Below are 288,358 nucleotides of genomic sequence, written 5' to 3'. Positions count from 1 at the left end.
TAAAATAATCATTTCAGATATCTTCATAGTTTAGAAATATTAATGCCCTGATTTAGTTATACCTGGTATTTCATTCTATTTCTGAGGGCACTATGCAGTCAGACTAAATGAATGAAATACTTCTGATCTGCTATGTGTCAAGCTAAATAGCAACATGCACATTATTATTATTTTATTTATATGTAATTTTTATTTATTTATTTTTGGCTGTGCTGGGTCTTCCTTGCTGAGTGGGCCTTTCTCTAGTTGCCGTGAGCAGGAGCTACTCTCCAGTTGTGGTACACAGGCTTCTCATTGCACTGGCTTCTCATGCTGCAGCTTCCGGGCTTTAGAGCACAGGCTCAATAGTTGTGACACACGGGCTTAGTTGCTCCTTGGTATGTGGGATCGTCCCCGATCAGAGGTTGAACCCGAAAAACTCCTACACGGGCAGGTGGACTCTTCATTACTGAGCCATCAGAAAAGCCTGCTCATTGCTTTTGATTAACTTAAAAGCGGTACCAAAACATCTGTCAGAAGGCACAGCTATGACCCATTATGGAAGAGTATTAATTCACCAGCTAACAAGGGGAAATTTCATTGCTTCTCATCAGCTATATCCAAACTCAAAATTCTCATAAAGGTGTAGAAGGTCACTGGCTTTGTCTGATCAGTTACTATTCAAGGTTGTTGTGTGATCCTTTTTGAAGATGAGAGTAAATCATATTTTTCAACAAGAACAATTTTAAATGCAAACCTTAAAATATTTTCTGAAGGGGATGGCAAAAGGATCTTGAGAAAAAAGGGCATTCATTCAGGACATCACAAGCTAATGGGCAAAGCTCTGAAGTAAAGGAGCAGAAATCGGAGATCAATGTTCAAACTGTGCATGGAGTACAGATAAAGTCCCTCAGATAAACGGTAGGATATCGTCCTCAAATTGACACTTGCCATCTACCACTATTGGAGAAGGCAATGGCACCCCACTCCAGTACTCTTGCCTGGAAAATCCCATGGACGGAGGAGCCTGGTAGGCTGCAGTCCATGGGGTCGCTACTAGTCGGACACTACTGAGCGACTTCACTTTCACTTTTCACTTTCATGCACTGGGGAAGGAAATGGCAACCCACTCCAGTGTTCTTGCCTGGAGAATCCCAGGGACGGGGGAGCCTGGTGGGCTTCTGTCTCTGGGGTCGCACAGAGTCGGACACAACTGAAGCGACTTAGCAGCAGCAGCAGCAGCAGCAGTACCTACCACTACAAGGCTTCTGTACTGTTGCAGCTGCTGACCTTCAACACCCGCTGAAAGGAGTTCAGGGTGGAGAGCAGAAACGAGGCACTCTGTGCTCCAGGAAAAACTGGCAGAACAGGTCTTCAGATAGTTAGATATTTTCAGGAGCTGATTTTATGAGCCCAATTCTTGCATCTCCTCATATCCAGAGAATCACTAAATCCCTTCATGTTGATTACTCCTCTTGACTAGCAGTAACCTTCTGCAAAAAATGTGTGCTTTATAGCTTCTACTCCCCGCTTTCACCAAAATCACAAACATCATGTTTCCGCTACCTCTTTGGAGTAGTTTCTCAGAGCTATCTGAAATGCTGTCTCCCGTGCAATAATCTTCATTGTGCCCCAATAAAAGTTCACTCTCACACTGTGCATTTTTTTAAGTCAGCTATGAATTTACATGCCCTTGACCTTTCTATATCTCAGTTCTTTTATTTCTCAAATTAAGCTAATTCTAAAGAGAGAATAACAAAAATGCCAAAAAAGTTCTTAAGTGAAGTCGCTCAGTCATATCTGACTCTTTCAGATGCCAGGGACTATACAGTCCATGGAATCTCCAGGCCAGTATCCTGGAGTGGGTAGCCTTTCCCTTCTCCAGGGGATCTTCCCAACCCAGGAATCAAACTGGGTCTCCTGCATTGCAGGTGGATTCTTTACCAACTGAGCTATGAGTGAAGGCAAAAAGGTCTTAAATAGCCTTAAAAATGTCAAAAGGGGATTATTATTTTCCTACAAATAGTGCAAACACTTATTCACTGGAAGGACTGATGCTGAAGCTGAAAGTCCAATACTTTGGCCACCTGATGGGAAGAACTGACTCATTGGAAAAGACCCTGATGATAGGAAAGATTGAAGGCAGGAGGAGAAAGGGAAAACAGGATGAGATGGTTGGATGGCATCACTAACTCGATGGACATGAGTTTGAGCAGGCTCTGGGAGTTGGTGATGGACAGGGAAGCCTGGTGTGCTGCAGTCCATGGGGTTGCAAAGAGTTGGACATGACAGAGCAACTGAACTATACTGAACTTATTGGCTGATTTACTCCTGTTTCCTCTGGAGTTTTAGCCTGTTAATTTAGTAATCTCTGCTTTCCCATGCTGTTTACCTTCATCCTATGAACACAGTTAATGGACTCATCTTGCAAAATCAGTGAACAGTATGCGAGAAATATAGGAATTCACAACAAATAAAAATAATGCCGAGGTCTGAAGTCTCTGGTTAACCTGACAAACACAGTCTTCAAGAAAAACAGAAAGAAATGTGCTTCTTATCTGATCATCCTAGTCTGCTTTAGGATGAGAGTATAGGCAATATTCTGAAATAGATTTTCCCTGTCAGATCAAGCCAAAGGTCTGGCATTTGACCCTGTCTTCCATTGAAAGACTTGGAAACTGGCCATTCTGTTTATTTATTTATCTCATTATTCATTTAATAAAAACTTGTTAACACATTTTGAGCTAGGTATTATGTAAGGATGGCATCTGGTTCCTTCATTTCATGGTAAATAGAAGGGGAAAAGATGGAAGCAATGACAGATTTCCTCTTCTTGGGCTCTGAAATCACTGGGGATGGTGATTGCAGCCATAATATTTAAAGACACTTGCTTCTTGGAAGAAAAACCATGACAAACCTAGACAGTGTATTAAAAAGCAGAGATATCACTTTGATGACAAAGGTCTCTCTAGTCAAAACTATTACTTTTTCCAGTAGTAATGTATGAATGTGAGAGTCAGACCATAAGGAAGCCTTAGCACTGAAGAATTCATGTTTTCAAATAGTGGTGCTGGAGAAGACTCTCGGAGTCCCTTGGACTGCAAGGAGATCAATTCAGTCTATCCTAAAGGAAATCAACCTTGAATATTCATTGGAAGGACTGATGCTGATGTTGAAGCTCCAATAATTTGGCCACCTGATGTGAGGAACTGACTCATTGGAAAAGACCCTGATGCTGGGAAAGATTGAAGGCAAAAGGAGAAGAGGGTGGCAGAGGATGAGATGGTTAGACAGCATCACTGACTCAATGGACAGGAATCTGAGCAAACTCTGGGGGATAGTGGAGGACAGAGGATCCTGCCATGCCTCCATTCCATTGCATCTGTGGAGTCACAAAGAGTCAGTCATGACTTAGTGACTGCACAACAACAACAGCCATGTAAGGAAGATCTATATATTTTGGGCACTGAAACAAAGGAGTAAAGACACACATAATATTATCAGAGTAAGTAGTCTGCCAAAACTTAGATGAGCGCCCAAGAAGTTGTGGGAGCTCGGTGATTGGAGACCAGAGTTAACAGACATATATTCAGTACTGTTTGTGTATGTCTGGTAAAGAAAAAAAAAAAAAAAAAAGACAATATTCAGCTTACTTGTATCCTCATGCTTTTAGGATGATCTTACATGCTCTAATGTGTGATGTGGAAGGAATGGAGGAAGATATAAAGGAAAACTGCCTTAAAACCACAGGTAGGTCAGGGCCAGGTGTTTCAGTGAATGAGAAGAAAGTGGCTTTGAAATTATGATGATTCACACACCACCTCTGATTTCTTCATAAGGAATATGAGAACTCTTGTCGCCACCAGCAGCATCTGATGGAGGACAAAAATAACGTATAAATACATACATACAAATACATAGATATATTTATATGTAAACCAATAGTTTGGTTATGGAGAATTTATAATTTGTTTTGTGTTATGACAAGGACTGAAAGAAGTTTCATTTTTTTACAGCTGCGTAGGTCATTCATTTACTCAATTATTCAATCATTCATTAAAAATGTATTAGATATTGTTCTTCAGGCACCATCGATACAAAGATGAAGACAACATGGGCCTTGATAATCCTAAATTAGTTGGGAATACAAAGTGACATACGTGAAACAACTAGCTAATATGACAGTCCTGGAGACTGGCTTAGAAGCAGTGCCTTTCTATATATGGAGCAGAGCTAACATCAAAGAAATTTATCCTTTATGTAGGCAGAGATGAAGCTATTTATTAGAGACTAAAGGGGTGAATGCCTCACCATTTCCGGTAAAGAATAAAATAGAATTTGTCCTGCTCATTAAGCATGAATCTCTTTAATGCCTTGTTTCAGAAACTACTCAAAGAGAAGGGTCTCACATCCTGGAAAAAAGAGGTGGCTGGGCAGGATGAAATCACTGGCAACAGAATTATCCAATTTGGTTTATTTTAATTAGGGTATCTCAGAAATTGGGGGTGAATGAATCACTTAGTTCTCTCTCTCTTTCCCTAAGCAGGTAGGTTCAGTGGAAGTTGCATTTGCATCAGGCCAGGTACAAATACTTATAAATGAAATCACTATGTGGTTAGAGTGTAATAGTTTCATTCTGCTTGCCCAGGTGATTGCTAAGAACCAGACTCTAGTGTGTAGAAGGTTTCCTGCAAGAGAAAAACCTGATGAGGCTATGGGAGCTCAAGCATGTGATGAAGGTTCACGAGTGGGGTGGCCTGATAGGTGTCAGTGCCCAGGGAAGGTATTCATGCAGGGGCTGCTGGTCAGCTTGCATAGCCCAAGAAGGGTAATGATAACCTTTCATAGTGCTGGTGGTAGCAGGGAATTGATCAGCTTGGGGTAATGCAGAGAGTCTAAGCAAGGTGATGAAATTGTCCATGTGGAAAAACTGACGGGGTTTTTGGAGCTGAAACAAACAAAGAGGGCTTCTAGATCGGGGGGTGTCACGGAGAGGAGCGTTATATGCTGATACTAATGGGAGGGAGGTTGTAGTGGTGAGGGGAATTTAATTGCATTCTGTGAGATTGATCAAATGTATAAATACATGGATAATGTGAGATAGAGTTTTACTTTTAATAAGAAAGTTAGAAATAAGGAGAAGAAAATTACAGAGAATTCTGATTTTGAATTGTAATACAGGGCATTGGTATTAACTCATGAATTTTAATGTAGAGAAATAGATATAAAAATAGATGTTAATGTGTATGTAGTGTGTGTGCGAGCTCAGTCATGTTGGACTCTTGTGACGTCATGGACTGTAGCCCACCAGGCTCCTCTGCTCATGAGATTTTCCAGCAAGAATATCGGAACACTGAGTTGCCATTGTGTATGTACCAGTTCAGTTCAGTTCAGTCGCTCAGTCATGTTTGACTCTTTGTGACCCCATGAACGGCAGCATGCCAGGCCTCCCTGTCCATCACCAACTCTCGGAGTTCACCCAAACTCACATCCATTGAGTCAGTGATGCAATCCAACCATCTCATCTTCTGTCATCCCCTTCTCCTCCTCAATCTTTCCCAGCATCAAGGTCTTTTCACCAGTTCAAAAGCATCAATTCTTCTGCACTCAGCTTTCTTTATAGTCCAACTCTCACATCCATACATGACCACACGGAAAACCATAGCCTTGACTAGACGGACTTGTGTTGACAAAGTAATGTCTCTGCTTTTTAATATGTTGTCTAGGTTGGTCATAACTTTCCTTCCAAGGAGTAAGCGTCTTTTAATTTCATGGCTGCAATCAACATCTGCAATGATTTTGGAGCCCAGAAAAATAAAGTCAGCCACTGTTTCCACTGTTTCCGCATCTATTTGCCGTGAAGTGATGGGACCAGATGCCATGATCTTAGTTTTCTGAATGTTGAGCTTTAAGCCAACTTTTTCACTCTCCTCTTTCATCAAGAGGCTCTTTAGTTCTTCTTCACTTTCTGCCATAAGGGTGGTGTCATCTGCATGTCTGAGGTTACTGATATTTCTCCCGGCAGTCTTCATCCAGCCCAGCGTTTCTCATGATGTACTCTGCATATAAGTTAAATAAGCAGGGTGACAATATACAGCCTTGACATACTCCTTTTCCTATTTGGAACCAGTCTGTTGTTCCGTGTCCAGTTCTAACTGTTGCTTCCTGACCTGCATATAGGTTTCTCAAGAGGCAGGTCAAGTGGTCTGGTATTCCCATGTCTTTCAGAATTTTCCACAGTTTATTGTGATCCACACAGTCAAAGTCTTTGGCATAGTCAATAAAGTAGAAATAGATGTTTTTCTGGAACTCTTGCTTTTTTGATGATCCAGCTGATGTTGGCAATTTGATCTCTGGTTCCTCTCCCTTTTCTAAAACCAGCTTGAACATCTGAAAATTCATGGTTCACGTATTGCTGAAGCCTGGCTTGGAGAATTTTGAGCATTACTTTACTAGCGTGTGAGATGAGTGCAATTGTGCGGTAGTTTGAGGATTCTTTGGCATTGCCTTTCTGTGGGATTGGAATGAAAACTGACCTTTTCCAGTCCTGTGGCCACTGCTGAGTTTTCCAAATTTGACACACATATATATTCCCTAGTGCTGTGAAATGGGCTGAGAAGATCACCTCAATAGCAATGAGAACACCTGTCATCCAAAACTGGACTTAAAATATCATTCTGTACACGAAGGAACCAAAGAACTTTGAAGAAATGGCTGTTTATAGGGCCTTTGTTAACATGTCAAAAGGACACAGCAGCCAGTGTAAGTGGCTCCCACTGGTCAAAATATAAAGATACAAATAAATAATGATATGAATGGATTATAAATCATCAAATAAAGTAAAATCTATAAGATGGCACTGATATAAATTAATAAATGAATAAGCTGGAAGTTTATTGAGGAATAGGATATTTCATAGCTACAAAAAACCTCCCCCACAAAAATTCTTTTAATTGTAAAGGAGCAAACATAGTTTCATAGTGGGAAGAGCTGCTGGGCATCACCTTAATTAATCAAGAGATTAAAGTGAACGTCTCTGTGTTCTCTCTTGATACACTGCAATGAGGACAGCTCAGAATTACTTCTATGATATGCCTGTCAAGAGGCATAATTAATCAAGAGGAAAATCAGAAAAACAGAAATGGAGGGATATTTTACAAAATAAGTGCCCTAGGATTTTCAAAAGTCTTGAAAACTAAACAAAGATTGCACAACTGTTCTAGTATGCCTAAGATTAAACAGACATGGCATCTAAATGAAATGTGTGACTCTGAATTGGATCCATTTCTCATAAGGAATATTATTGGATCAACTGGTAAATGTTGACGAGAGTCTGAGGATTAGATGGTAATGTATCAAGCCTGAAGCTCCAATAATTTGGCCATCCGATTCGAACAGCCAACTCATTGGAAAAATCCCTGATGCTGAGAAAGACTGAGAAGCAGAGAAGAGGGCATCTGAGGATGAGATGGCTGTATGGCATCACCGATGCAATGGACATGAACTTGGGCAAACTCCAGGAGATGATGAGGGACAGAGAGGCCTGGAGTGCTGCAGTCCATAGGGTTGCAAAGAGTCAGACATGACTGGGCAACTAAACAATACTGTGTTTATATAAATGTCCTTATTTGTATGAAATACACACCTAAGTATTCAGTCGTGATGGGCCATCAGATCAGCTCCTTAATCTCAAATGGTTCAGGAAAAAGAAGGTCTTTGTTCTGTACTTGCAACTCTTATCTATGTCTGAAATTCTCTCAAGATAAAATAATATTTTACGCTGCTAAAAATAAAAATCCTGGGACTCTGTTGCCAAGTTGCATTGGCTCACATTTCAGCTGTGTGAGTTTGTTAAAACATGTAACCTCTCTGAGCTGCTGTTCCTTCATCTATGAAAGGACTATGATAATAGTAACTTCTTAAAGAGGATGTCCTTGCAGTCCAAGGGACTCTCAAGAGTCTTCTCCAACACCACAGTTCAAAAGCATCAATTCTGTGCTCAGCTTTCTTTATAGTCCAACTCTCACATCCATACGTGACCACTGGAAAAACCATAGCCTTGACTAGACAGACCTGTATTGACAAAGTAATGTCTCTGCTTTTTAATATGTTGTCTAGGTTGGTTATAACCTTGTCTAGACCTAGTAGTTAGGAGAAGGCAATGGCACCCCACTCCAGTACTCTTGCCTGGAAAATCCCACGGGCAGAGGAGCCTGGTAGGCTGCAGTTCGTGGGGTCACGAAGAGTAGGACACGACTGAGCGACTTCACTTACACTTTTCACTTTCATGCACTGGAGAAGGCAATGGCAACCCACTCCAGTATTCTTGCCTGGAGAACCCCAGGGACTGGGAAGCCTGGTGAGCAGCCGTCTATGGGGTCACACAAAGTCAGACACAACTGAAGCAACTTAGCAGCAGCAGCATGTTCACTGAAGTATTATTTACAATAGCCCAGATAAGGAAGCAACCTAAGTGTCCATCAAGAGATGAATGAAGAAATAATATGTAGTGTATACATGCAATGGAATATTACTCAGCCATGAAAACCACTGAAATCTTGCCTTTTGTGACAACTTGGCTGGATTTAGAAGGTATACTAAATGATATATTATTTATTGTTTTTTACTATTACTCTGACAAATGACCACCAGCTTGGCTTGAAACAAAATCCATTTATTGTCGCACAGTTAAGTAAATACGGATCAGGGTGGGTTTGGCTTGGTCTTTGATTAGGGTTTCACAAGACAAAGTCAAGATTATCTCCTGAGCTGTACCCTTATTTGGAGGCTCTGGGGGAGAATCCCTGTGTGAGAACATTTAGGTTGTTGGCAGAGTCTATTTCCTGGCATGTATAGATCTGAAACTGTATGAAACAAATCATCAATATTAATTTCTCTTGTATAAATGCAGGTAATTTTAAAGACAATTGAAATTGTACACTCCATATATACATACTTCTATAGAGAATACAAGATTATTTCAATTTTAACTCAGAAATTCAGGTTTACTTAAAACAGAACTCTCTAATATTAGACATTTAATATCTGTCTTTCACACCTTTTCTGGTTCCCCTTCTTAACTGCCAAATTAGCCAAATTATCATCTATGTAGGTGTTTATACACATTGAATCTCTATTGGGGTAGAGAGGGAAGGATGGCTTAGGAAGAGCATTTAAGGTGATTTGAGAGTTCCCATCACCACAGCTGTCCATACCAGTTTTGTCTTTGTTGCCACAATGAAGAAAGTTTTGAAACATTCCAGAGAATTGTGGATTAGAAAGTGGAACATGACAACAATTCCATTGGGCAATTACAGACGCATGGAGGAGTGAAAGCGGTGGCCCTCCATATAAACAATAACCTGCATTTACGTGCTTTTGTGAGCACACCCCCAGGAGGGCCTGAATCTGGCCACCTCCCTCCCCCCATGGTTCTATAGCTCGGAGGCTTGGCTTAGGTGGGGTTGGAAATGTCCTAGAATGGCTCTTTGTTGATTTTCCCTCATGCTAGAGCCTAGTGTTGCTGTGAAGCAAAGTGCTATTGAATATGCTCACTCAGGCAGAACACTCAACAGGAAGGAAGGAAGCAGCCATTCTTTCTGGTCCTATTGTCCAGCCACCAGGCTTAAGCAATCAAACAGCTCTGTGACCATAGCTGGGTGCTTACAAGCCTGTTGTTGTTGTTTTGTTTTGTTTTGTTTTTTTTGCCCAGTGGTGGGCACTGGGGAAGGGGGCAGGGATGGCTCTTTATGCTTTTCATTTATTTTTGATTCAGTCTGATGGCATTTTACATGCTCACTCTCAGGTACCCATTTTCTTACAACAAAGTGAAAGAAGAGTCAGAGTGACTGAGAATAAATTTTGGAAGTGGAGTAGCCATATATTGGGCTTTCTCTATGGATGTGTTGTGATAATAGGAAGAAGTAAGCTTTTATGCCACTAACAAATTTTGACATGTGTCACTATCTTTGTTTTGTGTGTGTGTGTGTTTTAATATTTGCTTATTTATTTTGGCTGTGCCAGGTCTTAGTTGTGGCATGTGGGCTCTAGTTCCCTGACTAGGGATGGAACCCAGGTCCATTGCACAGGAAGCATGGAGTCTTAGCCACTGGACCACCAGGGAAGTCTGCATCACTACTTTTAAATCACAGTGTTTAACATGCCTCTAACCTTGTCTTTGGACGTCTTTTATCTTCTTTGCAAGTCAGTTTTCTTTTCCATTTTCATTAACAGAATAAGGATAGTGACCTTACTTTGTTTATATCACAAGGCTAGTATAATAATCGAATGTATGAAGAACTGCTTAGAAAAATATTGCATCAACCTAATATACAATATTAGGATTCTCCTGCAGAAAAAAAATGCCACCAATGAAAATAAGTAACCAAGGTGAGAAAGAGAACTTAATAAATGCTAAGAGTTACTGAATTAAAATAATACACTTTGCCATTGATATATCTGTTTGTAAATTAATAAAAACACATAAATAAAACTTTGACAGCTTTCTTCAAAGTTTGAGGTTTCTCCAAAACACTGTAACTTTGGGATTCCACAAGAAGGTAGTTAGTAGAAATCGATGCCTGGCAATGAAACTGTCCCTGCTCTCAGGAAGGGACAATTTTTTCCCCAAGTATTTTCCCAATTTTTAAGTGGTTTAAAAATGCATTTATTAAAACTAAAACTTCATGTGATTATTATTCTTCTACACATAAACTTTGAAAGAAATGAAAATCAAAATCAAATACAATATTAAGAGTAATTACAGTTAAGTTTCATGGGGGAAATAGTGCCTTCATTAAAATAGGCTTTACATTTAAACTTTTTGGACAAGAATCCTAAGTAATTATGTTGATTACAGTTATATCTTGTAAAATCCAGAAGTCATGAGGAGTTTAAATTACTCTGGATTATTTGGGACTTTCTGATAATCTCTGGGGAAACTATGCTATAATTTTTATTAAGTAATAAACTTTAAACTGTGGAGAATGGCAGTAGCTTTTAAAGCATGAGACAGTCATCAAGGTTAAATAATATCCTCTAAGAAACATAGTCAAAGAAATATTTTCCTTTTCTTGGAAAGGATTTGAATGGATTTTTCTTTCCTAGGGACCCAATGCCAGGAGACATCTGTGGCTAGATTGTTAATCTAGATCCCTATGATCCAGAGCAGAGCTCAGATGGGTGTATTGAAATCTTACCTGCAAATCTGGGTCCCTTCCCTCTTTGACTTTCCACTTTTGGAAGTTGGGTAATGAAGCCAAGCTCTTCTTCATGCCCTACCCACTATTCCTCTTGTTGTTGTTAGTGGCTAATCATGTCTGACTCTTTTGGGACCCCATGGACTGCAGCCCACCAGGCTCCTCTGTTCCTGGAATTCTCCGGGCAAGAATACTGCAGTGGGTTGCCATTTCCTTTTCCAGAGGATATTCCAGATCCAGGGATAGCACCTGCATCCCCTGGACTGGCAGGTGGATTCTTTACGCCTGGGCCTCTGGGGAAGCTCGCTCTTCTCATTAGCAATTCAGTATTTGGCACTGTCAGTGTAATTTTCCCAAGTGGATGTCAAAAGCATTTCTTTAGGAAGGGATTGAGGATACCTGAGGAGAGAATCTGTTTCATCCTGCTACTTATGGATGTGTAGACTGGCTATGATGCCAGGGCTATCAGAACTGTGATGGCAGCTTTCAAAAGCGGAGAGCCTCACAGAGATTGCAAGAGAACAGTAATTCCTCAACCGTAGACTAGGTTTAGATAGTCTCTTTGTTGTAATTTATACTGGGGCTTGGAGAGAGTCCAACCTTTGAAAAACTATTTACCTAGTTAACTCAGTGTCAAACTTCAGTGTTTTAAGGTTATCGCTTTGGATTGTTATACCTTTGGGTGGAGGCTGCTTCTTATTTATGCCTTCTCTGGTGGCTCAGATGGTAAAGAATCCACCCACAATATGGGAGACCTGGCTTGAGAAGATCCCCTGGAGAAGAGAGTGGCAACCCACTCCAGTATTCTTGGCTGGAGAATTCCATGGACAGGGGAGCATGGTGGGCTACAGTCCATAGGCTTCAAAGAGTTGGACATGACTGAGCAGCTCACACACACACACACACACACACACACACACACACACACCCTTCTTATTTAGGATGAATTTGTTTCCTAGGCTCTCTTTCTAGGGGTGAATCAATGTGAAAATACCAGTGCCCATAAGACAGTAAGGGCAAGCTGTGCTGAGAAGGGAGAAAAGTTGTCCAAGAGAGAGGAAAGGCACTTGAAAAAGAGATTTTTCTTCCCTTACATGTTTGTCTATTGCCCCTCATTCAAGGCTTCAAATTCTGAAGTTTTAGGTAGAGAAAATAGAAAGGAAAGGTGATTAGATTGAGAGTCTAGTGAACTCTGATAAAGGTCCTGCATTTCCACCAAAAGCATGTATTATAATTTAAATTTCTATTGCAATTTCCTCCTTTGTTAAGTGAGAGTCTTGGACCAAATGCTTTTTCATAGTGCTGCAAGTTCTAAAATTCTCAGGTTCCCTGAGTATGATTCGGAAACACACTTTCACAAATTTGTTCAAAGCCTAGGATAACTTATCCAGTTCTTTCTGTGACAGAGAAGAAAAAGAAATGACCTACTTTATTGATGTACAAAATCCTTATTGAAAGAGCTACAGAATTTGCTCTCAGGAAGAGCAGGAACCTCTTCTCTGGATAGGACCATGTCTTTGTTATTGAAGACATACTAGTTAGATACAGACTTAATTTAGTAATTTACTCCAGATAAATCTACACTGCATCTGTAATCCTCAGGTCTGAAGGAGGACAAAATAAAATCTTAAGTGAATCTTCAACTTACCAAATTTCTTCTCCAGAGATTCAGACCAAGTTTGTAGAGTAGCATTTCCTACAGTTTCTAGATGAGCAAAATTTCTTATTCATTCTCTACAACTAAACTTTCTCTGAAATATACCAGCTCAGGCATACACTTGTCATAAAACAAAATTAAGAAAAAGAGGGCAAATCAGTAATAATGGTTGCTAATACTTCCATAGTAATTGCTACAAGGTAGTTATATTCTGAATGCTTCACATTCAAAATACATTTAATTCTCACAACTATGCTATGAGGAATATACTATTATTATTTTCATTTAACAGATAAGAAAATTGAAGCATGAAAAGTTTAAATGTTTGCCCAACACTACCTTCAAGTAATAGATATACTCACAATGTGAATGGAGAGTCTAGGCTATTTCTGGGCCTTTCAAGTGGCTCACCGGTAGAGAATCTGTCTGCCAAACAGGAGATGCAAGATCAGTCCCTGGGTTGGGAAGATCCCTGGGAGGAGGTCATGGCAACCTACTCCAGTATTCTTGCCTGGGAAATCCCATGGACAGAGGAGCCTGGAGGGCCACAGGCTGACTCTGTCAAAGAGTCAGACACCACTGAGCAACTAAACAACAGTAGGCTGTTTCCAGAGCCCTTACTCTTAACTCCAACACAATTCCATTTTTCTAGCTAGATAGAGGAACATGCTTATTAAAAACATGCCGCCATTTAATTTCTAGAGTATAGGCTATTCTAGATCCACACTATTAATGCATTAAAATGTACCTGGAAAGGAGTAAACTGAATGTAAGTAACTGTCTACTGGAAGTATAATATTTTTAAAGAGAAAAAAATATCTAACACTCAACAATGTAAAATTCATAATGTCCAGCATCTGACCAAAAAAGGCAGGCAAAGTAGAAAAATGTGACCTACGACCTGGAAAAAAAAAAAAAATTTCTGGTTGAAAGAGAAGCAAAATGGCAGAGACATTGGTATTATCAAACAAGGAGGTTAGAAAATCTCAAGGATTAAAAAAGAAAGCACAACCATAATGAGGAGAACAATGGAAGATACACACAAGAAGCAGATGAAAATTTAGAGATAAAATGCAATATTTTAAATAATAACATCTCTACAGATTATAAACTGCAGGAGAAAAAAATCATTAAACTTGAAGCATAGCATTAGAACTTTAGAAAATAAAGTCCAAGGACTTCTGGTTTCCAGTTTCTCACGCAAGAAGCTTAGAGGTTGCCATTCCATGTTAACAAGTAAAAATCTAAACAAAGTGAGAAGCCAAAAACTCTTCTTAGAACTATCAGAGAAGTGAAGCTGAAGGATAGACCACTGATCCCCAAGCTGGAGAGACAGGCAAGCAAATACAGATAATCAATTTATCAGAGCTGAAACACCAGAGCAGAAATCTAACCAGGCTCAGATAAAGGAGTGATACTGACCCTCTTGGGCTTCCCAGGTGGTGCAAGTGGTAAAGAATCTGCCTGCCATTGCAGGTCTGATACAAGAGACTTGGATTAATCCCTCGCTGGGAAGATCCCCTGGAGGAGGCAATCCGCTCCAGTATTCCTGCCTGAAAAATTCCATGGACAGAGGTACATAGTATTAAAATAGGGACATACTATGATTTTTAAAGTCAAATGAAATATCCAGCATCCTCTCCTGCACCACTGAGTGAAATCTCTTTCTCCCATGTGAGACCGGGTTGAAATATTTCAAGAAATGTTCTGTTTTAAGCTGCAACCCTCTAGTTTTCTCATCCGTGTCCATCCATTCATTAGTGCCTTCTAGATGTACAAACTGCCAACGTTCCATTAAAAGAATGCACTGAATGCAGTGTTTCCAAGAGGGTTATTTTATTGTGCCAAGGATAGGACTCATCTTCCTGCCTGGAAATGGAGACCACAGATCAACTCAGCAGCCCAACTGAGAGCAATTTGTGAATTTTTTATGATTTGGCAATGCCATTTCAATTGAATTGCTTTCTTTGCAACTCCTCTGCCCCATGAGCCACAGGAAGCCTGTTTCCAATTTATAAAACTCTTAATATGAATGATATTTATCTTCCATTTCTATGGGCTTCCCTTGTGGCTCAGCTGGTAAAGAATCCACCTGCAATGTGGGAGACCTGGGTTCAATCCCTGGGTTGGGAAGATGCCCTGGAGAGGGGAAAGGCTATCCACTCCAGTATTCTGGCCTGGAGAATTCCATGGACTATATGGTCCATGGGGTTGCAAAGAGTGGGGCACGACTGAGTGACTTTCACTCAATTTCCATTTCTATTTCAAAATAGAAAAAGGAAAAATGAATACTTTCAGCTGTTTCTTCTCATCAGTTAGCTTCACACCACTTCCCCCAAGCAACACTCTTGCCTGGGGGCAAATATAAATTAAAATATTGAATGGCTGATTTAATGGCAGTCAAAAATAAACAATCCTCCCCTAACAAATCCAAACCAGTTGCCTGTAACAAGTGGACTCTCAAACTGGCCTGGAATTCAGGGGAGTAGTGTGCTCTGAACCACAGTTACATAGGTAATCTCTCACCTCCAGTGGCGACTCCAATCATCTCTTTCTTGGCACCCCAACATCTTGCAGCTTCTTGACTTTTCACTAGGTTCCCTTCCTCTATCCCCAGCTCTAACAACTTCCTATAACAAATTTCTGTTCCCTGGTCCCTTTGCTTCAGATCAATGTTAGAAAGTGAAGAGAAAGTATTGACCGCATTGTCAAAATTCTTCTTTTCTTTCTAAAAATGCTTCATTCCTAGCATTTATAAACTATGATTATTTTCCATCTCTTCTATAACCTTTTAGTTTCTAACCCTGTTCTTCACTCTGTTGGCTGTCACTGAACTTTTATGATTTGTACCTGTTTCCAATATTTTAGGAATTTTAAAATTTTGTTCCCCCTTAGCTGCTTCCTTTCCTGCTTCTAATCTGATAATCTATTGAATAATGTTCCTAATTAATGATATAATCGTAATTTTTCTACCCTTCTCCCTACAACTTAACACACATATACATACACTACCACACTCAGCATATATTCATATACATGATATTTCACTGTTTATTTGCTTTTACTGTGTGTGCTCAACTTGACTTTTTTCCCTCTCTCAGAACAACTCTGCTATGAGATATTTTATGTTCTTCAGAAGAATTCTATGTGGGACACACAAGCTATAGAACATCATATTTATGAATGTGTGATCTTTTCTATGCAGTTTAATCTTTCAGTATAAGAATTCTCATGCTTGGTACTTCTTTTCTTATCCAGTATTTATTCTTTCATTTATTAACAAATATTCATTAAGAACCTTCTAGGTCCAAGAGATTGCAATAATTTTTAAAGGGAGACCAGTATGTCTAAGATATAATTATTTTCCCATAGAACTTAAAATCAGGCACCATTTGATATGAGCAAAAATAATTTCAATTCAAGAAAGAAGGGATAAATTCACTCATCTCTTCCAAATAACCTATATTACCTGGGTGGTAAAAAGGATTTCAAAGCATCACTGAATACTAGGCTGAGGTTAAATTACATGGATTTGACACAAATACAATAAATGGAGTCTCTTGCTTTCTCTAAACATGCTTAGCAGCCTGAAATTGAGTGTGTACAAAACTTATTGTGAAAATAACATTTCACAATAAAATGATGTTGTATTGACATGTGAGGTGCAGTAGAGTCACAAGGGATGAAGAAACTGGAGACCTAAGTAACTAGGTAGGTATAGTGAGGATACATGAATCAGAAAGGGATTGGCAAGAAGGGGTTTCTCTAAAGGAGATACACAAATATCCAATACACACATAAAAAATAATCATCATTACACATTAGAAAGACGCAAATCAAAACCACAATGAGATACCACTTCATAGCTACTGGCATGGTGATAATTTTAAAAAATTAAGTAAACAAACAGAAAAACAAAAATTCCAAGTAGAATTGGCTGAAACATCTGCCACAACTGTTTCACAGTTCTATTTCTCCTTTTGCCCAACTCTGCTTCCTTTACCTTTAGAGGTGTTTTTCTCTGATATAATTTCCAGAAAACCTCCTTCAGGCAAATCTACACCTTAGAATCACTTACGGTGAAAATGCAACCTAAAACAAATATAGGGTTGGAATCTTAACTAGGTAATCGAATTCCTTTTGCAATGTAATTATTTGACAAAACATAGTTTTGCTATAGTTTGATTTTCACAACAAGAAAGACTAGATTCAATTTTATTTTTTAACACAGTCATCATTATTAATTTAATCACTTATTCATTTGTGCGGGCTTCCCTGGTGGCTCAGTTGGCAAAGAGTCTGCCTGCAGTGCAGGAGACCTGGGTTCGATCTCTGGGTTAGGAAGATCCCCTGGAGGATGGAATAGCTACCCACTCTATCATTCTTGCCTGGAGAATCCCATGGACAGAGGAGCCTGGTGGACTACAGCTATGAGGTTGCAAAAGAGTCAGACACAACTGAGCAACTAACACTTTCACATTCATTTATTCAGCTAATACTTGTTGACTACCTACTATGGGTCAGACTCTGTGCCAGGAAATCAGTCAAATAAATGAGTGAGAAAGTCCAACACTGTCTACTAAATACTGTTCTACAATTTGTAAATAATAATTTTACTCCAAGTTTAAACCTACCTAAATTCTCCAAGCTAGGCTTCAACAGTACATGAGCCCAGAACTTCCAGATGTTCAAACTGGATTTAGAAAGGCAGAGGAACCAGAGATCTAATTGCCAACATCCATTGGATAACTGAGAAAGCAAAAGAATTCCAGAAAAATATCTACTTCTGCTTCATTGACTACGCTAAAGCCTTTGACTGTGTGGATCACAACAAACTGTGGAAAAACTCTGAAAGAGATGGGACTACCAGACCACTTAACCTGCCTCTTGAGAAACCTGTATTCAGGTCAAGAAGCAATAGGTAGAACCGGACATGGAACAACAAACTGGTTCCAAATAGGAAAAGGGGTACATCAAGGCTGTATATTGTCACCCTGCTTATTTAACTTATATGCAGAGTACATCATGAGAAATGCTGTGCTGGATGAAGCACAAGCTGGAATCAAGATTGCTGGGAGAAATATCAATAACCTCAGATATGCAGATGACACCAGAAAGCAAAGATGAACTAAAGAACCTTTTGATGAAGGTGAAAGAGGACAGTGAAAAAGTTGCCTTAAAATTCAACATACAAAAAACTTAAGATCATGGCATCAAATCCTATCACTTCAAGGCAAATAGATGGGGAAACAATGGAAACAGTGACAGACTTTATTTTCTTTGTCTCCAAAATCACTGCAGATGGTGACTGCAGCCACAAAATTAAAACACACCTTCTCCTTGAAAGAAAAGCTATGACAAACTTAGACAGTGTATTAAAAAGCAGAGACATTACTTTGCCTACAAAGGTCCATCTGGTCAAAGCTATGGTTTTTCCAATAGTCATATATGGATGTGAGAGTTGGACAGTAAAAAAGGCTGAGCACCAAAGAATTGATGCTTTTTGAACTGTGGTATTGGAGAAGACTCTTGAGAGTTCCTTGGACTGCAAGGAAGTCAACCCAGTCAATCCTAAAGGAAATCAATCTTGAATTTTCATTGAAAGGACTGATGCTGAAGCTGAAACTCCAATACTTTGGCCTCCTGATGTGAAGAGCCAACTCATTAGAAAAGACCCTGATGCTGGGAAAGACTGAAGGCAGGAGGAGAAGGGGACAACAGAGGATGAGATGGTTGGATGGCATCACCAACTCAATGGACCAGAATCTGAGCAAGCTTGGGGAGATAATTAAGGACAGGGAAGCCCGGCATGCTGCAGTCCATGGGGTCACAAAGAGTCAGACATGACTAAATGACTGAACAATCACAACAGAAGTTGTTAAAATTTTTTGTTTCTCCTAATTCCACAGGGGACAGAATGTTCTATTAAAATGATCTGCTGTTAGAAAGCTAATAGGAATTAGAGATATAATCTAGACAGGCTGAGGAAGATTAAAAAAAAAAGTAAGAACAGAGGTCAAAAATTACTATAGTATTACGTTAGCATATTTGTTGATTGCTACCACTCATTGGAAAAGACTCTGATGCTGGGAGGGATTGGGGGCAGGAGGAGAAGGGGACGACAGAGGATGAGATGGCTGGATGGCATCACTAACTCAATGGACATGAGTCTGAGTGAACTCCCGGAGTTGGTGATGGACAGGGAGGCCTGGCATGCTGCGATTCATGGGGTCACAAAGAGTCGGACATGACTGAGCGACTGAACTAAACTGAACCACTAAAGCTAAACTTGGACTTGTAATTTTATTCTAATACAAAGAATAAGATAAAATCATTTTAACAAATTTGTATACACATTAAGAGACTTTGTTATCACAGTCATACACAAAAATTGATAGGAAAACATAAGCAAGCCTCTTGTATCTTTCAACCAGTCTCCTTTATGGCCAATTTTTTTCAACTATACCCATATCTACTTTCCCTCCTCTCATAATATTTTGATGTAAATCTCACCCATTAAGTTACATCTGTGAAGTGTTTGAATATATTCCTGTAAAATGTAAGGGCTCTAAAAAAATACACATCAAAAAAATTAGGTTATATGGTATGGTGTATGTGCTCAGTTGTGGCCAGTTCTTTGCAACCCATGGATTGTAGCTGCCAGGTTCCTCTGTGCATGGAATTTTCCAGGCAAGAATACTGGAGTGAGTTACCCATTTCTACTCCAGGTGATCTTTCCAACCCACGGATTGAACTCTCATTTCTTGTCTCTTGCATCTCCTGCATTGGCAGGCAGATTCTTTACCACTGCGCCACCTTAACCATAAAAAAGAATGAAATAATATCATTTGCAGCAACACGAATGGACCTAGAAATTATCATACTAAGTGAAGTGAATCAAAGACAGATATCATATGATATGACTTATATGTGGAATCTAAAATAATACAGATTAACTTACATCATTATATGAAACAAAAATGACCAAATGACATAGGAAACAAATTTATGGTTACCAAAGGGTAAAGAGTAGGAGGATCAATTAGGAGTTTGGGATTAATGGATATACATTATTATGCATAAAATAGATAATACTATATAAAATATAGTAGTAGAAATTAATTCTTAGCCTACTTAGGTGACAGAGTTGTTGTGACAATAAAGTGAGATAATAGGCATCTTTGGAGACATTAATATTAAAGAAGCAAAGAAGTTTGTGGAAATAGTAAGAGGATTTTGAGTCAGCTTTTCAGACTCTGTGACTCAAAAGTGCATCTTATGAAATTAGCTATCTTTCCACCATTATATGAAGGGCTCAGAGGTGACCATCTTGAAGGTATTTTATCATTATTTAAGCATTCTGACCCATATAAATGATAATTTCACACAATTCCAGCTAATACTTCAAAACTTACAGTAAGAAAGAAAAGATATTTGATATTCTAAGTCAGCATTTTTTTCCCACCATATTCCCAATATAGCAAACAAGCTATTTCTATTGAGTCCTAAATGGAAAGCTTCCATGTTTAGCTTCTGTATCCATAAACAAGCTTCCATCCATAAGCTTCTGTATCTCCACTTTTGCCTGACAGTCTAAAAGAATTCCATTTTAGGGCTCAAGATTTATGATAGGAAGACAGAAAATGAAAGAAGGAAAGGTGAGAAGACCCAGCAGCAGCATAAAGGCATTTTTCCCTCCTTTTTCTTCCTTCCAAAAAAATTAGATGTTTGTGTTCCAGACTAAACAACAGTAAGTTACAAGTAGCAATCAGTTATCAGTCAGGAAGAGCTAGGTTATGCTGCAGCAACAAAGTCCAGAATCTCAGTAAATCAACAACAAAATGTTTTTTAACAACCATTCTACATATTCAAGTTGCTCTTCAGGGGGTCTTCACTTCTGGTAGTCTCTGGGACTTAGGTTGATGAAAACACCATCTTGATAAGATAAGATGCTCATCAAGGCAATGGGAAAGGGACATTGATAATCACACATGAGCACTTAAAACATTTTTTTTTCGTGAAAATGACAAAGACTACTTTCACACACATTTCGTTGACCGAAAGAATCATTCATCTGTTCCCAACTTACCATGCACCCAGAAGGAGGAGTATTATAATATTTGTGGGCATCCCTAATGACTATCACTACCGTATTTGATGCAGGGTGATAATAATAGCTCTTATAGATTACTGTGAGAATTTATATCACACTTAAGGATAGAGTGAGCTCTAGTATATGAATTATATTTAAAAATATTTAACTTATACAATAGATATTTTTAGAGAAAACAAATGATGGGGATTATGATTGGTTAATATATTCTCTGGGAGACTTATGTGTGGAATTCTTATGTTTTACATATGTAATTTTGTTTCTGGCTTATTTCCCTGTTTACAAAATCATTGATATATCTAGACAATTTTTATTTTTAAATAATCATTGACTTCCCTTCACTGATGAAAACAGAGGTTGGAAAATAAACATCAGTTGTATCACTCCAAGCATATACACATACATACATGAATTCAGAATATGCTTTTATTAAATATTGTTTTGATGGACTGTTAAATTCTCTCACAAAGAATTGTATATGAGCTATACACAATACAAATAAAATAACTGACCTTTGTCATGGTCAACCAAGCTTTAAAAAACCATTTCATCAAATGCTTCACAAAGAGTTATGAAGATAATAGAAAAGATATCTCTATCGTATGTTAACATAGACACGCCTCTAAAAACTTGGTAGGAGGCAACTAAACTCAGAACTGCTTAGGATTAGAATCGAGATGAAGTCAGTTCCTGTCTACACAAAGGAGGTGTCTGTAGATGCAAAGTACAATTATGCAATGAGTTGCATCCACGTAGAGGATACCAATCTTGATAAAATCAAAAAAGGCAGGTTTTTCTCAATGCATTTGTTTTGGACTGAAATATCTCAATAATTGTCTTAACCCTCCACTTCATTTAAGGAGTTCTTTCTAAAGCCAAAGTAGTGTTTTGGCAGGTAGCCAATGATTTGGACAGTAAAATAGACAATTCAAGCCAGTGCAGTACTTGGGATAGGGATGGAAATTTGTAGGCTTGGCTGAAATGATGACAACAGAGAACTATAAAACCTTTCGCCCCTGCAACTGATGGATTCAATGGCTCCGTCAGGACCTTCTTCTGCAATCTCCTTCTACCCAGATCCTCTTTTCCCAGCTTATGTTACCCTGATGCACATGAGAAATAGTGTGGTCACAAAATATTCAAATCCTAGAAAAGCTCTTTTCTTTTTTCTAAACCATATGAGATATGGAAGGGGATTCAGATATATTGTAAACATAGTGATTTGTAAAACCAAATTAGAAAATAATAATTTTACTAGATGTAAAACCAAAGATAAATAGAACCAGATGTAGAAAACTAATAATCTGAGAGTAATGGAATTTGGCTACATTGAGAGATACAAAACCATATTCTCAGGAAGTAAACGTTATATTAGATAGTTTTTTCCCAGAATCTAAAGAATTTTATAGTAATGTATTTTATTCCCAGAAATTAACAAAAATAAGTTACACAGTTCCCAGAAAATACAGTTTAAAGTTGCCTTTACAGAAAAGGAAATACTCTATTAGTAATTGTTACCAAAAGAAGAATTTATTGTCTTGAGTGAAAAGTAAAACTGGAAGTTCAAAAACTTTTGAAATCCAGATTTTTTTTTTCAGTCAAAAAGGATTAAGTATTTGTAACAGTACATTTGCAGAGCCCTATCAAATTAAAAAATATTAAATGTTTTTACCATTAGAGATTTTTGTTTTTATTATGCAAAGTTCTTAAATGATGCTATGATTGGAGAAGAAGATCAAATATAGAAGAAACATCTTTTTATAGATACAGAGAATTTTTTATTCCCATAAATGAATAGATTGTTTGATTTAGATTTTTTCAGAAGAGTGTGTTTCAGATGTACATACAGCTGCCACTAGTCTGTAAGAAACTCCCCTTTTGAATCAAAGAAAACTTTATTTTCCTCAAGATGGTGTTTTTGTTTTTTTGTTTGTCTTTACATTTCTTCCTTGCAACTGAAGCTGCAAGTCAACATGTTCCTTTATTATGAGTTAATACACTCAGATTTTTATAAAAAGCAGATGTTCTGAGTTTTAAATTCAAATCATATTGTTAAGAAGCATCCTTTTACTTACTTTTTTCTTCCTTGTCCTCCCTCCGCCCTTTATTCTATTTTCAATTCCTTTATTATTCACAGATCTTTCCTTAGATTTCCGCCCTTCAGAAGATTATGGTCTTCCAATGTTAAACCATTTAAATCTGTCCTAATGGAAATGCTTTTCTTCAGTGGTTAAGAAGGACATTGTTTTTGACATGACTGAGTCTAAATTTCCTCCCTCCTCCTTTTATGTAGCTTTTATTTTCTCACTGTTCGCATTTTTCCCCAAATGCCATTTTATGGGTTGCTTTCATAATAACATTGCCAATATTATAGTACCTATTATTTATATGGTGTTTTATAACTTTATAACACACTTTTCGGAGAAGGCAATGGCAACCCACTTCAGTACTCTTGCCTGGAAGATCCCATGGACAGAGGAGCCTGGTGGGCTGCAGTCCATGGGGTCGCTAAGAGTCAGACATGACTGAGCGACTTCATTTTCACTTTTCACTTTCCTCTTTCATGCATTGGAGAAGGCAATGGCAACGTACTCCAGTGTTCTTGCCTGGAGAATCCCAGGGACGGGGGAGCCTGGTGGGCTGCCGTCTATGGGGTCGCACAGAGTCGGACACGACTGAAGTGACTTAGCAGCAGTAGCAGTAGCAACGCACTTTTATTTCTTTGGCTTATTTATCACATTTTGCTTCTAAAAAATGTATTTGTCAAAACTTTTTTCATGTGGAAAATGAGTCACAAATGAGGCATATATTATTGTAGAGCATCAATTGCCAGAAATACTTTTCTTTTAACTACTTTCAGAATTATATTAATCCTGGAGCTCAAGTCATTTCTCAAATATATTAATCCAGAATTTAAAGCTGCAAAGCATTAACTGTTGTTTTCATAATTTCTCATCCTAAAGTTACTTTAGATAATGGTATGATTTATTTATTTGTTTTTCGACAGACTGTTAGAGGTATTATCAGCTTCAGTTTGAAAGAACCATGCCAAGATGTTAGCATCCTAAAAGATAAATATTTCTTGGGGAGTATATCTGGCTATGCATATGTCGTGGTCACACGTAGGATCTATTTTAAATGGAGTGCTAAAATTATGAATGTAATTTTGTATTTTTTTTTATCCCAGTAGGATTATTATCTTCTTAGTGCCAAAGAGTAATAACCCTTTAGTGGAGACTAGTAAGCATTTTGTTTGTATGTTTGTTTTGTTTCTAAGAAAACAAGTGACTACAGTTCAATTTTCACTGTCAAAGCAGGACAAAGTGAATTATGGATTATCCATAGTAGTGAACACAGCTTGTGATACTTCAGATATCTTTCATTTTACCGAGATTTGAGGATTTCATAGCTGAATTTGTTAGGCTGAAATTTCTCTTTAGACACTTTAGACACTCTATTATTAGAGTTAGTTAGTGGGAGATGGAATTACCCATGATGATACATTGACCTTTGGATAGTACTTTACAAATCATTTTTGGGGGGAGTATGTTCTTTAATTTTAAGAAATTAATAAGTTATTCAGCAAACTTAAAACAGTTTGCTGAAGTAGGTGCTGTGTAAGAAATTATCCTCAACCTTAGCAGTTTAAACCAATTAAGAGCTCATAATTTCTCAGGGTCTGGAATCTGGAAGCAGCTTACCTGACTAAGTTCTGGCTCAGGGTCTATCTAGAGATTATAGTCAAGATATCTGCTAGGGTTGTAGTCATCTCAAGACTTGACTGGTTGAAGTGTCTAATCTGAAGCTCAGTCACATGGTTATTGGCAGGCTTCGCTTCCTGACTGTTGCCCAGAGACTTCAGTCTCTTGGCATGTGAGTCTCTCTACAGACAGAGTCAGAGCTCATGGCAACTGGCTTATTCCAGGAGAAAGAAAGAGGATAAGACAGAGGATAAGAAAGGGGAGAGATGAAAAAGAAGAGAAAGAGAAAGAAGGAGAAGAAGAAGTCATTCAAAACAGAAGCCCAGAAACCACAGTATTTTTTATAAACTGACCTCAGACATGATACACCATTACTTCTGCTGTACGCTGCTATTCGCAGACCTGCCCAGGTATAATGTAAGAGGGGACTACATATGAATATGAATACAAATAGGTAAAGATCACTGGGTGTCATCGAGGAGATTGGCTACCACAAAAGGCAATCAGATATTATAAAAATAAGTCAACAGAGGCCCTGGGAAACAATTGACTTGTAGATCATATACATAATATTGTGGCTATAAATTTTTCACATGAGAATCTCACATCCTTCATAAGTTTCTTTCCCCATAATCATTGTTTCCTACATTATGATAAAAATTTACAAGTTAAGAAAATTAACTTCCTGGATTCTATATTTTTTCATTCATGACAAGCTCGTTTTTTAAGCACAGAAAGTGAGACATGCTGTCCATGTGCCATTGTTCACTTCTACACTGAACTAGGACACCACTCAGGTAGAGAATGGAATGTGTTCTGTGTGATTTTTGATCACCCTCTCTTCCCTGTCTCATCAGCCAAACTAGGAACGGTAAGTACGGAGAGTTGTGACTACATAGTCCCTTTATGCCATGAGTACAGCGATTTGGAAAAGTTGTATGGGAAAGCAAGGTGAATGGGTGTCTGAGAACTTCAGTGTGGTTAAGGTTTAATCTACAAAGCAGTAAGTGAAAAAATATGTGATAATTATCAGGAGAATTTTCTACATTGTTCAGTCATGCTATTGAAAAAAGCTCATTTAACTGAAAGTTTACAGTAATAAAATGGATGATCTACTATTTTCCATCACAAGACTGTTACACTCAACCGACTGTGTTAGTCATTGAACTTTTTGTATTGTTTTTAACTTCTCAGCATAGCGCCCGTGGTCCTTTAGAACTGGATTTTTACCTCTCTCAACAACTCCCATTCCTCAATTCCTGAAATTTATATTTGATGATTCCTGCAGGAAAAGTATGCTCCCACATCTGTATTTCTCACCACTTTTGCACGTGCATCCATTTATCTGCTAAATGCAAAAGCACATGTGCTGTGCCAGGTGTAGGGTGAGAGGACAGGAGACAATGTAAAGAAGGCTGACCAATTCCCTCCTCTTAATCTCTCTGTGGGAGATTTTCCTGAATAAATGATTAGACAAACATTAAATTATAATTGTTAGTTCAGTTCTTGTGTCCAACTCTTTGTGACCTCATGGACTGCAGCACTCCAGGCTTGCCTGTCCTTCCTTATTTCCTGGAGCTTGCTCAAACTCACGTCCATTAAGTGGTATAATAAAAAAGGAGGACCAAGTGAGGAAAGGCGGGGATGGGGGGTCCTAGCCTAATGTGTACTTCCCTGAAAAAGTCTTCCCTGAGGAAGTTTGTAACAGTCTGAGGCTTATATAAGGCTTGGCATGGGCAGATTCTTAGGTATGTTTAAGATTGTTCTTTAATATGCCATTAATTTACGAGGAGTTTCTGAATTGCCAAGAGCAGTTACAGATGTTACCATCCTTTGAAAGTTCTGGAAATGTTCTAGTATTGGACAACTACTTCATACAAAAGAGGTGAAAACAAAGCATACGCTTAAGCATAGAATTAAAGATAACTTTAATTTGTTATTATAATTAATTCATGTATTAAATAGTATCTCATGGCGATAAGCGGAGAAGGCAATGGCACCCCACTCCAGTACTCTTGCCTGGAAAATCCCATGGACGGAGGAGCCTGGTAGGCTGCAGTCCATGGGGTAGCTAAGAGTCAGACATGACTGAGAGACTTCACTTTCACATTTCACTTTCATGCATTGGAGAAGGAAATGGCAACGCACTCCAGGACTCCCATTCTTGCCTGGAGAATCCCAGGGACGGGGGAGCCTGGTGGGCTGCCGTCTATGGGATCGCACAGAGTCGGACACGACTGAAACAACTTAGCAGCAGCAGCAGCATGGTGATAAGAGAATGAGCCTTCGAATTGGAGATCTGGGGCCAGTCTTTACTTTAACATTACTGTTTTGGAGAACAGGGATCCCCAACCTCCAGGCCGTTGACCACTACCTCCTGTCAGATTGGTGGCAGCATTACATTAGAAATAAAGTGCATAATAAATACAATGTACTAGAATCATCTCAAAACCATCCCCCCACCCCCAGTCTATGGAAAATTTATCTTCCAGGAAATCAATTCCAGGGACCGAAAAGGTTGGGGACCACTGTTAGGGACGAATCTGAACCTCACTGAGATTGAATCTATTCATCTGTAAAATGGGGACAGTGATACACACTTAGAGAGCTGTTGAGATAATGCAGATGTATTATCTATCTACGAACAGTTGGGGCATTGTCAGTCTTCAATACATGGTAGCAATTATCATTATTATTGTTAATTATTATTTGCCAAGGTTGAAAATGAATCAGATTTAGCTTGAGACATAATAATTGTTCTGTAATTCAGTTGTGGAAATGTTATCAAAGTTTAACTATCTCAATACAGAGCCCCTAAGAATTACATTTGTAATTATCATTATCCAAGAATACTTGACTACTGTCTGCGACGAGGAGAATGTGGTAATATATTCTAATTCAATAATTAGAGGTATTGAAGAACCACAGGTTGTGCATAAAAGAACGGGAAATGACTAAATAGCCTTGATTTCGGTAACTTGTATTTATGGTTATGCTCATGTATGTAATTAGGAGCTACTTACTGAAACCAGGAGTGGTGGGATTTGGTGGTGGAAAGGAGGAGGTGGAGGCTGCTTAGAGGGCATGGTCAGCCCTGCTAAAGCTTGAGACCTTCATGGTGTGTGTGACAGAGACAGGGAAATGTCATAAGCAGAAGCGTGATGCCGGCAGATCTGTTTTTCGATGGCTTGCTTGGGGGAAGAAGTGGAAGAAGAATGGAATGAAAAGCAGAGAAGCCAGCTTTGGGTGCCTTACCAGACCAGGTGAAAACTGCTGAGGAACTGAACTGGTCAGTTCAGTTGCAAAGCAATAAAGTACTAAATGATAATGAGAAATGATGATGGCCTGAAACAGGTGAAATGAAAATGAGTCCTTAGGAGTTTAATTGGCAGGTTTTTTTTTTTTTTTTTTTAATGAATTGAAAGGAGCAAAGAGAGTTGTGTTTAAGGAAATGAATAACTTGGAGGTAGTGACAATATTGACAGAAAAACAAGGACAGATTTGGGGGAAAGAAAATTTCAAGGATGAAACTCAACCAGACTTGGTGATTAAGAGGGTGGGTGGAGGTAAGAGAAAGGACTCAGAAATGATCCCTGGGAGGGGCTACCTTTTGAGCAACAGAGCATAGATGAGAAATGTGTTGAGAGGGGAAGTTTACAATTTCTACTCAAATCCAACCTGCTGAGTTTGAAGCGCTAATGGGACTGTTGTGGTTATAACAGTCAGATGCTGGGCAATATGTGTCTGTTCTGTAGATGTATGTCTGGGAGATATCAACTGATGTGTGGCAGCTGACCCTGTGAGTGGTGATTTTCTCTGAGAAGAGAGCAGCTGCTGCTGCTAAGTCACTTCAGTCGTGTCCGACTCTGTGCGACCCCATAGACGGCAGCCCACCAGGCTCCCCTGTCCCTGGGATTCTCCAGGCAAGAACACTGGAGTGGGTTGCCATTTCCTTCTCCAATGCATGAAAGTGAAAGTGAAGTCGCTCAGTCATGTCTGACTCAGCAACCCTATGGACGGCAGCCCACCAGGCTCCCCTGTCCCTGGGATTCTCCAGGCAAGAAGACTGGAGTGGGTTGCCATTTCCTTCTCCAATGGATGAAAGTGAAAGTGAAGTCACTCAGTCATGTCCGGCTGTTCACGACGCTATGGGCTGCAGCCTACCAGGCTCCCCCGTCCATGGGATTTTCCAGGCAAGAGTACTGGAGTGGGGTGCCATTGCCTTCTCCGCTCTGAGACGAGAGCAGTGCCACCCTTAACTTCTCCCTTGCCCTTATTCATCCAAAGAAACGTCTTTCAAAGGGGTCCCTTTTATTACATTATTCCATGTCAGGAACCTCATTCAGATCTTTACTATCTGTTTCTCCTAAAGTCTTGGGAAAAGTCCATTCCTGATACCCATCAGGGCCCTGTGGGGCTCCTGAGCACAAAGCCTTTCTGTGTCCCTCCTTCCTTTGATTATAGGCCACAGCTTTCATTCAACCTCCATGACCTTCCCTGAGTTCCAGTGGGCAGATTCAAGCAGTTGTTAATTAGGGAAGGGAGGGGATGCAAGACTAGGGAGAAACAAGCAGTCTAGAGCAGCTCTGGGGCAAGGTCCTGGTTCCCCATCAGTGGGTACACACAATATCTTTGAGCTGTTTTGAAGATACTGAAACCCCCTCCAGGTGGGAGAAGTGAAGTGAAAGTCAGTCAGTAATGTCTGACTCTTTGGGACCCCATGGACTATACAGTCCATGGAATTCTCCAGGCCAGAATACTGGAGTGGGTAGCCTTTTCCTTCTCCAAGGGATCTTCCCAACCCAGGGATGGAACCCAGGTCTCCTGCATTGCAAGCTGATTCTTTACCAGCTGAGCCATGAGAGAAGACCTCTAGGTGAGGGGAGTTAATGATTAATGATGGTAGACTGCTCACAAGCATATATATCCCTTTGTAACATGAAACTATGAGGGATGCTTACCTCAGTTGGACCTGAAGGTTGATGCTGCTGGCTCCTACTTACCTCACCACCAATCAACCCATCAGAAGAATGTCCATCAGATCATGCCCTCTTTGAACAATTACTATGAAACTTCTCTGTTAGGACATACATTTTGAGGGCATTAGCCTGCTGTGGCTCCCTTTGCCTGGCAACTTAGTAAAGCTATCCTTTTCTACTTCACCCAAAACTGTCTCTGAGATTTGATTCAGCGCTGGTGTACAGAGAAGCTGAGTTTTCAGCATCATTCCCAGTTTCCTCTAGTGCCACCAGAATTTTCTTTCCATGATAAAAATCAAATTCATAATCATCTGATTTGGTATTAAAGACTAGTAATTCATTTTCACTGCTCACAGTGTATAAACCTCACTTTGTAACATGAAACTATGAGGGGTGCATACTTCACATAACATCTTCCCTTGTGCCCACAAGGGAAGATCTCACCACCATCTCCTGCACACATCATGCATTTTTACATATCTAACATCCTTGCTCACGATCTTGAACTCACTAAAATATCCCTAATGACCTTGTTTGCATGATGAGCTACTATTCAGCCGCCAAGAATCACGTGGAGCCATTCTACATTTTGAAGTTTCCCCTGGCTCCTGACTTCTCACCATTCCCAATTCAACTGTGTGTGTGTGTGTACTTCTACATTTGTGTTCACATTTGCTGACATGTGTGTGAGCTTTTAAAAAGATAATCCATTGCCTTTTTCATCTTGTTATTCCATTGCTGACACATAAAAAAGGCATTTAATAATTGTTTACTGAATTGAATATGGCAAGAATAAATTCAGTAAAATTCTGCGGATGAGTATATATGAAAACAATGACTAAATTAGGTATTTGATTGCTGTGAAGAGATCAGTTTACACCAGGGTTTGTTTTTTGGAAGTATATGTAGAAATGTTAATTCTTTCCCAAAAAGCTAAAATCTTGAGAGAAACAGCCCCTGCAATGGTTTAAAGGAATAAGTATATTTGGAAGAGGGCTGGGAAAACAACTCTACAGGCACTCCTTATCACTAAGTAAACTTAAGCCAAGGGAATTTAATTGATGAGAGACAGTGAAATTAGACTTTACCTATTATTCACAATCACACTTTATCCTGCATAGTAAAGATGAGCTATTGCATCTATGTGAACTTTAAACAGAGCTGATGCTTAAGTTGTAATTGGTGAATTTTAAATAATATTAACTATTTCCTGAAATAAATGTGTCATAGAAAAAAATAGGCAAGTTTTACTCTTCGTAAACTGAATAGAAAAACATTTTTTCCTAGTTAATCTCAAGGACATCTTTACAAGGACCAAATAAAGTACAGAATATAGAAAATTAACATAGAACTTCAATAAAAAGAAACTGGCAAAGTAACTTTCATCACTCTGATTATAAAAATTGTACATATTTACTGTAGAAATTAGAAGTTATATACACATTTGAAGAATAGAAGAAATCACTCAATAATTTTCCACTCAGAGTAAACAATCATTTTTGACATATCATGGAATTTCTTTCATACAAAGTGGTTTTTAATAATTGGGGTCACTTCATAGATGTCATTTTTATTCTAGTTTTTCATTTTGGTTTTAGTAAGGGGGCTCAGATGGTAAAGAATCTGACTTCAATTCAGGAGAATCAGGTTCGATCCCTCGGTTGGGAAGATCCCCTGAGAAAGGAATGGCTACCCACTTTAGTATTTTTGCCTGGAGAATTCCATGGACAGAGGACATAGCCCTGAGGGGCTATAGTCCAGGGGGTTGGAAAGAGTCAGACACTACTGAGCAACTGACACACACATTACAAAGTGAATCTGAGTCAGTAAGCTTCCTTCAAAAAAGCTTAAACTTAACAGCTTTTTCATATTTCGTCACACTGTCATTTTTCACTATACTTAATAACATTCCAATCATGATGTTTCCTTTTGTTAGCTGTTAAAATTGGTCACTGTCTTCATTTCTTTACTGCCTGAGCTTTTTTTTTTTTTCTTTTTTAAGCACATTATACCCTAAGCTTCTGCCTGTAAGTCAGCAGAGAAGACATTATGGCAAAGGCAACCGAAACCTTAGTGCCCACGTCCCAGGATTCTTTGCAGTAACAGAGAAACAATAACTGCAGACTCTAGAATTAGATGTGGCTGGGGCTCAATTCTGTCTTAGAAACTGTGATCATGGGCAAGTGATTTAATTCTGTGGAGATCAGTTTTCTCATCTGTAGAGTGGAGCTCATGTTTGCAAATGTGATTTTCCTACGATGGCTGGAAAATTAAATGAGCTATCCATCTAAAGTGCTTGAAGAAATTCTTGTCTAAATTCTCTTGTTTCTTGACTTCTATTACGATCTAATGGTAATTCCTCCATGTTTTTCTGTTGATAATCTTCAAAGTTCTGTTAACCTAACTCCTTCTAACTGCCCTTGGATGACCCTCTCCCCATATTTCTCATACCTCTCTAGCTGCTCCTTTACTGACCTGTAACAGATTAACTCTCTTCTACTCAGCATTAATTAAAACTTTTAGTTCCTCAGTTAGACACCTTTCTTGCCTCACACTCCTTTCTCTCCCCTGCCCTTTTGACTACGCGTTAAGAATTCAACTACCAGCTATGGAAAATTTGACTCACAAACAAGTTTCTAGCCCAGACCTCTCCTTTGAGTTTCAGACTTTTATTTGATATGGGTGTATTTGCCATCACTTGATTGTCTATTTGACATCTCCCCTCGTGTCTGACTCTGTGTAGCCCCATGGACTGTAGCCAGCCAGGTTCCTCTCCGTGGAATTTTCCACGCAAGAATACTGGAGTGGGTTGCCATGCCCTCCTCCAAGGGATCTTCCCCACCCACAGATCAAACTCAAGTCTCTCTTGTCTTCTGCATTGGCACGCAGATTCCTTACCACTAGATCCACCTGGAAAGCTCATTTGGTTCCCAAAGGCACCAAAAATTCAACATGGCTCCAAAACGACATTTTGATCTTCCGATCTTATTCCTTTCCAGTATCACTTGGGCATCATTCTTAGTCCATTCTCCCCCATCCTTATCTGCTGCTGCTAAGTCACTTCTGCCGCTGCTAAGTCACTTCAGTCGTGTCCGACTCTGTGCGACCCCATAGACGGCAGCCCACCAGGCTCCGCCATCCCTGGGATTCTCCAGGCAAGAACACTGGAGTGGGTTTCCATTTCCTTCTCCAATGCATGAAAGTGAAAAGTGAAAATGAAGTTGCTCAGTTGTGTCTGACTCTTTGAGACCCCATGGACTGGAGCCTACAGGCTCCACCGTCCATGGGATTTTCCAGGCAAGAGTACTGGAGTGGGTTGCCATTTCCTTCTCCACCATCCTTATCTAATCTGTCATTAGTGGTTGATTTTACCTCCTGAGTAGTCCAAACTACCACCATCACTTACTTGAAATTTTAGTAGCACCCTATTCTATTCCCTAAGCATGGTCACAAAACTCCATCCATACTGAATTTTTCTTTATACGAATATGACTGGGTCACATTCCTGCTTTAAAAATTCCCTTGGTTTCCTGGTATTTAAGGATAAAGGATGGTGGTGGTAGATGACAATCTCTTTAGCAAAACACCTAAGATACACTCCCTTAGTGCGTCCTTCCCGTTACACCTTTTACAGCCTTTTCCCCCTATCTTCCTTCCTCTTCCCTCAGCTTTAATACTCAGTCACCCTAAGATCCCTTTCTAGTCACATCTTTATGTTTTTGTTCATGTAACATCCTCTGCTTAAAATGCCTTTCTCCATGCCCTAACTTACCCAGCAGATACCTAATCTTCATTTAAGTCTCAAATCAAAGGTTACCCCCTAAATTGATCTAAAGCAATTGATTGCTTTTCCCTCTGACCCTTAAGTGCATGGCCAAAATTTAATTATGCCATTGCAACACTTTATTCTGCTTATTTATTTATAGGCCCTATGTCCATTACTTCATGGCAAGCAGATGGGGAAACAATGGAAACAGTACCAGATCTTATTTTCTTGGGCTCCAAAAATCACTGCAGACAGTTTCTGCAGTCTTGAAATTAAAAGATAATTGTTCCTTGGAAGAAAAGCTACGACCAAATTAGACAGCATGTTAAAAAGCAGAGACATTACTTTGCCAGCAAAGGTCCGTCTAATCAAAGCTATGGTTTTTCCAGTAGTCATGTATGGATGTGAGAGTTGGACCATAAAGAAGGCTAAGTGCTGAAGAATTGATGATTTCAAACTGTGGAGAAGACACTTGAGAGTCCCTTGGACTGCAAAGAGATCAAACCAGTCAATCCTAAAGGAAATCAATCCTGAATATTCATTGGAAGGACTGATGCTGAAGCTGAAACTCCAATATTTTGGCCACCTGATGCAAAGAGCCGACTCATGGGAAAAGACTCTGATGCTGGGAATGATCAAGGGCAAGAGGAGAAGGGGGCAACCAAGGATGAGTTGATTGGATGGCACCACTGACTTAATGGACCTAAGTCTGAGCAAGCTCCAGGAGATAGTGAAGGGTGGGGAAGCCTGGTGTGCTGTAGGTTGCCAAGAGTCAGACACAACTTAGCGACTAAACAACAGCAATAACCAGAAAGTTAAATTTCATGATGATAACATGTAAAAGAAAACCCACCATAGGGCCCAGTACAAGGTGATAAGAAAAGCTAACAGCTATTCTACTTTTCGTAAGTATAAGGCAGTTTGCAGTACTTTACAGGTTTTAATTTACCTAACTTTAAAAGTTCTATCAGAAAGATAGTATTAACAGATGAAGAAGAGACACAGTAAATGGTGCCTTCAGACTTTGAAATCCGAAGAAACAGGCCCTCAATTTTAGCCTTTCAGTATAGGTACTTAAAATATTTGCTGAATGAATTACTGAATTGCTTTCTAGTATAGTATCTTTGATGTCTCTTCCACCTTGATAGAAACTAAGCTGAACCAGGAAACTAGGCTTACGGTATTTAGGGTACTTGGTGACTGCCCTCATGTCACATGTGATGGATACAGAACTGATGGTGTCCCAGTCATGCTGTAGGGAGTTTTATTTCATGGTTGAGGAAGTTCTTTCCTTCTTCTGTCTCTTCTGCTGGACTTGAACAAAGAAGATGGTTATCCCAGTTGTCACTGGCAGCTATTTTGCCACCATGAAGGGAGTCACAGGGAGGACAAAACTAACTCAGAGAAGAGAGCCAAGAGCATTGCCAAGACCGAATTGGGGACTCTGTATACCAAACCCGGATCCTGGCTCATTTCTATATTCCTGTTCCTATAAGGTGATTCTTATTTTTTAAGCCCGCTTAAGGAGACTCCTGATTCTGGCAGCATGTCATTTCCAAGCTGCTTTGGTTTTGCAATAGCTAGCATTTCTTGAGTGCTTACTATTTGACATTTACAGCTCTGAGAGCAATAAACCACAAGGTAGGTGCTATTATTAGCCTCAGTGTACAGGAGGAAGCTAAGACTTTGAAAGCTTCATTAATTAGTCTTGCTCACTTCACTAGTAAGTACTTCAGTTATAATCCAAACCTGAGTTTCTCCGACTCCACCCTCCTCCATTAGCAGCATGGTTCTCAGTGTGACACAAACTCACTTTGCAGGCAGCTACAGCATGACCATTCCTCAGTAACTCACTTCCAAGCAACTGAGGCACTGGCAGAAGCTCTCCCTCTAGATTGCTTTACATTCTCTTTTTCCCACCTCCTCCCACCCCACCCCCCCACGGGGGGTGGGGGTGGGGGAAGGCGGGTTGTGGGAACTTAGTTCCTAGACCAAGAATTGAACCCCGACCAAGGCAGTGAAAATACAGAGTACTAACCCCTAGACCACCAGGGAATTCCCTTATCTCACATGCTGATTGCAGAGATAAGGTTCACTTTTAATAGCATATTGGGATACAGAGTTCGGAGTTAAGTAGAGAGTAATTGTAAAGAAGTGAAGTGAAGTGAAATGAAGTCGCTCAGTCGTGTCCGACTCTTTGTGACCCCATGGACTGTAGCCTACCAGGCTCTTCAGTCCATGGAATTTTCCAGGCAAGAGTACTGGAGTGGTGAGAAGAGAGTGGTAAAGACTCAAGCAAGAAGATGGTTTTGAAGGTGAGGCCACTATTTACCTAGGTGATGCCAATGGCAATTTATATAAATTCTGGAAACTCACTGGGAAAACAATCACGAACATTAATAAAGTTCTAAGGTCAGTGCTGGAAGAAATGAGTGATTCATAGATAATCTTACTTAGGGAGAATATGCCAATGTCATATTTTCTTCCCCTTTTCCTTCCTTCTTTCTGGCCTTACTGGGTCCTTTTTGTTGCCCAAAGGCTTTCTCTAGTTGCAGTAAGTGGGGGGTACTCTTTGTTGCGGTGCACAAGCTTCTCATTGCGGTGGCTTCTCTTGTTGTGGAGCACGAGCTCTAGACACATGGGCTCAGTAGTTGGGGCTCGTGGGCTCTAGAGCTCGGGTTCATTCATTGTGATGCACAGGCTTTAGCTGCTCGCGGCATGTGGAATCTTCCCAGACCAGGGACCGAACTTGTGTCCCTTGCACTGGCAGATGGATTCTCACCCACTCTACCATGAGAGAAGCACTTAAATTTTCAATATAAGTTTTAAATAAAGTTTGAGATTATAAAATGCAAGCAGTACGCAGAAATTAAAATCAGACGAAAACAAGTCAAAGTCTTGTATTGTTTTTTCTGACTCTGTGACTTTTGCTTTAGCATGAATCTGTCTTATGTGGCTGAAAAGAATTTTTAAGCATCATCTCTGAATTATGCTTTCAAAAACCCAATCCAGGAATCTGTTTTATCAGTCTTCCCTCCTGCAACAATTTATATTTGTTCATAAGCATGGATCTTTTAGTTCTGATCTGATTTTTTTTTTTTTTTAGAGTGTTGAAAGGAGGAAAATACTCGCCTGGACCAACTGTTTGTCTTCATAGAGCTGCTCTTTAACTGGTGTGACTAAATCAGATGAAGTGGCCTCATGCAGACACTCTGACACAAAGAATTTCAGAGCCACCTCTAATGACAGCATTTACTCTTAATACAGAGAGTGTGAGAACAGAAACATAATGTTTATTAGCAGCCCTTACTAAAACAGTCACTCAAAGAAAGAGCAAAGAAGATGAAAAAGGGAAGTCCTCAGCTAAGAGCTCCCATTTTCTTGTGAAATTAATTCACATTATTGGGTGTGCTGCCTTGAATGAATTTCCTTCCTTTTACACTCCCACTTAGCTTTCCTTTAAGTGTCAAATGAAGCGGGTGGTGGAAAATGCGGTGCACCAGTCATTTTGACATTCCTTTGCAAATTAGTCAGGCTTTGATAGTACAGGTCGGCTCCACCAAGCAGGGGGGCTTTCAGCCTTGGGAGTCTGGCAGGAGTTCAAGAGCAACGCGTTGCTTTGAACTCACTTGTTAGCCGTGCAAAATAAACACCATCCACCTTGCAATAAAAAAGCATCAGCAGGAGAAAAAAGAGAACATTCTAAACCCCTCCCTGGAGACTTCAAAACCCTCTCTGGGGCTGCTAAATTAGGACAGGAAAAAGAAGGCCTGCTTGTGAAAAGAAAGGAGCGGGGGAAAGAACCATCCTACAACAAACACACACACAAAATTGCAATCACTGAGAACTAATTATGTTTTCATGATCACAAATGCATTGAGAGTTTGAAAGCTCACGGACGCATCCTGATGCTGCTATAAAATGTTTCCTGGCTAATTATTTGCCAGTACAACTGTTCACTTCCTGTGGTGGATTTATGCTAAATCCTGTTATTAGTCTTGCTCTGCAATTGCCATTGTCTATGACTAGAAGCAAGGCTGAAAGGCTACAGTCGGCCTTTTATTACACAACATGTGAATGGAGATTTGACTCAATGTCCGACCACTTCCCCCCTTTGGTTTTTATGTGAGCCCCCTGGGCCTCTCCCTATAAATCACCAGGTTCCAATGAACTTTTACTCTTTTTTCTCTCCTTTCAACTCCTCTACTGTGTGTGAGTGCGTGCACACACTTGAAAAATAAACCACACAATTTCTTTATTCTCATTAACAGTCGTTAAAATCTTTTCATCATATGCCATTTCTACAGTTCTTGATTTAAAAAAACAAAACCAATTTTTGATGATTTGAGTGGTTGAAACTGGGAGTGGTAAAAAAATTTTCAAGAAAGAAAATTTACATTTCAGCAAGGTTATAATTTTAAATAAATATAATGTGTGAACTATCATAGTAGCCACAGTAAAAATTAAATGCTTTCTGTAGAAATCCCGGTAATTATTTTCTAGAATACTTGATATTTTGGGTATCTTAAGCAGACTTGGTAACAACTTCAATATAATGTTTTTCTTCAGATAAAATTAATACAAATAGTGTGAATCATCTCAAAGAAATGTTCTCAAATATAGTTTATACTATTCTGTATCTCCAAAGTATAAATATAGTATTATTGATTTGTGGTGATACTATATTCAAGGATATATTCTATATTCAAAAGTTATTCTCACATTTAGAAATGAAACCTTAAAGATTTATGAAAACTATAGGTTTTTAAGAGAAAAGTAGATTATGAGAGTGAAAAAAAATTAGATTGGTAACAGGACTTGATTTTCAAGTTATTTACTCCATTTTTTCAGTTTTTAATGGTTGCATACACTTCATTATTATGCATTCTTTATTTAAATTTTTTAAATCAAAATTGCATCCACAAATACCTGTAAATATTCACAGGAATCATTCTTGTGGACTTTTAAATTTTCTCACAGATCTTTTTTCTAATGTTCATGTAGATATTCGATATTAATCACTTTGAAAATCTTAAGTGCAAATATTCTTTGTCCCAGAAATTTTGTTTTTAGGAATCAATTTTGTCAGAAAATTTCATCTAATTTCCTCAAATATTTTCTTTCCAGACTTTTAAAAAATTATGCAATTGTAGGCAACCCAAATAGATATCAGATATCAGGGAGAGTTAAATAAATTATCCCATACCAAACTATGGCATACTGCATAGCCATAAAAAGAAAGAAAGAAAAAAAACGAAGAGAGAGAAAGAAAGGGGTCAATGTTGCATGGAAGATGGATGCATGGAAAGATGTCCATAATCATTTAAAAAAATATTTATTTATTTTTGGCTGTGGCATGTAGGATCTTTCCTTGTGGCTCACAGGCTTCTTTCTAGTTGTGGGACTCGGGCTCAAGAGTTGCAGTGCAAGGGCTTAGTTGCCCCGTGGCATGTGTTTCCTGGCCAGGGATTGAACCCACGCCCCCTGCATCAGAAGGCAGATTCTTAACCAATGGACCACCAGGGAAGTCCCCATGACCATTTTTGAATGAAAAGAGTAAGAAGCAAATAATATGTATAGAATAATATCATTCTATGTTACCCAGCTATATAAGAATATGTAAACAGAAGAATTTCAGAGGACTATGAACCAGCACATGAAAAGGTTGTTCCTAGGGATACAGATAAGAAGGTGGGGGGTACCATTTTCACTATTTGCCTTGTGTAAAAACGTATTGCTTACTTAGACATTTTTAAAAGTAATAGGAATTATTATTAGAGTTTCCCTGGCAGCTCAGTGGTAAAGAATTATCCTGCAGTGCAGGAGACGTGGGTTCGATCCCTGGGTCAGGAAGATCCCCTGGAGGATGGCATGACAATCCACTCAGTATTCTTGTCTGGAGAATCCCCAAGGACAGGGGAGCCTGGCAGGCTATAGTCCATGAGACTGCAAAAAGAGTTGGACACAATTTAGCGACTAAACAACAGCAGCAATCACAGGCCTTTGCATCTTTGATGTGTGTCTTTGGTGTCAGTAAATCGTTTATATCATCAGTAGTATTTTAGTTCTGCTGTGTGAGACATCTATAAGGAGGAAATGCTTCCTGGGGGCACATCCTCTCTCTGAGGCAGACTGTAGAGACTGTCTAATGCTGGCCTAAGTTCTCCTTCACTCTTCTTCCCTTCTAATAAACAGTGGAAAAGGGTTCTGAGAATACTGGCTGCAATAGACCTGAATTTCTGAGGGCAGGTGAGTGTCTCCTCTACACTCAGAATGGGGCTCTGGAGGAAGTCTGGATGAATAAACCTCATCACTTCACTGCCCTCCATTACAGTCCATTACCTCAGAGTCTCTTTATTGTTTTACACTCCTCCACCTCTACACACACACACACATACACACACACACACACACAGGAACTTCCTCCCCTTCCTCCTTCAAAGGTGCAAAATTCCTAATCTGATCCCTGTATATAGTATGTCTGGAGAGGATGGTGCATCTAAATCGAGGACCCTGTAGCATGAATTGAGGAAAGAACTCAGGCATTAACCCTGAATCTTGGCATTTTCTTCTTTATAGGAATTTTACACATTTTAAAACAGAAACTTGCCTTTACCAGGGTTCACAGGCACGAAAAATAATTGCCTATCAATCACTTTACCTAGTTCATGGTGTTCAATCAACAAAGTAAAAGTGCTTGTCACTCAGTCGTGTCTGACTCTTTGCAATCAGATGGACTGTAGCCCGCCAGGCGCCTCTGTCCATGGGATTTCCTAGGCAAGAATACTAGAGTGGGTTGCCATTTCCTTCTCCAGGGGAATCTTCCCAACCTAGGGTTCAGACCTGGGTCTCATGTACCACAGGCAGATTCTTTACCATCTAAGCCACCAGGGAAGCCCAAACAAGTAACGAAACAAATACTAATATTACAAATGGCAGCTATCATTAGTTTTTTTTGTTTTTTGTTTTTTGCTGCAGTTTCCCTGGGTTCTTAGCAAACAGGTCTGGGACCTGGAATTTTCTTTATTCTGTCTCAATTATATACTTTGCCCAAGGGCTGCACATTATAGTAGTTGCCCTTTGTCCACAGGGGCTATCTTCCAAGAGCCTTTGCGGATGCCTGAAACTGTGGATAGAACTGACTCTATGTATGTTTTTCCTTACACATATACTTTTACGTTAGAATCTAATTTATAAATTAGGCGGTAAGAGATTAACAAAAATAGCGAATAAAACAATAATTCTGACAATAAACTCTAATTAACAATAACTAAGCACTCATCATGCACTGTGATTGTAAGTTTTGCTGTCTGAGGTGTGACAGCAAAGCTAGCGTGAATTTTTTTTTTTTTCCTTCTTCATGATTTGATGAATAGATTTATCCTTAGCAACTTCAGCATATAATTATTTTCTTTCCTTATTAAGTCAAGAACTTTTAGCTTTTCACTTAAAAGAAACACTTTTTATGACTTCTCTTTGGTATACCCAAAGTGCCAGTGTCACTAATCTGGGACCATTATTAAGTAAAAGAAGGGTTACTTGAACCTAAGACAGTTCACAATCTATCCGATAACCAAGATAGATACTAAATTACTAAAGGGGCAAGGGGGGTATTTTGGGGAAGGGGACACCAGACAATGGAATGAGTCTCAGGGGCACCCAGCAGAATAGCACAAGATTTATCACACTACTCAGAATGGTGTGAGATTAACACAGACCGATTATTTACTTCTGGAACTTTTCTTTAATATTTTCGGGCTGTGCTTGACCTAGGGGAACTAAAACTGTGGGAAGAAAAATTACTCCTGTACATCTACCACTGTTTATAAGTAACAGTGTCAATATATGCTCTTATGGTGAATTTTTGTGTAAAGTTACTTAGGTGAGTCTCACCAACTGAACTAGGTAGCTTCATTCCTAATTCCTTCAACCTTGGAAAGATCCCAATATTCCCTGAATATGGTTGGCGGAAAATATCTTCCCTAGAATACTTTCTTGGTGCCAAAATATTTTCTATGGGGAGTGAGAATGAGTGGCAGTACATGAACCCATTAACATCATGGTAGAAGCTGGTTCCGGAGAAGGCAATGGCACCCCACTCCAGTACTCTTGCCGGGAAATCCCATGGACAGAGGAGCCTGGTAGGCTGCAGTCCATGGGGTCATAAAGAGTTGGACACGACTGAGCGACTTCACTTTCACTTTTCACTTTCATGCATTGGAGAAGGAAATGGCAACCCACTCCAGTGTTCTTGCCTGGAGAATCCCAGGGATGGCAGAGCCTGGTGGGCTGCTGTCTATGGGGTCGCACAGAGTCGGACACAACTGAAGCAACTTAGCAGCAGCAGCAGCAGCAGAAGCTAGTTCATGAGACTAGATTTAGGAAGTTGGAAACCAAGAAAAAAAGTAAGAGGTTCTCATGAACGTCCGTTGCTTAGTAGGTGGATTTGTAGAGCACAGAGGTATAACTGACAGACCTGGCTTGGCGGAATCTAGCTGTAACACTTCCTTGTTATATGATCTAGCGTCCCTAATGTAATCTCTGATCCTTCACTTGTGAAAAAAGAGCAGTGATACCTAACACTGTTGCTGTGAGAATGAAATGTGAAAGGTTTTTTTATTTTTAAGCTGCAGAAGACATCTGCTGCTGCTAAGTTGCTTCAGTCATGTCCTACTCTGTGTGACTCCAGAGACAGTAGCTCACTAGGCTCCCCCGTCCCTGGGATTCTCCAGGCAAGAACACTGGAGTGGGTTGCCATTTCCTTCTCCAGCAGAAGACATCTGGCAAATATTAATTACTTTTGTTGTTCTGTTGAGCTCGGTGCCTTGTATACAGTGTTCTAGCTTTGACTGAGAAGATAGGTACTCAAGAATCAACTGTATTTCAGATATTATGAATATGAAAGCACAATATTTATAAATAGATGGATGACAGAGTGATTGGTTATATAGGAGCTTGTGGTCTGATAGGGGAATCAGATGAATACTTTATGCATCAGTGTGAAAAGAGCTATGGGCAAGCACATAATTTGGGGGCAAAAGCATAGACTGAGGAAAAGGTATCTGGAGGACAAGACCTTTGAAGATAAAGTACTACCTAGAAACTGAAAGGAAAAAGAGAGGGTCAGTATAGTAAATATTTTACGTGTTGTGAGCAGTGACACAAACCAAGGATATTACATAAGAGCAAAAATTTCTACAAATTTTGCATTGATAAAATTTAAAATAATACTAATAAAGTAAGTTTTTTTGTAATACAGGTCTACCAACAAGGAGAATACAATTCCTTTTTGGGGGAGATTGAAAATGTTTCACATAATTAGGGTCCAAAATTAGTTATCTATCTTCAAAATTGATTGTAAATGTTTATCTGATTTACAAATGATGATTGGTAAAATGTGTATGAGATTTTAGATATTTCATCTTTGAAAATGTCCTTTCAGACATATGTATCCATTAGCATCTAACTTCAACTGAGTGAGTGTATTCATCTTTTAGAAGGCATTTATAGAATTCTATTAGAGTTAATGCTATACAGGATATCCTTAGTTACACATTTAAATGAATTCTGAAATCTGGAAATTTCCTTCAGATTTACATCATGTTGGAAAATGTTACTAGAGGTCAGAAGCTATATTCACAATACGTGTGTGTGCAAATGGAGATCTCACTCCTTTCTTTAACCTTCAGCAGCTTTGACACTTCAGCAGCCTCGACATTACTTGTGATTCAAACAGTGTTAGTTTTTGTCAAAATGCCTTTATTGTAGTACAAGTTTCTCTGATAGTGCTGTTTGACTTGTAAGTGTAGCCTGAGTTCATAAAGAGGCAAAATCAATTCTATAGCAAAAGCTAATTTCTAAGACCATTCAGTATTTGATAATAGTGGTTGAGGGTAAATTCTTTCAGAAAAAATTTCATCTTGGCACTGAACTAAAAAAAAAAAAAATTACAATTAAATTTTCTCACTGCTAAAACAATAAGCTATTGTACTTAGGGCAAGTCAGAATATTCAGCTTTTACTTCTAACAAGAATTCATGGAACCAATGATGTTCGTTAGCCCACAGAGTGAAGGAAATTTGCTGTCATCACCGCTGGTTCAAAACCACACAGTAGATTAATGTATTTTCTGCAAAGCCCTACTGATGAATAATCACGGGCTTTAAACACTTTGCATTATCACAAACTTTTAAAATTTGTCCATAAGCATTTTCTGTTCTGTTAACATTTTTACTACCATTAGTTTTAAAACATCTTAGCAGATTCCACTTCATGTTGTATGGAATTAATATTTTGTTAAAGTCTTTGAGAACATTCTTGCCTATAGTTTTAAATGCAGACTATTCATAGTGGCTAGTTCTTCAGTCTGGCTGAGCATTATCAATATTATCAATATTGACAATAGCTTTAACATCTGTCAATTCATAAAGAGTCAGAGAAAACTATTCAAAATCATGTGCCTTGTATTTTAATTGGCTATTGATACTTCTCTCAACGTCCTCAAGTCTTTACCCAGGAATTCTCACCAATAGACTACTAGTCTAAAGAATGTTTTTCTTTCTCTGGACATGTTTGTTTAGTTTAGTTAGTGTGTCAAACATGATTTAATCACATCACCATCAGTAAATAGGTTTCCTTGAATGGCTAACAAATGTAAATTTTTTGGTTGCAGCTTATTTTAACTCTTCATTTTCGTGAAGAAATTGTACTGCTAAGTCTGCTGCTGCTGCTGCTAAGTCGCTTCAGTCGTGTCCAACGCTGTGCGACCCCAGAGATGGCAGCCCACCAGGCTCCCCCGTCCCTGGGATTCTCCAGGCAAGAGTACTGGAATGGGTTGCCATTGCCTTCTCCCGAAATTGTACTAAGATGAAATATTTTAACTTTTCTAATTGTCCCAACCTCTGTTCTCCTTCAAGTTGGAAATATTGAAATGAGTGCTTGGTCTGGTGGTGTTGAAGTACATTGTATTCTGTTAGCATAGCCACGCTGTGTTTGCATAATAAACATAATGCTTAGCCATCCAATTCCATACTGAAATAATCCACATTCAATTGTGCCTTGAAAGTGTGACACTCAAAATCCACTTTGCAAGGGGCTTCCCTAGTGGTCCAGTGATTAAACATCTGCCTTGCGATGCAGGGAATGTGAGTTCAATGTTTGGTTGGGGAACCAACTAAGAGTAGACCTTGCTCGCCGCAAGTAGAAAAAACCCATGCGCAGCTATGAAGATCCACCACAAACAAAAATAAATAAATAAGCAAAGTAAAATGAGATGCCGTACAGTGACACGCATGACCCTAGAAACACTGCTGAGGTATAACTGGGTCACTGTTGTTTGTGTTGTGCTTAGCAGTAGTGTAAAACCAATGAGTTCACCACTTGACTCTGTTGCGACTATCTGACTGTGCTGTTGTGACATGAAAGCAGAGAGACATGCAGAAATTAATGAGAGTAGCTGTGTGCCAATAAAACTGCATGTACAGACTAAACGTTGACTTGCACAAAATCTTTATCTGTCCCAAAATGATATTTTTTTTTTTTGAGTTTTTAAAACTATTTAAAAATTAAAACCCATTCTTGGTTCACAGGCTGTATAAAACAGGTGCTAGTCTGGATTTGGTCTTCATGCTTAGTTTGCCAGTCTCCAACCTAGAATAGTGCCTGGTATATAGTAAGCAGGCTTTCCTGGTGGCTCATTTGGTAAAGAATTTGCCTGTATTACAGGAGACCTGGGTTCTATCCCTGGGTTGGGAAGTTTCCCTGGAGAAGGAAATGGCAACCCCCTCCAGTATTCTTGCCTGGAGAATTCCATGAACAGAGGAGCCTCTTGAGCTACAGTTCATAGCATCACAAAGACTCCAACATGCCTGAGTCACTAAACCACCACCACATATAGTAAGTATTCAATCCAAATATTTGTGATTTAGGGGATAGTTTGCAGACTATAGTGTACTTGTGAATCATATTCACTTACTCAAATAGGATTTCTGATATTAACCCTCATAATTTGACTGAGTGATTCAGGCAGCCCACAGAGCTGCATTTTTAATGAGTACACTTGGCCATCCGTTACTGGCAGTCCTTGGCCCATTCGTTAGAAAAATTGCTGTTTCTTAATTTCTTTAAACCTCCCTGATAATCTTCTTCCTTCAGTTCAGTTCAGTTCAGTCGCTCAGTCGTGTCCAACTCTTTGCGACCCCATGAATTGCAGCTCGCCAGGCCTCCCTGTCCATCACCAACTCCCGGACTTAAACTGTTCTTTCATTAACTCTTAAGACAAAAATTGTGTGCCTTACTATTTTTGACGTTGAAAAACTCAACTTAATACTTGAATTAGTTACCTTTTGAGTAGAAAATGTACAAACGTTATGAGATTAAATGAATGTAATTACCAAAAATTAAAAAAACACTTTTAAGTCTCAAGATGGAATGGCAAATTCCTTCAAACTTGAGAGCTCATCAGCCTCTGTTGGGCCTGGGCAAACACCTGCAAAATTCTTACACCCTATTAGGGATATTTACCAAACTATATATTTGCTTTCTACACTATAGGTTTATGAAATGGTAAACCATTTCAGATATTGTGAGATGCATGAGTCAAATCCTATTTGCAAATCTGTTTGCTCCTTATTTCAAATTACAGTGTTTTAAATATGCATGTGGATAATATGACATACATTGGCTAGAACTTGCGAAATATCTGAAGTACCATACAAATGTGGTATTTTATAAAAGTATGTTAGGTGGATAATGGATACCTAAGTGGACAATGTCAGAAATCTTTGTTTCCAATAGGCCTTAATTATCACATATTTCACTAAGAAATCAGTACTCATATCATTAGCATATACAGAGTTTAATTATTGCTAAGAGATCAGACTAAATGCTGAAATTTTATAATTTCATTTGAATTTATTTTCCCTGAATATCTACTTGAGATTCTGAGGTCAAAACGGATGATATAGGTCAATAATTTCTAACTATGCATACAGAAAGAATATTCATATGTCTCAAAAATTTAAAGAAAAAAAAAGGTAGAGATTTTACACTCAGGACCAAATTAGGTATAACGTGTCTTGTATTATATTGAAGTAAGTACTGAAATGTTAGAAAATTGAAGGCAGTCCTAGAAATGGTGGTGAACAGTACTTTCACAGAAGAAAAGATCATGACATTTACATATTTAAATCACTTAGCTCTAAATTTTCATGCAACCAGTATAAGGAGAACTATAATAAAATTTCATATATGTTTGAGTGAGACAAAACATTTATATTAATTTTGGGTGATTGATTAGAATTAACCTCAGAAGTAAGTGCTGAAAATCAATGACACCATAAAAAATGATAAAGATGACTCTCCAGCTTCAGTTTAGTTCAGTTCAGTCGCTCAGTCGTGTCCGACTCTTTGCGACCCCATGAATCGCAGCACGCCAGGCCTCCCTGTCCATCACCAACTCCCGGAGTTCACTCAGACTCAGGTCCATTGAGTCCGTGATGCCATCCAGCCATCTCATCCTCTGTCGTCCCCTTCTTCTCCTGCCCCAATCCCTCCCAGCATCAGAGTCTTTTCCAATGAGTCAACTCTTCGCATGAGGTGGCCAAAGTACTGGAGCTTCAGCTTCAGCATCATTTTCTCCAAAGAAGTCCCAGGGCTGATCTCCTTCAGAATGGACTGGTTGGATCTCCCTGCAGTTCAAGGGACTCTCCAGAGTCTTCTCCAACACCACAGTTCAAAAGCATCAATTCTTGGGTGCTCAGCTCTCTTCATAGTCCAACTCTCACATCCATACATGACCACTGGAAAAACCATAACCTTGACTAGATGGACCTTTGTTGGCAAAGTAATGTTTCTGCTTTTTAATATGCTATCTAGGTTGGTCATAACTTTTCTTCCAAGGAGTAAGCGTTTTTTAATTTCATGGCTGCAATCACCATCTGCAGTGATTTTGGAGCCCCCCAAAATAAAGTCTGACACTGTTTCCACTGTTTCCCCATCTATTTCCCATGAAGTGATGGGACCAGATGCCATGATCTTCGTTTTCTGAATGTAGAGCTTCAAGCCAACTTTTTCACTCTCCAGTCTCCAGCTTAGTGACTTCTAAACTAGAGTAGCTGGGTTGTAGTTATCTGAAGATTGATAATTTATGAGAGGTAAACTTGGACAGTTACATATTATATTGACAGTTAATGTATTGGAGGAGACTGTGAAGACTATGTATAACTCCTGCTCACTATGAAACTGATAGAATTACATTAAACTCTTACAACCTATCTGTCAGGTAAATATTGTGTGTTTATTTTAGTCACTCAATCACATCCGACTCTTTGAGAGTCTATGGACTTTAGCTTGCCAGGCTCCTCTGTCCATGGAATTCTCCAGGCAAGAATACTGAAGTGGGTTGCCATTCCCTTCTCCAGGGGATCTTCCCAACCCAGGGACCGAATCTGGGTCTCCCACATTGCAGGCAAATTCATTTGAGCCACCGAAGAAGCCCCAGGCAGATATTATTGAACCGATTTTAAGGAGAGATAAAAAGCTCATAGAAGTTAGGTTACTTGTTCAAGGTCACATATAAGACATAGGACCTGGATCTAAAGCTCCTCTTTCCATTATATGCTATTAAAAGTCTGCTTTCTTGACCTTCACTTTGAATTACTTTATCAAATTCAGTTATTTCAGTGGATAAAAAAGTTTCCGTTTTATGACTTTCATGACTCATTTTGATATAAAATGATGAATGAGTCATGCTTTATTTCCTCCCTCCCTAACTTCCCCATCCTCCTCTTCCATCCCACATATTCATTAATACACTGCATCCATAAAGGTAAAGTATTTTTTTTTAAATGTGAACTCCTGAGTCACTATGCCAATCAAGTGTAATTATATGTCAAGTAGTGTTTTCTTGGTGTTAGTCATAGAATACGGTTGATTTTATGCATATCATTGGCTTATTCATTTTGACTAAATTTATTGGTATCTTTCAAGATGAGTGTGACTTTAGGTTCTATTATTGACATTAACTTCATACTTCAGTGTGGGAGATGGAATAAAGTTTTCCCAAGATATCCACATCCTGGAACCTGCAAAATATGTTCCTTTATATGGCAAAAAAGACTTTGCAGATGTGGTCAAATTAAGGATCTTGAAACGAAGAGACTATCCAAGATTATCCATTGGGCCCAATGTATAATGGTAAGAAGGAAGTAGGAGAACAAGTCAGAGAGGAGATATGACAGTGAGAGTTGAAGTGATGAACTCTGCAGATGAAAGGAAGGACCACGAGCCTAAAAATGAACATGACCCCTAAAAGCTGGAAAAGCAAGGGAAATGACTATCTCTGAAACCTCAGAGGAAGCATGGCCTTGCCAACACCTTAATTTTGCTCCAGTGAAACCCACTGCAGATTTTTGACCTCCTGAACTATTAAACAATAAACTAGTGTTGTTTTAAACCACTAAGTTTGTGGTTATTTGTTACAGCAATACAAGGAAACTAATACATTTAGCATATCCTCTTACAGTCAATTTTCATTGAATAGTATTTCACTAAGATGGCGTGCTGTGATTCATGCGGTCGCAAAGAGTCGGACGTGACTGAGGGACTGAACTGAACTGAACTGAAGATATGGTACTATCATGTGGCCATCTCCAAAAAACTGAGGGTCAGAATGACCTTGATAATTTTTTAGTCTCATTTCAAGTAGAAACTTTAACAGCATCCAACCTTTCTAATTGCCAGTACTTTGTTGCAGACTAGTGGTTTGTAACTCTTCCAGATCATTGATGCCTTCTCAGTTCAGTTAAGTCGCTCAGTCATGTCAGACTCTTTGTGACCCCATGAACCACAGCATGCCGGCCTCCCTGTCCATCACCAACTTACGGAGTCCACCCAAACCCATGTTCATTCAGTTGGTGATGCCATCCAATCATCTCATTCTCTGCTGTCCTCTTCTCCTCCTGCCCTCAATCTTTCCCAGCATCAAGGTCTTTTCCAATGAGTCAGCTCTTCACATGAGGTGGCCAAAGTATTGGAGTTTCAGCTTCAAAATCATTCCTACCAATGAACACCCAGGACTGATCTCCTTTAGGATGGACTGGTTGGATCTCCTTGTAGTCCAAGGGACTCTCAAGAGTCTTCTCCAACACCACAGTTGAAAAGCATCAATTCTTCAGTGCTGAGCTTTCTTTATAGTCTAACTCTCACATCCATACAAGACCGCTGGAAAAACCATAGTCTTGACGAGATGGACCTTTGTTGGCAAAGTAATATCTCTGCTTTTCAATATGCTGTCTAGCTGTCTAGTTCATAACTTTCCTTCCAAGGAGTAAGTGTCTTTTAATTTCATGGCTGCAATCACCATCTGCAGAGATTGTGGAGCCAAAAAAATATAAAGTCTGACACTGTTTCCACTGTTTCCCCATCTACTTGCCATGAAGTAGTGGGACCAGATGCCATGATCTTAGTTTTCTGAATGATGAGCTTTAAGCCAAATTTTTCACTCTCCTCTTTCACTTTCATCAAGAGGCTCTTTAGTTCTTCTTCACTTTCTGCCATAAGGGTGGTGTCATCTGCATATCTGAGGTTATTGATATTTCTCCCGGCAATCTTGATTTCAGCTTGTGCTTCATCCAACCCAGTGTTTCTCAAGATGTACTCTGCATAGAAGTTAAATAAGCAGGGTGACAATATACAGCCTTGACGTACTCCTTTGCCTATTTGGAACCAGTCTGTTGTTCCATGTCCGGTTCTAACTGTTGCTTCCTGACCTGCATACAGATTTCTCAAGAGGCAGGTCAGGTGGTCTGGTATTCCCATCTCTTTCAGAATCTTCCCCAGTTTATTGTGATCCACACAGTCAAAGGCTTTGGCATAGTCAATAAAGCAGAAATAGATGTTTTTCTGGAACTCTCTTGCTTTTTCCATGATTCAGCAGATGTTGGCAATTTGATCTCTGGTTCCTCTGCCTTTTCTAAAACCAGCTTGAACATCTGTAAGTTCACGTATTGCTGAAGCCTGGCTTAGAGAATTTTGAGCATTACTTATTAGTGTGTGAGATGAGTGCAATTGTGTGGTAGTTTCAGCATTCTTTGGCATTGCCTTTCTTTGGGATTGGAATGAAAACTGACCTTTTCCAGTCCTGTGGCCACTGCTGAGTTTTCCAAATTTGCTGGCATATTGAGTGCAACACTTTCACAGGATCATCTTTCAGAATTTTAAACAGCTCAGCTGGAATTTCATCACCTCCACTAGCTTTTATTTAAATGGCTATCTTTAGAATGGTGAATTTCAGGCCCGAATTTAATATGTTTCTCATGATGACACATTCTACTAAGACTGACAAATACCTATGATGCAAAGAGCTGACTCACTGGAAAGAACCCTGATGCTGGGAAAGATTGAGAGCAGGAGAAGAAGGAGGCTACAGAAGATGAGATGGATGGCATTACTGATTCAATGGACATGAATTTGAACAGACTCCATGAGACAGTGAAAGACAGGGAAGCCTGATGTGCTGCAGTTTATGGGGTTGAAAAGAGTCAGACATGAGTAGCTATTGAAATACAACAAATGAGCCAACACAAAAACCAAAGTGTATCACCTGTAATGTTTGAAATAGTCACATTTTATAAGATAATCTTTAGGAAAATTATAAAGTAAATGCAGTGATTTTTCATATTCCCAACAAATTGGGGGATTTTGTTCTAAAAATCTTAACATCCTCCCATCCATCTTTCATGGCTTATCTTTTTGGAACTACTGTTAATTGAATTTTGGATTTTCTGAAATAAATCTCTGTGTTGTTCTTCTTTTTTCCTAATGTTTTGTTTTTCAGCTTTTAAGTTTGGCAATCGTATTTTTAATTTCTAAAAACTAACTTTTTTCCCTCTGGCTGTTTCTATTTTCATGAATTAAGCTGTCAGATCTCTTTGAGCATAATAATTAAAGATGCATTTTTTTCCTGTTTTCTGAATTACTTATATTTATTTTGCTCTGTTAAAATTTTTTTTTTAAATGTTAGGTAATGTTTCATAGTTTTTAAAAATGTAGATTCTGGGAACCAGACTTCTGGCTTTCAAGCTCAGCTCTATCACTTATTAACTCTGGCTTTTGAAATCATGTAATTCAGACTGGAACTGAACCCACTGTCTTTTAACTGAGATCACACATCTGGTCTCAGGACTTACTAAAGTTCAGGTTCTTAATGTTTCATAGCAGAAATAATTCATTGAGAGACAAAGTGATTGGTAAGAAGTGGACTTGTTTAAAGAGAAACACACTCCACAGACAGAGCGTGGGCCATCTCAGAAGGCCCCAGGTATGGGGTTGTCAGTTTTTACAGGAATGGGTAATTTCATAGGCTAACGAGTAGGAGGAGTATTTCAGCTATTTGGTGGAACAGATGGGGATTTCTAGAAATTGGGCTACTGTCCACTTTTTGACCTTTATGGTCATCCTTGGAACAGTGATGGCACCTGTGGGTGTGTCATTTAGCTTGCTGAAGTGTTACAATGAGTGTATACTGAGGCTCAAGTTCTGGTGGACATCAACTCATCTGTCATCTTGAACCTATTTGGGTCTAATCAGTTTATATTGTGTCCTTGGGCTATGCCATTCCTTCAAAGGCTGTGACCGGTTGCTTTCTCTCCTGTTTCACTTTGGACAAGTGATTAAACTTTTAATGTGACTGAGTTTCCTCAGTTGTAAAATGGGGATTCTAATAGCACCTGCTTGACAGAGATTTTATTTCTAAAAGGATTACATAAATAAATGAAGAATGTAAAGACATTGAATGGTTTCTGTTACACAGCTCAGTTCAGTCACTCAGTTGCGTCTAACTCTGCGACCCCATGGACTGCAGCACACAGACCTCCCTGTCCATCACCAACTCCTGGAGCTTGCTCAAACTCATGTCCATTGAGTTGATGATGCCATCCAACCATCTTATCCTCTGTTGTCCTCTTCTCCTCCAGTCTTCAATCTTTCCCAGCACCAGGGTCTTTTCCAATGAGTCAGATCTTCGCATCAGGTGGCCAAAGTTTTGGAGTTTCAGCTTTAGCATCACTCCTTCCAATGAATATTCAGGACTGGTTTCCTTTAGGATGGACTGGTTTAATCTCCTTGCAGTAGTAAGTACTAATAAATTATAGCTGAAACTATTGGTCTTTCACATTAGTCTAGTAATCTGTAGTTTTCCCTTGTAACTGAAAAAGGAATGTCTATTTTAGACAGCCAGTGTGGATATGTGTGTTAGTCACTTAGTTGTGTCTGACTCTCTATGACCCCATGGACTGTAGCCGACCACCAGACAGAATACTGGAGTTGGCTGCCATTCTCTTCTCCAGGGGATCTTCCTGGCCCAGGGATCAAACCCAGGTATCCTGCATTGCAGGTCTTGACCATCTGAGCCACCATGGAAGCAGATGAAGGGAGTTATAATGCAGCTAGGTTAGTTTCCACAAGGGCTTCCCCCCCAAGTGGGAAAACTACTCAGGATACAAATGAAGTACTTCAGTTCAATGGACAGACTTCACTTTATTGCAGGGACACGTGCAGGGAGAAAGCCAGAGATGCTCTGGGCTCTGCAAGACTGGAGCAAGGAGTTTTATCCTCATCCACACTGGAAATCTGAGCTTTCAAGGGGAAAGCTTGTTCACTTTTTTTCTGGATAAAGCCCTACACTGTTTTGCCTGAAGGTAAATGCTGGGCTGCAATTCCAGTTTTTCTGCCTGCAGTGGGGATGAGGAAGCGGGGTGGGACAGCTGGAGCTAGCTGTAGACGGAAGTCCTTTTTAATGCCCCTGTTTTAGCTTCCTTCCTCACTCCCAATCTCCACGCTGTCAGCTCAGAGCCCACAGTTCCACAGTCAAGAAGACTGGCAGCCACCAAGCTCCCCCAGGGTCCTGTCTGGAATGTGGATTCCCCCTTTGTTTCTCTGGTTTTCCTGGTCAGCAGCTTTCAGCTGCTGCTACTCTCCCAGGATTTGTTGAAATCTCTTATCTGCTAATGACTACACCCACTCCCTCCTTCCCTTTATTGTTATCAGTTTACCCTCTTTACCACTTCCTTAGAGTCTTTTCAGTGTGGTCCCGGGGCAAGGGTCTCGACTCCGGAGACACAGACTTTGTCCCTTGAAGATAATGTTGATTGCCCTATACCTCCAACCCCCTCTCGTATAATTTTCATTAACTCTTACAATTTTATAAAGAAATATATATTATTATTGTTTCAGTTTTATGCATGAAAGTTTTAAAAGGACCAGAACACATCATGCGAGAGTGATAGCACTCAGGTTCAAGTCTTTCTAATAAAAAAAAAAAAAAAAATCCTAAACCCTTCTTCTAAAATCCAAGAATGAGGGCCCAATGTGAGGATAAGCATTATGACTACTTAATATAAACATTTTGGAAAAAATAAAATATTAATCCTATAGATTTTGACACTGTGTAAACCAATTATTTCAAAATTAAAAACAAATTAACTATGGATTTTTTAACTTATTAAAAAATTTTTATTGGAGTATAGTTGCTTTACAATGTTGTGTTAGTTTCTGCTGTACAGCAAACTGAATTAGTTATACATATACATATATCTAGTCTGTTGTTCCATGTCCAGTTCTAACTGTTGATTCCTGACCTGCATATAGATTTCTCAAGAGGCAGGTCAGGTGCTCTAGTATTCCCATCTCTTGAAGAATCTTCCCCAGTTTATTGTGATCCACACAGTCAAAGGCTTTGGCATAGTCAATAAAGCAGAAATAGATGTTTTTCTGGAACTCTCATGCTTTTTCCATTATCCAGCGGATGTTGTCAATTTGATCTCTGGTTCCTCTGCCTTTTCTAAAACCAGCTTGAACATCTGCAAGTTCACGTATTTCTGAAGCCTGGCTTAGAGAATTTTGAGCATTACTTTACTAGAGTGTGAGATGAGTGCAATTGTGCAGTAGTTTGAGCATTCCTTGGGATTGCCTTTCTTTGGAATTGGAATGAAAACTGAGCTTTTCCAGTCCTGTGGCCACTGCTGAGTTTTCCAAATTTGCTGGCATATTGAGTGAGGCACTTTCACAGCATCATCTTTCAGGATTTGAAATAGCTCCACTGGAATTCCATCACCTCCACTAGCTTTGTTTGTAGTGATGCTTTCTAAGGCCCACTTGACTTCACATTCCAGGATGTCTGGCTCTAGATGAGTGATCACACCATCGTGATTATCTAGGTCATGAAGATCTTTTTTGTACAGTTCTTCTGTGTATTCTTGCCACCTCTTCTTAATATCTTTTGCTTCTGTTAGGTCCATACCATTTCCATCCTTTACTGAGCCCATCTTTGCATGAAATATTCCCTTGGTATCTCTAATTTTCTTGAAGAGATCTCTAGTCTTTCCCATTCTGTTGTTTTCCTCTATTTCTTTGCATTGATCACTGAGGAAGGCTTTCTTATCTCTTCTTGCTATTCTTTGGAACTCTGCATTCAGATGCTTATATCTTTCCTTTTCTCCTTTGCTTTTCGCTTCTCTTCTTTTCACAGCTATTTGTAAGGCTTCCTCAGACAGCCATTTTGCTTTTTTGCATTTCTTTTCCATGGGGATGGTCTTGATCCCTGTCTCCTGTACAATGTCACGAACTTCTATCCATAGTTCATCAGGCACTCTGTCTATCAGATCTAGTCCCTTAAATCTATTTCTCACTTCCATTGTATATCATAAGGGATTTGATTTAGGTCATACCTGAATGGTCTAGTGGTTTTCCCTACCTTCTTCAATTTAAGTCTGAATTTGGCAATAAGGAGTTCATGATCTGAGCCACCGTCAGCTCCTGGTCTTGTTTTTGCTGACTGTATAGAGCTTCTCCATCTTTGGCTGCAAAGAATATAATCAGTCTGATTTTGGTGTTGACCATCTGGTGATGTCCATGTGAAGAGTCCTCTCCTGTGTTGTTGGAAGAGGGTGCCTGCCATGACCAGTGCATTCTCTTGGCAAAACTCTATTAGCCTTTGCCCTGCTTCATTCCGCATTCCAAGGCCAAATTTGCCTGTCACTCCAGGTGTTTCTTGACTTCCTACTTTTGCATCCCAGTCCCCTATAATGAAAAGGACATCTTTTTTGGGTGGTAGTTCTAAAAGGTCTTGTAGGTCTTCATAGAAACTTTCAACTTCAGCTTCTTCAGTGTTACTGGTTGGGGCATATGCTTGGATTGCCATGATATTGAATGATTTGCCTTGAAAATGAACAGAGATCATTCTGTCATTTTTGAGATTGCATCCAAGTACTGCATTTTGGACTCTTTTGTTGACCATGAGAGCTACTCCATTTTTTCTAAGGAATTCCTGCCCACAGTAGTAGATATAATGGTCATCTGAGTTAAATTCACCCATTCCAGTCCATTTTAGTTTGCTGATTCCAAGAATGTCGACATTCACCCTTGCCATCTCTTGTTTGACCACTTCCAATTTGCCTTGATTCATGGACCTGACATTCCAGGTCCCTATGCAATATTGCTCTTTACAGCATTGGACCTTGCTTCTATCACCAGTCACATCCACAACTGGGTATTGTTTTTGCTTTGGCTCCATCCCTTCATTTTTTCTGGAGTTATTTCTCCACTGATCTCCAATAACATATTGGGCACCTACTGACCCGGGGAGTTCCTCTTTCGGTACCCTATCATTTTGCCTTTTCATACTGTTCATACTGAAGTGGTTTGCCATTCCCTTCTCTAGTGGACCACATTCTATCAGACCTCTCTACCATGACCCGCCCATCCTGGGTGGCCCCACACGGCATGGCTTAGTTTCATCACTTCATGGGAAATAGATGGGAAAACAGTGGAAACAGTGTCAGGCTTTATTTTTCTGGGCTCCAAAATCACTGCAGATGGTGATTGCAGCCATGAAATTAAAAGACGCTTACTCTTTGGAAGGAAAGTTATGACCAACCTAGATAGCATATTCAAAAGCAGAGATATTACTTTGCCAACAAAGGTCCATCTAGTCAAGGCTATGGTTTTTCCAATGGTCATGTATGGATGTGAGAGTTGGACTGTGAAGAAAGCTGAGCACCGAAGAATTGATGCTTTTGAACTATGGTGTTGGAGAAGACTCTTGAGAGTCCCTTGGACTGCAAGGAGATCCAACCAGTCCATCTGAAAGAAGACCAGTCCTGAATGATCATTGGAAGGACTGATGCTAAAACTGAAACTCCAATAACTTTGGCCACCTCATGCAAAGAGCTGATTCATTGGAAAAGACCCTGATTCTGGGAGGGATTGGGGGCAGGAGGAGAAGGGGATGACAGAGGATGAGATGGCTGGATGGCATCACGAACTCTATGGACATGAGTCTGAGTGAACTCCGGGAGTTGGTGATGGACAGGGAGGCCTGGTGTGCTGTGATTCATGGGATTGAAAAGAGTCAGACATGACTGAGCGACCGAACTGAACTGATACATGCAGTCCCTATTTTTTGGATTTCCTTCCTTTATAGGTCACTGGTGTCAGAATCTGCCTGCCAAGTTAGGAGATGCAAGAGACACGGTTTCGATCCCTGGGTTGGAAAGATTCCCTGGAGGAAGAAATGGCAACCCGCTCCAGTATTCTTGCCTAGAAAATCTCACGGACAAAAGAGCCTGGCAGGCTATATACAGTCCACGGGGCTGCAGGCAAACAACACTGAGCACGTGTCACTTAGTCAGAGCATCTGGTGCAGTTCCCTGTGCTATATAATAGGTTATGGAATTTTTTTTTTAACATAGTGCTGGTGGCAGTGTTTGAATTTTTTCATTTTGGAACCCAAGACTCGGAGTTGTGTGATTTGGAAGGCCTGTGCCACATATTCTTCACTGGCCAGTTTCATCTGGAGTTTATTACAGCTCTGTCAGTAGAATCAAAATCACAAGGAGAGCTAGACTTTCCATGTCCTTCCAAGCCCTTCAGGTGGCAAGAGCCCACAGTTATATTTCTCCAGAAGTAAATTCAGCATGATATAGAAGCAAAGGGGGCTCAGCAGTAAATAATCCACCAGCAATGCAGGAGATGGGAATTTAATCCCTGGGTTGGGAAGATCCCCTGGAGGAGGGCACAGCAAGAATCCCATGGACAGAGGAGCCTGGCCAGCTACAGTCCAGAGGGTCGCAAAAAGTCAGACATGACTGAAATGGCTGAGCACGCAGAGAACCAAAGCAAATCACCACTGTAGCAGAGGGCTGAAATATTACCTTAGATCTACATTTTCACTTTTGATGGCATGATGAGGAAAACATTAAAAGCCTGACAAGATTTTTATGGATTTGTAGTGCAAAAGTTACTACTACTAACCATACCAAGACAATACTCCTTGGATTAAGTTTGAGAAAATGCTGTTATTATTATTCCAGAAATTATTTGTGTATTGCCTCCCAACAATCTGTCGATAAATGCAATGTGAGAGGAAAAGGAAACAACCACTGTATTTAAACAAAAATGCCACCTTTACTTGCTGAGTCCAGTTGCCCTCAGGCCTATGCTTGAGGGAAACTATCAAAAAATATGCCATAGATTCCTTTGGTTCTTTTGGTTTTGTTTAAATGTTTTTATTTATTTATTTGGCTGTGTCAGGTCTTAGTGGTGGCATGTGGAACCTTCTGGTTGTGGCATGCTGCTGCTGCTGCTTCTGCTAAGTTGCATCAGTTGTGTCTGACTCTGTGCAACCCCATAGATGGAAGCCCACCAGGCTCCTCTGTCCCTGGGATTCTCCAGGCAAGAACACTGGAGTGGGTTGCCATTTCCTTCTCCAATGCATGAAAGTGAAAAGTGAAAGTGAAGTCGCTCACTCGTGTCCGACTCTTAGCAACCCCATGGACTGTAGCCTACGAGGCTCCTCCATCCTTGGGATTTCCCAGGCAAGAGTACTGCAGTGGGGTGCCATTGCCTTCTCTGGTTGTGGCATGAAGTATCTTTAATTGCATCATGTGAACTCTTGGTTGCAATGTGTGGGATCTACTTCCCTGACCAGGAATGGAACCCAGGTTCCCCAACTCTGCGTTGGGTGTGCAGAGTTTTAGCCACTGAACCACCAGGAAAGTCCCTTATCCTTTGTTACTTTTTGAATGATATTTGTGGTCTTAGCTGTTTGCAAAGAGAAGACTGGAAGAAAAGCCAGCATGGTTCTTCTGATGATCTGTGGCTGTGACTAGATTTGTTCGTTATGACCACATGACCTCTAAGAAGAAACTTTGTGATTAATTCTTTCTCTTGATCTGTTTTTGACAATTTGAAAATCTTCAGTGGTTTGCACATGAGTTCAACTTGAAAAGCAATATATTCAGAAAAGCATTACATATTCAGAGGAATAAATAAGGGAAGCAAAGAAAGAATTTTCCTACTCAAGTCTGAAAATATCAATTGATTCAAATTTCTAATAACACAATCTATCAATATAATTTTAAGTCTCTACTGGTGCAAATTGTTATGTTTCCTGGCCAAGGTCATTAGGATTCTTCTTTGTATACCAAAGTGTTAGTCACACAGTCATGTCTGATTATGACCCCATGGACTATAGCCCAACAGGTTCCTCTGTCCATAAAATTCGCCAGCCTGGAGATTGGAGACTCCAACACAACCTACTGGAGTGGGTTGTCATTTCCTTGTCCAGGGTATCTTCCTTGCCCAAGGATTGAACTGCGGTCTCCTGCATTGCAGGAGGATTTTTTACTGTCTGAACAACGAGGGAAGCCCTTATACACAAAAGGTATGATTTTATTGTTCAAATAATTTTGAATTTGTTGTTCAGATGTTGCTCCTAACTGGTATGCTCAGTGAAATATTACTGTGTACTTTTTCTCTTTCCTAGCTAAAATATTTTATTAGCCATTCTTTCTATTTTTTTAATATTGCTATGATTTTATTTAAATATAGAAATCTGTGTATCTATTTATCTGTGTATTTATATATTTATAATAATATATATTTATCTGTATAAACTCATGAGAAATAAGAAATGGGGCCCAGTTTTTTACAAAGTCAAGGACTACAGTTGAATTGAGAAATAATAATATCCATGTATTTTTAACAACTTAGTGCTATAGCCTAAACATGTCTGCCTGCATTCTTTATTTCTCTTGAGTGGTCTTTCTTGTGAAAGATTTTGTTTGTATTGCTACAGTCAGAGAAAAGTACACTCTTTGGCAAGTTGGACACGAAAAGTTTTCTGAAAGGATAAAAAACACATGTTCTGACCATCACCACCTGTCTCAGCTCAAATCTGAACCCCAAATTTAAAACACTCTAGAAGCATCTAAAATTTAATATTCCCACTTATGCTACTGTGGCTTCTGAATCTAAGATCCCTGAAGAACCAGGGGTTGCTAACAAGCAGTTCAGTTACAGAATGTAGAAGAAGCTGGATATCTTTACTTTCAACTTGCATTGCAGTGGAATGAGTATTTCTTATCTTTTGTAACATAATATAATTTTGAACCAATTTCAGGAAGACTATTTATTATAGGATAAATTGGTGTTAATCAAAATACGTTCAAATACTTCACATCTGTTCTGATGGTAGTATGATCAGGTCCAAAATAAGTCCCCATTGTAACCTGCCCACATGCAAGCTGGAAAAAACGATCTTTGTTTTTGGTTGATTTGTAAGGCCACTCTACAAATGGGAATAAAATCAATCCCTCCTCCAGATTTAAAATTCAAATGTGTTTCAGATTACCCTCTCGAACATATACAATTCAGTTAACTTGTTTAAAACATACTGATTCTCTGTAGGCTGCTCCACCTGGGAGGAACTGATTTCCATCCAAGTATGTAAACTTTTTTTTCCCCTGGCCAAACACATATGGGTGCATGCACACACACACACGTGCACACACAGAGTGGATTTTTTTCACATTGAAACTGAAGATGTAAATGAAGGCCTGCAGTCTCTCTGGTTCTAGTTACCAGCTCTGTTTGTTGACATCACAGATGAAGGCCTGCTGTGTCTCTGGCTCTGTCTACTCCATTTCCCCTCTAATTAGGCTTTGCCCTCAATTAACGTAATGATGCAACTTTTCCTATAGATCATTTGCCCTTTCAATCAATTAACACAACATGAGGGTGCATCCCTCCTTGGCTTGGGGATGCAATTGCCTGAGGGCAGACTGTTCAGTTCTCAGAAGTACCACATAAGCAAAAGCAAGATGCTGACTACTCTGTCACATATTATCTCTGAAAAAATCAGGCCTAATGGAAGCCTTAACCAAACTGTGTCTCTTTACTGATTTGTATCAGGGTAAAGAATTCATCCAAAACACTAGGGCAGGTCAAAAATATTGATGGGTGCGTTGTGAACTCAAGTCAGTTCAAAATAAATTCAGGGTCAATATTTTGAAAGAGCAAATGAGGACTCCTGTAATGTCAAGTAGAATTATGAAACATACACACACACACACACACACACACACATACGCACACACACACCTCCCTAAGCGACCTGGACAAATCATTAAGATTTCTATTAATAGCAGAGGAATTCAGAATGATCCCTTTCAGATAAGATTACTTATCTTCTCCCAGCCTAGAATTAAGGTTTACGGAATGGACTTTTAAAATCATTTGATTTTAAATAATAAAGATAACCATTATGACCTTATTGGTGTGGATGCCATTTCCTATCTCAGGGGATCTTCCCCATCCAGGGATTGAAACTAAGTTTCCTGTGACTCCTGCATTAGAAGAAAGATTCTATACCACTGAACCACCTTGGAAGCCAGACTTTTGGTAGGTGGAGTCTATTGCTCTTATCCGAATAGTACTCTGTTAGTGATTCTGACTTCCTGTGTGGTTACCAATGGAACAACCTGGAAAGAAGATGAACATTGTCTCTGTCTCTGAGAGAAGATAATGAGTTCAAGTTTGGACATCTTGGGCTTGAAAAAATGTGAATGGGGCAGCCAAGTGAACCCATAATTCTTTTCAATTATACTGGGGCTCAGTTGTGGATCTAAAGTTAAATATCCCTAGAGTGTATATCTGTTACCTGAACTCGGTCCTGTTCTGAGTGTTTTAAAACCTTCCACGGCTCCCTGCTTTCCTTAAGCTCGAGTCCAACTACGGCATGAAATTTAAAGCTCTCCGTGTGCTCCACCTTCTCTCTCTAGGTGTGGTTATGCAGGGTTTGATACGGACTCTGCCTTCCTGGGGGTTACAGTGCAAAGCAGATACTCACCTGGGTACACAAGCACAGACCAGAGATGAAAGATCCTTGAAGATCAAGGAAAGCAACCTGAGAAGTTAAGCAAACCTTAATTTTGAAAAGAAACAAAAATGTCTAATATTATTCCTTTATAACAATGATCTGCATATCCTCTGTATTCAACATCTTTGGAGAAGAATCTTCTATATGACACATATACAGTTTATTACTTATAATACTGCTTGGCACAATGCTTTCCTAGGTTCTAAATTTCTTGCTATAAGTCTCCTTGCCTGGAGAATCCCAGGGACAGGGGAGCCTGGTAGGCTGCTGTCTATGGGGTCGCACAGAGTCGGACAGAACTGAAGTGACTTAGCAGAAGCAGGAACAGAGTACGCTTGGGATAAGAGCAATAACTCCACCTACCAAAAGTCTGGCTTCCCATGTGGCTCAGCGGTAAAGAATCTGTCTGCCAAAGCAGGAGATACAGGAAACTCAGGTTCAATCCCTGGGTCAGGAAGATCCCCTGAGGCAGGAAATGGAATCTCACTCCAGTATTCTTGCCTGGGAGATCCCATGGAAAGAAGAACTTGGCGGAACTTGGCTACAGGCCATAGGGTCAGAACATAGGGTCACAAAGAGTTGGACGTGACTGAGCATGCACGCAGCAAAGGTCTACTTAGATCAGAGAAAGGGAAATAATTTAACCCAAACCTCACAGCCAGGAAAAGGATAGATGTCATATTCCAGTCCAGTTAGAAATTACTCTCTAGCCAGGTTCTTTCCACAAAATCAAAGTTAAATAATGGAAAAGAACCATCCAGTTAAATGATAATTAATGGGAAAGAACCATCCAGTTAGGGTTAGGCTTAGGGTTCAAGTTACAATGGAAATATGGGACCAGAGCAGGAGCTCAGGTGGAAGCATTAGGATGTTGAACATGCCCCAAGAAGACAGGGATGCTACCTGTGTCCAGTGTTTCACTCAAGAGGAGAGGGACCCAGGGCAAAAGAAAATGAAGTGCCCAGACATCATTCTTGGAAAGGCATTCAAGTTTACGTTACTGGGACAGACACACATTAAGCAACTGTGGCCTTGGGAGTATCAGGATCACAGTCCCTGGTACCAAAGGCATAACCCAAATGATAATACAGTTAGGCTGATAGCCTATGGTCATTTTATAGGATTTATTTGCTCTTGAGCCAATAAATGAAAAAAATAATTTTATTATTTTCATTACTTCTTTAAGGATTTACAGAGTATTATCTGAAAAGGGACTTTCCTGGTCGCTTAGATGGTAAAGAGTCTGCCAGCAATGCAGGAGACCCAGGTATGATCCCTGGGTTGGGAAGATCCCCTGGAGAAGGGCATGGCAACCCACTCTAGCATTCTTGACTGGGAAATCCCATGGACAGAGGAACCTGGCAGGCTACAGTCCATGGGGTCACAGAGAGTCGAGACAACTGAATGACCAACACTAATACTACTACCTGAAAAGGAGGCAGCTGATTCCGGATTTAGTTCAGTTCAGTCATTCAATCGTGTCTGACTCTTTGCGACCCCATGGACTGCAGCATGCCAGGCTTCCCTGTCCATCACCCACTCCTGGAGCTTGCTTATACATCCTGAATTCATTGATGATATTTTTAACAAACCAACCTATCCATGCGTCTGTGGGCCACAATCTGTTTTATCCTCCTCCTTCTGTGAACATAATTTCACTTGGAACTTCTGGCCTTTCTCAAGTTACTGAACTGTCTCTGAGACAGGACTGGTGTCATTTCATTTAGGAGATTCTGATCTCTGATGCACTAAAATTTTAGGTAGGCACAAGACTTTTTTTCTCCTCTAGCTTTGAATCTGGCTAATGGCATGATGCTAGGTAACAGAATAGCAGACCAAAGAAGCATCTGGGTGCCAAAAAATGGGATGCCACCTCCAAACACTTTCTCTTTCTTTCTGTGGATCAATATCTCTCTCACTCTTCTTTGGATAGTTTTCCAAAGAGGCAACTCTCAAGTTAAGTTCTGTTTGTTTAGTTGATTCATTGCTTATGAAAGATCAGGGCAATGTCTCCTCCATAAACATCTTGAAATTGCACTTTTTCTTGTTTATTTTTTCTGAAGCACCTTTGGTCCATGGTGTTCTTATCTTATTATTAGATTACACAATTTCTTAGTGAAAAATTCACAACTAGCCTATTTTATCGTGGAGGAAATGTTGTAGTACCTATCAGATATACTTGAGACAAGTTAAAAGTATGCATTACAACTTACTCAAATAGACTGATGATACCAGAAATATTAATCAATCTAGAGAAATCCACATTTTACCATTTTTCAAGTTGACCTTTGATATTACTTTTTTTTTTTTTTTTTTTTGCTGTTGTTGTTGCTACTTTTATTTATTTATTTTTCCCACACAGAGATTAAGGCTAAATTAGTTTTATGGACAGATATTTTTTGAATCCTAAGCAAACAATCTTCCCCTAGACTTCTACCGTTGTATTTCATCACTTCTCAATGTACTGTTTCTTTGGTAGCCCAATTCCCTTTAGACCAGCCACCCTTAAAATGCCTTTAAGTTTTTCTATCTCCTCTCAAGATCTGCACTATTTCCCTCTTTTGAAAGTTCTGTACATTTTCCACCTCTTCTTTCCTGGGTGTGTGTGTGTGTGTGGAGTGGTGTGTGTGTGTGTGTGGCGGGGGGGGGGGGGGGCGGTGGTGGGTGGTTGTGGTTTATAACCTAATTTTGTATTGCAATAGCTTTTCCTGGATCATCCCCTACAGGTTTCATTTTTAACCAGTTCTCTTAAAACTGATGTCAATGCACTCAATTCTCTGAGAATCTGCAAAAGTGGATTTTTATATTGATGATAATTGAGAGAATCCATTATAAACATTTTTCAAATCACTTTGCCATCTCCCTGTGAGATGTGATGTTACTAAAATTTGACAAATGAAAACAAAATTAAGATTCAGGGAAATTAAGCAAATTTTATAAAGTCACACATTACTACGTAGTACAGCCAAATTAAAACCCCAGGTATTTTAGTTTCTCCCAGAGAAGCAGATTTGAAGACTGCAATTGCCATTCTCCAGAGATGACCCTAGGAACAGCTGTTTGTTTCTATAACAAAGTATTCTCCTCACTGATACTATGTAGCTTCTTATGCATTATATGCTGCCAGTTTGCCCATCCTGGAAACAATCTTGCCTTGTGGTTGTTGAGACAAGAAAAACTGAAGGGTCCCAGATAACTGAGGCTGGTTAATTATTAAAAAGAATTTCATTTTCCAGCATTAAGTCAATGGGGCACTGACCTAAGGCTGACTGCTCTTCACCTGGGAGAGTAAAACCTGAGCACACTGACTCTGTAAACTCTAAACTGAGCTGCTTGAAATGGAGCTTTCAATTGGTTTCTGAATCCTTAGGCTAGTCAAAAGGTGTAACAGTTGATAGACCATGTATCGGAACTCGTGGTTTGCTCTATGAGTTTTCCTAAGCTTGTTAATGTGCTTGGCTTTTAGTAATTAGGAAATCTTAAGAGCAATTTGTTACTCTTGCAATAAGGTTGTAAACTCTTCATATAATTACTATGGCACTCACTCTTATTTAAAGTCATTGTGTTTTTTGCCTTTATGGCACTTATCACTTTTAAAAATTATTTTTCCTTTTTATTATTCTCTCTCACCTGGAATATCAATTCCAATAGAGCAACTATAATCCATTCTGTTCACCACCATATCTTAAGCCTATACCCATGTCTTAAACACAGCAGTGAAAGTGAAAGTTGCTTCAGTTCAGTTCAGTAGCTCAGTTGTGTCCGACTGCAACCCCATGAATCGCAGCACGCCAAGCCTCCCTGTCCATCACCAACTCCTGGAGTTCACTCAGACTCACGTCCATCGAGTCAGTGATGCCATCCAGCCATCTCATCCTCTGTCCTCCCCTTCTCCTCCTGCCCCCAATCCCTCCCAGCATCAGTCTTTTCCAAAGAGTCAACTCTTCGCATGAGGTGGCCAAAGTACTGGAGCTTCAGCTTCAGCATCATTCCCTCCAAAGAAGTCCCAGGGCTGATCTCCTTCACAATGGACTGGTTGGATCTCCTTGTAGTCCAAGGGACTCTCAAGAGTCTTCTCCAACACCACAGTTCAAACGCATCAGTTCTTCAGCGCTCAGCTTTCTTCATAGTCCAACTCTCACATCCATACATGACCACAGGAAAAACCAAAGCCTTGACTAGATGGACCTTTGTTGGCAAAGTAATGTCTCTGCTTTTGAATATGCTATCTAGGTTGGTCATAACTTTTCTTCCAAGGAATAAGCGTCTTTTAATTTCATGGCTGCAGTCACCATCTGCAGTGACTTTGGAGCCCAAAAAGATAAAGTCTGACGCTGTTTCCCCATCTATTTCCCATGAAGTGATGGGACCAGATGCCATGATCTTCATTTTCTGAATGTTGAGCTTTAAGCCAACTTTTTCACTCTCCTCTTTCACTTTCATCAAGAGGCTTTTTAGTTCCTCTTCACTTTCTGCCATAAGGGTGGTGTCATCTGCGTATCTGAGGTTACTGATGTTTGTGCTGGCAATCTTGATTCTAGCTTGTGCTTCTTCCAGCCCAGTGTTTCTCATGATGTACTCCGCATAGAAGTTAAATAAGCAGGGTCACGATGTACAGCCTTGATGTACTCCTTTTCCTATTTGGAACCAGTCTGTTGTTCCATGTCCAGTTCTAACTGTTGCTTCCTGACCTGCATATAGGTTTCTCAAAAGGCAGATCAGGTGGTCTGGTATTCCCATCTCTTTCAGAATTTTCCACAGTTTATTGTGAGCCGCTTTACTGAGACTTCCCTGGTGGCTCAGATGGTAAAGTGTCTGTCTACAATGCGGGAGACCTGGGTTCGATCCCTGGGTTGGGAAGATCCACTGGAGAAGTAAATGGCAATCCACTCCAGTGCTATTGCCTGGAAAATCCCATGGACAGAGGAGCCTGATAGGTTACAGTCCATGGGGTCGCAAAGAGTTGGACACGACTGAGCGACTTCACTATTGTGAGCCACACAGTCAAAGGCTTTGGCATAGTCAATCAAGCAGAAATAGATGTTTTTCTGGAATTCTCTTGCTTTTTCCATGATCCAGCAGATGTTGACAATTTGATCTCTGGTTCCTCTGCCTTTTCTAAAACCAGCTTGAACATCAGGGAGTTCACGGTTCACATATTGCTGAAGCCTGGCTTGGAGAATTTTGAGCATTACTTTACTAGCATATGAGATGAGTGCAATTGTGCAGTAGTTTGAACATTCTTTGGCATTACCTTTCTTTGGGATTGGAATGAAAACTGACCTTTTCCAGTCCTGTGGCCACTGCTGAGTTTTCCAAATTTGCTGGCATATTGAGTATAGCACTTTCACAGCATCATCTTTCAGGATTTGAAATAGCTCAACTGGAATTCCATCACCTCCACTAGCTTTGTTCATAGTGATGCTTTCTAAGGCCCACTCGACTTCACATTCCAGGATGTCTGGTTCTAGGTGAGTGATCACAGCATTGTGATTATCATGGTCACAAGTTGCTTAGCTATATCCAACTCTTTGCAACCCCATGGGCTATAGAGTCCATGGAATTCTCCAGCCAGAATACTGGAGTGGGTAGCTGTTCCCTTCTCCAGGGGATCTTCCCAACTCAGGGATCGAGCCCAGGTCTTCCACTCTGCAGGTGGATTCTTTACCAAGAGCCACCAAGAATACAGTAAATGTTCGCAGAATAGATACATAGAGCATATACTAGAGATGCTTTGGGAGGATGGGCTAGATAGCTCAAAGGTTCCTTCTGACCAACATGTTCAATATTTCATAATTTCAGTGTTTCAAGATGATCTTTTAACATAAAATTAAAAGCCATTAGTAGAGGAGTTCTTGCCTGGAGAATCCCAGGGATGGGGGAGCCTGGTGGGCTGCCGTCTATGGGGTCACACAGAGTCGGACACGACTGAAGCGGCTTAGCAGCAGCAGCAGCAGCAGTAGAGGAGTTGCATTTTAAAATCAGAGTTTTAAGAAGATTGATATGGTGGTGGTGGTGGTGGTGTAGTTGCAAAGTCGTGTCTGGCTCTTGAGTCCCCAGGGACTGGGAACCTACCAGGTTCCTCTGTCCATGGGATTCTCCAGGCAAGAATACTGGTGGAATATGAATGATGGAGGGAAAAAGATGTAGAGAATTTTATTACTCAGATGGAAAATAATCTAGTTGAGAATGATGAATGTCTATAGAAGGGTAATTGTAGGAAAGATGAAGAAGAAAAAGAATGAGAAATATGTATGTATATAGTGATTATAAAACAAACCAATTTTTAACTAAATAAAATAGATATTTAGCAAATAAATACAACTGGTAGGAGATTTTCATTTATCAGCTCAGGAAAATTTCTAAACTGCTTGTGGATTGTGGACTTGAGCTTATAAAATTGCATCATGAACTTACAGGTGAATGTTTATATTAACCCAATAAGTAAGAAGTTCTTATTCATTTATATCTTTTGAGTAACTGATGACATGTGTGTTTGAAGGTCAAATATACCTAGCTGATTATAAAATAAGTATTTCAGAGGGTATTTTCTGTGAATCAATGAGTCAGGTCAACTCTTTTAGCTTAATAAATTCTAAATGGATTCCAGAGTGTAAGTCATACCTTTAATCAAATTTTGATGGTTATTTTAGAGTAGAAGTAGAAATCCACTTACTGCCACTTATACTTAATATGTGAGGACTCAGCTTATTCTATAAAAGTAGATTTTCTTGATAAATGGAAATTAAAAATTTATCTAGCAGATTTCTCAGGAAGATAAATGTTATTGGTTTTATAAAGAATAAAATATGTCAATACTATATAAAGAATAAAATATGTCAATTACAGAAGTGTTTTTCTTTTTTTGGATGATTCCCTATTTATAGTAGAAATAAATCTTTATTGAAATAGAATTTCCTAAAATGTGATTCTACTGTATTCATCTAAACAATAGTCAAAGCAAATTAAAGCTCTGAGATGAGAGGCAGAAATGGATCAGTAATCACATTATGCAAAGAAAGATAGCAAAGGAACAAGTCCACCTGCAGGAAGAGACATTGTTGTCTGGTTTCATTGCACTGTTCACATACAAATCAAATCAGAAGCTTCAATTGTAGTGAATTTCTTAAAAAACCACTTATCCAATGGACATTTATGTTATAAATCATATATTTTACAAGGTAATTGTAGGTAACGTGAGGAATGTGAGGTTTTAACTGTTGAAAGCCATGTTGCAGTTTTTCAAAGTATTTTGGGCGGGGGGAAGGCCTTGTACTTTATAAAATCAGAATGTTTAAACATATAAGTCAGATGATATCACCCTATTGGTGAAGGAGTAAGTCTTGTGAGTAAATTATGAAAACCTAGGATGGCCTGTGATATTACATTTTTTCCCCTAAACAGACAATTGAAAAGTCTCTAAGAGCAGATCATGGTTTGGAACCAGATAGCCTGAGACTCAAGGAAGGCTTTGAACTGGGCTTCAGACTGAAAGAATATCCTGTGCTACAAAAATCTGAGATCATTTAAGGGCATTCGGCTACAGAATGAGAAGTCCTATGCTTGTATTTTACACTTGTGTGAGAACCTGCATCTGAGCATAAACTTGAACAGAGGAAGCCAAGAATGAATAGTAACGAGAGTGGTGTATGAGATATAGGTTGAAAAGCTTGCCCTATTCATGCTCCCATCTAAGGGATAGGTCCAGACTCATAAGTTCTGATCTCCAAAATTCCAGTATTTGGTCACACATGCCCTTACTTCTTTGTCCACCTCTGGTCACGATCACTTTGGATCTAGGACTAGCCTGTTTATGGTTTATCTGGCATTAAAATCTATGCCATGGCTCTAAAGTTACAATATAGTCACAAAGTTTAGATTTTTGTATAGACTGAAGTAGTACAGGAATAGAAACAAATAAGAAAAGCAGCTAATCATTAGGCAGACAGGACTGGAGTTCATGTAAGGTGAAAGGAAAGACACTGTAAGAGACGTAGAAATTATTCAGTGGCTGGCCGGATGTTAACTAGAATGGCTGTGATGATCACTTTGCAATATATATATATAAATATCAATTCATTATGCTGTATGCCTGAAACTAAATATATAATGCTATGTGTCAGTTATACTTCAACAAAAAACAAAAGCAAAACAAAAAACTAACTGCTGGTAGTTCCTCTGAGGCTTTATTAAATTTGCCCTGCATTCAATGTTAGTGTGTTCTCTCAATAAAGTCCCTTTTCTGTCATGATCCGGGCTAACTGGGTGACCAACCACCCCAATTTGCATAGGACCTTCCTAATCTTAGCAGAAAACATCTCCATTCCCAGCAAACTTGGTCATCTTGTCAGAGTCTCTACTTCTTGCAACCAAAACAACCCTGATTAGAACAAATCCCACTCATAGAAGAAAGATAAAAGCAATAAATAGAGAAATGGATAAAAATTTAAATCGATAAGACAAGACTCAGTAATTGTAAAGCTATGAAGTGATGAATTGAAAAAATGTTAGAGAATAATTAGGCATAAAATCCACAAGGGCTTCCCTGGTAAAGACTCTGCTAATGCAGGATAAACAGGCTTGATCCCTGATCTGGGAAGATCCCACATGACACAGACCAACTAAGCCCATGTGCCACAAGTATTGGGCCTGTGCTCCAAGCCGGGGAGCTCAGCTACTGAAGCCCATGTACCCTAGAGGCTGTGCTCTTCAAGAACAGAAGCCACTGCCACGATGAGCCTGCATACTGCAACTCAAGTGTAGGCCCCGCTTGCCACAACTACAGAAAAGCCCAGGAAGCAACGAAGACACAGGATAGCCAAAAATAAGTAAATAAATAATTTTAAAATATTAAAAAATACCCACAAGAGTTAGAGGAAGACAACATTTTTCAGTTCACTTAATTTTAAACAGTTTTCCAAATGACTTGATGGACATGAGTCTGAGCAAGCTCTGGGAGTTGGTGATGGACAGGGAAGCTTACCATGCTGCAGTCCATGGGGTCACAAAGAGCCAGACATGACTGAGCAACTCAACTGAACTGAAATGAAGAAATGAGACCTAAAAGGGTTTGCTTAAGCTACAGCAAAGTTATACTAGAAACCAGGTCTTATAAAACTGAATTCCTAGATATTTTACTGCTTCACACTGCCTTTAAAGTTGGTTGTTGCTACTTTTCAGACATTTTCCTATTTTAATGTAATTTATAAGTTGTATAAGGAAAATTAAATAAACCAACTGGTAGTATAGAATTTTTAAGCTCTAATTTTATTAAACATATTATTTATATAGTTTATATATATAATGTATCTTAAACTATAATAGATGTACTTTATTATATATTATATATATTATATTATATACTTTACATGTGTGAGTGCTTTAAGTAAGTGCCTCTCATACTTTATTTGGCATAGGAATAACTTCATCTGGCATCTTATGAAAATGCTGATTCTGATTCAGCTCTTAGGAGATGCCTATGCTGTGAGGCCTTTTGTGAAATCATACCTGGTTTCTAATTATCCTTATTTGCACTAAGTTTAACCTCCACATATAGGCTACCCCCAAGTTTGAAGAGTGGAGAAACCGGGTCCGAAACTGGGTTGGAACATGGAGCAAGTTAGCAAGAAGGAAGCTGAGCAAGCTAGTCAATGCTCCAGTTAGATGTAGAACAGACATAAACCAAAGATTCTGGGACCCTGAGAATCAGGACAGTTGAAGCCTAGATACACCTTGGAGATACTGTGGGGTTTTTCCAGACCACCACAATAAAGCAGTCATGAATTTTCTTTAGTTTCCCAGTGCATATAAAAGTTATACTTAATGCCAATTAAGTATGCCATAGCATTATGTCTAAAATATGTACAGAGCTCAATTCAAAAAATACTTTATTGTTTAAAAAAATGCTAGCCATCATTTAAATCATCGAGTCATCTTTCTGCTGATGGAGGGTTGTGTCTCAGTGTTGTTGGATACCAACTCATCAGGTTGGTGGTTGCTGAAGGATGGGGTGGCTATGACAATTTCTTAACATAAGACAGCAATGAAGTTTGCTGCATTGATTGACTCTTCCTTTCATGAACAATTTCTTTATGGCACATGATGCTATTTGATAGCAGTTTACCCACAGTAGTTCTTTCAAAATTGGAGTCAGTCCTTTTGAAAGCCACCACCACTTTATCAACTAAGTTTATGCAATATTTTAAACCTTTTGTTGTCATTTCAATAATCACAGCAAAATTATAAAGGGTCAAGTCATCAGATTAAATAGTTAGTGCCTGGTGCTGAGGTCCAATAGGCAGAATGAGTCAGAGTCCCTGGGGACAGGAATATGAGCTGAGATCCAGTGTCTTGGAGCATCCACATATCAGGCTGTGTAGATGAGACTTGATATTCAATGAACTGCATGTAAGACAGGAATTGTATACCATGGGGAGAGTAACAACCTCTTATGAGACTAGGGGTCCTTGATTTGGACACAGGTACAGTCAGAGTAAGGTAAGACTGGAGCCTAAGTTCAGGCAAATAATGGGCAGAAACCAGGCATCATTCAGGGACCAAATAATGAGTCATTGATGTAAAATGGAAGGAAATCATTAAATGCAGATGAGCAGCTAATATTAGAAAAGGGTAAATCTAAAACAAGAAGCCAAGAAAAGTTAATCTCCTTGCTTCCTCCATTCTTCTTGCCTCCCATCCTCTAGACCATACCCATGTTCCAGAGCACAGCCAAAAGCAACATATACCTTTGCTTCCTTGAGGAGATGGTGTTTAACTGGGAAAAGGCAGCATGAAATATGTACCACCTTCATCAAGACAGTCACAGCAGGATGCCACCTTATCCTTCAAGGCAGTAATAAATGTAGAATATAAATTTGCTTCATTTAATAATATTGCCATATATTCATGTAGTACTTTCGAACCTGAAAGTACTTTTGCAAATATTATCTCATTTAATCTTCATGGCAACACCATAAAAGTTATATGGCTGGCATACCCAAGTTATGAATAAGGAAACAAAACTGTGGAGAGATTCGTTTGCCAAAGACCAAGTCACTTCTAAGTGGTAGCACTGGAGTTTCTGATTTCAGATCAGTGCTCTTCTAAGCAAATGTAAAATATTTTGTTCAACTTCAGATTTCTTTGCACAGATGTTCTTGTATCTAAATCTACAAATGGTTGGGGCAGAATTTGTAATTAAAATAATTGGAGAATAGAAGAGATGGTAAGGAAAATCAAAGCAGATATGAGAGGAAAACGAGTAGATTAGGTTGTGCATAGTCAACATCATTATAATGAATACCTTTGGGTATCAAAGAATCAAAACAAATAATTCTCAGGCAATTAAAACCAAAGCTAACTGATTTACAATAAAATGAATGAAGTCCGGGATATGAATGACAAAAATTGGAGCATATGACTTGTTTCAGAAGAGAAGGAACAGTCACTTCAAGACGGCTGGGGAAAGGGAGATAAAACTCAGCCCAAGTTTGAAGGGAAAGGTGAATAAAGCTGATATTAACAGTAGCTATTTTAACTGCAGTCAGTAGGAGCACATGACTCACTGTAAGAGGCCATTTTTCTCTTCAGGACCAGAACATAAAAACAGACACAGCCATTGAGGGGTTGAAGCATAACACCAATTTTATCATCAGAAGAACCCCCTGGTAGATGAGAGACAGAAGTTAAAATTGAACCAAAGAACCAGAAAGCATAGAAAGGAACATAACAAAGTTTGGTTCTAATCTGGATTTTTTGATATGGGTCCTAGCTAGATATCTTAGCAAGTGAAGCAGTAACTACCGAGAAGCATTTCTTTATAAATCCACCCACTGAAGAAGGAGAGGGGACATAGATCAGAGATCACGTATTTGCTAGATGTGCACTGAGATAGGCAGCAGGCATATTCTGATGGCCTAAAACGTGTTTTTAAAAAGTCAGAAAGTGTCGCCAGTCTGGTAACTTCATGTGAAAATATAAGAAATAGCTTCTCTTTGGGAAAAACAAAATCAGACCTGGATTTGTCACACGGCTACAGTGAACCAAACTGAATCGTCCTCTTTTTTTCAGGGCTCCTCCTGCACCCTATGACCAGCCCTGCCTGACCCCTATAGAGATTTCAATTCGCTCCATCTCCCCCTCTTCCTTACCTTGGGGCTATTTGCTGCCAAGAAGGCCTGTTCTAGACTAGAACCAAAGAAGTTAAAATAGTGACCCAAACTGGAGATGAAAACCCTGTCTTTGATTATGTATCCATTTAATATATATTAATTAAACAATTACTGTATGCCAGGGACTCTGCTAGGTCCTAGGGAGATAGATGACTTGGATAAGTTGGATAAGTCTTTGGATAAGTCTTTGCTCTAATGGGGACTACAATTTAAAGGGAAGGATGTCATGTGAATAATGATAAATGTGGTTAATATAAGCTGAAGATGTCAAGCCCTTGATGACTGAGAATTTGGTGAGGCAACCTGGTGGGACATCACGGGAAATTCCTGAAGAAACTGAGCCTTTGCGTCTCCCCTGGATTGTCTAGGATTGGCCCTGGACATGATTTTGTTAATCACGGATTATTTCTAAAATGATTCACGCTACTGTGATGCTGTATAGAAAGAAGAATATGCTGAAAAACTGGAACATCTAATTCTCTCTCAAAGTGTTAGTGTTTTAGTCCTAGCTCAGTGATGCTGCAAAATATTTGTACAACTCACCATCCTTACATCCAAGAACAAGGACTCTGTTGGGTAAAGCATAGCATTTACAAAATTAATACCTTTCTACTAAAAAGTATACATTAAAAAAATATTATGATGGCTAAAACAGTTATCTCACAAGTTAGAAAGACAAGAATTTTTTGTTGATGTTGGAATGACAAAAATACATGGGTAGCAATAATGGTATTGATTGAAACTAAATCTCGGAAAGAAATGCCATCTGGAAAAGGAAGGCAATGTTATTTGATCTTTATTATCTCCATCAAAGGCTCCTGTAATTCAGTTTGACAGCATTTTGTGAGTAGCATCGACCATTTCACAAGGCCGTAATTTACCTTAAGAAGAAAATCACAATTAACGAGGTGCATCGTGTAAAGATAATAGTGAACTGAAAGAAATGAAACAAAAGGATGAAATCCTAAGTTTTTTTTTTAATCAAAATTTCAGCTTACAAATGGAAACTGTTTAATATTAGTTTTTGTCTGTTTTTACTTCTTCAGAAAAGACAGAAGTGTTTGTATATATGGACATACATACAGAGAAAAAACATATGCACAGCATATATTCTGAACCTAAACCCCTATAAGTTGTTTTGCACAGTTTACTGTATACGCACATACATAATAATGGTTAGAGTAGGAGTTTAACACCTGGCATAATCATTTACTCTGCTTTATACAGACTAAGCTATTACTACCAACTAGGAATCTTGGTTTGGCTGAGGGGATAAACTCTGGGGACGTGAATTAGAACAAACACTTTAAAATTTTAGATGAAAAAAAACTGAAAGGCTAGAGATTTCTTGACCTGGAATGGGTATGGATTCATCATATTAAAGCAAATACTATTCGCAGAGCAATCATTTCACTTACGATCATTCTGATTATGTTTTGCTTCTTCATCTGCCATGCAGCCTCATCACAAGTTCAACGCTCCTTTGAAGTGTCATTTTATCCAAAAATTAATTTAAAATTTAAAGTCATTCCATTCAATGCTGGAATTACTTGACTCCTGTTTCCCAAGAGTAAAATGGGGTGGATGACTTAGTCCCATTTCCTTCTCTGGCAGTTCTGGGAAGTCCATAGTCCTCTTCTTCGAGAGAAGAGTGCTGAAGATGTTATTCAAAAAAGCTCAGCAGTTCACTAATTTAATATAGTATGTAATCTTCATAAATTTTTTTGGTGGTTCATTCCAAATGAAAATACAATCAAAACTGATTGCATTTTTCCCTGTTTCTATACTTTATGAATATTTAGCAAGAATTTCTGCTCAAGTTTATAGAGTGGTAAAAAGGATATTATTACTTTTAATAAAGAGACATCTACTTTAATTACTGTTGGTTATAACATTCCTAGTATAATTCATTGGGACAAATTTCAATTATCTTTGGAAGCCAAAGCATAATGCAGCTTAGAGAACCTTACAAGTGACCCTTGATGTTAATTTCAATCAGTTACAGTTAAAAATAATTCATTTTATTTCATCTTGTTAACAATCATCCCAAAGGGTCAGAGCCACCAATTATACAAGAGGTAAGCTGTAGTTTAAATGAAGCATTCATATAATAATTCAAATAAATCTAATAAACTCATCCCTCTATATCCAGGGAGGATTGGTTCCAGGGCCAAACTCTATACTCAAATCCTTTATATGACTTGAGGTAGTATCTGCATATAACTTATGCACAGCTTCCTGTATATTTTAAATCATTTAATCATTTCTAGGTTACTTATGTTACTCAGTAGAACCTAAATGCTATGTAAATATAATGTAAATACTATATTAATAGTTACCAGAACACAGGAAATTCAAGCTTTGCTTTTGGGAGCTTTCTGAAAACTTTTTCCCAAATATTTTTGATCTATTTGTTGAATCCACAGATGTGGAAGCTACCTGTAAGGAGGGATACCTACAATTCTAATTTTCTATTACCTTGACTTTAGTATCTTTTTAATATATGTTTATTTATCACTCAATAATCTAGCCAGCTAGCTCCTTCCTAGGATTAAGTTGGCCATGCATCTCATATTTATCCAAGATGTGTGGAAAGGTATATCGAACAGTATCTTTTATTCCGGGCCATCTTGCAAGAGAAACTTGATTCTTCAGCAAAATATAGGAAGCATCTGCTTAAAGAAGCATAATCATGTCTCAAGCTGCAATGACAGCAGTTAGTATGGGAAGTGAAGAATTTTTTTCGGTTGAAACTCCGAGGAGAATTTTTAGGTAGAAAGGGGAGGGTATAATTACGTGGCTTGGAATCTGGCCAGGGCCCTGGAATTCATACTCTTCACTTTCAAGGTGTGTCACAGACCCTTTAATTACTCGAAGTGGATCAGGACCTCTGTTTTCTGTCTACCCCATTAAACAGATAACATGCTTTGTTACACGTTTACCCAATGTGTCTTTGAGTTATAAATCTTCTGAGCAACACACCGAAATAATCTTGATTTCTCCTATTGAATTTTTTTTTTTTAAGGAAATCCTGACTCACAGGGATGGCAAAGTGGAAGCCATCCTTTCATAAGAGGATGACCACAGGTGTCCTTGCGGTCTCGGGCAAAAACTTGAGGCCACTACCTACTAGGAATCAGACTCTTTGGTTAACATTGACCTTGGCTACTTACTACATGTAAACTCTTGAATGTTAATCTTTACTTGAGCTTCAGTCTCCTAATCTATAAAATAATCAATATTCTTTTTATATATGTATAAGTAAGATAGTATTCAAAAATTCTTAAAATTATACTTGGAAATAGCGAACAGTCAAGGAATATTAAGTACTATGATTACTATTTTCAGGGCCATCTCTAGGTCTTAAACCTAGCACATACTAAGCTATGTCTTGTGGAAAAGTGGTAGAGGCCCAGCTAAGAAATATAAATGACAGCCTGGCTGTGAAGAGCTTTGTATACCAGTCTAAAAAGTTTGGATTGTTAGCCTCTAGGCAAAGGGAAGCATTTGAAGGGTTCTAATGGGGGCGGGAATGAGAGGATGACATTTTTGTCTTAGAAAGAGGGCTGTGGTTGCAGGATGGAGGGGGAATTTAGGCTGGAAACAGTCTCAAGTACATTGCGAACTCATCTATGTCTTCAAAGAGAGAATGAACCTAATTTAATCTCAGTTATTGAATTGTCCTACATTGCTTTGATGCTTTCATTGTCTTTTGAGAAACATAATAGATTATTTCATCTTCATATAAAATGACCCAAACTTCTATTCTTTTTTTTTTTTTTCTGCAGACAGGCTGTTTCAGCTGTCTGCATCCACATTTCAATATGCTTCTTGTTATACTATTACCATTTTCTATGTATTACTTCTAAGCCATTATGAAGATTCAAAGAATCAAACTTGTTAGGACTGTGACTAAAACAATATTTGCATGGCTAAGAAATAGAGTTTCAGTGCAGACGTATTTCTACTTATCAAAATTTAGTTTACACATTTTTATAGATAGAAAACAAAACTAGCTACAGAAGAAAGCAAAAGTGGCCCAGGTCTGACCTTTACCAATAGTGTGTAAATAGTGATGTGTAATACTGTCATAGGATATGGGGGAAATGGAATTATGATGCTCCCCATTCCGTAAGTTGAAGCCCTGTTCTGAAGTAAAAGAACTGGGAATCAAGTCTTCATCCTGCCTCTGACTCACATTTTTACGCACTGGAAACAATTTTCTTCCTAGCAATGGCTTTTGGTCCATATAGTCACTGTAGAAAGAAAAAAAATTTTTTTTTCATGCCTATCACTTGTTTATGACAAAACAGTATTGATTTCCTGGAAATAAGTGTGATGTTATATCGGAGGTTAGCAATGAAGCATTATCATATGAAAATATTAAAAATATCACATTATTGATTTAGCTGGCCTAATGGAAACTGTGGGACACAGAGTCAACCCTAATCATGCTAGTAACAGGGAAAATAGAATAGAACTGGAAGTTGTCAAGCCCAAGACATGGCTGCTGATAGCCAAGGTGGAAGCCCAGGCTTGAGATGTCAAGCCCAGATGTTGGCTGAAGGCCATGGGACAGGAACAAGAAGGCAAGACAAGAAGAGACAAATTAAAATCTGTAGTGTGGTCAGAGATAAGGAAAGCTGACAGACAGGAAACAGAAGACAAATCACCTGAAGCCCAAGGAACAGTGGAAATCTAGAGAAAATACAGGAGTGAAAAGATTTTTCCAAAGACCTATTTCCAGTTCTAGAACTGTTAACTGGCTTATTATGCTCCCCATTTTAAAACCCCTAATAAAAGAACACACTCCCAAGCCCCATAGATTTTCTCAAAAGACACCTTAAAAGTCTCAGTGATAAATGTAAGTGCCATTAGTAATAAAAGTGGTGCTCTGTTCTGTGAAGCTTATGCTTGGAAGTAGATATTTGATGTTTTCAACAATCTTGTATAGTCTCTCACAAGTCATGCAGCAGTAATGCATTAATAGTTCTTCAAAATAACCCCCAAATCTGTTACCATTAAAAACAGTCGTCTGTCTTGAAGAGATATCTAATTTTGAAAGGAAATTGCTTCACTTTGAAATATGAAACAGCTGTAAAAAATTGTATGTATGTACACATTTACATAGAGTACAGACTCTTCTAAAGAATTCTCAGTGGAGAAGAAATAACAATCTATTCTTCAAAGACATCATACAATAGTCAGACATCTGTATATATACATATATATAATAATTCATCCACATAATTTATGTCTTCATTTACTTTGAGAGTCAATTATATTCACTATAATCAGTATATCTGATTATTGAAATATGTTTCTATATAAAAGAAACAAAGATGAATGGCAGTTCTTAATTCTTTCATTGAAGCAATTTCAGTGCAGTATAATGGAATTAATATCTAGTATTTCAGAAAGGAATTTACTGGCAAAATAATTCCATAGATAACCAAATTTCCTTTCTTCTTTCCTTCCTTCCTTTCTCTGCTCTCTCTTTCTCTCTTGCTTTTGTCTTTCTCCACTAGAAATACTATTATCCAGCATCGAATCGATAAATAACAAATAGCTAAAAATCACAACTAGTTCTTGGATGCCTGATATGCTGCAAGGCACTGTTAGGTGCAGACACAACTATGGCCTAGACAGGGGCCCCGCTGTCATTGTCCACAGTCTGGTGTGGATCCAGACAAGGAGAAGGGACATTTCAATACAGCATGAGGAAATGCAAGACCCATTACGTGCTACCAGAAAACACAGCAGAGTCACAGACACGATACTTGGGAATAACAAACACTTTCTGAGGAGGCAGCATCTGAGTGACCTGTGAGTAAACAAGAGTCACTGCTTCGTTTTAAAATGAGGGCAGGAGAAAAGGACAAAAAGTGTTCTAGGCAGACAAAATATGCATAAAAACTTAGAAAAAAGGTAGAACCTAAAGAATATGAAAAACTTGCAGAGTTAGAGGTTTACAGGTAGGGGAGGCTGTGGGGGCTGGCATGTGGCTCAGGGGTGATGGATAATGGGGAGAGGTTTCCTAATAAATGCTATGGAGTTTGGACTTTAAGAGAAGTAAACATAGAAATGCTCATGAGTACAAATATTCAGTCATGTCCAGGTCACCTAAATATCTAGAATGCTTCCAAACCTCTGTTTTTAAGCACATCCTTATGAAAATCAAGACTAGTTCAGCAGCAGGGACATAGAAGCAGCCAGTTCACAGATGAAGACCTTATCTGACCAATATCAGATTATTATTATTTTTTTTTTTTTTCCTATCCATGGCTAAAATAAGGTTATAATACTCAAGTGCAGACTTAACAGATACGAAAAATAGTTTGGAATAGTCATGTAAGCTATTTTAACCCTGAATAGTATAATATTTGAAATGGCATAAATCTTCCAGGCAGGAATTCTGGCCTCTGTGCACACTGCAGAGATTGCTGCCTGAAGAACACCCCCTGAATAGAGGGAGGCAGACCCTGAGGAACAAGAAGTGAGGAGACCTGGAAGGAGGTGTGCAAGTCTGCACAGACACATCTTCCCGGATCCTATGAGTATCTGGATGAAAGTGCAAAAGTGTGGGTTGCTCAGTTCTGTCTGACCCTCTGTGACCCCGTGGACTATAACCTGCCAGCTTCTCTGTGCACGCGATTCTATAGGCAAGAATACTGGAGTGGGTTGCCATTCCTTTCTCCAGGGGATCTTCCCAACCTAGGGATTGAACCTGAATCTCCTGCACTGCAGGCGGATTCTTTATCATCTGAGCCAAAGACACAAAGATTAAATAATGAGTTGGGAGGTTGTTTCTATTTGCCTTTGATTAAATTTCTACTGGAAATTTTCTTTGAGATCTTTCTAATGCAGTGACACTTGCTCTGTGGATCATTCCCATTACTCTGTGGATATGTGTTTAGAGCAATGGTTCCTAGCCTATTTTGAGTGCATGGAGCATTCTGAGAAATTATTGAACTTTGACCCTTGACCTCTAAATATGCAATATATGTAAATGTAATCACACACACAAAATTATACCTCAAATTTCAGAAAGCTCACAGATTCCCAGGGTCTATGCATGGACCCAGATAGGGATTGAACCCAGGTCTCTTGCATTGAAGGAGGGTTCTTTACCATCTGAGCCACCAGGGAATCCCAAATAATGTAATAATAGTAGCAATAACTGAATATGTATTATATGCATATTCCCACAGTCCATCCATGGACCCAGATAAATAACACAATCATAGTAGCAAATTAACTGAATACATATTATATGCCAGGTACCCAGCTGAAAATTTCATATGCCTTATCTCATTCAATCTTCACAATAATAATCTGATGTAGTTACTATTTGTGTGTGTGTGTGTGTGTGTGTGTAAGCACGTGCATGTGTATTAAGTCCCTTCAGTCGTGTCCAACTCTTTGTGACCCTATGGGCTGTAGCCCACCAGGTTCCTCTGTCCATGGAATTCTCCAGGCAATAATACTGGAGTGGGTTGCCATGCTGTCTTTCAGGGGATCTTTCTGACCTGGGGATTGAACATCTGCATGTCCTTGGCATTGCAGACATATTCTTTACCCACTGAGCCACCTGGGAAGCCCAACTGAGGCTTCAAGGGATTAAATAAGGTTGCTTGGATAGAATGGTGGAGCCATCATTAAAGCCTAGGCAGGCTGTCTCCAGAGTCCAAGCTCTTAATCACCGCCCAGATGATCCCTGGTCACATTTGTAATTGAATGACACAGAATGACATGGAAATAAGACCATACTCAGATACAAGAGACACAGTTCTCATTCTGGTTGGGCTCTTCAGAGTAAAAGAAGATAAAATAAAAAGCCTTTAAATCATTTTGAGGAATCAAAAGATGCATAGAAGGAAAATGAAATCTAAATAATCCATACTCAGTGACCCAGGGATATACAATAATGTTGCAAAGTTTATTGAGTAACTTCTATGTGCAAAAAACTAGACTAAAGATTCCACAAACATCTCACTTGATCTCTATGGTGTTAACCCAGGGAAGGATCTGCCTTTTTGTAGAATAGGACATAGGCTTAGAGTGCACAAGTAATTGATTTAAAATTATATAGTAAATGATTAGGTGGTAAATTCAGAAATTATAATTCAATTTACCTCACCATAGATTCATGCTCTTAATCAATTTGCCGTATTAACTCATCTCTCAATAAACCTTCAGAAATATTTATTCCTAGGTATAAATATCTACATATAAATGCATATTTTAAAAATTGAACATACTGAACACATACTTGTATAATAATATATTGAAACTTTCTATATCAATACATGTATATATATTGGTAACAAGTATATTTCTATAGACATACTTTATAATGACTATGTAGTATGCCAGTGAATGGATTGTAATGATTTGTGGACTACCTTATGATTAAATATTCATGTTGCTTTCAATTTTTCACCCATCACTTATGTCTATATAAAATTTTTATTTTATTTCCTCATGTTAATAGCATTGTTCTATCCATCAGAGGAATGATACGAGGACTGAATCGAATAATACTTAAGAGTAAGTCCCTTAAGGGAGAGCAATATATTATCATTACTCCTTTGAGGAAGGAAATATGTGTAGGCGATAGGAAAATGAAATGGTCACTTTGTGCACACAGATGAAATCATGATTTTGTGAAAATTCCCTACTGCTCTACTTTATCAACTATGAGCTCTATGCTTTACTATACAAAATAAAGATATGTAAAAAATTATCATTTTAAGAATAAGACAGATAGATCACCAAAAACATTGTCTGATTATACAGTTAGTTTCCAAAAAAAAAAAAAAAAAAAGAAGAAGAAGAAAACCACAGATGGGGAAATTTCAAGTATCTTTTTTTTTAATTTTTTGGCTGCACCCCATGGCTTGTGGGATCTTAGTTTTCTGACCAGGAACTGAACCTGAGCTCCTTGCAATGGAAGTCTTAACCACTGGACCACTAAAGAACCTTCAAGGGAAATTTTAACTACTATCCATGTAGGCTAAGAACTGCTTGGGGTAGGAGGGAGGAAGTGAGAATAAAAAAGAGAAGATCTCACTACATTGTACTACTGATACAAATGACAATGTACCAGTAAATGGTTTTCTAATTTTTTTTTAGACTTATATCTTAGTAGTAATATAAACTCATGACCCAAACTGAATTTGCACCTGCCATCTGAATATGCACTTTGATCTTCTTTAAAAATCCAACTCAAGTATATAAATTACTAATCAACATGGAGGTACGACTGGAAATTCTCATTAGTACACTCAGAGGCTGGCAGTTACATCATAGAGTAACTGGCAGGAGAGTCCCATTCCCGTTTGAACTGGTCTGTTATTTGGTATGCTTGATCTCAGAGAGAAAAGCACCGAAAACTTGGGGATCTCTCTCCTCTCCTCTGGCTACCACTCCCCACCTGCTAAATCCTTCTCTCAGACTCTACTACTCTCAATGGCATCTCCAACTTCACTGATTTGCAGAGTAAAGTGTGTGTAGAAGTTGCCGCTCAAATACTGATCCAAACTTAGTATCATAGATTTTATATCTGGAAGGACCATCTACCCATGACTGGGTTTGGCTGTCTCTCTGGTTATGCAAAGTGTTATAGATAATTTCCATATTACAGCTAGACACATGGAGTCTTGAAGGATTAAATGAGTCTCCCAGGTAGGAGACCAGAAACTGTTTTCTGATTCCTTGGGCAATAAAAATGGTATCAAAATTGATGAAGGTTTAAAAAATATATTTCAAAGCAAAGGATAAAAATGTTTGGCCAAGTATTTTTTTTTTCCTACAAAATTCTGCTTTGAATATACTTTAAATGGGGAAAACACTGGCTTTATGTCATTTTATTCTTGGGAAAATAAGTTCTGCCACCAAAGTCAACAGTGTTTTCCAGATCTGTAAATTAACAAACCTGATGAGATATGTCTGTTTTCAGATATCCATGATAGAAGGAAGAGTGAGTATTCTATAAGTGCCTGTAAATGTTCCTGAGGGCTTCCCCGGTGGCTTAGTGGTAAAGAATCTGCCTGCCAATGCAGGAGATGCAGGTTCAATCCCTGGGTGGGGAACATCACTTGGAAAAGGAATTGGCAACCCACTCCAGTATTCTTGCTTGGAAAATCCCATGGACAGAGGAGCCTGGCAGGCTACAGTCCATGGGATCGCAAAGAGCCAGACATGACTTAGCAACTAAGCAACAACAAGGGTCCCTAGAGAAAATGCTAATAAGCAATGAGAAAGCCCAAAGCCAGATGCCAAGAACAGAAGAGAGAGGCTGAGCTGTTCACATGGAAGTGAACCAATCTTCAGTCTGGGGGTGCCAGGTTGTGAGAGGGGGAAAAAAGACAGAAGGTAAAATCAGAGAAGTAAGAAAGAAGAAAAATGAAACATGAGAAAGATCACAAAGAGGAAAAATATGCAACAAACAAAAGGAAGAAGGGAAAACAGTATCAATTTTTCAAGTTCACATACCTTTCCTATCATACCTTTCATGCTATCTATCATACCTTTACTATCAGAATCACCAGGGAAGCCTTACCTACTTTTTAATTTTTTGCTCCCCAAATTGGGTTGTTTTAATAATTAGGTCAGATATCAACTTCCTTTATAGCAGTGAACCTGAATATGTCTACCTTGTATATTTTGGGACATTCTGGGTTTTTTTGTTGGTTTATGTTTTAATTGCAGGATAATTGCTTTACAATATTGTGTTGGCTTTTACCATACAGCAACATGAATCAGCCACAAATACACATATGTCCCCTCTCTCCTGAACCTCCTCCCTACACTTCCCCCCCCCCCCCCATTCCATCCCACCCTCTAGGTTGTCACAGAGCACCAGGTTGAGCTCCCTGTGCCATACAGGACCTTCCATTGGTTATCTATTTTACACATGATAGTGTATACGTGTCAATGCTACTCTCTCAATTCATCCCACTCTCTCCTTCCCCGGATGTGTTTTAAGTCTGTTCTTTACATGTGTGTCTCTATTCTTGTTCTGCAAATAGGTTCATCAGTACCACTATTCTAGATTCTGTATACACACATAATATAAGAAATCTGTTTTTCTCTTTCTGACTTACTTCATTCTGTGTAACAGGCTCCATGTTCATCCACCTCACTAGAACTGACTCAAGTGCATTCCTTTATATGGCTGAATAATATTCCACTGTATATAAGTACCATAACTTTATTCATTCATCTGTCAGTGAACATCTATATTGCTTTCATGTCCTAGCTATTGTAAATAGTGCTGCCATGAATATTGGGGTACATGTGTCTTTTCCAATTATGGTTTCATCAGGATATATGCCCAGCAGTGGGATTGCTGTGTCATATGGTAGTTTTATTCCTAGTTTTAAAAGGAATCTCCATACAGTTCTCCATAGTGGCTGTTTCAATTTACATTCCTACCAACAGTGCAAGAGGGTTCCCTTCTCTCCCCCACCCTCTCCAGCATTTACTGAAACATACCTATGTTTAATCAGGCTCTTCCCCTTTCTTCTCAGGGCAATGCTCCTGTTTGGCCTGGAAGCTCACTAATTGATTACATGGGCCACCTCCTCCATCACTTTCTTTTTAAAAAACATTTATTTATAATAATTATAGAATAATTTACAATATTGTGACGGCCTCTGTCATAAAGTAACTTTTTAAAAATCACCCCTGATTTGAATATCTTCTGGGAACATTGCTGCTGCTACAGCTGCTAAGTCACTTCAGTTGTGTCCAACTCCGTGCAACCCCATAGATGGCAGCCCACCAGGCTCCACCGTCTCTGGGATTCTCCAGGCAAGAACACTGGAGTGGGCTGCCATTTATTGAAAATACTGTTTTCTCCCACAACCTTAAAATGTAAGGATTTTTCAAAATTCTTTTTAATTGCAAATAAATAGCTTATATAATATATAAATATTTAGCAGCCATTACATTTATTCAACAGAGATTGTCACCTGCGCATGGTATGCCAGACCCTGTTTTAGGTGCTGGATTCTTGCCTGCTTTCAGTCAAGTGGTTGTAAACACCTCCACATAAACTATCAAGGAATATTCACTTTTTGAGAAACTTGTAAGGTCTGCTTTACAGTAATTTTAGATCTACAAAAAAGTTTATAAAGGCAGTGCCTGTGCACCCCTCCGTAAATCGTCCCCTTTGCTATCATCTTACTTTACATTTATCACAACTAAGGACCCAATATTCATACACTACTATTAACTAAACCCCACACTTGGATTTCACTTGTTTTTCTCTACAGTCCTTTTGACTATTTAGGATCTCATCCAGATGTGTTACAGTTAGTCCGCGTGTCTTTGTAGGCTTCTCTTGGCTGTGACAGTTGTTCAGATTCCTTGTTTTTAAGGACCTTGATATTTTTGAGCAACACTGGGCAGGTGTTTTGTAGAATGTTCAAGATTGGTTTGTCTGGTGCTTTGTTATGACAAAGACTGGCATTACAGATTGTGAGAAGAATATCATGGAAGTGAAATACCCTTCTCATAACGTTTTATCAGAGGATAAGTGACATCAAAGTGCTTTATCACTGCTGATGTTAACCTTGATCTGTTGGTGAAGGCACTGTTTGCCAGGTTTCTCCATTATAAAGTTTTTATTATTTTTCCCTTTCTGTACTCTATTCAGGGAAGATCCCCTGGAGGAGGGCACGGCAACCCACTCCAGTATTCTTGCCTGGAGATTGCCATGGACAGAGGAGACTGGTAGGCTACAATCCCTAGGGTCACAAAGAGTCAGACACAACTGAAATAACTTAGCGTGTATGTATGTGTTCTATTGGACTGTAGCCTGCGAGGCTCCTCAGTCAGTGGGACTTTTCAGGCAAGAACACTGGAGTAGGTTGCCATTTCCTTCTCTAGGAGATATTCCTGACCCAGGGATCAACCATGCTTCTCCTGCATTGCAGGTGGATTCTTTACCACTGAGTCATCTGTGAAAGCCCAGCAAGTCATTCATTCCAGTCACAACTCAAGGATATGGTGGGAGTGGGGATGGGAGACAATTGAACCCCATCTCCTGGAGGAGAGAATACCTATATATATATAGATAGATATAGATAGATATAAATATAGATATATGAATTCTTCTGTGAGAAAAACAATTTTCTCCTCCATTTATTTATTTAAATGGCTCATGTATTCTTTAGTCTATATACTGTGGGGGGGTTATCTAGTCTATGTTATTTGTTTTGTTGCTCCCACCATTATAGTTTTGACCACTGGGAGGCCTTCCAAGTTGACTTCTGTCTTCTGTGATATGTCCTTAACTTTCTTTCTTTGAGCACTTCCTTCCTTCTTGGTACCACAAGATACTCTGGGTTCATCTTGCTTATTTCCCCTCCCAACCCTAGAATCAATTTTCCAATGAGCACTGGATCTTTTTAAATTGGAAAATGGTATTAGAAATCAGGAAAAGAGAAATAGTCTTTGTTATGACACTGTAAAGATTCTGTTTTTGCCTTTGGGGGGAAAAATAGATTTTTCCCCCCTCAGGAAAGAATAGCTTTTTCTACTGCTGTGTGTGTATGTTAGTTGCTCAGTCATGTCCGACTGTTTGTGACTCCATGGACTGTCCAGGCTCCTCTGTCCATGGAGGTCTCCAGGCAGGAACACTGAAGTGGGTAGCCATGCACTCTTCCAGGGGATCTTCCTGATGCAGGGATCAAACCCGGGTCTCCTCCATTGCAGGCAGATTCTTGACCACCTGAGCCATCAGAGAAGTCCTTTTATATTCCTTAGTGCTCTTAAGACAGCTAAAGGACCGGTGTCTTCTTTGAATAGTGGGCAGAGAACTAATGTCTGCTTGATCAGACAGTAAATGGGAATAATATTTATTATTTGAACAATTTAAGAAGATTAATGGGAAAATCACTGTGAAAATATCCTTTTCCACAAGCACCTCTTGCAAACTCTGATGACAGAGGTACCTTCCAAATTACTACAATCTCAACCATCATTCAGCCTTTCAGTTCCTGTATGGCATAAAGAATAAAGTTAATGTGGAAAGCAGACACATAACATGCGTGCAACATGCTGTCTCTTCAGTTGTATTGACTTTTGCGATTCTATGGACTGTAGCCTGCCAGGCTCCTCTGTCCATGGGATTCTCCAGGCAAGAATACTGGAGTGGGTTGCCATTCCCTTCTCCAGGGGATCTTCCTGACCCAGGGACCTAACCTGTGTCTCTTACCTCTTCAGCACTGGCAGATGGATTCTTTACCACTAGTGCCACCTGGGAAGCCTGTCTAATATGTAGTTTCCTTTTAAAAACTCAGTTTTCTTAGATGAATAAATATTTTAAGTATTAAGTTAATAAATACAGCTCACACTTACTGCAGACTTCAGTATGCTAGCTTCTTTACACACATATTCTCATATGTACAGGAGATGCAGAATTTGAGAGGCAAAATATTTATGAGCCCAGAGCCAAAGTCATGTGCAGGAAACAAAATAAAACAACAACAAATCCCCCTCACCTCTGCCTCATCCTAAATAACCAAAGGCAAAAGGTAAATATTAGATTTTAATTTTTTTTGTTAGGTAAGTAAATTAAGAAAAAATATAATCAAGTGAATGTTTTTTAAAAAGTACAGTTGTAGCATGAAACTTAGAAAGAGTCAAGTCACACTCTTTAATTTTTTGATGAAGAAACTAGAGCTCACAAGACTTGGCAGCTTTCCCACACATTTACTCTGCTGATTAATGGCAGAAGCAAGACTGGAGCTCAAGGCTTTTGGTTCCCAGTTCTACACACTTTCCTCTACTTTTGTTGTTTAAGTCAACTGTTGAGGTCAAGAACAATTTTGGGTTTTGATCACCAATTTCAACATATGGGTTCCCCCATGCACACTGACAAACGATGCTGTGGACAGTGGCTCGGTGTCCTGCAATCCAACTCAATTCTTTTCCAGTCTACTAGAGATGGCATCAGATTCTACAAGGAAAGAGTTCAGTTCTACCAAACTGCACCTCCAACATCAGTCAAACTCCAGGTTGTCACCTGAGCTTCTGATCCACTGGCCTTACATTGGGGGCCCCAGTGATCCTCTCCTTGGGCTTCAGATGCTAGTCTATGTTGTTACTTGTACTTCTGACCAGCTGGTTACCAACCAAGGTCCTACCATCTCTCGTTTAATTTGCTAGAGTGGCTCACAGGACTCAGAAAATATTTGTTGTATTAGATTACTGGCTTATTACCAAAGGATATGACTCAGGAAGAGCCAAATTGAAAGAGATGGGCAAGGTATGTGGGAAGGGACACAGAGCTTCCATGCCCTTTCCAGGTACCACTCTCCCCAACTCTCCATGGGTTCACCAACCCCAAAGCTCTCTGAATCCAGTCCCTTTGAGATTTTAGGAAGGCCTCATTACAAGGGCACCATTGTTCATATCATTCAATCAGTCAGTTCATTCTCTCAGTCATATCTGACTCTTTGCTACTCCATGAACTGCAGCATGCCAGGCCTCCCTGTCCATCATCAACTCCCAGAGTTTACTCAAACTCATGTCCATTGAGTTGGTGATGCCATCCAACCATCTCATCCTCTGTCATCCCCTTCTCCTCCCACCTTCAATCTTTCCCAGCATCAGGATCTTTTCCAACGAGTCAGTGCTTCACATCAGGTGGCTAAAGTATTGGAGTTTCAGCTTCAGCATCAGTCCTTCCAATGAATATTCAGGACTGATTTCCTTTAGGATGAATTGGTTGGATCTCCTTGCAGTCCAAGGGACTCTCAAGAGTCTTCTCCAACACCACAGTTCAAAAGCATCAATTGTTCGGCACTCAGCTTTCTTTATAGTCCAACACTCACATGCATACATGACTACTGGAAAAATATAGCTTTGACTAGACGAAACTTTGTTGGCAAAGTAATGTCTCTGCTTTTTATTAAGCTGTCTAGGTTGGTCATAACTTTTCTTCCAAGGAGCAAGTGTCTTTTAATTTCATGGCTGCAGTCACCACCTGCAGTGATTTTGGAGACCCCCCAAATGAAGTCTGTCACTGTTTCCCCATCTATTTGCCATGAAGTGATGGGACCAGATGCCATGATCTTTGTTTTCTGAATGTTGAGCTTTAAGCCAACTTTTCCACTCTCCTCTTTCACTTTCATCAAGAGGCTCTTTAGTTCTTCTTCACTTTCTGCCATAAGGGTGGTGTCATCTGCATATCTGAGGTTATTGATATTTCTCCCACAGTCTTGATTCCAGCTTGTGCTTCATAGCTCAATGTCCATTCTCTCTCCCCTTTCCAAGGTCAAGGGTTAAGACTGAAAACTCCAAGGCTCTAATGGCCCCACTAGCAACCAGCCTCCATTCTTGATGCGGGCCAAAAGTCACGTCATTAATATAACAAAAGACACCTGTATTAGTCTCAGTGAATTTGTAGCTATTCCAGGAGTTTATAGCTCAGTTGGTAAAGAATCTGCCTGCAATACAGGAGACCCAGGTTCAATTCCTGGGTTGGGAAGATCCCCTGGAGATGGGAATCATAACCCACTCCAGTATTATTGCCTGGAGAATCGTGTGCACAGAGAAGCTGGTAGGCTACAGTCTATGGGGTCACAAAAGTCAGACAAGACTTAATGACTAAACTACCACCACCACCACCACCAGGAGTTTTGGGAGCTATGAGCCAGGACTGTAGGCAAAGACCAAATATAAATAAAATATATTTGGGTTATTTAAATGACCAAATACATATATTTTTGTATAAATTACAATGTCAAAATATTGCAACACCTTCCTGGGGTAGAACTAGTGGCATTGCTAGAAATCAAATACAGAGTGTGGTAAGCTATAAACCCTAAACATGCTGTATATAGATTGATGGAACCTTCTCCTGGCATGAAATGAAAAGCTTGTAACTTTAAGTTAATGGCATTAGTACAGTTTCTATGAGATGATTGTTTTTGGCCCTCCTCCTTCTTCTTTCTTTCTCTTTCCTTGCTTTCTTCTCTCTTTTTAGCTTCCTACCTTCTCTCCTACTTGCTTCTCCTTCTCTCTGATATCCTATAAACACTGGAACATCTGACATCAGGGTTAGACCAGGGAGTAGATAGAATAGAGTCCTTCACGTTTCTGTGAGGTCAAAACTGCTTGACTGAGCTGATTGTTAAACAGCAATAGATAATCCTACTGGGAAGAATGCCACAGGGAGATGGTACTTAAAACCATGCAGCTTTTTCCATTACTAGAGGCAAATTTTCTTGGATGATAATCAGGTAACTTGCCCAGTCACAGGCAGGATAATTATTCCTTTTTGCTCTTATTGGGAATCAGGGACAGAACCAGAGTAACCATACACCCTTGAAAATGTAGTCTTTTCTCCTAGAGACCCCACAGTTGTTCCTCCTTCCATGTGTGCGTGTGTGTTTGTGTGTGCATATGCATGTGTGTGTCTGTGAGAGCAAAAGAGATATACACACAGGCACAGAGAGAGAGAGAAAAAGAGCAAACTGAGGCAAAAGGGCAGTGTGTATCATTCTTTTAACAGTTACTCCATTATGGATTACATTGTTTCAAATGCAACGCAAATGAATTTCATTACTAGAAAAGTTAAGTAACCCAAAATATACGGCATAGAAAATATAACCCTTAATATATTTATTATTAGATTCCACAGACATATATTACCCTGGGAACTTGCTATAAACTTTTCTGAACACTTGGTCTTGATTTCTGTATTGACCTCATCATACAAACAACAAGCAAAATCAGTGTACTGACTGGCTTTGAGTAGCATTGCTGTGCCGCTGTGTGCTTAGTCACTCAGCGGGGTCTGACTCTTCACAACCCCATGGACTGTAGCCATGTCAGGCTCCTCTCCATGGGGATTCTCCAGGCAAGAATACTGGAGTGGGTTGCCATTCCCTTCTCCAGGGGATCTTCCTGGCCCAGGGATTGAACTTGGGCCTGCTGCATTGGAGGCAGATTCTTTACCCTCTGAGCCACCAGGAAGGAGGAGCCTTTTAAAAACTAGCTTTCATTATCATTATGTCGGGATCATACTTTCAGAAATAATAAACATATTTGAATCCTCTTTGATGTTAAACAAGTGTGAGGTCTGCTGCTGCTGCTGCTGTCACTTCAGTCGTGTCTGACTCTGTGCAATCCCATAGATGGAAGCCGACCAGGCTCCCCCATCCCTGGGATTCTCCAGGCAGGAGTACTGGAGTGGGTTGCCAGGTCCTTCTCCAATGCATGAAGGTGAAAAGTGAAAGTGAAGTCACTCAGCCGTGTCTGACTCTTAGCGACCCCATGGACTGCAGCCCACCAGGCTCTGCGCCCATGGGATTTTCCAGGGCAAGAGTACTAATTCCCATAATTGAGAATTCATTCTTTTATGCATTCAACAAAAACAGTTGAGTAGACACTAGGGATTCTTTAGGGCATTAGATAGAACTTCTGCCCTCATGGAATTAATAACCACTTTTATTTTAGAGAGAGGAGTGTTAGTGACTTTGTCCATAAGAATTACTTCAATCTGGTTGAAATTGATCCATTAATTTTGCTTTAGGCCTTGCAGATGCTGACGAGTTAGGACCACATAGGGATTAAGTCCGTTGAAAACTCAGAACTTAATTTATCCAGTACTAATTGCCCACAGGCTTACCTCCTCGAAAGCCACATGAAAGCAGCTGCAGCAGAGTGATCCAGGCCATGGATTGTGATAACAGGACTGAAGGATGACAGACGTCACCATCCAGCACATTGTGTAATCTGTGACCTGAGTCCCATAGCTTATGCGGGGGGGAGGGCTAGTGCTACCCCAACTATAATTTGTTGTTGTTCAGTCACTCAGTCAGTTCAGTTCAGTCTAGTCGCTCAGTCGTGTCTGACTCTTTGTGACCCCATGAATTGCAGCACGCCAGGCCTCCCTGTCCATCACCAACTCCCAGAGTTCACTCAGATTCACGTCCATCGAGTCAGTGATGCAATCCAGCCATCTCATCCTCTGTCGTCCCCTTCTCCTCCTGCCCCCAATCCCTCCCAGCATCAGAGTCTTTTCCAATGAGTCAACTCTTCGCATGAGGTGGCCAAAGTACTGGAGTTTCAGCTTAAGCATCAGTCCATCCAAAGAACATCCAGGACAGATCTCCTTTAGAATCGACTGGTTGTATCTCCTTGCAGTCCAAGGGACTCTCAAGAGTTTTCTCCAACACCACAGTTCAAAAGCATCAATTCTTCGGCGCTCAACTTTCTTCACAGTCCAACTCTCACATCCATACATGACCACTGGAAAAACCATAACCTTGACTAGACGGACCTTTGTTGGCAAAGTAATGTTTCCGCTTTTGAATATGCTATCTAGGTTGGTTATAACTTTCCTTCCAAGGAGTAAGCGTCTTTTAATTTCATGGCTGCAGTCACCATCTGCAGTGATTTTGGAGCCCCCAAAATGAAGTCTGACATTGTTCCACTGTTTCCCCATCTATTTCCCATGAAGTGATGGGACCAGACGCCATGATGTTAGTTTTCTGAATGTTGAGCTTTAAGCCAACTTTTTCACTCTCCTCTTTCACTTTCATCAAGAGGCTTTTTAGTTCCTCTTCCCTTTCTGCCATAAAGGTGATTCCATCTGCATATCTGAGGTTACTGATATTTCTGCCGGCAATCTTGATTCCAGCTTGTGCGTCTTCCAGCCCAGTGTTTCTCATGATGTACTCTGCATATACGTTAAATAAGCAGGGTGACAATATACGGCTTTGATGTACTCCTTTTCCTATTTGGAACCAGCACTCAGTCATGTTCAACTCTTTTCAACCCCATCAACTGCAGCATGCCAGGCTTCCCTGTCCTTCACCATCTCCCAGAATTTGCTCAAACTCATGTTTTCATGTTTGAGCAAATGATGCCACCAGTGAGTCGATGACGCCACCCGTGAGTCGATGATGCCACCCAACCATCTCATCCTCTGTTGCCCCCTTCTCCTCCTGCCCTCGACCCTTCCCAGCATCAGGGTCTTTGACTATGGATGTACAAATAAACCAACCAGTTAGCCGTATTTCAGCCACACAGCTTGGATTCCCAAACGTTTGTTTCTGTGACCACGGGTGCTTGGCCAACAAGCCAGGGCCAGAGCTGAGGTTCCACCCATCATATTGCTGGTGTGTGTCAGTCCCCGACTGTGCCAGGGAAGAGCTGGTATTTCCCAGTCTCTCAGTTCAAAGGTCTGGGGTTCCTCTCTGGAGATTGACGCTCATACCTCTGGAATCCCTGGCTAATGCTCCAGGGTGCATTTACTGTTGACCCCATATCTGAGAATTTCTCTTTAATAACCTGCTCTGGTAGTCTTGGTAGATCTGCTTGGCTCTTGGATAGATTTATGTGATTATCTACCAACAGTAAGAGGCATAAATCTTTCACTAGGTGAGGTCGGAGCAAGTACCAGAGAAGCTCTAGTGAAGATGAGTCTTTGTCATTGCTCAGTTGCTCAGTCGTGTCCGACTCTTTTGCAACCCTATGGACTGTAGCCCACCAGGCTCCTCTGTCCATGGAATTCTCCAGGCAAGAATACTACAGAGGTTTGCCATTTCCTTCTCCACGGGATCTTCCCCACCCAGAGATTGAACATGGGTGGCAAAGAGAGGTCACAACTCAGGACAAGATTTGACAGAAGAACCAAGACCTTGGGAGCTGTGAATCTAAGGAGCCTTAGAATAGTCTAGAAGGAATCTCCTCCAGGGCAGTGGAGGAGCCCAGGAACGCATTCTACAGTGAAAACAGGAGCAGAGCAGTCTAACCACATTAAGCGCAGTGGAATCAGCAGGTAAAAAATCCCATAGGTTTATGATTTGGAAAGTTGCCAGTGCAGGATGGGTACTGACTTCACCAGTGCACTCTTACGGGGAAAAATGATTGAGAGGTAACTGCATACCAGACCGTAACAGGTAAGTAGTAGAAACAGAGAGAGAGAATCCATATCCAGGAACTGTGGCTACTGAAGGAGACCAAGTCTAAAGTGATAAATGATGAGTTACACATACAATGCTCTGAAGGTACAGAAAAACAAACAGCAACCACTATTTGAGAAAAATCAGGAGGACTCCACAGAGGAGCTGTGCCTCAAAGCAAGGGACTATAGCCTGTTTGAGCAAATCTCACACAGGACCCTATGAGCTGTCTTCAGTTAAGATTTATCTGTCTGGGGACTTCCCAGTTGGTCCCCTGGTTAAGAATCCACATTGCAACACAAGGGGTACACTTTTGATCCCGGGGGCTAAGATGCCACATACCTCATGGTCAAAAAACCAAAACATGAGACAGAGCAATATTGTAACAAATTCAATAAAGACTTTTTAAAAATGGCTCATATTTAAAAAAAAAAACTTAAAAAAAAAAGATATATGTGTTTCTAGCTGATGCATGGACTTTTCCTGAAGACCTGGGATCCACATATATGGTCCACCACTGACATTTGTAAAGGAAACATTTTGAGATGTTCTAGAATCCCTAAATCCAAGAATAATGATTAAGATATAGAGGATGAATAATCAGTCAGGCTTACTCACCCTTCTACATGTGAGCCATGTGGAAGCACACACAGATGTGGCCAAACTTGGAAAGGTGGAAAGTGCAACCCTGAATCCAGCATGTTTTAGAGAAGGGTTTTCCCATGCTCCAGAGAGGCAGTGCTGCTGCTGGACAGGGAGTGAGGTTCATCGCATCCCAGGAGGATGATGAAGGCACACTTGGTTACCTGGGAGACAGAGCAGGGGTGACACAGAAGGAAGGGGTTGGTATCTGCCCTCATGTTACATGACCTAATGAGGCACCATGGGCCCAGATGGATTCCTTGTAGCTGGAAGGAACTGGAGCATGTATCTTCTACCCAACACACTCACTGCATCGCTGGCACAGAGCTCAGAGCATCACACACACATTAGTATTCACTTGTCACCAAAATCCTGTGAGTTGGAAACCAGTATGTCCCCATCCCTGAAATGGGAAAACAGAGCCTGGGGAAGTAAAGGGAATACACACTGAGAAGAGATAGACTTGAGGGTTAACCCAGAATTATCTATCACCAGAACCTTCTGCTTTGGGCAGTTTGACCCTTCTTCATCCTGAGATAAAGATTGAGGCCTGTTGGTGGAGTTTGTGCAGAGATGAAAAAGAGTGACACACTTGGGACCTTGAGGTTCTAACAGAGGACCACAGGGACCCACTCCTCTTACAGAGGACCATGCTTGTCTCCTGAGCAGCCCAGAGAATTAAGGCAGGGGCTCCCAGGCCAAGTGTTGTCAGGAATCTAGTTTTTGCTTTTCTCAGGTTGACATGGCCCATGACAGGAGTTATTCATGTTAGGGACGAATATATGTTACTAGAAATAGATTACTTTCGGAAGTCAGATTTATCCATTTTAAATAGAAGTAGAGGAAACTGGAAGTAAGAACAGCAGCTTCATCTGCGGTTGAATCATGCACCATAATTAAGCCTTCTCATTTCCTACTCTTTCCTTCTTCATTTTGCAAATGTCTCCATCTGTGACTCATCTTTTTGCAGCAACACTACCCCCTCATATTTCTTTTTCTTATCTTGCTATATTCTCCATCAACCCCTGTGTTTTAATTTTTCTAGGAAGAGCCTACTGATTTTTAAAATTATCAAAGAGAAAGATGGAAGAGACAGCTCTTGGAGAAACATTAAAAATTCATATCAAATAAGTCAAGATCCTAGATAAAGCCAGAGGTTGTAACTTTGTAACTGATGTTACCGAGAACATGATATACATAAATTAGTACCACATATTATTTTCAGAGCCTCAGTTTTGGTTGGAAGTATTCTAGATATTGGGGATATGAAAATAAATCAGACACAAAATCTTTGGGGTATTATGGGCTGAATGTGTCGTTCCCAAGTTCGTATGTTGGAGATGGGGTCTTTGGGTGGTAATTAGGTCATGATGTAGAGCCCTCATGAATGGGATTAGTGTCCTTATAAGAAAAGTGTGAGAGAGATGGTCTCTCTCTGCCAGATCAAAATATAAGATGACAGCCATCTGCCAACTAGATAGAGGGCTTTCATCAGGAACCTAACTGGCTGGCATCTTGAGTATGAACGTCCCAACTTCCAGCACTGTGAGAAATAAATCCTTGTTGCTTAAGTTATCCAGTCTATTTGTCCATGTAGCCTAAGCTAAGACCAACACTAAAAAAGATAATGTCAAGGGATTTCCCCGGTGGTCCAGAGGCTAAGACTCCATGTTCCCAATGTAGAGTGCCCAGGTTCAATCTCTGGTTAGGGTATTAGATCCCACATGCAGCAACTAAGAGTTTGCATGCCACAACTAAAGATACCACATACTGCGACTGACACTGTACAGCCAAGTAAAAAATTAATTTTAAAAAAGATAACGTCAATAAAATATGATATGTGTTATGACAGAGATATAGGCAAGTGGCTACAGGTGCTTCTCATCCAACCCAGGGGTTTCAGGAAAGTTTCTGAAGAAAAAGATAACATCTGAGCTCATTCATTAAGCATGGATTACAATCATCTGGGGGCAGATAAAGGAGTAAGGGATGGGGAAAAGAGTATTTCAGCCCCAGCAAAGGCACAAAGGAATGGAACCAGCTGGTATGTCTGGAGAATTACACAGAGAGCAATGTTGCTAAAAGTCAAGGTCGCAGTTGATGAGAGAGAAGAGTAAGGCTGGGGAAACAGCCAAGTAGAGAGAGATTTTTAAAGAGCATGCGTTTCATCCCTTAGGTGTTGGGGGATGGAGTGGGTCCAGAAGGAATTTAAGAAAGAGAATTGTCATAATTACATAGTTATTTTAGAGTGATCACCTGGATGGTTAAAAAAAAAAAAAAAAAAAGGAGAGATCTGATCTGAAGGGTGAAACACTAGAACCTGAGACTCCAGGCAAGAGGGGAGGGGATGGGGCCTTGCACTGGGCCCTCGTGGTGTGAATGGAGGAGACATAAAGCTGTCAGCACTTGGATAGAGGGGCTGCATGAAGTGCAGGAATACAAATCTTTCCTGAGACTCTTCTTGAATTGCTGTTTATGAATGAATAGCAAAGGTTACCCTAGTCAGAATGTTGAAACCCTACAGAGACCTTTCTGCCATTCATCTTTACAGACCATATTGGATCCCAGTGTGGTCCTTTCTTCCTGTGCTTGGGGTCCAAGGATTCAATTGCTCTCCTTCAGTAACTCTAGCATCCTGTTGTTTATTTAGAGGACTTTTTCCTCCAGTCTAGGTGTATTATGGGTCCCAGGCTTCCCTTTTTTGAAGATATATTTATGTATTTGTGTATTTATTTATTTGGCTGCTGTGAGTCTTCATTTTGGCTTGCAGGATCTTCCTTGTGTCAGTTGGGCTTGTTAGTTGTGGTATATGGGGTCTAGTTACCTGATCAGATTGAACCTGGGCCCCCTGGATTGGAAGCTTGGGGCTTACCCACAGGATCACTAGCAAAATCCCTCAGGCTTCCCAAATATCTTCTTTGCTTGCTACCTCCAAAGACAAATACACCTTTTCTACATAGCACTTGTGTTTGCAATGAATGAATAATGCCAGCACTCTTTTCTTAATGCTTCCTCTTCTGCAAGTATCTATTCTTGTTGGCAACCGTCAAACACTAACTCTTCAACTGGAGCTCGAGAAGAAATAGGAGAGAGGTTGACAAGATGACTGAAAGCTTAGGGAAGGGAAATTGGCAGGAAGCCCAAGGCTGGGCAGCTGAAAGATGAGCCAAGTCACACGTGGGTGACTGTCTGTCTAGAATTTCATCACTGAGCCTGCTGCTACACTATTGGACTCAGAACTCTGTTGGCATGACATTTCTGAAGAATGTCAATTTTTTTTCTGAGCTATTGTCATGCGCCCTCAAAGCTGAAATTCCTAGAAAAGAGCATGTCTGGTTCTGGATGCTGGTGATAGAAAAGAATGCAGGTTTCCTACTAACTTCTTCAGTGGGAAAGTGGGAAGCAAGGCCCTCTCTTCCCCTGACAACTCTAGATTTTCCTGCCCCCCCAAAAGGGTGAATTCTTTGTTGTATATCTCCCTATCTCTATATTTAGAGACATACACACACATACATACATAGACACATTACATGTCTGCCAGACCAGAAGTTTCATGAAGATAGTGTCTTAATCTCCTTGATTGTCTCATCTCCCAGTGCCAGGCACTGTTCGCTCCAGACAAGGGTAGGTAGTAAATCCTCAGGAAATATTTCTTGGATGAATGGGAGAACAGATGAATGAATATGCCTTAAAAAACAAGTATTTTACTTCTAATCACTCCAGCATTTTAAAAAATGCTGAAGCTCCAATACTTTGGCCACATGATGTGAATGGCTACCTCACTGGAAAAGACTCTGATGCTGGAAAAGAGTGAAGGCAAAAGGAGGAGGGGGAGACAGAGGATGAGATGGTTGGATGACATCATTGACTCAATGGACATGAATTTGAGTAAATTCCAGGAGATAGTGAAGGACAGGGAAGCCTGGCATGCTGCAGTCCATGGAGTCACAAAGAGCCCGACACGATGTAGTGACTCAACAACAGCAACAGTTCTCATTGACTGTCCCTTCTCCCAGTGCCAGGTACCAATCATTTCAGGAAAGAGTAGATAGTAAATCCTCAGCAGATATTTCTTGGATGAATGGGAGGATAGATGGATAAATATGACTTAAAAAAACAGGTATTTTACTTCTAATAATGCCAGCATTTTAATAAATCCCTACTGCGTGGTCCTCATCTATGGTTCCTGACTCCCTTGTGAGACAGTAACTGGAATTTCTCCTACCTTATGCTTGTTTCAGGGGCTTTATCAGGCCCATCACATCCTCACTGCTGAACCTCAGACTTTAGCAAAGGTACTGTAGACCTCTTGGTTCATGCTTACCCTGTTTCCTGGCTGGCAACTGATCAAAGCAATGCTATCAGGATTCCTGAAGACAGCTAAGCTGTTTACCTCTCCTTGGATCTGCAGACTTGATAAGACCCAGCTCTGGAGACTTCTGGCTCAGGGAGAAAGCCGGCAGGCCATTTGCTTCCAGAAGGCTGGGAGGAAGAACAGCTCCCTTGGCTCTGTTTAAATGCTAGTTGACAATGAATACGGTTTAAGTTGAAAACCATCTGAGATTCAAACCAGTTCCTTGCTCAGAACCAACAGAAATATTAAAATTCTGGGGAAATACAGCAATGCTTTGACGTGGATTATCTATTTTTGACTCCCTGATTACCTTAAAGGAGTGAGCTCGTTAGTCAAAGTCATGTGACAATGGTATAAAAATATAACCCTTTTAGGACACTGTAAACTTAAAAATCATCATAAAATCTTGTCTGAGACACAAATGCTCTCATTCAGTTCATGATGCTGCAAGTTAGTTTTTTTTTTTCTTTTAATCAACAGGAACTAAGCAGCTTATGCTAATGATCTATCTTCAGAAATAACTCACCTTCTGGAGGATTTCTTAATCTAAAGGATTTTGAAAATACAAGGCTTCAAAGATTCCATTACTCCCCTCAGTTTCTTGATTAATACTGTCTCAGAAGATGAGCTGGCTAAGCTTCACTACCTAGGCTATTTTAAAATTTTGTTAACTTTTGGTTATCGGTAGTTGCTTGCTTTCATGGGGATTCATAATTCTCCCTGCTGAGAATAAAATTTGTTGTCAGAATAAAGCACATTTGACTTTTTCTCAGCTGCCAAGATGTGAAGTCTTGTGGTTGGGTATTTTGGAAAACTGGCAGGTTTTGTTTACATATTGTGGTCTTTCTCCAAATTTATCCCACATCCCACACCCCACAAGTCTAGGACCCCTTCCAATGTAATTGCTGTGGACAAGTGCGAGGCGAAAACGGCTTCCACAGTCACCAAGGCGCTTCCCTCTCTGAATCACACACGGCAAATGCCAAAAGAACTTCCCTGGCTTAAAGAAAAAAAAAAAAAGAAATTGCTGACCTACAGAAATACCTGATTCTAATTTGCTGTACAAATGGAAACCCTTTCTTCTCCAGATTGGATGCAGAGAAAACTTTTTTTTTCCCAATGTTTATAATTTAACAATTGCTTAGAGCCTTTCATCTGAAAGCAATTTACTCATGTTGAACCCAATTATCCTAACATGTTTTAAAACTTACCAGTATTTTTCCTCTTTCACCTTGGTGTATTAGTCTCATTGCACAGCAAATCTTAAATTTAATCATGGAAGTGCTTTATGGATTAAAATGCTTAGAAAACTCTTCTTGCCCAGGAAAGAATAATACTGGAGAAAATGATATATTCTTCTGATGGAGATTAAAACTTTTGATTTGGATCTGGATTCGGCCACGCCATGTACTATTCAGTCAGAAGAGATGGTGAGTCATGAACCCACACTTACTTTCTGTTTCCTTCGTTTTGGGAGAAAGCCAGGCGGCAAATATGTTACCTTAATCTGGTGCCATCGAGCAGTCTCGAGCCATCTGCTCTCCCCGTTTGTTAGGATGGCTTATTCAGTCAATTCATTCAAGAAATGTTTATTGAGGGCTTACTCTGTGCCAGGGACAATGCTAGAAACTGGAAAGATAAGGGTGGAAGAGCAAGATGTAAGTGTGCCTGGGAGTTTACACTTCTGAGGGAGATAATATGTACACAAATAGTTCATTGTAATACTGCTTAAAAAAAAAAAAAAAAAAAAAAAAACACCACCTGATGAAAGAACTTGGCCCCAAATGACCAAGAACTTGGTCTCATCACCTGCAAGATGGAGGACATGAAGTTAGGCTTCCAAAAGAAGTGAGAGCTATGATGAGGCAGGAATGGATGGTAGATGAATAGGAAGGAGGAAGAGTATTCTGGGAGAGCAAATAGAGCATGTCTGAGAGCCCAGAAGCCACATGTTTGCAAAACTGAAAGAATATCACTCAGCTGAATGGTAGCGCCTAAGTTTGCATCTTGTAAAAAATGTCGCTGAGCATCTAGGAGAATCCAGTTCTTTAGGACCCTGTAAACCCTAGGAAGGAATTTAGACATTTTCCTGAAGGAAGTGGGGATCAACAAGAGGACTTTATACAGAGAAATCACAGGAATTTTCTGCATTTTGGAATTAATATTTTGGCTGCAGTGTGTTGAGTACATTCGATGCGGATGGAAGCTGGACTTTGGCTATCATAAATGAGAAGGATGTTGATTGTTCTGAAAAATGGTGGTGATCAAGGAAATCAGTCAAACTACTCAAGTGAGAATCAATGGGTGACGGATTAGATGTGGGAGAGATAAGAGTCAAAGATAAGGCTCAGTTTCTGCTTGGTGGTTTCCCTACTGCCCGACTCTGTGTGACCCCATAGACAGCAGCCCACCAGGCTCCCTTGTCCCTGGGATTCTCAAGGCAAGAGCACTGGAGTGGGTTGCCATTTCCTTCTCCAATTCATGAAAGTGAAGAGTGAAAGTGAAGTTGCTCAGTCATGTCCGACTCTTCGCGACCCCATGGACTGCAGCCCACCAGGCTCCTGAGTCCATGCGATTTTCCAGGCAAGAGTACTGGAGTGGGGTCCCATTGCCTTCTCCGATTAATATAACACCATTGGCCAAAAGTTCATGAATTCTCCTAAGTAAGTAGTTTCGTGGAACGTTACTGTACCCCTAGCACTCTTGAGAGTATCGAAAATATCAGACATATTGAGGGCAGGAGAAGAGGCAACGGAGGATGAGATGGTTGGATGGAATCGCTGATTCAATGGACATGAGTTTGAGCAAACTCTGGGAGATAGTTTAGGACAGGGAAGCCTGGCATGCTGTAGTCCAAGGGGTGGCAAAGAGTCAGACACAACTTAGCAATGGAACAACAGCAACCACCAAATTAACAGGAAGCTAAAATACAACAAATGAACATTAGGAAACATTAAGTAAGTAAATGGCATAAGCACTGTAAAATTCTAGGTGATTGATTTCTGTGACTATATTCAACTTGTTTGCAAACATAGACTTTCAAGCTAGTACATGACAGAGCAGAGGTCTGAAGCAAGGATTCTGGATTCACCATCTATGTTTGTGTCACCACTTCAGAGTTTTCAAGCTGTCAGACTCCTAGGATCCTGTGGAGGTATCTACCCTACACCCCTCTTCCCACCCTTTCCAGCCGACACTCACACTCCATCTCTGCTCCGATCACAGCATACCAGAGTTTCCGGTTTTACATAGTGGTAACAAAAAGTCATTGGGAAATGACTGGTTCATGCTGACATTTGGCAGAGACCATCAAAATTCTGTAAAGCAATTATCCTTCAATTAAAAAAATAAATTTTTTAAAAAGAAAAAAAATTCACAAGGAAAAGTTTAAATGTTACTACTCTATACACCTGCCTTCCTCAAGCCCCAAGACTTAACTAGCCATCACAAGTCATTTCATCTCCTCTTGTGATTCACAAGATCACAATCTTCTCTACTATGGAGAAGTTATGGAGATGACCAAATGTGGTTATTTTTGTGGCAGTGCCTTTAAAAAAATTAACTTTATTGAGGTATAATTTATGTCCAATAAGCTGAATCTACTTAAAGTATGAAGTTTGACCATATTTGACAGCATGTACAGTGCTATGATCAAATTATACTCATTTGTTGTAACAGTAATTCATTTCTTTGTATTGCTGAGTAGTGTTCCTTTGTGTGGTTGTATATTTTACCTATTCACCTGGTGATGGATATTGAGATTATTTCCTGTTTTTAGCTATTGTAAATATCCCTGCTATAAATATTTATGTACAAGGTTTCCTCTGGACTTAAAGTGCTATTTGAACTGAAAGACGGCATTTAATATAAACTTTAATTATTTAGGTGTTAAAATAATTTTGGCTTTTATAACAGTGTCCGTCTCATGGAAGAGCAGTTTCTGCTTATTGATTTCTTGGGAACAAATATGAGGATGACATATATAGCATGTGTCTGAATGCTGTCAAACCACAGTTTCACTTCAAAAGGATTTGTAGTACTTCTTACTATAGACATGTGAGAATAAAGCTTTTAATTTGAAATATAAAGTTGGAAAGTGATGCACTTTGTTAATGACAGAGTCCTTTATAAAAAATAGGTTTCGATCAGTACATATGCACACTCCAGGCTATGATATTCCCTTGGTGCATGTACTGAAGTCCCTTTGACTTCATGGAATCTGTGCCTATAAATTGAGAAAAGAATATATGCAGCAATTGTGTTAATTACAATAGAGTTATTGTTCAGATCGTAAAGCATCTCACTGAGGCTTTGGCTGGCAGGTCAGCATTAACATCTTATTTTCCCTTTGACTACTGAATTTAAAGGAATACCCATTTGTTTCCGACTTTTTATATTTTGGAATCTTCTCAAGTTAAATTGCACTCTTGCTCTCCAGGAAGTAGATATGAATTGAAATACACTTATTGATTTTCCGAGGGTCAAATGAATCTAGTCCTCACCTCCTTCTTGAGGCTCTTCCAGATTTCCAAGAAGAAGTATAATTTCAATCTCTTCCTTCCCTTATGTGAAAACAATGCTTTCCTTGCTCAACAATGTTATGTGCAGTTCTCTGGAATGTATTTTTCTTTCCTATTCCAAAGTTCCTGGCTCTCATCTTCGTTAGAAAAAGCAGAGTACTTCCTTACAATTCTGAGAGCTATTAACTGCTCTTGGTCAGCAGTTCTCAAACTGCTTTTTCCTAAGGGCCCTCTGTATGCTTAAAAATTACTGAGCAACCCAAAGCACTTTTGATTATGTGAGCTATATCTACCAATATCTAACCCATTAGAAATTGAAGCTGAGAAAACATTTAAAGTATTCTTTTATTAATTCATTAAAAATAAATCTATCTATTATGCATTCAAATCAATAATGTTTTTTCCAGGAAAATAATCCTGTTTTTTAAAAGCAAAATTGCAGTAAGACAATGTAGTGAGTGCTATTGTTTTACATTTTTGAAAAACCTCTTCAGTATTGCCCTAATAGTCAACTCTTTCTGCATTCAATCTGCTGCATTGCACATAGACCCTGAAAAACTTTTCTCAATGTTAATGACAGAAGGAGAGTGAAAACATAAAAAAGTCCTAGTGTAATTATTATTATTTTTTAATATTTATCTATTTATTTGGCTGGGCCAGGTCTTAGTTGCGAGTAAAGGGATCTTTATTTGCACTAGGTGAACTCTTACTTTCTGCCTGCAGGATCTACTTGCCTGATCAGGGATGGAACCTGGGCCCCCTGCATTGGGAGCGCGGAGTCTTAGTCACTGGACCACCAGGGAAGTCTCCAAGTTTTAGCACAATTATGAAAATAGGTTTTTTAAAAAAAATATTTATTTACTTATTTATTTTTAGTTGCACTGGGTCTTCATGGCTTTGTGCAAGCTTTGCAGCAAGTGGGGGCTATTCTTCATTGCGGTGTACAGGCTTTTCATTGCCATGGCTTCGAACCTGCTTGCCCTGCATTGAAAGGTGGATTCTTAAACAGTGGACCACCAGGGAAGCCCCTGAAAATAGTTTTGATCCTGCAAAACCCCTGAAATTTGTTGAGAGATTCCCTCCTGCCACCCCTGTGCCCAGAGAGTTTCATGGATAAACTTTGAAAACTGCTATTCTAGTCATTGCTGTAATATGATGAATGTTTTATTAGCAGCTTGTTGTTTAGTCACTAAGTCATGCCTGACCCTTTGTGACCCCATGGACTGTAGCCTGCCAGGCTCCTCTGTTCATGGGATTCTCCAGGTAAGAATACTGAAGTGGGTTGCCATTTCTTCCTCCAGGGGATCTTCCCAACACAGGGAATGATCCTGCTTCCCCTGTATCTCCTGCACTGGCACATTGGCAGGCAGATTCTTTACCACTGAGCCACCAGGGAAGCCCCTTGCCCTTAGAGATTGAGTCTCAAATGGCTGGCAGCTCAGGATGGAATTATTGATCATTTGTGAATCTTTGGCTTAACGACATTTGATGCCAAATTATTACAGAACTATCCACTCTTCCAAGACTCAGCTGGCTTATTCGATTCTTCTTCCTTGGTTTTTGCCTTATTTCCTTCTTCCCTTCTTTTATCCTTTCTTTCATCCCTCTGTCCTCTCTTCCCTCCCTTCCTTCCTTCTTTCCTTCCTCTCTCTCTTCCTTCCTATCTCTCTTTAGATGCTTGTTATTCTCTCCTGTACTTCTGGGTAAGAGTTTTCAAGTCAGCCCTTCCATCTGTATTGCCCCTGAGATCTAGCTTCACATATGGGGTTTCCCAGAGCAAATCTCTCAAGGTCTCCAGGTTTCTTCAGACTCCTGTTAGCACTGCACAGTCCTGACTCTATGAACTGCATCAGAACCCATCCTGTCCTTTCCTGGGTGTGCACTGTCAAAGCAGAGTCATAAGTGCATGGAATTTCCTGAACGACTCTCAAGGGCTTACAATGACTGCAGCCAAATGTTGAGTTGGGAGAGTTTCCCAGAACAATATGAGAATATCCATAGTACATGCTGTTGCAGAGCACGAAATGCTCATTTTTATTAGTCACATGTCATAGTGACTGCATCCCCTCCCTCCCGTGAATGAGACTTCAAACTGAAGTTCAACACAAAACTCACTGTTTTCCCTACACATGTTCTTTCTGCATTTCCACCCTCCAGTTAATTTCAGCACCAGACCCCCGGTCATAGAAATGAGCTCCTCTGATTCACTCCATCCTCACCCTCGTGTCCTCAGATACACTGAGTGGCTACATCTGCTTCTCCCACATCTGCCCTCCTCCTCCCAAAGAAGTCTTATTCCCTCTCATGTGGACTATTGCAGTGCTATGAACCCTGCTCAACTTCAGCTCCATGGAGCAGCAAATGCTTACACCACTGTCAGGTAATCTTCTAAATCACATTTCAGATTATCCTGTTGTCTTATTTACAATAATTTCATAGTTTTGCATTATTCAGAGAAATAAATTCCAATTTTATAATCTGACATCTTGTTTCAAAGGACATTGTCTTTACTGGTAAAACTGCTTTCTGTACCCACTCCAGAGTACTGGAGTGGGAAGCCATTCCCTTCTCTAGGAGATCTTCCCAACCCAGGGATCGAACCCAGGTCTTCAGCATTGCAGGCATATTCTTTACCATCTGAGCCCAGGAAAGCCCCAAAGTGCTAGTCACTCAGTTATGTTCAACTCTTTGTGACCCCATATACTGTAGCCTGCCAGGTTCCTCTGGCATGGAATTCTACAGGCAAGAATACTGAAGTGGGTTTCCATTTCCTTCTCCAAGGTATCTTCTTGTCCCAGGGTTTGAATCTGGGTCTCCTGCATTGCAGGCAGATTTTTTTTTTTTTTTTTCCTGTCTGAGCCTTCTGGGAAGCCCTCATAACTTCCCTAGCCCTGCCCAATTTCCATTTTCTCCTTCTTCCAAATTAATATAGTTTCATGACGCATGAATGTCCAGTTAACATTTCCAGCCTCCCCTGAAGCTACAAATGGCCATCAGACTAGGTATTGGCCAATTGTTTGTAACAGAATGGATGAGTATCCTTCATGGGTTTTACATTAAAAATAACTGGATGTGTGCTGCTCTGGGCTCTTCTCCCTTTCTGGATGCCTGGAAAATTGTGCAACTAGAATGCAATCTCAGGTTTGCAAGTGAGGGCTTTTAGAAGATGACAGAAATACAGACCAGCTTAGAATAGCTCTTAATTCTAGACCATGGATCCTCAGCCTCCAGAATCTAATGCTTGATAATGTGAGGTGGAACTGATGTGGTTATAATGAAGTGCACAGTTAAACATAACATACTTGGATCATCCTGAAACCATCCCTTCCCTCCTCTCTCCCCTCCGGACTGGAAAAATTGTCTTCCATGAAATTGGTCTCTGATGCCAAAAAAGTTGGGGACTGTTGCTTCAGACTGTTAAACCACTATTATTCTAGAGCTTTGCATTAAGCCCCTTAGCCTATACCATAATTGTTTTTGTTGCTCATTCACTCAGTCATGTCTGACTCTTTGCAACCCCATGAAGAGCAGCATGCCAGGCTTCCCTGTCCCTCACCATTTCCCTGAGTTTGCTCAGACTCATGTCATTGAGTTGATGATGCCATCTAACCACCTCATCCTCTGTCACTCCCTTCTCCTCATGCCTTCAATCTTTCCCAGCATCAGGGTCTTTTCCAATGAGCTGGCTCTTCGAATCAGGCAGCCAAGGTATTACAGCTTCAGCTTTATATGATTTCAAATCTACTTCTGCCTTCAACATCACTTTAGGTTACAATTCTCTGAGCACAGTGATCTCAATCATCATCAACTTTCAATACACATATTTTTGGCCTCAGGACCTTTGTACTTGCTAATCCCTGTGCATACAGCACTCTTCTCACCCATTTTTGCAAGATTCTATTCACATTTAGATCCCAGCCTGAATGTCACTTCCTTACGGAAGCCTTTTCTCATCACTTCATTTAAAGTATCCATTTGCTTAATTATCTGTAACGTCCTGTAATATTATTATCTTCCCAGCACTATCATCACATGAATTATCTTATTTATTACTTATTTTCCCTTCCCTTTATGTGCTAGGAGTTCAGGGACATTTTATTCTTTGTGCTCTACTGTATCTCCACGGCTGACACTTAATAATTGGCTAACAAAATATACTAAATGAGTAAATAAATTAATAAAGAGAATTGTCCATGCTAAGTCACTTCAGTTGTGTCTGACTCTTTGCGACCCTATGGTCAATAGCCTACCAAGCTCCTCTGTCCATGGGATTCTCCAGGCAAGAATACTGGACTGGGTTGCCATGACTTTCTCCAGGGGATCTTCCCAATAAAGAGAATTAGTTATGAAATATTTGAACTTTTCAACTTTTATAGAAATAATTATTATGAACTAACATAATTGGGAATTGTTTTATGGTTGATGGATCAAATCCTTTAATGCTTATTCCATGATATTAATATCATTAAAATATATTGATATTTTGGAGTTTCTACCTAAAACTCCAGTACATACTGGAGTTTCTATATAAGAATCTTTTATTAAGCAACACATGCTGCACAGTAATAAGTAAATTTATCAGCAAGCATGTACTCTATTTAGGCAAGAATTACAGTGAGAATAATACAAATAAATGTAAAGGTTTAAGTAAGTTACCATAAACCCATTATAACAAATTGCTATGGAGAAAAAAAGAAGGACCATAAAAGATTGAGGGAATTTTTTGATGGCAACCCACTCCAGTACTCTTGCCCGGAGAATCCCATGGAGGGAGGAGCCTGGTAGGCTACAGTCCATGGGGTCGCAAAGAGTCGGACACAACTGAGCGACTTCACTTTCTTTCGAGAACAGACAGAATTTTCTGGTTTTGTATTCTCATCTGTCTTTTCTGTTGGTGCTGTTGTTATTTAGTCCCTAAGTCCTGTCAGACTCTTTGTGACCCCATAAACTGCAGCACACCAGGCTTCCCTGTCCTTCACTATCTTTTCTGTTACAAGTATAACAACACTAAGTTCAGAGAATTCTTTTTATCACAAATTCTCCAGAACCTATCTGCAGTTCTGTATGTTCATCAGACCTCATCCTGACCCTATGAAAAGTCAGCATACTACCTGGTAAGAAAGTGTACCTGTTTGACAGAAACTTCTCAGACTGGTCAGCTACAATTAAAAGCAAGCAAAAGTGAGAGTCACTCAGTCATGTCCAACTCTTTGTGACTCCATGGGCTATACCGTCCATGGAATTCTCCAGGCCAAACACTGTAGTGGGTAGCTTTTCCCTTTTCCAGGGGATCTTCCCTACCCAGTGATCGAATCCAGGTCTCCCACATTGCAGGCGGATTCTTTACCAGCTGAGCCACAAGGGAAGCCAATTATAATTAAAGTAAATACAACCCAAACTGGTAGATCTCAGAAACCCAGGCCAGCTCCCTGTGACTTTGAAGCTAGTATTTCCACAACTGTAAAATGATCATGATGACAAATCTTGCTTTTTCCCGCAAAGGTTGTTTAGGAAATATCATGAGAAAATATTGACAAAATATTTTGAACTTGTGGTTAAAATATTCCTGGAACATCTCAGTCAATGTAGGATTGGGACTTTAAAGATCAAAGAACGGAATCTGATAAATGATGTATTTCAGTTTTTGGCATCTTTTACTCAGCTTCCGTGATTCCTGGAATTATTCTGCATATTCAATTTTTCTGTTAAACTATTTTATGGTATTTTTCTTGAGAAATCATATTCCTGGTCTCCTAAGTATCTTGTAAATTCTAATCTCTCTTCTGGTAAATTTGTCTTCCTGGTGATCGGATTAGATCTGTATTTAATATCAGCCTACTCTTTATCAGTGGTGCGTGCTAAGTTGCTTCACTCAACTCTTTGTGACCCCATGGACTGTAACCGGCCAGTCTCCCCTGTCCAAGGAATTCTACTGGCAAGGATACTGGACTGGGTTGCCATCAATGGTAGCAGAAGGCAAGACAGGAGCTGCTGCTGCTGCTAAGTTGCTTCAGTCGTGTCCAACTCTGTGAGACCCCATAGATGGCAGTCCACCAGGCTCCCCCGTCCCTGAAATTCTCCAGGCAAGAACACTGGAGTGGGTTGCCATTTCCTTCTCCAATGTATGAAAGTGAAAAGTGAAAGTGAAGTTGCTCAGTCGTGTCCGACTTAGCGACCCCATGGACTGCAGCCTACCAGGCTCCTCCATCCATGGGGTTTTCCAGGCAAGAGTACTGGAGTGGGGTGCCACTGCCTTCTCTGGCAAGACAGGAGAGAAAAGCCTTTATCACTGCACAGCCAGGCCTTCTGCCACGAACCACTGCACATTACTTTCGGAACTCTTGACCTGCTCAGGACACACTTACCTGGCCTTTGCCTCCTCCACCTAATAGTACTGACATCCTGCCTGAAATATTCTTCTACCTGCTTTCTCTTATCTCATATTCTGGCCTCTGATTTGTCAACATTTTGCTCAACTCTCCCTCCCAACAAAAGCCAACATCTGTCATTCAGTGGTCTATAATCGTTACCATGAACAAAAACAAAATTAGAAACCTGAGAGAAATAGAAGCTCAACACCTGCGTGGCCATCACAATCTCAGTATAATACTGTGATATCTTAAAATTTAGAGGATCAGTGTATGTTTTCTTCCATCTAGATCACCTTCAGGCATCAACATAAGCTCTAATCACTTAGGCAAAGTCATTGTCCTACCAAGATGTTCAACCATTATTAAATGCCTAGTAGGTTTTTGAACACTGTTCTAGCCTAGCTATTCAGGGGAGAATAAGGCTTGTGACTGTGCACAAAGGACAGCACAGGCCAGTGGAAGGGAGAAAGCACATCAGGTTACACGAGGCTAGAGGTATGAACACAGTGGAGTGGTTGTTGTTTACTCGCTAAGTCATGTCTGACTCTTTTGTAACCTCATGGACCATAGCCCGCCAGGCTCCTCTGTCCATGGGATTTCCCAGGCCAGAATACTGAAGTAGGTTGCCATTTCCTTCTCCAGGGGTAGCACAACCATTAAGTCTGGTATGTGTGTATGGGTTGGGGACAGAGGTGGGGTTAGTTGAGAAGATTCCCAGGAGAGGTGACATGTGAAATAAGTCTCATAAGGTCAATATGGTTTTGAGAAGCCAAGAGGCTTGGGGCCTAGATCAGTTCAGGCAGACACCAGCAAATGCAGCAACTTTGAATACATCTACTGACTTTCACGGAATGGTTTTGGACTGCAATTGTTTCTGTCCTGGAGAAGACAGAAGAGGAACAAATTGATTGCCTTCTGAATGGCTTCTATACCTACTCTGATTAAGATATCTTCTCTTTCTCTACAGTGAAGCCAAGTCTGCCATAGCTGAGTAATACAATAACATATATCTATATCACATTTTATAGTTATTCAAGTGCTTTTGAAAAATAGCTCATGTCTGATCCTTACACCAAGCCTAGAAGTGAGGCAGAAAGGGTATTATGTATCACAGCCATTAGGAGCATGGCCATCAGAATCCAACAGGCCAGCCTCAGATTCTGTCAAGTTTGGACCAGTGACTTCATTTCTCTGAGACACATTTTCTTCTCTTAGCCTCTCACATGCCTGGAATATCATGCTTCCCTTGACTGATCCGATTCCCTGATCAGAATGTCAGTGCAGCTGACATTCCATTTGACGGTAGGAAATCCAACCATGGGGTTAGTGGTAAAGAATGCTTGCCAACACAGGAGATGCAAGAGTTGAGGGTTTGATCCCTGGGTAGGAAAGATCCCCTGGAGTAGAAAATGGCAGCCTACTCCAGTATTCTTAAAAAAAAAAAAAAAGTTTGGCTGTGTTGGGTCTTGGTTGCAGCACTTGGGATCTTCAATCTTCATTACAGCAAGTCAGATCTAGTTTCCTAGCCAGGGATGGAAACTGGGCCCCGTGCACTGGGAGCCCAGAGTCTTTTAGCTACTGGACCACCAGGGAAGTCCCTCGCTCCAGTATTCTTGCCTGGAAAGTTCTATGGACATAGGATCCTGGAGGGCTACGAAGGGGCTGCAAAGGAGACGGACACGACTGAGTGGCTGAGCACATTGAACACATTGAATCCAGCCCTCGCCAGCTTTAGAAGCCATAGAGAATGAAGGTGAAGGCCTCTGGAGTCCTGTTGCCTGGGTTGCAACGGCAGCTTCACTCCCCTCACATAGAAGGACCCATGCTCCTGTATGGAAGGTAACATCTCACTGTCTTGAGACCGAGTGTCCCTCACACCCCTGCTCTTTTTGCCTGAACCATATTCCCCAAGCTTGGGCAGATGTTTCTTCCAGAATTCACTGTAACAGAACTGAGGTATTGCTATAATATTGACAAGACCACGGAAGGCATGAGAAAAGTTGAAAGGGGCCCTAAAACCCAGGTTAGCTTCAGTTGCTGCTAGAATCCACAGTACTCAGCCCCCGTAGAGGTACTTCTGGAGTTCCTTTCCATCTTCCTGTCTGTGGAAGGCGAGCTACCACTCCCCAGGAACCTGGCTCTGTACCCAGGAAGGGGCTCACTGAAGGGCAGTAGGAAAGGGGAGGAAGTTTTTCCTCTCACACTAGAATAATACATCCTGTCAGAGGTACCCCTCCCCCTCAGGAATTCGATCTTCCCAGGATGACTGGCAGAAGTTATTTTAATTTCTTTCAGGTTGAAAAACTTCCCCCCTTCCAAAGCCTACTGAAGTAAGGCAAAACTCCTCACAAGCTAAAATTCTGTCTAGGCTTCTAACCGATATTTTTAAGTGTCCATTTATTTAGTGGGGCAAATATTGTCTTCTATTAATAAAAATAGTAAATATCTTTTTAAATGAAAGGAGAGCAGGACATAGTTTGCCTATAAAATAATATTTTCAAGTATTTGCCATTATAGGCAAGATACTTAGTCCCCTAATCAGGGCTCGAAGCCACATTTGCTGCAGTTCATGTGAAGTTCCTCCATATTGACTTTTATACTCTACTAAGTCTGTGCACCTAATTTTTTGTGGGGAATAATTTAATGACAACACTACACACACACACACACACCCATTCTGCCAAGATAAACACTATATTTTTTAAAGCACGTTATAGTCTTACTGTGTATTTAGAAAGGAGACTTTTCTATAGAGAAAAAATTTCCTCCCAAAATGATTACACCTTTTTACATTATAATTCAGAACAAGTCAATTTTTTTGAGACGTCTCAGCCTTTACCTCTTCTCTTTGCTCAGACATAGCTACTGTCTTCACTTTTCATCTTCATTCGCTTGTTTTTCTCTATAATTTACCCTTGGGGCAGGTACTCTGATTCAGCATTTTATTTACCTTCAATTTCTTATGAAGACTGTCATACCGATTTCCTTTATTTAACATTAGTGTTTGGTTTGTTTTCTAGATTTCTGGAAACCTTTTTCTTTTTGGTGCATCTCTTAAATTTTGTTTTATGATTCAACGTGAAAGCCTTTTAAAAATTTTAATGTCACTTTATGCCATAGAAATATGTTTGATTTCATTTGGCATAATTTTATGGCATATTCTGTTTTACTAGCTTTTACCCAGATAGTCATGATGGTGTGATCACTAATCTAGAGCCAGACATGCTGGAATGTGAAGTCAAGTGGGCCTTAGAAAGCATCACTACGAACAAAGCTAGTGGAGGTGATGGAATTCCAGTGGAGCTGTTTCAAATCCTGAAAGATGATGCTGTGAAAGTGCTATACTCAATATGCCAGCAAATTTGGAAAACTCAGCAGTGGCCACAGGACTGGAAAAGGTCTGTTTTCATTCCAATACCAAAGAAAGGCTATGCCAAAGAATGCTTAAACTACAGCACAATTGCACTCATCTCACATGCTAGTAAAGTAATGCTCAAAATTCTCCAAGCCAGGCTTCAGCAATACATGAACCGTGAACTTCCTGATGTTCAAGCTGGTTTTAGAAAAGGCAGAGGAACCAGAGATCAAATTGTCAACATCTGTTGGATCATGGAAAAAGCAAGAGAGTTCCAGAAAAACATCTATTTCTGCTTTATTGACTATGCCAAAGCCTTTGACTGTGTGGATCACAATAAACTGTGGAAAACTCTGAAAGAGATGGGAATACCAGACCACCTGACCTGCCTCTTGAGAAATCTGGATGCAGGTCAGAAAGCAACAGTTAGAACTGGACCTGGAACAACAGACTGGTTCCAAATAGGAAAAGGAGTACACCAAGGCTGTATATTGTCACCCTGCTGGACTGGAAGAAACACAATCTGGAATCAAGATTTCCGGGAGAAATATCAATAATCTCAGATATGCAGATGACCCCACCCTTACGGCAGAAAGTGAAGAGGAACTAAAAACCCTCTTGATGAAAGTGAAAGAGAAGAGTGAAAAAGTTGGCTTAAAGCTCAACATTCAGAAAACGAAGATCATGGCATCGGGTCCCATCACTTCATGGGAAATAGACGGGAAAACAGTGGAAATAGGGTCAGACTTTATTTTTTGGGGCTCCAAAATCACTGCAGATGGTGATTGCAGCCATGAAATTAAAAGACGCTTACTCCTTGGAAGAAAAGCTATGACCAACCTAGATAGTATATTGAAAAGCAGAGACATTACTTTGCCAACAAAGGTTCGTCTAGTCAAGGCTATGGTTTTCCCTGTGGTCATGTATGAATGTGAGAGTCGGACTGTGAAGAAGGCTGAGTGCCAAAGAATTGCTTTTGAACTGTGGTGTTGGAGAAGACTCTTGAGAGTCCCTTGGACTGCAAGGAGATCCAACCAGTCCATTCTGAAGGAGATCAGCCCTGGGATTTCTTTGGAAGGAATGTTGCTAAAGCTGAAACTCCAGTACTTTGGCCACCTCATGCGAAGAGTTGACTCATTGGAAAAGACTCTGATGCTGGGAGGGATTGGGGGCAGGAGGAGAAGGGGATGACAGAGGATGAGATGGCTGGATGGCATCACCGACTTGATGGACGTGAGTCTGAGTGAACTCCGGGAGTTGGTGATGGACAAGGAGATCTGGTGTGCTGCGATTTATGGGGTTGCAAAGAGTTGGATACGACTGAGCGACTGAACTGAACTGAAAGTGAAAGTGAATACTCCTATCTCTTGAATAATTTTTCACAGTTTTTTTGTGATCCACTCATTCAAAGTTTTTAGCATAATTAATGGAGCAAAAGTAAATTTTCTTTTAAATTTCCCTTGCATTTTCTATGATCCAACTGACGTTGACAATTTCATCTCTGGTTCCTCTACCTTTTCTACATCTGGAAGTTCTTGGTTCACATGCTACTGAAACCTAGCTTGAAGGATTTTGAATATTACCTTGCTAGGAAGTGAAATAAGTAATTGTATGGCAGCTTGAACACTCTTTGGCTTGGTCTTTCTTTGGGATTGGACTGAAAACTGACCTTTTTCAGTCCTGTGGCCACTGCTAAGTTTTCTAAATTTGTTGACACATTGAGGGTAGCACTTTCACAGCATCATCTTTCAGGATTCTATTTCGATAGACAATACTTATTACTTTCCTACTAGGGATACTGAGGAAAACAATATATTTTGTTATCTTTTCCCCCTTTCTCTCTCTTTCCTCCACCACCCAATTTTAACCCATTGCTCCGATTTTCTAAGAGTTTGCTTTTCTTTGTTAGATAGGATTATACTTCTATTACTTGGTTTGTCAGCTTTAAATAATATTCTTTGAATCTTGATTGATACAGATGAGAAATTAGCATTTGTCACTGTCTGCTTTTTTCCTTCTTCCTCTCCATACTTTTACTAGTCATTCTACACACACACACACACACACACACACACATACACACACACACACACACACACAATTTACTCCTCTTCCATCCCACCCTAACTGCCTACATTTGTTTGATTCTTAAAGGCTTTTGTTAGGGTTAGTTTTATGATGCTGAGTTAGGTAATGTGGAGAAGTTTGTATAAGGTTGAATACAGACTTCTCCACATTACCTAATTCAGTCTTTAAGGAAAAAAAGTCCTTTTTTTTTTTTTAAAGGATATAAAGGATATATCCTTTTTTAAAGGATCCCTTTTTTAAAGGTATAACAAGGTTCATACCCAACTAAATTGATATTTAAGCATAAAGCTAACAAATTACATTTCTCATACAATAATAGGCAAGAGCATAAATCTAGTAGAATCTCCAAAAGACCAAAGAGCACCGTGAATAAAGACCCAGTGGTGGTAGTAAGAATCGACTATAGAGAAGGCGATGGCACCCCACTCCAATACTCTTGCCTGGAAAATCCCATGAACGGAGCAGCCTGGTAGGCTTCAGTCCATGGGGTCGCTAAGAGTTGGACATGACTGAGTGACTACACTTTCACTTTTCACTCTCATGCATTGGGGAAGGAAATGGCAACCCACTCCAGTGTTCTTGCCTGGAGAATCCCAGAGATGGCGGAGCCTGGTGGGCTGCCACCTATGGGGTCGAACAGAGTCAGACACAACTGAAGTAACTTAGTAGCAGCAGCAGCAAAATTGTCTATATTTATCTGTGCAACTAAGAATCAAACAAATGTAGACAATTAGGGTGGGATGGAAGAGCAATACTCCTTTCCCTGATCAATACTAGCTCAGTTTTTATTTCCTACTCATATCTCAACATTGTTTCCTTTTATTCTTGTATATCTGCTTTGTGGTTTTGCTTCAGAGTGACAATTACATCATCAAATTATTTTTTTTTAATCACAGTAAACTTACATGCATTTCATAGTATCATTTTAAAAAATTATCATCTCTATTAAACTTGTTCTGTCATTACTCTAAGCATTTTATAAATGTTAGTTCATTTAATCATCATTATAACCCCATGCAGTATGAAACAACTTAAACTCCGTTTTACAAACTGAGGAAAATGAGGCACTAAGATATGAATTAACCTACTCCAGGAATTTTTAAGCACACAGTCTGTTTCCAGATTCCACTGTATTAACGACTATGCTATACTGCCGCCCAGGTGAGTATTCTTGGATATTTACTTTTTTATTTCTTTCTTTTTTCTTTTTTCCTTGTAGTATCTCATTTTTGTTTTTGCTTTTGCACTCGTTAAAAAAGGTGCATCTTTCTGGACCAATGATTGCAGGAATTTTCAGATGTGGAAGAGGAACCAGAGCAGGGCTCCAGGCAGTGGCAATATTGCATGTTGGTTCATATAGTTTCTGCTTCTCACCAATCCATGGATACAGGCAGGTGTGAGACAGTGCTAAGACTACCTTTAACTCCACTGTCATAAGACAAACTGCTTCTCTGTGCATATGGCAATCTTTTGAGGGGCTCTTTATTTAGACCTCCCTCTTCTGTGTCTCAAAGTTAATGCAGGTGCAGTATTGCTTCTTTTGCTTAACTTTGTGTTGCAAGCAAGGATCTAGATTTAATGATTAAACTGCACCCATCACATCTGAGAGTTGTCATTTTGCTTCTTTCTGTTATCTGCAGAGGCTGCCCCTTGGCCTCCTGCCAGGGAATTCACTGTGCGGCATTTTCTCTCAGCTTCCTTCCACTCAGCCCCTGCTCTGCCCTGTTTGGTCTCCACTGCTTTTGGCAGCCCTTACACCTCTTTTGGGCTCTGGAGATTTGAGCTGTCTCTTACTTTTGCTGAAAATGAAGTTTGCATTTTTGTTTCCCATTCTCCTTGTTGCTTTTGGATGTTCTCCAGCAGGAAAAGGGGGATATGCTAACTGCATGGAACACATTCAGACCACAAGTGCCCCCTTTACATTTTTATACTTCCATTTCTTCCACAGTCAAAGACCCTGAAATTAAATTTACTAGACCTCTGACAAGAATGGCTAATAAAATGATCATAAAGTTTTTCATGAATAATCTGTTATTACTGAGAGAATGGGAGTGAGTGTGAACACTGCTGGCCTCATTTGATTAGGCTCATGTACTCAGACTCTATTGAAATCACTTTTTACCCTGTTCTCATTGATGAATGTTACTGCTATGCTGTTCACTTCCTCTACCAGATTACAAAAGAATGAAATTAAAATTCTAAAGCAAAAAACTGAACCACTTTGCCCTCAATTAATGCATACCTAACGCATCTAGATTCATACACAGTATCTATTCAACATGTGCAATGATATAAAATAAAAACGCTATTCAGCTGAAAGGTCCTTTTGTGGTTATGACTGAATTTATTGAAGGAAAAGTACAGTTCTCTCATGTCATTTTAATAAAACATGCAACAAAATGGAAAGTAGTAAAATAAAATACACTTCTGATTAATAATCAGCTAAGCAAACATTTATTTTAAAGTCATTCAATCCAGCCTCAAGATATTCTAGTAAGTTGAGCTTTTAAAAAATTATATTTTTACTATATGAATGCTTGGAATAAAAATTGGTGTCATTTTCTTCTCCAGATTTCAAAACTATCTGAAGTGAAACTCTGTTCAGAGCAAAGATAGTTTCAGAAGCTTTCTTGAAGCACTCAGATTGCAGAAGGGGAGAAAGAAATGTGCGCGTTTACTGTTCTCTTGACTCTTAGACTTGAAGCCTCCCTTCTATTTTCCAGGTAAAAATCTTATGCATGTTTGCATATGAACATTATTTTAAACTCTATGTATGTTTCTTCTCATGTTTAATTCCATTTGATTTATATATGTAAGTTCTAATATTTCATTTCCCTTTTCATTAAATATTGACTTCAGAAACTGAAAGAATTTGTAGCAGGAAAGAGCTAATTTTAATAATGTTAAATAAAATTGATATTTAAGTCGAAACATGGCCTTCTTCTTCACCTCTCAATCCCCCCATAATTCCTCTTATGCCTTAATTATGGTTTGTCAGGCCTGTAATTTGCTTCTCTGAAAAAAGTTTAAGAAATGAATCATTTGTTTTTAATCCTTATTAGTGAGTTTTTTTTTCCCTCTCAATTTTCTCACCTTCTAATTTTCAATACAAATGATGAATCATGAAGTCGCTGGGATTTTCCTAAGCATGCTTGGCATCCTCGTCAAATTTCTTGCCTATAAAGAAGTCTAATTTGGGATTTTTATGACAGGAAGACATCATTTATTGCCTGAATAAAACATGTGTTAGTGAAACAGATTAAGTGAAGAACTGGTATATGATGTAAGCTAAAAAGTTTATATTGTTACACTGTATTTTTTAAAAGTAATATCTTATTATTTTACATTGATATTTACCGCAGCCTATTCATTTTAAAGTTATCTAAATTTTAAAAGTTAATGTGGTAAAAATAGTGCCTTTTACAATTCGTTTTAAAGTTACATGTTATATGATCTTCAGATAATCCATGTGCTGTTTTTTTAAAAAATTGAGCTATAGTTGCTTTACAATGGTGTGTCAATTTCTGCTGTACAATGAAGTGAATCAGCTATAAGTATACATATATCCCCTCCCTCTTAATTCTCCCACTCACCCACTCAGCCCCATCTCACCCCTCTAGGTCATCACTGAGCTGAGCTTCCTGCACTCTACAGCAGGTTCCCACTAGCTATCTATTTCAGACACGTTAGTGTACAGAGTCGGACACGACTGAAGCGACTTAGCAGCAGCAGCAGCAGCAGCAGTATACCTATGTCGGTCCCAGGCCCCCAGTTCATCCCACCCCTTCTCCCTCCACCCATCAAGTCCACACATCTGTTCTCTACATCTGTGTCTCTCTTCCTGCCTTGTGAATCTAGAAAAATGGTAAGTGCTTCATTTCATTTTGAAGCTTTGTTGGTTCAATGTTCGTCGGTACTCAACATTAAATGAACTGTTGGATGGATGAATGAATGAGATCTAGTAAAGGTAGAGTGATCAACTCATCCCAGTTTTCTCAGAATTGTCCTCCTTTTCAAACTGACAGTCGCTTGTCCTGGGAAACTTTCAGTCCCCGGCAACCTTAATGTTAGGTCACCCTAGAAAATGTAAGTTTACTTCACATACCTTCTGCTTATTTTTAGGACAGGGGTCAGCAAACCATGGCCCTTGGGCCAAAGCCAGAGTGCAACTTGTTTTTGTAAATAAAGGCCAAAGGTCTGCTGGAATACAGTAATACCAATTCACTTATGTTTTGTCTGGGGTTGCTTTCCCAACGGTGATTAGTTGCAATGGACTGTGTGGCCTGCAAAGTTGAAAATTTTACTACTGTTTTCTTTACAGAGAACGTTTCTGTATTTGTATATTCCATATTTATTTATTATTTTGATTAATTATTATTATTTTTGGCTGCACTGAGTCTTGTGGCTCCATGTATGCTTTCTCTAGTAGCAGTGAGCGGGGGCTGCTCTTTATTGCTGTGCGTGGTTTTCTCATTCTGACGGCTTCTCTTATTGCGGAGCCCAGGCTCCAGGTGCGCAGGTTCTAGGAGCCGCAGGACACTGGCTCAGCAGCTGCAGCTCCTGGGTCTAGAGCGCAGTCTCAGAAGTTGTGGCGCACAGGCTTAGTTGCTCCCAGGCACAGTTGCTCCCAGGCACGTGGAATTTTCCCAGATCATGGATCAAATCCTTGGTCCCTCACATCGGCAGATGGATTCTAATCTACTATACCATCAGGGATATCCCATTCTCTATTTTAAAAGAGCATCATTTTAGAAAATAACCTTTGAAAATGTGTGATGACATTTGAACAAAGATATTACTTATGATTTGGGGGTAAAATAAAATATATTCATATATTTTAACCTCCCATTCTATGCCAGCTACTGTGCTAAGCTTTAGCAATCAATGTGAAAATAAAGAAGATACTGTTTTCCTTGGGAAACTCATTCTGTTGTCAAGGAAATATGCCAGTTATGCTGGTAAAACATGCGTGCTAAGTCACTTCAGCCATGTCCGACTCTTTGCGACCCCATGGACTGTAGCCCCCAGGCTCCTCTGTCCATGGAGTTTTCCAGGCAAGAATACTGGAGTGGGTTGCCATTTCCTTCTCTAGGGGATCTTTCCAACCCAGGGATCAAACCCACATCTTTTATGTCTCCTGCATTGGCAAGCGAGTTCTTTACCACTAGCATGGCCTGGGAAGATAAATAAAATATAAATGAATGCAAATACATTCAGATGAAATATTTTAGATCAGATGGGATAATGTTTTAAAATAGTAGTCATTGTTTAAATTTTTCAAGGTTTGATTTTTTCTCCTCTAAAAACTATCCTCTATTCACCACCTCAGTATAAGGATCAAGAAAAAAGGTGAGAAAAAGCAGGAATCCTTCTTAATTTTTTGACTGAAGATTGTGACATACACCTGTCACTTAATATTTCAGTGACTACACTGTCAGATTAAAATTTTCTTCAGCATTCTCATGAGTTTTTAAGTGAGTGCCAGCATGATAAAAATAGAACAAGCAGGGCCATTTATGGGAAAACTGAGATTTAAACCGAATTCGAAAAAGATGACACTAGTGAGTCAGAGTTGCTGTGATCTCACAGGACTTTCTTACTAAAATACAGAGACAGAAAGAAAAAAGAGAGGCAGAAAATGGGAAAAAAGTAAATTAATCCAGATTAGAGTTATAAGGAATGAAAAAAAAATTCTTCAAGTAAAGTATAATAGGAGCTTGCTAAAATCTTATCACATGGTAGCATTTGAATCCTGGACCCAGCTAAGCCTGAATCCCATCCCTATACATTTTAGCAATGGGAACCATTAAATACCATTTTTCACTTGTGTCTAATCCAGCTGATGTTTCTATCACTTGTAACTGTAAAATCCGAACTAATGCATAGTGCTTCTTAAAATTTTCCTCTGAAATAGGTGGGAAAAATAAAAATGAAAACTTGAAAGCGTAGCCCAGAGAAGTATAGCACATGTTTAAAACATCTCTCAAATCTTGCATTTTATTTTAAAATTCACAGGAGTTTTGTGTCATTCTTCATGTGGCTTTTTAAATAATAAAAAAGAATATATGCTTTGGACAGAAAGAAAAATAATAAAGCTTATACATGCCTTGCACTTGCCTACGTGGTCTACATACCTTGTCACACAAAATTTCACAAAAACGTTACACAAAATTTTTTCCTGTTTTACATAGGAGAAACCTGACGCTCTGTGAGGTTAAGTAAGTTACCCAAGGTCAGAGCTATAGACTGAAAACTCAGTATCTAACTCCAAATTGAGTTTAACACCAAATCTCAACTATTGTCCTGAGACTCTGTGGTATCATGGACTAGAAAGGATACAGAGCTGATAAGCCTCAGCATCAAGATGTACTAAGAGACGTGGCAGGTTCATCTCATGGACACGGAATATAGGTTTAGGTATAAGAATAACAACAGCAGAAACAGCCTTTCCAATGTAATTCATATGCATCAGGCACTGTGAATCGAAAGGCAACCAGAAGGCCTTGGAAGGAACAACCAAGCTAGCCAAGTAATATGACCTTGGGCAGGAAATTAACTTCAGCTGTGTGTAGTTTATACCCGCAAGAGGTCTTGACATTCCGGTAACCATTGTCGTGCCACTGAACTGACCACAGTGTAGTGGAATGGGTAACGCAAAAGACCTGCCAAAGCTATCCTGTGAACTAAAGGGTGCCGTCTTGGGAGAGTAGATCACCCTCCCCTTTCTGCTCCCTTGGCACAGGTGGGAATGGAACATCCATGCTGGACTGCTTGACTAGGAGAACTTCTCGTTCTATGTCATAGCTGTTTCAACCTTGGTTAGTCTTTTATTCGGGAACCTGTGACTCACTGGCTGAGGGAAAGTAAGAGCAATTATCAGGTATGTTTTTAACAGAGCAATATATTTTAAAAACTACTTTGAAAATCAATTTATTACATGAGGATGGCACATGGATTTTAAGAGGTTTGGCCAAGATAACTTAATATATTAGTATGTCATACACATACACACATATAAATGCCTTCTTGTACACTGTATTTTTTAAGCATAAACTACTTTATGTATCTACATGACAAAAAGACACATGACAAGTGAGTTACAATCCAGTAAACGATCCAGAATTGATGAAGGCTAGAAAACTCATATTCTAAAGCAGAGTTTTTCTTTCCCTATTTTGTAAAGGGGGAAAGATAAGCAGAATTTTGATTTGTTCACTGATGTTATAATAGATATGTGCCTAGTGCTCTACAATTTCTAAAACCCAAGTCATCCCAATTAATTCTCCGAACATCCCTTAAGATAGATGGGATTATAGTCCTTTTAGAGAAAAGGAAATCAAGAATCTACCTGAGGTCAGTTCAGTTCAGTTGCTCAGTCGTGCCCAACTCTTTGTGACTGAAGCATGCCAGGCTTCCCTGTCCATCACCAATTCCCAGAGTTTGCTTAAACTCTTGCCCATTGAGTAGGTGATGTCATCCAACCATCTCATTCTCTGTCATCCCCTTCTCCTCCTGCCTTCTATCTTTTCCAGCATCAGTGTCTTTTCCAATGAGGCAGTTCTTCGTATCAGGTGGCCAAAGTATTTGCATCAGGTGGCCAAAGTACTTGAGGTCACATTGCCAATAAAGATTGGAGTTACTAAAGCCCAAGTGTCTGGACCCAGCTCAATTCCTTCTCCAGCCCACCATCACTTCATTTCACTTACTACAATGTAAGGTCTGCATGGATAGAATTTCTAAATAAATAAACAAACCAACAAAAAACTGAGATGATTTGATGAACTGGAAGTGCAGGTATCTCTTTGAGGGCCTGAATTCAATCCTTTTGGATAAATATCAAGAAATAGGATTACTAAATCATATAGCAGGTCAATTTTTAAATTTTTAAAAACTTTTGTCGACAGTGGCTACATCATTTTACTTTCCCACGAACAGTGTAACAGTATTCCAACTACTGTACATCCTCACCAATACTTGTTATTATCATTTATTATTGCTGTTGTTTTATAATGACCATTCTAACAGGTAAGAGGTGGTACTTCATTGTGGCTTTGATTTGCATTTTCTTGATGACTAGTCATGTTAGCATCCGTTGTTATACATTTGGCCGTTTGTAAGTCCTCTTTGGAAAAATGTCTATTTAGACTCTTGCTCATTTTAAAAAATCAAGTTATTTGTTATTTTTTTGCTATTGAGTTGTAGGAGTTCCATGTGGTATTATGGATATTAACCCCTATTGGATTTATGATATTTGCACTCCCATGTCCATTGAAGCATTATTTAAAATAGGCAAAGCAATCTAAATACCAAAGACAGATGAATGGATAAATAAAGTGTGAGCTATAATAAATAAAGCTGATATTTCTATACGTATATGTGCTTCCCAGGTGGCGCTAGTGGTAAAGAATCCACCTGCTAATGCAAGAGATGTAAAAGACGTGGGTTCAGTCCCTGTGTCGGGAAGACCCCCTGAAGGAGGAAACAGCAACCCACTCCAGTATTCTTGCCTGGAAAATTCCATGGACAGAGGAACTTGGTGGGCTATAGTCCATGGGGTCCCACAGAGTCAGACACGACTCAGTGTCTCAGTACATATATGCACATATATACATGAAATATTATTCAGCCATAAAAAGAAAGAAATTCTGCCATATGCCACACCATGGATGAACCGAGAGGACATCATGCTAAGAAAATAAACCAGTCACAGAAGGACAACTGCTGTAAGATTCCACGTACACGAGGTACCGAGAATGGTCAGCCTTATTGAAACACAACATAGGGCGATGGTTGTCAGGGGCAGGGGAGGGGAAGTAGGAGCTGCTTGCTGTTCAAAGGGTTAAGATTTTCAGTCCTCCAAAGTTTTGGAGACAGGCTGTACAGCCTGATGCTTATTATTAACAGTACAGTACTGTATACTTAAGAACTTAAGAGGGTAGAGTTCATGCGTTTTCCACCACCATAAAAACACCTACCAAACAAGAATAAGATGAAGGAAAAGATGGGAGCACTGAAATATAGAAACCTATTCAAAGCAGTAGTTGGCTGTTTTTGAATACAAATCCACCGCAGACGACAATTCAGACCCTCCCTCTGGGCTAGTCTTTGTTCCGCTGATGGGCAGTTGGGGCAGTGACACCGGGAGGCCACCTGCTGAGAACTGGACCGAGAAGTGACCAGAGGTGGGCTCCATCAATTAACCTTTGACCCCCTCGCCATTCACCGTCACAGCGGAGCAGATCTGGCTGGCCCTCTTCGTGTTCACCTCTCTTCACCCTCAGAGTGTAGCTGCCCTAAATTCAGCTCCTTTTTTTGAGGGGCGGGAATGTGAGGACATTCACTTGCTGACCTTCCTGAAATGAGTTAAGAAGTAAACTCTTTTTTCTTTCTTTCTTTCTTTCTTTTTCTTTTCTGGTTAACAGTCAAGAAGATCGCTGGTTTATGAGAGTAAACTCGGTTACATTTTTGGCTACCAATGACTGGCTCTCTGAGCAAATACAGATGGACAATCCTTGGAGTCTGGGGAAGTGTGGAAAATCTGATGAGGAAGGTGTGGGCCTGGCCAATGGAAAGCGTTTTGGTGGGTCTAATGATTTTGGGAAAATCTCAGCAAGGCTGGAACATTTTGCCACACATAAGTGGTTATTTCCTTAGCCTCTTCTGCATTCACTGAGGGCTCTGTGTAGCCGACCGGAGAGCAAGAAAACTGAAAAACAGCCTCAGCGTGTTTGTCAGGAGAGAGATTTCAATTTAGGGTTTTTTTCAAGTGTATTGCATGTAACAAAGCCTGTATTTCTTTTTCATTTCCAATGAAATCTGCCTCATTCTGGTTCATTGAACTCTTGGAAACATAGTTTAATATGTTCCGAAAGCCCTTTGAGCCCTTTGAGGCAGGACTGTGAAGGCTTTCACCACCGCCCCCCTTCTGTAGAAGCAGGAAATCAAGTTCTGCCAAATGCAAATGAGCTCAGACTCCAAAAGGCCAAATTTCAAAATCCAGAATGCGGTGGGATTGCAGACAGCAAGCCCTGCACACATGATATTTTGGGGGTCTAAGAAAAGACAGAAAGTCATCACGACACGCTTATAATTTGTGATTTAAGAAATACCCATCTTGTACAGCACAGGGAACTCTGCTCGGTGTTATGTGGCAGCCTAGATGGGAAGGGAGTTTGGGGGAGAATGGATACATGCACGTGTATGGCTGAATCCTTTCGCTGTTCACCTGAAACTATCACAACATTGTTAATTGGCAATATAAAATAAAAAATTAAAAAATAAAAACCCATCTGCACAGGACATCTTAGATTTCCATCAGTGAGTTAGAATACTTTTCCTTCCTTTTTAAGGTGGCTTCAGAAACCCCTACCCCCAGGACCCCCTGCTTCTACGGTTGTCTATGTTCTTGTTGGGAAAAGTACGACCTCTCTTTGATCCCCGTGTCCTAGTCTATCCACACCGATTGCCTGCAAAAAGGCCCTGGCTTTGCTGGAAGCAAATAGAAGTTGGTCCATTAAAAGTTCCTGCCGTCCCTCAAAGGGTTAAGGGAGTCCGTTCCAAAGGAGTTAGGCAACCACTGAAATAGGATAATAAATGTGGCACTCTCAGACTATCAGTAGCAAATATTTGAGCTTATCAAATAACGGAGGAAGTAGTTTAGTTACAAATAAACCAATCTCTCATAAAACAAGTTTTCACACAGGGTCATTTCATTGAGCTGGAGACAGCTAGAGGCCACTCGTAGGCAGAACTCCCACTCTGTGTGCAGCGGGTACAGCCCCTGGTGATTAATGGACAGCCAAGGGGGGCTGCCGCCGCCCGCAGCTCTGCTGAGAAACCCAGCCGGGCAGCCTATCAGCAGCACAGCCATAAACAGCATCTCAGGATTATTGGGAGGAAGTGACTCATCCTCTGGGAACATAGCTGGATTTGTGCTCTCTCTCCCTCACCACCCGCCTTCTTTCCCTCCCTTTCCCCCTCTCTGTATAGCAGAGGCCGTCGTGTCCTAGAAACTATAGTAGATGTCACTGCTTGGCACTTGCTGTGCAAAGAGAGTCTGTGGGTGTGAGGGGGAGGCGAACGCTACTCTTAAAGTAACAGTGACTGTGCTGCCCAGGAGCTCTATGGAGGCTCTTGTTCTCCCGCCTTTGAGATTAGTTGGTTGAAGGCATCTCATTTAGATTCCAGAAAAAGCACAGACGCTGTGTTCAGCAAAGGGGGAAAAAAATAGAGTTCCTTGTTTCAAAGTTAAACTCTCATTGAGAGTTTAGAAATAAAAAATATCTTGGCGTGATTTGATTAATTTAGCAAGGAAAAAAGAAAAAGAATGCTACCAGAGTCTCAGAATGTGAACGTCACCGCTAAGGGAACTGAAATATGCGTATGATATTTCTATATTATGATATCATAGGACGTTTGTTTTATTCCCCCAAGGACTGTAAAAATAAAACATGCAGATTATATGAACTACAGAAATAGAACTATAAAGCTGGAAAAATTCAACCATGATACCACCATTTGAAGGCAACCATTATGAACACTTTGTAAATTTTTTTTCCATCATCTTTAAAAATAGATTGTTGAGACCTTAAGCATATGGGGAGTTTTGTTTCTTACTATTTTCAGCCAACATTTTAGCATAATGATGCCCCCATCCTGTTATTCAATCTTTCCTTATACATAATTTAAAACTGCAAAAAACTTCTTTTTGCACCTTTAATTAACATAGGGCAGTTTGGGAAAGGTATCAGCTTGTGCTAAAAACAACATTTGCTCTATTTTTGAGGCACATTTATTAAAAATTTTACTTGATCTGTTTCTAATAAAAATGGAAGAGAAAATTCTATGCTATTATTCTCATGGACTACCCATTAACTTTTGTGTTTAAAAATGAATATTCTCACCATTGAATTTTCTGCAGAATTGGAAGAGACTTGGTCTTGATCTCTTCAATTACAACATACTTAACTTGCTAATGCCCTGTCCGAAAGCACAAGCCCTTATTGACTAACCACTTTTAGATGTCAAGATGAATTAAAAAGTGAAGGCATGACTTTTACGTTCACCCTTTCTCACTCACATTCCCTACAGTACCTGCGTTTAGGTGCATTTTGTTTATGTGGGACATCTGAAATTACTTTTTATGACCATTATCTGTTCTGGGCCCAGAAACTGGACACATTTTCTCCCAACCAGCCCTAGAACCATTATATATCCTGAACAGTAACTCTACTGTGTCTCACCAACAATGCCTCTGCCTTTCTTCTATTTAATCCAGAATAGAAGTTATGTTGTGAGTGTCTATGTAGAAATATGGCACTGAATTCACTTAAAATATTCAGCATGCCTTCTGTTATAAGGTATGTCCTCTCCCTGTTCCTAGAACAATTTGCACTAAGGGTTAAAACACTGTGGTCACCCTGTCCCTTGGGGTGGAAGAGACTACTGCCTGTTCCCAAAGCAAGGGATTCAACTTGTTTCCAAACAGGGTTCCTCTAAGTTGATTTTAGTATTGATTCCTACGAGACTTGAGAGAAAGGACAGAAAATAATTGAAGAAAGTACAGTTGTACCTAGATTCTTATCTTGCCCCAGAATAGATATGTTAGAAGGATAGTTTAGAAGATAGTTTTGAAAGCTGTTTCTCTTTGCAAAGTTCAAATGTTAATAGCCTTTCATTATAGTTAGTCAGAACTTACTGAGAAAGAAAATCCTAAATCCTGAGGTATGTTGTACTTGTAAAATACTAAATTTTAGTGTAGTCTCTGTCTATTTTTAAAAGATTTTATGTATTTAGTTTTATGTGTTTCTTTTCTTTGGGGTCATGCTGGGTCTTCGTTGCTGCGTGGCCTTTCCTCTAGTTGTGGCGAGCAGGGGCGATTCTGGTTGCAGCGTGCAGACTTACGGTGGCAGTTTCTCTTGTTGCAGAGCAAGGGCTGTCGGTGGTGAGGGCTTCAGTAGTTGCAGCACATGGGATCAGTAATCTCGGCTCCCTGGTTCTAGAGTACAGGGTCAGTGGTGGCAGTGCATGGGCTTCGTTGCTCTGTGACACGTAGCATCTTCCTGGATCAGCGATTGAACCTACGTTGGCAAGTGGATCATAAACTACTGAGCCAGCAGGAAGCCCTGTTGTCCCTCTTTTGAAGATTTCTTCTTAAGTTAATGGCAGCTCTCAGCTATAGTGAAGTTTACAAGATAAAGAAACCAACAATTTGGATATAGATTTGAAGAAACCTTAATATATTTCTATTTTTAAAAATCATTTGCTGTTAGTAAAAACATTTATGTTGAGTAACCACTGCATGAAGATGGAAATGAGTGAACGTTTATTTAGCACATACTAAATATGTTCCAAATGTATTTTCCAAGGTTTACATATGCCTAAGTAATTAATCCTTACAACACTTTGGGGGGGGGGTAGGTATTGTTAGCCTCATTTTATCAAGTAACAAACCAAACACATGTAATCATTAAAGTGTGGAAGGTCGGCCATCTCAAATCTGACAATCACAAAGGAGAATTATTCACTTTTTTTTTTAACAGACAAAGATGCTTCCAGTAGCATATCCTACAATATTGAAACATGAAACTAGAAAGTAAACTCCAATCACAGGGAGAATTCTAACAGAATTAAAGGTAAATTTAACTAAATATACCATATTTTTTTCTCCTAAAAACTCAAAATTGGAATTTCTTAAGAATTATGAAAATGTTTCATCTTTGAGTGAGCAAAGAAAGTCAAGCAATAAGTGGTGATATTGTTTTAGTACATAATCTGAAGTTCCCATCAGCCCTCTTATTTTTCTTCTCCTAATGAATGAATGGGCTTCGCTGGTGGCTCAGCAGTGAAGAATCTGCCTGCCCATGCAAGAGACATGGGTGCAATCCCTAGTCTGATAAAATTCCCTGAAGAAGGAAATGACGATCCACTCCAGTATTCTTGCCTGGGAAATCCCACAGACAGAGGAGCCTGGCGGGCTTACAGCCCATGGGGTTGCAAGAAAGTCAGACATGACTTAGCAACTGAACAACAGCAACAATGAATGAACACTCACTTCCCAGTTTCCCCAATTATTGTTGTCACTATTTCTGGGTGATATGACCCAGTTCTATTTCTGCGTGATCAAACCCCACTTCCGTTACCGGAGCAGGGGACCTGAGGGGCCTTGGATGAGAGGTAAAAGAAGTGGGACCCAGGCGCCAGAGAACACCACAGTGAGACTCACTATTTATTGAAAATTTACTCTGTGGCCAAGTTTGTGCCAGTTGCCCTGCCTGTGATCCTACAGTTCTTGAGTTTGACTGACTCAACTTCACTATACACATACGTTTTTATTAAAGAAATAATATTTTTGCTAATATTAAACGAATTCATTTAAACTGTTTCCCTTAAGCAAAATTTCCTTTGCGTAGTTTTAAGCCTAGTGCTTCAGGATGGGAGGGAACAGGGTCTGTTCCTATGATGAAGTAATGGACTTGAAAGGCAGATTGTGGGGAGGGGAGTGCTGGGAATGGCTGAATCCCTACTCTACTCACTTCATTGTACAGCACCCCTCCCTGCACGTGTGCACACACTCAACTGAACATTTCAATGACACCAGGAAGACCTCCATCATGAGGTCCTCCAGATTTGTAGAGAGTACCTGCACATTTACTGTTACAGCTTAGCCTAGAGGCTGGCATTTGGGAGGAGGGAAATGGCATAAAGGGGACAAACCATCAGATTATCTTTCTCATTCCAGTGGATTAGGGAGAAAGAAAGAAAGAAAAGAAAGATTAGTCTTTGAAAATATATTTGCAGTCCCTCGTGTTTTGGCTTAGCATATCATCCTCATTGGAAAAATCCACTGATGCTGGGAAAGACTAGGGGCAGGAGGAGAAGGGGACGACAGAGGATGAGATGATTGGATGGTATTACTGACTTGATGGACACAAGTTTGAGCAAACTTTTGGAGATGGTGAAGAACAGGGAAGCCTGGTGTGCTGCAGTCCATGGGGTTGCAAAGAGTGGGACATGACTGAGTGACTGAACAACGACCATCCTTGCTGCTGAAACTGTCTTATTTGGCATAGAATGTGACAGGCAAGAGCTAAGTTGGCTGCATTAATCTTCATGGGGCATAAAAACACAATGCAAAGAAAGGATAAATACATATGGAAAGTTAGAGCCATGTGCCCAGCTGGCACTCCTAGATTGTGCAACATTTAAATTTGCAGAGTTTAGATTCTCTTGGGTGTCCTTCAGGTGGATATTAGTAGGTAGTGATAGACTTTAGGGAAATCTTTGAGTTCATTCTTTAGCCCCCAGCCAACTAGAGGCCTGGTGTGCTGCAGTCCATGGGATTGCAAAGAGTCACAACTGGGTGACTGAACAACGTCTAGAGAAAGCAAGCAAACTCCTGAAACTTTATGTACCTAGCTCATTTCCAGGGAGCAGGACCTTGAATGAATTTCTGAGTTTGTTGGCATAGCAGCCGTGCCCGCCAGCTAGAATCAGTGGCAAATCTCTGACTATGCATTACAACTACTTGGCAAGCTCTGCAAGCCACCTAAGTCCAGGCTTAAACTGGACTAGTTTAATGAGACCCATTCAACCAGCATCTCCAGTGAGTGGGGCCCTGGCATTAGTCCTTCTAAAAATCTCTCCAGTTAATTCTAACATGCAACCTGGCCCAAGGATGACTTAGTTAGCTGCAAATTACTACTGTCCAACAATGGCATGCATTCATGAGCCTCCTCCTGAATCAGCTATACGTAATTTTATTTGTTATCACTCAGGAAGACTTTAAGCACAGAAGCATATTTCCTTCACGGAAGGATACACTATTCATTTATCTTACATTAAAGGAGCATAGGGCTTCCCAAGTGGTGCGAGTGGTAAAGAACCTGCCTACCAATGCAGGAAACATGAGATGAGGGTTCAACCCCTGGGTTGGGAAGATCGCTTAGAGGAGGAAATGGCAGTCCACTCCAGTATTCTTGCCTGGAGAATGCCATGGACAGAGGAGTTTGGTGGGCTACAGTCCATAGGGTCACAAAAACACATATGACTGAAGAAACATAGCTAAGGAACAGAACTATGATGAGAACACATGAGGTGAAATAAGTTCTCTCAGTCAATAGGCATGCTCTGATGTGTAAGGTGGGATTAAAATTGGGCTCCCCAACCTTGGCAGTGTTGATGTGTTGGACCAGATCATTTCCTGTGTGTGGCAGGGACTTTTCCTCTACATCGTAGGAGGTTTAGTGTGATTCCTGACAGTCACTCACTATATGCCTGTAGCGCCCCTCTGCCAGTTGTGACAAATGAAAATGTCTAGACAACAGAACAATATCTCAGGGATCTAGACATTTGCTCAAAAGAGAGGGAGGTAGGAAGAGGTGAAAGTAGGCAAACCCTGATCCTGGGGTTAATCCATTACAGTCAAAACCGCTGTCAAGATAAGTAATATTTCCAGTCTAGCCATCCTTGACAGCTACTTCCTCTTGAGAACCTTCTCTTTCATAGTGACAGTCCCTGGTCTTAAGGAATGCAACTGTCTGTAACTCAAGAAAGAGAGGCGTCAAACTGGGGGCTATTTAGAACTTCAGGTATGGTCTGGAAAGAAGACTTTAAGATGCAGTGGGATTAAGAACAGCTTTGGGTTTTCTTAATTCCACATGCCTTCTTTTCTCTTTCCTTTCAACCCATTCTCTTTTTAGATGACAAGCATGTCCATAATTAAAACCAATCAGGCTCCTGTCAATTCCATTACTCTACAAAACCTATTTCCTTCTTAGTGGTGTTAATACTGGTTAAGCTCAGTTTACATGAACTGCATCAGAAGGATGATAGGAATCTTGTGATAAAAATTTATATGAATATATTGCATGTGAAGACAAGCAATCCCTTTTCTATCTTGAGATATTAAAATTCCAAATTGAAAATATAATGGGGTAGTCTTTTTAAAAACATTCCATAGACTAGCTGCCATGGAACATCACAAGGAAGCACAGATGGGTTAGGGGAGATTTTAAGAGGTCAGCTAATCTAAATTCAGTGCAAACAAGATCTAAATTGTGACTTTCAAAATCACTCTTTACTTTGGGAGCATATGAGATGCCTTCATCTCACATGCTGGGTGAAAAAATTCATCTCATATGCTGAAAAAATTCAAGTCAGCTTTGCTTCTATGTAAAAAAAAGAAGTCATTAGTGTATAATTTGATTTTGCATGTCCCAAAGTTTTAGGGATAAACAAACAAACCACCCCCACCAACAAAAACCTGCTCTTTTCCAGTAGCCTGAATAAATCTCCAGGCTTTCTTCAGTGGAAAAGAGCAGTGGAAAGCTGTCTTACTTTGACACATAGTATGAATTTACTTTTCCAGGTCTTGAGCCTACTTTTCTTCTTCTTTCTTCAAGTGATACCAAGTAATACCAATACACTTCCAGTTTCTCTTCATATGTTCCTACCTCCTTTCAGCTCCAGAAAGACAGGCATCTATCCAGGCTCTTGATGACCTATGAGACCTTTAAATTGGTTTATTTGGTATCTCCGGAGTATGAGGCAAAGAATAGCCTAAGTTCCTTTTAGGGAAGAGGGCAAGAGATCCCCCCTTTTTTTTGCATCCTGACCCATGGGGACTTTTGGTTTAGGCAAGTTGGTCCTGCAAATATGTTTTCGTTTTTTTTTTTTTTTAACTTTCTAAATTCAATATGTTGACATTTGCAGACATTTGAATGTTTTTATTTGTCCCGAGAAACTGACATTTCTCAGTTTACAGATTTGCCACTTGTTGCTATTAAAAAGCATTGCACAAGCTTCCTTTGTAACATTAGTCTAGAGCCTCAACATAAAGCCATAGAATTACTGCATACAAAAAACAATATTTTGATAAAGAAATCCATCCTAATGTAGTTTTATCATGTCTACAAAATTAAATTCTACATATTTAGTCTCAGAAGACACTTGGGTCTGATTTTTATATCATTTACTTTTCTTAGCAAAATCCTTCAAATGGAAAATGAGTTTGAAAAAAAATGTGTACGTCTTAAAGCACTTTGGGTTTTCCACATATACAGTTGTCCAAACTCTCAGTTAAAAGCTGAGGGTCTCATATGGGAAGAAGGAAATCCAGATACAAAGCATTCAAAGCTAACTGACTAATCAGATAAACCTTCATGAGACTCTGGACATTCCAGGAACATGTCTGGAAACTATCTCAATTACCAGATTTCCAAGTAATGAAATGTTTGGGCATGCTCCTTCCTGGATTTTTGCTGACTCACATTTTTCTTCCCAATAACATTGTTCTTCTGTCTCCCCTCACATCCCAAATGAAGGCCTCCCTCCTGGCCTTCCCTCAGTCATGTCTCTGAGTTGATGTTCACTGCACGAAGGAAAAAGGTTTTACAGTAATGAGATCTGGGGCATCAAAGAGCTGCTCCAAGGTAGAAATGAGAGGCGGCTGCCCGGTCACTTACTTGCTACATCCTGCCAACATCACCAAGGCACAGGACTAAGGTGGCCCTGAAGGTCTAAGTCTTTGCTCATGATGGACTTTCAGTGTTGTTTGCAAAAGGTTAGGATTCTTTACTGCTAAATGCATGAATGTAAAGGAATTTCTGGAAAAAGATTATCTCAGAAGAAGCGAGCTTTTCCTCCTCCTCCTTTCTTTCCTCCTCCCCGCCCCCACCCCAGTTTCCCTTCTCAAAGGGGTAGGCGGGAGAGATGATGGGTGAGAACGTGGACTTTGGAGCTGACTTGCCTGACTCAAAACTTGCTCTACACTTACCAGCTGTTTCATCTTTGGCAACCTGTTTAACTTCTCTGTGACTGAGTTTGTTCATCTGTAAAACCTATCTCTCAGAGGTTGTTGTAAGGATTAGTTGAGTTAATATGTACAAAACTAGCAGTATCTAGCACCTAGTAAGTACTGACTGGAAAAAAAAAAAGAGCTCCTATTGTATAGCAGGTGGATTATGCAGGATATTCTGTGTACATGGACAATACAACCCCCGCCTTATTTGTTCCTAGTCCAAGCCCTACTAGACATAGAGATAGCAATTCTGATTCCCATTCTTAACTTCACAGGAGAGAAAATGTAATTTTCTTGGTGGCTCAGAATGTAAAAAAAATTTGCCCGCAGTGCAGGAGACCTGGGTTTGATTCCTGGGTCGAGACGATACTCTGGAGAAGAGATGGCTACCCACTCCAGAGAAATGTAATTTTCTTCGTCACTTAGTGGCTCAGACTGTAAAAAAAAAAAAAAAAAAAAAAAAAATCTGCCTGCAATGCAGGAGACCTAGATTCGATTCCTGTGTTGAGAAGATCCTCTGGAAAAGGGAATGGTTACCCACTCCAGTATTCTTGCCTGGAGAATTCCATGGACAGAGGAGCCTCTTCGCGACCCCTCTACAGTCCATGGGATCACAAAGAGTTGGTCGTGACTGAGCAACTAACACTTTCACTTTGTACAGGGACTCCCCTACAAGTCTGAACCTCTGTAACCATGAGACCAAGACTCTTCAGTACATACATAGGTTTAGGGATCCACCTGTTAGAAAATCTAAAGAGATAGATTTTCTTCTCCAGGGGATCTTCCTGACTCAGGGATGGAACCTGGGTGTCCTGTACTGCAGGCAAATTCTTTGCCGACTGAGCCTCCAGGGAACCCCTTCTGCTGCCTAGAGGCCAGTATTCTTGGAAGCAAAGAGACTTGGCTTCCCAGTCGTGTTTTAGGATGGGAGTTGAAACCTATGGAATGTGATCAACAGCAGAATGCTTAGCAAAGAAATCCCTGATGCTAAAGTAAATTTATTAAATGTGAGTTCCTCTATTTCTCAGATAATGAAATCATTTGTTATGGCAAACAAGCTTATTTATGAGCATGTTTATTTGCGATATCATATTTTGTGTGTGTTATACTTGAATATGCATGGCTGAACTGATTTTTGGCACAGGCACTAGAAATTTGGAGTTTCCATGCTCCTTTTTCTACCAACAAAGCATATGGTTGGAGCTATTGTTTCAATGGAGCATATTTTATTTAATGTTGAAATTAAGATATAAATTCTTCATCAATCTAATGCTAATTTTCTTTTTTGGCAAGTGCTTCTAACTTAGCAAATTCACTTGTCACTATGATTTGATTTGGGAACCTGGAAAGTAGGGGTGATACCTTTACAAAGTCACTGTAAGAGAATAACAGCTGGCTAAGCCTGGCTCTCATATTTCATATTTCTTGAAACCTGCTGTAGAGTTTAAAACTGAAATACAAAGGATGATGACAATTATTTATTCCATAAATATTTGATGGTAGGACTCTCTAGTATATTTATTCAGACTATAAGGGAATATAGATCCAATGTCTGAGCCTCTTCGAATTGCTGTTCTAGCAACTTGAACGAAATAGCGTGTGAAGAGACTCAAAGATACTCTTTTTAAAAATTGTCTTCTTAATCTATTCACTAACTGATATTTTGCTTCTCATCATCTTCAAGATTTATTTTTTCCATTTCCTTTCTTTGTCATCTAGTCACAAAGCCTATTTTTCTATCATCTTGGGTTCTTTGGCAATAATTCTACTTCTTTCCTACTCAGTACTGCTTTAGAAAGCACCATGCTGCTGCTGCTGCTGCTGCTAAGTCGCTTCAGTCGTGTCCGACTCTGTGCGACCCCATAGACGGCAGCCCACCAGGCTCCGCCACCCCTGGGATTCTCCAGGCAAGAACACTGAAGTGGGTTGCCATTGCCTTCTCCAATGCATGAAAGTGAAAAGTGAAAGTGAAGTCGCTCAGTCGTGTCCCACTCTTGGCGACCACGTGGACTGCAGCCTACCAGGCTCCTCTGTCCATGGGATTTTCCAGAGAAAGCATCTTAGTTTGCCACAATACAAAGAAATTAAGCAAGAAACATGCTTCAGTTGTTTAAAGTTATATTAGCATAAGAACCACACAACTTCTTAGCATGACAGCTTTCTAGCTTTCCAGTTTCCAATGCAATTTAGAGTAGTAAATTTGAAAACATAAATGGATTTTATCCCTTAAAAACCAAATATGATGAGGACATTGTGTCTGTAAGTTGAAACCAGTATCAAATTAAAAAAAATATTTAATATTTAAATATCTTAAAATCAGCTTTTATTAGAGTTTCAGATACATAAAAATAGGACTTGAAATGCAAGCATTTCCATTAAAAATGATAAATATAGTACATGCTATCTTAATCATTTTTTAGTTTTGCCTATAGTTATGATAAAGTATAGGAAGGAGGTGAATGATTGGATGATATTGATAATGATGATTTAGTATCAGGTAGTGATATAAATCTCATGCTAGTTGTGTAGATTTTACATGCTGAACTTTGAAAAAAACACTGACTATGTCAAAGGATTTTCTGGAATATTCTAAAAAGAGAAATCATTCAAATGTCTGTGAATGTTAGCCATCTGTAACTGCCTATTGCTCTTCTGAACTCCCATAACACTTTATTTGTACCTTGATTACCATACTTATCACTTTATTCCTTGTGTTATAGTTATTTATATCTTAGCTCCCCCAGCAGCCTATAAACTCTGTGAAGTCATGATATAGATCTAATTCATCTTTGAATGCTCCATAACACCTATCCCAGAAGTCAATAAATGCTTATGGAATGAGTGGATGAAGGAGAATAACAGATGATGTTATTTTTATATCACTACTCCATAATTAATATTGACAAATTCATACAGGCTTGTGGGAGTCAAAATGAAGGATAGACTTCAAAGCCACCAGACAACCATTTACTTTATCTGGGATCACGGAGTCTGCATGGATACAAAGCAAAGAAAGTCATCCTTGAAAAAAAAAGTTTTCTTAAAATAAAAGGTTTGCTATCTAAAGCTTCTTTAATTCCTTGGGTTCAATCTTATAAAAGCACTCTCCTTGATGTTTAATCATTCCAAATCCCATAATAATAACTTGGGAAAAGATAAATGGTCACAGAAAACACAGAGGACGGTAGAATTATAAGTCTAGCATTAGGAAGATTTGACCTGGTTATAAAACTCATTCATGGAAACATCGTGGTTAGAATTGCTGCAAAGCCACTCACCTCTACACTTGCTTTAAGATGCAAACAGGAAACAGGGAGAAATGCCTTTACACAAAGCAAAGGACAACCATAATTCCTAAGTTACTTAATTTAAAGCAGATGTTTTCATATACACACCTGATATTGTAATTGCTTTTACGTTTGTTTGGATGTTTGTGCTCAGAGAAGAAAAAGATATCAGAGGAAAAATAAGCAAAATGTTTTATGTGTGTTTGCATTTCTTAGGAAATTTGCAATTCTGTTAAGGTGTGGAAATACTCAACTGTTAATCAATAAAATTCTTCCAGACTCTCTCATTACACTGACCTTGTCTCTCTCTTTTTTTTTTTTTGTTGGGGGGGGGGGGGTCTCAGATTTGACAGCTGTAGCAGAGATTGTGATTTGCATGAAAAAGTCTTTCTTTTTAAATGTCCATGTATCTACAAATGTAAAACTTTAGAATTTTAAAGTATGATAAAAATTTTTGTTACTTTATAGGTTTTGATTTAATTTATTTTAGAAGCTTCACCCTTCTTTTGATAGTAGCTGACGGATCCAATCCCATTCCCATATGCTTCCTGCTATTTTAAAAGAAACAGTACACAATTGCCTCAGAGAAGCACCATGTGTTTCTGAAGTGTGAATCTGAAAACCATCCATCTGGTCATGCTGGCATCTTCCTGAATTGTATGTGATTGAAAGAAATGTATTCAACATTTTGCAACTCTTCAGCTAGATGAGGAAGCTAATAAGAAAAAAAGATTTTTTTCATCTCCATTTATTGAAAATCAACCCTTCAGCCTGGAATACCTTGCCTACCCTTCTACCTGGCTGACCCCATTATCCATCAAGACCCAAATCTCATGCTTTCTCCTTTGTGAATTTCTCTGTAACTCTAAGCTCTATTGTTTGGACAACTCTATTCATACTGAATAGAAATGAAATCCTCATGAAAATGCTTATTCACTTAAATTAACATCATTAAAAAAAATATTGATTCTTCTGTAATCCATGAACTCTTAAAAAGGAAGGCAGATGGTCTTCAATGCAATTTATTGATTATTTGACAAAATATGTAAATATTCCAGATTCTAGTCTAGAAGCTGCAGAGATAGAGTTGAATAAGCAGAGATCATTCTTCTCTATATAGATTACAATCTGTCTACCCAAAGAAAAAATTGAGTAATTAATTACACTTAAATGTGAAGTTCAGTGAGGAGATAACTACATCCACAACCTCATGTAGACAAAAATAAACTTGTAAGTTTAATCTCTTAAAGGTTGCTCCTAGTATTAATAACTTTTGTGTGACATAAATATTAGATTGATTTTCTACACTGCTGGAATCATTGGATAGATCAGTAATACACATGCCTCGTGAAGGTAATGAATAGTCCCTGAATTATGGGGTAAGCATAGTGCTAGTTTTATAGATATATAATTTTATGATGCATTTGTTAGCCCTCTATGCTAAAGTTACTTCATGTTTTTGAAACTTAAATAATTTAACTTAGAAGTAATTTAACTCCTAACAGTCAGAATTTTTTCAGTTCTTTAAGAAGCAGGTAGGTTATATTGAATCATTATAGTTTCAAATATTAATATGTGATATTAAAATATGTCAATATGTCAATTAAAAAGCATGATTAACTACGGTAAACTAAGAAAGTGAGACATCCTGCCACAAAACACTAAGGGTAGGATCTTCCTATATTTTGACCACACTGAAATACACAACTGGATCAATTGTTAAAAAGAACAATTTAGTAAAAAGACTCAGTCCATAAAATTTTGGTTAAATTGATAGTCTCAGCTTTCATTAATGAAATAATCTGTTTATGCCCTAAATGGGGACACCTTGATAATGGCTTCTACTAGAGATCAAATTCCTCAAGGGGAAACCATCATCTCTACTTCTTTTGAATTTCATCACAGTCTCAGGACAAGAATTCTGCACCGAGTGAAACTTACTGAAGGTTGAATAAATCAACTTTGACCCTCTCTCCATACTATTTAATATTAAAATGAGGGCTTCCCTGGTGGCTCAGCAGTAAAGAATTTGCCTGCAATGCAGGAGATCTGACTTTGATTCCTGGTTGGGAACATCCCCCAGAGGAGTGCGTGATAACTCACTCCAGTTTTCTTGCCTGGAGGATCCCATGGACAGAGGAGCCTGACAGGCTATAGTCCATAGGGTCACAGAGTCGGAAATGACTGAAGCAACTGAGTGCAAACGCACGCACACAATATTAAAATGAAATAAATTTAATCAATACACATTGTTTTATGCATCCTCTGCTCTCTGCACTCTTTCTTATCATGGAAGCTCTTGTGCTCTATGAACCCTGGAATTGCATGAAAGTACTAACACTTTGGAGTAGAACAGTACTGCATAAGGTGAGCTTCAGGTACATTTTAGAAAACTAGTGATCTGTGCGCTGTTGGTAGGAAAAACTGCCTATTCATTGGCAGAGATAAGGAAAAAAAGAGGTGGTGTTGCAAGAGTAACATGGGAGAAGCATAAAAAGTGACATGGACAGGAGAAAAAAGAGAGATATGAATATCAGCTCAGTTCAGTTCAGTTTAGTCGCTCAGTCGTGGCCAACTCTTTGAGACCCCGTGGACTGCAGCACGCCAGGCTAGAGGGCAGTGATATTTAAAAAGTTGGGTTTTAACTTCCTGTGAAAGGAAGCAGTTACTTTTCATTTTTTAAAAAGTTGTACATTAGAAATAAATTTCAAATCCAAATTATTGTCCAACCATATTGAGTACATTTGCTACTCGGTTCTGTTTCGAGAAAGCTTCACTGAAAGCTGTGTGATCTTAGTGTAAGGAAGAAGAGAAAAAGAAACCTTGAAAATCTCTCACTTTGTCATGACTGGGCTGAGGGCAGATGACTCAGTGTGAATTCAAGTTAAATCATTTAACCTTTTTCTCTTACTCAACCCATCTGGGGAGCTGAAACACAAGCGTTTCACCATGAAACAGATGGTGCACTAAGGCTAAATTTTCCCAGATTAAAAAAGAAGAAGAGAAATGTGTTGTAAGTGCTAAAAGAACCAAACGTGGAAGAAGACCAAGGATTAAAAGGAACAGAGCTATAAACTGGATCAAATTTTTTCCTTTGTAGAAAATAATGTAAGTATTTAAAAAATAAGCCCTGTGAAATGATCTGGAGACAAAGTAAAATGTTTACTCAGCACCATATGTGTAAAGGTGATCATTATCAGTGGTTATGTATGGAAATAAAATGCTCTTTGTTGGTACAGAATTCTGTGTTCATTTACCTATCTGTCTCAGAGAACAGGTATGATTTCTTTAGAGTATTTTTTTTGTTATTTATTTGATATCTGTGAAGGTAATACTAATAACATTTCTTGAGAAAATGTATGGGACCCATCTGATTATAGCTCTGATGAAATTTATCACTAGTTGACAAATTTAAAATATTTCTAGTGTGGTCTAGAATAATTATGTTTTCTAACCTATTCTCACTCTCTCTATGTATTATATATTTGCCTACATATGTGTGTATTTCTGTCTGTGTATATGTGTATATATATATACATATACATATATAATTCTAATTTGATTGTATATGAAAGAGTATTACATTCAAATCTATGTGTACGCCAGAACTCTTACATCTGTGATATTTTATGGGAGAAGATGTGTACCGTTGCAGTGAAAGTAAAGATATGTTGATGAATAAAGTAGGACATAATAGAAAGTAGAAATATTTCCTGGCTGGTTGTGATAAACTCAGGGGAAGTTAGCTTAATATTTAAAATACATAGTTCATAGATGAGGCTAAATGTGAATTAAAAGCTTCTGCACAACAAAGGAAAATATACGCAAGGTGAAAAGACAGCCTTCTGAATGGGAGAAAATAATAGCAAATGAAGCAACTGACAAACAACTAATCTCAAAAATATACAAGCAACTTATGCAGCTCAATTCCAGAAAAATAAACGACCCAATCAAAAAATGGGCCAAAGAACTAAATAGACATTTCTCCAAAGAAGACATACGGATGGCTAACAAACACATGAAAAGATGCTCAACATCACTCATTATCAGAGAAATGCAAATCAAAACCACAATGAGGTACCACTTCACACCAGTCAGAATGGCTGCGATCCAAAAATCTGCAAGCAATAAATGCTGGAGAGGGTGTGGAGAAAAGGGAACCCTCCTACACTGTTGGTGGGAATGCAAACTAGTACAGCCACTATGGAGAACAGTGTGGAGATTCCTTAAAAAATTGCAAATAGAACTACCTTATGACCCAGCAATCCCACTGCTGGGTATACACACTGAGGAAACCAGAATTGAAAGAGACACATGTACCCCAATGTTCATCGCAGCACTGTTTATAATAGCCAGGACATGGAAACAACCTAGATGTCCATCAGCAGATGAATGGATAAGAAAGCTTTGGTACATGTACACAATGGAGTATTACTCAGCCGTTAAAAAGAATTCATTTGAATCAGTTCTGATGAGATGGATGAGACTGGAGCCGATTATACAGAGTGAAGTAAGCCAGAAAGAAAAACACCAATACAGTATACTAACACATATATATGGAATTTAGAAAGATGGCAATGACGACCCTGTATGCAAGACAGGAAAAAAGACACAGCTGTGTATAACGGACTTTTGGACTCAGAGAGAGAGGGAGAGGGCGGGATGATTTGGGAGAATGGCATTCTATCATGTATACTATCATGTAAGAATTGAATCGCCAGTCTATGTCTGACGCAGGATACAGCATGCTTGGGGCTGGTGCATGGGGATCACCCACAGAGATGTTATGGGGTGGGAGGTGGGAGGGGGTTTCATGTTTGGGAACACATGTAAGAATTAAAGATTTTAAAATTTAATAAAAAAAAATAATTAAAAAAAAAAAAGAAAAAGAAAAAAAAAAATGTGAAACCCAGGAAATTCATATTGCAGAATCCAGATGCCATAGACTAGAAACCCAGATTGGACTTTAGGCCCAGGACTGCCTCCAAGGGTAGGTGGCACTGAGGGTCATACAAACCAGTGTTGCCTCTGGTGGGGAGCCTTGGTCCTCTTAGACGGCACATATTGATTTCTCCATCATTATGTCTAGAGTGAAAGTGAAAGTGTTAGTTGCTCAGATGTGCCTGACTCTGCAACCCCATGGGCTGTAGCCCGCCAGGCTCCGCTATCATGGGATTCTTAGGGAAGAATACTGGAGTGGGTTGCCACAGCCTCCTCCAGGGGATCTTCCTGACCCAGGGATCAAACCCAGGTCTCCAGCATTACAGGCAGATTCTTCACCATCTGAGCCCCCAGGGAATCTCTAGAGTACCTTCATATAATTTCCCTTCTGAATGAAATACAGAACATAAATTCCTCTGTATCTAGTACTGAATTTTTCTCCCTTTCCCAGCTAAACTAATCCTGAGATATGACATGTAATCTGGGTTCCATGTACATTAAGAATCATTTCTAATCCTTTATCATGACCAGAAGTACATCATGACTGACAGTAGGTAAGCAGTCAGGCTCACTTAAGAACAGTGCATTTACATTCTTTTATTGATGGTGTGTAATGGAATTTGCTGAGTATAAACTCATATAAACACTTTAAAATCATTTCTACTCTCTCCATAAATCTAGCATAAAAGCATCTGGTGCTGTGTCTATAATTAACATTAAAAATAACTAGTGTTGTTTTATAAAGTCATTGTTATCATTTCTCTCTGAGCATCAATTCTCTATATATTCAAATCACACAAGCTGTTCCCTGTCCTCACTGCACGGCAAGAACTGCAACCAAAACAATGAATGTAATTTGAACATGTCACAAAATTCCAATTGATGGCTTCAAGTTTTATGTGCTCCTTAGTTGCCTGAACGTTATAACTCTCAGTGGCTAGGAAGAGTCTCCAAATAGGTGAAAGATATGAAAAAACATTTCCTTAAAGGAAAATCCTCTAGATTACTGTCTAAGCTGAAACTTTATTTCAACTGTGCTGTAGTATAGTGAGGGCTTCCCTGGTAACTCAGCTGGTAAAAAATTCATCTCCAAGGCAGAGACCCCGGTTCAATTCCTAGGTCGGGAAGATCCCCTGGAGAAGGGATAAACTACTGACTCCAGTATTCTTGGGCTTCCCTGGTGGCTCAGATGGTAAAGAATCCACCTTCAATGCGGGAGACCTGGGTTTGACTCCTGGGTTGGGAAGATCCCCTGGAGGAGGGCATGGCAACCCATTCCAGTATTTTTGCCTGGAGAATCCCCAGGGACAGGGGATCCTGGTGGGCTATAGTCCATGGGGTTGCAAAGAGTGAGACATCACTGAGAAACTAAGCACAGCATGGCACATAGTATAATGCATTTAAGTTACAACATTTTAGAATAGATAACCAAACTTATGGCCACTAAGAGGACTGACGGTTCTATCAAATGAGAAAGCGTGAATCTTCCTGGTTGTCAGGTAGTGGGTGACAGCATACTCTTAGCACACCATGAAGAAAGGGAATGCTTTTGCTATATCTTCTATTTCTTAGGCACCATGTTGAAAATGTTACTTGCTCTGTCATGTCTGATTCTTTTGTGACCCCGTGGACTATAGCCTGCCAAGCTCCTCTGTTTACCTAGGCAAGAATACTGCAGTGGGTTGCCGTTTCCTTTTCCAAGAAATATTCCTGACCCAGGGATTGAACATGGGTCTCCTGCATCTTAGCCAGACTATTTACCATCTGAACCAACAGGGAAGCATTTTAATACCATATGCTTACTCCTTGGAAGGAAAGTTATGACCAACCGAGACAGCATATTAAAAAGCAGAGACATTACTTTGTCATCAAAGGTCCGTCTAGTCAAGGCTATGGTTTTTCCAGTGGTCATGTATGGATGTAAGAGTTGGACTGTGAAGAAAGCTGAGTGCTGAAGCATTGATGCTTTTGAACTGTCGTATTGGGAAAGACTCTTGAGAGTCCCTTGGACTGCAAGGAGATCCAACCAATCCATCCTAAGGGAGATCAGTCCTGGGTGTTCATTGGAAGAACTGATGTTGAAGCTGAAACCTCAATACTTTGGCCACCTGATGTGAAGATCTGACTCACTGGAAAAGACCCTGATGCTGGGAAAGATTGAGGGCAGGAGGAGAAGGGGAGGACAGAGGATAAGATGGTTGGATGGCATCACCGACTCAATGGACATGGGTTTGGGTGGACTCCAGGAGTTGGTGATGGACAGGGAGGCCTGGCATGGTGCAGTTCCTGGGGTTGCAAAGAGTCAGACAGGACTGAGCGACTGAACTGAATTGAACTGAGTCTACCTTATTCAATCTCCAAACTCCCTCTTTGGTTGATATTATTATACCAATTTTACAGATGAATGAACCAAGGCACAAGAATTTCAATCACCCCAGCTCTAATCTTTATGGATCCAAAGTCCAAGCTTTTTCCACTAAATTGCATCAACTGCCACAAGAAGAAGAAACTTATATTTACATTTTTAGACATCTCAAACACAAATACTTTTATGTTAACCTACAAATGTCCCTACTGCTTCAAGGACTTCAACAGCCCTGTTCAATTACATGTGGTTTATTAGAGTTAAGATTCTCCAAAATGAGTGCTTGAAAATTCTGGATTTCCACTCAAGAGCACAGAGAAATAACACAGATCTCCTTCTTTTTCTTCCTTTTAATGGTCCTGAAATAAAATGAAACTTCTATTCTGCAGTGTGTTGATATTTTTAACACGTATGCATCAGCACATGTTAAAATAATTTAAAATCTCTAATATTATTCTTAAAGCACTATCTTATTTGGGATTCTGAGTGCAACTTTCTGATTAAATTAACTCATAATTATCATGTGTGAAAAGAATAACATACCCAGGCTTCCATCAACACGGCTCTTTTGGTTTCTGCTTTTTAAAGCCTTTTCTCTTCTTGGAGGTTGCTTCCCCCAAAAGGTAAACAGTAAGAGAACTTTAACTTGTCTTGAAAGCTGCAACAAAATAGCTAAAAATGCTGCAAGCTAGGCTTCAACAATATGTGAACCAGAATTCTAGATGTACAGGCTGGATTTAGGAAAGGGAAAGGGAAATGGATGAGATCAAATTGCCAACATCAGCTGGATCATAGAAAAAGCAAGGGAATTCCAGAACGACATCTACTTCTGCATCACTGACTACGCTAAAGCCTTTGACTGTGTGGATCACAACAAACTGTGCAAAATTCTCAAAGAGATGGGAATACCAGCCTACCTGACCTGCCTCCAGAGGAACCTATATGCAGGTCAACAGTTAGAACAAGACATGAAACAATTAACTGGTTCCAAATTAGGAAAGGAATACTTCAAGGCTGTATATTGTCACCCTGCTTATTTAACTTATGTGCAGAGTGCATCCTGTGAAATGCAGGGCTGGATGAAGCACAAGCTGGAATCAAGAACACCAGGAGGAATATCAATAACCTCAGATATGCAGATGATACTACCCTTATGGCAGAAAGCGAAGAGAAACTAAATAGCCTCTTGATGAAGGTGAAAGAGGAGAGTGAAAAAACTGGCTTAGAACTCAATATTCAAAAAACTAAGATTGTAGCATGCATTCCCATCACTTCATGGCAAATAGATGGGGAAACAATGGAACAGTGACAGATTCTATTTTCTTGGCCTCCAAAATCACTGTGGACAGTGACTGCAGCCATGAAATCAAAACACACTTGCTCCTTGGAAGAAAAGCTATAAGAAACCTAAACAGTGTATTAAAAAGCAGGGACATCACTTTGCCAACAAAGGTCCATTTAGTCAAAGCTATGGTTTTTTCCAGTAGTCATGTACAAATGTGAGAGTTGGACTGTAAAGAAAGCTGAGTGCTGAAGAATTGATGCCTTTGAACTGTGATGCTGGAGAAGACTCTTGAGAGTCCCTTGGACAGGAAGGAGATCCAACCAGTCAATCCTAAAGGAAATCAATCTCTAATACTCATTGGAAGGACTGATGCTGAAGCTGAAGCTCCCATACTTTGTTCACCTGATGGGAAGAGCCAACTCATTGGAAAAGACCCTGATGCAGGGAAAGACAGAAGGCAAGAAGAGAAGGGGATGACAGAGAATGTCACGGTTGGATGGCATCATGGATTCAATGGGTGTGACTTTGAGCCAATTCCAGGAGATGGTGAAGGACAGAGAAACCTGGCACACTGAAGTCCATGAGGTCACAAAGAGTTGGACATGACTGAACAACTGAACAACCACAGCTGAAAATTGTGTAACATTATTTATTTTCTTAGCATGGCTTTTGTAAATAATATTTCTCACAATCAAGGCCAAATGAACAATTACTGAATCATTAAAGATGTGAGCAGTCTGATCTGAACCAGATCTCTCCAGTCTGTGAACACATCCAAAAGACACATAAGAATAAGAGCATCTTGGAGGCTTCCTCTCCAACTGCAATTTAGATGTTATGTAAGTAATTCATATATTAATCACACTCTCAATCAATATCATCCAGGATTTTCTAACCTAATCCTTGAGCTGGCTAGCATAATAAAGCATTCTGTGGACAAATAAGTTTTAGAGAAGTTCTCAATACTTCATTGACCTCATGGTGTTTCATATTGTACATCCTGAATCCAAAAGGTCTGTCTAGTCAAGGCTATGTGGATGTGAGAGTCAGACTATAAAGAAAGCTGAGCACTGAAGAATTGATGCTTTTGAACTGTGGTGTTGGAAAAGACTCTTCAGAGTCCCTTGGACTGCAAGGAGATCCAACCAGTCAATCCTAAAGGTGATCAGTCCTGGCTGTTCGTTAGAAGGACTGATGTTGAAGCTGAAACTCCAATACTTTGGTCACCTGATGTAAAGATCTGACTCATTGGAAAAGACCCTGATGCTGGGAAAGATTGAGGGCAGGAGGAGAAGGGGAGGACAGAGGATGAGATGGTTGGATGACATCACTGACACAATGGACATGGCTTTGGGTAGACTCCAGGAGTTGGTGATGGACAGGGAGGCCTGGCGTGCTGCGGTTCCTGGGGTCGCAGAAAGTCAGACAGGACTGAGCAACTGAACTGAACTGAATCTGTTTAATACTAACTTTGAGGAGATTTGCTGTAAAGGAGCTATTTAACTTTTTTTGGTCATGGAGCTCTTTGGCTTCTCAACATTCCAAAAAACTACTACTTCTTAGACCAGACACTGGGAAATTATGGAGTGGGGAGATTTCTATAGGCTATAGGGTTTCAAGTAGCTGAAGTGCTCATTAATTAACTTAATGACAGAAAAGAATATAGAGAAGAAATAGAACTTTTACAGCATACATAATTAAAAGAGACAGAATATCTTAAAATTTATTTAGTACAACCTTCGACTTTTAGTTTATTTTTCTAGTTAAACTTTTCTTACTACGGAAGATTGGTAGTATTTAAGTGTGTTTTCCAATAGCTGTATTTATTTTTGTTGGTAAATAAAGTTACACTGAGGTTTTAGACCAAGAAGTATCCCTAGAACTTATTCTCTAATGCAAACATGCAGAACTCTTCATAAAGACTTTTCAAGAGCTCTTTGTCATTCAAACACTGAGAATCAGATCAAGGTGGACAGCAAACCATGACTTTTGTTCTCCTCTGAAATTGGCCACAAAGATTCCAAAAGAGAGTTTGTTACAAATAAACAGGGTTCTGTGGTTATTGATGGTCTTAAATGTTCACGTTTTTGTGTTCATTTTCATTTGCAAATATGGAGGGATAAGATCCAACCTCCTGTTCTTTTACCTCTCACCTAAAAATCACTGCATTCATATATGGATGAGTAGAAAACTGTGTTCACTTTGGAGAGCTCATTAGAGTGTCTACAGTTCCAAAAATACCATTAACAATCCATCTTTTTTTTTTAACTGCACACCTATTAGAATAACTAAAAAAAAAAAAAAAAATTACTGACAGTACCCAATGCTGGCAAGTATATGGAGACACTGGCTCTCTCATAAATTGCTGATGGGAATGTAAAATGAGGCAGCCACTCCAGAAGTTTCGCAGTTTCTTTTAAAAATTAAACACAACTTAACATGGCTTTCCTGGTAGCTCAGAGGGTAAAAGCGCCTGTCTACAATGCGGGAGACCCGGGTTCGATCCCTGAAGAAGGAAATGGCAACCCACTCCAGTACCCTTGCCTGGAAAATCCCATGGACCGAGGAGCCTGGTAGGCTACAGTCCGTGGGGTCGCAAAGAGTCGGACACGACTGAGTGACTTCACTTAACATGTAATCATACTCCTGGACTTTTATTCTAGAAAAATGAAAATATATATTCATGCAAAACCTTGTAGATAATGTCTACAGCAATTTTAATTGTCACAGCCCCAAACTGGAAACAATGTATAAGTCCTTCAGGGGGTGAAGAATAAACACTGTGGTAATTCATCCTAGGGAATGCTGCTGCTGCTAAGTCACTTCAGTCGTGTCCAACTCTGTGTGACCCCACACACGGCAGCCTACCAGGTTTCCCCGTCCTTGGGGTTCTCTAGGCAAGAATACTGGAGTGGGTTGCCATTTCCTTCTCCAATACATGAAAGTGAAAAGTGAAAGTGAAGTCGCTCAGTTATGTCCGACTCTTAGCGACCCCATGGACTGCAGCCTACCAGGCTCCTTTGTCCATGGGATTTTCCAGGCAAGAGTACTGGAGTTGGGTGTCATTGCCTTTTCCATACCACTCAGCAATAAAAAGGAATTAACTATTTTTACATGCAGAAACACAAATTAGTCTCAAGATAGTTATGGTGAATTTCTTTAAAAGCCGACCACAACATGCTACACACTGTGTGATTTCATTTATATAACATTTTAAATGATAAAACTATAGGAGTGGAGAATAGATCAATAGTGTCCAGGTGTGGTGAAGGAGGTGGTGAAACTATAAAGGAAACCACAAGGGAGCCCCTTTGTGATGAGTTCTGTATCTTGATTTTTATGGAGCTCATAAAAAAACATAATAAAACTTCAAAGAATTATGTTCACATGTATATATATATATATATATATACCTGTATATATATACACACACACACACACACACACACACACTTAAAAATCTCTAAAATCTAAGTAATGTCTGCGGGCTAGTTAATTGTATTGTGTCAATGTCCATTTCCTAGTTTTGAAAAATGTGCTATAGTTATGTAAAATGTTACCGTTAGGAAAGACTAAGTGATGGGCACAGAGGACTTCTTAATACTAGTTTTGCAACTCCCTGGAGGTTATAATTATTTTAAAATAAAACACTTGGAAAAGCTTTTCAAAATTTCACCTGTTTTTCAGGGGCAGGGGAGTGGGAGGGGTGGATGAAGATATAAGCTTCTAGCTATAAAATGAATAAGTCATGGGGGTGTAGTGTACAGCTTGGAGACTAGAGTTAACATTATTGTATTATATTATTGAAAGTTGATAAGAGAGTAGATCCAAGAAGTTCTCATCACAAGAAAAAAATTTCTAACTATGTGTGGCAATGGCTGTGACCTAGACTTACTGTGGTGATGATTTTGCAATATAAATAAATATTAATCATTATGCTGTTAACCTGAAACTAATGTCAATTATACCTCAAATAAAAAAAGAAAATAAAATTCATCTTGTGTCTTAGGTCATCTATCCAAATTCAACTATGATCAAATTGTCTGAGAATTCTGCATCATTTTGTTCTCAGTATAATTCTTTACAGTGAAACTCAGAGGTAAGATTTATGTTAATGTTTTTCATTATAAAAATGCTATCTTTGGCCTCATGGAGAGCAAATGAAGATCATTTTCAACTCAAATTTAGAAAAAAGATGTTACCTAAGCATACTTTCTAAAAACAATGGAATTTAACATGGTAGGTGAGGCTTAAACCGCAGCTTTGTGGACAACACCTTTTAAGCTTTGGGGGAAATTACTAATATTTTCTTTGGTATGAGTGCATAAGGGAAAAACTAAAATAGAGTAATCATGTCATGTGGACAATGATTTTATTAAATGCTTACACGATTCAAAAACAGTGTCAGATGTATGATTCTGGGAGTGGCGCATGGAGGAATTACCAGTGAACTTCTGTGGAAAGTTGTAAACTTCCTACAAGGTGATTTGAAGGTCTAAAAAGAAAATGTTGATTAAAAAAATAAAAGCGTCAGATCATGTCTAAGATACAACATGATACTGAACAAGCTTCTTGAGTGACCCACTAGGAAGTCATTTATATATTCCCAAAGTTGACTTTGGCCGTATCTTCTTTATGTAAAGCTGTAGACGATCAGTTTAGTGGAGGAAAAAAAAAATACATAAGTTGTTTAAAATATTTTTCGTGATTCAAATCCTGACTAGATCGACAGTTATAAATGTTTCTCTTTGCATTGTCTTAGGGCTTCCCTGGTGGCTCAGAGGGTAATCTGCTTGCAATGCAGGAGACCTGGGTTCGAGCCCTGGGTCAGGAAGATACCCTGGAGAAGGGAACAGCAACAGACTCCAGTACTCTTGCCTGGAGAAACCCATGGATGGAGAAGCCTGGTAGGCTATAGTCCATGGGGTCGCGAAGTCCAATATGACTGAGCAACTTCACTTTCTTTTGCATTGTCTTATCCAAGACATTCTTTTGCATTGTCTTATCCAAGGCATTTACAGTCTCTGCTTTGCTTTAGGCATATATTTCCAAAGACTTGCAAATTTGTTGTCCTGTTATGTCCCAGGGGCCTTACATACCTCAGCCTTAATGTATTAATATTGAGTTCATGATCTGAATACAATTTCATGCAAACTTTTTTTCTCTTCTGGAGTTTCAATCTTGGTTAATGATATGGCCATCCACCCATTTCCAAGCTGGAATACCTTTCTCCTTCACCTGCATCCCATCACCAAATACTGCCAACTCTTACAAACATTTTCAAATTCAGACTCTAGTGGCCACTGGAATTACCATCTCTACCTGAGCATGTCATAAGTCTGTGTTAAACCTCCACTGGCTCCTTAAGAGACTAGGGTTTAACTGTTCTCAACACAAACAAGCAAGGATAACTATGTGACATGCTAAAGGTGTTAGCTAATGCCTCTGTAGCAACTGTATCACGACATATAAATATATCAAGCCAACGCATTGTATACTTTGAACCTGCACAATGTTATATACCTGTTATATCTCAACTTTAAAACAACAACAAACAAGCAAAAAACTTCTCCCTTGGCTCCTGATGACATTCTATTAGTTTTCTGTGGTTGCCATAACAAATCACCACAAACTGAGTGGGTTAAAACAATGCAAATGATTGGCTCCCGTGCATGTATGTTAATCACTCAGTCATGTCCAACTCTGCGGCTCCATGGACGATAGCCCACCAGGCTCCTCTTTCCGTGGAGTTCTCCAGACAAGAACACTGCAATGGGTTGCCATTCTCTTCTCCAGGAATCTTCCCTACCCAGGGATTGAGTCTGGGCCTCCTGCATTGCAGGAAGATTCTTTACTATCTGAGTCACCAGGGAAGCCCAAACGATTGGCTACCTCACTGTTTTCTAGGTCACAAGTCTGACACGGGTCACTCTTGGTTAAAATCAAGGTGTTAGCCAGGCTATGTTTCTTCCTCTAGACTCTAGGGGAGAATTGCTTTCCTGCTCATTTGGGTTGTTGGCAGAATTCAGTTCCCTGTGGTTGTAGGACCAAGGTCTCATTTCCTTGCTGGCTTTTGGCAGGGAGTTTATTCTCAGCATCAGGAAGCTGCCCACATTCCTTGGTTTGTGGCTTCCATCCTCCATCTTCAAAGCCAGCCACGTCTGGTCAAATCCTTCTCATGCTGCATTTCACTTCTCTGACCCTTCTTCCATCCTCACATTTCTCTCTGACCCAGCTGGAAAGACTCAGCTTTTAAATACTCATGTGATTAGACTGGCATAATCCAAGATAATCTCCCCATCTCCAGATCCTTAACCTTAAGCACTTTGCGAAATTCCCTTTGCCACATAAGGTAACATAGTCACAGGTTCAGGGGAGGAGGATGGTAATACCTTCAGGAACCATTATTTTGCATTCCAGAAGTGTGTTGTAGTTTTAGGAAAGCCAATACGTAAACTCATTCTTCTTCCAAATAAAAAAAAAAAAAATTGAGAGAGAAAATGCGGAAGTCAGACAGACTGCAGGGCATAGAAATAGCAGCTTCCTTAGTGATAAAGTTGTTTTAGAGATGTTGACTTTAGACTCATGGCAAAAAGCCTTTCTAATATGCTATCCCTGAATTAGACAGGTTTTTCCCTCAGTCACAGCTGATAGGAGCAGACACAAGCTCCTGTAAAGATCTCAGTGGAGGAGCAGAGTGTTTGAACTGTGCATGTTCAGTTACATCCCCAAAGTCATTTTCCAACCTTCCAACTTTGCAGAGATGAGTGTGAAGTGGGACAGTGTGGTGACAGGACAGTGGAAGTTCTCTATGAAAACGTGATGGAAGGAGACTGAAAGTGACATAATTTTAGCTACCATTTCTTAAACACTTAGTATGCACCAGATCTTTCACATATTCTATTGTCAATATGCCACCAATCATGCAAGATAGATGTTATTTAATATTAAACAATTTGCTTGACTCATCACAGTCTGCCAACTGAATCCATACTTCAAGTACTATATTTTTCAGAATAGAACCACATTCACTACTTTATCTCTAACCAGTACCCTCCTTGTATTCAGCATCCCATCAACTAAGTCTTCTTACTGTTCCTCTGAAAAACATCAACTTTCTTTTTAGACCATCTCTTTTCTATTTAGACCGTCTCTCCAGTCTTTCTGTGGTAAACTCTTCAGTTCAGTTCAGTTCAGTTCAGTCGTTCAGTCGCTCAGTCGTGTCTGACTCTTTGCGACCCCATGAATCACAGCACGCCAGGCCTCCCTATCCATTACCAACTCCTGGAGTTCACTCAGACTCACGTCCATCGAGTCATTGATGCCATCCAGCCATCCCATCCTCTTTCATCCCCTTCTCCTCCTGCCCCAAATCCCTCCCAGCATCACGGCCTTTTCCAATGAGTCAACTCTTCACATAAGGTGACCAAAGTATTGGAGTTTCAGCTTTAGCATCAGTCCTTCCAGTGAACACCCAGGACTGATCTCCTTTAGAATGGACCGGTTGGATCTCCTTGCAGTCCAAGGGACTCTCAAGAGTCTTCTTCAACACCACAGTTCAAAAGCATCAATTCTTTGGCACTCAGCTTTCTTTACAGTCCAACTCTCACATCCTTATATGACCACTGGAAAAACTATAGCCTTGACTAGACGGACCTTTGTTGGCAGAGTAATATCTCTGCTTTTGAATATGCTATCTAGGTTGGCCATAACTTTCCTTCCAAGGAGTAAGCATCTTTTAATTTCATGGCTGCAATCACCATCTGCAGTGATTTTGGAGCCCCCAAAAATAAAGTCTGACACTGTTTCCACTGTTTCCCCATCTATTTCCCATGCAGTGATGGGACCAGATGCCATGATCTTCGTTTTCTGAATGTTGAGCTTTAAGCCAGCTTTTTCACTCTCCTCTTTCACTTTCATCAAGAGGCTTTTTAGTTCCCCTTCACTTTCTGCCATAAGGGTGGTGTCATCTGCACATCTGTGGTTATTGATATTTCTGCCAGCACTCTTGATTCCAGCTTGTGCTTCTTCCAGCCCAGCGTTTCTCATGTAAACTCTTACTCCTCCTTTAAGACAATGAGGTATATCTCCTCTGGAGACAGCACTGTACCTCTCTCCAGACTCCATTCTCTGGAGGTCATACCTTTGCATGTATCTTCAATGTCTCACACACTGGCATAATAGAATTTAGGCATAAATTCTGTAATAGTATTTGGGCATAATAGAATTTCACCGAATATAATGTAATATGAATGTAATGGGTTTTGAATAAAATTTGTGACTGTATTTCTCTGCTTACATTTCTGTGTGCATGCTCAGTTGCTCAGTGGTGTCTGACTCTGCAACCTCATGGACTGTAGCCTGCTGTTTACATGTCTGCCTTCCTCTTATTCACTGTTTTAGCCCCAGTACCACCATCTCCATGTCTGACATATTAACAGAATGTTCTGCATAAACTTTTCCTGAAAGAATAAGTAAATTAATGATTTAATTAATTCTGTCAAAAACAGAATATATTATTGGAGTTGTCTGTATAAGTATACCTGGATTCTGTGATCAACTAGATCTTGTTCTTTAAAGGGAACTAACGATATATAAATCAAGAAGCCTTCTCATGGCCAACAAAGTCCTAAATAGTCCATCCTCAGGACACTTTCCTGATGACCAAACAATCTTTCCTGGTTGGTTGCCCTATTTGTTTTTATTTTATAGCAGGTATAACAACATACTTAATATTATACTATATTATATATTGGTTTATTTCCTTTATGCTCAACTAAATGATCAGCCCTGTAAGAACGGGGACTTGGTTTTATTCAACAGCTCAAACAATGCCTACTGCATAACAGGTTTTAAATTAATTCTTGTTCAGTGAATGAAAGGATGAATGAGATAGTGTGGAATGGGAGAAAAAACAGGACTTTGTAATCAGAGAGGACTGGATTAAAATCAAAGTTCTCCAATGTCACTAGCTGTCTGGTCTCAAGCAAAGCGTTTAATATTTAATAGTATCCATCTTGCCCAGTTGGTGGAATATTGACAGTGGTATATGTAAAATATCTGGCACATACTGTGTAAGAAATAGTGGCTATAATTATGTCACATGCTTTTATAGTTCAAGGTTTTATGTTAAAATTATTAACGGAGATCAGTTTTCTCACTGCTGGTCAAGTATATTTTTACGTACCTCTTCACGAGGAATGAAGTGAAATTTTAAGAAACATACCCTGTTGCTATCAGCGGGGTCAAGTATCTTTAATGGAGTGTCCTAATATCTACTAAACTTACTAAGAATGCTATAAAAGGATTTTAAACATTCCTAAGTGAGAAATATTTCAAAAGCTTCCAAAAAGCTCTCCAAGGTTAGTGCTTCTCATTCAGCCCCAGAACACTGGGCCAGAGTGGCAGTCATAAGACACCCAGGGCCTCTGCAAAGCTAAAAGATCTTTGTATGCATATGTCACGGGCTGGTTCATAAAACAATAACAAAAGCCAGCCTCTATTTTTTCCAGAATGTTTCATTGCATCTGCAATTATCCTAGATATGACACTAAATACAATTACAGTTTCAAGTTATGTGATAATAGAGAACTTTTCATCTTAAATTATTCTGATTATTTTAAATATAATCATTATTTTCTATCTGGTATCTTATGGGTTTCAAAGAAAAGTTGTGTCCATTGTATCTGCAAGATAGGGAAACACAAACTATGCACTACAGGCACCTCATCTCAGTTAAATCTGAACCACCCAAGGCTGTATGTTGCCACCCTGCTTATTTAACTTACATGCAGAGTACATCATGAGAAACACTGGGCTGGGAGAAGCACAAGCTGGAATCAAGAGTGCTGGCAGAAATATCAATAACCTCAGATATGCAGATGACACCACCCTTATGGCAGAAAGTGAAGAACTAAAGAGCCTCTTGATGAAAGTGAAAGAGAAGAGTGAAAAAGTTGGCTTAAAGCTCAACATTCAGAAAACGAAGATCATGGCATCTGGTCCCATCACTGCATGGGAAATAGATGGGGAAACAGTGGAAACAGTGTCAGACTTTATTTTTTTGGGCTGCAAAATCACTGCAGATGGTGACTGCAGCCACGAAATTAAAAGATGCTTACTCCTTAGAAGGAAAGTTATGGCCAACCTAGATAGCATATTGAAAAGCAGAGACATTACTTTGCCAACAAAGGTCCATCTAGTCAAGGCTATGGTTTTTCCAGTGGTCATGTATGGATGTGAGAGTTGGACTGTGAAGAAAGCTGAGCGCTGAAGAATTGATGCTTTTGAACTGTGGTGTTGAAGAAGACTCTTGAGAGTCCCTTGGACTGCAAGGAGATCCAACCAGTCCATTCTAAAAGAGATCAGTCCTGGGTCTTCACTGGAAGGACTGATGCTGAAGCTAGAAACTCCAATACTTTGGTCACCTTATGTGAATAGTTGACTCATTGGAAAAGACCCTAATGCTAGGAGGGATTTGGGGCAGGAGGAGAAGGGGTTGACAGAGAATGAGATGGCTGGATGGCATCACCGACTTGATGGACATTAGTTTGAGTGAATTGTGGGAGTTGGTGATGGACAGGGAGGCCTGGCGTGCTGCGATATATGGGGTCGCGAAGAGTCAGACACGACTGGGTGACTGAACTGAACTGAAAGTAGGTATTCCATAGAGTTTTTGATGAGTTTAAAGTATAAGTCTCAGACAGAGTCTAGTGTCTATTAATAGACATATTTTCCATGTGGGAAAAAAGCAAACAAGCATCATGCCATTTCTTCATTTTGTTTTCTGCTCTTGTGGTTGAGTCTTCCATCATTCCTGAACCACTTTTATAGGACATGTACTACGTGCTTTACTGAATCATGGTCAAATCATCCATTCATCCTTTCACTAACAGATACTTATAAACAACTATTATAGTCCAAACACTGTATTAGGTATCTGACTTGCATGTTGAATGAGATAATCAAGGCTTATATGCCCCTGGGAGAGCCAAAAAATTAAATAATGGAACAAACCAAATATTAGGTCTTTGGATAATTATTTGAGCTATAATGAAAACATGTGACAGAGTAACTTGAGGCATATGTAGACTGCTGTCTTAGGGAAGACTTAAGAGGAGACATTTCTGAGAAACTGACAAACTGAAACCACGATAAGGAGTCAGGTTAAGTAAAGACCACAGCAAGAGTTTTGGATTTTGTTCTTTATTTAATGGGAGTTCATTCTGGAAGCTAAGAGGACAAGTTTTGTAGGGGGCAACAGTGGAAACAATGAGATGAAGTAGAAAGATACTTGTCGTTAAGAAAAAGTAATAAAGGTAACAGAAGATTGTACATTTCTATGAACTTGCCCATTTCTTCAAGGTTGTCCCTTTTATTAGAAACAGTTGCTGATAATAGTATCCTTTATGCTCAATAGATCCTTTGTATTTCTGTATTGTCTGTTGTAACTTCTCCTTTTTCATTTCTAATTTTATTGATTTGGATTATCTCCTTTTTTTTTTTTCTCGATGAAAAAAAGTCTGACTAAGTGTTTTATGATGAACGCATATGCAGGGCAGCAATGGAGATGCAGTCAGTGAAAACAGACTTCTGGACACAGAGGAGGAAGAAGAGGGTGGGATGAATTGAGAGAGTAGCATGGAAACATATACATTACCACATGTAAAGTAGATAGCCAGTGGGAATTTGCAGAGAGCTCAAACTCAGTGCTCTGTGACAACCTAGAGGGGTGGGATAGGACGGGAAGTGGGAATGAGGTTCAAGAGGAAGGTGACATGCATACACCTGTGGCTTATTCATGTTGATATATGGCAGAAAGTAACACAATATGGTCAAGCAACTATTCTCCAATTCAAAATAAATGAATAAATAACAAAGAATTTTAAAAGCAATAGAAAGTAATAAGGGGATAGGAAAAGATGAGCAGTGGTGATAGAAAGAGTGATCAGGAAAGGCATCTCTGTGGAAGAGTCTACATTTGAGAAGGGATATGAGTGAGGTGAGGGAGGAAAAATATTTCAGGCTGCTGAATGCAGCAGTGACAGCAGGAATGAGGAGAAGTGAACACAGAGAGGCTGCAGAGATGACATAGTCTGCAGGTGGATTGGATGCTGAGCATCAGGGAGGAGAGAGACCCTAAGGCTTGAATGGTTCCATGAAGGCTGATGTAGAAATCTAAGAGGGGAGGTTTTTTTTTTTTTTTCTTTCTTTCTTTGCTGTGCCCTTCATTGCTTTCTCTAGTTAAGAGTTGCTGCTTGTGGGCTCTCTACTTGTGACACATAGGCTTAGTTGTCCCTTGGCATGTGGGATCTTGATTCCCTGACCAGGAATTGAACCTGCGTCCCCTGTATTAGAAGGCAGATTCTTAACCATTGGGCTACCAGGGAAGTCCCCAAGGAGATTTTTGAAAGGCTTGGTGAATCAAGAATGTATTTTGTTTATCAACGATAACTTTAATGATCTGTGAGACATAAAATAGGAAAGCAGTAAGCCTTTATATAGAAAGCCAACTGCAGTCCCCTTATCTGGTATGACTCTATCTCCCAAAGATGGTCAAACTTTGGCTTTTTTATTGAAGACTGCAGAGAAAGAGTGCAGTCAGTCATCTGCCCTGGGTTGTGTGAAGGGAGAAGGCAAGCCCACAGCATGAAGCTATAACATCCTCCTTGAGAATTAATTTTACTCATAGTTTAGGGGAAAAAACAGCATTTTCACAGAAACACAAATACACAGAAGTTCTGGAGTTGAGTGAAATATATGCATGGATTTAAAAGATGAAATAAACCCAGAAAAATGCTACAATGAAAATACAAACTCTTGTGTGTATAACACCTTGGGGAAACAATGTATACATAAATCAAAAGAAATATTTTATAATTTTTAAATATACAAAATTGGAATTATTGATTTTTTAGTTTTTGGCTTAAAAGCAGAAAAATTAGGGGAAATATGAAAATTTTATAAACAAGCAGCAGAAAATGTATGGCAAACTGTTGATACTGACTTCCTCAAAATTCAGGTAAGAAACAGATGGTTTTTCTGTCACAGATTTTTTTGTGCATAATTACCTGTTTAAGTGTTTAATTTTATTTCCTCCTCATTTTTCTTATTTCTAGAATCATAATTGTGAGATCAATTGTATTCTGCTTCAAACATTTGGCCCACAACCTGCTAATCCATTAACTAATCTATCAAATTTTTTGGAGAAAAATAATCCAGGCATTTACATACAAAGGAGGTTAATCACTTTCAATTGCTTGATTTTTATTTAATTTGATCATCTGCAACTGAAATGCATGGGAGGCCTGGGTTTTTAACCCAGTAAATTCTCTGGACAAATGTCACTGCCTGTTCCTAGGTCTGATTCCATTGTGCCAGGCTTCCCAGTGGCAGTTTGGGTAATCTGTTATTCAGATATCTCTGCCCTGCCAAGTTTCTATTTAAGCAGGAAAGGAAGTGATTATGGATTTGTCCTCCTTAAAAGAAAAGCCTGAGGGACAGATTATTATCAGAGTAGCAATGTTTAAGTTATTGAGGCAGAAATAACTTGTGCAGAAAAAAAAAAATACATAAAGTGGTCCCAAGAGGATTAACACATGACTTAAATGCCTCCACATCAACCTCATTAGACAATTCAATGATAATTTTTCCATTGTAAGTACATGGCACTTTTATTCACAATGATGTTAAGAAAAAAAAAAAGAATAATTATCTTTTCTAGCATTTTAACAAAAGATTTTACAATGACAAAATAGTTTACTGAAAATAGCAGTTGAGAGGTCTGCTATAATTCTATTGTTACTTTCAGAGCAGATGCCATGTCACATGTAAAATGCCAAGACCATGGAAAAATATTTTTAGCTGGGTAAAAATATGTGACATTTAGGAAAGAAATGGTAGTGCCTTGATTCATTTGTTAATTGAGCACTCCAACATTTTCTATACGCAATTGTTTGAAGGTTACAGAATGTAAAAGAGATGCAATCCTTGTCTTCATGGAATATATATCTTTAGACAATTAAGAAACACTTTTCTTTATAATTTTTAACATACAAGAGAGAAAAAGAGAAAGGTAGATAGAAAGGTTGCTCATCAGCTGGACCTTAATGGGGGGGGGGAGGGGGAATGTCTTAAATGAGCAAAGGGGGTTTTCTGGAGTAGAAGCTGCAAATGGGAGAGAAACATTGTAAAAGAATGTGGGAGAAGCTCACATAAACTTCAGACAAAATTAAACAGGGGTTGAGGAGACAAAAGACAGAAATTACCTTAACTCACTGGCAAGTTTTTTGAGCAATATTTAAGGTAAATAAGTGTAAGGTAGGATAGAAATAGATGACATTTTTTTAAAGTTGGGATATAGGCAACAAAATCTTAAACTTTGGGAAGTCTTGAAAAATCTGTCACAAAAGGGCATCAAAGCCACAGACAGTGAGGCTATTATGTGTCATTTTTTAGTCATTAAGTCAGGTCCAACTCTTGGCAACCTCAAGGACTGCAGTGCGCCAGGCTTCCCTGCCCCTCATCATCTCCCAGAGTTTGCTCAAACTCATGTCCATTGAGTCGGTGATGCCATCCAACCATCTCATCCTCTGTGGCCCCCTTCTCCTCCTGCCCTCAATCTTTCCCAGCATCAGGGTCTTTTCCAATGAGTCAGCTCTTCACATCAGGTGGCCAAAGTATTGGAGCTTCAGCTTCAGTATCAGTCCTCCCAATGAATATTCAGGGTTGATCTCCTTTAGGATTGACTGGGTTGATCTCCTTTAGGATTGACTGGTTTGATCTCCTTGCTGTCCAAGAGACTCTCAAGTGTCTTCTCCAACACCGCAGTTGAAAAGCATCAATTCTTAGGTGCTCAGTCTTCTTTATGGTCTCACATCCGTACATGACCATATGAACCTTTGTCAGCACACTCTGTATAGGACCTCAGTAACTTTTAACAACAACAACAACAACAAAACCATTATTTATGTGTTGCCTATTGATTTTTGTCTCTAAAGTGAAGATGCAAGTTTCACTTTGGAACAGATTTTTTGGAACATTGTTTCATATAATAATTTAACATTGGATATATATATATATATATATATATATATGCCATTTATGTCCCGATGGGTGAGCTGGATGCAAGGAATTAAACAAAAATACTACAAAGTGAATGATTGGTTGTTTAGTTTAGAGCCATAACCTGGGTATATGAGGAATTATGTAAGTCTCTTTAAATCTTATTTCTGATAGAGACACAGTTGCTTTCCTAAAGGCAGGTCTAGACCATTGTTACAGGCATATTTTGTCTTGCTGTTTGGAGGCATGTATGTTTTGTTGCCTAAGCAGTTGCCTACAAGTGATGGGTGAGGAGACCCTGGAATATGAAAGAAAGATAGAAAAACCTGATGTTCCCCTCATCTTATGGCCACATGCTATAGGAGGTGGACCCATATTTATGTTGTACATCCTGGACAGAGAGAGGGATGTTTCACCTGTAAAGCTACTTAAGACAAATAAGATGGAATCTGATGAATGTACTGATACTAATCTGTTATAACTTGATGCCTTTTAAGAGCCATTATAATCCTGGATATAAAGCAGGATGTGTCCCTGCTGTAGGCAGACTGATGGCTCCCAAAGATGTCCATGTTTGACTCCCTAGAATCCATGGATATGCTGTGTTACATAATTAGGGGGGATTAAGGTTGCTCATCAGCTGATCTTAAAATAAGGAAATTATTTCAGATAGTCAGGGTGGACCTAATGAAATTACAAGCATCCTTTAAATGTCAAAGAGAGAGGCAGAAGAACCAGAAGAGGAGTTAAGACAACAGAATCAGAGCAATGCGATGTGAGACTCAACAGGCCATTGCTGGCTTTGGAGATGGAAGAGGGTGGCTGCAAGCCAAGGAATGCAGGCAGCCTCCAGGAGCTGGAAAAGGCAAGGAAACCAAATCTCTGCTAGAGCCTTCAGAAGGAATACAGCCTTGCCACCTTCTGGATTTCAACTCCCTGAGACCTGTGGTGAATCTCTGACCTTCGGACCTGTAACATAATATCTTTGCATTGTTTCAAGCCACTGCAATTTTTCACTTGTTACAGCAGCAATAAAGATAGAATACAACTTTAAGTGCAGTAGATTATGGAAGATCAATGTCTTGGTGTTCATCCTGTGAACTACACCAATTATACTGCTGATCCTGCTCACTGAGTCAATTGTCTTGCTGTTCACACTGTCCACACTGTTCACTGACCAAAGGGGAGGCAAGGCACGAGCTACAAGATGGGAAGCAGACTCCAGGGGCAAAACTGCAGACATGTTTATTCTCTCCTGACTGATGCAGCAGCTGTAGCAGCAGCTGCTGCTGCTGCTAAGTCGCTCCAGTCGTGTCCAACTCTGCGACTCCATAGACGGCAGCCCATCAGGCTCCCCTGTCCCTGGGATTCTCCAGGCAAGAACACTGGAGTGGATTGCCATTTCCTTCTCCAATGCATGAGAGTGAAAAGTGAAAGGGAAGTCAGTCGTGTGACTCTTCATGACCCCATGGGCTGCAGCCTACCAGGCTCCTCCGTCCATGGGATTTTCCAGGCGAGGGTACTGGAGTGGGTGCCACGCTATATTCTCTCCTCTCATGGCTGACCCAATGGACACAGCCATGATACAGCAGTAATCAGTTCAGTTCAGTTCATTCTCTCAGTTGTGTCTGACTCTTTGCAACCCCATGGACTGTAGCATGCCAGGCCTTCCTGTCCATCACCAACTCCTGGAGTTTACTCAAATTCATGTCCATTGACTTGGTGATGCCTTCCAGCTATCTTATCCTCTGTCGTCCCCTTCTCCTCCCGCCTTCAATGTTTCCCAGCATTAGGGTCTTTTCCAATGAGTCAGTTCTTCGCATCAGGTGGCCAAAGTATTGGAGCAGCATTAATATGCCACTGCTTTCTAGGTGAAGCTCACATATATGTGCGCCACACAGAGTAGCCCATGACCAAGCAAGTACTTCATGATGCCATGTGCGGTACTGTCAGTGATCTCAGCTGTTACATAAACCGTGTAAAGTCATTGTTTACAGAACATGTGCTGAGGGGGCATGAGGGCATGGGGCGAGAGAGCCAGACTGGTGCCATCTTGTTAATTTCCCCACAACTAGTCATTCCAGAGGAGAGTCAGCTACAGAGCAGAGAGACAGAACTCAGGAGAAAAGCTTGAGAGTGAAATACTTTCCTCTTTCTGAGGGTCAGAGTTCATGTTTGGGACTCTGTGCCATGCAGATAAACAGAACAACTCTATGGTGGACAGGAAGGCAGGCAGCTCTTACCTCATAGAGTTCGACCCAGAGTAAGGGAGGGAAGTGGCTTGAAAAGAGAGCCCAAGGCATGGACACAGATGGGTGAAGTTCTCTTTCCTTCTCTTAGAACCTTCAGCAGAGTACCGTTAACTGCAGGACCTATTAGTCTTGGCTGTGCAGTGAGAAACTGAGCCAGCTCAGGAAAGAGGGAGCAACACATTTGGTCCCTTATCCCAGCAAGAGAGTGGTGAGCACTGTGGCCTCTTCCTTCACCAGCAGAAAACAGTTCATCTACCAAAGTGCCAAACCCACTGGAAAAATGAATAGAAAGAAGATGAGGGGCTGAATGAGAGGATTTTCCTGTGTGTCTTTTAGCCATTCTTGCAACTAAAGCTGGGGTTAGTATATGACAGTACTTATCTGGTGTCAGCTTCAAGCCTCTGGTATCAACCCAATCATTTAGGTTCTAGGAAAAAATACTGCCTGGAAAACCCCATGGACAGAAGAGCCTGGTAGGCTGCAGTCCATGGGGTCGCTAGGAGTCAGACACGACTGAGTGACTTCACTTTCACTTTTCACTTTCATGCATTGGAGAAGGAAATGGCAACCCACTCCAGTGTTCTTGCCTGGAGAATCCCAGGGATGGGGGAGCCTGGTGGGCTGGGCTGCCATCTACGGGGTCGCACAGAGTCGGACATGACAGAAACGACTTAGCAGTAGCAGCAGCAGAAATAAATACAAGATTTCTGACTCATAGCAATAAACAAAAATGTGAAAGAAAAACATTAAGTAAATTTAACTGAGTTCAAAACGAAAATGGACAAAATGAACCAGAAACAGAATAAGCTGGAAGTGAGAAACACATGAAGAGATCAGTGCCAAGCAATAATTGAATCAACCATCTGAAAAGAAATTCGTGATTAATTCCTTGGCATATCAAGGACCTAAACTGATAGTCTGAGAATAGTCATCTTTTGAAACTTATACACACAGAAACTTATACACACAGATAGCTATATATGTAACTTTGTACATAACACACATGAAACTTATACACACAGATAGCTATATATGTAACTTTGTACATAACACACATGGCATCAATAGTCATTGGGAACTTTTAAATAAATGATGGTGGGATGATATTTTTCTAAATGGAAAATGTAAATTAAAACACTACTTCACACAATATTAAAAATAATTTCCAAGTGAATCTAACTTATGACTATGAAAAGCTAAACTTTAAATCTTTTAGAAGAAAATGAAGGATAATGACAATGTGATAATTGGTTAGGGAAAGATTTCTTAGCTACAAAACCCAGAAAGCCTAAAGATTAAGGGACAATATTGATAACTTAGGTAACACTGAAGTCTATCAACTGGACATTTTAAAAAAAATCTGATCACATTATTTACAGAGAGTATGAATCTGTTTATACAAAGTTTTAAAATTTGTAAAACTATAGGGCATATTGGTTTTAGTTATATAGCGACATAGAAAAACACAAAAAATACATGAGAATTCAGACACATGGTCTGAAGAAAATATTTTTAAATTTAAGATTTGTTAGAGCTAAGAAGTGATTTTACATTTATTTTTATTTCTATAATTAAATTTTCCTAGAATTTCATAAATTGAAAATCCAATAAAAAAGCAAAAAGGGGTGAGTTTGGTTTCCTGAGCAATATATTTCAGACATATAAAATGGGATGATATGAGCTGATATGGGATGATTTCATATATATGACAGGAAGAACACTCAGAGAGGACTATACCTCATAAACAGGGGAGCACTGTGTCAATTACTCATGAATAGTAAGAAACAAAATGAGTGAATGTCAGTCATGTGACAAGTTTTCCATTCAAAAGGACAAATATTGTGAAAAGCCTTTGGGAAAACTCAAGCTCACTAAAATTATAGTTTTGTAAACTGAATGAATATAACCTGTTATAAATCACCATAGATAGAATGCTCATGATGTAAGCTCAAATTCTATTATAGCTCCATGCTTCAAGGGCTATAAGAAAAGCTTTTATTTCCAGTTTCCATGTTTGGATCCACTAAAGGCAAACCAACTTAAAGTCTTTGCAACAATTTCTAATGCCAAAATATCAAGTGGACTGAGTCAAAGAAACTAAGATTTAACCCCAGATGAGTAATGCATTAAAAAGAATCAAGAAATCTGTTTGTTAGGTTTTTTTTTTTTAATTTAATGCTTTTTGAAAAAGAGCTGTTTAAAAATGCATGTTTTCTTCAGCCTTATCTTCTGATTTCTCAATAAAAAGAAACATTTCTTCTAGAATTACCATCTAAATAATGAGTGGCAATTTGCTGTATGACTCAGGGAGCCCAAACTGGCACTCTGTGGCAACCTAGAGGGGTGGAATGGGGTGGAAGCTGGAAGGGAGGTTCAACAGGGAGGGTACCTATGTATATCTGTGGCTGATTCATGCTGATGTACAGCAGAAACTAACACAATATTGTAAAGCTATTATCCTTCAATTAAAATTAAATTAAAAAATGTAAATGTTTAGGTAAATTGTACTATTTAATCACTCTGCTTTTTAATGCTTAACATGGTGTTTATATAAATTTAAGTGATTCACAAATAAAATTTTAAATTCTATTTTTAGATTACACTTGGTGATAGTACTTCTGTTTTTACCTTATTTGAAACTTTGAGTATAGGAGAAATTATAAATGAAATTTTATACCTAAAACATTAAAATACTAAGATGACACATATCTTTGATACAAAGTGAATATATCAGTGATTGTTTAAGAAGGAATACATGCATTTACAAATTAAATATCAAAGAGTAAATATCTACAGATGCCTACTACCAAAAAGAATTTTTAAAAATTATAAAAGATTTGTAATATAATCCTGAGAATATTAGCCAGTTAGAGTTCAGTGGGCTAAACCCAAATTGTAAAGCTTGGAGCTTTCTCAACATTTACAAAATGCCTGACTTACTTGAAAAAAGAAAAAACGTCTACACACTCCTTGTCTTGTCATTGCCATCACACTCACAGACTTCTAGTTGTGTTGGGTGTAAGCTCAGGATGTACTGCAGCCATATATTAAGGCAGAAACAGGCATAGCAGTTAGTGGAGAGGAAAGCGCAGGGAAAGGGACCCATCAAAGACAGCAAAGAAGTCTCCACATAAGACCACAAAGGAAGGGCTTCTGTAGGTACTGGAGGGAGAAATGTTTGTTGTGGAATGAACTTCGTGCTAGTCGTTTCCACCTCAAATACTGTGCAACAAAGCGGGATTATTCTTGAGTCAATATTAGAAAACCCTCATGATTCACCCTAAGAACTGAAGATAACTGTTGGTAACCCGTCCTGACTCCATGAGACATTATCACCTCATCCGCCTTCACCAGCACCACCAAGTCCCTCCCAGTAAACTCATCACTCTCTATTTAAGAAGCACAGTGTTATCGTTGGCAGGATTATTGATGTCCAAAAGAAAAATAGTACAGCTCACAGAAAAGCCCAAGCAGACCGACCACTCGTTCAGTCCAGCAGCAGCCATGAATGGTGCTCTAGTCACAGACACAGATGCAAGAATTTTGGAGATGGCCCAAAGTCAGTGGAGAACTCACTCAACTCTCATGTTCCAACAGCTCAAACACAGAGAAAACCGAGAATATAACAGGCATGTAGATTCAACTGATATCATACTTTGCCATATTTGAGTCAAATCTTTCTCATTAGAAAAACAGGTAAAAGAGAGTTCAAGGCCCACTTCTAACCCTTCACTTCCATTAATGACTACTATTCTAATGTATGTCTCTATCTTACTCATTGATTTAAGTGTTTTCATTTTTCTCTTCATGTATTTTATTTAATTTAAATTATTATTATTGTCAACTTCTTGGCTGAACCCTAGGTATGTGGGATCTTAGTTCCCTACACTTCCTGCATTGGAAGGTGGAGTCTTAACCACTGGGCCACTGGGGAAGTTCCATGTATTTCAACTACATATTAGAATTAGTAAATGAAATAACAACTGTCTGAAAGAATAAATGGGGGTTCTTAAAAAAACTTGCTTAAAAGAAGAATGAGAAACAAGAAGACAGGAATGAAGGAGGAAGAAAGTTGGACCACAGGTTTATTGGTATATGATTTCTAGGTATAATTAAAAATGTGTCCATCTTAGAGATCTGCTAAAACATCTACACTTCAGAATTTTTCTGCCTACAAACTATTTTAGGGTCTCCAAACTGAGAAGAGAAAATGAAAGAGAAGAAATAAAAATTTTTATTTTTGAGAAAAAAAGGTAGACCGAAGAAATATCTGAAATTCCAGTGTTTAAACGGACAAAATATAGAGATGCAAGTTTGAAGGTTAGTTATGCTTTTCTTTTAAAATTACTGCAAACTATGGAAACAAGACGATGAACATCTAGGTATCTATGTACACTTGATGAGAGTCATTCGAGTCAGTCAAAGGTTATTCAGATTGTTTCTAGCTTATACTACAGTAATTGGTCCAGTTCAGGCTCCACGTACAGACTGAAGAACAGAAAAAAAGGGGAAAATCCCTCTCCAGGGAAACCGTCTACTCTGCAAAGGGCTAATGCCAGAGAAATAAAGTCTCAGCACATTCAGTGCTTTGGTAAATCCCTCTCTATCGCCATCTTAGAGACATCCCACATAACCATTTCATTTAACAATGTTTTGGTCAATCTACTGAACCAAAATAGCTCCTTGTGGCACTAAGGTTGCTTAGATTTTTGGAAATGATATGACATTTTTCATGTCGAAAGGATACCATTACATTTACTAGGATACCACCATCAGCAAATCAAATACTCGAGGGAGGAAGATAAATATGAGCAAAAAACTTGAATTAGTAGATGGAGATTTGTATTTCACATCAAGACCTAAGAAATATTTCTTTTTTCACTGGAGAGGATAGAAGTTTCTATCTCAAGTAGTAGAATTTAGACATATCTGTGGACTGAAATTTCCTTGAACATTTTAGTTGGGATTATGGGCTGAACTGTGTTCCCCTCAAATCCATTTGTTGAAGTCCTAACCTTCAGTTAAGGCTTCCCTGGTGGCTCAGATGGTAAAGAATCTGCCTGCAATGTGGGAGACCTGGGTTCAGTCCCTGAGTTGGGAAGATCCCCTGGAGAATGGAAAGGCTACCCACTCTAGTATTCTGGCCTGGAGAATTCCATGGGCTGTATAGTCATGGGGTGGCAAAGAGTCAGACACAACTGAGTGACTTTCACTTCATTTAACCTTCAGTACATCAGAATGTGACGTGTACTTGGAGACAGGTTGCAAGTGAAGGTGCTAGTTGCTTAGTCGTGTCCGACTCTTTGCGACCCCATGGACTATAGCTCACTAGGCTCCTCTGTCCATGGGATTCTCCAGGCAGGAATACTGAAGTGGGTAGCCATTCCTTCTCCAGGGCATCATCCCAACTCAGGGATCGGACCTGGGTCTCCCACATTACAGGCAGTTTCATTACTGTCTGAGCCACCAGGTTATTGAAGAGTAATTAAGACTAAATGCCATTGTGGTGGGCCTCGATCCAACATGGTCCGTATTCTTATAAGAAGAGAAGGACAGAATGTAGACAAGCGTCGAGGAAAGCCCATGTGAAGATGCAGGGAGAGGGTCATCTATAAGGTCAGGAAAGGCCTCAGAAGAAATCAACTCTGTGGACATGTTGACCTCAGAGATCCAGCCTCCAGAACTGGGAGAAGATATTTCTGTTATTTAAGCCACCTGATCTGTGTTACTTTGTTATGGCAGTCCAAGCAGGCTAATACAGTTAATGCCTGCCCCTTTTAGATTTCATGGTTTGTGGCCACTTCACTACCTACAAGTTAGTTATAGACTGAAAACATGCATCTTCTTTCATGAGCATCTTAACAATGTCAAGAATCTAGAAAAGTTGCCATTTCTACAGTTATTAAAACCTAAAACAACCAAAATTATGTCATTTGATAAAATATATTGATGTATTCTTCAATGGAAAAAAAAAAAAACCTAAAACAATATTTTTATTAGAAGATTTCCCCAGAGAGCCAGAAATCAATTTTAACACTAAGTTCTAGTTCTCCCTTCAGTCCTAAAATAAGGGTGGTTGGAATAAGTGAAAAAAATTCTATAACTGATATTAACCTTTACTTGATCATTGATAAGAAAAAAAATGGATCCCCTCTAGGCAATGGCTTTTGCTTAATGACTGCCCCCCTTTCTTATCCATTGTTTGTTTGTTTTGTTTAACCAGGATCAGGGTTACTTGCAAAATACTGTTGAACTGACCCATAAAGAGGAACTCAGCATGAATCATATCATCTACAAAGTCATTTGTAGAAGAAAATATTTTAAGGGAGGTTAATAATTTGGCATCTCATTATTAATACTTACTGTATGGTCTAGCATCTCTTGTAGGTGCTGGAAATTCTACATTGAGCAATATAAGCTTGCCCCATGAAGCTTAAGATTTCCTGAGAGAAGCTGTATTTAGCCATCAGGGTTCTATGGGCGCTTAAGGACATCAGTTTACTTGATTAAGAAGTCTAGGGCAAAGGGCAGCAAACATTTTCTTTTTGTAAAGGGCCAGATGGTAAATATTTTAGGCTCTGGTGCCACACAGAATATGACAACTACGCAATTCTGCCGATAGATAGTAAAAGTGGTTTGAGATACTGTATAAACAAATGGTGTTTTCTAAGAAGACATTTTACAGGCACGGAACTTCGAATTTCTTATTCTTTTCATATGTCATTAAATGATCTTTTGAACTTATTTCCGACTATGTAAAAACGTAAAACTCATTCTTTGCTAGTGTTCACAGCCAAGGCTTTGGAGAAGAGAGAACACCTATACTGAGAGCTGGGGGTAAATAAAATCAGACCAAGTAAATTGGGTGGGATTAGGTGGGGTGGGGGGATGGAGCCTTCTACTAGTTGATGGACAATGGACAGTATTAGAAATTGTTGTCTCAGAATAGTTCATCTTGCTGAAGCTGTCTAAACTTAACAACAGCAGTTCAGGGGATACAGAACCGAGAAATTTTTTGTATCTTGATAATCACACAACATATGTGCACACCTCCTCAGCCTACTAGGAAACTGGACAGACTCCTTATATAAGCTGTGTGTAATTCTCACTTGACTCCACTTGCTTGAAGGCCTGTGAAAGTAGAAAATGATCCTCTTATTCTCATGCTGCTTTGGCAAAACAATCATATTAGAACAGAACAAAAATGAGTTCACAAATGTATGTTTGTCAAGGCACAATTTGGCAATAAGTTTGCTGATCTTTAACTCCATTGGCGTAACTCTTTGTGATATTGAACAACCCACTTTACTTCCTCTGCACATCCATTTCCTTCCTGCTAAATAAGTAAAAATAGTATCTACCAACAGACCTACCAGAGTTATCCATGGAACACACAAAATACTTTGGCATGCACATCACAAGCAAATTCCCAGTTTTAGAGCAATTAGATGAATATGGATCTAAGATCAACCATTAATATTTTCCAAAGACTAATTCATCCAAAATCAGATTAAAAAAAAATGACGGGTGTGCTGGTACATATTTGAAAATAAGATATAGTTTTCCCCACTTGGCTGCTGCCAAAACAAATGTATTTAGCTAATTTAGAAAGGGAGAAACAGGCTTTTTTTTTTTTAAGCGTATCTGGAAAATAATGTAGATTTATTGACTTTAAAGTGACATTCAATTTTAATTGGTATAGTATTTGTTCAGTGTGCTAAAATGTAATGATTATCTGGCAAACATAGAGAGCATGCGTTTGGCCCTGGGTTCAATACTTGAGTGGGGATGAGGCAAAAAGGTTTTTCTAGTTATCAAGCCAGCACTGAGTGCCTGCAGTCCTAATATAACTGCAGTCACTAAGATGTTAAAGGGCTATCAAGGGTTTGAGTCCACATCGGTTGTTAAATAAATAAATAAAACAGCCCTTCTGCTCATTAGGAAACCATCCAAAGCCAGGGAGAGAGAATCAAGTTCCTAATTTATGAGTCAGCCACTTAAAAAAAAAAAAAAAAAAGGCAATGCTAGCAAGGTCATTCATGCAGCCTTTTCCCCATGCTGATCTTTCTGGAAAAATTAATTCCTGCAGTACTCTAGATCACTACCAGTAAGATCTAATACACTGTCAGACTTAGGAAAAAAAAAAAATGTTGCCATGGGACTTCAAACAGGAGAGTGAAGAAATGATTGTGGCAAATTGCTGTCCCAAATTAATTAAAATAATTTATATGACACGCTATATAATTGAATTATGCAAAGTGGGGATAAAAAGGCCCCCACAGTAAAATAGATGCATATTCAAGACAAATGAAATAAAACTGAAGAATAAGGCTCCATTAGTGATTTCTCCAAGTAAGCCATCAGTTTTGCCTTCATTGTTGGGAGAATACTGACCAGTGGATCGAGATTTACCAGAAAATTGTTGACCACAATTATTAAATTCTACAAGAAAATATTCTCAGATTGGATGTCACCCTGTGAACCTCGAGATAACTGAGAAGATGTGATTTATTTTGCTGTTGATTTTCAAAAGCAAGAGTTTTATGTGTTTAAAATTCCCCATTAAAATAGCTTTTCATTCTTTTCTCATTGTCTCTTTTGCTCCTGGTTCCCTCCCTTCACTTTCCCTGCTGCCCCTTCCAATTCTGACCCACTCTGGTCTCCTGGCATTGTTCTGACATTTGCCTGGCAGAACATAAAACAACAAATATGTTCAATTTGAGTGGTTTCCTGCAATGTTATTCTATCAAACTGGCAATTTCCGAAAGGATTTAGAAAGGAGTGTACAATTCCTCAGACACCCGGGAGGTCCGACAGTGACTGCCAAAGCTGGCCAAGCTTAGATCGGGTCCTAATATATGAGCAGAGAAAAACATCCCCTTTTCTTAGGTTTATTTTTCACACCAAGTATCAGGCAGACTTCAGACACCATCTAAGTGGCCCGAAAGCTCTATATTTAGCACCTTGAAACTCAAAGGAGTTTAGTATATTTTGATATGTGCGGTGCATGGGCACACAATTTTTTTTTCCAGCAGTCATGTCAAGTAATAAAATGTTAATCAAGACATTTAAATTATATCTAATGGCCTCATACAAGGACCAGATGCAAAATTCATTAAAACAGGCTCCTTGATTCCCTGTATAGTCATTTCCCGCTCCCCCACCCAGCATTTGACATTTCCAAGATGGTGGCAGCTTTGGAAATTTTGTGATTTGATTGTGGCTTGGCTTGAATTCAAATTATAGGGTCTGATTTTGATCAAATTAGACATCTAATACCTCAGGCAGAACAGTGCATGCCAAAGTCAATGGCAGCACAATGTACTATTGCACCAACTGAAGACAGAATCCTGCAGACACTCAGAGCTCATGACAATGCACTTCGTGTCCTCAAGATATCCAGGCCCTCCAAACCATAACAGGTTAGTGTGGCCCACTGGAGGGCTGAAATCTTCTGACCCAGCAATGTGGACTTGTGGGACAACGCATATGTTTGCCAGTGTGTATAGCAACAGTCCCTTATCCTCAACTCTCTGCAAAGGTAGCAAGAGCTCCAAGTAGTTGGGGCATGCCCGTGTGAATTCTCCCATAACCTGCCACAGTTATGCATTCACTTTTCCATTTCACGTCAGTTTTTGGCACGGGGTTGAAAGACGTTTGGGCTTCCCCAGGGTGGCTCAGTGGTAAAGAATCCGCTTGCCATGCAGGAGCTGCAGGGGACGTGGGTTCAATCCCTAGGTTGGGAAGATCCCCTGGAGAAGGACATGGCAACCCACTTCAGTATTCTTGCCTGGAAAGTCCCATGGAAAGAGGAGCCTGGCAGGGACATGACTGAAGTAACTTAGCACTCATGCACACATGCATGAAAGATGTTCTTGTGTATTTTTTGCTTTAAACCCAGAGAAATAAGCTTATGGGTTCCTATCCGGAACATAATTAAATGAACAAGGCATTGCATCTTTATTTTTTATAAAAACTCATCACGTTCCCCAGAAAAGGTGATGGCACTCCACTCCAGTACTCTTGCCTGGAAAATCCCATGGACGGAGGAGCCTGGTAGGCTGCAGTCCATGGGGTCGCAGAGAGTTGGACATGACTGAAGCGACTTAGCAGCAGCAGCAGCATCATCACTTTCCCCTTACACAGACTATCTCCTATCCTGAAATTCAGCAAACACAGGGACTTCCAAAACAAACTTTGGCCTTCACGCAGTATCACAACATGGCCTTTTGGCAAAATGTACTGGCATCAGGCAGTGACCTAAAAAATGCAATGTCAGTTGCGATAAACTCTAGGTTCTGAAAGAGGGCTCAAAAGATTGAAAATGAAAAGTGTTCAGTTGCTCAGTCATGTTCAACTTTCTGCAACCCCATGGACTGTAGCCTACCAGGCTCTTCTGTCCATGGGATTTCCCAGGAAAGAACACTGGAGTGGGTAGCCATTCCCTTCTCCAGGGGGTCTTCCCAATGCAGGGATCAAAGCCGGGTCTCCTGCATAGCAGGCGAATTCTTTACCATCTGAACCACCAGGGAACTCTGCTCATAAGATTGTCCTTCCCTGAACTGCCAAAGCCCTAGCAGCTCCTAGAGTAGACAAAGAGATACTGTCCTTACAGCATCCACCTCCGATCATCCTCTCCTGGAAGGACTTGGGAGTCCAGCATTTTTTAGGCCCAAGAAGAAGTCTCTGAATAAAATGTGGTATTCTGGGAGAAAGCTGCAAGACCAGACTTACCTACCTGAAAGCAGCTTGGTGACTAACTGTGTGCCCTTGAGCAAGTCACTTCATCTCCCAAGGCATCAATCCATTCAACTACCACCCAAATAAGAGGTTACAATCCATGAATCAATAACAGGAATACTGAATGGATTTTTAGAAACTAAAAAAGTATTGAGTAAACAGCATGACTGTTGTTGAAATGCAGAGAGGGGTTCAATTCAAGTTGTTGAATCATTCCTTCATATATGAATAACATTCTCCTGGCCTTTGTGGTAATTTTTTAGCGATTATTTTACTGCGGGCATGTTATCAAAAAGTGACATTGGGAGTTTTGGACTTCACTTCTGGTTTTATATGAATTAGGTCTTAAAGAGCTGTGTATCTTGGACAACTCACTTAACCACTCTAGACATTCCCTTTTCTCTACAAGGAAGGGAGAACTGTTTCATGATATTGAAGATCTCTTCCAATCTGTTCTATAAATGATTTCTGTCCCCAGCCTGGTGTCTGGGGACACCAGGAAAGGAAAATAGACATAAAATGATTAGGAGCTGAGCTTTCTTTTTGGCCTCCAACCTGGAAATAGGACACCTCAGGATAAGATATCAGGAAGACAGATTATTGTACATCTGTTTTTTCCTAAGGGTTTGCATTTTCAGTTACCAAAGCCATCTCTATACTGGGGACTTTCATTGTCATGTATATAGCACCTCTCTTCTAGGTCGATTCTCAAGTCTGTGGCCTTTATTTTATCAATATTATTTAAAAAACATTTATTCGGCTGCACTGAGTCTTAGTTGGGGCACATGGAATCTTCAGTTGTGGCATGTGGGATCTAGTTCCCTGACCAGGGATCGAACCCAGGGCCCCTTGTATCGGGAGCACAGAGGCTTAGCCAATAAACCACTAGGGAATACATCTGTCTGCTGCTCCCTGGTGGTAAAGCATCTGCCTCCAATGTGGGAGACCCAGGTTCAATCCCTGGGTCGGGAAGATCCCCTGGAGAAGGAAATGGTAACCCACTCCAGTATTCTTGCCTGGAGAATCCCATGGACGGAGAAACCTGGTAGGCTACAGTCCATGGCATTGCAAAGAGTCGGACATGGCTGAGCAACTTCACTTTCACTTTTCATTCATCTTTACTCAACACTATCAAATCTGCCTTGGTAGTTGTCTGACCTTCTTCCTGGATATGGTGATTCCCTAGTCGAAGAAAAAGATATCTCAAAACTATTTTGCTACAAGATACCATTTCATCTGGTATATTCTGTGCTGCCCTTCACATATATTTAAAAATGAGAAGTGAGATAAAGGTTCATCTTTTCTTGGTCCAATGCTGAGACAGCTGACAAGCCAGATTCACAGCAACACGTGAGAGCTAGGATAACATCATGAAACCAGGAGATGGAGACTCCTGGTCTGCAGTTTTACTAGGTCCCCAAACCATGGCATCATCGACTCAACAGGCATGAGTTTGAGCAGACTCCAGGAGATAGTGAAGGACAGGGAATCCTGGCTTGCTGCAGTCCATGCGGTCACAAGGAGTCAGACACAACTGAGAAAATGAACAACAAAGTGTGTGGTATTGCAGCTAAAATATTCCTGATTTGTTTCATGCATCTTAAATCCATCCTAAAACCTAATAAGAAAAGCATGCTTTTATTAAAACAATATTGAAATTATCTATCTTTTCATATGTTCATTTTTTCAGAGTCTCTGGTTTTTGTAAAAAGAAAAGATTTTGTTTCATTTTTACAAGGGATACAGGAACATTATATACATGAATCCTGCAATATAAAGTGATTCACTTTTTATATAATTTCATTTTCAGAAAAGCTGTAGAAGATGTAAAACAGTGTATTTGTAATTAAGCATTTTCAGAGAAAATAGCTTTCAAATATTGGAAGTATTTCAGATGTATATATATTTATATATAGAGATTATTTATATATATTTATATGCTTTTTTCTCAGAAGAAAAAATGGCTGGATTCTTCTAAGTACTCAAATCAATAAAATTGAGAAATCAGGATTACTATTGTTAATTTATCATGAACTGCCCTCTTATCCAGGGAAAAATTAACTTTTTAAAAACCTTTCTATTTATCAAGAGGCCTGTTTTAAAATTGAATGTATGTAGTCCAATGATTAAAGTATAGCTTTTTAAAATCTTAAAATATGTCATCACTCTAAAAAGATAGTGAAAAAATGAATGAAACAAATGAACAATATTTGCTGAATCCGTACATTTTCAAATGTCTGTGACATATTGGTAAGTGATGTTTGTTCAGTGACTTGCCTATAAAATAGAGATTTTGTCAACAGTGCCCTCAATTAGATTGTATACTTAGGAGTTTATAGTTCACAGGAATCACTCTTGATTAACCTACTAATGTTAAAGAAATAATTTCTCAATAGGGCAAAAAACAATTTGCTAGTGAGCAAGATGGCATTTCTTTTAAATTTTCGTTATGTTAAGAGCCATGATTGCCGGGAGAACTATCAATAACCTCAGATATGCAGATGACACCACCCTTATGGCAGAAAGTGAAGAGGAGCTAAAAAGCCTCTTGATGAAAGTGAAAGAGGAGAGTGAAAAAGTTGGCTTAAAACTCAACGTTCAGAAAACGAAGATCATGGCATCTGGTCCCATCACTTCATGGGAAATAGATGGGGAAACAGTAGAAACAGTGTCAGACTTTATTTTTTTGGGCTCCAAAATCACTGCAGATGGTGACTGCAGCCATGAAATTAAAAGACGCTTACTCCTTGGAAGAAAAGTTATGACCAACCTAGATAGCACATTCAAGAGCAGAGACATTACTTTGCTGACTAAAATCCACCTAGTCAAGGCTATGGTTTTTCCTGTGGTCATGTATGGATGTGAGAGTTGGACTGTGAAGAAGGCTGAGCGCCAAAGAACTGATGCTTTTGAACTGTGGTGTTGGAGAAGACTCTTGAGGGTCCCTTGGACTGCAAGGAGATCCAACCAGTCCATTCTGAAGGAGATCAACCCTGGGATTTCTTTGGAAGGAATGATGCTAAAGCTGAAACTCCAGTACTTTGGCCACCTCATGTGAAGAGTTGACTGATTGGAAAAGACTCTGATGCTGGGAGAGATTGAGGGCAGGAGGAGAAGGGGACGACTCAGGATGAGATGGCTGGATGGCATCACAGACTCAATGGACATGAGTTTGAGTGAACTCCGGGAGATGGTGATGGACAGGGAGGCCTGGCGTGCTGCGATTCATGGGGTCGCAAAGAGTCGGACACGACTAAGCGACTGAACTGAACTGAAGAGCCGTGTGATTCAGAAATGCCAACTAACCTTGTGATTCACGTATGATATTTAATGCTTGTGCAGTCTTTGCAAACTAACCTTTGTCTTGGAATCAAGTGTAAGCTATAAGACTTCCCATGAAACTTCCTGGAGAGCAAGAAAATGTGAGTACTTAGACACACAGGAGAAATGGGATAGATGTATAAATTCATGCTGATGTGAGTGAAAGTGGAAAGCATAAGTAGCCATCTTAATTGTTGGATAATACAATCCTGCTAAAGAATCTGCCTACAATGCAGGAGACCCAGGTTCGATCCCTGGGTCAGGAAGATCTCCTGGAGAAGGGAATGGCTATCCACTCTAGCATTTCTGCCTGGAAAATTTCAGGCAAAGAGATTGGCACGCTACAGTTCGTGGGGTTGGAAAGAGTCACAACAGCGGCTAAACAGCAACTACAAATGATAGATATGAGGGTCTAAGAATCATTTGTACCTCTGCTTATTAACCCAGTTTCATTCCTTTAGGGAAACCTATTTCTCAGTAACTTCTATTTGCTAAGTCCAATGCCAGATACCATGGATTCTCAGAAGAATAGATCAAAAATTTGACTCCTGGAAAGTTAATAGTAATTGTAATAGTGTGAGTCTAGGTTAGTGTGGAGTTATGTAGAGGCTAATATAGTGGTGTTAAGAGGAAATGGAAGTAACAAAGCATAGTGCTTGAGAATGTGACTTCTGGAGCCCAGCTGGATGGGTTCATGTCCCGGCTCTGTTATTTATTACATGTGTTTGTAATAGCTCTATGGCTCATCTACAAAACTGAGGATGATGATAACAGCATTGCCTTCCTTGAGTAGTAATGATGAGAAAATGAGCTATTATTTATAAAGACTTCAAATCATACCTGTCACATGATGAGCAGGATATAAGAATTTTTGAATAAATGAAGTCCTATGTCTTGGGAAATGATTAGAAAAGTAGAAACTACTTTGAGGTAAGTGGTTCATTTTATATGGGGAAGAAAGAAATGTATTATCCATATCAGGTTCTCAGTCCTGAAAACTTACAAATCTACACATAAAATAAGAACTTTCCCATTTAGCATAGAAATTGCACACGTGGCAGTCCCAGATGGGATTTTGTTGATGAAAGTCAGATTGCTTTAAGTTTCATAACTTTATAAAATCCTCCTTCCGTGAGCAACTTCTGAAATTCTTCAGCTCTCATTTTAAAAATAGACATGTAGGAATGGGTAGAAAATGTTAATCAATGCTTATGTAAGTGTGTGTAGAAAATGGACTCTGTCTACAGTCTTCACAGAACCAGTTATTCACAAATTACTCCAGAATCAGACCAGCTCCTCTAAGGTAAGTTACTATTGCCGTATATAAAAAAGACAGCACCCACCTCCTAAAACTGATTAACTCTCCCACCTCAAAATAGTCTCTGTGTAAATCAAAGCAATAAAACTAAATGAGAAATTCTCAGTACTAGGCAAAGACCTTTTCCAAGCTCACCTCTTATCCACAAGACATTCTGGTTGCAATTGTATCTCCTTGTTCTTGGGACCCATCTGTAGTCATTAGAGAATTTCTCTTCAGGGGAGCAGTACTGGAAGAAAATTATTATCTTTCAGAATTGAAGATTAATACTTTAATCTTAACTTTTCCTTATGGTTCTCATGTTCCCACTGCAACTTTAGAAGAAAGGAATCCATTTTATCTATAATGTCTAGACACTAGTATTTCCATAGTTAAAGCCTAAACTGGTTCTAACATTACCTACCAGATAAATTTTGAACATGATCAAATGTCATACAAGGACCTCCTTAGTATAGGCATTCTCCCAACCCCCACGTCTAGAGCTCTGCTTCTCATTGCCCCTTGAAGCAGATTAAAAATGACCACACTTTCTTTGACTCTTCTCCAATCAAAATTGGAGCCTATGTCCACTTCCATGAATCTGGACTGGTTTGTGGCTCCTTTAACCAAAAAGTATGCTGGAAATCTCATGGTGTCAGGTTCCAAATACAGGCTTTAGGAAACTAGCAGCTTTCACTTCCTGTCTCTTGGAACTCTCTCTCCCTAAGGGAAAGTGCCAATCAAAAGTATGACTACCCTGAGACCATCATCCTATGAGAGAGCCTAGGTTAGTCACGTGGAAGGGCCATATGGAGAGGGAGACGCCTAAGTGAACTCTAGCTGGCCCAGCCATTTCAGCCCAGGAACCAGGCCTCCAGGCAAGAAAGTGAAAGAAAGCGAAAGTCTCTCTGTCGTGTCTGACTCTTTGCCATCCCACGGACTATAAAGTCCATGAATTCTCCAGGTCAGAATACTGGAGTGGGTAGCCTTTCCCTTCTCCAGGGAATCTTCCCAACACACAGATTGAACCCAGGTTTCCCATATAGCAGGCAGATTCTTTACCAGCTGAGTCCCTGGGAAGCCCAAGAATACTGGAGTGGGTAGCCTATCCCTTCTCCAGTGGATCTTTCCGACCCAGGAATCGAACCAAGATCTCCTGCATTGCAGGCGGATTCTTTACTAACTGAGCTATCAGGGAATAAATCCAGACTCAAATACCATTTTACCGCAATTGCACCAGATCCCCTAGGTGAGCCCGTTAAGTCCCATAATCATGAGATATAATAGTAAGTTGTTGTTTTAGACACCTGGTACTGGGAGAGTTTGTCATATACCGACAGGTAACCAGAGGATTGCCATGGAGCACCCCTGTGCCCCTACCCTTTCCAAGTTACCCAAGATCCTAGGCTGTTTATGTACAGCTTTTCTATCTACTTTTCCCTCTGCTTTCAGACTTTCTGTTCCAAACCTCAAGACTCAGCATAACCATTGCACTCTTAAAAGGTTCCTTTACTACTTTGCCCCCAAGTGCAACCCCAAGCTGAAGCTGACGGTATGGATGTATATATGTACATATGCTAAAGATGAGATGGTTAGATAGCATCACCGAATCCATGGACGTGAGGTTGAGCAAACCCCAGGAGATAGTGAAGGACAGGGAAGCCTGGCGTGCTGCAGTTCATGTGGTCTTAAAGAGTTGGACATGGCGTAGCAACTGAACAACAAAGACAACAACAATATATTTAACAAAGACAAACAGCACTTTATTCAAATATTTAGCACATTCAGTCCCCTTATATCACCATTTTATAGATGAGGAAACTGAGGCAAAGAAAAGTTAAGGAACTTGTCTAAGACCAAACAGCTGGTAATTGGAGGAGTCATGATTCAAACCCACAGAGTCTGGCTCCAGATTTTGTGCCTGTAACCAGCACAGGATGCCTCTACCTGGAGCATTTCCCCTCCACTTCTTCCATTACTGAGTCCAAGTTCACTCTGCTCACCGCACAATGGACCAATAAACTGAGAGACGAAGCGTTGAGGCAAGGAATATGGCTTTATTCAGAAAGCCAGCAGACTGAGAAGATAGCAGACTAGTGTCCCTAAAAAACCATCTTATCGGGGTCTGGGATGCCAGTTTCTTTTATAGACCAGAGAAGGGGAGGAAACGAAGTAAAGTAAAAAGAACATAAGCCTTGCAAATATCCCCTAAAATGGCCAGCCTTTGGGAGGGATATGTTAATTTATTCCCTCTTACAGTCATTCACCGGTGGACAGGCTCAGGATGGTTCCCTGAACAAAAACACTTTGGTTGAACATTCAGGAAGAGAGGCAGGGTTCTCCAGGCAGGGCATTATAGAGACAGTATCACTTTTGTGAACAAAAACAACAGGAACCAAAGGTTAGAGTAAGAAGACACATCCAACATGGAGTCAAATTTGGCTCTTTCCTGGAACACTTCTAGAACTTCTCGTGGCTGCCTTTGCTTTCCTGCCAGGCCTCAGCTCAAGAATTCATCGTCTAAGTCAAGTAGCAATTCTCCTCTGTCCTGTCTCAGTGAGTCAAGTTCTATCTACTTTGCTTTTATTTTCTGCCTAACATTTATGATAGTGAAAACAATCTTTTGAACAGTGAAAACAATTTCTTTTTGTCCTTCTTACTCCCCATTATATCCCCAGAATCTAGAGCATTACTTGATGCATCAGTTCTGTTCAGTTCAGTAGCTCAGTTGTGTCCGACTCTTTGTGACCCCATGAATTGCAGCACGCCAGGCCTCCCTGTCCATCACCATCTCCTGGAGTTCACTCAAACTCATGTCCATCGAGTCGGTGATGCCATCCAGCCATCTCATCCTCTGTCGTCCCCTTCTCCTCCTGCCCCCAACCCCTCCAGTAGGGCTCAATAAATATTTCCTGAAAGAATGAATATGTGTACTTTCTGCCTTCTGCATTGTAACTGTGGACACAGATGCAATCAACTCAAACTTATCATTATCATTAGCAATTTGCTTCATAACCACTCACTACGGCAAGAGAGTATAACATGAGTTTAGCCCATATCAGCATAACTCAGCCACTTCTGTTTATTTATTGGTGCCTGAATATATCTGAGTTCCTCAAAACATCCTGTAACTAATGAAGGGCACTGTTTGTGGATACTTAACTGCTTCCTAGAAACTTTCTCAGAAATACAAAGTGGTAGAAGTCTGTAGGATCTAAGTTATATTAAGACTGATCCTATAATGCCTGAGATCAATATTACCTAGAAACGTGGCGGTGGTTGTTTAATACAGAAGTTGTTCAGAGTTGGCTAAGATAAAAGCTGTAGTAAATTTAGGAAAACTGAGGATTGTCAGTTAGCAAGGTTTTTGTTTGTTTGCTTTGGCTTAAAATTTTAATTGTGTGCATTATTTCTCTTCCTCTTCTATCATCTTGCCTTTCTTCCTGCTTCATTTCTCCCTTACTACCACCTCATCACATCCACACCTCACTCCTCCTTCTCTCTCTTTCTTTCTTCCTTCCTTGCTACCTCACTGCACACCATATTTGAGACAGGTCATTGTATATCTTTGTCCTCTTGCTAGGGATCTTATCTCTTCATTTCATGCCATCTCCTTTGTCCTTCCAAACAAGGCTTCAGGTAAGGCCCCATTCTATCTTCTCTAGCCCAGCAGGACCTCAAACCTCCATCTCCAGTCTCTCCTTCTTCTAATCCCACACTAAGCCTATCACAAAAACAATGACACCATGGTACAGATCTGATCTCACTATATTCTAGCATCTGGGATTCAGATTTCTATGCAGTGCTCACTCAGTCCATAATGGATTTATGAATAAACACTCTGTAGTCATTTCTTTGAACTGTTTACCTACACACATCATTGTTTGTCTCTATTATAGTCACCATCATTGGAATCTACAAAGTTAAGAAACATTCCATTTATAAAATATCACATCAGTGAGGGAGGAATTCCCTGACCTGTCTGTATGAAAGCTTAACTATGTCTATGGAATGAAATGTCTGCTTCAAGCTGATGTCTTCAACAGTTGATAAGGGGGATTTCTTATCAGAAGGGTTTGAATGATGTTTGTTTTGCTTTTCTTGGTCAGTAGCCTTGACCTCAGCTCCTAGGTTTTAGCATCATAATCATCTTTTCCTCAGGGGAAAAATATATCATGTAGATTCAATCAATGCTCTACAGTTTTCCTACTTGGAAGATACTGTCTCCATGAGTCCTTAGAGTCAGTCCAGGTGTGTCCATATGTCCGTAGCAAGTGATTTGGGAACCAACAAAAAATCTGCCGCAACCTCCGCTAAGATTAATGCAGATTATCTCTCAGCTAAACAAAACAAACTGAGAAAAAACTTTTTTTAGAATTAACAGGAAAGTTGCAAACAGAATACAAGTGTTCCCTTATACCCTCATTCATTTCCCCTTATGTAAAGATCTTACACAGTCATAGTATAATTGTCAAGAATAGGATATTAATAGGCATGATATTAGTAAATAAGCAACAGTTCTTATTTGAACTTCACCCGTTTTCACTGATGTTCTTTTTTTTTTTTTCCTGTTCTGAGATCCATGACATGTAAAAGGCTTCCACTTAAATTCTATCCTTTGCCCAAAATAAATTAACCTGGAGGATATTTCCAGTCACAGAGAGGGGTTTGCAGGTATTCATAAAGCAAATAATAGAGAGGAGTCAGACCCTGCCTGGTGATTACTGCATGGATATGAAGAACAGGTGGCCTGAGGCACATCTTTTAACTTCAGGCTTCTTAATTGTAACTTCAGGCCTCTACTTAATTTTAACTTCAGGCCTCTACTCTTTGGGAACTTAAAAAAAGAATCATATAAAGATAACATATTTGATAAGCTGAAGTCAAAGGTTGGGCTGCCGTCTATGGGGTCGCACAGAGTCGGACATGACTGAAGTGACTTAGCAGCAGCAGCAGGATTTAAATACACACAACTACATATAAAATAGGTAACCAACAAGGACCTACAGTATAGAAGAAGGGACTATGTTCAGTAACTTATGATAATCTGTAAGGAAAAAGAATCTGAAAAAGAATAAGTGTGTGTGTGTGTGTGTGTGTGTGTGTGTGTGTGAGAATCACTTTGTTATACCCCTGAAACTAACACAACATTGTAAATCAACCATACTTCAATTTAAACAAGTAGATTAGGACTTCCCCGGTGGTTCAGTGGCTAAGACTCTGTGTTCCTAATGCAGCCGGCCCAAGTTTGATCCCTGGTCAGGGAACCAGGTCTCACATGCTGCAGCTGAGTTTGCCCGCTGCAGCTAGTGTTCCTGTGTGCCCCAACAAAAATTAAAGATCTCATGTGCTGCAACTAACACCCAGTGCAGCCAAATACATTTTTTAAAAATTACAAAAAAAAGAATCTGCCAAAGAATTTTAAAAATAGATTAAAAAAAGATAAATATCTGAGTTCTAAGTCAAGACCACACTGACATAGATTCAATTAGAAGTATGAATGTATCCTCAGGATTTCTTAGGACATGATGAACCTCACTGACAATCCATTAAGTAAAAAACTAAACATTTAATAGGGATTTGCCAATAAGGAAATGGAGGCGTAAGCACTGGGAACCAGGGAACACAGCCTGGTTCTGTCCTAGGATGCTCACGGATAGCAAAGGAGATGATGGTTAAGTAAATGACGAGAAGAATTACAGGTGCAATATAGAGGTGAACTCAAGATGCAGAAGTGGAGAAACTCTGCCTTTACTGTGGCTGATAGACAGCTACCAGTGCCCAAATGTAAGAAACAATGATAAGGGATTTCCCTGGTGGTCCAGTGGTTAAGAACCTTCCTTCCTTCGGGGGACGTGGGTTTGATCCCAGGTGGGGGAACTAAGATCCCACATGCCTCAGGGTAACTAAACCCACGTGCAGCAACTAAGACCCAACAAAGCCAAAAAAACACAAAAGAGAGAGAGAGAGAAACAAAATTGAATTAATCTATAATATATGATGGCTTCACAGCTAAAATAATTTCTGAACAAAATCTATACTATGTGTTATCTATTACTCTTACATTATTTCCAACTTTATGGAGTGTTCAGAAACCTTACAATGTCAGTCAGTCCATGCTATGGACATTGAGGTTATGGACACCCCTCCCCTTAAAATATACCTCCCAATCACAGTGCCTTTGGCCATAGTTGCTTCCTATATGATCTTGATGTCACAACTCTTCTAAAAGTCTTCATCTTTATCTGAGCCGCCCTTAGTAGTCAGGATTATTTGAAAGAGCCCTTCCTCGTCAGAACAGGGCCCCAACTTGGAGGCCCAATCAGCAGGAAATTGATCTCTTGTGTCTGTCACAGAAGTATGAGGCTCTGCCCAGTGCAGTGTCGTGTTACGGGTGCAGGTGCATGGCTGAAATGACGTGCTGATGGCCAGGGGGTGAGGAAGCCCTGTTCGCTTTCACAGCTGAAGACAGAAGTGTTGCAAAGACAAGGAGGAGAACTGGCATGCTTCACATACCTCAGTGTTGAAAACAATCAGAGGTGGGGGAATGGGAGGAAAATCAAATTTCTATGAAGAGATGTCAGCAGTAAATTTAATGCAGGTGCAATATTCTTCAAACAAAGGACATTTTGTTTCTACCTTCTGTGGCTCTCTGAAAACTGGCCCCGGCCTCCTCCCTGCTGTGTGTTTTTCTTTTTATCAGTGTAAGGTAGATTAAAATGTTGATACCCTTCCTGGGCAAAAGTATTTTTAATGTTCTTAGTACAATTGTTGAAGAAGTATTAACTTCCTTCACAAGTAACTTTCTGGGTGTGTAACAGAGCTTTCTCTACCCTAAGGTTCAATTAGTTTGTTAAGCTTTGTGCTTTCCTGATTGCTTTCATATATTACTGTGACATACTTTTTACCATTTGTTTGCCTTGAATCTATAATAGAGAAAATAAAAATTTTAGAAAGAAAAAGAAAAGAAGAAATTAAAAAATGAAAAGCCAAGCATTTACTTAGCTAAAATAGCAATTTTATCACTTAAAAATAACAAAAATCCCCATCAAATAAAGAATATTTTATGAGACATACACAGAAGTGTAAGTAATTCACCCTCCCTTATTTAAAGGCTGTCTATAGGCAGAGTGATTGCAGAGCAATCAAGAGGTGTGACTTTCTGATTGGTTCTACTTGGTGATTGCCTAGTGATTTGTTAGACTCCACTCGGATAATAGTTTACCAGAGAAGGATTTCCTGTGTCACTAATGGAGCTTAACTTCAGGCTTTACCTGACTTTGTGAGAGGCCTTAGCAAGCCATTAGAGGTATTTCAAGCTTTTTTGTGTAGTGACTCGTTTTATTGGGGTTACATAAAGGATATATCATGGATGTCATGATGTTATTTCTCTGGGTGAACCAACACAGAAGGCCAGTTCCTTTACCAGGACAGCTAGCAATAATTAAACTACACGTGGCCGTGACTGCAAATGTTGTACTATATTCATAAAACTTCTAAAATTTGCAAAATCAAGACATTTCAATTCCAGTTGACTGCCCTTTCTTATTCCAACATTTCCTGTCAAGCTCACACCACCTGCCCTTCCCCACTTCCCATGCCAAGTGGGAGGAACATTTCAGGGGTTAGGACAGTTGGGGATGTGGTGTTTGTTATGGCTTATGGTCATTTCTGTGTACAGTTAAGTCATTGCTGGCTGTCCTGGTGTTAACATTCCTACTGCCTACTATGCCAGTACACCCAAGGGTAATAACGTGACCACATTGATAGCTCGTCACTTAGTGTCTCCAGCTAAATGAATCGCTACACAAGAACACTTGAAATGTCCTCTACATCTGCAGGTCATATGTGACAGAAATTTGATAGTTTCCAAGCTTGATACCAACCTAAACATTTAAACAATATTATCAATACCAGGTCGTGTAACTGAAAAGCAACTTTTCTAAAGTATCAGTTCAGTTTAGTCACTCAGTCATGTCCAACTCTTTGTGACCCCATGAATCGCACCACGTCAGCCTTCCTGTCCATCACCAACTCCCAGAGTTCACCCAAACTCATGCCCATCGAGTCGGTGATGCCATCCAGCCATCTCATCCTCTGCCATCCTCTTCTCCTGCCCCCAATCCCTCCCAGCATCAGGGTCTTTTCCAGTGAGTCAACTCTTCACATGAGGTGGCCAAAGTATTGGAGTTTCAGCTTCAGCATCAGTCCTTCCAATGAACACCCAGGACTGGTCTCCTTTAGGATGGAGTGGTTGGATCTCCTTGCAGTCCAAGGGACTATCAAGAGTCTTCTCCAATACCACAGTTCAAAAGCATCAATTCTTTGGCGCACAGCTTTCTTCACAGTCCAACTCTCACATTCATACATGACCACTGGAAAAACCTTAGCCTTGACTAAATGGACCTTTATTGGCAAAGTAATGTCTCTGCTTTTGAGTATGCTATCTAGGTTGGTCATAATTTTCCTTTCAAGGAATAAGCATCTTTTAATTTCATGGCTGCAATCACCATCTGCAGTGATTTTGGAGCCCCAAAAAATTTCCTCTGTTTCCCCATCTATTTCCCATGAAGTGATGGGACCAGATGCCATGATCTTCGTTTTCTGAATGTTGAGCTTCTAAAGTATAAATAATAACAAATTCATTTTTTTAAAAATCAATGCTGCAAGAGAAAAAGACTAAATTATCTCCTTGGTGTTTCTATAGAAAATATTACAAAATGATCATAGCAAAATATTTTGTTCAACTGTCACCACATAGGGTGTTGGCCATGTGCAAACCAAGGCTGTTATGTTAGGGAAAGTGGTGTGAGCAATTAAGAAAGGTGGGATCTGCCTTTCTTTTCTCTTCTTTGAGCCAAGTCCTACCAGAGATAAATGAGTCAGACTGTGATTAGACCATCTGCAAGCAGAGATGGATTAACAAATTGACTGGGCTGAGAGACACACTTCCTGTAGATGACCTGGAAACAAAGTTGAGTGAAACTCTCATGGTTTGAACCTTGGAGGCTAGAAAAATCTAAGGTCTTCTCCATCTTAAATGGAGGATGGCTTAGGAGAGGAGGCCTCAGATTGATACTTGGGGTCTTTAGCACATCCCTTCTACAAAAGTTCTCTGCCACATACAGGGGGAAATTATTAGAAAAAAGAATTGTTACTCTAAATGTTTGCATCCCCCTTCAAGATTGTTTCTAATTACCTCAAGGCACTGACCAGGAGGACTATAGGAAAATGGTCAGGTCACAGAAGCCAGTAGATAAAAGACTTAATGCATAAAACTATGTCTACATAAGGTCCTTGGCTATTGTTACTCAGAGAATTGACTGGAGCAAAGAGCCTGAAAGCCTTCTAAAGGTTTGAGGGACCAATCTTATCTAAACAAACATCCTGAGACAGGACAAGATCTGTGTGTGACTATTCAACTCCCAAAGAAACCCTTGGACTCTGAACTGCACTAAAAGCGCAGGTAACCCTGAAGGTGAGCTCCGACCCCAGGGCTCAACATTGCAGAGAAGAGACCAGAAAGATCTCTCAAAGTACCTAAACTGGGACAAGGTGAGGCAAACAAGCTGCAGTTCTTATCAGCAGGATCCGATATAAGTCCTGAGATACTGCTTCACTTTTTTCCCACATGTAAATTTATTGCAACTAATGCTTTGCCTACTCCACCATAGTATACTGAAGGTTTTAGAAATGGATAACTTAGATTATGGGTTTCCCAGGTGGCACTAGTGGCAAAGAACCTGCCTGCCAATGCAGGAGAAATAAGAGACATAGTTTGATCCCTAGGTCAGGAAGATCCCTTGGAGTAGGAAATGATCTACTCAAGTATCCTTGCCTGGAAAATTCCATTGACAGAGGAGCCTGGGCGGCTATAGTCCATGGGGTCTCAAAGAATCAGACACGACTCAGCACACATGCAAGAATATTCTACAGGTTGTTATCGTTTAGTTGCTAAGCTGCATCCAATGAGAAGAAAAGGAAAGACTGGGTCTCATGTGGTGCTCTTGGCTACCGTATCAGCCTTGTCTACTCCTCCTCAGACCTGCAAGAGCAACGTCAGCCCCTCAATTAATTTAACCTCTGTTGGAGTTTCTGTTACTTGCAGTCAAACCCATTTCTAATTGATACAAAGTGAAAGCAACTCTTTCTGTCCTAGTCTCAATAAAGATTTCATGGACTAAGGAGGCATGAAAAGGAGTGGAAGAAAAGAGCAATAAAGTAATGCTGTATTTTTGTATAAATAAATACAATAAAGTAATGTGTATTTTTGAGAATCCCAGGATGGACCTTCCCCAAGGTGAATGTGGGGATTCAAGTGAAGATGGAAGCTCTTGCTAGATTTCTTTTATATCCCCATGAGTTAGAGAACATTTTGCCAATATCATAAATATAACTTACAGGAATGCTCAAGATAAATATTACAGGAAGGCAAAGTATTAATGAAAGTGCTGGTTGCTCAGTCATGCCTGACTTTTTGCAGTTGCGTGGACTGTAGCCCACCAGGCTCCTCGGTCCATGGAATTTTCTAGGCAAGAATACTGGAGGGGGTTGCCATTCCCTTCTCAAGGGGATCTTCCTGACCCAGGGATCAAATCTGGGTCTCCTGCAGTACAGGAAGATTCTTTGTCATCTGAAACACCAGGGAATCCCTATGGGGTGGGGGGAAAGTGGGGACTACTACTGTTATAAACATTTACTCCATTCAAGGTAAAAATACATCCTGTGGTGGGGGGATGGATAAATTAGGAGTTTGGTATTAACATACACACACACACACACACATACACACACACATGTATGTATGTGTATACATACACACACACACACACACACACACACACTCTCTCCTATGTATGAAATAGCTAACCAATAAGGACCTACTGTATAGCACAGGAAACTGTCCAATAGTTTGTAATAACCTATAAGAGAAAAGTATCTGAAAAAGAGTATCTCTATGTGTGTGTGTGTATGTATATAACTGAATCACTGAGCTATACACCTGAAACTAAAACAACATTGTAAATCAACTCCATGGGATTTTCCAGGCAAGAGTGCTGGAGTGGATTGCCATTTCCTTCTCCAAGGGATCTTCCCAACCCAGGAATCAAACCCAGGTCTCCTCCATTGAGGGCAGACGTTTTACCCTCTGAGCCACCAGGGAAGCCCATAAATCAACTATACTTCAATTAAAAAATACAACCTGTGACATGATAGAGGATCTTTCTCATTGTTTCAAGTGTATTTTCAGTTCAGTTCTGTTCAGTTGGTCAGTCGTGTCCGACTCTTTGCGACCCCATGAACTGCAGCATGCCAGGCCTCCCTGTCCATCACCAACTCCCAGAGTTTACCCAAACTCATGCTCATTGAGTCAGTGATGGCATCCAACCATCTCATCTTCTGTTGTCCCCTTCTCCTGCCATCAATCTTTCCTAGCATCAGGGTCTTTTCAAATGAGTCAGCTCTTTGCGTGAGGTGGCCAAAGTATTGGAGTTTCAGCTTCAACATCAGTCCTTCCAATGAACACCCAGGACTGATCTCCTTTAGAATGGACTGGTTGGATCTCCTTGCAGTCCAAGAGACTCTCAAGTGTCTTCTCCAACACCACAGTTCAAGAGCATCAGTTCTTCAGCACTCAGCTTTCTTTATAGTCCAACTCTCTCATGCATACATGACTACTGGAAAAACCATAGCCTTGACTAGACGGACCTTTGTTGGCAAAGTAATGTCTCTGCTTTTTAATATGCTGTCGGGTGTATTTTACATTTGTTCAAATCAATTGGTTGAGACCTGCCAAGTATGAGTAGCTTGTTTAAGCACAAGTAGGACTAAAGCACTCAATCCCAAGTGGGAAAAAGCAAGAATAAAATAAACTGCTCCTTTTCAATGAAGAACATATATAGTTGAAAGAGGTACTACAAGGGACATTTGAAGTGAAATCAGTTAGTAGTGTCGCATGCCTATAGTGTCTCACTCTGAAAATATCCCTTAAGAGTTAAATGAAGCTGGAACCACATTCCAAAAACCCAGTTGCAACAGCTGCTTTCTGAGTCTCTTCTGCAGAGAGGAAAGAAAATAAGTTTTAATTAAATTGTATTAATTGGTTTAGCTGATCTGGAAATAGAGAAAGAGCTCTGCTCTAATTTTGTTTGTTGGCTCAAGTCCACTTATCCTTGACATGAGAATAAAGGAATGAAGCAATAAGATGCCTAAAATGCCCTGGTAGAGACTTTTAAACTGTCTAAGGTTAAAGAGTGATGCTATCTCAGAAATGAACTTAAAATTCTGTTGCCAACTCAGAGAAGTCAGAAGTGCAAGCAAGAAAAGAGTGTGATTAAAAACCCTACTTCCTTAAAGCTCTGCAAAGCTGCAAAGAAAAGGCAGGCATTCTTCCCATAATAGTGAGCACTTGTTATAAAGAAAAGGAGAAGGTTGTGAAAGCGTCAGGGTATAATGACCTTATTTCAGGCCACTCAGCGTAAATGTTCGTATATAAGGTAACTGGGATTTCTAACTGACTGAGGCTTTACAGTTTGATGTTGCTGTGTACAAAATGCATTTTATTAATACTTAAAACCATATTTGAATCCATATTCCTGCTTGTGTTTCAGGATTTTTAATCAGTATTATTCTTTAGAGATATTATTTTAAAGATTTAATGCTAATACAACCTACTTTTTTCTTTTGCTTCCAAGTTCCTACAAACTAAAATTTGAATATAATCACAACTATTAGAAACAATTCTTTAAACGGCAACATTTTATGACACATAGAAGATCCTCTGTAAGAACAGTTTAAATTTTGTTGTCTAGAAGAAATTTCCTTGAAAGTTGGTATGGAAAAAATATAGATGGGATGATAAGTCTGCTATGGATTAGATATTTGTGTCCTCCCAAAATTCATGTGATGAAGCCTTAACCCCATTATGATGGTATTTGGTGATGGAGCCTTTGTGGAGTAATTAGGGTTTGTTGAGGTTATAGGGTGAGGCCCTCATAATGGTATTAGTGCCCTTATAAAAAGAGATACCAGAGAGCTTGTTCCCTTCCCCAAACCCCCTGACCTTCTCCCCTCTCTCTCTCTCTCCACCTTGGGAGGACAAGGTAAGAAGATGGCCAGAAAGAGAGCTCTTGAGCTTATAACAGAAACCAACCATACTGTCACTCTAGTCTAAAACTTCCAGTCCCCCAAACTGTGAGAAAATAAGTATCTATTGTTTAACCAACACAGTTTACAGTATTTTTTTAATGGCAGCCTAAACTGACTACTACAAAGTCAGTGGGGAAAAAAATTAACAGACATCATTTCTAATAGAATGTTTATAGAAATGAGGTTGTATCTCTGATTTTTGGTTTTAATGCATACTGGGACTCTGAGGGTTGTCTGATTAATCTTTGACTGTTTCTTGTCACAATCCTGCGTCATCATGCCTTTTTCCTATAGTATGACAAGCGCTGAAAGCAAGCATCTAAATGTCGGTGATGCAAGCAGGCACTAAATGTATATTTCCCATCTGTCCTGCATGTTAGAACAAACTGTGTCTACAAAACTCAACTAGAATATCCCTAGAAAGAACTATATTTGCTGTTTCCCTTCCACTAGAAGGCCCATGTGTTTGTGCTACAAGAATTGTAGCCAAACGACTGTATGATTGACAATGAGTTTTCCACCAGGGAGAGGAGAGGTGATGGCCTTTGGAGTGCATTCAACCCTGGAGAGGGACCAGTACTTAACTGGATGGAGAAATTGACTCAGGGTGGGGCTTGGAGTGAGGGAAGAAGAAGGAGGAATTAATACACAAAAGGGCCAGAGCTTCCTCCCCTTTTCCCTGTCTAGATCCACTCAGCCGTTTATCTGAGTTTTCTCCCTCCCCTTTGAGCACCTTTCTGACCTTAACACATACATAATTACACACTTAGTTTCAAAAGCTGAAAATGCCTGGCTTTGGAAAATTCTGACGTACGGCACCATACAGAATGCTCACCTGGATGCAGCTTTTGACTCCTTTCCCAACTATAATATCTTATTTTCTAGTAAGAGTGGTTAAAGACTTCAGTGGTCAAGGATGACCATTCGTTCCCCCTCCACTACAGTGAATAGTTCCTGGAGGCAGTTCTCAGGTGGGTCCCCAAGAGTGAGGTCCTAGCAATAGAGTTGAGAGTTATCACTCCTGACAGGCTCCTCTGTGCAGCCTCCTCTGATAATATCACATGGTCAGCACTAGAACCTTTTAATTCTATCACCTCTTAGGGGTGGAGAAAAGAAACATTTTGTGTCATAGTATCTCCTTTTCCTTCTTTCCTGGGGGGCAAACCCTTATAGGAAATTGAAGGTTTCTCCCAAATATATTTAAAATAATTACTTCTGTAAGCAAGTTTCTAATTCTAGGATAAATGCTCTTCCTTCCAGATCATTTGATCCTCTGGGAGAGCAGATGGATGAAAACCCAAATGCTGATGTTTCCCCAGTGACCCTTCCTGCTGTGAGCTTGTGCCAATATTCTGTGCTGTGGAGTGATGACACTTGCCCTCTTTCCCTCCTACCCAGCGCCAGGGGTCAGCTTCTAAAGGTACAGGAAATATTCACAAAGTCCCTCAAAATTCATTTTGAAAAGCATCTCAAATTCATTTTTAATGCGAAGGTCCTTTTTAAAGAGATTTTACTGCTAAGTTTATCAAAATAATACCTTCATGTGCCCTTTGTGCCCTCACAGCATTTTGCCTGAGGCCCCCTGCCCTTTGTGGGCTGCAGACTGGAGGCTCCTCCCAGTTCCTGGTGCAATGGGCTCTTCCCATGTGGTAACTTGCTTATCGAAGCACACAAGTCAAGAAGGTGATGGAGAAAGTTTGCTAATAAGACAGAAGTTACAGTCTTTTGTGATCTTATTATGAAAGTGATAACCCCTCATCTTGGCTATATTGCATTGCTTAGAAGTAAGTCCCGCCCACATTTAGGAAGAGTAGATTATTGGAAGATGTGCATTCCAGATGTAGGAATGCTCAGGGGTCATCTTAGATGCTGCTTTTCATACCAATCATTAGAAAAAATTTAGAAGATGCAGAAAAATTAGAAGATGATCAGTGTGACCGAAAATCAACTCACATTTTTGACACTTCTTCTTGTTCTAGTCTTGGCTTCCATGCGAATGGTTAAATAAAACTTAAGGCTCACCACAATCTACACCATAAATTCAGCTTTTTAAAAAAAAGTTATCTCTAAGTTTTACAGCTAATTAACTTTATATAAATTAAATTATTTACTTCAGTGTATAGATGTTTCTCGGAGAAGGTGATGGCACCCTACTCCAGCACTCTTGCCTGGGAAATCCCATGGACGGAGGAGCCTGGTAGGCTGCAGTCCATGGGGTCGCGAAGAGTCAGACATGACTGAGTGACTTCCCTTTCACTTTTCACTTTCATGTATTGGAGAAGGAAATGACAACCCACTCCAGTATTCTTGCCTGGGGAATCCTAGGGACAGGGGAGCCTGGTGAGCTGCCATCTATGGGGTCACACAGAGTTGGACACGACTGAAGTGACTTAGCCACTTAGCCAGCCATAGATGTTTCGATATTATTACAGCACTCTCTCTTTTGCATTAAAGTCCATCAGATTTATTATTATTTATTTAAACATTCTGTTGATTTTGGAATTTTCTCATTATTTCTCTATTATAAATAAGAATACTGAGCATCTTTATGAACTCACTTTTTCCTCTGTAGTTTGGAATTCTCTTCTAACGGATTCTTAGAAGTAGCATATAAAAGTTAGGGTTATGTTAAAAACGTGGGATTAATATTTAGAATATTTTCCAATATTCCTACTAGTAAAATAGTATTATAGCAAGTAATAGATGACACTTCAGACAGATCTTTGATGTAAGGTGGGTACTAAAAGGGGGAGAAAGTCCAGGGAGAAAGTCCAGTGGAAGAAATGGAGGCAGGTGAGAGTCAGAGTTGAACACGATGAGTTTGCTTTAGGGAGACTGAGTAGACAGGGAGAAGCGACCACTGAACTAATGAAGAGACAGTGGATGTGATGCCAACACTGTCATCTTTTGGTGTCTGCAGAATATTGGGTCCAGGACCCTTGTCGATACCATCTGCAGATGCTCAAGTCCTTTATATAAAATGGCATAGCACAGTCAGCCCTCTGTGTGTTCTGCATTCATGATCCAACCAACCATCAATTAGGAGGGCTGACTGTATCATAAGAAAATGGACAAGAGAAAGGATGATAATGGGGAAGGATGGGTACGTGATCCAGGTAAAGACTCAGGGATGGGTCAATATGTCTGACAATCAGCTATTGTTGAGAAAGGGGGCCCACTCTGTCACTGGGACAGATCAGAAACCTAACTCCTAGGTCTGCTGCTGCTGCTGCTGCTAAGTCACTCCAGTTGTGTCCGACTCTGTGTGACCCCATAGATGGCAGCCCACCAGGCTCCCCCATCCCTGGGATTCTCCAGGCAAGAACACTGGAGTGGGGTGCCATTTCCTTCTCCAATGCACGAAAGTGAAAAGTGAAAGAAGTCTCTCAGTCATGTCCGACTCTTAGCGACTCCATGGACTATAGCCCACCAGGCTCCTCCATCCATGGGATTTTCCAGGCAAGAGTACTGGAGTGGGGTGCCATTGCCTTCTCCTAACTACTAGGTCTAGACAAGGTTAACTTGATGTTGATTAATCTGAAATATTTAGTAGTTAGTAGTTTAGCACTAGCGCTCCTTCAATTTCCCTCAATAACAAAAGAATTGTTCTAACATTTGTAATTCAGCTGAGCCTGTTGATGGAATTTAATTAGAGAGCTGCAGAATGGGGGTTTGGGAGCAATCTAAGACTTCTAGTGTCATTTAGGATCACTTTGCTTGGTGGGGATAAAGAAGCTGTGAAGTGGGGGGAAAAAATGAGTGCTCCAAGGAGTGTGCAAATTTTTATAAATTAGAAGGAGAAAATTATATAATTATTCATAAATTTAATTTAATCATGTTCTTGTGCATTGCCGGGAGCCAGCATGAGGAACTCCGCCCTTGGCAAAGGTCATGAGGAAGGAGGCTTGGCATATGCAAAGGCGTGATCAAGCCTCAGGAAACCCCCTGTTCCCGAGCATCTAACCCCAAAACCAGAGTCTGTTTTATGCTCTCACCTAGACCTCTGACTTTACAGGGGGCTCTCCCCCATCACCATTTCTCTCGGAGAAGGAGTAAACGTGCAGCTCCAAGGCAATAAAAATTCCTGGGCGTGACAAGAATGTTTCAGCTTACGGACTCCTCTGAAGGTTATCTAGCCCGCCTGTATAGGTTCGTCCAGCCACATGTGGTTGTTTACAGCCTCCCAATCTGAGAGGCATGAGATGTTTTAGACTTACTAAAGGCAAATTCTTTTGGGGAGTTGGAAATTATTAGTATAGTGGGTTGGTTAGGAATTACATTGGTGAAGGGTTTTTCATTTGTTGTGCCAATAATTGCTGCTAATTCCCTGCCCTGGGTGTGACAAGGGTATCTCAGGTCAAACCTCTCTGCTGACAGACTAGCTTGTGTGACAAGATTATCCATACTCCTGCCACTACGCACATGATTGTTTACTACCTCTCAACCATAAACAGCATAGAGAGTTTTGGAGTATCTTGAGAGTCTTAATTAGCATAGGGCTTTTCTCATTGTTGAGTCAATGATTGCCACCAGGCCTCCTTATCCTTAGGCACCTGGGAATATATTAATCAATGTATTTGGAATATAGAAAAGGAAACATAGTAGTTTTTAAGGTTAGCAATACTAGACTTTTTGAGTTAATGAATTTTCTCTTTTGTAATAGATCACTGTACTTTGTTATAAATCACTGTGTCCTTGCTATGTAAAACTGTAAGTTTATCACTATCTTAAGACTAAATAGATCTTAAGGGGAACATTGGGGAAAGGATTTTCATTTGTTGGGCTGATGTTTGCTGCTAAAACTCCATGTTCCCTGCCCTTATAATGAATATAACTAGCATATAGGAGAAATAAGTATTAACCTTTAAGCATATAGGAGAAATAAGTATTAACCTTTAAGATTAATCATGTTAACCTTGGGTTAAATAAATTCCTTTCTTGATTGTAACTCACTACACCCTCATCCTATAGGAATGCAACTTTATTTGGAGGGTGGTGCCTGGTTTAAGAAATGTGAAGTACCTGATTTTGATAAAGGTCAGGACTGCTGACCGCCACGTGACTCTGTATTCATCCCTATGTGTAACAAAAGGTATATAAGCAAACCCAAAAATAAAGAAATGGGATCAGTTTCTGGAAAGACTGATTCCCCCATGTCGCTTCTTTCTTGCTCCCTGTTTCTCTGGCTGAATTCCCATCTGGAGCATGGACGCTATTCCACATAAACCAAGTTATTCTGCCTCTTTTTCTCCACTAATTTTCCTACTACACTATCCGTTTCTAATCTCTCTATATATCTGTAATTAATTATGTATTTTTCCAAGGATGCCTACTCCGTCCCCACCTTCGAATCACCCTGGATCCACCGGGGCTGGACCCGGCAGTACATATTTTAGAAAATCTTTTATCTTAATTTGAGGAATAAGAAAGAAAAAGAAAATATCTACCTGTATATGTTAATTTTGCACAAAATATTATTATGAAATTTGTCCCTGGGCCAAAGAAAGGGAAACATTCTATTTAGTGCGTTTAGTGTTCAGATGGAAAGTATGTTTTGACTCAAATGACAGCAAGAATCAAAAGTAACTTTATGTGTTGGTCGATAAGATCTAGGTACAAGAATAATTCACTTTATTATATTTAACCTAGATAGCATATTAAAAAGCAGAGACATCACTTTGCCAACAAACGTCCATCTAGTCAAAGCTATGGTTTTTCCAGTAGTCATGTACAGATGTGAGAGTTGGACTATAAAGAAGGCTGAGCACCAAAGAATTGCTGCTTTCAAACTGTGGTGCTGCAGAAGACTCTTGAGAGTTTCTAGGACTGCAAGGAGATCAAATCAGTCAATCCTAAAGGAAACCAACCCTGAATATTCACTGGAAGGACTGATGCTGAAGCTGAAGTTCCAATACTTTGGCCACCTGATGGGAAGAACTAACTCATTGGAAAAGACCCTGATTCTGGGAAAGAATGAGAGCACAAGGAGAAGAGGGTGACAGAGAATGAGATGGTTGATGGCATCACCTACGCAATGGACATGGGTCCAAGCAAACTCTGGGAGACAGTGAAGAACAGGGAAGCCTGGTGTGCTACAGTCCATGGGGTTGCAAAGAGTTGCATGTGACAGAGTTACTGAACCACAACCAAAAGCAATTGTGGCAATAATAACTAGAATTTCATTTCTCTCCAAATAGATCTTTGGTAGAGAAAATAAAGCACTAAGAGAAGAGCCCCCATGCCTCACTGGAGAGGGATCAGTGATGAGTCAACTTTGCTGGGAGGAGCAGGACAGCATGATAAAAGGACTGAGGCTGGGAGTTTGGGATTCCAGCCACGGCATTTGGATGTGCCACAGGGAGGCTCAATGCTACTCTTTCATCTCTCCCTGGGACAGGAAATGGGGGAACCGCATAACTGAACTCTGGTCCAAGAAAGGCCAATAATATCACATTCAGAATTCTCCCATTCACCCCACAGAGAAGAATGCCAATTCATGGGGATAGCCTCCCTTGGACTTTGGATGGAAGAATGAAGGGTAGGTATTTGGTTCTATTTCTTTGCTCTTCCCCAAACCCAAATAAGTAAACTTGTTATTGTTTGTAGGGACCTGTCCTAAAGACTGCTCAGCTTGGCAGAAATCTGTTTGGGGAGCCTGCTATAAAGACTGTTTAAATGGTAGAAGGCTGTGTGGAGGTGGCTCAGGAAGAAGTAAATAGAGCATCTATAAAATACTCTTCCTAGTTCAGAGGTCAAGTATACAGCAATTCACATCAGGAACTTGGACTTTACGACAAAGACAAAAGAAAATGGCTACACAAACAAATCTCCTTATGTAAGCTAGCTAGATATTGAGAGCAAAAATGGAAGCATCGGCTGATTATTATTCTGGAATTTTAATAGGATCACCTAGTAAAAGTTATTATTATAGAGCACTAATTACATAATACTGGTAGATTTGCTGCTAAGTCACTTCAGTCATGTCAGACTCTTTGCCAGCCTATGGACGGTAGCCTGCCAGCCTCCTCTATCCATGGGATTCTTCAGGCAAGAATACTGGAGTGGGTTGCCATGCCCTTCTCCAGGGGAACTTCCTAACCTGGGGATGGAACCCTCATCTCCTGAGGGTGGATTCTTTACCACTGAGCCCCCAGGCAAGTCCAGTATTGACAGCACTAGAGAGTAAAAACAATATGTGGAAAGTGGGCTAAATGACGTCCAGAGATAATTCACATCTTATAATAGCTTTATTTCGATGCATGAATGAAGAAGAAATTACACATTAAATTCACAAGTGTAGAAAAAGATTAACTAAAGAAAGGTAAGTTACATTGTAGAAAAACATATTTAAAATGGAAACTTTTTAGGTAAATATAAACTATTAAGGTGACTTCTCTCTGAAGCTCCTAACCAGTGCGTTAAGAGCTACTAGTAATGATGATATGAATGTGAAAAAGATATCCCAGATACCACCGTACTTACATATGCCATCACCTAGAGTCATTTGCTATCTTATTTCTAGTATGTGGTCTTCTTTAGGAGAGATTCTGTGTCATAAAGTATCCCTAATGTCAAATTTCATGCCAAGATGCTTGATAAAATTTGATTAAATGAACACTCTCATAAATAATCTTTAATGCTACATGTTATTCAAACTACATATATTCCTGATCCAGTTTGTCAGATAAACATTTTGTCAAACTTAATCCCTACTAGGAGCTTTTCTCAGTCTTCATTTTTTGGCACAGAATTCTCAAAGTCTAAATGAGAAAAGCATCCTTCTCGTGGGTTGAGAACAATTTCATTGCACCTTTCCTAATATCTAAGCTTGACTAATTCTCACATGTATCTCAGAAATATGAATAACATCTTCATGCATTCATATAAGGCACAGAAGATAGGTATCATTATTTCTGTTTTAATGACAGATTTTGAGGTTAAGGTGACTCATGAACAGCTGAGCAGCCAGTCAGTAGGAGAAACCAAAATAGAACGGAAACGCCTCCACTGCCAACCCCACGCTCCAACCTCCAGAGCACCCTCCTCAGGGGACTGGAGCGTGATGTGCCTGGGAGGGAACCATGCAGCCTTCCTTCAAGTTGATGAGCTGCAGGAGGAAGGGCTGGCCGTCCCCTATGAATGAGCACAACTCACACTCCATCTAACAGATAAAATTGGAAGACAAGAAGAACTCAGAAAAGCGAGCCCTTGAAACACGGAGCTCGTTTTGTTTGGAGGAAAATGATTCATTCACCTCTAACTGAGCAATTGTCAAAAATCACCATACAAGTCATCTAAGCAGAATAATTTTTACATCCCAGAGAATGTCACCGTAAAAGGCCAACAACCTTATGTGTTATGCCTAGCCTGCTTTACCCTCTGTCAGGGGAAAAATATTTTATTAGATGGGTTTCTCTGATTCTTTTTATGTACATGAGAACAGTAAGGCATGCTTCCATTGCAGGTTATATAGAATGAAATTACTTTTAAAAAATCAGTGATGGAATATAGCAGGTGTCAGTCTTTGCTTTGCAAACAAATTATTCTTAGAATTCTTAAGGAGCTTATGAATGTTCTTAGAATACTTAAGGAGCTTAAAGGTAATTTTAAAAATGTTTTAAAAATATTAACAGTCATCCTGTGTCCACAAGCAAAATGGCCCTGAATGGATGAATTAAAAATTATATCTGTAATGTGTTTGATAAGGTTAAGATGCACCCCTCCCTGCTCCATCCAATTCAAATAATCCTGTAGTCCAACGCAAATATGAGCTTCCAGTAACCAGTCAGTTCTTTCCCTACACCTCTGTAACTGCAGGCATGCATGTCTATCATATTTACTGAGGCTGCTTTCATAATTTCAGTGGGCAGTCTTCTAAGATAAATTTTAAAACTGTTTTCCCCTCGACTGAATTCTTTTTTATTTTTTTTGCCACAGTACTATAGCTTACAGCAACCCACATCTCACAAAGAGGAGGAAAAGATGGTTACTAAAACTTTTGCTTAATTCACCAGAGAGTTTCTAATACTATTACTGCCCAACCCATACTCAAATTATTATTGAATCATTCCCCACAGCCTTACATCACTGGTCCTACTTGCTCGCTTTTCTCTGCTGTACACTACCGCCTGTGGTTTTGTTTATAATCATTCATTTCTCCTCTGAAGTTAAACTTCTAGGATTTATGTTCTCCAAGGTCTGACTATCCCAGCTCCTCTGAAAAAACAAGTGTGAATGCGAAGCAGTCAAGCCATTGGATATAAAGAGAGGAGTCTGTGAAAGAGATAAACAAATTAAACCAGGCACACGAAACTCACACTTGGCCACAAGGAACAGCCTGAGTCTGATAGAAGGACTTCAGCCAAAACAGAAGGTTCTTGTGGGGACGCGGCTGATACGGTCAGGCTGGAAAAACCTCTCCACTTCTTCCTGTGGGCACCTGAATTCCACAGGCTTGCAAATGGCAAAGTCACTGAATAACGATTCCTCAGAGTTTTCTGTGTGCTCGTTGGAGGCCTTGAACATGGCATGTGGCTCAGAACATGATGATTTCAGTTCCTTGAGCAAACTCAGATAAAATAGGAGGGGGGAGGGAAATATTTTCCCTGCTTATCCTGGACACCATCCCATGAAAGCGAGGCAGTACAGTCAAGGAAAGTTTTCTGCAGAGTGTTAGTAAAATGTGACACTATTCCAGTGTAATCTAGCTAGTAGGAGGTTCAATGACCTCCAATGGCTTCACACACTGTCTGTTTGATGTGGACCAGCTAAGGAGCCATGAAGACCCACATTGCCTTACTCTTCAGATAAATCCAAAGGAAAAATTATATTTGGCCAATGAGTCCCTTTGAAAGACCCTATCTACACAAAATTTGATAGCAATTTACTTCTCCCTGGAAGCTATGAATATAGTATGGAGCCTGAGAAATCTTTATAAGTTTAGTTAAGATTAACGCTAGACCTGAAAGAAGTTGGCTATATCTTGAGTAACTCCACTGCAGGAAAAGAATTCCTGGGGCCCATTTTTTACTTTATGATTTTGCCCTGCAGTTTTGCCTAACCTAAGATTTTGCACAACTACCACAGTACCGGCTGTGTACTCTCACTTCTGCCCACTGAAATGGGGAATTTAATGAAGTGTCAAACACATGCCAATGTTAGACAGGAGCCAACCTTCAGGATGAAACGTTCTCTGGAAAATAAAGCTGGAAATGTTCACTCTGGTATCCACAATCCCCCTGAGAGGATGTAGGATGAGTCTCAGCAGATCTCAGATCTTATATGCCAAGTGATAGCATAATACTCACAAATGGGTGCAGGACCCCAGCCTGTTAAGACTCAGAATCCAGAATCTTATTTCATTTTTACCTTTTCTTATTTGTTTTTTTGCCCCCTCACCAATTTTTTCCCCAAGGATATGCTATTATTTCTTCCACTATCATTGCTTCCCCCATTCAGTTCAGTCTACTCCCATAAATGCTCATCTTCCATGCTTTTATTCACTTATTGATTCAACGAGTATTTGCTAAGGTGCAGGTCTGGTTCTGAGTGCTAGGGCAAGAAAACAAGATGCACTGCTTTGTTCCCATTAGGCAATCAAATGAATGATGAATGGTTTAATTCAAGTGGGCATTTTTACGGTCATCTGGGGGCAACAGTCCTATATGGAAAGTAACATAGTGGGCAGTTCCTATTTGAGGTCTCATCTGGAGCAGATAGATCCATAGAGACAGAAAGTAGACTGGTGATTGTCTAGGGCCTTGGGAGGGGAGTGATTGCCAGTAGCCATGGGAAGTAGGTGGGGAAACAGTGGAAACAGTGTCAGACTTTATTTTTCTGGGCTTCAAAATCACTGCAGATGGCAATTGCAGCCATGAAATTAAACACGTTTACTCCTTGGAAGGAAAGTTATGACCAACCTAGATAGCATACTCAAAAGCAGAGACATTACTTTGCCAACAAAGGTCTGTCTAGTCAAGGCTATGGTTTTTCCAGTGGTCATGTACGGATGTGAGAGTTGGACTGTGAAGAAAGCTGAGCACCAAAGAATTGATGCTTTTGAACTGTGGTGTTGAAGAAGACTCTTGAGAGTCCCTTGGACTGCAAGGAGATCCAACCAGTCCATCCTAAAGGAGATGAGTCTTGGGTGTTCACTGAAAGGACTGATGCTAAAGCTGAAACTCCAATACTTTGGTCACCTCATGTGAAGAGTTGACTCATTGGAAAGACTCTGATGCTGGGAGGGATTGGGGGCAGGAGGAGAATGGGAGACAAAGGATGAGATGGCTGGATGGCATCACCGACTCGATGGACGTGAGTTTGGGTGAACTCCGGGAGCTGGTGATGGACAGGGAGGCCTGGAGTGCTACAATTCATGGAGTCACAAAGAGTTGGACATGACTGAGCAACTGAACTAAACTGATGGGGTTTCTTTATGGGCTGATGAAAAGTTTCATCTATTGGTTGTGATATGGCTGCCCAATTCTGAATAACACTGAACACTCTGTATGGATAAATGGTGTGGCATGTGAATTATATCTTAATAAAGCTGCTATAAAAAGGAATGGGAAAGGCTGGAGGACTTGTCAGGATAGTCTCTATGATGCATTGATTATTTTATCTTTGAAGCTCTTGAAAGGCTTTTAGAATTAAGAATCAGGATGGCCCAGAATCCTGAACCCTACCAGGTTCTTCTTTCAGCTGTTCTCTCTTGAACTTTGTTACTTTCTCAGGCAGGATATGTTATCAAAAAAAGAAGAAGAAGGATAAACGGTCTCAGGTCCCACTGCCTGCAAATCTGGGTGGGATACATTATTGGAATGATTAGAGCAGGGGTGTACAGATTCAAGGGATTAGATCTAATAGATAGAGTGCCTGAAGAGCTATGGATGGAGGTTCGTGACATTGTACAGGAGGCAGTGATCAACACCATCTCGAATAAAAAGAAATGCAAAAAGGCAAAATGGTTGTCTGAGGAGGCCTTATAAATAGCTGAGAAAAGGAAAGGAGTGAAAGCAAAGGAGAAAAGAAAAGACATACCCATTTGAATGCAGAGTTCCAAAGAATAGCAAGGAGAGATTAGAAAGCCTTCCTCAGTGATCAGTGCAAAAAAAAAAAAAAAAAAAGGAAAATAATATAATGGGAAAGACTAGAGATCTCTTCAAGAAAATTAGAGATACCAAGGGAATATTTCATGCAAAGATGGGCTCAGAAATGGACAGAAATGGTAGGGACCTAAAAGAAGCAGGAGATATTAGGAAGAGGTGGCAAGAATACACAGAAGAATGATACAAAAAAGGTCTTTAGGACCCAGTTCCCTGGTAGCTCAGACGGTAAAGCATCTGTCTACAATGCAGGAGACCCGGCTTCGATCCCTGGGTCAGGAAGATCCCCTGGAGAAGGAAATGGCAATCCACTCCAGTACTATTACCTGGAAAATCCCATGGACAGAGGAGCCTAGTAGGCTACAGTCCATGGTGTCGCAAAGAGTCGGACACGACTGAGCGACTTCACTTTCTTTCACTTTCACTTTAACCACAAAATGGTGTGATCTCTCACCTAGAGCCAGACATCCCAAAATGCAAAGTCAAGTGGGCTTTAGGAAGCATTACTACGAAAAGCTAGTGGAGGTGATGAAATTCCAGTTGAGCTATTTCAAATCCTAAAAGATGATGCTATGAAAGTGCTGCACTCAATATGCCAGGAAATTTGGAAAACTCAGCAGTGGCCACAGGACTGGAAAAAGTCAGTTTTCATTCCAATCCCAAAGAAAAGCAATGCCAAAGAATGTTCAAACTACTGGACAATTGCACTTATCTCACACACTAGCAAAGTAATGTTCAAAATTCTCCAAGCCAGGCTTCAACTGTGTGAACTTCCAGATGTTCAAGCTGGATTTAGAAAAGGCAGAGGATCCAGAGGTCAAATTACCAACATCCGTGGATCATAGATAAAGCAAGAAAATTCCAGAAAAACATCTACCTCTGCTTTATTGATAGCACTAAATCGTTTGACTGTGTTGATCACAACAAACTATGGAAACTTCTTCAAGAGATGGGAATACTAGACCACCTGACCTGCCTCTTGAGAAATGTGTATGCAGGTCAAGAAGCAACAGTTAGAACTGGACATGGAACAACAGACTGGTTCCATATCAGGAAAGGAGTACGTCAAGGCTGTATATAGTCACCCTGCTTATTTAACTTATATGCAGAATACATCATGCAAAATGCCAGGCTGGATGACGCACAAGCTGGAATCAAGATTGCCAGGAGAAATATCAATAACCTCAGATATGCAGATGACACCACCCTTATGGCAGAAAGTGAAGAGGAACTGAAGAGCCTCTTGATGAAAGTGAAAGAGGAGAGTGAAAAAGCTGGCTTAAAACTCAACATTTGAAAAACTAAATTTGGCATCCAATCCCACCACTTCATGGCAAACAGATGCGGAAACAGTGGAAACAGTTGACAGCTCCAAAACCACTGCAGATGGTGACTGCAGCCATGAAGTTAAAAGACACTTACTCCTTGAAAGAAAAGCTATGACCAACATAGATGGCATATTAAAAAGCAGAAACATTACTTTGCCAATAAAGGTCCATCTAGTCAAAGCTATGGTTTTTCTAGTAGTCACGTACGGATGTGAGAGTTGGACATAAAGAAAGCTGAGTGCCAAAGAATTGGTGTTTTTGAACTGTGGTTTTGGAGAAGAATCTTGAGAGTCCCTTGGACTGCAAGGAGATCCAACCAGTCAATCCTAAAGGAAATCAGTCCTGAATATTCATTGGAAGGACTGATATTGAAGCTGAAGCTCCAATACTTTGGCCATCTTATGCAAAGAATTGACTCCTTGGAAAAGACCCTGATGCTGGGAAAGGTTGAATGCAGAAGGACAAGGGGATGACAGAGGATGAGATGGTTGGATGGCATCACCAACTCAATGGACATGAGTTTGAGCAAGCTCCAGAAGTTGGTGATAGACAGGGAAGCCTGGTGTCCTACAGTCCATGGGGTCGCAAAGAGTCAGACATGACAAGCGACCAAACTGACTATACCTTGACATTGTTGGCATGGGAGGCAGATGTGATGGAAGGCTCCATAGATGACCTCAGACTGCAACCCTCCAAAAGGTGTATGTATGTCACTTGTGAATATGTGATTAGCTGAGTTATTCTGGAAGGAGCTACTTATATCAGAGAAATCTATTGCACCCCCTGCCAAAAGTAAAAGAGATACACTTTAAACATTTGAAATAGAAAATGCAGACTTTAGAAAAAAATGCCACTTCTTAAAGAAATTGAAAACCAATTTGTTTCACTGGTTGGTGGAGGAGGAATGGAGAGAGGACAGGAAGAGAAAAGATAAAGATTTCTGAAAGACGGAAGCAGCATTTCCTATAGCGAAATCTAAATTAGACTTGGTAAAGCAGGAAGAACTGATTGAATCTACTTGTTCTCTCTTCCTGTAATCATTTTAGGGGAGGGTATGGTTTACAAGAATAAGCATCCGCTCTGATGAAGCAAATGAGATGAACGAGAAAGCCATATTTCATCTAAACACAGCAAATCAATGTTATCTCTCCTTACCCTCTCGTTGAAGACGCCTGCCACATGAATGATTCATGGTGAACCATCCACTCCGCACAGTCACTCTGCAAGAACACCAAGGGTTTGCTTACACATAATTACTCAGAACTGAGTAGGAGGAAATCCCTGTCTCGGATCATGAGAGATAATGGGATTCCAACTAAGGATGGCTTGGCAAAGTAGGAGGACTTCCCCTTGGACCTTTGAAATCCTTAATGAGTTGAATCATGTCAAGTAACAAAATAAACAAGGATGAGAAACATCAGTTGGGTTTGGCCCAAAGTCTAGCCTCCTTAAGGCCTGGCTTCCCCCATCACTGCTTACACATTACAGTTTTCTATCAGCCAAACCTGAGGTTTCATTTCATTTTTTTTTTTCTTTCTTAAATCAGATTTCAAAAGCCAGGCACTAACTGATGGTAATTAGTGGGCATTGGTTGAAGTTTATTCTTACCGTTCTTTCCAGGCATGCATAATTTTTGTGAAGAGAAAAGAAAATCCAATTATCCCCAAATCCAGCCAGTGTGGCTCATCTGCTCTTGTGTTAGATCCTTAGAAATAGTTCTAAACAATTGAAAGGAAGACATATGGCGTTTGAGAACAGTGTCTTGTAACTTCGTTTATAATATCAAGGGAAAAAAATAAAAAACCCAGGCTTGTGATCACTTCCATCCTTCTTTATGAAAATCTGACACAAGAAATATCAGTCCTATAAAAGCTGGGATGAATAGGCTTGTTCATATCATAAGGAATTTATTGGTGATTTTATTTCTAAGTTCCCTCTTACATTTTAAAGGATTTCCTTAAAAATGCTCGACTTGAAATTTTCCAGGACCACATCTACAATACAAACTAGAAACATCTGATATGATGGTGAAGGACTCAGATTTTTCATATCAAGGAAGATAAGAACTTCTACTCAACTTTGCAAATGTTGGGTCTATGACAAAATAATCAGTAAATGAAATAATCTCACTAATGAAATTCCTCCTTGAAATGTTGGGTAGTTTTGAAAACTTCATTGATCTTTCAGTACCCACAAAGGCTTTAGTATTAAAAAAAAATAAACATTAAATAAATTTTTGGTAAAAAATCTGCCCTTTATCATTTGGATTAGCATTGTTTAGGTCATATTTTTATTCTACCCATATTTATCTCTAAGGAATAAATATGGCATGGAAGGCAAACAATATCCAAGCTGCTATTTTTTTAAAATCAATTTTTGCTCCAGAAAATTTTCTGATTCCAAATAGTGAAAACTTAAAAAAAGAAAACTTAACTGAAAAAAATAACGTTTACATTTTTAAATGAGCCTGTTTTGAACCCTTGTTATAAAACCATTACTTCAAGGATGATTTAGGTGTATAATTGATCTTCATCACCCCTCTTTTCTGAATAGACATATTGTTGGGTTCAAGTGGCTTCAGGTCACAGATAAGCAGAAGGACAATCCCAAGACGGCTCTCTTTAGCGCCAGGGAATTTTTTTATTTTTTACTTTACTAAATTAGTGACATTGATTATGGACAGAATTCTCTTGTCATAAAAACCTTTTTTCTTGTCATATAATAATTTAATAATATCATATTTCTATTAAAGGACTTGTAACAGATTCTGTTAAAGGTGAATAGGTCACAACCTCTGTTTTGAGGAACTCACAGTTTAGGGTAGAAGGGTGACATGTCAACATATATGTGAGATAATGCAATGTAGTAAGGGCATTTGAGATTGTAATATAGGTTTATTTAAGAGAATAGCATAACCAGAAGATGCAAAAGTTGCCTGGAGCCTTGGCAGATAGTCAAGAGTCTGCCATTAGGTCTGAATTTTGTCTGGTGAACATATTCATGTATATTGCATGAGTGCATGAGTCGCTTCTGTCATGTCCAACTCTTTGTGACCCTGTGGGCTGTAGCCCACTAGGCTCCTCAGACCCTGGGATTCTCCAGGCAAGAAGTACTGGAGTGAGTTGCCATTTCCTTCTCCAGGGGATCTTCCTGACCCAGGGGTTGAACCTGCGTCTCCTGCATTGCAGGTAAGTTCTTTACCACTGAGCCACTGGGGAAGCCCCATTCATGTATATTACAGGTTTTCAGAAATAACTGTTAAATGAAAAAGCTAAGAAGATGCTATGCTAGTTTTCTCCCCCTGACGCATTTCTCTTCCCAGTTTTAACGATAGTCTTTTGAAGTTCCTAATATCACTGGTACTTTACAAATAAAAATATGGGTCCAATGGAAGTTAATCCAGTAAGCAGAAGATCTGAAACCATATTCATTCTTCTCACTCTAAGGCCTGGTTCTTTCCACTCTACCTTCCTAGTCCTTCACCTTCCTTTTTTTTTAATTCTTATTTGAAGGATAATTGCTTTACAATCTTGTGTTGGTTTCTGCCCTACATCAACATGAATTAGCCATCTTTTTGAACTTCCTGACTGCTTTTATAACAGGGTGTGAACTCAGAGGAGGTACCCAACAATTGTTGATTGATAAAGAGAGGCATATATAGATTTAACACGAAAATTTCAACACAGATTTTCCAAACACTCCAACAGCCTCTAAACTGGTCCTTTATCCCTCTTCAATACTACCTCAAGCAGGGCTAAATTGCTTGCTTGTATGAAAACAGAAGCACATAAACTTTCAGCAGGCAAGAGTGGCCCACATTGGAGACTCTTGTTCCAGAGCTCTTGTTGGAGGAGTGTTAAAGGACAGGAGCATCCAAAGCTCTGTAGAAACGTCTCAGAAGCCATTTATCTCTTGGACAAATACTCCCCATGACTCTGCAAGTTTTCTCTGCCACTCCAGCACGGGGTGTGGGGATCTCGTTTCCTACCTGCTTACTTTAAGAGGCTCCAGGTCACCGAATTTCCATGACTGCGTTCATGAGTCTGTTGAATTACTCCTTTCCGGAAGGAACTGAAAACCTCTGATTCACAGAGTTTCCTGGTCTTTGTAATCCAACACATACCCACAGATAGTTGATGGGCAAGAAGTGGGGTTGTGACAGGGGAGAACTGCTCTGCCTGGAATTCTTGCTTCATTTTCAGAGAAATTCCTAGAACATGCCATTGACCCTTTGTGCTCAGGATGATGAAAGACATTCTTGGATGGGCTGGTGTGTGTTCCACGATGTGTTCTCAGATGCTTTCCATGAATGACTCAGGCGAGGGTAAGCTGCTTAGAATTCTAGTGCAGAGGAAGGGAGAGAGCAGTGGTGTGCTCAGGCATGAGTGTTCCCCTTCTGAGCAAGCTGAGTAATGCGGTGCTGAAGGTAACTCCTCCAGGGAGAAGCTCGGGAGTAGAAGTCAAGCTCTCTGAATTTAATTGCTAACAAACAAAATAAATTTGGGGTGGTGATTTACCTTCTTTTGGACTCCTTTTCTAATCTGTGAAGCAGGAAAGTGAATGCTTTTTTGGCCCATTTGTCATGATGGGAAAGGTCATGTGCAAAAACCAGGTTGACCAGGATTTATGGACTGTTTGACAAAAGAAGGGTGGCTGAAAATACTCACAGTCATTAGGAAAGGTGCCTGAAGGCAAAAGAGATTGTTCAACCCATGTTTAGTGTCTGGTCCTAAGGATGTGGTTGGTAGTAAACAGATGTGCTATTTGCCCTTAAGGGCCTATGTGGTAAATTAGGAGACAGACACTGAAAAATTAATTGTGCATTTAATGAAACAATTAAAATTGTGATGTGTACCACAAAAAGTATTATGGTATTAATGTATGAGAATGGAAGAAGATTTAGTCTAGCCTCATGAAAGGATTCTGTTTGGGAATAACATTTAAGTTGAATTATTAAAGATGAAAGGTAAAGAGGAAAAGTGGCAGGAGGTGGAGATGCTTTTTAGAAAGAGGAGGCACTGGATATGCAAAGGTTTTGAGATAGTAAACACTTGGCAAGAATACAGAATTGAAAGCAGGGCTATGGGGCAAGAACCAAAAGAACAAGGGACAGAAGAGTGGTCCCAGATAAGGCTGAGAGCTAGGTGGGCACCAGCCCAAACAGGGCCTCATGGGTCAAGTAAAACTTTGGAATGTTTATCTTTAGAAAAATAGGAAGCCTTTACAATACATTGGTCAGAGAAAACAACTGCAAACCATATATCCGATAAAGGATTAATTTCTGAAATATATAAGGAACTCCTACAGCTCAACAGTAAAAAAAAGAATAATCTAATTAAAAAATAGACGTGAACAGATCTTTCCCCAAATGAAGACAAACACATGAGCAACAGGTGTATGAAAAACTGCTCAATGTCACTGACGATCTGGGAAATGCAAATCAATACCACAGTGAGGTATCATTTCATATGTGTCAGGGTGGCTATTATGAAGAAAAAAAGAGCAAGTGATGACGAGGATGTGAAGAAACTGGATGTGAAGAAACTGTTGTTGAGAATGCAAAATAGTGTAGCCAGTATGCAAAACATTATCAAGGTTTCCCAAAAAAATTAAGAATAGAATTACCATATGATCCAGCAATCCCAGTTCTGGGTATTAATCCAAAAGAGCTGATATTAAGATCTCCAGGAGATGCTAGCACTCTTACGTTCACTGCAGCACTATTCATGACAGTCAAGATGTGGAAGCAACCTAATTGTCTAACTATGGATGTATGGTTAAAGAAAATGTGGTATATAAATACAATGGAATGTTGCTCAGCCTTATAAGAGAAGAAAGTCTTGTAATACGTGGCAACTTGGACAAATCTTGATGACATTACGCTAAAGTGACATAAGCTGGTCACAGAAGGACAAATACCATATGATTCCACTTACATAAGGAATTTAAGATAGTCAAACATATAGGAGTAGAAAGCATGGTGGTTAACAGGAAGTGGGAAGAGGAGAAAACGGGAAGGTGTTGTTCAGTGGGTATAGAGCTCAGTTATGCAAGATGAACAAAGCCTAAGGGTCCGCTGTAGAGCTCTGTGCCTGTAACAGTACTCTACCGTACACTTAAAAATCTGGCAAGAAGGCAGAACTCATGTTAAATGTTCTTGCGTGCATGTGTGTTTAGTCCCTTTACTCATGTCTGATTCTTTATGACCCTATGGTTGTAGCCTGCCAGGCTCCTTTGTCCATGGGATTTTCCAGGCAGGAATATTGGAGTGGGTCGTCGTGCCCTCCTCCAGGGAGTCTTCCCTACCAGGGATCAAACCCACACCTCTTATGTCCACCGCACTGGCAGGCGGGTTCTTTACCACTAGCGTCCTTCTTACCACGGTAAAATTTAAATGAGAGGAAAAAAGGAAAATGGGGCATCTATCAAGAATTTTAGTGAGAAAAAAAAAAGAATTTTAGTGAGAATGATAATCAGATGTCAATCTGAATCACACTGAATGCATAGTGGAGGATGAATTACTGAGGTGTGAACGCATGAAGAGACACCAGAAAGGATATTTTGAAAAAGAGTCTTTTGATTCTTTCCTGCTATGGAACAGGGACCCAGCATCCCTATTCAGGTGCCTATTTTCAGGCTTGACCTCTTAAGTAGATTGTGAAATATTTGTCCTCCTCTTACCCACCCATAAAATGAAATTTTCCTATATTCCATTCTTTCCAAACTGCTGCATGATAAAGAAAATATGATTACATCTTCTCTCTCTCTCTTTTTTTTTTAATATGATTCTTCTTGATATGATGTTAACGGGTGGTAACTTTCCCAAGTAATGTAGCTCAATTCTAACAGTGCTGTGACTATGTTTCCTGATCATTGAATATTTATTAGGCAATATAGCCTGCCAGGCTCCTCTGTCCATGGGGACTCTCCATGCAAGAATACTGGAGTGGGTTGCCATGTCTTCCTTCAGGGGACCTTCCCAACCTAGGGATCGAACCCAGGTCTCCTGCATTCCAAGGGAATCCTTTACCATCTGAGCCACCAGGGAAGACCAAGAATACTGGAGTGGGTAGCCTATCCCTTCTCCAGGGGATCTTCCTGACCTAGGAATCAAACCAGGGTCTCCTGTATTACAGGCAGATTCTTTCCCAGCTGAGCTACCAAGGAAGCCCAAAGAAAAGTTAAAGATAGGTTAACAGATGATCAAAAGATAGATAGCAGAATGCCCAGCCCTGGGCCCAGCAATCTGTCTTTTAAAGAGTTTACAAGGGATGCACAGTAAAGTTTGAGAAGCACTGTTATGGAATTAGAGAACAAGTTAGAAGGTTGTGTCACCTACAGACTGGCATTTGCCGTCTACATCTACAAGGATTAAATCATGAGCTGCTGCAGATGCTGACCTTCAATACCCACTAAAAGGTTTCAGGGTGGAGAGCAGAAATGAGGCACTCTGTGCTCCTGGAAAAACTGGCAGAACAAGTCTTCAGATAGTTAGATATTTTCAGGAGGTGATTTTATGAGTCCAACTCTTGCACTTCCTCATATCTAGAAAAGCACTAAAATCTTTCATGGTGATGTCTATTGCTCATGACTAGAGGTAACATTCATGAGACTAGCAGCTACCTTCTGCAAGAAGTCTGTGTTTGATTGCACGTACCCCCTTCACCAAAATCATATATATCCTTTCTCTTTGGAGCAGTTTCTAAGAGCTATCTGAAATGCTATCTCCTGGGCTCCTTCAGTTCAGTTCAGTTCAGTCGCTCAGTCGTGTCCGACTCTGCAACCCCATGAATTGCAGCACGCCAGGCCTCCCTGTCCATCACCAACTCTTGGAGTCTACTCAAACCCATGTCCATCGAGTCAGTGATGCCATCCAGCCATCTCATCCTCGGTCGTCCCCTTCTCCTCCTGCCCCCAATCCCTCCCAGCATCAGAGTCTTTTTCAATGAGTCAACTCTTCACATCAGGTGGCCAAAGTACCGGAGTTTCAGCTTCAACATCAGTCCTTCCAAAAAACACCCAGGACTGATCTCCTTTAGGATGGACTGGTTGGATCTCCTTGCAATCCAAGGGACTCTCAAAAGTCTTCTCCAATACCACAGTTCAAAAGCACCAATTCTTTGGCACTCAGCTTTCTTCACTGTCCAACTCTCACATCCATACCTGACCACTGGAAAAACCATAGCCTTGACTAGACAGACCTTTGTTGGCAAAGTAATGTCTCTGCTTTTTAATATGCTATCTAAGTTGGTCATAACTTTCCTTCCAAGGAGTAAGCATCTTTTAATTTCATGGCTACAGTCACCATCTGCAGTGAATTTGGAGCCCCCTAAAATAAAGTCTGACACTGTTTCCCCATCTATTTCCTATGAAGTGATGGGACCAGATGCCATGATCTTAGTTTTCTGAATGTTGAGCTTTGGCTCCTTATATTGCCCCAAATAAAACAACTCAAAACTCTCATGCTGTGCTTTTTTTTTCAGTCAACAGTTGAATGACATCAAGCAAGGAGTTAAAAAGATGAAGCAGGGGTGTGGGAGAGAGATCAGATCTGGAAAATGTGACAGGCCAACGGAAACACAAGTGTTACTTAATACCTAGTAAAGGAGACATTTTGCAAGGAAGCCATTTACCATTCTCTAACTCATATTGCCTTTCTTATCTACGGGTTGAACCCATCCTGAATAAGACGAATGGGTAAAGCTAAGAAAATATCCTGCAAAAACTATATGAGGAAAGCATAATAAATAATTCCTTGGGAACAGTGCCCAGGCATAAAAGAATTTGAGGTTTTGAATTTGGGAAATTGATCGTGATTCTGGAACATAAATATGGAAATTAAGTCAGAGAGTGGTTGGAAGACGTACTATTTTACAGGTCCAGAATAACAATCGTAGGTTCTTTTTTCTGGACATTTCCAGAATGATGATCAAAGAAGAATGCTTGACATGGCTGCAAACCACCAGCTAATAAATCTATACAAAGGTTTATATTCTAAATGGGAAATACTTTTGAGAAACTGAAATGTGGGAGAAGGGATCAGAGTTCTCTTGTATAATTTTTAGCTATAGGAGTACATGTGGAAGCCACACATCTGCTCTGGATGTTGCTCGAAGGAACATGGAAGCCTGGTTTGTAGCAGGTTGAACTGTTTTAAATATGAAGGGAGGGAAATAATATTCAGTGAATATTCATTAGGAGGAATGATGCTGAAGCTGAAGCTCCAATATTTTGGCCACCTGATGTAAAGAATCAATTCATTGGAAAAGACCCTGATCCTGAGAAAGGTTGAAGGCAGAAGAAGAAGGGGGTGACAGAGGATGAGATGATTGGATGGCATCACTGACTCAATGGACTTGAATTTGAGAAAACTCTGGGAGAGAGTGGAGGACGAGGAAGACTGGAGTGCTGCAGTGTTTGGGCTCACAGAGTTGGGTACAACTTATCAAATGAACAACAACTGCCATGAAGGATGTCCTAGGCCAGTCACATGAAAAAGAGATCCAAGGACTTTGGCTGCTTGGACACATCCCAGCATGGTGGCCCACTGAATCAAACCACAAAAGGCCAGCTTCAGAAGAGAGGACAGGGGGAAAATGGTTCACAAGGGGATTGTTAATACTTACAAGGTAAAAGAGGAAAACTAGCCAGGCTTCCCATAACAAGAATGATCATTTCCCTGAAGTGCCTTGGCTAAGTCGGCGCAAAGTGTACTGTACACAGTTAGTTTGTGTATTATTTGACTTTCTCTCTGGCCCTCTTCTTATGCAGGGGTTCTCAAATTTGAGTGTGCATCAGCAACCCCGAGAGGGTCTGAACAAAAGCATAGCTTCTGATTCATGTAGGTCCTTGGAGGTGCCTGAGTGTTTCATCCCTAACAAGTTTGAAAGGCTCTGGGTTCAGAACCACATATTGAAAACCACTGAAAGACTATTTAAGATTCTTGAAGTTAAACTATTAATTTTTTATATTCCTTTTGTATTTTCCACTTCTCCCTTAAATATCCCAAACATATACAAACGTACACAAAGACCTAGAGATTGTTCCATAGTATAGTCCAGGAATCCTGTGATTCTTGGTGGTTGAAGACAGCTAGTATTACACCAGCTCTGTTACAGCTCATGCTAACCACCCAGTACACTTATAACATTAGACGAGCAGAGGAGGAAGGCCCACAGGTGTGATGATTCATTTTTATTTAACAAAGGAATGAGAACTTCTTAAAATTTAAGCTGGAGTATAGGTATTCTGTGTGTGCATGCATGATAAGTCACTTCAGTCATGTCTGACCCTTTGTGACTCTCTGGACTGTAGCCCACCAGTTTCCTCTGTCCATGGGATTCTCCAGACAAAAATACTGGAGTGGGTTGCCACGCCCTCCTCCAGGATACGTATTCTACCAGGAAGCAAATAAGGAAAGAAAGACAAGTCATAACCAAAAATTATTTTTTTGGTCGTTTTAGAGAATAGCGTGCAACTCAGAGAAACTGGATACATGTAGACCCGGAAATAAAATTGACTAATAATATATAAGACTTGGGACAAGCCATGGAGACCTAAATTAATCAATATTTCAAAAAGGATAATCAATTTTACCAAAGATGGTTGAAGCTGGACTAAGCAAAAAAATGGGGACTGGGATAGGAGAGTAAAGTCATTTTTTAAAATGTTTTGATTCTGTAATTTTTCATTTGAAAGAAAAACATAGTTCATGAGCTATGTGTATGAATAGTAGTATTGCAGAGTAACTGTTTTTAAATGTATATACATTTTAAAATATAAAATGTGTTTTATACCAAGAATAAAAATGAATACAGAATTTTTAGAAAATTTGACTAAAATTTTAGAATATTTACCCATAGTCTCACCATCCAAATGCAAGTTTTAATATTTGGCTGTATTTTAGCCTGTTTTCTTATTTTTAAATATAAATGTATTTATTTTAGTTGGAGGCTAATTACTTTACAATATTGCATTGGTTTTGCCATACAACAACATGAATCTGCCACGGGTGTACACTAAGTAACACCTTACATAATTTTGATACAAAATCGATACAGATACACAATTTTTACAGTGTTTCTTTTTCTAAGTATTATAACATGAGTGTTTCCCATTATTTAAATATATCATTAGCATATTTAATGTCTAAATACACACTAATAAATTAGGTATCACAATTTGTTTAAATTTCCTTTATTGCCAAGCACTTTGTTTCTCCCCTTTCCCCTTATTCTAAATAATACTATAATGAGTACCTTTGTCCATAAAACTCTCTCAATATTTAAGATGATTTTTTTTTTTTTTGGATAGATTCCCAGATTTTGAATTACTTGTCTCAGCTTGGAAATTTGAAAGGCCCTTTCTACATATTGTCAGATTATTTTCCAAACAGGCTGTAACTCCTTTTTTCTCTTTCTCACTAGCAATACTTTGTGTCCAGTATTGAGCACTCTGAAATTTTTTTATCTCTGCCTTTTTGATAAAGAAAAAAAATATGTCCTGTTTTGGTTTTATCTGCATTTCCTTGTTTACTAATGATTGATTCTTTCTCATGTTTGTTGATGAGATACATGCTTTCTTGTATGCATTTCCTAACATTGAATTCAGTTACTTTCAATTCATATATTCATATTTATTTATGAAAAGTCTGAGTACATAGCTTTAAGATTTAATAAAGTCTGAAAACACATGAAACAGTTCAGTTGGTGTTAGAGAACCACGTATTATGTACAGAATTCATAGGTTCCTATTTTCATCTTTGGAGCTCAGATTTCAGAACTGCATTTGAGAAAAATGATTTCAAAATAAAACTGTTGTCACATGGGGATAACTATATGCCAGTGCACTTGAAATCTTCCCAGCCTAAGCCCAGCATCAAAGATGTGGCAACTTTAAAGACTATCACTCTCAAATGGAAGAACACCTTTGCTCCACATCAAATAGCTTCTGTTCTTTCCTATGTTATTAAACTATTAGGGGATGAGGGTCTAACTGCTTAGTGCAAATATCCTGAATAACTCCCCCACCATTTCCCCAACTCTTCACAGGCCACAAGAATGAACATGTCTGTCAAACCATTGCTTACTAAACACCACTTGGAAGAAAGCAAGCTTGTTGATTTTGGTAGGTTTTCTAACTTCCTTTGCCTGGGAAAGGTGATAGAAAGGTTGTCCAAAAGGCCAACGAAACACCTGGATATGAACAGCATCTGGGAGCCTCTTTTTTCAAGATTCACCCTTTGGAGGAAATACTTTGGCCAAAGGGGCAATTGATCTCTGGGGTTATTGACAAAAGCCATACATGTATGCTCGTTATTCTTGTTCTGTCAGCAGCCTTTGATGTTTCTATTTGGCTCATCATGGATCAGTCATGGGAAAATACGTAATAAGTAACTAAGTTCAGAAATGCAAACATCTCAGAAATCAAATTCTTTATAATTTAGTACTTCTGCTTTAGGTCTGTCTTGAGAAGTGAGGCATGGCTAATGCTATATATCCATGTCTATATTTAGTGGATTTTTTATTCTATTTAAGAAGGTGCCATGATGGTGTTCTAGATACCATTCTGTTTATTAACTTTTGCTAGAAGAAATTTATAAATTTTAGAAGAGTGAAATTTTAAACAACCAATCACGGACAACATTAATGTACATGCTTCTGAAATCTATTTTGTTTGTGTCAGTGATAAAAAGCTTCCTTTAGAAAAGTGAGAGCAGTGCTGATTAGGAGAAAACAATGATTTCATTAAAAATACAAGGACAAAACTCTTCTAACGTTGAAGTATCCATGTTCTGTATGTTCTCTCTCCTCTTCTTGCTTGTGAAGTAGAACGTATATAAAAAATTTAAAATACAAATTCCCAGTTTCCCACATTTCCTCTGAATACTCCTGCGAGCACTTCTCTTCCATGTGCATTATCTCCAGGGAATCTTAATGGCTTTTCTGTCCTGTCTATGCCCCATAGCAGCAGTTCTCCAGCAGCGAATGCACTAGGGCCATTTGACAAGGTCTGGAGACATTTCTCAGTTTCTACAAACACGGGTGCTCCTGGCTCCTGGCTTCTGAGCACAGGCCAGAGACTTTGCTGAAGATCCTACAGTGAGCAGGACATCCCCGCTCCCCTGCAACAAAGCATCCAGCCCCCAAAGTCAATAGTGCTTAAATCAAGAAACCCAGGGCCTGGACCCCAGTCAGGACTCTGCGGGAGAACTCAACAAAGGCGAGGAAAGTCATAAGACAGTTGACCTCCCCCTTGCTACAGCCTAGAAAATGATGCATTTGGAAAAGAAAGGAGCCAGGATGGATGCGAGGAAGCAAATTGAACAGAGATAACCTTGGGGTCCCAAAGAGACATGTACTCCCTCCACCTCCATTCCTTTCCTCTGATGTTGGGTCTCAGGAAAAGAAGGGATGGTGTGTGTGTTTGGTGTTGGCACATGGGATCATGAAGAAATGACGATTCCTGTGTCTCCACATAGAAACAGAAAGTGTGGGTTCCATTGGCCAGGCTAGGAAGAAGCACAGAGAATGCCACTTCTCAAGGAGACATGCAGATGGGAACAAGAGACACCTCAGAGGCCACTGGCATGGGCCAATGACTAAAACGCAGAAGAGAGGATGGGTAGCTGAGCAGAGACACCTGTATCTGGTAGCCCCCTAATGTCTCTGGAACCCAGATATGAACCTGAAAAAGTGCCGTAACCCAAATTGGCTAGCCTCCCACCACAGGAAAGAGAGGCTGAAGAATGAAATGGACTTAAATACTCAGGCTACAGGTACAAGTTGCACATCAGACTTTGTAGTCCACGATCAGTACATGCTGCAAGTAGAAGTTCCATTAAAGATTACACAGAGAGATATATAAGCTTAACACAATCAACTTAACTAAAAGCAATCCTTTTCATTTTGTTATATTGAGAAAGAATAGGTATTACTAACTTTTCAACTTGATATTGGTGTTTGATTCTGAGTGCTCCACCTCTTCCATCAGAAACCCACAAACACAGAGTTTAATTAGAATTTTACTCTGTGTTTGTATGTTAAGACCAGTGACACAACTGAAAAGTCTTCTGGGTTTAAAATGGAGAGAACTGCCAGGTGGTACAGTGGTAAAGAATCCACCTGCCACTGTAGGAGATGCAAGAGATGTGGGTTCGATCTCTGGTCGGGAAGATCCCCTGGAGGAGGAATTGGCAACCCACTCCAGTGTTCTTGCCTGGGAAATCCCATGGACAGAGAAGCCTGGTGGGTTAAAGTACATGGAGTCTCAAAGAGTCAGACACGACTGAGTGTGAGGTTAGTATAACTGCCCACATCAAACCCATTTCACATATTGAATTGCTATAATATTAAGAAAACTTGAATTTTTTTTAAAAATCATTATCCGGTATGACAAGTAGAGTTTTGGTGTATTTGATCTGGCTAATTTTTTTTTTTAATGCAAGGTTATGTAACAACCTGTCACTGACACCTCTGTTAACTAAAGCCAGTATTATCTTTCAAGGGTGTCACAGTTCTATTGATATGAGTCCCCACCCAGAAACCTAGGAAATTTACCCAACTATTCATCTAGAATTCTGGACACCATTATCAAAGGAAAAGGACACGTGTTGGCAGAGGACACAACACCATCTGGTGCCAGCCCCGGCAACAATCCAGTGTTTGTCCACCAACCCCCAACCAGAGGAAGGCTTTGTTCCTCTAGCATGTCTACTCCATTGTCCCCTTGGGCTGCAAGCTGGTCTTCTCCTTCTTCTAGTAAGCAATCTGTTTATTTGCTTTCTCCAAATCATTTGGTGTCCTTATCTCTCACTGGAGACTAGATGATGTTAAGATGAGAACCTGGAATTCTCCTTCCTCAGTGAGGACAATTACTTATTAGACAATCCTTGACATTATACTCATCTGCCAGAGCAGGAAGCTGACTTGGGGATAAGTGACACCGATATCCCCCCTATTTTCCTTTCAAGAAAATCTACATCTGCATTGGGTATCCTTTCCCAAAGCATCACTGCTTAAGGCTGTCTATTCAGTTACATTGATAATCCTTCCATTTACTTCCTGAGGCTCTGGGACATGCATGTATGCCTGCTCAGTCATTTCCATCATGTCCAACTCTTTGCAATCCCGTGGACTATAGCCCACAAGCCTCCTCTGTCCATGGGAATCTCCAAGCAAGAACACTGGAGTGGGTTGCCATGACCTCCTCCAGCAGATCTTCTTGACCTAGGGATCCAACCCATGTCTCCTGCATCTCCTGCATTGGCAGGTGGATTCTTTACTCACTGAGCCACCAGGGAAGCCCCTCTAGGACATACACAAATTAAATAAATAAAAACATTGCCCTGGTATAAAGGCAATTTCTTGAAGGCCAGAAATAACAAATTCATCGGAGTTCAAATCTACATAAAAACATTTCTATCTACAAGTTAATCTCTTCTCCACCAATTAGAGGGGGCTTCCTAGGTGGCACTAGTGTAAAGAATGTGCCTGCTGATGCAGGAGATGTAAAGAGACATGGGTTCAATCCCTGGGTTGGGAAGATCCCCTGGAGTATCATGGCAACCCATTCCAGTGATTTTCCTTGAGACTCTCATGAACAGAGGGGCCTCATGGGCTGTCCATAGGGTCACAAAAGAGTTGGACATGACCAAAGTGACTTAGCACAAGCACCAACAATTAGATTTTGTCTTCCTACACAGTCTGGAGTTATTGGAAATGTGCCATGGTTTCTTCTCCTCTTGAGATATATAGAAGTTACTTTACTGTTTATTCTGGAACCTTATTCCCATCTTCAACATGTCAAAGTGAAAGTGGTTAAAGTGATTTCTGATATGCACAAAATTTTATCTAACAATATCCTTGGCACTGACAGACTTTTTCTGCCCAATTGGAGTCACCATCATTTTACTCAAAAGTGATCTTATTGTAAAGTGTCATTTGTAGAAGCAAAGGAAGTTAGAAGGGTCTTAGGTAAGTTCTCAGGAGAAATTTCAAGGCATAGAGAAGGAGATGTATGAGCAGAAGCTTCATATTTGTCTTCATATTTATGGAACGTTATCATAGGAAGTTAATCCTGAATATTCACTGGAAGGACTGATGCTGAAGCTGAAACTCCAGTACTTTGTTCACCTGATGCAAAGAACTGACTCATTGGAAAAGACACTGATGCTGGGAAAGACTCAAGTCAGGAGGAGAAGGGGACGACAGAGGATGAGATGGTTGGACAGCATCACCAACTTGATGAACATGAGTTTGGGCAAGCTCCAGGAGTTGGTGATGGATAGGGAAGCCTAGCATGCTGCAGCCCATAGGGTCGCAAAGAGTCGGACGTGACTGAGCGACTGAACTGAACTGATCATAGTTAGAGTACTTTTATTATCCTTCTTCTATGAAGAAAACACCAGGGGTGGTAGGGGGGAAGTCAGAAACTATGAGTAAGAGAAAATGGTACCAATAGTAAAGATTGTTGGCAGCACGACACCAAGGAAGAACTGGATTTTAATGTAATACACTCATAAATTAGAATCCTTATTTGTTGTTGTTTAATCGCTAAATCGTGTCTAACTCTTTTGCAAACCCATGGACTGTAGTTTACCAGGCTCCTCTGTCCATGGGATTTCCCAGGCAAGAATACTGGAGTGGGTGGCCATTTCTTTCTCCAGGGGATCTTCCCTCCCCAGGGATTGAATTCACCTCTCCTGTGTTGGCAGGTAGATTCTTTATCACTGAGCCAACAGCGAAACCCAGAATCTCTAGTATGTCAATATTATGAAGCATTAGATTTCAGGCGAGAAGTTAACTTCACTTTTATCATAAAATGGGAAATAACGATACAGGATTTGTGTATGGCTTAAATAAGACAAGCATATTAATGCACTGAGCACAATAATTGTCAAGGAATAAGATTCCTGGAGAAGGGAATGGCAATCCACTCCAGTATTCTTGCCTGGAGAATCCCCGTGGACAGAGGAGCCTGGCAGACTACAGGCCATGGAGTGGCAAAGAGTCAGATACAACTGAGTGACTAAGCAGAAAACTTCAGCTACAATGGTTTTCTATTCAATCTTTCTTGAATAGATTTTTAAAAGTGAATGACCTTTAAATTTTTAAAGTTTTAACTTGATTTTTTAAAGTTAATGGCTTTCTTCACTCTGTATGACAGACTCTAGGTGCATCTATGTCTTTTCAAACGACCCAGCTGCCTTCCTTTTTACGGCTGAGTAATATTCCTCTGTAGGTGGAGCTCAGCTCTGTGCTTTGTGGTGACCTAGACAGGAGGGATGGAGGAGTTAGGAGGGAAGTCCAAGAAGCAGGGGATACATGTATACTTAGAGCTGACTCACTTCATTGTACAGCAGAAACTAGCACCACACTTTAAAGCAACTATATCCCAATTAAAACAAAATTTAATGACTTTCTGATATTTTTGCCCAGAGCTGTTGATATTCACCCGAGTCTGATAATAGTACAAGACCTACAGAATAATTTAGTAGGTGTTTGAGATAAAAAAGAAAAGAACCTTTCAGTAATTTGCAGTTCCCTGTGTAGACATTACTCTAACTTGCCCTCTGTACAAAGAACTTGGGAGCTCGGCACTTCCTACAGTAAAGTCATCCCCCTTCTACTTTGCATGGCTCTCTCCACCCATGTTTCACGTCTTGTCCTCATCACACACTCAGCACAGAAACCCATCTCTATCATGCCCAAGGCTGCACTGCTAACACCTCCCCTTCCCTGCACATTTCACTCCTCCTCTCTCATCTCTCTTCAGCCCTCAATTACTTCTTTTGCTAACTACCTTTCAAAGGACTGTCCCAGAGAAAGACAAATATCATTTGATATTACTTATATGTGGAATCTAAAAAATAATACAAATGAATTTATTTACAAAATAGAAATAGACTCACAGAATAGAAAACATACTTATGGTTACAGAGAAATCTGTATGCAGGTCAAGAAGCAATAGTTAAAATCAGACATGGAACAACACCCTGGTTCCATATTGGGAAAGGAGTATGTCAAGGCTGTATATTGTCACCCTGCTTATTTAACTCACATGCAGAATATATCATGTGAAATGCCGGGCTGCATGAAGCACAAGCTAGAATTGAGATTGCCGGCAGAAATATCAATAACCTCAGATACATAGATGACACCACCCTTATGGCAGAAAGTGAAGAACTAAAGAGCCTCTTGATGAAAGTGAAAGAGGAGAGTGAAAAATTTGACTTAAAACTCAACATTCAGAAAACTAAGATCATGACATCTGGTCCCATCACTTCATGGCAAATAGATGGGAAACAATGGAAACAGTGAGAGACTTTATTTTCTTGGGCTCCAAAATCACTGCAGATGGTAACTCAGCCATGAAAATAAAAGGTGCTTGCTCCTTGGAAGAAAAGCTATGACACATCTAGACAGTATATTAAAAAGCAGAAACATTACTTTGCCAACAAAGGTCCATCTAGTCAAAGCTATGGTTTTTCCAGTAGTCACGTATGGATGTGAGAGTTGGACTATCAGGAAAGCTGAGCACTGAGGAATTGATGCTTTTGAACTATAGTGTTGGAGAAGGCTCTTGAGAGTCCCTTGGACTGCAAGGAGATCCAACCAGTCCATCCTAAAGGAAATCAGTCCTGAATATTCATTGAAAAGACTGATTCTGAAGCTGAAACTCCAATATTTGGCCATCTTATGCAAAGAACTAACTCATTGGAAAAGACCCTGATGCTGGGAAAGATTGAAGGCAGGAGGAGAAGGGGATGACAGAGGATGAGATAGTTGGATGGCATCATCAACTTGACAGACTTGAGTTTGAGCAAGCTCCAGGATTGATGATAGACAGGGAAGCCTGGCATGCTGCAGTTCATGGGGGTCGAAAAGAATCAGATATGACTGAGCGATGGAACTAAACTGAACTGATGGCTACCAAAGGGGAAGCGGGGTGAGATAAATTGAGAGTAGGAGATTAAAAGATGCACTAATATGTGTAAGATAGATAAACAACAAGGACCCACTGTATAGCACAGGGAACAATATTCAATACCTTAGAATAGCCTATAATAGAAAAGAATTGGGAAAAAAGTATAGCTATATACCTATGTAAGTATAACCAAATAACTTTGCTGTATACCTGAAACTAACACAATATCATAAATCAACTATACTTCAATTAAAGGAAAAGAATTGTCCCATGGTTCACATCATATAGACAGAATGTTCTCATGCTACCTGAACAATTATATGGGAAAAGCTTCACACCAACTAAAATTTTGTGTGAAACAAACTTTTGGGAGGAATGGATCACTGTACAGATTCAACTTGACCTTCCAAACTACCTTCTGTTAGTTATCTTAAGATCTCTATCAGTCATTTCCTTGGTTTCTTAATAGGCCTATCTCATCCTTAATGGCCAATGTTAGTTTCCCATTATCTAACTCTTACACTGTGGTAGGCACTGTTCAATAGCCTAATTTCATTAAACAGTTACTACATCCCTGCAAGATCATCCCATTTTTACTTACAAGGAAACTGAGGCTATTGAGGTTACATATCTTGCTCCATAACTTGGCTCTGAAATGGAAGCCAAGTTTATTGTAAAAAAAAAAAAAAAAAAAAAAAACAAAAACCAGAATGGACAGTTGATAGAACATCTGCAGTCAACAGGAAAATTCTCGTCACAGACTGATTTATTTTCTACCATGTTTCAGTGAATGCAAGAACCTCTAAGATTTCTGTTTTCCATGAAGCATAGACTCATACTTATCCCTCTACCTCTGAGACCATTTCTCTGACTTATAAAGCCTTTGTACTAAAAATATCATTTCCACATATCTTGAGTCCAGTCAAGTTTTGAGCCAGTTACCAAGGCTTCCCTGGTGGCTCAGACGGTAAAGCATCTGCCTACAAAGCCGGAGACTGGGGTTCAGTCCCTGGGTTGGGAAGATCTCCTGGAGAAGGAAATGGCAACCCACTCCAGTATTCTTGTCTGGAAAATCCCATGGATGGAGGAGCCTGGAAGGCTACAGTCCATGGGGTCACAAAGAGTCGGACACGACTGAGCGATTTCACTTCACTTCACTTCGAGCTTAGATAAAAAGCTCCTTGATGTTGCTGCTACTGCTGCTAAGTCGCTTCAGTCGTGTCCGACTCTGTGCGACCCCATAGATGGCAGCCCACCAGGCTCCGCCGTCGCTGGGATTCTCCAGGCAAGAGTACTGGAGTGGGTTGCCATTGCCTTCTCCAATGCATGAAAGTGAAAAGTCAAAGTGAAGTTGCTCAGTCGTGTCTGACTCTTAGCGACCCCATGGACTGCAGCCTACCAGGATCCTCTGTCCATGGGATTTTCAAGGCAAGAGTACTGGAGTGGGTTGCCATTGCATTCTCAAAAAAAAAAAAAAAAAAAGCTCCTTACATATCTCCTATTACTATGTGAAAAACATGATGCTGAATTTTATTCCTAGAGTAGGAGGCATCCATACTTATTTATGATAGATATATTTTGACTTGGTTAAATAACCCTTAGTAAGGGTTGAATAACATAATTCCTGGTTGTTTTTAGGTTTGGCTAATTGTAACAGAAACTCCAAATTATTGTAATTGAAAGAAGATAGATTTTTTTTTTTTTTTACTTCATCTGTAAAAACTGGATGAGAACGCTCAGGGCTGTTTTCGTGGCTCCGCAGTTATTTGGAAACTTAGTCCCCCCCAAGCTTCCACTCCATCTTTGCCGTGATCTTGTTCTCACTTTCCAGGTCTCAAGTGAATGAATTCGTTTCCTGGGGCTGCTGTAAAAAGGAACCACACACTTATGGCTTAAAGCAACAGAAATTCACTCTCTCACAGGGCTGGAGACCAGATGTCTGGAATCTGAGCCCCAACCAGGAGGGCTGTACTTTCTCTGGAGGCATCTTGGGGACCACCCATCCCTTGCTTCTTTTAGCTCCTGGTGGCCTGGTCATTTCTTGGCTTGTGGCCACATCACTCCAATCTCTGTCTCTATGGTCACATAGCCTTCTCTTTTTTTCTGTGGTGGATCTCCCTCAATCTTCCTCATAAGGATGCATGTGTGATTGCATTTAGGGCCCATGTGGATAGTTCAATATGATCGTGATCTTTAATCACAAACACGGAATTCTTGTTTACTGTATTAGGAGACATTCACAGGTCCTAGGGACTAGGATGTGGGTCTCTTTTGGAAATAGGAGGGGAGGGGCATCATCCAGCCTACCAAAATGGATTGCTGGCCATTTTACCTCTGTTTCAAGAAACAAGACTGATGAAGGGGAGGAGAAAGGACACACCCACTCCCTTGAACATGTTTCAGAAATTGCAGGCATCATGTGCTCTCACATTTCACCAACAACATGTCAGTTATCGTCAAGTCAGGCTGGGAATTAAAGTCTCATTCCAATTGACTATGATCTCGATTTTTACATAGTAAGGCGGAAGAGATATCATGGGACAAAAGCTATCAGTTATCACCTGCCATTTTGGCCACCTTTCTTTCTTCAAGCTCTTCCTGCTCAGACTCTCCCCAGGGGAGAGAGTTCCAAAGTCCATCAAGCCTGGGATATCTGAGTTGATGAGCAGTTATCTCATTTCTGACAGATACATATATGACTCCACACAGTCCAGTTAGCTGCACCCAACAAAAGTATACCTCAGTGCTCCTAAAACAAGGCAACCACATTAAAAACTTCCATCTAAAAGCTGGAAAATGGGAAACAGAACCCTCCCAGAAGTTACCACACCTAGCTGGGCAGGAATAACAATGACTCCTTTGGTTAAGCAGAGTAAATTTCCAATTCACCCTGTCTTAAAACGCCTCTGAGTGGACTTCCCTGAACACTATTCTCTGTGGCTTCTCTGAGGTGGACTCTGGAGGAAGTGCCCTTTTAAAATCCGCATGGCTTTTGTGAACCTGCTCCTCACTGGTAATGGTTTGGAGGCCAAGCAAATGGCTTGTTTTAATCCCAACTATTTTGGGATGGAACAGGATTTGGGTTTTTCTGGTAACATAAGGTCCTCAAAAATCTAGTGGACTTCCAGTGTATCTGCTTCTGGTCAGTTCTCTGTGTTAATAATGACAGATAAAAGTCTCGTGGAGTCAGAGTTTTTAAAACTGACGAAACACAGGTCTTTTATTTGTTGCCTCTGGGCTGTTGCCCATCCCCCTTTCTTTCATGTTTCAGCCTGGTTTTCTCAAAGCTATCTGAAGCAAAGAGCCAGGGGGGGAGACATAATTCTTCATCTGATTTTCTGACCTGGCTCCAATCGTCTGGCAGAGAACAATTAACCACAGGTGCTTAGGGAAGACTCCAAGGCACCATCTTATCTTTTGCTAACTCCGTCCTTTTGCAGCCTTTACCTAAAACTGCTCCATTCTGAGATACAAAAGCAGTTAGCTTTTTCAGTCTCAAAAGGTCCAAACTATTGACTGTTAGGAATATGGACTTGGGACCCAAATCACCTAGTTCAAAGCTGGTCCCATACTTATCAGATGCGTTAACTAGCAAGTTACTTAATCTCATTGGTCCTCATCTGCTAAATGGGGCTAAAACCAGTATCTGCTTCATTGTGTTTGAAGATTAACTTACTTAAGGCACATAAAACACTACAATGGTACCTGGCACAGAGTAAGCAGCTTGAATCTGTAGTTAGTATTAACTTGCTCTTGAGCAGCTTGAGGATGTAGTTTGTTACCAGATCAATGAGTTCTCAACTGAATTTACCTTCTTTGTAGACTCTGCTAAAGCAGCCAGAACTAACAAAAATAAGACAACATTTTGAATTTTTCCTATGATTTCCCCTAATGCTACAGTCACAACAAGCGGTCTGCTTTCTAAGATACCATAGTAATCATTTCATCAAATATTTTGCCATAATATAACAAGAGTATTTAACTTTTCAGCTTCCATCGTCTGAGGCATCGGCACCTGCATTTTAGGTTTTGTTATAGCCAACATTCTACTTGCAGTCATCAAATTCCGTATCCATAGGGTTTGTACTTGTCAGCTCCTAATAGAGATCTTAAATACAGGAAACCTAAACAAGATGAATCTTCACTTCCTTTTGCCTCAAATCTGTATTGAGGTAGCGTAGAAGATTCCAGGGTGATTCCATCGTTGGATCTGGGACACATGTTGTTTCCAGTTGTGGCTCAGTGGTAAAGAATCGCCTGCCAGTGCAGGAGACTCGGGTTTGATCCCTGATGCAGAAGATGCCACATGTCCCAGAGCAGCTGAGCCTGTGCACTACCTCTGTTAGGGCTGCGCCCTAGTACCTGAGAGCTGCAGCCATAACTACTGAGCCCAAGTGCCGCCAGCTACTGAAACTCACACGCCTAGAGCCCCATGCTCCACAAGAGAAGACACTGCAATGAGAAGCCCTAACACCACAACTAGAGAAAAGCCCGCTCAACAAAGACCCAGCACAGCCAAAAAGAAATAACTTAATTAATTTTTTAAAATGCCTAACATATGATCTTTTATTCTTTTCCTATTATACAAAAATGTAAAACCAGTGGGTGTGTATGTATTTAAAGAATAAAATAAAACCCAATTGCAAAGCAATTATCCTTCAATTAAAAATATATAAATTTAGTGAAATAAAAGCCTAATAGCATATATCAAATTACAGATCTGGCCTGAAAGAGTTTATGACTTTTGCTTAGCATATATAATTGCATTTCCTAAAATTAAAATTAACTTACATTTGTATTTTTAAAAAATAAGAACCAAACTATTTGCATGTTTGTGTGACATACAGTTGGTAGAAGCTTTTTTATTTATATAAATAAAATACTTACTTTAACCTCTATGCTTCTTAAACTTACATGCAGCAAAATTATATTCTTAGAAGGTATAATGACCAAAATATGAGTTAAAATGAAAGATAGGATGTTTACTTCAGTATACTAAACATTTAGAGGAGATGTGAAAGGTTGAACCTTTTCCATTAATTTTTTTTTCTTTCTCCTTTTCAGTTTACCTTCATGAGAAAAAGAAAATTGAATAAGCCAACAACTAATATTTGGGGTTTTTTAACTGCCACAAAAATTCAAATTAGAGAAAAATTACTAATGAGCTAAAGAAGAATATATAAATGGTTTGTTTTGCTTCTCCATCAACCAACATTGCTGTATCTGTGCCTAAGCTTTTTTTCTTTTTCTTTCTGTTTGGTTGGTTGGTTTTGTTTGGTTTTGTTTTGGGTGATGTTCAGCATTTTGTGTCCTGATAGGAATTTTAATGAATGTAAAACAAAAGCACTAGTACCAAGCTGAGCCCCGTGGATGAATCAGGTAGGCGTGTGTATTCACAGCACCGATTACTGACAATTTTCTTACTTATGGACAATTGGACAATTGCCCAAATGTTGGTCAATCAGACATGGCACCAGAGAGGCATATTTTTAAAAGATCCTGGACACATTTTTTAAAAATTGGTAGACTTCAGGGATGGAATTAGAAGAAAATTTACAAGACCACTAAGCAAGCCTGAAATACTCTGCACGGTTTCTCTGCTTCAGACACAATGGATGTAGAAGCAGGATCCAGCCTGAGAAAGTGTCTGCTTCAGACAGTAACTCTTCGACTTGTCACTGAGATAAAGTGCTTCCTTGAAGCCAGGAGGCATTAACCACTTCCTTTTGCAATCAGTCCAGGTTTTAAATAGAGTAACAGCTCATTTATTTTTTTCCTTCATCTTTAGAATACTAATGTGGGCAACAGGTATTCAGAGTTTATGAGTGGAACATCTTACAACAAAAAATGGAATTTCTGTAAGTTCCAACAGGGCACGAAAGATGCATGACCCATTTGCGCTGGTTAATATTTGGTTATATCTTACTTAACCTTGTTCAGAAAGGATTTAAGACGACCAACTAGAATTTTTGGTTTAATGCATAGCCCTTCCCCTCATCTGAAGGTGACTTTGATACCTGAGTAACTCTTTTCAGATCTCAGTTTTGCATGGGCTAAAACTAGGATGGGCCTTCCTTAGCTCCTGCTTTAAAACTCTCCATAGGTTCTGTATCCTCCATGGTCAAATTCTTTAACATGGCCTACAAGGCCTTCATGCTCTCACCTCCTGCCAAAGTTTTACGTTTTCCCTAATAGCATATAGGCTTCACCCATGGCTCAGCAGCTAGAGAATCTGCCTGCAATACAGGAGATGCAGGAGATGTGCTTTTGGTCCCTGGGTCAGGAAGATTCCCTGCAGTAGGAAATGGCAACTCACTCCAGTATTCTTGCCTGAAAAATCCCATGAACAGAGGAGCCTAGCAGGCTATAGTCCAAGGGGTTGCAGAGTCAGGCACCACTGAGCACAGCACATAGCTTATGACTTAGCCAGAACATTAAACAAAATACTTTTTAAGAACATTCTAATGGAAGGAAAGCAGATCCACATGAAAATGAAGTTTAACTGATGACCAAGTGCTTTGTTTAAACTATTAGCCAGTTGTGCATTATTTTATTGCTCTTTATGTATATTAAAGTATTTGTGTTTTAGAATTATTAGTACTTTTTAAATTTATAATTCATTTTTCTGTTTTGCACAGCCATAGAGCAAAAATTTTAAATAGCATAAATGTCCAAAAAATGGTGTTTTGCTTAAATTAACTACAGTAGTTTATAATATAGTAGATACATGGTATGATTTCATTTTACAAAAAATATATAAGAATATATAGAAATTATGAAAAGGACTTGGAAAATATTCAGCAAGATAGTTTCTGCTGTTATCTTTGAATGGGTGGGATTATTGTACCCTTTGTATTTACCCTATTCTTTTCTGCAGTACTAATTCATTACTTTTTTTTTTAATAAGGAAAAAGTAATGGAAGAAACTAATGATGAAAGAAGCTACCTTCTAACAAGTGAGAGTTTACTGTGTGCTTGGCACTGTGACAAGTTTTAGTTTTAATTGTCTGCTTTAATCCTCAGTAATTCTGTGTTGTATATATGATGAACGGAGAAGGCAATGGCACCCCACTCCAGTACTCCTGCCTGGAAAATCCCATGGATGGAGGAGCCTGGAAGGCTGCAGTCCATGGAGTCGCTGAGGGTCGGACATGACTGAGCGACCTCACTTTCCCTTTTCACTTTCATGCATTGGAGAAGGAAATGGCAACCCACTCCAGTGTTCTTGCCTGGAGAATCCCAGGGATGGAGGAGCCTGGTGGGCTGCTGTCTATGGGGTCACACAGAGTTGGACACGACTGAAGGGACTTAGCAGCATATATGATGAATATCATTTTATAAATGTGAAAAAAGGAACTTAGAGATGCCAAGTTCAAGACCATATTGTCAGCTATGTCTTGAGATTGGATTTGCACATAGACCAACCATGCTTCTAAATAGTCATCATAATTCCTGCTGCTGATGGATATTTAGGTTGTGCTTTCAACTACTAAAAATAGCCCAAGGAAAAAAATAAATAGCTAAGACCCTGATGCTGGGAAAGATTGAAGACAGGAGGAGAAGGGGATGACAGAGGATGAGATGGATGGATGGCATCACTGACTCGATGGACATGAGTGTGAGCAAGCTCTGGGAGATGGTAAAGGATAGGGAAGCCTGCCATGCTGCAGTCCATGGAGTCACAAAGAGTCCAACATAACTTAGCAACTGAACAGCAACAGCAAACGAATTCAAAATTTTAGAAGCAAAATTAAAAAGTCATTTTAACAAATCAATAATTCTTCAAGTCATATGGACTATTTGTTTCATGGTGCACCGAAATGAGCAAACTTTGAAGAAGAAAAAGTAACTAGAGACACTCCTTTCAACACAAAGATTTTCTTCAGCAAATTGTTACATTGATCAGCCATTCAAAGAAATTTACAATCAAGCTACTTTAGAGACAAATTATCCAGAGTCCTCTGGCCACCATAGGCACTTACCTGGCTGCCCCTATAGCTATTTGGACTACTTCATACTCCCACACACAGCAAGGACTTTTGGAATCTTGACCTTCCCTCATGCCCTAGAATTTTCTTTCTGCTGCTCAGTAATTCTTATTAAATCTTCAAGATTTTGATTCTTCTCTCACAACAAGCTTCCATTTCCAAATTGAAGATGTTGTTCAGTTGCTAAGTCATGTCCGACTTTTTGACCCCATGGACTCCTGTGTGTGCTTCACTATCTCCTGGAGTTTGCTCAAACTTGCGTCCATTGAATCTGTCATGCTGTCCAACCAGTTGAGGCAAATATCAGTGTCCTCCCACATCTGGAACACATAACAGCTAATATGGCAAATCAAGTGGCCAAGCCAAGATGACCTTGGCCAATCAAAACAAATCCAGCTACACAACAGTCCCTGCCAGAAAGATCGCATCGTCTATTATCTCTCCAATGGGTACCTAAGCTCTCTGAGGACAGATTAAATCTGGTTTTTTAATTTCCTATCACAGGGCATATTGGCTGTACTGGAGCTGAATTGCACTGATGCTGAAGCTGAAACTCCAGTACTTTGGCCACCTCATGCAAAGAGTTGACTCATTGGAAAAGACTCTGATGCTGGGAGGGATTAGGGGCAGGAGGAGAAGGGGACGACAGAGGATGAGATGGCTGGATGGCATCACCGACTCAATGCACATGAGTTTGGGTGAACTCCGGGGGTTGGTGATGGACAGGGAGGCCTGGTGTGCTGCGATTCATGGGGTCACAAAGAGTCAGACACGACTGAGCAACTGAACTGAACTGGACCAGACTAGAGCTGAATTAGGACAGCAAATGGAGCAGTTCTCAAGCATATCCTCCTCTTTCTTTGGTTTAGAATGCTCAGGGAACTTCTTGCCCATCATAAAACATGTGGTATTCACAGAAACATGCCTGATTTCCTTGGAGCTCCAAATCATGGGAAAGTGCATGGAATCTGCTCACCATTGGTGTTGGATATATGTGGAGAATCCCATGGACAGAGGAGCCTGGTAGGCTACAGTCCATGGGGTCCCAAGAGTCAGACACGACTTAGCAACTAAACCACCACCACCATACCTAGTAAAGGGTTGAAGGTGAGGGTGAGGAGCCAGGCTTCTCTAGGAGACCATGGGGTCCCTAAAGGAAAAGTACCATGTCAAATCTGGCAGGCTGGGCTGGGCCTCTCACTGTGGCCACTTGTGAAAGGGGAGCAGTTGTTCCAGGTACAAGTGAGGTGGCTAATTACCAACTCCCCACTCAACACTCAGCAAACCAATCCAGAATATCTGTATGTTAAAAAAATAAAATTAGAATATCACCTGGGGGGAAATTCCTGGTGGTCCAATGGTTAAGAATCTGCCTGCTAGTGCAGGGAACACTGGTTCAATCCCTTGTCCAGGAAGATTCCATGTGCCACAAGGCAATTGAGCCTGGGTGTCACCACTAATAAAACCTGCACACTCCAGAGCCTGTGTTCCCCAGCAAGAGAAACCATCACAATGATATGTTCTCACTGCAACTAGACAGTAACCCTCGCTCTCCACGAGGGTAGAGGAAAACTGCATGCAACAGTGGAGACTGAGAGCAGCCAAAAATAAATAGATAATAAATAAGTAAAAATTAAAAAAAAAAAAAAAAGAATATCACCAGAGGCCCAAGCATTTCTCAGCGAGATCCATGCCACCCTGCTACAGGGCACTGATCAGGGAAACGTAGACACATTCCTCAGTCTGAGGAGACAGAGTCATCAAAATTCAAAGTCAGACACATGAGTGCTCAAGGAACGTGTGGGAAACCCATTTCCCAAGGGTGTGGACAGGCAGGACCTCTCCATCCTGCGCGTACTGCACTATATTATTTCAGTGGCCATAACAAATTAGCACATACTCTGTGGCTTACAACAACATAAACTTATGATTTTATAGTTCAGAAATCTGACATGAATTTCTTGGGGCCAAAATCAAGATGTCAGCATGGTTGTGCTCCTGCTGAAGCCTCTAGTGGAGTGTTTGTTATCTTGCCTTTTCCAGCTCACATTCTTCGGATGGTGGCCTCTTCAAAAGCCTGCAATGGTAGGTCAAGTCCTCCTGACTTTGCATCAGTCTGACCTCCTCTTTTGTCAACCTTTTGCATCTAGAGATACCTGTGATCACATTAGGCCCACCCAGATAATCCAGAATACTTGCCTTATTTTAAGCTCAATTGACTAGTGACCTTAACTCAATCTGTGAATGAAATTCCTTTTGGCTATTCAATATAACATATTGATAGATTCTGTGGGATTAGATTGTGGACATTTTTGAAGGGGATTGGAATCATCCCGTCTATCACATATGTTGTTGTTCAGTCACTAATGTTTAGTCACTAATGTTGCTCATGTCTGACTCTTTGTGTCCAACACCCATGGACTGCAGCACCACTTTGGGGCCCCCATGGACCAGGCTCCTGTGTCCTGCACTATCTCCCAGAGTTTGATCAAGCTCATGTCTATTGAGTCAGTGATGCCAACCAACCATCTCGTCCTCTGTCGTTCACCTCTTCTCCTGCCCTCAGTCTTTCCCAGCATCAGAATCTTTTCCAGTGAGTTGGCTCTTTGCATCAGATGGCCAAAGCATTGGAGCTTCAGCTTCAGAATCAGTCCTTCCAATGAATATTCAGGGTTGACTTCCTTTACGATTGACTAGTTTGATTTCCTTGCTGTCCAAGGGACTCTTAAGTTTTCCCCAGCATCACAATTTGAAAGCATCAATTCTTTGGTGGTCAGCACGACTAAACACATTATACACCCAGAAAGCAACAGCAATAGCAGTGTTGAGTGCAGGTGATGCCTGCATGGGCCTGGCTGTGATACAGGAATTGAGAGACCTCAGAGGAGTATCCAACAAGGAGTCCAGGGGAAAGTGGCTCCAGAAGCTGCTGGTGCAGTGGACAGCTGGTGTTCTCATGTAAGCCCCTCATCCATACCCCCACCCCATCTACCATGGGATTCCTAGGGAGTTAAAAAAGGAAGGGCTGACACACTCTCTTATTCAGCAACTAATCAATGCATCTATGGACAAACTGGAAACTAATATTGCCAAAAAACATAAATATTGGTGGATTCTGGGCTACTTTTTGGCTCCATTTATAGAAACTTTGTGATTCTCTGTTATTCAAGAAGGAAGGGGCTTAGAGAATCAACAGATAGAATTGCTGAATGACATCAGATTTGTTGTTACTGACTATCCATCACAGACATTACTCTCCAAAACACATCTCCAAGGTTAGATAACGTATGGTTTAAAGCAGTTTTTCAGTAATTACATGCTAAATGAACACATGAGTGAATGCTCTAATCTCAGGTAGCATTTGTCAGAGTGGACAGATTATTTCTGAGTAGGTTTAAAAAATAATTCTGAAACTATATTTCTAGAATGACCAAAGTATATTTCTTCTTTTGTTGAAACTAATCTTCTCTGGCACAGCCATCCCTTCAAAATTTGTTTTTTATTTTATTTTTTAATGGGAAAACCAAAGTTTAATAACATGCATACATGGGAGAGACAAAGGAAAACTGAGTAACTCCTGCTATTTATTTTAGAATTGAATTCAAATACATTATTGGTTAGTTAGAGGGTGAATATTTTTCCTTTTTTAAAAAAATCAGTGTTTGTATTAGTTACTTGACCTATAAAATCAGTTTGAAAAAGACAGTTTATTATACACAGAAAAGCTGTAAAACAATGGTGATTCCATAACTTCATGTAGACATATAAATTCAATGTGATTGTGGCTCTTAAATTAAAGATAGAGTGCCACAATTATTATAATACACCCACCATGTGATGTTAAACCTTAAACTAGTTTCTCAAAGAAAATTTTTTTAACTGAACATTAAAGGACGGGTTGTAGATCTGGGTAGATGTTTTCTATCCTTTACTTGAGGATGACAAGAGGAGACAATGTATTATACTCCGGACACTGAAATGTTTACTACTCTTAAATGCCATCACAGATGGTAGTCAGTTTTGGGGGAATCTGCTTGAGAGTATTTGAATCAACATGTCAATACATAATATTGTACAGCAACTATGGGCTTCCCTGGTGACTCATTGGTAAAGAAACCACCTGCCGATTCGGAAGTCATAAGAGATGAGGGTTCAATCCCGGGGTCAGGAAGACCCCCTGAAGAAGGAAATGACAACCCACTCCAGTGTTCTTGCGTGGGAAACCCCACAGACATAGGAGCCTACAGTCCATGGGGTCACAAGAGAGCAGGACATGACTTAGTGACTAAACAAAAACAATGGCAACTATACTTCAATAAAAGATAACAAAATAAAAATAAATTTTAAATAAGAAAAAATATACATATTCAGTTCAGTCACTCAGTCGTGTCTGACTTTTTGCAACCCCATGGATCGCAGCACACCAGGCCTCCCTGTCTATCACAAACTCCCGGAGTTCACTCAGACTCATATCCATCGAGTCAGTGATGCCATCCAGCCATCTCATCCTCTGTCGTCCCCTTCTCCTCCTGCCCCCAATCCCTCCCAGCATCAGAGTCTTTTCCAATGAGTCATCTCTTCACATGAGGTGGCCAGAGTATTGGAGTTTCAGCTTTAGCACCATTCCTTCCAAAGAAATCCCAGGGCTGATCTCCTTCAGAATGGACTGGTTGGATCTCCTTGCAGTCCCAGGGACTCTCAAGAATCTTCTCCAACACCACAGTTCCAAAGCATCAATTCTTCAGTGCTCTGCCTTCTTCACAGTCCAGCTCTCACATCCATACATGACCACTGGACAAACCATAGCCTTGACTAGACGGACCTTTGTTGGCAAAGTAATGTCTCTGCTTTTCAATATGTCTCCATATAAATTCCATGGACAAAGGAACCTTATGGGTTACAGTCCATGGGCTCCCAAAAAGTTGGACACAACTGAATTGACTTAACACATACACAATCTGTGAAAATAATGAATCCAAATTCTGCACATCTGAAACTAATACAATATGGTAAATCAACTAACTTCAATAAAAAATAAATGTCATATATTTTTATATAAAATGAGTGGTATTTAAAATAATTTGTGATCAAAAGAATTTTAAATTTTACTTGCTTCTCCTTATATTTTCCCTACTATTTTTATGCTAATAAAATTCATTTGTTTGTTCAGTGGACTTCTTGGGGGCCTATTTGTTCTGGAAGTTAGGAATATAAAGATAAAGAAGTCCCAGTTCCTGCCTCCTGCTCTGTCGGGAGGTAGAGGTGACCAGGTGTGGTAATTAAGAAAGGCAGTGTAGGGAAATTGACAGAGGTTGGGTCATGGGCATAGATTGTCTAAGGTGTCATGCAGGCAAAACTCTACCGGTGGCAGGACAGAGAGCTCAGAGAAAGGTTGGAGGCAGACAGAAGCAAGAGAGGCGGGTTCAGCGATGCTTTAGAGGATCAAGAACATGAGCAAGAAGACCCAAATAGCTTGAAAAATCATGTCTGCCAAGTGACATTCTCTTTCCAAGCCTCAGTGTCCTTTCCTTTTAAAGTAGGGGCATCAGTAGTAACTCCTGTGGGTTTATTGTACGGAGCGATGCACAGACAGGGCTTAGCACATGCCTGGCACTAGCAAATCTCCTGTGACAATTGGCTGCTTTTAAAAGCATTATTAATATAGGAGGAGGAGGAAGGCAAGGAAGAGAAGGAAGGAAAGCAGAGGACAAGGAAGGAGGAAGGAGAGGAGGAGGAGAGTCAAGGGCTCATCTCTTGATGAGATGCTCAGTGTCTGTGGCTACAGGACTGTGCAAATGGCTGCTAATGGCTGAGCAAAGCTTCAGGCATTAGAAAGAAGTGAACCAGAGTGGAAAGCAAATGTCAGCCTCATGTGGAGGCTTGAACTGATACTAGGCAGGAAACCAAGGACATGGCATCTATTTAAAGCTCGAAAATGAATCAAGTCCCAAAATGCCAGGGAGACCAGTGACCTGGAGGAACCACTGACATGACTGGGAGCCCCAGGCAGTCAGCAAGGGTAATTCAAGGAGTGACTCATGAACCCAGAAGTGTCTCCCAGAGCACACCCCCTTCATCCAGAAGAGGGACAACCTGAGGGGCTGGGGATGCTTAAATATTTTGTCTGTATTGTACCAGTTTCATTTGGGAGCCTGAGTGAGATCCACTTTGCAGAAGACAATTATAGGGGGATGGTAATAACAAGATCTAGGAAAATGAGATAAGGAGCTCACAAAAGAATGTGGGAAAGCTGAACACATAAAAGCAATATACCACTGTGCAAGCCATTAGATGAATCCACAAACAAAAACTCTATACAATGGTGCAAGCATGTACCAAGTGTTTGGGTAGCTGAGGGCAGAGTGCCATCAGTCAACCTGGATGAAGACAGGAGAGCGCTGGAGAAGGATGGGCCTCTGGAGTCAGAGGATACATTCACCAGGAGAGCAGAGGAAAGAGACATTCTGAGTGAGGGAACAGAAAGAGCAGTCATGCAGGTGTGAAAGTGGATGACAAATTTAGACACATCTGGTGGTTATAACACCAAGGGTATGTGTATCAACGACTCAGCGATGGAAGGAAGGAAAGCAAAGGAAATAGGGGTAAAAGAGTGTTCTGTGAAGTGTTCCCATGCACGATGTGTATTGATAAACTTGTTTTTAGAAATAAATTATTCAGTGTGTAAGGGTCACAATGATTACATTACCCCATATATATTTTGATTATTAGGGTTTTTCTTCCTTTCACAGATGGCATCACTGACTCAATGGACATGGGTTTGGGTGGACTCCGGGAGTTGGTGATGGACAGGGAGGCCTGGCATGCTGCAGTTCCTGGGGTCACAAAGAGTCAGACAGCACTGAGCGACTGAACTGAACTGAACTGAACTGAACACAGATTGTGCTTTTGGCTTCCTGTACCAAATCTTAAGAGACTTCCCAGGTGGCACTAGTGGTAAAGAATCTGCTGCTAAGGGAGGAGACTCCAGAGATGTGGGTTTGATCCCTAGGTCAGGAAGATCCCCAGGAGGAGGAAATGGCAACCCACTCCAGCATTCTGGCCTGGGAAATTCCATGGACAGAGGAACCTGGTGGGCTACAGTCCATGGGGCTGCAAAGAGTCAGACACGACTGAGCACATACTCACAAATATGATACATAGTATTCTGCTTTGCAGTTGACACATGTGCATGTCTCATTAAATTTTTATAACAGCACAGGAAGATAGGTCTTACCATCCCTGGGTTTGCAAATGAAAATAAATTTTGAAAAAACACTAGTAAGTTGCATGCCTGGGGTTACTGTATATTGACTGAGACTGGCTGCCTCCCTGTTAATTCATATTCAGCAAACATGTACTGAGTTCCTTCTCTCCTGCCAAGTGCTCTGATAGATGCTGGGAATACAAAGAATGCTCAAATGAATACACAGAGAGGAGGGGAAACTATTATATAAACAATGAATTAAAATACATTGAAGGGAGAACGACTACAAGGATGTGCATGGCGCTGCAACTCAGAACATGCACACAGAGACGTAGAAGGAGCTGCCCAGAATCAGTGCCACCTGAACTATGAGTGTTTAGGGGAGGAAGAGAGAAAGGTTGGTCCAGGTCTGGGACTTGCACCGGCAAAGCCATGGAAACACGAGAGAGTACTATGTGAGGCCAGTCTGTGAGAAGTGCAGGAAGGCTAGTCTTGGCTGGCAGATGAGAGATACAGGAGCTAGATGAGAAAAAAAAAAGTCTTTGCAGGCTACACTTGAGGGTTTGAGTTTTCATGGTCTTAGTGCCTATGATCCACTGGAAGATTTTAATTGTGAGAGCGACGAAATCAGATTTGTTATTCAGAAAGCACACTCTGGCAGCAGTTCAGTGGGTGGAAAGGAAAGTGGTTACCCTGGAGACGGGCAGACCCAGTAGAAAACTATGACAATAATCCAGGAGAGAGAAAATGAGGATAGTGGTTGGAGGAACAGGCAGATTCAAAGACATTTTGGAAAATTCGTTGGGTAAAAATGCTGAATGAAAGGAAGACTCTAGAATAATGGTCAGGTTTCTGGCTTGGGCAGCTAGGTGAATGGTAAATGAATCAAGAAGTAGAGTTCCAAAGAAACAAGATTTGGAAGAAAATATTATGAGTATGTGTGGGATGAGTTCAATTTGAGGTGCCTCTGGGACTTCTACAGGATGTGGTTAATATATTTAAAATTCAGAACAGAGGTTATGACTGAAGACATAGATTTAAGAGTGATCATCAAATGGTTGTTGAAATTTCAACTGTCTCCAAAACTACAAGATCTGAGTATCACTGATCCTAACCAATTCATCTGCACCATCTCTGAAGTACTAGATCAAGCTTTGTTCCAAAGTACAAATTAGCATAGCAGCTCAGTAAACAATGTCTCTGAGTTTCTGGAAAGAAAGATGTTCAGTCACCATAAGGCCCAGAATTAATGAAAAGTCACAGAAATAATAGCTCTATTCTCTGGTTGCTTTTGAACCTCAAATCACTCTTTGGCAACAAGGTAATAATTTACAGAAACTGCTGAAAAGACCTTCTGGTAAATGGGGCAGTGAAAAGAGTTTGTTTTTAATATTCATTCTAAACCATATATGTGGTTGTATTTTGAAACTGCTAGTTCACATTCTTGACCTGAATTCCTTCTCTAATTGGAAAGTCAATTTTGATTTTGATTATAGGATATAATTTCTTTAGAAAAAATCTCCCATGAAAGTTAGTTCCTTCTCATTGTTCTTTTTTAAATTAGATAAAATGACAAGAATTGGACGATATGTGCTTATGTAATAAATGTAGTTTGCCTATATTTTAATTAGAAGGCAGTTCTTGGAAGAAAAATATTCCTGCTCAGCTGTGAACAAATATCAACAACATAACTTCAAAATCAAGTGGAACATTGTTACTTTCTTTTAGGTTGGGTAGGGATGATTATAATGACCAATAAGGTGCTATAGTCATTAATGCTTGGGGAAAAAAAAAAAAAACACTAAAATCAATATTTTGTCCCCAAATTGTCACAGATATGAAACAATCAATCCCACTACTTTTCCATTTCCATCCCCCCTGCTTCCAAATGTGGATTAAAGTGGAAAGAGTGGAAAATTCATTTGTCACTACCTATATTTTATCACCAGAATGAATATCAAGGAGGAAGAAAGGAAAAGACAACAAATGCTTTACACATTTAATCTTCTCATGATAGTTTTCACAATAATCCTGTTCTGAGGATTCACAGAGCTAACATATTTAAAACTATTAAAACAATAATAGTAAAAACAATTAAAGCAGTAAGTATTACATGATAAATGCTCCATAAGTATTCGATAGTTTTATTGTTAATTAGATATATCTCCAGGCTTTATCTAAGGAATCCCATACCCAAGAGGTTAAATATCTCTCCAAAATGACATAGCTGGTAAGGGATGGGTCCAGGGTGAGAACCCAGGTCTGCCTGCCTCCAGATCTTATGTTCCTTCTATTATTCTATACTGCCACTTAGTGACAAGTAAGTTTAGTCCCTGCTGAAAACAATATTCCTGACAGTATATTCTCATGGAGAGACTACTAAAATAGGTGTATAAAAATCCAGCTTCTATCCTTTGATAACTTGTGCCAAATAATCTTTCCATTTACCTCTGTCTTAGTTTTCTCATTTGGAACAATAGAGATATCATTACTTTTCTTCTTTGCCAATATACTATCCAAATATTCAATATACTGTAACATAGTTTCTATGGTATTACTTCGATATACAGAATCCTTTTGGATCTTCAGAATAGAGCTAATTTGATCTAATGGAAGGCACACTGAATTTCCCGTTCCACAAACTTGGACATATTACTTAAGTTAATGAAATTCGTTGAGTCTCTGTTTTTTCACTTATGAAAAAAGCTAAAGGTTGAATTAGATGTTCTCTGGGTTCTTCAACCATCTTATAAAATGGGGTTATGTGGGAATTATTCCAAAGTTTAGATACAGGAAAGGGCTCAGAGAAGATCAATGGTTTTCCCCAAGGATGTTTAGAAAATAAATGATGAAATCCTAGGACCTGGGATTTTTGACTCCTAATACAATTTCCTTTCTATTCTACTGAGCTACACTTTATCTGATGGTCAAAGACACATTAATGATGCTTGATATGAGTGATGATCTAACTCAACAGATGAATGCTTTTGCCTTTAGGCTGACTGATAAACTTCAAAGTAATTAGCATCTTACAACTAAGCTGAGATCTGAGTGACGTTGGTGACCTGCCAAAAGAAAACAGCTGGTACCAGGCTTTGTAAGTTGCCCTTCATCAGTAAGCTTCACTTTAACACAGCAAAGTCCACTCTACCTCTACCTGAATTGCCCTCTTGAAACAAGAAAGCAGTGTCGTCTTTCTCTTGAATTGGCTGGCACTGCTGTGATATCACTTCTCACATGATATTCCAAAAGGCAATTGTGATCTCTAGCTTCAAGCTGTTGGCAATCCACTTGGAGAAAATGAGGTCTGATGTTAAGCATTTGGCAGCTTCTATCATAGCTGGATTGAATAAAAGGGTCCTTAAATCACCTGGAATATCTGAGTTCTGCATACATGTGACTCAGGATTTAAACTGGGTGAGAAATCGTAAAGCCTCAGGTTTCACAAAAGGAGAGCTTCAACTGTCAAAGCTATCAAGATCTTGGGAATGATTTAGTTTAGCTAATTTATTTTGTAAACGAAGAATTTACCACATTTATGAGGGTGGGAGAAGAAGGAATTGGAGCTAGAGTCACTTATTTTAGAGAACTACAAAAGTAAATGGATGCTTGGCAAAACACTAACAACATGAGAGGAACTGTGCATTTTCTAAATGCATGTTGATGTTCCTCCATATACATCCAAACCATTCTAGTGTTGCTTCGTCAGTAAGCATCCCAGCCCTTAGACAAGGCAGTAACCAATAGGGAACCAAATGCAGCAGCCCTTCCTCCTTTCTTGCTCTAACCATTATCCACCAGCTTCTCTGGTCCATTTTTCACATTGCTCATCCCTGACCATGACCTTCTTAAGGCACTATGTCCCCTCCAAAAACAGACTCACAAGGCAACTCAGACCTACCTGCCATAGATTGAATGGTTGTGTCACCCCGTCACCCCCAAATTCATACGTTGACATTTGAACCACCAGTGTGGTAGTATTAGGAGGTGAGGCTTCTGGGAGGGGAGAATAGTATTCTCATGAATGGGGTTCCTATTCTGGTAAAACAGACCCTGGAGAGCTCTCTCAGCCCTTCCACTGTGAGAAAACAGCTAGAAGATGGTTCCCGTGAACCAGGAAATGGGGCTCTCACTACATACTGAATCTGCTGATGCCTTGACCCTGAACTTTCCAGCCGCCAGAACAGTGAGAAATAATTTCTGTTTCAGCTCCCAGTCTAGGCAATTCTGTTATAGCAGCCTAAACAGACTAAGACACTGCTTGTGATTTTCTAATAAAGTGTTCTCCCTCCCCTCTATCCATCTCTCTCAGTGGCCCTATGTTGCTTTCACCAATTGTATTTCTGGTTTGGAGAGCAGCAAGAATGCAAACGCTTTGGGAACGATTAATATGCTCTCTACTGTATCTGCTTCAAAGAAAGAGTAACAATTAGTCTTGTGAACAAAATGGCACACTCACTGAGGTGATGCTGTGAAAGCATTTCTCTAGGACACACCTGTCTTCAGTTCACAAACCCCCATCCAGCAGTACTTAATCAGCTCAGGGTACATACCCTGATCTTCCAATCACAGCTTCAGCTGGATGAAAGGGGATGTGGAGGGACTTGGCGGGTCCAAGGGCTTAGTCTTCCAGAAAAAGAAAGTGGCTGTTATCCCCAAAAAAGACCTAAATCTGTTTGGTGTGGCTAGAAGAATGTGATTTTCCTGGGTGATCTGTCAAACAAATCTCATTATTCCATAGGATCGTATCATTCTCCCCCTAGCGCTGCCCCCCGCCCCTCTCTCTTTTTCAACCCTAAACAAAATAATGGATTAACCCAACTCTTTTTCCCTCCCTCTGCCTTCAAACTGCAAGATGATATTTTTGTGTCTTTTCTCTTTTAAGACTGCCTTGATGTTCGGCATAACCTGAGCTCATCTGGATAAAAGAAAGAGCTAGGAGAAGATACTCAGAGAATCACACTACTGAGTCCAGAGCCTCCAGGGAGGAGCCAGGTTGCAATGCTTACCAAGGAAAGTCATCTGATATAATTTAAGACACAGAATTCTCACCAGTCTGAATGGAAAGTGAGAATGTGAGCAAGCTGCTTCTCATTGAGAACATAAGACATTGGCTCAAAAGTCTTATGTTTTCTGTTTAATAAATTAAAGAAACCATCACAAATGGAACCTAGAGTTGAGTGACCACATCATAATTCACTCACTGTGTGTGATGAATAAGCCACCTGTTTTTGATGGAGACATTCCCCAAAGTAACATTAAAGTAATGAAAATCATTGGGAATTATTCTTTCTAGAGAAAGATGATGCTACCAACCTACCAAGAGTGATCAGGATTGTTTTCAACAGTGAGAAAGGATTTGCAACGTAACAAATGGGAGCTAACTGAAAGTGCTGATCCATAGCCATGAAGCAGAGAACATTCCGCAGAAGTTTAAGTGTGTTAGTAAGCACTCCTGTATCATCGCTGCCACAGCAAATCCCATTCCAACAAATTAAAAAAGGAGGGCACAGGTTTGATGAAACCTGCCTGCAATGTAGGATACTGGATTTGATCCCTGGGTTGGAAGATCCCCTGGAGAAGGGAATGGCTATGCACTCTAGTATTTTTACCTGAAGAATCCCATGGACAGAGGAGTCTGGCTAGATACAGTCCATGGTGTCACAAAGAGTCGGACACAACTGAGCCACTAACACACATGAAATGATTAGCACTTGATGCCTGCCCTCTGTATACACAAAAAGGTTTTGCCATGGCATTCCCTCCCCCCAAATTACAACTGTATCAGTGATAAAATCTGATACTGAAATAATATATACACACGCATGCACACACACAAAATTGTATGAAAACACACAAAGTAAAAGGAAATAGGGAAATGACTAATTTTGAAACTAAATGTTTTCAAAAATAACCTCCATATTCCTAGATTGCCACTCTCTAGACAATAATAAGTTGAACAAATATGTATTATAACATAGGCAGAGATGAAATGTATTTTACCAGTAGCATTTTAATATGTGCAGTAAGGGGGCAGGGAGTGAACTTCTGTTTAGGGCACTGAGGAATAGTTTGTATCAGACTCACCCTCTGATTGAACAACTATAAAATTTGTGTATGTGTGTGCTTGAAGTCAAAGTGTTACTCATTCAGTCATGTCTAACTCTTTGCAACCCTATGGACTGTAACCTGCCAGGCTCCTCTGTCCATGGGATTCTCCAGGCAAGAATACTGGAGTGGGTTGCCATTTCCTCCTCCAAGGGATCTTCCCGACCCAGGAATGGAACTGGGTCTCCTGCACTGCAGGCGGGTTCTTTACCCCTGAGCCACTGAGGAAGCTACCAGGGAAGCCCCATGTGTGTGTTTAACTATTTGAATATTACAGAAAGAAACCAATGCAGTTAAGAGTTGAGAACTCTAAGGGGACTCTTCTGGTGGTCCAGTGGTTAAGACTGCATTAAAATTGCAGGGAGTGCCAATTCCATCTCTGATCAGGGAACTAAGATCCTGCATGCTATCTGGCCAAAATAAACAAATAAAGAGTTGAGGACTCTAAATCCTGAATCCTTCAAAATTTTGCTAGGATTCCAGAGAAAAGGGAGCTATTTCGATGGCAGCCCCACAAACCCTTAGGGAACAGTCTGATTTGGGGCACAAAGCATGGAAGCAAAACAGAAAACCAATGGCATAAGGTTTGAGGCACTCACTACACTGCCATGGATTCGCAGAGTCAGACACGAATCAGCGACTGAACAACAATAACAGCACTACACTGCGGAGATAAAAATCAAGGTTTTAATTGAGGAAACAGAAAAAGATTTGGGAACAAGTGACGTGTGTGTGATGTAGAAAGAGTAGTGCTTAAGGGGGAAATTTTTAAGCCTTAAATAAATTTACTAGTATAGGGAGAAAAAGGTTAAAAATCCATGAACTAAGCATCCAATTCAAAAATCTAGAATGAAAAATCAACCATATTAAATAAAAAGAATAGGAAGAAAACAGCAACTAAAAAAAAGAGATCCGTACTCAAAGTAAAAAGAACAAATATTCATTTGGCAAAATTAATGGGGCAAAAGTCAGTTATTTGAAAAGGTTAGCATAATTTATAAATCTCCAGAAATGCAGGTCAGAAAATGGGAAATATTAGAAACAAACTATTAATATCAGGAATAAAAAAGGAACATCAGTATACACATTAAATACAGTGAGAGGTGGTTATAAATTTATATCAACCTCATAAATTAGATAAATATATTTCTTGAAAAGAATACAGTTTATCAAAATTGACTTAAATAAATCAATAGAAAATCCAAATAATGTTACTATCTATGAAAATGATTGCTTTTAACCCTTCTTAGAGAGGAAACTCTGACCCAGGTACTTCAAAAGAGAAACATGCTAAATACTTCATGAAGAAATAATTTCATCTTGTACAAACTTTTGATAGTCCAGATATATAGGGAACATTTTCCAGCTCCTGAGGCCATTACAATCTTGACAGTAACACCAAACAAAAACATAAAAAGAAAAATTATAGACCAATCTTTCTTGTGAATAGAAGCACAAACCTACTAAATAAAAATAGCACACTGAACCCAACAATATGGAAAAGCACAATCTATACTCACAAAATTGGGTTTAAACCAAGAATGCAAGGTTAATTTATTGCTTAAGAATCAATTACTATAACTCATTACACAAACTCTTTATACTTAAGGAAAGAAGCATGTAACAATGTCAATAAATGTAAAAAAGGTAGATAAAAACATTGCAACCATTTATGATGGAAACAAAACAAAGTAACAACAAATTCCTTTTAGAAAAATAAACAGAATGAATCTTAATATGATAATGAGTTTCTTCAAAGAAAATGTATAGCAAACATCATGCTTGATATTGGAAATTTTCTTTCTGAAATAAATGTACCTCAGGGAGACAAGGAGAGCTCTATTGCCATTTCCATTTAATAGTGTCCTCGAAGTTTTCCAATGTAATAAAACAAGAAAAGGAAGTAAAATATATATGGATTGAAGAGGAGATATGAGAATGTATATGAAAAAGCCAAAAGATGAACTATTAGAATCAATAAGTGAATTTATTGAAGTCGGCAAATACAAAATGAAAACACAAAATGAGTTGCATGTATAACATAACAACAAATAGCTAGAAAATAAATTTAGCATAAAAAATTAAGTATCTAATATTATATCTAACAGTGGTGTGTAAGAAGAAGAAGTATAAAACATATGGAAAGAAATTAAAGAAGACCTAAGTCAATACACTGTATTCTGTGTCCTTGAATTAGATGGAAACAGTGTAGGAAAGCCATTCGTCTCCAGATTGATTTATAAATTCTATACACTCCTATTCAGAATCTCTACAAGTATTTCTGTGAATTTTAAAAAGCTGATGTATATGGAGAAGGAAATGACAACCCGCTCCAGTGTTTTTGCCTGGAGAATCCCAGGGACGGGGGAGCCTGGTGGGCTGCCGTCTATGGGGTCGCACAGAGTTGGACACGACTGAAGCGACTTAGCAGCAGCAGCAGCAGCATCAGCAGCAGAACTGACAAAGATTAAGAATAACCATTGTGGCCTTGAAGAAGGAAAACAAAGACCTATAATACAGTACCAGATTTTGAAAGATATTGGTACTGTAGATAAAAATATCATAAATAAGTTTGTTATTGGTTAAAGAATAGACAGTGAATATATTGAACAAAATATTCCAGAAACACCCCAATTCTTCATTGCTGATGAAAGTGTCATCACAAGCATGAAAATGATAGTTTCTTTTGCATTACCCCCACCAATAAATGGTGCTGTATGAATTGGATGTCTCTAAAGAGAAACAGAATGGGAAAGACTAGAGATTTCTTTAAGAAAATTAGAGATACCAAGGGAACATTTCATGGAAAGATGGGCTTGATAAAGGACAGAAAATGTATGGACCTAACAGAAAGAGAAGATATTAAGAAGAGGTGGCAAGAATACATGGAAGAACTGTACAAAAAAGATGTCCACGACCCAGATAATCATGATGATGTGATCACTAATCTAGAGCCAGACATCTTGGAATGTGAAGTCAAGTGGGCCTTAGAAAGCATCACTACGAACAAAGCTAGTGGAGGTGATGGAATTCCAGTGGAGCTGTTTCAAATCCTGAAAGATGATGCTGTGAAAGTGCTATACTCAATATGCCAGCAAATTTGGAAAACTCAGCAGTGGCCACAGGACTGGAAAAGGTCCGTTTTCATTCCAATCCCAAAGAAAGGCAATGCCAAAGAATGCTCAAACTACTGCACAATTGCACTCATCTCACATGCTAGTAAAGTAATGCTCAAAATTCTCCAAGCCAGGCTTCAGCAATATGTGAACCGTGAACTCCCTGATGTTCAAGCTGGTTTTAGAAAAGGCAGAGGAACCAGAGATCAAATTGCCAACATCCGCTGGGTCATGGAAAAAGCAGGAGAGTTCCAGAAAAACACCTATTTCTGCTTTATTGACTATGCCAAAGCCTTTGACTGTGTGGATCACAAGAAACTGTGGAAAATTCTGAAAGAGATGGGAATACGAGACCACCTAACTTGCCTCTTGAGAAATCTGTATGCAGGTCAGGAAGCAACAGTTAGAACTGGACATGGAACAACAGACTGGTTCCAAATAGGAAAAGGAGTACGTCAAGGGTGTATATTGTCACCCTGCTTATTTAACTTCTATGCAGAGTACATCATGAGAAATGCTGGGCTGGAAGAAACACAAGCTGGAATCAAGATTGCTGGGAGAAATATCAATAACCTCAGATATGCAGATGACCCCACCCTTATGGCAGAAAGTGAAGAGGAGCTAAAAAGCCTCTTGATGAAAGTGAAAGAGGAGAGCAAAAAAGTTGGCTTAAAGCTCAACATTCAGAAAACGAAGATCATGGCATCCGGTCCCATTACTTCATGGGAAATAGATGGGGAAACAGTGGAAACAGTATCAGACTTTATTTTGGGGGGCTCCAAAAAGCACTGCAGATGGTGACTGCAGCCATGAAATTAAAAGACGCTTACTCCTTGGAAGGAGAGTTATGACCAACATATTGAAAAGCAGAGATATTACTTTGCCAACAAAGGTCCATCTAGTCAAGGCTATGGTTTTTCTAGTAGTCATGGATGGATGTGAGAGTTTAACTGTGAAGAAAGCTGAGCGCAGAAGAATTGATGCTTTTGAACTGTGGTGTTGGAGAAGATTCTTGAGAGGCCCCTGGACTGCAAGGACATCCAACCAGTCCATTCTGAAGGAGATCAACCCTGGGATTTCTTTGGAAGGAATGATGCTAAAGCTGAAGCTCCAGTACTTTGGACACCTCATGCGAAGAGTTGACTCACTGGAAAAGACTCTGATGCTGGGAGGGATTGGGGGCAGGAGGAGAAGGGGACAACAGAGAATGAGATGGCTGGATGGCATCATGAACTCGATGGACGTGAGTCTGAGTGAACTCCGGGAGATGGTGATGGACAGGGAGGCCTGGCTTGCTGCGATTCATGGGGTTGCAAAGAGTCAGACACGACTGAGCGACTGAACTGAACTGAACTGAACTGAAAGAGAAACAAAAGTGAACCTTGAATCTCTCCTTATCTTATATTGTATACAAAAATTAATTCCAGATGGAACAAATTTCAAGATAAAAGATAAAAGGTAAAATAGTACTTTTGCTGGAAAATGATATGAGAGAATACATTCATGAGCTTAGGATAAGCAAAAATCTTTTAAACAGGACTTAAAAACACTATAGGTAAATGATAGGTAAGTTGGACTTCATTAATTTAAGAACAGCTGCACCATTGATGCTAGACCCTTGACATTTTTTTGACAATGCAAAATTTAAAATTCACAACTATTTAAGATTTTCATAAACTAACATATGAGTGAAATAACTATATCTAATTAGCAGAAGACTTGTGGTCTAAAAAACATTAAAACATTGAGCATTTCAGTACAGTGGAGTCCCTCAATAGAGATGTAATGGAAAACCGTGTGTAGAGTCGTGTCCAACTCTATATAACCCCATCGACTGCAACCCCATTAGTCTCCTCTATCCTTGGAATTTTCCAGGCAAGGATACTAGAGTGGGTTGCCATTTCCTACTCCAGATTATCTTCCCAACCCAGGGATCAAACCCGCGTCTCCTGCATCTTCTGCCTTAGAAGGCAGATTCTTTACCACTGCACCACAAGAGACAACTACTTTGATTATAATTTAGTTAATGCTATTTCAAGTGATGTAATAGAGAGTTAAGTCTGTCCTACAGAAAGCATTTTAACATTCAAAAGTGATTTAAAAGGAAAAAGCTAATCAAAATGTCTGTGAACATCTGGCTTCACTCTTCTTCAGCTAGGCTTTCCTGAAGCATAGTTTTGACAGAACTATCCCATTGAGATGCAGCTTAAAAGTGGAGCCAAGTAAATACTGAAAGACTATCAGAAAAGGCAAGTGAATGTACCAAACATGCACAAAGATTCTATATTAGAGAACTAAGGCTGGAATAATATATTCAGTGTTTATCATAAAAGTTAGACTTTAGAGCTCTACCTTATATCATTACCTATAGTTAATAGGTCATGTTATTAAACTCTGTGTGTGTTGGGAGAAGGGAGACCTAAATCCAATAGGGATAGAATAAGAACATATCCTGTCATCTGGAAGCTATGAGTTATTCAAGTCCATAAGTGTAAATAAATCAGCCCTCAAAGTGAAACTATGCAATTTTAAAAAAGAAAAGAAAAAAGCTTCATGCATTATAAAGTACAAAGATAGAGCTGCAAGATAATGGGGCTTCCCTGACAGCTCAGTTGGCAAAGAATCTGATCCAGCAGGCAGGATTGGCTACATAATTTGTAAGGGCCAGTGAAAAATGAAAATTTAGGGCTCCTTGTTGAAAAATGATTAAGAGTTTCAATGGTTAGTGATAGAGCATTAAACTAAGGGCAGGGCCATCCTAGCACTGAGTGTCGCTTGAGGCAGACCCTGTTTGCAGGCAAGGATTATACACAAAAATCAAACTTTTCTTCTGCACTTGCCTCCAGGGAGAATCACAGCATGAGGAGTGCTGTCTGTAAGTAGAGAAAACTACAAGGTGAAGGCTTGGATTTGATAAGCTTTTCATATGAATTTAAAGAGGGGATAGAATGCTCACACTGAGTCTTTGATATGCTTTTACTTCTGAAAATGACAGCTTGCTGATTCAAGGCTGAGATTTTCAGAATGCCTTCCTATTTGTTTCCAGTCTTGTGTTCCTTAGACTGCCTAGAAAGAAAGTGCTGTATGTGTTATGATTCTTTTTTCATGCTCCAGTAAGCTTTCAAACTGGGCCAATCAGAAATGATGGGTGTACGCATACCAGTCAGCTTGCTTTAATTCCATCAATTAATACAGAGAGTGAGACTGACTATTTAGAATATTTAATACAAAGAACAAAGAAATGCCATTGCATGAAAAATGTAAGAACTAGTTTCAACTGTGTGCTATTCCATCCATCCTCCTCTATCTAGCCACTTTATCTGCATGGATTTCTTCCAGGAGATGTCTTTCAATTAGAATTTTTTTGTTAGTTGTAGTCCATATCCTGGAAGATTGTATGTCAAAATTGCAGGTGAATTTTTCCCTCTTGATTCTGCTAAACTGGAAAAGGACTTACAAAACAAAAAATCTTAGGACATTTCATTTGTTCTAGAAAAATGGTAAACTTATTTTTATCTTGCTGAACACAAAATACCACCTCTTGATATGTTCCCCTAGAGATATGACAAAGCACTGATTTTTGTTTTATCTGAAGAACATAAAATGTACATTTAGAGTTACATTTCAGGCGTAATTTGCTATTTCTTACCGCTAAGAAATACATTTCCAGAATCAATATCTACTTCAATTTCTTGGAAGGGAAGAATGAAATTGAATATGAGAAAATGCGACTGACAATGAAAAGTAAGAAAGGGGTATTTATACTTTACCTTCTGCAGTCCATCCTGTGAAATAATAATGAAGTCAAGGGACTAATGATAATGATCACTTGCTTTTATGGGCTAGGGAACCACCATCTCTGATGGAAGAAACCACTAAGGCAGAGTGACTGCTGTGGGAGGAGGCCGATCCCTCATGCATTATTTAGGGATCATGTGTTACAGGAGAGACTTCATCAAGATGTGTGCAAAGTGAAGAGCTAGTGCTATGGGATATTAATGAGTACTTCTCTTAGCTGAGGTTTTTAAGGAGAGCAGAAAGAGATATCAGTAAACTCCTTACATTTTAGATTATTCTACTTCTTACCACCATCTTGCACTTACTTCGAAATCTTTTCAACACGAGATATTAGGTTTACCACATTCTTACCCTACACAACTTTTATTTCATGCCATCTGATAAACTCAGAAAATAAAAGTCCTCTTTACCTGCTTGGAGAAACTTCTCACTGCATCTTGCTTGTCATAGCCCATTATGATTCCCTTAACCAGCTCTCTTCCCTTGTGTGGGTCTTCTTGGTTTCTCACCTGGAATATTTAATGACTTTGATTGCCCTAACTCTAGCCTTCTCCCTTTCTGATGTCACTCAGAGAACTTCTAGGTTCTCTTTTGAAAATGCAGATGTCATCATGTCACGCCTATGGCTCACAGGATGAAATCTTGCCTCCCATGTAGAGTCAGATGAAGTCATCAGAGTCCAAGGGACCAAGGCAGGGGAGAGAAGGCTTGGCCAAATCCGTGTATATCTAATTTCCCACCCCATTCTGGAGCATCAGAGGCTAGCCAAAGTGCTCACTGATACTTAAATTGGATTTAGAGGTTCCTGGCAACACCCTCCAACTAAATAATCCAACTCTAATCCAGAGTTTGCTCAGTGTTTTGGGGTGATACTTGGCTTACCACTATCACTGTTCTATTCCAGAAAAACACACTTTCCAGGAAAAAAAATTCTGAACTGAGCCAAGGATACAGATGGAGTTTTTACTGGTGAATGCTGGGTGGTCCTTAGGGGTAGGAGATGAAGCTGTCTGTTTGGACTAGTTCAAATTCTAGGTATAAACTAAGGTGCGATAGAAGTTCTAAGGTTCACATGTGTTCCAGGCCATATCAAGAGGTTCAAGGTTTCATTAGGATTTGGAATCAAAGCCCATACCAATGGAGTATGTGTTTGAAATGTCTGTTCCATGTATACCATTGGGAATGTAGCACGGATTCCTCTTTATAAATTAGGAATACTGACATATCTCTTTCTATCAAGATTCATTAACAAAGACTGTCTACATCACAGCAGCCTACAGTAGGAATTTGAATGGTTTCCCCCACCCAGTGACATTAAACAAATTCACAAACAAAAGGGTAAAACCAAAAATGAGAAGTCACATTACCTACAATTGAATTTTATAAGCTTTTTTTTCAAAATCATACATATAACATAGTACTTACATTAAGACTGAGCAGAAGGATATTGTATCTCTGAAAGATCTTGACAAATTATGTAAACCTCACTTTATTTGCAGTGTAGAGCCAAATGTTTCCTAGTAATGAAAGATTTCTTTACCAAATCCCCATACTAAAGCCATTTATGGTATTTTCTAAATGAACAGAGCCACGTCCGTCCTCAAAGCCACACTGTCGCCTTGTAGCCTTAGGAGATCTTTCATATTCCACAAGGGATTTCATTTAAGAACTAGTCTTTTAACAATTATGTCTTTCTTAATATTTTAACAACTTTACAGTCCTCTTGGGGTGCCATGTTACACCAAAGTCTCTTCAAGCCTCACAAAAATGAATATAAAAATGCTCAGAACTAATCCCAGAACCAGACTAATACTTCATGGGAGAAACTTTGATCACAAAATCTCAGAAAACCTCACTTTCTTGGTGGCATGTTAGGATTTCTGCATAAACCTGTGTCTTCTGTTGTTATCTTTCTCTCAATGGAAGAAGTTTTAAAGTGAAAAAGAAAACAAACAACTCAACTTGTAGTCCTTGGTAGCAACTGATTAGCTGATAAGAAGAGGACTTTCTAACCAGGGAGCTACTCGTTTTAACGTGAAAATACTGTGTCAGAATGTGCACTCTGCATCCACATATGGACAGATACTGTTTCCTGAGGCCTTCTGTTGAGACTTCACAAGGAACTGGTCTTCACCATTTCAGTTACTTAAAAATAAACAAAAAGTTAATGCAGCTGGGGCAACGGAGCTCACAGTTCAGACAAATGGATAAAATGTCTCTTTGCTAGATCTGTAAAAATCTGGAAAAATATTTCTGGCATCCTTCTATGTCAGTGTTCATGCACTCCCACCAGAAAACCCAGTCCAGTTTGTTGCTTCTAGAGATCCTCTCATCTCTCCTCCCTCTTCCTGGCATGAGCGTGTTTTCCATGACGGCAGTGTGAGTTCTCTTACATGAAGGTGCTGACATCTGCATTAGGTTCAGGGCCTTCTTCCTGATGTCTCAATATTTTTGGAAAGCATGACTGCCAAAGCCCCTGACCACAGAAATCACAAGATGGATTTGGGCCTTAAAAGTCTGACCAAAAATAATTTTAGGCCATGATGAAAGGACTCAGTTCAATCACAACTCCCTTTCAGTGTGTTTGCTAAGATCCTATGTAGATGGCCTTTGGTATCCTAAAGTGAAGTCGCTCAGTCATGTCCAACTCTTTGCCACTCTGTGGACTGTAGCCCACCAGGCTCCTCTGTCCATGGGATTCTCCAGGCAAGAATACTTGAGTGGGTTGCCATTTCCTTCTCCAGGGGATCTTCCGGACCCAGGGATCGAACTCAGGTCTCCCTCATTGCAAGCAGACACTTTCTGAGCCACCAGGGCAGACCCCTGCTATCCTAAAGGTGAATAGCAAAGTTGACAGACAACAAAATGTACAATGTCGATGGCTGTGTTTTGAATCACTAATTCTATTGGGTTTAACAGTCAGTCAATGCTGATGGTCCAAGATTAAAGTTCCAGTCAGTCCCCAATATGAAAATAAAAGGAATTAACTTAAAACTCATATAGGAAAGGATAGGTATGGGATACATTCTGGGTGTCCACTTTGACCAGACTAAGCCACCAGGTCAAGTTTTCATGTGTCCTGTTTGGATTAAGGCTCCAAAAGTTTCTGGACAATACGATGAAGAAAATTTATGGAAATGATAATTACTGTCTTCTCCAAGAACATAAAGGTCACCGAGATGAACACCCTTGAGCAGAAAGGAGAGGTGAGGTCCACCTACCAACAGGTGCCCTGGCCATCAAGGAACTCTCTCTGAGGTAAGTCTCCTGAGTTCTGTCCTGAGCATGGCGGTTGAGCACTTTGCAAATACGCTCAGCCCCAGGCCCTAGGCAATCTTCTCGAAATGGTTATAGGTGACGGTTTATAGAGGAAAGAACAGGGTGGCTTGGAGGATAAGAAGATACTCAAGAGACAGCCATATTCTCTTCATGGCAAAGATATGGATGAAGGAAAGTATTATGTCCATAGTGAAGTGACAGGGGTACAAACAACAGTGGCAATGATTCAATGTCCCTGGTATCTCTAGCACACCTGTGTTTTATAGAGGCTTTCCTGGTAGCTCAGGCGGTAAAGCGTCTGCCTACAATGCGGGATACCCGGGTTCGATCCCTGGGTTGGAAAGATGCCCTGGAGAAGGAAATGGCAACCCACTCCAGTATTCTTACCTGGAAAATCCCATGGGCAGAGGAGCCTGGTAGGCTACAGTCCATGGGGTCGCAAAGAGTCGGACACAACTAAGCGACTTCACTTTCACTTTCACTTTAGTAACCACTCAAAGACAAATTAGTGAGGTTAGGCAAGGAGCATTGTGATGGGAGAAAATATTTAGCATTCTATGATCACGTAATTGAAAGTTTTCATTTTTTTCCTTAGAAAAGATTAATAAATGCAAGATATGGATTTTTATAGTTATCATAAAAATTTGAAATTATTCTTGGTTATAATTGATTAATATCTAACATTATTTTAAAAGACTCTTCTCAAGGAGGTTTTCCATTTAAAAACATTTATCTCACTTGGCAGAGTTAACAATTGAAGTATTGAATTACTGAACTATGGAGTCTCTGAAAGTGAAAGTGTTAGTCACTCAGTCGTGTTTGACTCTGCAGCTCCACGAGCTGTAGCCCACTAGAGCTCCTCTAGTCCATGGGATTCTCCAGGCAAGAACATGGAGTGGTTTGCCATTCCATTCTCCAGGGAATCTTTCTGACTCAGGGATTGAACCTGAGTATCCTACATTACAGGTAGATTCTTTACCGTCTAAGACACCAGGGAAGCCTTTTTGGGTCTTAGTTCAGTTCAGTCACTCAGTTGTGTCTGACTGTTTGTGACCCCATGGACTGCAGCATGCCAGGCCTCCCTGGCCATCGCCAGTTTTCAGAGTTTACTCAAACTCATGTCCATTGAGTCGGTGATGCCATCAGACCATCTCATCCTCTGTCATCCCCTTCTCCTTCCGCCTTCAATCTTTCCTGGCATCAGAATCTTTTCAAATGAGTCAGCACTTCACATCAGGTGGCCAAAGTATTGGAGTCTCAGCTTCAGCATCAGTCCTTCCAGTGAATATTCAGGACTGATTTCCTTTAGGATGGACTGGTTGGATCTGCTTGCAGTCCAAGGGACTCTCAAGAGTCTTCTCCAACACTACGGTTCAAAAGCATCAATTCTTGGCTGCTCAGCTTTCTTGATAGTCTAAGTCTAACATCCATACATGACTACTGGAAAAACCATAGCTTTGACTAGACAGACCTTTGTTGGCAAAGTAATGTCTCTGTTTTTTAATATGCTGTCTAGGTTGATCATAACTTTTCTTCCAAGAAGCAAGCATATTTTAATTTCATGGCTGCAGTTACCATCTGCAGTGATTTTGAAGCCCCCCAACATAAAGTCTGTCAGTGTTTGCACTGATTCTCCATCTATTTGCCATGAAGTTATGGGACCAGATGCCATGATCTTAGTTTTCTGAATGTTGAGCTTTAAGCCAACTTTTTCACTCCTCTTTCACTTTCATCAAGAGGCTTTTGAGTTCCTCTTCACTTTCTGCCATAAGGATGGTGTCATCTGCATATCTGAGGTTATTGATATTTCTCCCGGCAATCTTGATTCCAGCTTGTGCATCATCCAGCCCAGCATTTCTCATAATTACTTTGCATAGAAGTTAAATAAGCAGGGTGACAATATACAACCTTGACATACTCCTTTCCCTACTTGGAACCAGTCTGTTGTTCCATATCCAGTTCTAACTGTTGCTTCCTGACTTGCATACAGGTTGCTCAGGAGGCAGATCAGGTGGTCTGGTATCCCCATCTCTTTCAGAATTTTCCACAGTTTATTGTGATCCACACAGTCAAAGGCTTTGGCATAGTCAATAAAGCAGAAATATATGTTTTTCTGGAACTCTCTTGCTTTTTTGATGATCCAGCAGATGTTGACAATTTGATATCAGGTTCCTCTGCCTTTTCTAAGTTCGGCTTGAACATCTGGAAGTTCACGGTTCCCATACTGTTGAAGCCTGGCTTGGAGAATTTTGAGCATTACTTTACTAGCATGTGAGATGAGTGCAACTGTGCGGTAGTTTGAGCATTTTTTGGCATTATCTTTCTTTGGGATTGGAATGAAAACTGACCTTTTCCAATCCTGTGGCCACTGCTGAGTTTTCCAAATTTGCTGGCATATTGATTGCAGCACTTTCATAGCATCATCTTTTAGGATTTGAAATAGTTCTACTGGAATTCCATCACCTCCACTAGCTTTGCTCGTAGTGAAGCTTCCTAAGTCTTACCTGACTTCGAATTCCTGGATGTCTGGCTCTAGGTTGGTGATCACACCATCATGATTATCTGGCTCACAAAGATCTTTTTTGTATCATTCTTCTGCGTATTCTTGCCGCCTCTTCTTAATATCTTCTGCTTCTGTTAGATCCATACCATTTCTGTCCTTTTTGTGCCCATCTTTGCATGAAACATTTCCTTGGTATCCCTAATTTTCTTGAAGAAATCTCTAGACTTTCCCATTTTGGTCTATAGGTATTATAAATTGTCTCTGTCATCTCAAGACCTTTACGGAACTCTCCCCCTTTTTGGTAAGTTCATCTTTCCTTCCTATGTCCTGCATACCAGAGGCTGTCACCACTATTAACTGAATGGCCCAAGCCACCAAGCTGGAGGCCATTCTCATTTTCTGCGTCTCTTCTAATTCACTGATTCACCCATTTATATATTCTATTGCTTTCGTCATTCAAAAAAATATTTTGGAATATCATATTTAAAGCAGAGCACTTTAATAGATGTTGGGATGAAAAACTCAGAGCACATTCCTGTAACTATGGCACCCTGTGCTGCTGCTGCTAAGTTGCTTCAGTAGTGTCCGACTCTGTGTGACCCCATAGACGGCAGCCCACCAGGCTCCCGTCCCTGGGATTCTCCAGGCAAGAACACTGGAGTGGGTTGCCATTTCCTTCTCCAATGCATGAAAGTGGAAAGTGAAAGTGAAGTCACTCAGTCGTGTCTGACTCTTCGAGACCCCATGGACTGCAGACTACCAGGCTCCTCCACCCATGGGATTTTCCAGGCAAGAGTATTGGAGTGGGTTGCCATTGCCTTCTCCAATGGCGCCCTTTACATCAAGTCAGTTACCAAGCCCTTTTGATTTAACTTCATTAACATTACTTTGATCTGTCCACTTCATCCCATCTCATTCCCACATATTAGCTCAGGACACAGTTTACCAACACAGGCATTAGAAGGGAGCATTAGAGACAAGAGGCCAAGTGTGGCCCTCCAATTCTATGTGTGTGTTGAAATCGGGGAGTGGGGAAAGGTGCCTCAGGGGAGGGGAAGCCCGGAACTCGGCACTGACCTCCTCTCTGTGCGATCCCTTTCTCCTCCAGAAAGAAACTGCAGCTACTGCAGAAAGTGCCTTTATGATCTCCTCTTATCTGGTCATCCTGTCATCTTAAAAACCACGTGTATCCAGGCCATCCAGCCTCATTCTCTACCTTATAGATTGGAATGGATAATTATTTTTGTTGTGGAATCTAACCCACTCCAGTATTCTTGCCTGGAAAATCCCACGGACTGAGGAGCGGGACAGACTCCAGGTAATAGGGTCACGAAGAGTCAGACAGGACTGAGTGATTGAGCACGCATGTTCTGTGTATATTGTATTGTATGTATGAGAGTGAAACCATTAGTCACTAGGTCTTGTCTGACACTTTAAGACCCCATGGACTGTAGCCCACCAGGCTCCTCTGTCGATAGAATTCTCCAGGCAAGCATACTGGAGTGGGTAGCTATTCTTTTCTCCAGGGGATCTTCCCAACTTAGGGATCGAACCCTAGTCTCTTGCATTGCAGGCAGATTCTTTACTGTCTGAGCCACCAGGGAAGCCCCCTCACACACACAAACACACACACAAACCTATGATTTGTAGAATGTGTGGCAGCATCCCCAGACTGTAATGACTGGCTGCCAGTTGTGACAACCAAAACTGTCTTTAGACATGGCCAAATGTCCCCTCACTCCTGACCATTGAGAATCACCAACATCTCATTATTGAGTTACTGAAATAAACTTAACTAGCCTCCTTTTTGCCTATCTCCTTCTCTGATTTGTCCCACACTTCAGGGGCACCTCCATTTATCGAGCCATTTCTAAACGTGATCCAACCTCATCTGTTTTTACAAACAGGTCAGTGAAGGTCCATGGAGTGATTTTCCTACAGTCATAGAATAAGTAGGAGCTTGTATTCCAAACCAAGATCTCACTGAACTTAAAAAAAAAAAAAACACTTCAACACAAACAAAAATTTTTAAACTGTGCTTTTAACCAATAAGTGATACTTTTCAGGTTGCTTATTCTAGTGAAAGTGAAGTTGCTCAGTTGTGTCTAACTCTTTGCGACCCCATGGACTGTAGCCTACCAGGCTCCTCTGTCCACGGGATTTTCCAGGCAAGAATACTGGAGTGGGTTGCCATTTCCTTCTCCAGGAGATATTCCCGACTCAGGGATTGAACTTGGGTCTCCCGCATTGTATGCAGATGCCTTACCATCTGAGCCACCAGGGAAGTCAGAATAAATGTTGTTTATTCTAATACGAAGCACCAAATATGCTTTTCTCAGATTAAACTTACTTTATGGCTCCCAATGACCTGCATGACCTACTTCTGCTTTATTGATTATATCAAAGCTTTTGACTGTGTAGATCACAACAAACTGTGAAAATTGTTCCAGAGATGGGAATACCAGACCACCTTACCTGCCTCCTGAGAAATCTGTATGCAGGTCAAGAAGAAATGACTAGAACTAGACATGGAATAAGACACTGCTCCCAAATTAGGACAGGAGTACATCAAGGCTGTATATTGTCACCCTGCTTATTTAACTTCTATGCAGAGTACTTCATGAGAAACGGTGGGCTGGAAGAAACACAAGCTGGAATCAAGATTGCCGGGAGAAATATCAATAACTTCAGATATGCAGATGACACCACCCTTATGGGAGAAAGTGAAGAGGAGCTAAAAACCCTCTTGATGAAAGTGAAAGAGGAGAGTGAAAAAGTTGGCTTAAAGCTCAACATTCAGAAAACGAAGATCACAGCATCTGGTCCCATCACTTCATGCCAAATGAATGGGGAAACAATGGATACAGTGACAGGCTTTATTTTGGGGGCTCCAAAATCACTGCAGATGGTGACTGAAGCCATGAAATTAAAAGACGCTTGCTCCTTGGAAGAATAGCTATGATGAGCCTAGACAGCATATTTAAAAACAGAGACATTACTTTGCCAACAAAGGTCTGTCTAGTCAAAGCTATGATTTTTCCAGTAGTCATGTATGAATGTGAGAGTTGGACTATAAAGAAAGCTGAGCACCAAAGAACTGATGCTTTTGAACTCTGGTGCTGGAGAAGATTGATGAGAGTCCCTTTGACTGCAAGATCAAACCAGTCCATCCTAAAGGAAATCAATCATCCTAATCAATCATCCTAAAGGAAATCCCTGAATAAGGACTGGACATGGAACAACAGATTGGTTCCAAATAGGAAAAGGAGTATGTCAAGGCTTGTCAAGAATTGATGCTTTTGAACTGTGGTGTTGGAGAAGACTCTTGAGAGTCCCTTGGACTGCAAGGAGATCCAACCAGTCCATTCTGAAGGAGATCAACCCTGGGATTTCTTTGGAAGGAATGATGCTAAAGCTGAAACTCCAGTACTTTGGCCACCTCATGTGAAGGGTTGACTCATTGGAAAAGAGTTTGATGCTGGGACGGATTGGGGGCAAGGGAGAAGGGGACGACTGAGGATGAGATGGCTGGATGGCATCATGGACTCAATGGACGTAAGTCTGAGTGAACCAGGGAGATGGTGATGGACAGGGAGGCCTGGCGTGCTGCAATTCATGGGGTCGCAAAGAGTCAGACACGTCTGAGCGACTAAACTGAAACTGAATTGAACTGAAGCTGAGACTCCAATACTTTGGCCACTTCTGTGAAGAACTGACTTATTGGAAAAGACCCTGATGCCAGGAAAGATTGAAGGCAGGAGGAGAAGGGGACAACAGAGGATGAGATTGTTGGATGGCATCACTGACTCGATGGCTATGAGTTTGAACAAGCTCCAGGAGTTGGTAATGGACAGGGAAGCCTGGTGTGCTGCAGTCCATGGGGTCACAAAGAGTCAGACAGGACAGAGTGACTGAACTGACTGATGACCTGCATGGGTTTCTCTGGTGGCTCAGATGGTAAAGAATCTGTGTGCAACACAGGAGACCTGGGTTCGATCCCTGAGTCAGCAAGATCTCCTGGAGAAGGGCATGGCTACCATCCAGTATTCTTGCCTGGAGAATTCCAAGGACAGAGGAACCTGCTGAGATACAGTCCATGGAGTCACAAAGAGTCAGACATGACTGAGCAACTAACACACTTAAAACCTGCATGGTGAACCAGACTTTTCAGGAGTCAGTCCTTAGTCACTTCTCCACCTTCGTCTCAACACCACCTTCACTTCCGGCCACATACTTCTATTCCACTGACCTTTGTGCTTTTCCTCAGACATTTGTGCTCTTTGTGGCTTCAAGGACTTTCTCAGGCCCCTCGTCTGCCTTGAAAGTTCTCTTCATTCTTCTCTTGTCTAAACCCTACCCATTTTTTAGGACTTAGTTCAGGCACCATTTTTTCAAGAAGCCTTCACTCGTGCCCTTAGTCTGTGTTAGGGGCACCGATTCTGTCTCCCGTTCCCATGCTGTGCAAATTGCTATTACCTCTCTCCTCACACCGCCACCCTCGTGCTATGCAGTTCCTTCACTGGCCTCACTTCTCAAGGACTGCATCGTTGAACTCTTTCTACGACCTCGGGCAAGTCATGAAACCATGCAACATCTCAGTTTCTTTACCTGTAAAGTGGGGCTGATAACAATAACTGCTTTGTTAGGTCATTGTCAGGATTAAATGAGTTACATTAAGTGCTCAAAAGAATGCCTGACAAGTGTGAGTGCTATGTATGAACTAGTTGCTAAATCGTTTCAGTTGTGTCCGACTCTGTGCGACCCCATAGACAGGAGCCTACCAGGCTCCTCTGTCCCTGGGATTTTACAGGCAAGAGTACTGGAGTGGGTTGCCATTGTCTTCTCCTTACTAACCTACTATATTAAGCTAAATGCTGCTACTGCTGCTGCTAAGTCGCGTCAGTCGTGTCCGACTCTGTGTGATCCCATAGACAGCCTCCCACCAGGCTCCTCTGTCTCTGGGATTCTCCAGGCTATAATAACACTGGAGTGGGCTTCCATTTCCTTCTCCAATGCATGAAAGTGAAAAGTGAAAGTGAAGTTGCTCAGTCGTGTCCGACTTTTAGCGACCTCATGGTCTGCAGACTACCAGGCTCCTCTGTCCATGGGATTTTCCAGGCAAGAGTACTGGAGTGGGGTGCCATTGCCTTCTATGAACTAGTTATTATTATTTGAATTTCGAAAATCTGGTACACAGCCGGCACACGTTGGAAAATAAGACCATTGATTAAATAAATGAGCGGTTTTATTCATTGCAACTCTCAGGCTAATTGTACAGTTGAAATTCAACTTTGTGTCACCATATTGCCAGGACAGAGGCAATTAGCTCAGACCAGGTCTTGGTTGAGTTGGACCTGCAATGGTGATACAGATAATCATGGCTTATTCCCTGCAGTGAGTCTGGCAGAGATAAGAACCTTGGAATCTGCCTCTGATACTCCAGACCCAAAGGAGATGATCTCTACAACTACTGCCACAGAGAAAAATCAAAAGCAATTCAAGGCTGGTTTTCACCTCACTTATCATATATGCAGTTTTGTTTTTTCTTATAGTTTTTCTACTTTCATTCTTCCTTCTCCATTTCCTGGGAGTCATTTTCTCCTCTTTTTAAGTTTCATGTCTTTGCTCTCCCCTCACTTTGAGTAGTTTCTCTGTGGCTCCCCTGAAATGTTCAGAGTCACTAAGCATCAGTCGTAACATTTTTCAGTCTGATTATTACTGTGAAACAATTTGCTTCCTTAAACTCAAAGAAAACTGTGAGAATGGTATTGTAGACAAAAAGATCAAACTACTCACCAGATTAGCTTGATGTTGCAAATTCATCAGTCCTGGTGTTCATTGGAAGGACTGATGCTGAAGCTGAAACTCCAATACTTTGGCCACCTGATGCAAAGAGTTGACTCATTAGAAAAGACCCTGATGCTGGGAGGGATTAGGGGCAGGATGAGAAGGGGACGACAGAGGATGAGATGGCTGGATGGCATCACCTACTCGATGGACGTGAGTTTGAGCGAACTCCAGGAGTTGGTGATGGACAGGGAGGCCTAGCATGCTGTGGTTCACGGCGTTGCAAAGAGTCGGACACAACTGAGCAACTGAACTGAACTGAATTAGAAAAAAGATTTTTTCCAGTTTATATTCTAATAAAAATTTTCTCTATCATTGACTAATTATATGTATGCTTTTATCAGTTCAGTGATGCCATCCAACTATCTCATCCTCTGTTGTCCCTTTCTCCTCCTGCCTTCAACCTTTCCCAGCATCAGGGTCTTTTCTAGTGAGTCAGTTCTTCCCATCAGGTGGCCAAAGTATTGGAGTCTCAGCTTCAGCATCAGTGCTTCCAATGAATATTCAGGACTGATTTCCTTTAGGATGGACTTGTTGGATCTGCTTGCAGTCCAAGGGACTCTCAAGAGTCTTCTCCAACACCACAATTCAAAAGCATCAATTCTTAGCTGCTCAGCTTTCTTTATAGTCCAACTCTCACATCCATACATGACTACTGGAAAAAACATAGCTTTGACTAGATGGACCTTTGTTGGCAATGTAATGTCTCTGTTTTTTAATATGCTGTCTAGGTTGATCATAGCTTTTCATCCAAGGAGCAAGCATCCATATTATTTTCCATCTTTTATTAAATTCTCCACTGGGAAAGGTATGGATTAGTTTTAAGAAAAGATACCATTTAAATGTAAATCAAAGCACCTAAATGTTACCTAGATTCATTCCTTCCCATAATAATTTGAGTTGCTTGATGTTCCAAATAAAGGATCACATTGTTCTATGTTAAAAGAACTTTTGAAAACCTAATTGTACACTAAAGAGAAGGATTATGATTTCCTTGGGATTAGTAATTCTGAATTTTCAGACTTTGGAATAATTGAAATCTTATTCTTAACGTGATATTAACATAATTTAGGACCTCAAAAGTCTATTTTATTTTTTATTAAGCTTTCTTTCAAAATTCTTCATACTAAAATGATTTATTTTTTAAGCAAATACTTACAAGCTTAAAGTTAAACAAATGCATTTTATGACTCATATTTAGAGATAGTCTTGGTTTGGTTTAGAAAAAGGGAGACCATATTGACCATAATGATTTCACAAGTAATTTTTCTTTTATCATATAACAAAGTGTAGGATGAATCCCTTATGAGAACTACATTTGGGTCTTTCTGAATTAAAAAGTGGCTGAGTTTTAGCTAGCAGTTTCAGTTCAGTTCTGTTCAGTCGCTCAGTCGTGTCTGACTCTTTGCGACCCCATGAATCGCAGCTCGCCAGGCCTCCCTGTCCATCACCAACTCCTGGAGTTCACTCAGACTCACATCCATCGAGTCAGTGATGCCATCCAGCCATCTCATCTTCTATCGTTCCCTTCTCCTCCTGCCCCCAATACCTCCCAGCATCAGGGTCTTTTCCAATGAGTCAGCTCCTCGCATGAGGTGGCCAAAGTACTGGCGTTTCAGCTTTAGCATCATTCCTTCCAAAGAAATCCCAGGGGTGATCTCCTTCAGAATGAACTGGTTGGATCTCCTTGCAGTCCAAGAGACTCTCAAGAGTCTTCTCCAACACCACAGTTCAAAAGCATCAATTCTTCGGCGCTCAGCTGTCTTTACAGTCCAACTCTCACATCCTTACATGACCACTGGAAAAACCATAGCCTTGACTAGATGAACCTTTGTGGGCAAAGTAGTATCTCTGCTTTTCAATATGCTATCTAGGTTGGTCAAAACTTTCCTTCCAAGGAGTAAGTGTCTTTTAATTTCATGGCTGCAGTCACCATCTGCAGTGATTTTGGAGCCCCCAAAATAAAGTCTGACACTGTTTCCACTGTTTCCCCATCTATTTCCCATGAATTGATGGGACCGGATGCCATGATCTTCGTTTTCTGAATGTTGAGCTTTAAGCCAACTTTTTCACTCTCCTCTTTCAGTTTCATCAAGAGGCTCTTTAGTTTCTCTTCACTTTCTGCCGTAAGGGTGGTGTCATCTGCATATCTGAGGTGATTGATATTTCTCCCGGCAATCTTGATTCCAGTTTGTGCTTCTTCCAGCCCAGCGTTTCTCATGAAGTACTCTGCATATAAGTTAAATAAGCAGGGTGACAATATACACCCTTGACGTACTCCTTTTCCTATTTGGAACCAGTCTGTTGTTCCATGTCCAGTTCTAACTGTTGCTTCTTGACCTGCATGTAGGTTTCTCAAAAGGCAGGCCAGGTGGTCTGGTATTCCCATCTCTTGAAGAATTTTCCACAGTTTCTTGTGATCCACACAGTCAAAGACTTTGGCATAGCTAATAAAGTAGAAATAGATGTTTTTTTGGAACTCTCTTGCTTTTTCCATAATCCAGCAGATGTTAGCAATTTGATCTCTGGTTCCTCTGCCTTTTCTAAAACCAGCTTGAACATCTGGAAGTTCATGCTTCACGTATTGCTGAAGCCTGGCGTGGAGAATTTTGAGCATTACTTTACTAGCATGAGAGATGAGTGCAATTGTGCAGTAGTGTGAGCATTCTTTGGTGTTGCCTTTCTGTGGGATTGGAATGAAAACTGACCTTTTCCAGTCCTGTGGCCACTGCTGAGTTTTCCAAACTTGTTTGCATATTGAGTGCAGCACTTTCACAGCATCATCTCTCAGGATTTGAAATAGCTCCACTGGAATTCCATCACCTCCACTAGCTTTGTTCCTAGTGATGCTTTCTAAGGCCCACTTGACTTCACATTCCAGGATGTCTGGCTCTAGGTGAGTGATCACACCATCGTGGGTAAACATAAAATTATGCATTTTTCTGCTGTGATAAGCTCATGAAGTTGGGTTAAAAGGAAATTATATATAAAATGTGTGTATACACTTGTATATGTGTGTATGTAATGTACATTTTTTATAGATAATTTATGCACACATACATTTTGTTGAAAATGGAAACAACTTTGGTTTGTTTTTGCATTTATTTGTAAAGCATTCTTGACCTCTACTGAGTAGTGGCTTTGTAATTATTCTGTCCCTTTGAAGCACTACAAATGAGGTAATTTGATAACAATACGTGTACACCTAAAACATTGCTGCTTTTTGCAATTGACGATCATACTATGACAGCAGCTACTATTGTACAATATTAATTTTAACCAGTAAAGAAATTATAAGTGAAATGCAGAATGGGCTACATGATGAGAAGAATAGAAATGCCTTCATGTTTATCTAGCTTCATAAGCCTTAGATACACATAAACGAGGATCTGTTCCTTTTTTAAACAAATGTTTACTCAACATTGCTATGTACTAGGCACCAGACTAGGCATTGAGGATAAAAAGAGGAAGACAGACTCTTTTCCTGCTCTCATAGAACCTGAAATTTCTCAGGAAAGACAGATGATTCCACAAATAGAGTATGATATGGGCTCTAAGCTTTTAGGGGACATCAGGAAATGTTTCTCAGAGAAAATGCCTTGTGAGTGGATGTCTGAAAGATAAACAAGAATTAACTGGGACTTCTCTGGCTGTCCAGTGGCTAAGAATCCATTCTAGCACTGAGCGGGTGTGTACTTAATCCCTGATCGGGGAACTAAGATCTCACAAGTCACGTAGCACAGCCAGAAAATAATTAATTAATTCATTAAAATTGGTGTGACAGCAGGACAGAGTTGTTTGGGGAGAGGCGGGCAGGAAGGTACAAGTAGAAGACGGATCATGAAAGTCTTGGAAGCTGTGTTAAGTTTTGACTTTGTCTTCAGAATACTAGGAAAATATACAAGTGATTTGAACTGGGTAATGGCACAAATTGGGGGATTGGCATTTATACAAGGTTACAGGGATTAAGGGGGCTTCCCCAGTGGCTCAGTGATAAAGAGCTGTGTTAGTATGTTAACGGCTCAGTCATGTCCTACTCTTAGTGATCCCATGGACTGCAACCCACCAGGCTCCTCTGTCCATGGAATTTTCTAGGCAAGAACACTGGAATGGGCTGGCATTCTCTTCTCCAGGTGCTCTTCCTGACCCAAGGATCAAATCCGGGTCTCATGCATCGCAGGCAGTTTCTTTACCATCTAAGCCACCAGGGAAGCCCACCGGTGGTAAAAAACCCACCTGTAATGCAGGAGTCCTGGGTTTGATCCCTGAGTCAGGAATATCCCCTGGAGGAGGGCATGGCAATCCACTCCAGTATTCTTGCCTGGAGAATCCCATGGACTGAGGAGCCTGGTGGGCTACAATCCATGGGGTCACAAAGAGTCGGACAGGACTGAAGCAACTGAGGGCATACACACTCACGTGGGGATTAAGATTGGATCCAGAATGGATAAAGAAGATGTGGTATATACAATGGACTATTACTCAGCCACTAGAAAGAAGGAAAGCACGTCATTTGCAGCAACACGGATGGACCTAGAGATAGTCATACTGAGTAAAGCAAGTCAGACAGAGAAAGAAAAATATCATATGGCGTTATTTATATGAGGAATCTGAAAAGAAATGATACAAATGAACTTACAAAACAGAAAGAGACTGACAGACATAGAGAATGAACTTATGGTTACCACGGGGGAAGGGATAGGGAGTTTGAGATCAACACTTATACACGGCTATGTTTAAGATGGATAGCCAACAAGGACCTCCTGTAGAGCACAGGGAACTCTGCTCAATATTATGTGGCAGCCTGGATGGGAGGGGAGTTTGGGGGAGAATGGACACATGTGTACGTATGACCGAGTTACTTTGCTGTGCACCTGAAACTACCCCAACATTGTTAATCAGTTATACTCCAATCTAAAATAAAAAGGTGTCTGTGTTTCTTTATCTTTATTTTTAAAGGGATGGACCCAAACTGTGAGGCATTTTCAGTGGTCTAGGTGAGGGATGGTGATGGCTTGGATTAAGGATGGTGACAGTCATGTGGGAGACAGAAACTAAATTGAAACATAATTCTTTTTTCACTACTGACCTGGTGTTTGATTAAGCACTGAGGGAGAAGTCACAGACAGTCGCCACGTTTCCTACTTGAGTAACAGTGCTACCATTCAGTGACACAGAAACCCTGGAGGACACAGCATTGAGCAGATGATAGATTTAATTTCTGAAATGTTGAGTTCAATGCTCTTAGATGCCTCTAAGCACAGCTATTCAGTCAGAGGTTGGCTATATGGCTCCAGTTTTCTGAAAATAGGTCTGACTTTGAAAGATTTGGGAGACGTTTCACAAAGCTTCTGAACAAAATCCGCATTTTCTCTTTCAGGGGAAGATCCCCTGGAGAAGGAAATGGCAACCCACTCCAGTACTCTTGCCTGGAAAATCCTGTGGATGGAGGAGCCTGGTAGGCTACAGTCCATGGGGTCGCAAAGAGTGGGTCACGACTGAGCGACTTCACTTTCACTTTTACTTCACTTTCACAAAGCTTCCAAACAAAATCCACATTTTCTCTTTCATCATGATGACATAAGTAGACTACATTTCCCTGTATCTTTTGCAGTTGGATGCTGCTGTGACTAAATCTGACCAGTGAAATATGAGAAGAAAAATGAGAAAATAAGAGAGAAAAAACCTCACTTATGGACTTGCTTACAAAAGACTCCCTGCATACTCGGGTCCATGATCTTCTTCTCCCATGCTCTTTTTCTTTCCAGCAAATGCTGAAGATGGCAGGAGCTCTGTCAGCTTGAGTTCCTAAACAACTGAGGAGAGGCCCTTCTGCTGACCTATTTACTGACCCAACCCTGCTACAAGGTCTTTCCAGAAGGCGCTAGTGGTGAAGAATCCACCCACCACTGCAGGAGACATAAGAGATTCAGGTTCGATCCTTAGGCTGGAAAGCTCCACCGGAGGAGGGCATGGCAACACATTTCAGTACTCTTGCCTGGAGAATTCCATGGAATTCCATGGGGCTCTTCTGAGTCTGGTGGGCTACAGTTCATACAGTCACAGAGTCGCATGTGACTGAAGCAACTGAGCACACACACGCAGAGTCCTGCTCTGTGAGCGACATTTAGCCTGTATTATGATGGACAAATCATATATTTGGGGGGTGAATTTGTCACAACAACAAGATTACCATAACTAACTCAGGAGTCTTCTGATGGGCAAAGAATAAATGACCTGAAGCCTCAGAAGAGATTGTCCAGAGAGAGGTTTCTATCTCAGTTTCTGACTGCTGCTATAACAAGTGATCACAAGCTCAATAGCTTGAAACAAGGCGCATGTGTGTTGTAGTTCTGGAAGTCGGAGGATTGAAGTGAGTCTTAGAGTATCAAGCTGCTGGCAAAGCTGTGTTCCTCCTGGCGGCCCTAGAGGAAAACATATGTCCTTACCTTTTCCAGCTTCAGGAGGCTCAAATGCTGCATCCATCACCATAACTCCTCCACTGACTCTCCAGTTTTTCCTTTTCCCTTTTAAAGACTCTTGTGATTACACTGGCTCGCTCTCCATCTCACAGTCCTTTCCTAATCATACCCACACAGTCCCCTTTGTAGGTAAGGTAACCAATTTCCAGGTTCTGGCAATTAGGATGTGGACATCTCTGGGGAGGGTGCTATTATTCTGCCTACTGCCAGGTGTGGAATGACAGTGGAAAAGCATCAGAGACAACACTTGGAGTAACATCAATTTAAAAGGTATGGGGTTTTTGCCGTAGATTCACATGACTCAGCCATGGATGTACATGTGTTCCCCATCCTGATCCTCCCACCCAACTCCCTCCCCATCGCCCAAACCACCACAATATTGTAAAGTAGTTAGCCTCCAATTAAAATAAATTAAAAAAAAAAAAAACCTAAAAGGTATAGGGAAGAGGGAGAGGAGACAGCAAGGTAACCATGAATGGACACACACAGATGTGGGGGGCAACGAGGCAGTGCTGCGTCATGGAAAATGTGAGAGAACGCATTTAAAGAAGGAGGGAGCAATCAGTGTCGGAATTTTATCAGTGAGAGATCCAGGAAGATAAAGACTGACAAACATTTTTTAAAGTTAGCTACAAGGGCTTCCCTGGTGGTTCAGATGGTAAACAATCTGCCTGCAATGTGGGAGACCTGGGTTCGATCCCTGGGTTGGGAAGACCCCCTGGAGGATGGCATGGCAATCCACTCCAGTATTCTTGCCTGGAGAATCCTCATGGACTCACAGAGAGTCCATGGGGTCACAAAGAGTCGGACATCACTGAGCAACTAAGCACACAGCACAAGGAAATAGTGACCTTTTAAAGATCTGTTTGAGTGGAGCATTAAGAATGGAGGGCCAAGTTGAGTTTTGGTTGGGTAGGGGTGCTGTGGGTGATTCAGTAAAGACAGTTATTTCAAGAAGATGGTCTCTATATAGAAAACAACTAGGGCAACAACAGTGGGCAGAAATTAGAAACGAGAGTGCTCCCCCTCAACCATCGGAAATATATATGTATATTTAAATTGCCAGTGGAGAGGGAGACATTAATATTAAATATGAAGACTGGGATGGAATAGAGGTAAGCCCCTAATCTAAAAAAACAAATAGTACAAATGAACTTATTTACAAAACAGAAATAGAGTCACAGATGTAGAAAACAAACTTAGGGTTACCAGGAGGGAAAAGAGGGGAGGGATAAATTGGGAGATGGAGATTGACATATTATTAGAAAATGATGTGAAGTTGCTCAGTCGCGTCTGACTCTTTGTGACCCCATGGACGGACTGTAGCCTACCAGGCTCCTCCATCCATGGGATTTTCCAGGCAAGAATACTGGAGTGGGTTGCCATTTCCTTCTCCAGATTGACATATACACATTACTATATATAAAATAGATAACTAATATGACCTACTATATGCTGTGCTGTGCTAGGTTGCTCTGTCATGTCCCTCTCTTTGCGACCCCATGGACTGTAGCCCCCCAGGCTCCTCTGTCCATGGGATTCTCCAGGCAAGAATACTAGAGTGGGTTGTCATGCCCTCCTCCAGGGGATCTTTCTGACCCAGGGCTCAAATCCATTTCTCCCACATTGCAGGCAGATTCTTTACTGTCTGAGCCAAATGGGAAGCCCACAAATACGGGAGTGGGTAACCTATCCCTTCTCCAGGGGCACTTTGCAACCCAGGGATTGAATCGGGATCTCCTGCATTGCAGGCAGATTCTTTACCAGCTGAGCTACCAGGGAAGTCCCCTACTATATAGCACAAGGAACTCTACTAAGTACTTGATAATGACCCATATGGGAAAAAAATCTATAAAAGAATGGGTATCTGTAAAACTGACTCCCTTTACTGTGCAGAAGAAGCTAACATAACATTACAAATCCACTATACTTCAATAAATTTTTTTTACGTTAACTCCCTAAGCATAAGGAAGAGGATCTCTTTCATTTTGACAGGGGAGAGAAGGAAAAGGTAGGGATCCATATAAGTAAACTGAAGAAATTACTGTTTAACTACATATTTGTTTTCTCTGTGAAACAGAAGATCAGAGGCTGAAGGTGAAGGGCAGCTGGGGAGGGAAGGTTTGTCCCTTTGAGAGATATAGCTGTTGTCTGAAACACCACATAGAATAGGAGTGTGTTGACTAGGAAAAATATAATATACAACATAGTAAAACATATATGTAAACATAATACATATCAGGGAGATACAGATGCCCATCAAGATTAGAGACACAAAGCTGCAGTGGACCAATTCTGGCTACTGTGTGACTTTTCTCTTGAAATGTCAATGAGTTGAATGCAAAAGTAGAGGGGGAAGCAATTAGCTTTAGTACAGTGTGTGGAGTTTTCTCATCTGGTGTGGTAAGGGAAGCAAAGGGATGAAATGATGGTGTGGGTAAGGAGCTAAGTGAAGAGAAGTGGGACCTAATGGGGAAAAGGACAAAGGGCTCTAAATAAAGATACACCAAAGTCAAAGAACTGGTGTGCTGGGATCAATGAGGGGTTGGGGAGGGAGGAGAGGAGGAGGAACGCAGGTTGAGAATGACTGTGATAGTACTGCAAACTCATTACAGGCAACTCTATCCGAAGTTTAAGCATTTTTATAGACTTTTTAAAAATTTTATTTATTTATTCACTTTTGGCCCTGTGGCTTGTGGGATCTTAGTTTCCCAACCAGGAATCAAACCTTCACCCTCTGCCTTGGAAGTCCAGAGTCTTAACCACTGGACTGCCAGGGACTGTCCCAACTATTTTTATTGGTTTATTCTGTAGCATTGACATTTATGTTTTGTGCATCACTCTTCCACCTTGCTATCTTTAAATTAAAATAATATTTACTTATTTCAAAAAGAATGGGTGTGATGTTTTGAATGGCAGCAAGATCAATGTGACAGGTCCAGGGTGTGGTCATGGAGTAGGGCCTGAATGATTTTCTTGAAAGTGAGGCAGGCATGGAACCATGAGGCGAGGTTGTCACGTTGAGTCACCCTGAATGACGTCAAGACTGAGGGTGGAGAAGATGACTGTTGGTCAGGTGTTGAGGTCTTCCACGAGATCTACTGACCATCTCATCAACAAATAGCAAGAAGGAAAAACTCCAAAGCTGCCCACAGAGCCACACACACTTAAACAAGTATCTCAACAACTCAATTAAAAATCCTTCTTCTCTTTTTTGTAGGTAGAGAAAACTTTGTGTCAGCCTAAATGAATTCACCTAACAATTTACCAAATCCTCAACTACCTTTCCTGTCTCAATAATCAGGAACTCAAGGATCCACCTCTGGTCTCATCTGGCCCTCAGATGGACCTACTGCCAACAAAAGTCCACAAGAGAATGTTGGCAAGTTTCTTCTTCTGTTGATCAAGTCACAATGAGAGTGCTGTGGTGGAGAGCTTGGGTTGGAGAAAGTACATTGACACTGAGAGTTGTTTAGTCGCTAAGGCATGTCCAACTCCTTGTGACCCCATGGACTGTAGCCCACCAGGCTCCCCTGTCCATGGACTGGAGTGGGTTACCATTTCCTTCTCCAAGGGATCTTTCTGACCCAGGGATCGAACCCAAGTCTCCTGCACTGGCAGGCAAATTCTTTACTAATGAGCCACCGGGGAAGCCCAACATTGAGAGCTTTCCTGTTCTCATCTGCATTTTGCCCTCTGAGCTACAAAGGAATTGCCTGCTCACATCAGTTCCCTAGGCCCTTGATTCAGCCCTGTTAGAAAAGAGTATTTTTAAAAACAGCTCTAAGACCTTGCACTGTTTAAAATGTACTCTTTAATGCTAGATAAACTGGCACATAAACTCAGTGAGTGAATGACTGTGAATCTAGTTTTAGTTGCCTAAAGTCACAGATTAAACCATTTAGTTTAAACTTCTACTTGATATGAATGACATGCAACTAAGTTACTGCTTTTAAATGATGATTAAAAAGGGAGATTCTTAAGAAAGGACCCATCAAGAATACCATCCTCTGTCCTCTTCCAATTCAGAGATTTATAACATCTACTTACTGACCACTTGCTGTACACCCAGAACTGATACTTACTGATCCCTTGCTGTGCACCCAGAACTGAAGCAAACACAAAAAGAAGGTACCCACACATGCTTGCTGAGTACACTTGTAGGCTTGTTTGGAACATACATAGCATTGATAAAACACAAGATTTTCATCTACTACCAAAATTATCTGAAATAAATAAATGGCATGTATTAGAGGATGGGTGGAGCTCCCAGGTAGCTCAGTAGTAGAGAATCCGCCTGCCAACACAGGAAACACAGAAGATGCAGATTTCATCCCTGGGTCAGGAAGATCCCTTGGAGAAAGGCATGGCTCCACTCCATGTGTTTTGCCTAGGAATACCCACTCCAGTATTTTGCCTAGGAAATCACATGGTCAGAGGAGCCTTGTGGACTACAATCCGTGGGGTCACAAAAAGTCAGATGTGACTTAGCGACTGAGCACATAGAGGGTGGATGAGCTCTGTTCACTTGAAGGTGAGTAAAATATGGCTCCTATTCTTATGCAGCTAATGGTGCATGAGGTGAGAATGGGGAGAAGCAGCAGGCATACAGGTAAACTTCAGAACCATAGAATGTTTCTATTAAGTCATATCAGAGACTTGGGGGACAGGAAAGAGGAATCACTACAGGAAAAGTTAGGAACATTCTCTCAGGGCAGATGAAATTAGAACCAGGTCTGGAAGCCACAGCAGAAACTTGCTAGAGAAGGGGGACAGTGGAAGAAAGGTGAGAGACATACTCCAGGTCCGAGCCTTCTCAGTTGCTTTCTCTGCATAACATCACTCCAAATGGGTCACTTGCTCAATGATCCATAGTTTATTAAATGCTTTTGAACTAGAAGGAAGAAATGTCAGGGATTCTATGGTTTCAAAATTTGGTGGTGAACACTGAAATCCAGACTTTTCCAAGTTCTTATCAGAGCTTATACAGCTTATCAGGGGACACATTGGGATGAGACAAAATAAATGTCTGGAATAAATGATCACACAGGATAACCAGTGCTGGGACAAAATCTGTCAAAGAAGAGAATGAAAAGAGGCAATAAAAGAAAATGCTCAACATTGAACAGTATTACTAATGGCTATGACAAAGCTTCTTTTATTGCTCTTAGGATTCTGCTCAATGCCTTTCAACGCCGTAGTAATTCAGCTAGACATAACTTGGTTAAAGGAGGCTTTATTGTCCCGTTTCCTTGACAAATATTCTGTGCTTGCTTATGATATTTTTGAAATTGCAACTGAGTCATTTACCTTGGGTGGGGGCCCCAGAGCCAGAGTGAGCAATTGTTTATCGGGAGGGACAGGCAAGGCAAGACTCATACTCCACAATGAAACCTCTGCTGCCTCAGAGGCCAACAAGCAGGGTATTACTGTTGAAATTTACTGGACAAAGTGAGAACTAGATGTACTAGAACTTCACACACACACACACAAAATGTTCCCGATGACCCAAATATTGTAAAACGGAAGGATCGGAACCCAGCCTACACTAAGCCATCAGTAATCAAAACTTATGGGGCCCCACAGATGCTGTGGATCAGTGTGAGTATTTAGTGGAGGACGGGTTGACTTCTGGTTTCTGGTCCAACATGTCAAGAGCTTAGCAGTCACTATTCCATCCTAACAAGTCAAAAGCTGAATGAACTGAAAAGTCAACAAGTCTCCTTAGATATGTCAGCTAAGTCAGGTCACAGGGAAAACCACTGCCCCTAAAACTGGAGAGACGAATGGAGACAGAGAATCACACCTTACTGGAACAGATATCCACAAACAGAAACCTCCATGGTACCAGTGCCTGGGTGGGAAAACCTGAGCTGTAATTGACAAATTGCTGGAGGTTCAGTGCAGACAATTCTGAGAGTTAAAAATTCCCAGAGAAACAAGCCACAGGGGAGTCCCACACTTTTTGTGCAAACACCAAGGTGGACAAGTGCAAGAAAAAAAGGAACAGTATACCTAGGCCAGGCATATATCATTTTCAAACTATAGAAAATCATAGATAATTTTACTTCTTGGAGCTCTATCAAGTTGTCACAGTGAATATTTTAGAAAAATCCCCTCGTACTTCTGGAAAATTAAAGAAAAAAGGAACTATTTGGAAATATGTCAGAATATTCTGTTCTTCTTAATAAGACCTGCTCTTCAGAGAAACTATTTTTACCAGAGCTTAACCTGGTTGGGGGAAGGGGTGGCTTTCCAGGTGGCATGGCACCCCACTCCAGTACTCTTGCCTGGAAAATCCCATGGACGGAGGAGCCTGGTAGGCTGCAGTCCATGGGGTCGCTAAGAGTCAGGCACAACTGAGCGACTTCACTTTCACTTTTCACTTTCATGCATTGGAGAAGGAAGTGGCAACCCACTCCAGTGTTCTTGCCTGGAGAATCCCAGGGACAGAGGAGCCTAGTGGGCTGCCGTCTCTGGGGTCGCACAGAGTCGGACACGACTGAAGCGACTTAGCATAACATAGCAGTAAAGAACCTGCCTTCCAATGCAGGAGACACAAGAGATGTCAGTTGGATGGATCCCTGGGTCAAGAAGATCCCCTGGGGGAGGAAATGGCAACCCACTCCAGTATTCTTGCCTAGAGAATCCCATGGACAGAGAAGCCTAGCAGGCTATAGTCCATGGGTTTGCAGAGTTGAACACGACTGAGTGACGGAGCAGGCATGCAATGTGATGGGATTTTATCAAAACCTAACCTACCTGGCAGAAACAGAACTATCCAACCTAGCTCCCTCTACCCATCCTGCTCCACCTAAGAGTTGATGGGACAGGGAAGCACTGACAAAGATCGAAGTTCAGGGGTATTGGATTATGCAAAAGACTGAGATCTAGTCACAGGGCTAGAGAACATTTCCCCTCCCCCACACACTAGTGTTACAGCATAGAGCTGTATTACTGCAGATCTTTTGCCCACCTACATCTTGCCCACCTGCAAACAAACAAACATGAAGTATTTTAAAAGACAAAGAACACAGTTTAAAGAGACTAAACAAGTATCAGAACCAGAGTCAGATACGGTAGAAATGTTGGCATTATCAGACCAGAAATTTTTAAAAAACAGTGATTAATATGCTAAGGGTTTGAACGGAAAAAACAGACAACATACAACAGATGGATAATATAAGCAGAGAGATGGAAATTCTAAGAAAGAATTTTAAAGTAATGCTAGAGATCAAGAACATTATAACAGAAGTGAAGAGTGCCTTTGATGAGCTGAGTAGGTCGTGACATAGCTGAGGAATGAATCTCTGGGTCTGACGATATGACAACAGAAAGTTGCCCCAAAATGAACAAAGAAAAGACAGAAAAAAAAAAAAAAAACCAACAACAGAGTGTCCCAAAGCTGTGGGACAACTACAAAAGGTGTAACACACATGTAGTGGGAACACCAGAGAAAGCAGAAACCGAGGAAGAAACATAAGCAACATTTGAAGCAATAATGATTGACAATTTTTCCAAATTAATGTCAAACACAAACTTATATAACCAGGAAGCTCAGAGAACACCATGAGAGATAAATGAAAACAAACAAACAAACCTACCCTAAATATGTAGTAGTCAAGCTTTAGAATATCAAAGATAAAGGCAAAAATTTGGAAAGAAAACAGAAGAAAAGAATTCTACTTTTAAAGAAGCAAAGAAGTGCTCCTGATGTCTCCTCAGGAATCATACACTCAAAAAGAGTTCATGTGATATATTTAGAACATTTAAAAAGAAAAAGCCTAGAATTCTGTAGCCTGCAAAATTATCCTTCAAATGTGAAAAAGAAATAAAGACTTTAGAGGAAATTTGTAGCCAGTAAACCTGCCTTTCAAAAAAATGCTGAAAGTTCTTCAGAGAGAAGGAAAGTGGCATAGGTAAGAAACTTGGGTATACATACAGAAATAAAGAGCATCAGGGAATGAATAAGTGAAGGTAAAATAAAAACTTTAATTTTCTTATTCTTAATTAATCTAACAGATAATAATTTGTACACAAAATAATGGTAACAATGTATCTGATTAAGAATGTATGTATACCTATATGCTTATGTGTAACTGTAATGAATGCCTGCAAAGGTAAAAAGGATGGAAGGGGGGGAATTGGAGATATTTGGTTATTATAAGATAGTTGTATTGCCTGTGAGGTGGTATAACACTTTTTTTCATTGTAGTAAAAGTCACATAATATAAAACATACTATTTTAATTATATTTAACCGTACAGTTCAGTGGCACTAAGTGCATTCATATTCTTGTGCAGTTCTCACCGTTATCCATCTGCCTAATTTTCACCTTCCTAAACTGAAACTCTGTCCCCATTAAACACCAATACCCCACTCCCACTTCCCATATGGACTTGGACTGATTTTAAATATGTACTATAAACTTTAGAGCAATCACCAAAAAAAATTCTAAAAGTTGTATAACTCAGTTCAGTTCAGTCTCTCAGTCGTGTCCAAAGGTGTATAACTGATACATAAAGAAAGGAGAGAAAACACAGAGGGGTGAAGGGGTGAGAGGGTAAATGGGAACTCTAAACATTTTCCATTCAATTTCGTTCATTTAAAACTGCTCTAAAAAACATTTTATTTTTTTAAAAAACTGAAGGGGTGGGTGACAGAATATTTAGTATTTGGATTCTTAGCTAATAATGTGACTGGGAATTTGAGTCAGAAAAAGATGAGCACTGGATCTGAAATGTTAAATTCTCTGAAGATAATTTGAAACTGGAACTGATCAATTGATTTTCTTCTTGAAAATACTGATGTTTCCTTACAATCTTCGTTAGTACTATATTTATGATAAAGTACAATAAAGGAATCAGACTTGGATTAGATATGTATTTTCAAATATTTAAGCATCTACTTACCCAACCTGGATGTCCAGACTAAATGGAAATAGATGTGGCATAAAACAAACAGAAAGGCAGAGGTAAGACAGTTCTTATCTGGTTAATGACCTGGATAACCATGATGGTGTGGTCACTTACCTAGAGCTAGACATCCTGGAGTGTGAACTCAAGTGGGCCTTAACAAGCATTACTGTGAATAAAGCTAGTGGAGGTGACGGAATTTCGGCTGAGCTATTTCAAATCCTAAAAGTGCTGCCCTTATTATGCCAGCAAATTTGGAAAACTCAGCAGTGGCCACAGAACTGGAAAAGGTCAGTTTTCATTCCAATCCCAAAGAAAGGTAATGTCAAAACATGTTCAAATTACCATACAATTGCACTCATTTCACATGCCAGCAAGATTATGCTCATAATCCTTCAAGTTAGGCTTCAGTGCTATGTGAACCAAGAACTTCCAGATGTTCAAGCTGGATATAGAAAAGGCAGAGGAACCAGAGATCAAACTGCCAACATCCGTTGGATCACAGAAAAAGCAAGGGAATTCCAGGAAGACATCTACTTCTGTTTCATTGACTTTGCTAAAAGCCTGTGTGAATCATAACAAACTGTGGCATATTCTTGATGAGATGGGTATACCAGACCACTTGACCTGCCTCCTGAGAAACCTGTATGCAGGTCAGGAAGCAACAGTCAGAACTGGACATGGAACTAGAGACTGGTTCCAAATAGGAAAAGGAGTATGTCAAGGCTGTATATTGTCACCCTGCTTATTTAACTTATATGCAGAGTACATCATGCAAAATGTCAGCCTAGATGAATCACAAACTGGAATCAAGATTTCTGGGAGAAATATCAACAACTTCAGATATACAGATGATATCACTTTAATGCCAGAAAGTGAAGAGGAACGAAAGAGCCTCTTGATGAATGTGAAAGAGACTGAAAAAGCTGGCTTAAAATTCAACATTCAAAAAATGAAGATCATGGCATCTGGTCCCCAGTACTTCATGGGAAAAATGTAGAAACAGTATCAGATTTCACTTTCTTGGGCTCCAAAATCACTGGGAATGGTGACTGCAGCCACAAAATTAAAAGATGTTTGCTCCTTGGTAGAACAGCTATGACAAACCTAGACTGTGTATTAAAAAGCAGAGACATCATTTTGCCAACCAAGTTCTGTATAGTCAAGTTTTGGTTTTTCCAGTAGTCATGTATGGATATGAGAGTTGGACCATAAAGAAGTCTGAGAACCAAAGAATTGATGCTTTTGAAGTGTGGTGCTTGAGAAGACTCTTGAGAGCCCCTTGGACTGCAAGGATATCAAACCAGTCAATCCTAAAGGAAATCAGTTCTGAATATTCATTGGAAGGACTGATGCTGAAGCTGAAGCTCCAATACTTTGGTTACCTGATGCAAAGAGCTGACTCATTGGAAAAGACCCTGATGCTGAGAAAGATTAGGGGCAGAAGAAGAAGGGGGTGATGGGCTTCTCTCTAGCTGCAGTGCCAGAGGATGAGATGGTTGCTGCTGCTGCTACTGCTGCTGCTAAGTCGCTTCAGTCGTGTCCGACTCTGTGCGACCCCACAGACGGCAGCCTACTAGGCTCCTCTGTCTCCGGGATTCTCCAGGCAAGAACACTGGAGTGGGTTGCCATTTCCTTCTCCAATGCATGAAAGTGAAAAGTGAAAGTGAAGTCGCTCAGTCGTGGCTGACTCTTAGCAACCCCATGGACTGCAGCCTACCAGGCTCCTCCGTCCATGGGATTTTCCAGGCAAGAGAACTGGAGTGGGGTGCTATTGCCTTCTCCGGGATGAGATGGTTGGATGGCATCAATGACTCAATGGGCGTGAGTTTGAGCAAACTCAGGGAGATAGTAAAGGATAGGGAAGCCTGGCATGCTGCAGTTCACGGGGTTGCAAAGAGCAACACAGCTGAGCAACTGAAAAGACAGCTCTCAACTCTCTGACAATGGTCTTGAACAGAAAGAAGCAAGGCTGTGAGCTCCATTCCCTGGGCCCTGAGAGATACCACAGACTTAAAAATAAAATGCCCAAGACTCTCCAGAGAGTCATCCCTTGTTATTTAGATCAAATATGTTATAACTTTGATAACCGATGTTTAAGTACTTGCCCTTTACCAGGCTGGTCTAAGCAAGCACTTTATTGTATTACAGATGAAGAAACTGTGACACGGAGGAAACATAATCACAGATGAAGTGATATGCCCAAGGCTACACAGCTAGCTAGTGACAGTGAGGATACCAAGCCAGACTTGCATCCGGAACTCTTGCCCCGAAGCCGCGTGCTAAGAAAGAGAGAGTCCCAAGTCAGCCAGGTGGGCACATGTGGCCTTGGGCACATTGTGTTGCTTTTCTTTTCTTTTTAATGGTTATTTTTTACTCAATATATTTTTTTCATTCTTTCTTTCTTTGTTTCATTGCAGCAGGTCCTCATTGAGGTGCATGGGCTCCTCGCTAGTTACAGTGCCTGGGCTTACTTGTTCCTCGGGCCTGCAGGATCTTAGTTCCCAGACCAGGGATCAAATCTGCGTCCCCTGCACTGGAAGGCAGATTCTTAACCACTGGATGACCAGGGATGTCCCCATGTTGCTTTTCTGTAAATGAGAGCACTCACAGATGGTCTCTGTGCAGCCTCTGATTGTTCTATCAGGGAAGATGAAAGGCAGCAAGAAGCCTTGACTTCTTATCTTTGTTTACTTCTTGGTTAATTTGGTTAACTTGTTAACTTAGTTTACATCCTAGTTAACTTTCTAAATTCTAAATAATTTTGGGAATAAAGTTCAGAAACTGATTTCTGCACAAGGGGTACACTATGATTCAGCACATAGTAGGCAGTCAAGAAATGCTTGAATGAATTAAGTGACTGTATTAAACAACGGATCAACTCAGTTAAGTATCTAGATAGCTACGGATTTTATTACCTGCTTATCTCATTTTATAACCATTTTCCCTGCATCATTACCACATTACCCTTACTATACATTATCTCAAACTACTTCTGTTCAAACACTTCAATCAAGTTTAATTCTTCACTTCATTTGCCACAGCTTTCTTCTTCCTTTTTGTTCTGGTGTTACTGCTCATGGGTCTTAACTGCACCCAGAAAGTCCTACTTTCCCAACACTGCAAATTCAAATCCTACTTATGGTTAAGATCCAACTCAAATACAGCTTATCTATACTGGAGAAAAGTAATTTATCCCACCTCTGATTGTACTAAGATTACTCTATACCATAGTTGGTCTTTCCCAGTGACTCAGTGGTACAGAACCCAACTGCCAATGCAGGAGACACGGGTGCAATCCCTGGGTGGGGAAGATCCCCTGGAGAAGGGAATGGCGACCCTCTCCAGGACTCTTGCCTAGCAGATCACATAGACAGAGGAGCCTGGCAGGCTACTGCCACGGGCTTGCAAAGGAGTCGGACACGACTTAGCCACCAAGCAACAACAACACAGATACCGTAGTTGGATCTGAATATGCCTTATCTCCCCGCAGAAAGCTGAGTGACAGAAATGACTCTTCTGCTTTATGTTCTCTGTGCCTCTTCGTGTTTTATGGGTGGAAGTGGCATCCAAAGCAGACAGTACTGGGTTTGAGTTGTTAGCGGTTATGAATAAACTCTATATTCCTTGTATTATATTCCTTATCAACTTTTTATTTATAATTCATATTTTATCAACAGAATGTCTCAGCAATTATCTACCCCTCTGGTAGGAGTATTTCAACCTTTTTTCTCCTGTATTCATAATTGTATGTGCCATTTGTAAATTAATAACTATAGCAATAAAATCACTTTAAAATGTATTACAAAGGAGATCAATTTTGTTTTATTATTCTCAAAAAGTTGGGGTTATTGATGAGAAAAAGACATTTGTAAGTGTATATTAAACTTTACATTTAGTACATCTATTTTTAAATAAAAAGGAAGCATTAAATACAAAATTTAGAAGCAATTTCCATGATTCTTTTATCAGAAAGAAAACTCAGAGTTGAATGTAGAAAATTCGAATTTTCTGAATTTCATTTCTAGTACATATATATCACACGTAAAGAAATCAGAAAAGAAACAGCTAATCCTGAATATTCAAAGAAACCCTGCAAGAAAATAATAATGGATATGATACTTAAATTTATTGATTCAAAATAAGTTCATATTATCACACTCTTCTATTTTGCAATAGAACTATATATTTACATCTGATAATACATTTGAACCATAGGTAACATTTTATTTTTTGACAAGATATTATTATTGTAATCCATATTGTAATGAATTGTTTCCTTTTTAAAACTTAATTTAAAATGGAAATGCATATATAATGGCAATGCTTAACACACACCTTTCCACCCCAGAATGCATTATATTCAAAGAACAGCCAAATAGATATTCCAGTCTTTATTCCTATATCTCATTCAATCCTGTAGTGAGTTAATTTTTAAAAATTCTTCTCTCTTTGGGTCTCTGAAATTCCTGGGAAACATTTCCTTCAGCTAAAGAGCTTCATCTCTTCCCTTACTATTCTGATCTCTCACATCTTCTCCGCACTGCCTTTTGCCACAGAACATCTTACAGTTTGTTCTTTTTAATACTCCCAACACAGAGACACAGTCACATACATGTACCCATGCATGCACACATATGCACACCATCCCACCGTGAACACGTCCCAGAGAGCACTATTCTCAGTTCCGAATTCCTCTGTAGTGACAACCTGCCTGCATAACTTTCATCCTTTTCCTTTTTCCTTCATGGAGTGTTGGGTGTAATCCAGGAGAAAAATGGAAGAGTGCATGAACATATGCATGATTCATTTTTTCCTGTTCAGTTCAGTTCAGTCACTCAGTCGTGTCCAACTCTTTGTGACACCATGAACTGCAGCATGCCAGGCCTCCCTGTTCATCATCAGCTCCCGGAGTTTACTCAAACATGTCCATTGAGTCGGTGATGCCATCCAATCATCTCATTCTCTGTCTTCCCTTTCTCATCTCGCCTTCAATCTTTCCCAACATCAGGGTCTTTTCCAATGAGTCAACTCTTCACATGAGCTGGCCAGAGTATTGGAGTTTCAGCTTCAACATCAGTCCTTCCAATGAACACCCAGGACTGATCTCCTCTAGGATGGAGTGGTTGGATCTCCTTGCAGTCCAAGGGACTCTCAAGAATCTTCTCCAACACCACAGTTCAAAAGCATCAGTTCTTCAGCACTCAGCTTTCTTTATAGTTCAATTCTCACATCCATACATGACAACTGGAGAAACAATAGCCTTAACTAGATGGACCTTGTTGGCAAAGTAATGTCTCTGCTTTTTAATATGCTGTCAATGTTTGTTATAACTTTCCTTCCAAGGAGTAAGCGTCTTTTAATTTCATGGCTGCAATCACCATCTGCAGTGATTTTGGAGCCCAAAAAAATAAAGTCAGCCACTGTTTCCCCGTCTATTTGCCATGAAGTGATGGGACCAGATGCCATGATCTTCGTTTTCTGAATGTTGAGCTTTAAGCCAACCTTTTTGATCTCCTCTTTCACTTTCATCAATAAGCTCTTTAGTTCTTCTTTACTTTCTGCCATAAGGGTGGTGTCATCTGCACATCTGAGGTTATTGATAGTTCTCCCAGCAATCTTGATTCCAGCTTGTGCTTCATCCAGCCTGGCATCTTGTATGATGTTCTCTGCATATAAGTTAAATAAGCTGGATGACAATATACAGCCTTGACGTATTCCTTTTCCTATTTGGAACCAGTCTGTTGTTCCTTGTCCAATTCTAACTGTTGCTTCCTGACCTGGATATAGGTTTCTCAAGAGGCAGGTCAGGTGGTCTGGTATTCCCATCTCTTTCAGAATTTTCCACAGCTTGTTGCAATCCACACAGTCAAAGGCTTTGGCATAGTCAATCAAGCAGAAATAGATGTTTTTCTGGAACTCTGTGCTTTTTCGATGATCTAGTGGATGTTGGCAATTTGATCTCTGGTTCCTCTGCCTTTTCTAAAACCAGCTTGTACATCAGGGAGTTCACGGTTCACATATTGCTGAAGCCTGGCTTGGAGAATTTTGAGCATTACTTTACTAGAGTGTGAGATGAGTACAATTGTGCAGTAGTTTGAGCATCCTTTGGCATTGCCTTTCTTTGGGGTTGGAATGAAAACTGACCTTTTCCAGTCCTGTGGCCACTTCTGAGTTTTCCTGTCACATTTATCTAAACTAAAAAGAATAATGAAAAATTACCTGTATAATGCCTGGTGTTAAACTAATGACAGTAGAATTACTGTTAGTAGCACCAGAATTTCCTGCTGAACGAAAGGTGTATTATTTCTTTTAAGTCTTGGTAACCTATGTTGTTAATAAAGTTTTAGAGCAGTTCCAGGGTTACAGAAATATTGAGACAATAGTACAGAGAGTTTCCAAATACCCTGCCCTCAGTTTCCCTTATAATCAACATCTTACATTAGGTTGACAGCTTTGTGACAACTAGTGAGCCAAAACTGATACATTAATATTAACTAAAGTCAATTTATTTCAATGACTCTAGAGAAGAAAATAAAATATTAGTTTTATCCTCCAGGATCTCATCCAGGATGCATTGTTATATTTTGCTGTTATGTGTTCTATGGAGAGGGAAATGGCAAGCCACTCCAGTATTCTTACCTAGAGAATTCTGTGGACAGAGGAGCCTGGGGGACTACAGTCCACACAGTCGCAAAGAGTCAGACACTACTGAGCAACTAACACTACATGCTCTAAGTCTTCTCTTGGCTCTAAGAGCTTCTCTGACTTAGTGTTTGATTATTCTGACACTTTAAAAAAGTATCAGACAGGTGTTTTGTAAAAGTTCCTTCAATTGAGATTTGTCTAATTTTTCTCATGATTAACCTGGAGCTGTGTGTTTCGGGAGGAAAAACACAGAGAGGAAGCATCATATTCATCTCCCCACATCAAGGGCACATGCTGTCAACATTCCTTCTCATTTTTGTGTTTACTTGATCACCTGGCTGAAGGATTGCTTGTCAGTTTTCTCTATGGTTGTGACCTTACTCTTCCCTCCCCCACTTTTCACAGGTGAACTTCTTGGACTAGATTTTCTTGAGTGCAAACATGGATTATATTGCAGGCTCCAGAGTGTAAGATTAGTTGATACTATGAAAAAACATATAGCTAAAATGCTAAATAATAGGGAATTGGCATATTTTTTCCTACTGAAACTTTGCTCTCTGCAATTTTAAGGGTATATATGTATTTAGCTCCATTTTCTGGAGAAAATAGTATGCAGTGTCTTTTTCAAGTAAGGTCAAATCATTTCAGTGAAAGTTTACTAGGTCATATATAGAGAAACTATTTGGTAATTGAAAAAAATCAGATTTCATTTGTAACAAAGCAAAAAGGACTATAACATATACACACATGCACACACTAAGTACCTATAAGTAAAAGGAGAAAAGGTCTATCTAAAACTTAAAGGAAGATCTCTGGTCATAACAGCTGGATAAAGGTTTTTTTTTTATAGTATGATGATTTTTCATTATTATTAACACTACTTATGAGTCATTAAACTAAAATGAAATTAAACCAAAACCATGAAGATATGAAGAAATAACTCTGTATTCTTCTTGTTACAAATTCTCTTAACATCTTTTATGCTTCTTTCTTGATAGCTTGCTTTTTCACTACATGTCATGTTTAAGAAGACATTTTTATATGGTCATATCTTGCAATGGATTTAAAAAGAGGACCTTCAGTAAAGGAATCCCAAAAGTTTAAACTTCTGTTTGGGTTAAAATTGAAATGAAAGTTTAGATTCTCTTGTTATTTTACTTTCTACGAAGTTTTAAGTCATATAACATTAGGAAACTCTTGCATCTATGTGAAACCACAGAAGGATTAAGAAACAACTAGACGGCAGGGTCCCAGGGCTCCAGTCTGAAAGGTCAATAAAACTTACCAGAATAAATCAGAAATATGGTGCCAGTTAATTCAGGTTCCCTCATTTAACTTCTTAAATAACCAGAAAAATAAAAAGACATTGAATGGAAACAGATTTTTTTAAAGTCCTCACTGGTACTCCCTCTATAAAGAGCCCCATAATCTCTGGAGTCAGCTTGCACATAGTTGCCTAAAGTTTGCCATCTCAGCAGAATATCTGAAAGCTAATAATGTGAACCTAGTCCATATTACCCAGAGGAAGTTATCTGACTACCTAAATCTTTGGTGTTACAATGCCTCCCAAGATG

Source organism: Capricornis sumatraensis, chromosome 12 (genome assembly GCF_032405125.1).
Source record: "Capricornis sumatraensis isolate serow.1 chromosome 12, serow.2, whole genome shotgun sequence".
NCBI lineage: Eukaryota > Metazoa > Chordata > Mammalia > Artiodactyla > Bovidae > Capricornis > Capricornis sumatraensis.
This window is presented reverse-complemented; position numbering follows the sequence as displayed.